The sequence below is a fragment of the Coloeus monedula genome (assembly GCF_965178545.1).
Source record: "Coloeus monedula genome assembly, chromosome: 16".
Taxonomy (NCBI): domain Eukaryota; kingdom Metazoa; phylum Chordata; class Aves; order Passeriformes; family Corvidae; genus Coloeus; species Coloeus monedula.
In genome coordinates this window covers 9,358,654-9,607,643 of record NC_138796.1, presented here as the reverse complement: position 1 = coordinate 9,607,643, position 248,990 = coordinate 9,358,654, and the positions used below count along the sequence as shown (strand labels likewise).

At 39.5% G+C, this 248,990-nt stretch overlaps 6 protein-coding genes across 9 annotated transcripts; 4 read left to right on the top strand and 2 right to left on the bottom strand.

Moving 5' to 3' along the window:
• Positions 1–23,415: 23,415 nt before the first annotated feature.
• Positions 23,416–125,032, bottom strand: SNX29 (sorting nexin 29). The gene is made up of 21 exons (XM_082291900.1): positions 124,960–125,032; positions 119,401–119,465; positions 118,445–118,497; positions 117,910–118,034; positions 116,600–116,780; positions 114,751–114,821; positions 113,649–113,897; positions 111,281–111,650; positions 110,426–110,544; positions 107,174–107,255; positions 106,595–106,677; positions 99,392–99,455; positions 98,025–98,153; positions 90,949–91,031; positions 87,933–88,039; positions 84,215–84,331; positions 83,373–83,428; positions 82,333–82,414; positions 68,813–68,953; positions 54,143–54,282; positions 23,416–28,807 (listed from the first exon to the last, which is right to left on the bottom strand). Exons 1-21 carry the CDS (start codon positions 124,964–124,966, stop codon positions 28,678–28,680), a joined length of 2,454 nt encoding a protein of 817 aa, XP_082148026.1. The 5' UTR covers positions 124,967–125,032; the 3' UTR covers positions 23,416–28,677.
• Positions 125,033–126,412: 1,380 nt separating this feature from the next.
• TNFRSF17 (TNF receptor superfamily member 17) lies at positions 126,413–127,998 on the bottom strand (the record flags this gene model as incomplete). Its single annotated transcript, XM_082291817.1, has 3 exons — positions 127,714–127,998; positions 127,443–127,574; positions 126,413–126,669 (listed from the first exon to the last, which is right to left on the bottom strand). Exons 1-3 carry the CDS (start codon positions 127,826–127,828, stop codon positions 126,413–126,415), a joined length of 504 nt encoding a protein of 167 aa, XP_082147943.1. The 5' UTR covers positions 127,829–127,998.
• A 12,032-nt stretch (positions 127,999–140,030) lies between these two features.
• Positions 140,031–161,341, top strand: GSPT1 (G1 to S phase transition 1; the record flags this gene model as incomplete). Of its 2 annotated transcripts, XM_082291858.1 has the most annotated exons (15): positions 140,031–140,448; positions 150,375–150,422; positions 150,798–150,839; positions 151,584–151,811; positions 152,830–152,863; positions 153,336–153,413; positions 155,326–155,506; positions 155,867–156,021; positions 157,000–157,140; positions 157,881–157,974; positions 158,315–158,395; positions 158,975–159,148; positions 159,578–159,667; positions 159,982–160,150; positions 160,854–161,341. In XM_082291858.1, exons 1-15 carry the CDS (start codon positions 140,148–140,150, stop codon positions 160,904–160,906), a joined length of 1,869 nt encoding a protein of 622 aa, XP_082147984.1. In that variant the 5' UTR covers positions 140,031–140,147. The 2 variants fall into 2 exon arrangements, with proteins under 2 accessions (XP_082147984.1, XP_082147983.1); XM_082291857.1 differs by lacking the exon at positions 160,854–161,341 and having other exon boundaries at positions 159,982–160,221.
• Positions 161,342–168,125: 6,784 nt separating this feature from the next.
• Positions 168,126–173,270, top strand: RSL1D1 (ribosomal L1 domain containing 1). Its single transcript, XM_082292408.1, has 9 exons — positions 168,126–168,344; positions 168,477–168,616; positions 169,389–169,527; positions 170,140–170,288; positions 170,426–170,527; positions 171,133–171,226; positions 171,311–171,439; positions 172,185–172,391; positions 172,633–173,270. Exons 1-9 carry the CDS (start codon positions 168,150–168,152, stop codon positions 172,975–172,977), a joined length of 1,500 nt encoding a protein of 499 aa, XP_082148534.1. The 5' UTR covers positions 168,126–168,149; the 3' UTR covers positions 172,978–173,270.
• Positions 173,271–174,727: 1,457 nt separating this feature from the next.
• LOC309579188 (transmembrane protein 238-like) lies at positions 174,728–175,117 on the top strand (the record flags this gene model as incomplete). Its single annotated transcript, XM_082292309.1, has 1 exon — positions 174,728–175,117. The coding sequence occupies one exon, from the start codon at positions 174,728–174,730 to the stop codon at positions 175,115–175,117; it is 390 nt and encodes a 129-aa protein (XP_082148435.1).
• A 6,305-nt stretch (positions 175,118–181,422) lies between these two features.
• Positions 181,423–193,151, top strand: RRN3 (RRN3 homolog, RNA polymerase I transcription factor). Of its 3 annotated transcripts, XM_082292332.1 has the most exons (18): positions 181,423–181,525; positions 181,647–181,750; positions 182,235–182,291; positions 183,108–183,197; positions 183,285–183,414; positions 183,856–183,915; positions 184,375–184,438; positions 184,919–184,988; positions 187,101–187,199; positions 187,807–187,902; positions 188,353–188,488; positions 189,264–189,394; positions 190,025–190,155; positions 190,953–191,137; positions 191,424–191,532; positions 191,949–192,101; positions 192,307–192,394; positions 192,778–193,151. In XM_082292332.1, exons 2-18 carry the CDS (start codon positions 181,658–181,660, stop codon positions 192,934–192,936), a joined length of 1,851 nt encoding a protein of 616 aa, XP_082148458.1. In that variant the 5' UTR covers positions 181,423–181,525; positions 181,647–181,657; the 3' UTR covers positions 192,937–193,151. The 3 variants fall into 3 exon arrangements, with proteins under 3 accessions (XP_082148458.1, XP_082148459.1, XP_082148460.1); XM_082292333.1 differs by lacking the exon at positions 187,101–187,199; XM_082292334.1 differs by lacking the exons at positions 181,423–181,525; positions 181,647–181,750 and adding an exon at positions 181,835–181,914.
• Positions 193,152–248,990: the final 55,839 nt, after the last annotated feature.

The window sequence follows — 248,990 nt, the reverse complement described above, 5'->3', positions numbered from 1 at the left end:
CCTTAAGCCAACCTTAAGAAATTCTGACTTGCTTTCTTCTCCAATAAATTTTGCAGAAACAAAAAACACACATGCAAAAAGATAAATGAAAGAGCTCTGAGGGTCTTTTTTCTTAATTATTTGTTTGCTTCATGTAATCTACGAAGTCCCATGTAGGGTATTGCTAAAACTCCCTAACACAAACCAGAATTTTCATTTTTACACTACCTGGACAACACAACAGTCTGAAAACAGGGAGATGTCACATTAGTGCTGACCTTTGAAAATGAGTTCACTACAAATGGGTGACCGTAGAATCCATATCCTTTCATAGGCATCTCCCAGAAACAGCAATATCAGTACTGGCAGTTTTTGAAATCTGTAGCAAATCTCTCAGTTCTTGCTCCATTTGTCACATATAAATTTCAGCTAACATCAGAAATATCTCAGTTATGATATATTAATTACTCTTTCCTCATTGCTCTGTCCTGGATTTCACTAGATTTCTTTTTAAGTTAGTGCCCTTGCCACAGGCAGTGCACATCCAGCACCATTATAAAATTATTACAAGCCAAGGACTTCTGTCTAAAGGCTCTTATCACCTTAAGACCACAAGCTGCAGGGAGCAACTGTCAAAATTACGTTTAATAATTTACAGTACACCAGATTCTGATGACCATATGTTACTGATGCTAAATCTGATTTCACCTGCACTAGTGTGCTTATCAACGTGCTATATCTGTCTCCATGCTTTCTGGAGATAGAAAGTACTTTTTTAAAGATTATATTGGGTTAATGCTGGATTTCTTTTTCACTCCTCAATAATTCTCTTTCAACAATAGAAATAATAAATAATATCTGGAATACATAGGCATTACAAGTTTGCAAGGCTACCTTAAGAAATAGATTGGAAGAAGGATTGTCTATACAAGTTTTATGGACCTTCATTGAATGTTTCCATATTTCATCCATGTATGACTTCATATACTTTCCCAAATACAAAGAACACTGTGTAGAAATGGATGCAAAAACATTATTTGTGTTATGGCAGGAGCTATCAAATCTCGAGGGAATTCTTTAAGGAGGCTGCCCTGGAAGGAGCTATTTGAAAATGCAGCATTTGGGAAGGCATCAAATCAACAATTGTCAAAGCAATAAGATTCCACATAGGGCACCAGCCAAAAAATATCCCTTGCCAGTTATAACATTACTTTATTCACAGTCCTGCTCTTCATTGGCATAATATAATAAATATGCAAATTTAGTAGTTGTTAATGACATCAGTTATTTCCCACTTTTGCTTTAAAACCCAGTGGAAAAGAGTTACTGCTATATATGTATCTGTTGTTTAGCAGGCACATAAGACCCACCAGAAGATTACAAATATTCTGATTTTCCTGATTTCCTCAACTGGTTATGAATTTTTTTCCTTATAAATGAGTACCAGACCAGTGTCATGGGGCTCTTAACAGAAGCACAGGAACAGCAGCAAAAATCAGGATCTACTTCTCTTCTGCAAGACTCCCTGAGGAACTATATCTGATGACTCAGACACTTTACTACTTGTTTATAGTGTTTGTATGCGCAGAGCTGTGGGAAATGATAAAAGCTGGTACCTGCGGGTAAAGGAATAAGAAAATAGAAAGATGGCTGATCAAAGCAAATGTTTCTGCCTGCCTGATTATAAAAGGAAAATAAATGAAAAAAACCAAAATTCTAGGTCACTTACAGCAATACTTATCAAGAGTGACTGGCTGGATGTTCATCGAATGGCAAAGCAGTCTGCACAAAGATTGGGCACGAGACTGTATCACCTTTCACACATATGCTCCTAGGGCAGATCCTGTTCCCCCATCTACAGCAGCCAAGATGTGTCATCAACCTAACAGATGCAGCTGGTCCCTTTCCACCCCAGAGGAGAAAAAGGTCAACAGGAAGCTTGCAGGTAACACAAAGATACCAATGGAAAGCTTCTCTCCCTACCCTTGCACCGAGGCAGAGCTTGTGTAGCTGCTATAGGAAAACCCTGCTACATATCAAAGACATTTTCCAGAAAAATTCAACAGTTGGAGTTCAGTAAACAGTGGAGCCATTTCCCCCATAAGAATTCACTTAGCGGAGGGGGACTGCATGCAGATGCTTTAGAAAAACACAGGGACAGTACAGCATAAGAGTCTCACATTCAAAACCCAACACAATGCCATGAGAAAATAGATTTCAACGCCAAAAACAGAAAACAAAGACTACAGGGATGTTACTGTGCAGTCACCCAACAAGATTGTCTGCGCATTTTTACTGTTATTGGTGTTATGATCAACACCAGAACTCCCAAGGAATGGACAGAGGACTGACAAACAGTGCACTGTTATTGCCTCTCTTCCACACAGTAGGGTTTCATTATCCTCCCCAGGTGGTGGATCTAAGCAACCAAATTAATTTAGCATGCTCACCACTGAGCACATACTGAAGTTGCATAAAAGAAATGTATCTTGCAGGAATATTCTTCCAGTACAGTTTCACCACAAAAATACTACAAGATGCAAAGTCTGAAAGGTGCATTGCAGGCAGTAAGCAGCTCGGAAAGTCTAAGACATGAAACACAATCCTCATAGGATAACCAGATCTACTCAGATTTCTGTAAGCCAGCAAGCACAGGGGAAAAGCCTATCAAAAGATAATTCTTGTAAGACTTTTGTCTTTAACTGAAATGAAATTCGTTGAAGGAGGCACCTAATTTTTATCACTTCATCTTAAAATAAATTTGCAAGAAAACATTAAGTTTCTTGAGGATGAGATTATTTTTAAAACCCAAGTAAGTCTTGCAATGCATTTAAAGAATATGGAAATAATGTTAAGAACACTTCAAGAGTCTCCCAGACCCTACACCATCCTGAGAACAGGAACTGTAAGACAGTCTGTCTTGTAGTATTGAATATATCAACACTTTGTTATTACTAATGGCTCTGTGAAATGGATGGAAACACTTCACAGTGTAACTGCCACACAGATGAATAAGCAAATCCAATTTGATATCTTAGCAGACTACAGTACAGAGCAAGACAATTCACTGTTGTCATAAGGAAAGCTTATGACAAAAGGGAGGTGTATTTCCTTTCATCTCTAATGTGCAATTTCCAAAAACACCACTCAGCTGACAACAACTTTCAATGAAGATCTATAATGATAAATAGCTTTTTCATATAGCAAAACCGTAAATCCCTTTTCCATTTTTCTTAAATGTCTTAATGCTAATTATGACATAGATGTAATATTTGCATTCCTTTTGGGGCTGTATATTTACTGTTTTTATGCAAATCTGAAATAAAAGATTAGAGAAGTCACAAAACTTAGTCTAAATTTTAATCCAGCATATGTCATAAAAAGCAAGGCAGCTGGAAAGACAAAGGAACAATAGTAATAGATTTACATCCTACAATACATTCATATGGACAAGAAGGGGAAATAAAAATCGGGAAAATCTGGATATTTTATTTCTTTCCCTTTTTCCTTCTACTGCCCCAGAAGCCAGAGTTGGCATCACATATTCTCCCTTTATAATTTTTGTTTGCCATTTCCAGTTTAATAGTTAGTTTACTATTTACTGTTGCAAAACAAGAAAACAGAGCTAATGGCAAGCCTGCTACCCTGTACAGCTGAAAACCTAATATTTGGAAGTGTGTACATGTTTTGCAAAAACCCTATAAAGACCAGAGCTTCTTTTAAAAGAAATCATATGTGAACATCTCTGTTCTGCAGCTTTATTATTAAATCATATATCTAAACTAAGTGTCCATTACCAACAGTGTCAGAATTAAATCACTAGCATTAGCTATTCCAGAACTGCTTAGAAATATTGCCAGTGTAAGGAGACATCAAAGTGACCAAGTAACCACAGCAAGAATGAAAAGTCTAAGAAATGTGGTGTCCAAAGGTAACACCAGACATATTTGTGAAACCACTCACACTGACTCCAAACACATGGAAGATAAACCCTACAAAAGTATGATTATGTAGAGACTTATCCAATAAGAATCACCTCAATAAATATAAAAGCTAAAGAAACTGGAAAACCCACCAAATTTCATTACAATTCCTGTTCTCCATGGTCTACTTATAGAGGTTTTTCTGATACAAAAAGACGAAGGACGGCAAGTCTGCTTCTGTTCATGCCCTATCTTTTTAAAATTCATACCAAGTGACTTTAGAACTAATCTCACAAGTCACTCTGAAAGTATGAAATCATTCATACCTGGGGTTCAGGCAATGGTCTCAAATTGTGTTGTTGACATGGGAAACATCCATCAAGAGGCTATGATGCCATGTCTGAGTGTTTTATTGCACTTCCTCCTTCCTACTGTAGCCAGATCAGGTTGGGCACTCTCACATGGAAAAGAAAATGATGCTTCATTTTCAAATGCTAAAGAAATCTCCCCAAGCTCCCAGAGAAACAGAAAAGTAGATTTTCTATGTATAGAAAGAATGGCAATAAGAGGTGGAGCTGTGTCTTCTAGAGGAGTCATCCCAGTATCTCTACTTTAATGGTACAGAAGGAAAGCCAGAGGGGAAAATTACCCTTTTCATGATCTTCATAGGAAAGGCATAATCTTTCTTTTCAAACAGGAGAATAAGGATGAGAACTGGCATCCAGTCCTGGGTTATTGTGAAGGAGGGGAGAAGACATAGCACTTCAAAGGTAGCAATGATGTACCCAATAACTGCCTATGATAAACATGCTCAGAACCCAATGATTAATGCTTGAATCCCTGAACTCCCCTACAGTTAACCTTCAAGAAAGATGCCCTGACCTACCTTCCTTCTTCTATTTAACCTTTACATCCTCTGCTTTCAGCAAGTTCATTCATTACCCGAGCGCTTGGCAAAGATTCCTGGTTCTGCTAAAGAAAGCCCCACACACGCACATTCAACACCAGCTCAGAGACAGTTTTTTCCAAGCCCTCGCAGCTCTGTGCGAGTCAGGAATGCAAACACCTACACTTCACAAGAGGCATAGCTATAATGATCCAAAACACTCCCAACCAATGTGTACAAATACAGCCCATCAATACTCAATGAGAAAATATGGCCTGTGACTGCCTCTGCTCCTTGAATCCTAATGGATGAATTATCCTCCCACCTCTAAAAGCAGTGAATGCCAATACTGGACTCACTTTATATATTTTTAATGCAGTATTTAGGGTTTTGCGAGGTTCTCTCTCTAATTTTTCTATATGCTTACCACATTTTTCTTAACTAAACCAGCCATAGTTATCTTGGTGGTTTGCAGTATGCCCTACACTAATTAGCACAATAATTGAGTATTCTTGTTTGTTTGTTTGTTTGTTGGGGTTTTTTAATCACCAATTATAACAGACACCATGAACCTGAACCACACAGGATTTTCTTGCTCTACAGCTATTATGCTGCAGATCAAGCCATGAAAGACTTTCTAGACCACTTTGCAGCACACGCTGGAGAGTTCTGCTCCATGTTTTGAGAATCCATTTCTGTTCCATGTTTTGAGAACTAATGAATTAACTCCTCATAGTCTAGACATTATTTTTCATTCATTTCACACCTGTTCTTTTTTCAAATGCAGAGGTTGTCCAAAACCCTTCACAATGAAAGATGGTCAGGGTCATATTTCTCCTATAGAAAAGTATAGCCTAAACATGCACCTGTATCTGATGCACATTTCACTGGCCCCGTAAAGAGAACAATAGGGGGCAAAACTGCTTCCAGGGATGCATAAAAAATGCTGTGCTTACACAGTTATATAATTTCCCCTTATCAGATAGCACATTCCTTGCATATGAATGGCAAGATGGAAACTTGGTTTATTTGTAGCCTCTTCCAGTTAGAATTTCCAAGAAGTGACAGTATCATCAGTCCACTGAGTCACAAGCACTGTAAATAAAGCAGCCTTTGCATGATAGATTGTCATTCCTTTAAGAAATTCTGCTTTGTTGACACCTTCCATAATACATTACAATATGTGAGGTAAACCTTGAATAAAAATGCACGATCACAGTTTAGGAATTACAATATTCTCTATTTTTGAGTTCTTAATGACAACAGGGTTTAGTGTTTAGACTGAAGGATTAGGAAATGGTATTCATAAATTCTTTTCCTTGCTCTGCCAATGACTTCCTCTTTCTCCACAGAGTTAATGGGCTTATTTTGTAATGCTCATCCATAACATATCAGTGCAACTGAAATATAATGGGCAGTCTCTTGCTGCAGTCCCATCTGTCATTCCAGGAAAGTTATTCATATCTGTTTGTCTTTCTATAGTCTATCAAAAGTTGAGGACAATTGTATTCACCAGTTTGATGGGGGGCTGTACAATTAGCTGAAACCACATACAGTACATAATCTGTGAGCAGTTAGATGTAATAGGCTAAAGAATTATGAAGGACTGCTACTCAAACTTGCATGAAAAATTACAACTGAATTAAATCCTCTCCCATTACACAAATCAAGTCCTTCTGAGGCCTGGAAACTTCAGATACATGGTTGTAAACTTCATTTTAGATTAATTTGCCTGGTGAGTGCTGCTGAAGTAAAGTACCAAGGGAGAAACGAATATACTCAAAGACAAAAGATCATCAAGTCTATAACATGAACTGAACAGAGAAAGTACAAAGGTTTCTAGCTTAATTTTGAAGAGCTAAAAGGTTTCTGGTCTCCAGGCTTTTTGAGGGTTTTCATCTATAGCACAAATACCTGCTTAGAAATGAGCTGTGATTTGAAGTTTCAAAAATCAATTATGAAGTTAATTCAAGTATTTTTGTTATATATTTTGTAAAAAGAAGTGAACCATTTGCCAAATGAGCTAATGCCATTAATGGTGAGAGCAAAGGACTCACACCCTTTGGGACAAAGGTTAACTATTGACCTTCCTGAGGTGGGGGAAAAGGCAGGTTTCCTCCAGAACCTTCTGCCTCACCGATTCTCACATTAAAAGTCTCCGGATTTCTCTTTTGTGAGTAACTATATTACTTTCCTCAGTGACAAGTGTTGCAATCTGAGTAAATACTAGCAAGAAAAAAATCATTTAAATTTTGACACCTCCTCCTCTATTAATTCACGAGTTCTTTCCTCGTTTTGCTTGCCAAGGAAGAACAAAAGAAGCGAGGCAGCCATAAGGGAAATACCGTAAAGGGCTGAGCAATGAAGAGCCTCGTGGCATTTCGCATTTCGCAGACAGACATTAAACATCTGCTGCCTTTCTGCTCAGCCGTCAGCCACCCCGGCCAGCCGCGGCACGCTGCCGACAAGGCAGCTCACTGCTGCCCACAGCGTGTTCTCCCCCGAGAGCCCTGTAACCTTGGTGGGGTCACCCGCGGGCAGCACAAAAGTTAGGGCTAAAAGCTGTGGTTTAAAATATTATTCCTACTACGATCCTCCGTGCCAGGGAAGGTCAGGGGAGGCGGGCAGGGCACGTCAGGGCAGGGCCTCAGGGCAGGGCCCTCAGGGCAGGGCCCTCAGGCGGTTCTAGAAACTGATGCCCCCGGGGGTCCACACGCACCCGGCCGCCACCGAGGCTGGGAACACCTTCCTGAGAGAAACCCGGGCACCCCGAGACAACGCCGGGCCGCTCGTGAGACAAACAAACCCGGGCACCCCGAGACAACGCCGGGCCGCTCGTGAGACAAACAAACCCGGGCACCCCGGGACAACGCCGGGCCGCTCGTGAGACAAACCCGGGCCCGGCACCCGGCCGGTTGTGACGGAAACGCGAGCACACCCCTACACTCCCACGACGTCTGTGAGGCACTGCGAGGAGGGAGCCTCGGAATCTGCTGCAACCTGTGTTTTCTGGAGGTGCTGGCACCGCAGACGCCGCAGCTCCCATCCCCTGCGGAGGCCGCCGGCACCTGCGGCTCGGGCTGAGGCGGGGAAGTCGCGGCTGAGGCGGGGGTGCCGGGGGCAGCCGCTGCCCCTCACTGTTCACTGCGGCAGGGTGAGCACGGGAAAATCATCCTGGTTTTAATTTACAGAAGGTTGCTGGAGGAGGGCACCCCACGGGAAGAGAGTATGGGAAAACTATATTGATGAATAGGGAAAAGTTTCCGCAGCAGAGCTGATCGGCAGCCAGCAGTAGCGGCTGGGAGCTGGAGGTGACCTTTCAGAGGAGAAAACCCCTCCGCTGCCAAAAAGGAGGCAGATGCTTTGTGCAGGGAGGAAAGCTTGTGGCAAAGCCTAAAACTTTGATTTCAGCTGGCAAAGAGAGCGGCTGAAGGGCACATGAGGCTGCTCCAGGCACCTGAGGGTGCTCGGGTCCCTGCGGAGCGGCGCTGGAAGGTGCTCACCTGTCCGTGCTTTCTGTCGCTTCCCTGCAGCCAAATGCCACCTGTGGCACCGCCTCCGAGCTCATCCGAGTGCCTGATAACAGGGACTTCTAAACACCGCTCCTGTGGGCTCTCTCCGGGCACAGGATTGGTCTGTGTTCCTGTTGCTCTATTCAGGTTTCAGCCCTGTCTCCATGAGGTGAGGTGGGGTGGTTGACAGGTATCCGAGAGGAAGTGAAATTCAGGATGATGACACAAAATGTGTCAGGGAAACTGGCATTACTCCTTATCATATCAGCCTTTCCTCCTGTGCCACGGAGATAACACACGCATGTGCTGCTCTGAGAGGAGGCCGCTCAGGGGCTGTAATATTACCCAGGTAACTGTTTTTTGACTACAGTTAAAAGACTCTTTTCAGGTACCAATATCCTTGCTCCAAAATACCTGTCGAAGAAGATGGCAGAAAAAAAATGTTGCAATCAATAACACTTTAAATTTCTCAACTTGCTGTAATACTGCCCTGCTGCAAATTGGAGGGGAAGAAAAAAAACCCAGACACTTTCCTTTTTTTTCTTGTTAGACTGGGCAATTTACAAAGTTCATCCTTTAATGCTGACCCCTGGACACTGCAGATATCCAGGACAGTAACATAATTTGAAGATTCAGTTTTTGTTCATGAACTCTCAATTTGCTTTTCACAAGTGAAACCAATAATTGATTGGACCAAAACCCAAGGGCATCTGATATAAAAGGATATGATGTGTGGCAGTTGTCTGACATTCCAGATTGATCTGCAGAAAGTTAAGATGTGCGTGAAATCAAAAACCAAGCAAATATATACATATTGATAATGTTTTGCCAGTTCCTCATCCCACCAGCCTGTTACAACTGGGAAAGTACAATACTTGTGCTGGCTCTCAACATTGTCTTACAAGCACTGTGCACAGATTTAACACCTACAGTAAATATGTCCCTGTCAGACTCTTATCGGTGCTTATTTACATGTGGATGTGAAGATTGTTTCAGGAAAATCAACCACTCATATGCAGGATTTGTGTGCAAGGTGTGGCAACTGGCTCAGGCTATCTAGAATGCTGCAGGGTTTTTTTGCTTATTGCATCACACCTGTTTGTCTAAATTATGTGACATTTCTGAAATTTTATGTTGTCTGGGAATTCTCAGAAGTGGTTCTAATTTTCAGAATTTGCCTCTTGAAAAGTTGTATTGTCTTAATGAACCTTGATTGCTTGTTAACAGCAGAATTCATATACTGGGGTTTTTGTAGCTGTTTCCTTGACAACCACTCCAGGTTCCCCCAGAGCTCTTGCTTTTGTGTTCCCTGATTAAGATGTACATGCTGCCTTTGGCTGATCTTATTTGTGTGAACAGTATTAATTTTCGTAGGTGTGATATTGATTAACTTTTTATTTTCTCAAACAATATTAATTCCAGTGTTTTATAAAGGATGATAGGATTACATGAATTTTAACTTTGCTAAATTATAGCTTAAGCTCCCTAATGTGGAAGTTACTCCAGGTTTTCTTGCTCAAGGCGATTTCTGGTTTACACAACAGACTGATTGACTTCTACAGTGTAGTTTTTCTCAGTTTTTATGCAGACCAGCCATAATTATAACATGCTCCTCTTGTTCTGTGCATTCCTAGTGCTCACTTTTCAGTCACCCAACCATGGCATTTTCTGAGTTTGTCACTCAAGTTGTAACTCAAGTATAAATGGCAGGGATGTGGCTCCTCTACTTTGGCTACTCCTGCTGCTTCCAGACCCTTGCAGGATTTTTTTTGACAGTACAAAAGCCATCAAATCTGGCATCTTGTCTTGGCTTAGTCTCTGGTAGGTGATTAATTTTCAGCTGTGGCCAACTTTCACTCCACACAATGTGAAATCAGTTTGGGGTGAGGGAAGGAGGGGCAGCACTGCACTAACATGGGTCTGGGTAAACCTGTCTCATGAGCTACTCACTTCCTGCCTGAAAACAGATCCATTACTTCACCAGCCAGATAAGCCCATACTGAAATGACTCAATTAAAGAAGAAGAAACCACAAACGTGTTACCTCAAAGTTCAGGCTGAGTTTATGTGCCTTGCTCTTTAGGAAAAGTGAAAACCAAGAATGTGCTTAATGGGCTACAAAATCAGAACTCCAAGGGGACCTAAGATCTGGCCAGCAAGTGTAATGTCTCCATATCTTTGCCTACCAAAAGTTCATTCCTTTGTCTCTCCAAGCATTTACTATAGTAAAACATTAATACACAGATTATGTTGCTTTACTAAAAATTAATTATTTATTATTATTTAGGCTTTATTGGCATGAAGCTAGAGTTCTTAATATAGTTACAAAATCTTACATCTTGGACAATGTATATCTGATTTGTGTTTCACAATACATTAAAAACTAAACACTTTAAGCTATGCTATTTCTATTACATATCTATTTTGTATTTTACAATATGGACTTTTATTTCTGTGAGAAGTTTGAGTCTTACAGAATTTACACAATGGTGAATGCATTTATTTTACTTGCTGAAAACTTGTCTCAAAATTAAATAGGCCATTTTGTTTAATATGAAGATGAAAATGCAAGAATCTCAAGCAGAAACATTATCTGTGCTTTTCATCAATACCTTAAGAAATAAATAATGAGGCTTACTTTTATAAATCTCCACCAAGAACTAGTCCTGTTTTATTTATGTTAATAAGGTGATCTGGGGAATACAAAAAATAGATGAAAGGTAGGTGGCACTTCCTGATTTTATCTTTACGTAGTTCTTGAGGGAAAGCATCCATTTCTCATGCTGAATGAAAGTGTTTGCTTCACACAGTGAGCAACTGCTTACAAATGCTTTCGAGTATAACTCACTGTCTGAATAATCACTGCTTGAATAACTTTATTTTGAAGGGGTTTAATGTATCTTAAATTAGAAAGATTACTTCTTTAAGAATAGTGGGAAACAATGAAGTCCCAAAGTTTTACTGCTTGAATGTAATTCTGGAGCATAAGTTCTTTTGTAAATACTGGACTAAACACACAACAGGTTTTCTGTTAGAATGCTGCTTTAATATATTTTACAATACCCTTTACTGATGCCTTGTTTTCTCACATGGCTCTTTTTGGGGGAACATTATAGACAATCAGTCAGCTTTATATGTTTCAGAATTGCTCCTGATGCCTTTCTTTCACACAAAAAAGCCTCTGTAGTATATTATACCACTTTACAAATGGGAATTTCAGACTATGTTCTTTATGTACATACATAAATTGCTTTCATTTGTTTATGCCAGTGGCTTCCACGCTGGAATTGTATGACTGCTGAATAAACACCTTTTCTCCCTGAATTACATTTTTTCATGCCATTCATGTCTGCTGCCATGCAGTACAGGGTGTATGTAACCACTCAAAGTGAGGTGTGCTTTGCCTCAGAACATGAGCTGATTCTTAAAAACTCCTTGGAAATACCTTGGAATTCCTTTCTACCAGTGGCCTACTGAAGGAGAAATATGTTTGCACAGGTTTCACCCGTGGAAGTCAATTCCTTTTTTCTCAGGCACAACTTTGTTACAAAAAAGAATAGTGAAAGTTGTTTGTTCTCATTTCCATCCTTTTACTAATTGACTGCAATGAGATCTCTGATCTGCAAACAAGGGAACATCACCTGAGCAACAAATGTGGCTCTTCCCCACTTAACCATCTCCATTTAAATGTTTCTGGATTGTTCAAGCTTACTCTCATGTATATTTCAGCTTACATTAGGTCACAACTAGACTCCTCTCCATCCATAAAAATGTGCTGTTTCCTTGAGAGTAAGAAGGAAAATTGGTTTATAAGATAATTAACATACTCTTGAAGGGACGGGTTTGGAATTACCTTATTTTATGAACTTTGAGCTCTATGTCATCTGTTCCATGCCTTACCCACCTAATATCCTTTTCCTCTTCCTTCCTAAACAGTGTCTGCCCAACTGCCTATGTGCAGCTGTAGTCCATGGCAGTGTCTCTCTTACTCACTGTACAGGAGTGAGCCCCATTTTGAGTTCTTGCACTACCACAAAGAGACAGCACCATGCAAACATCTGTCTGATACCAGCCTTCCTTTCAAAGGATACACTAACAACTTTTTCTGTTTCCTTGCAGAACAGGTATCCTTGAGATGACTTGCCAACTTGCCAGCTATCAAGCATGCACCACATGCACTGCTCAGCCAGCCAGCAGCCCAGACAAATTGCTTTCCAAGCTGTGTAACGCCAGGCTGAAACAGAAGAAAATGTGAGTACAGTAAGTACAAACCTGACACCAGAGCGAGAAAAGCATTAGACAATATCCAGTTCCAAAATGATCAGTTGGCACCTGTGTTTGCCAGACATAGAAAAACAAGTCTAAAACACACACATGGAAACAGGAAAATAAACTTTGACTCTGGGAAACATTTTGAACATCAGAATAAAGGTAACCAATTGCATGGCTTTTTTTACTTTCTTCCTTTAATTGGATGTCCTTGTAAAGCTCTAACCTACAGGTTAGACAAAGCAACTCTGGCTGGTTTCCTTTACCTGTGGGGAAGAGCTGTAAGCTCAGCCCGTGGATAGAGTTTCCTGGGCGTTTGTCATCGGAATGTGGCATATGTGGAGAAACCAAGTTCTGGGAATCCTTCTCAATGTCTCTCAATAGAAGGTACAGTTAATCTATGGTGGCATTGATTCTAAAATAGTGTACTCCATTACAGCCTCAACTAACCACCTCTAATGGGAAAATTATCACAGTTTATCCCTTGTTTATAGCTAATAGAACATAATAACTTGAACTGTTCATAGGATTATCCTTTGTTATAATGTCAAACTTGTAACCATTTTCTACACTAAAATCTAACAAAAGATGTGCAGCCACAAAGAAGCAATTCTCTGTTCTCCAGTGTGCTGGCAAAACTTTGTAATTTGGATTTACTAAAACTGCATACCCACACAGAAACACAAATTGTTTCAGTTTAGCAGTTTCAGATATTCAGTTCTTTGATATGGATATAGAAAATATGTCTATATGTGAGGGAATCTTCTTGTTAGTTGAATATTACACTGACAGTGGGTCAACACTGGATTTGGATGCATTTGCATTTGATATGTGCGTGCTACCTGGTCTGTACTTTCCCTTCTTTCCTGGTGTATACTTTGCTAAAAATAAACATCACCAATGTTCACTGAGGAATGTTTTCATGTATCTGCACTAAGGAGGCATCTAAATCTCAGAAGTAAAAGTAAAGCCTCAAAGACTTCACAGCATCCCTGACCTTTCCCTCACATCTGCTCTCCTCTTCCTACGTATCCATGTATGCAGAGGCAAAAGATTTACAAAGCAGGAAAACAAATGGAGTCATACGATTCGTTCATCCTGGGTCACATCTCTGCTTTGACAAGGTACCATTTAACCTCAGACTGAACCTGATTTCCATGGGCCATGGGGAACAGTTATATAACAATGAATAGTTGAAACACAAATAGACAAAGATTTTACAAATCAGAGCAAAGGTAAATTGTTAACTGTTATTTTAAAAATATTACTTTTCACTGTAGCTTATCTTGAACTAAATGCTATAAAACAACTTCAGCATTGCCATTTATCCATTAGTTCTGATATTGAGTAGATAAATTCTTTAGTATCCTTTTACTCTAAATAATTAAAAAAGAATGAGTCTTGAGGAAAAGCTTCAGCCTTAAGAATATATCACTCTAGTATGGCTTTATACTTTTAGAACTGTATCAGTATGTGGTCGCCCCTTGCACAGCCAGAGAATTATCAAGTTTGACACTTCTCTGCAGGACATTGTTGCTATTTCATTTTCTTAATGCTGCAATTAAGGATTTTTCAAACTATTCCTGATGGCAGCTATAGTCAAATGTACTGCACAGTTTTTACCTCTGAGTGAAAAACATCTGTATGATAATTGTAGGATGCTATACATTGAAGGCAACCTAAAAATCTAAACATGTCAGATGTGCTCCCTCCTCTTTTCCTTATACAAATGCTTGAAATTCTCTCACATTCCAGCTCAGTTACATCTAAATGGAACATTACATTCTCTTTAGCAATATGTAAAATAAGATGATAACTCATAATGCAAAATCCAATCCCAACTTAATGTGGTGGTAATAGAAAACTGCTTTTATCCCCTTCATTACATAGACATGCTATGTGCCTTTACAGTGTTACATGGGATGCAATTTTGCAGTTACGGATGAATCCAAATTCAATAGAAAATGTTAATCAGAAAGAAAACTGTTATGGTCTATGCAGTAATAAAGGCTGACCTTGGTTCTTCATGAGGTTTTTATAAAACTCCTGCCTGCAGAAGATATCCAGTGGCAGGAGGGTTCTGATATTGAATTCAGAGTGAATAAAGAGCACAGAAAAGTTGAATAATCCTCCTCTGTAACTGTGTTGGACCTTACGCAGCTTGCAGACTTTTTTCCCTATGATTTGACTCTCTTACTCATCTTATTCTATTTCAGTAAATCAAGGCATGACTCATAGAAAATCAGAATCCAGGCACAACAAAGATACCATATAACGAGTCATTTAGTTTATATTGAGAATGTTGGCAAACGTATATGTATGCATGCTGACTGCTCTCCTGAGCACTCACTGAAGCTTTTACTGCTGGATTCATTTTACCTTAATCAATTGCACTATGACATTGGATTTTAAAATGGGCAGGTATGATTATGGTAATAATGCTGTACAGCTGACTCAAGAATAATTATTAAGGCTAAAATTGTAATTAAAGATACATGCCAATTGCCCAACTTACTTGTGCTTCTTAAGAACTATTTATTACTCATTTAAAGAATGTTTTCAGACAGATTAAATTAAAAACACCATTTCTGTCTATGCCAGGCATGTTCAGGAAAAAAATAACAACTGCATTTCAGTTCAGAATCCAGTATTTGACTAAGCCGGGAGAAGCACTAAATAAAAAAATAAAAGTTGACAGAGCTCAGCTGTCACCTGGCTGACATCTCCTAACATCCACATCATGACCACGAAGCTGAAATTGGTTTGGATTTCTTATGCTGTGTTTTGTCTGGTCCTGCTCATATGTAACATTGGCATTTGTGAGCAGTAACCAAAAAACTGTATTACATGAGAATCTGGAGACATGGTGCAATATATGGCAGAAGGTAAGACTACTTTTGCTTGTGCTCCTCAGCATGATACATATTAGTAAGATATATTAGAATTTATATGAGCTTTATAGAACACAGTAAGTGGCAATTTCTCCACATAGCATTGCCCTCCAACCTGGCTGATGAGTTTACATAAATGTTAAAGCCTCTCTCATATCTCAGGGCCTGCAATAGAGATCTTTGTGAAAGATAGCAGATGGGGTAACCTTCTGTTTTAAGCTGAATGTTTCATGTTCTTTCTCTCAGTTCTCTCATATTTTATGTCAAATTTTCAAAGTATAGTCCTAAACCTCTTGCAGCCCAAGAACTCCAGATTAAAGACTAAAAGCCTGTAGTCCTTGGATGTTGCAACAAACATTTGAAACCAATCTCTCTGGACCTTGCAATGCATGAGTCCCTTCTGGTTTCTCCTTTACTTTTCTGTTCTATTCTGCTTCGGAAGTTCTTATATTGGTCCTACAAATGTACTATCTGAGTACATTTCTGAATCATGTTCTCTTCTTGTCCTGTTCCCTTGAAGGAACTATCTGTGCTGTAGCATTTTGTTTGGGGATTTGTTTATTTCAGAAAGAGTTGTTTGTACTTTGAGGCTCTATACTTACTTTAGAAACCACAGAGATTTTTGATACTATGGTTTTGGTCTGGACTCCAAGAATTATGAGTCTCTGCTCTCCTCAGGATTACAGGAGGGGGTGTTTAGGATCATACCCTTTGCTTTTGAGCTTGTGCCCCAAGCATTGATACGATGCCCAACTTTTAGAATTGCCCTCTTACATTGCATGTACATTATTCTCATTGCCCTCATCTTACTTTTCTAAGAGCAGGAATAAATCTCTTACATCTGTCACCAAAACACCCTGTGGTGGCTTTTGTCCACCTTATGGACACAAATCTAGCCAGCTTCACACATTATCAAATACTTCTATATGGGCTGAGACGCCTTCCTTTTGAAAATGTTATAAAACTAACTTGATCCTGAATGCGGGCGGAAAGTTTCACAGTGTCCTTCCTCTTGAGCAGCAGACAGAGAGCTGCTTCCACCTTACTGACCATATTATTTCATGTATTAACACCTTCAGCATCACTGCCCTCTCTCCTGGTGTGGCCTGCCCCTTATACACAGTCTGAAAGTGGGTCAAGAACACATTGAAGAATTACAATTGTAATCAATGTTTGAGTCAAAAATCCAGAGTACTACTGCATATAGATGTCATTTGACACAGTAAATTACAGTCAATATATAAACAAATAAATAAAATACCCAAGTGTGTAGCAGAATTTCATGCTTTAGCACAGATAGGCCATGAGCTGAGGGTGAATTTCTAATTAAGAGAGAATTGCTATGGTAACCAGAGGTGGTCACAGATAATTGGGTGTGAAACCCCATGAGGCTTCATGACAGAGGTGTCTGCATATATTATACAGCACACTTTCTGTTTCTTAAATAGAATTACATTGTCAGGTCAGGCATATTTTTCATATTTTAAATGCCTTCTTTTTGAGCAACCAAAGTACAACTTGTAAGGGGTCTCTGATCTTTAAATGGTATCAGAACAGTCAATGTGCAAAGACAAACTGGAGTAAGGATTCTCAGCCTTAACTTATTCTCAGTGGTGGATTAAGAATGAAGACAGGAGTTTGACTCCGTGTTTCCTAACGCACCTGAATGGGACAGAGAAGGGAGATAACTCCCTGTGTTGGCAAAGCAGAGCAGTCAGGGACAAAGGAACACTGCTCCTCAGAATGGGACTGTGCACGCTGTCCAGCTTCATGATTGTCTTGATACTATGTTGTCTTAGTTAAAACAGTTATTTTTTTATCACAATTCATGGGAGAGCAAAGGGATAATCACAGAAACTGAATTATTCTGTGCAATCCAGACCAGTCTGATCAGAGCAGAGGAGATGCTTAAAACTCACATCAACATAGTGACAGCTGCATCAGCAACCAATTATGATTAAACAAATTTACTTAAATCTACAAAAATTATTTATCAACTTAAGCACCTCCTATTAGATATTTCTGAGTATTATCTTAGCTAATTAGATATTCATTATCTATGTAATGAATCCTATATTGTGTAATGAACCCTGATGAAGATTAAAGGAAAATCTCATTATTTCAAATTGTTGTTCTGACATAAGATTTCTAAGATTTGTATTTAAATCCATTCTTGAACATGTGGATATGAATGAAAGGTCAGCTCTTTGCTTTGCAAATCCCCATTTCTCTGTACCAGCTGTACTTAAAGGGCACAGAGCTACTTCAATGCATCCAATATTCCTCTGGTCTGGAGGAACCTTGTGAATTCTCACAACAGGATGGATTCAGAAATGGGTAGGATAAATAGATCAACTCCTGCAGACTTCCACTACTACTGCAACTCAGAGAAGTTTTGAAACTCACTTCCTTGAGACCTTCAGGATCTTTAAATCTTAATTGTTTTAATTTCCCATATATTGGTGGTGGTTCTCAAGGTGCCTTGGTGCATTGCATTTGACAGTTTCTCTGTAACCAAGGAGTCAATTAATGAGGTCTGCCTTAACACATTTTCGTGTCCCTGTTATCAGCAAAAGAAGAACATCCCTGTTCTGCATCTTTAAACGAGGTAGTGGGTTATCATCAGTCTCTCTGCATATCTGAAAAGGCTGCTCAGCCACTCTGAAGGTGCAATCTGTAAACACAGTAGGGCATTACAGCCGTCAGGAATTATCTGACAGAAAAATTATCAAAGGTAGTCAAAGCTCTCCATCCACACTGATAGTGCCAATCTAGCTGTGTTCTGCTGTTTCTGCACATCCAGATTTCCCATTAATTACATCTCAGCAGGAGTTCTGCATACAGCAGTGTGGTCAAAGACATTTTCAATCCCTAAGGAAAAGCAGACTATCATACTGTACCCTCTGTCATGCAGCGAGGAGAACCCTGCCTGTGCTGATTAAGTACAGCAGTTGACAGCAGATGTTATTTGTTAATTACTGACATATCCAAAGGGTCCTATGGCTTGACAGACTCGGTAACAGATCCATTACCCACTTTGTTTTATCTCATTATGGAACATATGGTGGCAGTTTGATGTAGTACAATTTTAAACATTTTTTTTAATGTATTCCTACACTGAATTCCTCAATCACTTTTTCTGTTGCTTCTTGATGGGTCAGAACATGTGCTTTCTTTTATTTTCCTTTTTCCTGGTATCCAATTACCCTGTATTTTCCAATACAGTACAACTGCTCAGAGTTACTGATATATCTTATCTGCCAATTCTTTTTTTTTTTTTTCACCTTTAAAAAATATCAACCAGATGGTTTCCAAAAATGACAATTATATCTAATGCATTGTTTGAAATTAAAGTACCACTGCAAAAATGCCTCTCATCTTTTTAACTGCTTGAAGTCATACGTATCACTTTGGGTGCACAAAGAACTGTGTGTTCCATCACTGTATTAAATAAAAGCCCACTGAGAATTTGAGCTGCTTCAAGATAAAGCTGAGCAAGTAGCCAAATTGTATGCTACAAAGTTCTAGTGTGTATCTAAAGCTCAGATCTGAAAAGCAGATCCTTCAAACTGCTCAGCAGCTTAAATATAAAAGACATTATTTTTTTATTTAGTCTTACAGTTAAGAAATACACTTCCTTGTGTACGTCAGTGGAGATAAGATATATTTCTAATGACAGATGTCTGAGGTGTTACCTGCTTTGATTTGTAGCTAGAATGATACTTAACTATATTAAATTGTATTTGATTTTCTACTTCTTTATAAATCTATCTTCCCTCTTTGGAAGGCACCTGGGGATTGCTACTGCTGATAATTTTCTTAGGAACAGCATGGCCAGCAGAACAAGGGCAGTGACTATCCCCCTATCCTGGGCACTGCTGAGGCCACACCTCAAGTCCTGTGTTCAGTTCTGGGCCCCTCTCCATGACAAGAACTGGACATGGAGGTGCTGGATCATGTCCAGAGAAAGGAACAGAGCTGGGGAAGGGGCTGGAGCACCAGGAGCAGCTGAAGGAGCTGGGAAAGGGACTCACCCTGGAGAAAAGGAGGCTCAGGAGGGACCTTGTGGCTCTGCACAACTCCCTGACAGGAGGGGGCAGCCGGGGGGGGGTGTCAGTCTCCCAAGTGACAGAACGAGAGGAAATGGCCTCAAGTTGTCCCAAGGAAGATTTAGATTGGATATTAGGAATAATTGCTTAACCAAAAACGTTGTCAAGTCCCGGCACAGGCTGCCCAGGGAAGGGGCAGAATCACTATCCCTGGAGGGGTTTAAAAGTTGTGTGCATATGGCACTTGGGGACATGGTGTAATGAGGGACTTGGCAGTGCTGGGGGAACAGTTGGATCTGATGATCTTAGAGGTGTTTTCCAACCTAAATGATCCAATGATTCTATATAAAATTGGGAATGTTAATAAACATAATTTAATTTCCAACTAGAAACTGAAATGTAGAAACTGTCAGTGTAATTGGCACATGTTAAAGCATCTTCCTTCATGGATGAAGTGGCAATTGAAAAAATAAGGAATAAAATAAAGAAAAAGCAAAATACTGACAAAAATTAGGCATTTAAAATTAGTATTAACCTGATAAAATCTTTTCTTGCTATATTCACTTAACCTGTAAATATTTTTCACAGATTGAAGCTATGTAATAGCAATATGAAATCTATTTTATAATAGCAATAATTCCCAAAGAAAGGCCTTGTTTTTTGACAGCTCTGGAAGATGTTAGTTGGAATAATTAAGGCTTTTGTCATGCAGAATCTACAGAATCACAGAATATTCTGAGCTGGAAGGAACCCACAAGGATCATGGAGTCCAACTCTTAAGTGAACGGCCCATACAGGGATCAAGCCCACAAAAAGTTGATAGTTTAGAACTCACACTGACTAAAACAAACCTTCGATGTACCTCAGCTGTTTCTGAACAATATGCAGCACCAGGAATAAAATTAATCATGAAAATAGTCTTGACACAGATCCGTGCTGTAAATCAAATCTCTCCTGATGGGTGAGAGTTTTTAAAGTCCTTGCCAGGAGTTACTTCGAGAGACAAATGGAGACTTTCAGCTTTCACTGCTGCTAGATAGTTGTTTATTAAGTCTTATCAGAGAAACAGAGTCACTAGCATGACCTGGACACAGCACAGAGCAGAGAATGCAGGAGAAAGCCTAATTATCAAGATTTACACAGCCTTTTAAAGATAATTTAACCAATGGTTACTAAAAATGTATATTATTTTTCACTTTCCTACCAATTATTCAGTAACACAGCCAGGAACTGCGGAATTTTTTGTCCAGTCATCCCAAATTACTCTTACTGCAGAATATGGAGTAGTAGAAGAAGGTTTGGAGGACAACAACAATCCTCCATTTTGATATTTTTTGCTCTTATCTATTCACTACAAAGAGAAGCCCAAAACCTCTGAATTTTTTACCCTGTGACAATCTTACATAGTAGTCTCTCACCTAATTCACACCATTGTATTTTCTAGTTCTTGTCTGACAGTTGGCAATCTTTTTCCATGGACGAAAGTCAAAACACTGTTGTTCAGGGGGGTAAAACCCCTTCAAAACAGAGAAATATTCTCGGCACTCTGGGTTCCTACATAGTCTTAACAGGAAAATGGAGTAGTTAAAGTCAGAGCTGAAGCAGTATGCAAAGGTGAATTTGTCAGCCACGAACTCTAGAAAACTGGGGAAGGGCAGATCTTTGTGATTCAGAAGAGACCCCAAAAATAGCAAAAGCTCAACACAAGCAGGTGAGTGTGAAATAGAGTGAATCTCCAAGCATACAAAGAGCATGGAAAGCTTCCCACAGAATGACCAAGCCCAAGGCCCCACAAGCTTGGTATTTGGAACAAAGTACAAGTGCAGAGGTTCACCCGGAGCCCAACAGTTGGCTCAGCACAAAGCTCTGAAGGCAGGACATCTGTTAATGAGGGGCTCACGTGACTGAAACAATTACGAGCTGCATATGAGTAAGGCTAGAAGGTGACATTAAAAATAAAGACATTTAGCAATGACAAATGCAGTGTATGGAATAAGGTATATGCACTTGCTGAGCATCTTTAAAATACTGGGAAATTTAAAAATGTAGGAAATAGCATGGATATTGTTGAATTGGAAATAAAAAGCAAGTTATCATCATGATTCTTAGAAATTGCACATCATAAAAGCCTGCTGTCCCAGTGCAGGTCAAAAAATGGCAAGAATAATTCAGAAAATAGGCATGACACACACACACAATCTGCATGATGATTTTCTAGAACAAAATCAAGCACGACTTGCAATATATCAAAATGTCAGCTATCTATTTTAATTTTGGGAATACAGTAAGTTCACTCACAATACTTAAAAGGTCATTCAGAAAAACTGCAGTAGCAAAAATCTTACTCTAAACATGCTCTTTCTTCTGACAGATCATTTGTACAAAGCTTTTTCCTTATTTCCTTAAAGTTTCTAGGGAAATTAAAAAAAAAAAAAATCAGTAAATCCTCTGCAGGTCCTTTCCTGAAAAGAAAAACTTAAAACTCTGTAGGCCCATGTAGAAATGCCAAGCTGTTACAATTTCCCAAGTGCAACCTGAAGTTTTGCCTGGATGCACAGAAAAATCAGTAGTCCCTTTAAATTATCTTGTTCTTCCCAGGATTTTAAAAGTAGCAATTAAGCAGCAGCATCCCAGCATCTGGACAAGGCAGTGGGGTACAGGACATAAAGGGTTACAGCATCAACCCTGTTCTTTCCAGCCTTCTCCAGCCCAGGGTTGGGAATCTGGTTGTCTTTCCCCGAATGATCAGATTTTACCCTTCCCATGCAGTTCAAAGGCTCAGACCTTTTCCTGCTAGGCAGGAAATAAAGCTCAAGTGGCCAAGAAACACCCACTCAGAACAGACACTTGTTCTGCAAGGCTGAAACTCTGCCCCTGGTGCAGGGAGATCTCGAGTCCATACAGTCCCAATCAACAGCCTGGGGCTATTTGTGGTCTAGTACCTCAAGCAGACAGAAAAGGAAAAAAAACCACATTGCTTGAAACTATTAAAGTTTATAAACATAATTTTGCTTTATGATCTTAAATAACTGAGATATGAAAAGCAAAAACAAAATCCTAAGGACTGCCAAGACTAATTAAAAGTAAAGTTCTCTCATCTAACTCCTGTAATGAACCCTAACCTGCCACGGGTTTTAAAAGATGCAGATAAACATCACTGTAAATTTTACAATAAGTGTCTGTTTTTAACATGAATGGTTCAACTAATTAGATCGCTCTGTAAAGGTAGTGGCTTGAAGAATTTCAACTGAATTAACCAGCAGATTATTCTGTGAGTATGAGGAATCTACTAACTAAATTATTTTTGTTAAACTACAGCTTTGTCTGGTGGAAATTGATTAAATGCATGTAATGCTTCCTTTTTAAAACTTCCTTTTCCACATGATATGGAAGCATTCAGTTATGAACTGGATATGAATTGCCAACTGTATCATATCTCAATAAAAGGAAATAAAACAATCATATGTGGACTCTGAATGTAAAAATGCCAAACACCACAAATGTAGTGGCGTTGCCTGGCATTGTTTGCCTTCCTGCTTATCTAATGTGATTATAATCTGAAATGTTCAGGATGGCTTTCAATAAATACTACTTCTCATATGAAGAAGTAAGATTTTAACAAATTAAAGTCTGTTATGTACATACATCACTCTAGAAACACATTGAAAAAATGCACATAAATCAAAGAAGCAATTACAAAACACCTGAATAGGACAAACAGGATGTATAAACACTCTACTTCAAAGAAAAGATGTCATTTTTTATTTTCTTCTTGGTAAAGTAGCATATTTTAACCAGGTTACAATAAAATTACCACAGGATATTAAAAAAAAACCAACCAACCAACCAACCAAAAAAAACCAAAACAAGAAGAAAGTATTTAGAAAATTTTATATACATACATTTGCTTAAAAATTCTATAATGTAAACATTAGCATAGCAAGTTAAAATAATATTACAGTTTATTAATACTTATTTGAATACTGTACATATATATGCTTAATTAATAATGTCTTTTCTACAGTTTAATAGTAACAACAACAAAAATCCCTCCCCTAAGTCAAAGGGAAATTCAGCTTCTTCAGTTGTCAACAGGTGTGGTCCCACATCCAAGATACTTAGTTCTTTATCTCAGTGTTAACTAAGAAGGAAAGCACAGCCTTTCAGAACTGCATTTTTAACCACACTTACATTTTTATAATTTTTAGTGTCTTAAATGATTAATACTCAAAAAGCCACTTATCACAGTTTAACTACAGTCATGGCATGGAGATATTTTCTGAAATCTTGTTAAAGGAACTGATTCCCCTAGAGGGAAGTGCAATAAATTCTGTTTTGATGCAATAAAATCAATATTCTTTTTTAAGTCTGGTCATCTGCAGCAATTTGTAAATCTGGAAAAGCCATTCCTTTCTAAACATTTCAATGCTGTTGTCTAGAATAAAGTCATGCCATTATGAACGAAAAATTAAGCCATTAATATTGATTAGAAGTATGCTCTCATTATTTTAGTAGAAGGAATTTATAAATAATCTAAGTTCTCTATAACTGGATCATAAAAGCACAGTTAGTGCAGAGTGAGAAATAAATGCAATGTACAGTGTCACACCACTGTAGAACAAGTGGTTTATCTTCCATTCAATATGTGAAACACGAAGCAGGTTAATTGATATTTTTAAACATATTTTATATTTCATATAGATATTTTCCTATAGTGAAGTGTTTCTTTGAATACAGAATGCTATGAAACTACCAAACGTACAAAATAATAATCAAGTTAATAGTCCATGTGATGCAGGGTGCTGACTGAAATACTCCAACCTACAGAAAGTGAAGGAGAGAAATCCTTTACTTTCCTGAATTAATCACTTTTTTTGACTCAAGATCCAATACAGAAGCATTACGGCTATTTCCAAGGAATAAAATGTGGTTTTGTGTGGAACAGGTTTCTTTTCATATATCCTAGAGTTCCAGCTGGAAGAGCCCAGGGCTGGTTCCAAGGTCTGCAAGGGTGTATAGCAGCAGGATTAGGTCAAAAAGTGGTGTTTTTTTCTTTTAAACAGCTGTTCCACAGGTGTCTCATAGCAATTTCAAATAGGTAACTGTATTTTTATCCACAGGTATATATTATCTGTTCTCAGAATTCCAAGCCATTAGATGAGAAACATTTTGGGGTGGGGGAGTTGAACCTTTGAAATGGCATGAAACTTCTAGCAGAACTGAGATCCTTGCATTCTTTGAAGGAAAAAGAATGACATCAATACCAAAAAGCACCAATTACTAATGCTGGTAACAAAATACCAGGTTCTTAAACATTAATATGTCCTGGCAGAAGCATCATTAGTTCACTGGGGGTTCCCCAAGTCTCATTTATTATTAGCTTGCTGCTCTGAGTCAGTCAACTGCATTTGTTAGTAGGTTCTTATTAATTAATTTGACAGCTACCATTTAGATATTACTTTGTACAATAAAACATGACTGTCAAAAAAAAAAAAAAAACCACCTTAGCAATAGGTCACAATTTTGAGCCAGTAATCTTTAGTACCATTCTGTTCTTTCTCTAAATACTCATATTAATTCAATCACGGTGGTTTATGACTTGCAGTAGATTCTTTAAGGTAGTATAATTTGATTACAACTCAACATCAACAATACATCAACAATATATTCCATTAAAAAGACTGGCTTTGAAATGATCTTCCTAAGAATATGTGACTTAATGGACATATCAATTTAAGCCTTTATAAGTTTGTCAGTATCTTGCCTCATATAAATCTTGGAGATTTATTATTATTATTATTATTGAGAACTTTAATTTGCAAAAGCCAAGTCAACACACTGCACTCTCTATAATGAATGAGAGAATCTCTAAATAAATGAGATTCTGAAAAACCACAGTCGATCTATGAACACTGATGGTCACATCTGCAAAAGCTGGAAGAGTTCTGCCTGCTCTGTGTGTCTTAGGGGAGTGTTCATGGTGGATGTGACTGGACAACAGCATTACAGTAAAAGTTGTGCCACTTCTTTACAGTTTATTTTGAACAGTCACTAAAGGATCCAGAGGAGAAGCCCTGGATCTAAAGACAAAGCAGGAATGAAATGCAAACAAGACCACAAACTGCTCTAGGCTGGCTCTACCAGCCCACAACCCAGGGCTCCCAGGAACAGCTCCAGCACCCAGCCTGTCACGAGTCCTCTGTCCTGCAAATACAGCGCTGGTCACTGGTGCCAGCAGGAACGGTCAGTAATGAATTAATTAATAATTCATTAGTAATGAACCCAGTACCTCATTGTGAGCCACCCACTGAGCATGGACAGGGGTTTAAAAGATGTGAGTCAGCCAAAGAAAGTTTAGAGCTGTACAAAAATTGCAACTGCATGGAATTGGGTGAACAGGATAAACTGATAAAATCATTCCACTGACAGAATCATTGTTACACTTAGAGGTATTTCAGAAGAATAATATAACTACTTAGGATTCTTAATACCAACGGGCCAACCTTCTTCAAGAGGCTTTGCTGGTTCTGGTGAATGAACAGAAGAAGTGGGATTTGTAACAGATACATAGGATTCCAAGGGCCTTTCAGAATGTCTTGAGGTGGTAGAAATTTGGGCATTCCTGTCAGTAGGCACCTACTTGCACTCATGCAAGTACCTCAGTAGTCTTCAAAAAAACCAGGGGTATAAAGTGGGAATGCCACCTTGTGAAGAAAGGCTTTCATTTGATTATTTCCTGGGATTTTAGAGAAATGACAGCTGAGCTTTTAAATGGATTAGTAATGCACCCATTATGGTATCTTGTATCACCAAGTGAACATTGTTTGCAGACTGTAATCTTAGGAGCTGATACACAATTCAGCTAAAGTTAACAAAGAGCAATTTGTATACGGTAAACAAGTTTAGTATTTTTATGTGATTTACATACATACATAAAAAATTACAAGAAGCAAGATAATCAGGAATGAAATAATTTTAAGAGCTAAATGCAAATACAAAAAATTCCTTTTAAACAACTAAAAAGAAATTCAGTCTGTAGTAAATGAAATTTCTTACATTTGCAACTTGCTGAATAAGAAGTACTTGAATCTTTGAATTATTTCTTGAAAATGAATACAGCTTCATGTAACAGATACATCACAAAGGTTTCCACACAGTGTCTTCTTTCAAATTTACTTGCAATTCAGTGTTAGTACATGTGCCATATTTTTATTAACCAAGTCTCCACTTTCTGAAAAATAAGTTAAAATTGTTTCAAAGTGGGACCATTACCATTAGCTACTTTTCTTTCCAACAAAGACATACTGAACCATCAGCAGTGCATCAGACTGAAGAGTTTGGAGAAGCTACTTAACTGTCAACCTACTCACTTTCCTTTCTTCTTAGTAAGTGTCCCACTGTAACTAACACAAAACACCAACAGTAATTCATCTGTTCATGAACACACAGCAGCGAGCTCCCAGGCTGGCCTTTGGGCTTTTCAGTTTATCTGTGTGGTAACTGAGATCTCTTACTGACTGAGAAATATGGTTTCATTTCTGTGACATGATTTCACCTACTGAAATTTCTGACCTGGAGAGTGAATCCCACTCCTCTCTGCCACATTTTGCTGTTGAGTGCAATCTAAAAGCTGCATATTTCAGTGGTGGGAATCCAGCACGTGGGGCTCACACTCAGGCACTCTGGCCCACTGATGCCACTCACTGTGGGTAACAAAGCCCTTCTCACTTGAGAGGTGCCACTGGAAATGACTGGACCACTGACCTCCCTGAACAACACACACTGCTCACAGGTTTGCAGAACACAAGTTCCAGTTTGCTGAAACTTTAGTAAAGCACTGAGGTATGAGGTCTGTTATTAATCATCAGCTTGGGTTTTTTTCCTGGAGAATAATATAAGATGTGAAAATTTAATATAATGAATAGATAATAAAACGACAAGATACATCAATTTAAGTAACATCCCAAAAAACTTCTGAGAGGAAAGATGTTCTTACATAAAGGAAAACCAGAATGCAATTGATAGAAAATTTGAACATATACTGCTTAAACTTAATGAAGAGAAGAAGATAGCTAAAACATAATTAACTGCCTACGGCAGTGCAGCTAATGGATACTGAACTGGATTCCAGTTAATCCATGTCAGGACTTCCATCACTTGTAACAATTCTTGTCACTTCTTTAGTTACTCTTACAGTAGTAGCATTACCAATTACTTTTCAATAAGAGGTGATGGGTAACAGGCACTTCCATTACAGGCAATTTTTAAGTATCACCATGTGAAGGGTTTTACAAAATCAGATTAAGAATTCCACCCTGCCCTGTTAATGATGGACTGTTCTGTAACATAAACAACAAATTAATAACAAAATATAATCCAAGACTTAAAAGCACTGTTTTGTACCATGCTAATTTTGTGTATCCTTCTGGTGGTTTGTAGAAATGAGTAATATTGCACCTGCCTTATAGCAAGACTGAAATTTCACTAAAAAATTATTACATTCTCTGATTTTAAAGAATTACTTCCCACAAATGAATGCTATTGAGAATATATAACTAGAAATGTACAAAAGCTATTTTTTCACCTGCAATGTTTTTCTCATCATCTACATTGTCAAGTTTTTTAAAAACCTTTGTGTGTCAGAGGTTTACAATTAAAAAAAACCAAAACAACCCAGTCTTTCTATTTACAAAAGGTAATAAATTAGTGAGGTTCTTTTAAGCACATCCTTCTGACATACTAAGTAGTGATAATCATAAAGGTTCTACTAAGGAAAAAAAAATTGTCTTGACATGAAGCCCATGTCTCTCTGGAACAGAAAACTGTACATGGAAAAAGGGACAACATAATACAAACAAGGAATTCATTGTGACAGAAGGACTTCAGAGAACAAAGGAGAATTTGTGCAGTGCCGCTTTACAAAACAAAGGAAATGCCGATCAGTTTGCTGAGCTCTCGTGAAGAGCCCTCGTATTCTTTTGAGAAAGTGATTACTGCCTTCCAAAGTAGTTAATCAGGATATGACCCTTGGTAATGAATGTCTCTTTTCAGGATTTAAGTTGATGCAGCTGTAGTCTCTTCAGGAGCTTAAATTATAAATATAGGCTAGGAAGGAATCACAGAACAATTTAAAGTACGTGCTGCCCACAGTGACAATTAAGGAGAAGGGTCAGAGATCACCACTCTGAGGCTCCAGGCTCCGGGGCTCCCTTGGGTGGCTGCGGGACAGTTTGGGGAAGCGGGTGGTCACTCTCGAGCGATTGCTTTTGCTTACTGGCTCTCCAGAGGGCGGGATATCACTAGGGAGACAAAAAATAAACACAGAACAGCTAATTTATGTTATATGTAAATTGTTGTGTAGTATTTCCAACATGAAAAAAGCAGATGTTATGAGAGTCTGGCACATGACTGCAAAATACAGCACACATCTTCAACATCACGGAATTGCATTCTTTCTACTGGTATCTCAAGTGTGAATTACAAAATGGGCTCTTTCAGAAATGAAAACTAGTAGAACTTTCAATACTTTATGGAAGATTGTAAGTTACAGGATAAAAGCAGATCTCTATGAGTTGCAGTTCAGAAATGGTGGGAAAAGCATTTTGAAGTGATAAAAGTACAAGCAAAATAGACATGAGCTTGGATGATGCTCAATTAACAATCCTCTAATCATGGATGGATGTATCATTACATGATGAAGTACACTGGTAATACATCCCTGAATTCTTCAGTCTCTCCTGACCCACAACAGACTACAGTCTTACATGAACGAGCCTTTTGGAAAAGACTCTGAGAAGAAGTACATTAAGTTCAAAAACAAGCAGTAACAGAAAATTCCAGCTTACCTAGGTGATATTCAGGCTATAGACTCCTCGGAAAACTACAGTATAAAGGGATAGCATTGTACTTTTGCCATTCTTTTACAGGACTCCACATGGTTTTTAATTAAACTGCTTACACACACATCAATAAAAATAAAACTAATTTTTGCATTTAGCTACTCAACTAAGCAATAAAATTACACAGCATACAAAGCCAAGCTTATTTTCGTAAGTGAAAAACCCAAACCTTATAATACCGATCTTCAGAGTGTGATAACAAGTCCAAGAGGGAAAAATTGCTCATCTGCACTTCTAGCCATATTAAACAAACACAGATATATTTTAAAACAATCCCCAAAGTTCTCTCTGCAGTTCCTTTTCCTGCAGTGACCTTCCTCACACAGAGGTGAGACACTCCTGCCAGAGCCACAGGCACACTCAGGCCCCACTGAGGTGTTTTGAGCACCCACATGGGAGAGATGTTAGCACAGCAAAAGCCTTTAACTAGTCCTGGGACTGAGTGGAAAATTCACCTGCAGGCAGCAGAGCACTTCTGCAAGGAAGGGCAGCTGTCCTGCCCTGGCCATTGGCTTTGGAAGTACCGTGCACACACAGCCACTCCCACAACGGTAAGAGAAAAAAACTACAGAAAAGTTATGTTCAATTCAGATGCTAAGCAACAGAAAATAAAGTTTTGTGGGATTTCTTTTAATGGCAGAGTATTTAACTGGTCTAAGTTTCTAAGCAGAAAACTCTGAAATAGCTTTATTGAAAATAATAAAGGATTTTCCTAAATCAAGATTTACCACATTCCTATTACAGTATTTAGTCTTCCAAGGTAACTATGAAGTCCTTTATGTGAAAAAATGCATAAAATACTTGTGGCATACATCCTGCTCTTTTTCAATAACTAGATTAACAAGTTAGATCTTCAGTTCCTTGTTTGTCTTGTCACTAAAATAAAAAGTCTAAAAATTAGTTTAGCCTACGTTATTAATTCGTGGTAGCCAAGGATAATTGGACTTCCAACCATGGCCCTATGATTTCTGATTCTGAAACTCAGCAATGCTATCTAAGTTGCTGTAGAGAATTCTGATCATGTGAATCCAATTTCAGCTGTGCTCATTACCATGGATTTCTTTTAGTAACATGAATATTATTACTCATAATTTTTATACTATTTATAAAATTGAGCAATGCAGTGTTGATACTGTAATGCTTGTAAAAGAGAGCATGTGGCATTGGCTTCAGAGGGTTGTGATTTTGTTTTAAGATATGTATTTTTCAGAAAATGTAAACGTAAAATAATCTAAATATCAAATATAAAATGGAATAAATTTAAATGTTCACCTCACTGGGCTTTGCTCAATCTAAAATAGGTTAATTCACCAGCACGATGGCCAGTGCTGACAGAGCTTTGGCTTTCTGAGGCACACGGAGCTTCCTGGCAGGTACAAGGTGCTTTACCTTGCAGAAGAGAGCATGAGTTAAGCGCAATTACTGTAATTTGGTGATTGCTTTACAGAAAGCACATTTTAATGCACAAGCTCCTCCTGCTGGCATGTCCCCAAAACGACATCAGTGCCAGCCCATAGAGCAAAGCTATTCAGAGGGAAAAGGGCAAAAGGGGCAGAAGGAGTTCCCCTAAAATGAAGAGAAATGAATTAATACCAGTCTGCCTTACCAGGCACGGCTGAGGTAATCAGGTCATTTAGGGTAATTACATGAACACCAACGTCTGTGAGCAAAGGACAGAAATTGCAAATAATTCTGCTAATGTAAATGATGCTACTCCACAACATGATATGTCTAATAACTAAATTAGAGGTTAATTTATCTTAAATGTCTTAGCTAATTTTTATAATGATAATCTAAGACACATCATTATCTAATGCAGGTTTACAGAAATCAATGTATATCTGAGGAATTACATCTTCACGCATTCAGCATGAAATGAGAACTGGAGCTGAAATTTAATTGATCAACTTCCATGGAAACAGATGTTCTATGGGGGAAGAAGTTTCAAGTATTAAAAAGGAGTCATAAATTTAAGTCTTTCAGCCCCTTTTCATCCTCCTTTTTTCCAAACCTGATGGGAGAACCAGCCATCTCACTTGCCTGCTTCAGCTCTGGCTTTTTTACCAAAATGACCAACCCCCCAAAACATACAGTAATCAAGTAGGAGGAAAAGATTCCTCTCCCATCTCTTCTGTCTCCTGTTATTAGATTTGATAATTCAGCCGTGGCCTTGAGGTTGAATGATACCTATAAAGTCTCTGGCACAAAACAAGACACTTCTAGAATGTACGGACAGTTCAACTGGTCAAATATTCCATGAACTCTTGGGCAGTGGCATGAAGACCTTAAAATGATCCTGTCTGTATTTCTGGCAAATGCACATGAAGGTGGAATTGAGACAAATCTATTTTTGCCACCCTGTGTTTGGGATGGAGAAGAAAGAATACACCATTACCTACAAGGTTTGCAATTCCTCTCATCTGTCACATTCAGTAAAAATAGTCTCTAGGTTAGTGGGGGGGGCTGAGTTAGGGTTCACGTATAGTTGATGGTTTTACTCAGATTAAGATACAAATTTTAAACCAGGGAGTAGCTGTGCTGCAGTAACTCTCCCAGCCCGGCTGCCCCAAGTCCCTGAGGTAAGTAAGCACTTACTCTAAGCCTACACCTTTCCCTGTTTGGCTTTAATACAATTCTGCTTTTCATTCTATTGCCTTCTGAGCCACAGAAGCCTGAGCAGCGTCCAATTTTCTAGGCCGAGCCTGGCAGGCAGAGAGGCTTGCCAAGCACTGCCCTGTTCAGCAGTGGAATGTCCACGTATTAAAGGCTTAAGTTCTTTTCTACATTCTCACCTTGGCCCATTCTGAAGAAAAAAGCAACCTGATGAGGCAATCAATTCCTCCTTCCCACCGGGTCATTGTTTAGCTTTTAAGCATTCCTGATCGATCTGCCCAGCGTTTGTTTGGCAAATGATTCAGTTTCATTGATTTTGTCTTGGTGTCAAGTTCTGCCTGAGGTGCCTCTATAGAAAATAGCTTAAAATAACCGGTCCTTTTCATCAGCTGCTGGTTTATTCATACCTTTGATTTATTGCTCTTCCTGTATCTAAATGTAAACTGTATTTTGTGGGGTTTTCTTTACATACTCAGCATATGGAACTGCAGTATTCTCTTGGCTGATGTTGTGAGCGTTTACATGAAGAAATTTATTTCCCAGCTCACTGCCTATTCTTCAGGATAAAATTAGAGAAGTTTCTGATAAAAATAGTATAACATGTCTGCAATTGGAAATAATTTTGTATCAGACAGAGATCAGAGAACAGAAGTAATAAGCACATCTTGGGAGTGTAGCAAAGCTCAGGATCAGGCATTTCATGTATCTATCTATAGATCTATCTCACATGTAAATGCCTCTCTGGAGACATTCTAGTTTTACTTGAGTTATATTAAACACACCTTATGAAAAAAGGCATTTGCTTCCAGATAAATTTGGTGACTTTTGCCAGCTCCTTGTGTTATTAATACTTTGTTAGTCATTATAATAATCTAATTCTGGTTATAACCTCTATGTTTAATGTGGTGCTCAGGCAGGCAGCTCCTCAAAACGGTACTGTTAAGCAATGCCCAGACTATATCAGGAGATCCTTATTAGACAATTGAGAACTAATTCTGACTTGACAGTGCAACATACCTCAGCACCTTCTGCCAATTAAAATCAGGTAAGACACCTCTTTAGCAGCATTATTAACTAAGATTCTGAATTCACCAATTTCACATACTGTAGTAACTCCTGCTTTGCAGTCAGCTGGGTAAAATCCTTGTTTCCAGCTGTAGTGTAAAAATAATTAGAGACACATTTCCTGTCACTGATCCCAATTTTGTAGAAATTAAAATGTAATTATTAATGAGAAACTGTGATCTCCATTTGTTAATATAAATGTCTGATTTGGATGTTTAAAGAGTCAGTTATTAACAGAAGAAATAGAAAGAGAACCCCTCTATAGTACACTCTGACACTGAAAATCCTGTAGAGCAAAGTTGTCAGGTTACAAACTGAATAATCATTTCCCATCAAGATTAGATCTGAAATGAAATTTCAAGAAATGAAAAGCATTAATTCTGATATTCTGTCCAACCATTTGCTTAATGTACAGCTCCTTCTACTTCCACATACACACTTCTAGACCCATGATGTATTTGATCTCTTCTTGCAGTGAAATAATGACACATAATCGTGTTTCCATTTGTTATAATTCAAAGTACCCTGACTTGAACATTCACATGCTGTAATTCAGTTTCCGTAACAGCATGAAGACTTTCTTCATCAACATCTGCATTGTTATTTGAATTTTTCTGTAAACCATGACACTGTACATAACTCTGATGACACAATGTTTTTTCCCCACTAACTTCACTTTGAAGTTGGCATAACAAGATGGTTACTGTATCTAATAGTTATATAACTGAGTAATATCTATGTTATACATTCACTCAGGAAATTCTCAGAAGCCTGCAAAGGTGACCTTTCATCAGTTTCCATCTAAGCAATGCTTATACTTAATATTGTCATTCCTTGGCTTTCTCCTGCACAATGACCTCTGTGTTTGGGAATGGTTACTGTCCATGTGATGCCCCAGACAGAATAACAGAATGCACGAACACTGTGCTCTGGCAAACAATCCCTGCACAGCTAGCTAGGAAGACAGAAATCACCAAACACAGAATTACATGTATTTATAATTTATATATTTTGGTTTTGTATTCCTGTGCTCAGTTGAAAGGCAGGAAGTTTGGCTGTTCCCTATCATTTTCCTGATCCTGAGCTCACTAAAGCACTGAGATTAACGGCAATAAAAAACTTGGATCATATTCCTGCTTTACTTTACCATGTCAGACTTTCAGCCTTCAACTCCACCTAATTTCACCACCTGGGAAAGGCAGCACAGTTACCAGTCTCCTGTTTTTCCATGGGCTCGGGAGCAAACAGCTCCTGGTGCTTCAGCTCTGAGCTGGGCAATGGCCCTGGTGCAGTGAGCTGGCTGCTGTGTCCCTGCTGAGGGGCTCTGTCCCCTCCATGCTCCCTGACTCTTCTTTGATCCAATATTTGGAATATTTGCCCCAAAGCACTGCCATGTGCAGCTTTCAGTGAGTTTAAAAATCTCCAAGGGAATAATGAAACTTAGCTCTCTTTGCTTTGAGTTTTGCCAGTAAACTGCCATCATAAAAACCAACCTGCACAAGCAATTACCATCGTTATTTTATTTTTAAGAACAAGCCCCTTCTTTTAAAATTACCATAGAAGCCAATGGAATGAGAGAGAAAAGTTGTAACCAAAACATGTTGTTTTGATCTTCCAAGGAAGTGCTTGAGTTTTAATTGCTCCATCAAGTTAAGAGGTATCAGCTGCTTCTCTCAAGTATCTTCATTTCTCATGAAGATTACACATGATATTAACATGTGCAAAAGGCAAGAGAGAGCTGATGGGACCATTCTCAGGGTCAGATCCAGATCTGAATCAATGTCACATTCAAAATAACAGCTATGAATATAAAAAAAATGAACAAACTTAAAAACTGCTCCTAGAATTATAATCTCAACTTTTCTAAAAAATATGGTGGCAGTGATAATGTGAAGAACACTGCTCTACAGCAATCACACTTTCTGGGTTTTAGTTTTTAAATACTACGGGCATTGTATTGCACTTCAACTGTAAGCTTGATACAAATAGTGATCCATGACCTAAAAACCTCAAAAATATAGGCCATAATCTCAACCCCTGGGAGCTTTTAAACTGTTCTTCATTTTAGTCCATTATTTAGTTTTCCTAAGATAAAAAAGAAATTTCCACTGAGTTGGATAAGCTCGTAGAAAATAGTAGATCTGCACCTGGCAACATAATCACAGGGAGAGGGTTGAGACTTGGCATAGTGGAATTAGAGCTGTACTCTCTAAATAAACAAAAGTAATCAAGATGGGGAAATATGTAAATAAATGAGTACCATCAACAGAATAACAAGGGAAATGCTGACTTTGTTCTTGGTAATGGAGACAGGGACTAATGTTTACATTTAATCCAAGACAGAAAAGGAAGCTCATGGAAGAATGACATTGCCTGCTAAATGACTGAGGGAGCCAACTTGGGATGCAACAATCTTGATGGATTAGACAGAAACTAAACAAGCATCAGGCTGGCCAGCAAAAAGATGACCACAGTAATCAGCAACCAAAATAACATTTTCTGTTTAATCATATTTTAATTATTTTCTCTGTAAAAAAAGAAAATGTCCATGATAAATGCAGATCATCCTTTTTTTTCTCTATGACTCCAAATTAGGTTAACAGGCAGCAAAATCTGCTACTGACTCCAGCGGGAGTTCAATGCTCGGTGCACTGCTGGCCAGGAGCTCCTGAAATTTGGGGTCAGCTCTCCAGGTATCATCAGAGTCTTTAAAAAGTATATCATCTTGGTCCATCTATAACTCAGAACTTTGCCAATGAGTTCAAAATAAAAATAAAACAGATTTGCAATAAGCTTGCTCCTGTGCCAGAATATTAGAGAAGAATCAATTCAGGACACCAGTGAGCAGCCGTGACTCTCCCACTGCTGGCAGCCACTGCAGCGTAGCTCCAGGGCTGGAGTGACAATCCTGGCAGCTAGGAGCTGCTGAGCCTTCTCAGTTCTCAGCTCCTGGAGAAGCCTGTAAATGGCTACTGCTGCCCAAAGAATCTGCTTCTGGAGGCCAGCTGAGTTTTGTCCCACAAGGAAGCTATCACAAGATCACAGGATCACAAGACAGGCACTTTCTTCATTTACCTATGAAATCCCCTTCTTGTTTCTTTGAGTTTTGTGGCTTTTGGCCACATGAAGATTTTGCTGTTAGGAAGAACAGTCAACTTTGATAGAGGACATTTTATGGCTCCAAGTAAACTTTGAACTAAACAGTAAATCCCTCTCCCTGGTTTAGAAGCTCACTGAAGCACCCGTGTGCAGAGGTCAGTATCACACATGCACATGTACGGTACCAGAAGGCTGTGAGATCATGCAGAATTTTATCTTTGTTGGGGTAGTTCTGCTTTGCCAGCAGGAGAACAGCCTTAGCAGACAGGAGGTGAAGCGTGTGCCTGCAGTTCCCCCTGCAGTGGTGCTGTGCTGGCCTGAGAAGCAGGGAGGAGAGGCTGTTTGTGCCCTGCTCAGGTTACACACAGAACCTGACTGCAGTGACAGCTCCACAGGCAGACAGGAAGCCTTTTCATCTTATCCCTGCCCTGTACTTAGAAATGCTGGGCACTGGATTTTCTTGGAGCCTTGAGGATTTAGATGCATTTTGACTCTGCTGTAGCACTAGCAGTAAAAATATGATAAAATATTCAGTCTGCCTGACAATGCAAACCAACCCCATTTTCTTTCCCTTTGGTCATACCTGGCTATTCTCAATAGCTGATGCTTTAGGATTTATCTCTTTTAATATGTAGGAGTCTTCTACTGAAAGATTTCTAACAGACTCAGACATTTAGAGCTGTTCAGTGTATATATATGATTTACCAGATTTACTGTACTAAGACTAATAAATTAAACCTCTTACAAAGAATTAATTTATGAGTTCTTAAGAATAAAATTTGAGAAACAAGATTCCAGAGGCCAGATACACATGGAATAGCAAGAAATGGGCTCTGCTGTTTGCAAGGCCCATATTTCTAACTTTCAGACCTAAAGATTAACAGGTCTCTTTCTACCACGTATCATAACTTTTACTAAACTCTTAAGTGTAATTGTATTACACTTCTAAAATATTAATCTAAAAATAAACCTTCATACTGCTGTTGGTATAATCAAACTGTGGAGCACTGTGTAATTAATACATAAAGATCTGAAGAAAAATTACTCTGGTCTGCTCTTGGAGGTGGTGACCCCAGCCACCCCAGTACCAATCCTTCCTGGAATTTTTGTTTAAAATTGGGTTATTTGAGCAAGAGTAAACTGAAGAAGCTTGTTTAGCTATAAAGCAGATCTGTATTATGTGCAGTTATTCTGACTCCATCCTCACAGACCAGCAGGGCCTGATGTCAGACCAATGCTGTAAATATGCAACGTTCTTGCTGGGTGTTGTCCCTGGGTGAGGGCCATGCAGGAACAGGGAGTGGAAGCATGGAGAGGATGAGTATCTGTGCCATCCCTGCTGCTGCACACCAACCAGCACTGGGTGAGGAAGCTGCCTCTGTTATTTCTGCACAGACCTCAAGAGTTCAGGTCATTTGGCATTTCTGAACTGACATTTGGCCTAATTTGTACCTACAGAGGATGTATTTGGAGAAGTCTGAAGCAGTCTAAAGTAAAAAAAAAATCAGCCAAAATCACTTCCTTTACTCATTGGTTAATGATGTGAAGGGCTATGGCAGGGAAGAAAGCCTGCAGAGTATGAATTTTTGTTATTAATAGACAAGTACCTATAATTACACCAAGTTATTCTACGATAATTCAGCTAACTGTTCATGGATTCTGCTACCACCACAGCAGTGCCGAACATATTAAAAATACACCACAAAAATAGAACCCAAAATGCAACAGAATTGAATGGATTATGTTTACAGCTGGCAGATAAGCAAAACCAAGGAACAAAGCTTCTGTAGGATGTTTTGAATTTCAGTGATGGCCTGTAGCTAATTCCTGCTGTTTTCACATGAGAAACTGATGGCTGCTGCAATATTTTTCAGTACAAGTTCAAATGAGGAAAAGAAATAACCCACCTCCTTTTGAAAAACCGTGCAGTTGGGCATAAACAAACTTGTTATGGTCTGGATTAAAGCCAAATACATGCACAAGTACAAAGATACCTCCCTTATGAAGATTATTTGCTTTATGTATTTGAATGGATGCATCCATTTTTCCATTACTGTCAGTGTTGCACAGAAAGGAGTATGAATAAGCACTGGAAGACTGCAATATAAGATGTATAAACAGATTGTTCTAAACCAGTTTCATGAGTATTCCTTACTGCTTCATATGCTAAGATGAAGGAATAAAGTTTATTTTCCATCTCTCAGCATAGCTTTTTTCATTCCTCAAAGTCTCTTTTACTGTGGAAAAGTAATTAAACTTAATCTTTGGTTTTACTCCCAGTGAAATAAGCATTATAGTATTTTGTTGCAATACTCTAAATCTAACAGTTACATTAATAGATAAAAAAATAATGTTGTTTCATTAGCAAATTATTTTTTTAAAAACCATTCTACTAATTCTGCCATTCGAGCAATTATGTAAAATTTACATATGGGAATACATTTGCACACACTCATTCTGATTTAAAGAACAATGTATTTTCCATAATTATTCCCCTTTTTTCCCCTCCATAACAGATTTCTCAAGGGTAATTGCACTGAGATATTGAGATTTCAGGGGATCTGGAGCAAACATCATAAACTCATGTCTGAGAGCTCAACTTGCAATATCTCTGACAATGCATTACAGAAATACACCACACCAAAACTGTTTGCAAATGCCATCCTGTGACAAAAGTGTTTGCAGATGTCACAGAGAACCACCCAATATGAAAAGGGCCCTTGGCTGAATGTAGAGCAGCTCCTTGTGCACCAAGGCCTCATGTGCAGGGTGCAAACACCAGCAGTGTCCCACTGGGACAGGCATCAGGCAGGAATGAAAGCAGGCAGGGACTTACAGGGGCCATTCATTGTTTTTCTGCATCAGATACCTTGAAAAATGCCAGTTTCCATTTCACAGAGTATCAGAAAGGCAGTTTGGTGATAAGACAATGGGTGTTTGGGAACTGAAGAGAGAACAGTGCTCTATGCCTGACTTGAAGGAGACAGAGCCAGCCTGGTAGGTCATATAAATTAGACCTGGCTTCCCAAACAACAAATCCCCTAAATCCGGTTCTTACTGGAGATGCTGCCTTTGTACATCCAAAGCACATGCGCTGGTCTGGAAGTTCTTCAGTTCTTCCACATTTTAGAAACTCGTAGAAGAAAAGTGATTTTTAGATGGCCTGCATTATTGGCAAGTATCTCTATTAAGCTTCCCCTATTAATAGAATTCAAGCTGAAAATGGCAAATTGAAGTCCTTCTCTTGAACATACACTCTGAATTTCAGCAACTTGTTTGCACCAGGAGTTATCTCATAAACTCTGTCTGTCAGTTTCATGATTCTATGTAAGATTTTACTAAGTAAAGAATTAAACACTCCAGACGGGGTTTTGTGCAGGTCACATCACCCAGGCCACACTTGTGTAATTTATGTAATATGTTTTGCATGCAGACTGGTTAAGTGAGTGAGAAGCTCTTAAGTTCCTTTCAATACATCAAAGAAAATCAGGAGTACAAATAATCTCACTCTTTGTGACAATAGCATGGCTTCAAAAACATCTTTAAGTGCCACAGTTGCATGCTATGCAACTCCTAAATGTATTACAACTACAATATATATGATAAATAAGATATTATTTCGTTTGGTTTCTTTCAGTCCCATTAATCAGTTTCTATTCATTCTGTGAACATATATTTAAAGAATTAATTCCCTCTTCAGTTGTACATTTCAAATTCTAATCTATAAAAACATCACTAGAAGAGTTGTGGGTTATGAGAACTTGTCCATAGGGGAAGCATCTGCCCATCCCATCTGCCCCAAGCCCTCACACCATCCCACCTACCTGCACCCTGCTTTCAGCTGGATGGAGAATGGAACTTGGGGAATTTCTCCTCCTTCCAGCATTGTGCCATTCCCACAAGGAGCTCAGATGTGGGATCCAGGCTCGCTGGCTGCAGTGGATCAGCACATCCTCACAGGGAGAGTCCCCAGGGCCTTGTCCCGAGGACCAGGAGAGGAACTTGGGGTTCTGGATCCCCGAGCTCCCGGATCCATCTGCACTCGCACTCTGACTGACCAGATGGCTTCTTACAAAACAACATGTTCACATCAACAGTGCTCAAAACACTTTCTGCTGGAAACTTGTTTTCTGTCAAGGACCTGCAGATGGTTCCCTTCCCCTACCTGTGAGCTCTCCAAAATACATCTCCTGAACTGGCTGTTATGCAATCTTCATATGCTGAGATTTGACTGTGAATATCTAAAGCTGGCAATTTTCTTAAAATAAGCTCCAGAAAGAGAAACTTAACAAGCAATTATAGATCAGCTAGTTTAAATGCAGCTGTAGAATAAATATTACAAACTGTTTTGTAGGATTTAGTAGGCCAAAAAGTAAGCTTTAAAAATCACAATTTCATTACAGGGAACTCATGTAGGTTTGGGCAAGGCCAAGAAATAGGCTCAAGAAGGACAAATTTTGTGAAAAGAACATTACACAGCTCCATCAGAGGTATCTGTGGGGTGTGCACAGGACACAGTGAGGTACCTGAGCGAGTCCTGAACAACCATGCAGTAAATGGCTCTTATCATCCACATGTCCCATTATGCATTCATTCCAGTCACTATAGAGGCAATTTAGTGCACTCTCACCTGCTCAGCTTAAAAAATTACACTGAGAAGAAAATTATCTTCACATCAAATATTCACTTTGATTTTTTTTTTTTTTTTTTCCAGTCTGGCGCTCTTTGATGACTTGGATGCTACATAAAAATATGCATTAGGATGCAACGTAATTCTATATATTTGTGGGCTTTTTATATTGAAAATTTTGTGCCCAGTTGTATTAATATTTGGGGCTTTGATTGAAAAGGGACAAAAAGACACAGCTTTGGTAGTTCCAAGTATCAGAGCTCCCACACAGTGGAAGGTAGACATGGTCATACAGCAAGTACATGTAGGTATCTGCACTTGCTTACACTCCCAGCATTTTAGCACATCTCAACTATTGATTCACTGAGTTGCAAACTCCTCTGTGCTCTCCTCCTCTGAAAAAGTCAATTCCAGCAGAATAATGGAGCAAATTGTTACAGACAGAGAGGATAACTAGGAAATAAGGTGTCCAGACAGATGTAGTCCCCTTGACTAGGAAAAGTAGGATAACACAGAGAAAATAAAACTCTTTTTCATTACATTAGGTGTGTTATTGAAGCAACGTTTTAAAAATAATTCTACTCAGACAATTATGCCAGAAACTGATTTACATAGTAAAAAGAAATAACTAAACAATTGCAAAGATAGTAAAAAGAAATAATTAGACTTAGTTTCCTTTACAAATTATGTAATTCTGTTAATGAACAAAAAAAATTTGAATCTTTGATAAGTACTATTATTTGAAGGCAAGAAGGGAAATGTCCTGTTATATTTCTTAGCTATCCAAGTAGAAATATGTTCTATGTGCTTACTAGGAAAGTTTTTATCAGTCTTGTAGAGATGTCACACTCTTTCAAATGTGAAAATTTCGATGTCAATGTTTTACAGTTGTCAGTAATCAGGTGCAGGCTATGAGTTTAATGGAGAGCAGGTTTATAGACATTGGTTTGTATTTTACTGTTTTCATGGTTACACTTTGCAACTCTTGATTCATCATTTTGCATGAGAACTAAAACATACATTTGTTTTATCCAAGATTTAAGTACAACACCATGGCATTGCTTCTGGAGACAAACACAGCACAAAGAGCCCATTAACCCAGCACAGAGCTGCTGAACAGAGAATCCAGAATGCACCTATCCCAGCTCTCAGTGAGACTGAATTTCACAGAGACAGACTGGGAAGTGGGGCTGCCAAGCAGGCTGAGCTCTGGGCAGGCCTGGCTGAGCTGGGCTCTGTCCCACAGCTAAAGGCAAAGCCACAGTGAGCCCGAGGTGCCACTGTGCTCGGAGCCAACCACAGCCCTGCCCAAACAGGGTCCCCTGTCCCCTTGGGGTTGGGTCTCCAAGGCACATGGATCTTGTTCCTATATTCCATAGAGTTCATACCTTAGGCCTGAAGAATGAGCACAGTAAACTGACACAGATGATATCACAAATATCTGCATTTTAAATATTATTAAAAGTGCCACCTAGATTTAATTTTGTGAGTATTTGCATATGCCCCACACATGCACATTTCATACTTTCATATATCCACTTACAGTATCCTGGTACCAATGAACAGTGACAGCAGAGCTTTAGAACTGCACAAAGAAATTGTTTCCTACTAAGGAAATACAAATTCTAGAGTTTCAGGATGAGTAGAGTACATACACTGCTGAATGGAGAGGACCAACATATAAATTACTTTAGAATCTACTAAATGTTTACATGAGCAAAAATTGATTTTAAAGTATGTAGACAATGAAGTTGAAGATAGATGATGATTGCTTGTGCATTTTCCAAGTTTCCAGCACTTAAAAAAAAATCATCCTGAATTATGCTGAAGGTACTTCACAAAAATATATTCAGGGAATGAAAAGGAGACAATGGGAGCTTACAGAGCGGAGGATTAAAGGATGAGGCAGTTTCATTGAAGCACACAGAGAACAGGTCCACTGAATGCCCACCAAACTGGTCAGACAACTAAAGCAGAGGGATCTCCTCTTGCCAGGCATTTACTTTGCTCTGTACATGGAGTAACACCTGAATGCAGAATGTTCATTGCACCAGACCTTCTCATCCCAAGATCCTACATGGAGTTGAATCTTTACACACAGTAAGAATGTTCTAAAATACCAGAATCAGCCATGCATATTTTTTCAAGCCTTGTTTTCAGAAGATAAAATACCTTCTACACAGTGTTTAAATAAAAATTCTGTGCCTATGGTGAGCACCTTTCATTGCTAGTTCAGCTACCGTTGCCTCAAAAAATGAAAGAAAATCCCAATACACTTCCAATGAAATGGCTTCTTCTGTGTGTGCATGAAATGCAGTAAAGAAAAATAAATCCTGTGTAAGTGTTCTTCTTCACATTCCTTTCTACCATTTTCCCTTTTTCACCTCATTTTAATGTACATTCTCTTCAATCAGTCCAAACTGTCTCATTCACTCTCTTGCTGCTATTACATTTTACAGCACTCATCTACTCTTACTCCATTTATTCTTGTATTCCCTACCTTCTCCAGTTTTCTTTCTATAATAATGCACATTGACAGCCACAACACTGTTACTCACTAAACCCCAGCTATTGTTTGCTCCTGTTTATGCCCAATTCTCTCAACAAACTCCTGTGCTAAGTTGATTCTACATAGGTGAGTCAAACCTCTGTTGTCCAGAAATCATCATTCCCACATCTCCCCATGTAAACCAATTCCCTCCACCATTAACATCAAGTTATCTCTTTCAAATCAATTCACCCGTTTCATATTTCAGTTTGCCCTCATTTCACATTTCCTTTATTACAATATAGGCCTCAAGTCCCTGTTGACTCACTCTGGTTTTCAGCCACCCAGACCGCAATCGCAGGGTGACACTGGACTGCCCAAGCTCAGTGAGCAAATCTTACTCAGTATTTGACAAATTTTTATTCTATTGCTCTACCTTCCCAAATATAGTTCGTGAAAAATTCCAGTATTTTCAGTACACTCCTCCTGGCGGAAAACCTCACTTGAAAGTTCTTACTGAACAAGTCACTCATTAAAAGAATGACTCCAGTGAACAACTACAGACTGCTGCAATCTGGACTTTTCTGGTTTTATGTACTACTGTTAAATTAATTTAAACTAACACTTTGACACTGTGCTGTGCACTCTAACATGTAATGATAATGACATCTTCTCGGGCATAATTCTATTCCTGCATGTCACTTACTCAATATATTAACCAGTGCTGATAATCAGAAGGGAAAAAAGTGAGAATATTGGTAGAAAACTACAATGCTTACAAGAAAGGTGCAGTAATTCTATATTTGAATGTCAGGTACAGCTGTCATACAGCTCGTCTGACAAGAACATCTTTATTCTTTTATTCACTTAGGAAAACCACACCACACTACAAAGAAAAGGTCTCAAGATGGCTGTCAACATTGCTGAAAACAAAAAAAAATGTAAACTGATTGTTCCATACCTTATCCCACAGTAAAGTGGGATATGCTATCAAGAATGAGGACAAGACTTTGAAGTTCTGCACACTTAACTATATTAGCATTTCTAGCATTCCACTCTTCATAGCCCCGATGCAAAAATTTGTTCCAGATCCAAAAATGGCATAAGGAGCTTTAAAAAAACACTGGATCCATTGTTTATGAGTTAGGTATGGACAATAGAAGCAGGAATTCTGAGTGTGTTTAAAATGAGAAATAGTTTCTGATTTAGCTAACCAAATCCACCTTGGCAAATCCCTGCCAGACATGAGTGTGCAGTAAATATGCTGACAGGAATGGTGTGCCCAACCTCAGAATTAAAAGTTTCTTTCCTGGCTCTAGAGCCCATTTCTTCTACCAATTTCAGAAACACCTGCTCAGTACAGAAATGCCTGAATATATAAAGAATTCACTTTTTAACAAGGGAGTGCATGTGACTTGTAACCAAGGAAACAGGATCACTGCTGTAATGACACAAAACTTTAACTGGCTCTGTGTTCTTTTATGAGAAAAATCTTAACCTCTTCTTGCACTGCTACAAGTTCAATGTGTTAGAGACACAAATGCCAGAGTTTAGAAACCCTGTCTATCGCTAAGGACTTGCTGAGTTTGTTGGCAAGCAGCAAAGGAGCAAGGAAGAAGGATGCTGAGAATCACAACTCGTCCCTCTGAATGATCTTTCATCACAAAGCCTGTTGTTAACTCAGATGAAAAAGGATGGAAGGTGATGATAGAATTCATGCAGCCCAGTGAAAAACAAAAGCATCCTGATCCAGCCAGTTCCTTGCACAAGACAGATGGGAATCGAACATCACAAAATGCACAGCGCAGTTAAAAGCTCCTTTTGTACAGCACTGAAGTTTGCTGTAACATTGACCATGGCTGTTTTCAACATAATCTCTACTTGTTTCGGAGCTTGATAAATTCTGTGGTTATAAAGGAAACCAATATATACCAGTTAGCTACCAGCAGCAACACATAAGGTGCTTTGTAACTGCTGCTGTCCATCTACTTGCTTTCTATTTTTGCCCCATTTTTTCAACCAATGCAATGGAGAGCATTTCCTGTACATTTCTACACATGCAAAAGAAATATCATACCATAGCCTCTCTCTCATTTGCTTCAGTAATTTTAAACATAATTCTTATTTTCTCAGGCAGCATGAAACAAGAGTTTATTCCAAGGCAACTGTAAAGATCACAAGGCCTCAAATGTTTCCAATGGTGGCTGGAGAGTATTCAATCCTTGTACAGTATGCACTAAATTATTCTTCTCTTAAGCACTGTAAAGGTCACTCTGAATATAAAGAAGCATGATAAAAATCTAATTGATGGAAATATGCTCATAAACACCTATTTGTGATGCCTGATGAACAATCCATAGCAATTAACTCAGCAAAGCAAGTCTCACTGTCTTTATTGAGATGATAATTGGTGTAAGTCACACTACTTGAAAGTGAAGTCGATTCTTTTTTTTTAATGGTAAGACTCAACAGTGAGGCATAAATATAATACAGAAACCCCTTCAGCATTATGGAGTTGCTGTATGACACACCAGCTTTACTGAGCATCACACCAAGACAGAAATGAAAAACTCCTTTTCTCTGAGGTGTTTCTGTCCTGGAACACTGCAAAGCTGAGGTGTTTCATTAGGGTGAGCTTAGAGGGACATGTTTCTGTAATACTTTCACTATTACCCATACCTGCAGGACAAAGTTCTTTCAATTGTACTTCTGAATACTCAAACACTTTTGACTCAGTAGTGCCTTAGAACTGAAAGACTGAGAAAATGCAGGTGAGAGCAAGAAATTGGGAGCAAAAGGAAGAAAACTGGAGTCAAGAGACATAAAAAGCTCCTTTTGCCTGAATAAAACTTATTTACATTGGGCACTGCTGGCAAATTTAATAAGACCAACTGCTGGAAGAGAAACAACCTATAGAAATGCAGCTGAGAGAAATAAAGAACTAAAAACACCAAACAGATTTTCTAATCCTTTTTAACAATTGAGAAGATGGCTAGCAATTATAAAAATAGTTTTAAATATATCAAAACATATATTCTGATTCCAAATTTTCACTTTATTTAATTTTTATCTGACATGTAAAGGATTACAATGTTTTTGTACAAAAGGTGTTTCTTGTTGGTAATTATATATATATGTGTAAATCATTAGGGACTCTGCAGAATATTCTTCCTGATTTTAAAATGTCATTTAAACTCCAGTGAGCAGTTAGCTGACTGCTAAGCTCCATAAAACTACTAACAGCAGAACCAAGTTGAAATCAGCAAATATCTTAAGTGCTGATGGGTATTTGGACTATAGTTCCATCTACAGCAACTGTCTGAAGCCTGTGAATGCTGCTAATGGTATTGCCATGATAACTACCCTTCCCTAGCTCTGGTCATAGATTTTAGCACCTATTCTGACCATTTAAAAAGACAAACCACTGGTAAGAAATCAAGAAACAACAGAAATTAAGAAATAATTTTGCAAACCTTTGGTCTGAATGAAATCAGAGGATGCAGGACAGCTCTTTACCCTGTGCAAAGGAGCAACAGAGTTGCAATAAGTGCTCCCTGACAGATTTGAATAATCAATGGGAATGTGTGTCAGACTTTGATGTCCTATACAAAGCTTTAATTATTTCACAAATCACCTGTCAAAGCCCAGATGTAAAATGAAAACCTACAATCATAACATCTTCATATGTTTGGGTAAAACCAGCCATATAAAGCCAAGTGCATCTAGTAAGCCTGAAGTACCAGTATTATCCATAGTTCCTTACTGTATTCAACCCATCTTGCCTTTAACATGAAGCATCCCATGTCCCTTTCTTCCTGCATTTTCTTGCCCACTTTACCACTGTTTCTATTCCTCCTGATGTATTGTTTCCTTTCTTCTTTTCCCTCTAACATTCATAAACCCTTTCAATTACCCAGAGCAGGGAAAGGAAAAATTTAAGACATTTGAAGAATGCCATGTAATACGCATCTTCAATGTCAGTATGTGCAAAAACATAAAACACAATATAACAGGCAATTCTTGCAGAAGGGAAAGAGATGAAAGTTTGAATTTTCATATACTTTGACCAAACGATTTTTGTCCTACTTCTTCACATTTCACTTAGATCAAAACAAGCATGATGCTTTTTTTAAGTCTGATGTCAAGCATCATAGGTTATGAAAGACTAAAACCAAAACTGTCAGTAACAAAGTGAGGAATGCAGAACCCAAGAATAACAGTGAGACAACTCCATGTTTGTTAAAAACAATCCACTCAAATTCAAGTATTTTAATTCTATCATCAACAAAAATTCCACAAAAGATTTTCACATTTTTGCACTGAAACTTCCTGCATTAACTGAACATGATAATGAAATTGTAGATATCTAAGATATTTTTACTTCAGCAATCATCAGTGCTTGGCAACACAGTTCATCTGAAAGATAAATATTGTGTAATGTCTCCACATTAGACCAATCAATTGACATAGCAATAAATTAGTTTCATTAGCATGTTTCGGGCATTAGAAGGTGCTTTACTAATTAAAAGTCCCATATTTAAGCAAATGCTATTTCCAGTTTGTTCATTTAAATTTTATTCCGGAGTGCTGACTATATTCTATCAGAGTGCTTATTCCTGGTACACAACATACCTGGGATCTGGTAAGGAGATCCTGAAGCCATGCAGTGCCAAGTTGATGACACAGGCTGCCACCTCAGGGGTGCAATCCAGCACAAACCTGGCCACAACACTTTAGGTGCTTTAGCTGAGTGCTGCCATTTATTCTAGTAGAAGGCACAGATATGCTCCCTGACAGCTTTAAGAAGTGCCATGTCATCACCAACGCAGTTTTTGAGAAATCAACTGATTCAAAATTGTATTTAAAACTTCCTTACTTTGCTTCAATATTGTTTTACAGCATTTCAGGGATTGCTTGTTTGTTTTTCATTTTATTGTTTATCTGAAGATGTAATAACAGCAGAACGGTGGCACCTCTATCTTCATATGCAAATATATTCATGTCTGCATTCAAGAATCTTATTTTAAATAATATTCATGTTTCTGTGAGAAGGTTTTGGTTCTGTGCCATATCTGCTGTATATGGACCTATCCCTTATGGGGATGCAGTTACTGAATGAAATATCATTGTTGCATCAATCTGTAGTTAACGTTGAGTCTGAGAAAATGTTTTTATCCTTCTAAAGTATCTCAGAACTAACTTTGAAAGGGTTAATTGTCAATTTCTTTAAAATGAATGCAGAAATACATTTACAGGTACATCACAGTAACTTTCCTAGAAGATTTATTTCATTTCTACATGACAGCAACATTTTAATATTAGCAATGCTATTGTAGAGAAGTTAATATTCTTTTTGCCTCTCATACCTCTAATATACACGTTTAGAAGTTCTCAATGCCACACTGCAACTGAATCGGAGATGAGAAAACTGCCAAATACAAACTAAACCAAAATTCTTCAATTCTTTGAGAACAAACATCTATTCTTCCACAGTATTTTAACTTTGTTGTCTGCAAGACCAGAAGCAGATACTTGGCTTTAAACGCTGTTCAATGCTAAATAAATCTGAGAGTATTCCCAGGATGACATTCCTTTTTTGAGTGGCTGATTGGTTGGCACTGAAATTTGCCTATCTGTCTCTCTCTATCACATTTCTCATAACTTTACCTTCCAGGAGGGTGGAAGTATTTTACAAAATGAGAAAGATGTAGAAATAGTGATTTTTTTTACTACAATTTAACTTGGTGACTCAAAGACAACTGACACAAAACACCTAAGAACACAACTTCTGCTATCAAATATACTGCCAGTAATGTCACCCACGGGAAATGAAGACAACATATTTTTTGAAAATTACAATCCTCTAATCATCACGAAGAACTGATGACTCCTTTGGTGTTCAAACACATCCCGCAGACAACAGAACCTGCTGATGATTTACTGAGCAGATTCCCTGCTTTTGTTAAAGCATATATTTGAGCAGCTCCCACAAGAGAATAAATGTCCAGCTTTGCAGCTCAGCAGAACATAAAATTGTTATCTAGGAACTATCGTAGCACGTACCTGTGGCCTAAAACATAAGATAGAAAAGTACTTAGAAGAGCAGTCTGCGAAAATATTCACAAAATTGTGTTTATATCATTCCTGCATGTATTTTAATCCAAACATTTGCACTGCCAATGCAAAGGAACCAACGAAGTGGCACTATTCTTACTGAATAGCTCTGCATAGCTACAAACTGGAGTCTGTGTTGTAGGAGTTTCCCATGCTCAGACTTTGTTTTGCACACAGGTAACATTGTGTGACCAGCTGTAACTTAGCCAACACTTCTTTGTGTGGGGTGCATATAAAACACAACTCAAGATTATATTCCAGATTTACAGACTATTTGAGGTTGGAAGGCGCCTCCAGAGATAAGTGAATCAATCCCCACAAGGCTGCCCATGGCTGTGTCCTGTCAAATCCAAGCATGGAGTGTCAGCAACCTCTGGGCAAACTGTTAGAGGGTTCCATCACCCTCCCAGTGGAAAAAAAAGGGGGGTTATTATTTTTCTTGCATTTCAGTTTGTCCTTTGCATTTCACTTTGTGCTCATTATGAGGATGATGGAAAGAAAATCTCTTTTAAAAAATGAGGACAATTGAAACAGAAACCAGAGACAGAAAGTTGGACCATCACAGCATTTTAGAGTTTCTTTTCACAACTATTTACTGCTCTTTTAGCTTCTTACATACTTGAAATCATATAACCTATATGTTGATTTATATTGAAAGTCTCAATTATATGGTCCAAAAAATTGTGATTCTTGTTGCCAAAGATCCCTCCTGGTTTCATATATATATATTTACAAAGAGCTAAGTGTGTGTGATCATTTTTCATATTGATAAAATTGTGATTAAACCACAAGTGTACTTGTTATAACAAGCTTTGTTTATCCATAATGAACCAGTCATAAGTGCAAATAAATGTTCATTTAAGTAAGCATTAGCCGACAGGCCTTCACCAGTTAGCAGATGTAGCAATCTAATTCAGCAGTGCCAATTCTTGATTTAGGTTCTGCTCCACATGGACTGGAAAATTGATATTGTGATGTCAATTTTATTACTGCAAAGAATTTTTTATTCAGCATGTAAACAGACAAATTAGCAGAGCCAGAATCTATTTTTTACATTAAGACATGAAAGTGGACTATAAAGGCAACTCTTTGACCAATCCTGTGACTGAGCTAATGCCGTATCAAAACTGAAAAAGATACAAACTGAGATTACAAGTGGTGGAGACCGATGAAAGAAAAAATACATTCATGACAGTTCACAGCACAAGGATTCAGAACAAGATTCACGTCCACAAGCAACCACTAGCATTTGATACCATAATGGGAAGAAATGTAGCAAACTCATTCACACTATTGTACTGTAAACTGTTAGATGAGTTTCAAAATAAAAGCAATTTCTTCCTCTGTAAGAGTAGCAGGCTGTTTCATACAGATCAATTTAAATGTTTTGCCTCGTGAGATCTGTGCCTGATTGTATGGAACCACAGCACTTGGAAGGGAGGAATTCCCAAAGGAACAAACTCATGATAAAAATTTTAGGCAATATTCATTCTGACATTAAATTAACAGTGGATTCGGTCTTAGAGATATTAATCATATGTTCTGTTCACCATAATCATATTCTAGGACCACAACCAGGTCTTTAAAGTGTTTAATTAAGACTGACCCTGTAATTTCTATCTACGGGATGCATAATCGGACATAAGCTTTATGGGATTTTTCATTTTCACACTGAAGCCTGGTCACTTAATTTTGCAGTGAGAAGAAACGCTTTTAAGATTTTTTTTTATCTATTTCATTGCTTCCTAAACAGACAGAACTAATGCTCTGGAGATTTTTTATGCATATCAAGACTGTAATTTTTTCCCCTACACTGAAATATCACTACTCTCTATTGCACAGTCCTAGGACTAATACCTCAATGTTTTGCAAATACTCTTTCATTGATAAAGATGCAACCAACTGTACATACATTTGTGCTACAGAGGAAAAATTAAATATATCAGAATTTTTGCGTGTATTTACAGTGTTTTATAGTAAAATATTATTAAGCTTAACAGAACAGAAGAACTGAAGGTACAGTACAAAGGTTACAACTGATGAATGCAATACACAATTCACAGACTCCAAGATATTTAAGGTCTCCTGTTGATGAAGCTCAAAATCCATTATGGAAGGATAATACTGGAGAAGTTGGCAATCTGAAGTGGAACTGAAATGCATTTTCTTTCAGATGCTTTTTAAATCACCAACAGTGCCAGGTCATGACTCTCAAATAATAAAGGCCTTAGAGAGTTCAAATGATAGCCTAGAAATGATGGCACTTTCAGACGCTGATAGGAGCACATTCAAGAAAAGTTCTTTTTATTAATTTAATGCTGCTGCTCTAGCTGCAGAAGAGTCTGATATGTCAGTAGTAAAATGCATTAAAAAGCTATTTTGTCTGCTGCTGTCTGTGAGGAATATAGTTATTTTGCTCAACAGCTGAATTTTTCCAGAATCTCACTAGTATTCCCAGAGAGAACTATCTACTCTAGCCAAGAGAGAAAGCTGATATATCTGTTATATAACAAAATGTTCTCAGGAAATAATTCACAGGTACATATATGAACAGAATCTCTTTGCCATAATGTCCAGATATCACAGAACATTCCAGTCCATTCTCATATGCAATGTGTTAAGAGTTATGAAATTGCCAAATGAAAAAAACCCCTCTAAAAATAAGCAGATTTTTTGCCACCTGTGGCACACCCAAAGCAGGGTTAGCACCAGTGCAGTGCATCACAGTGCTGTTTAGGAACAGATCATAAATGGTGTTGGCCAATTTCCTTCAGCAAATCTCTCTCCTTAGAGATAACTGCATTATTTTGTATCACAATGCTTTACTAACTAAATTGTACCCATTGAATATTGGAACTTAAACATGCTGTCTTCTCAATAAAACTTTGCTCTTTCTGAAATTAACTGAATCTCTCCCTAGATTACATTTATTAGAAGAAATAGAGTTGGAGGGTTTTATGAGAGGGAAATGGTGTTCACTCAGACTTGTGCAGCAGTGGTAGAATGCATTACATGGATTGTGATTTTAATCTTGTACCGTGCAGGTCCCCATACTTGGCACTTCTTTTAAGAAACAAAAAATATGAGATTTAAATTCTACTTACATCCTTAGAAAAGAAATGTTATTAAGTATCAGAAGGCAATTGTTTAGGGCTGAGGTATAAGATGAAGCTTTTCTCCCCTCCTGTTTTTGACATAAGTGGCCAGGAGATTATAAATACACTATTCTTGAAATATCATTTCTCAAAGTAGAACCAAAAAATATTGTAATAAATTACTTCTGTAACAACAGTGTATTAAGATTAAAAAAAAAAACCACCACAGGAAAAGGAGTATAATTGCATTTACAACTAAATTTTACAATTGCAAATGTATTTTGTATTTGCCTCCCTCTTCTTTAAAAAACAAAACCAAAGTAACATAAAGGATAACGTCTTTAAAATGACTCAACAAAAAGCTACACATGGGCCCCTCAACTGGAACTTTAAACCATTTCCATCTTTACAGCCCTAAGTCAAATTCTACAACAGTAAGTTCTTAGGGAGCAAAAGGCAAGTCTCTTAAGAAGTTTGTCCCCACAAACATCACTTCACCATTTATAACACCATCATCAAAACGTCTCATCAAATTGATTTCAAATCCACAGAAAAATTGGAAATTCATGAATGCCACAAAATGCATCTTGGCATTCTTCCACTCATCTATTACATTTTCTAATAAATAGAGCTTTCTTGAAATGCAATTTCAACTTGAAAATCTGACACACTCTGCAAAAGACCAGGAAATAATACAACTAAATATGTGTGCTGCTATGAAATATATTCATTTGAAATTGGTCTTGAAGCTGCAAATGAATCTATCTGTGGATTCACAGACGTGGATGCACAATCCCTGTGCAGAGACTTGTGGACAGCAAATTTAACATGAGGACTGACTGTAAATGAGCTCTCAATCTATCCATAATTTGTCCAGGTGTGGTACTGAAAAACCATTCCACTGAAAAATTACTAGTGAAAGAAACAACAGAACTTTCAAAAACCAATTTTCATTAATACTATTTCTTAAATAATTTAAAATATCATTTACAAATACATAAAGAATGAAGTTTAAAGGAGAAAGGGACAGTTTTACCAGATTATATCCCTTGTAGGATGGTATGTCAAAGGGTTTGAGATGCTTAACAGGCAACCGTTCAATTATTTCTGAACATATTCAACTTTAACATAATGAAATCAAAACATGCATCAGCAGACTGCAAAACTCACCTAGACAGAGTTCAACAGCTTGGCTTTTTTATTTGGTTAGTGAGGACCCTAACAGTGCTCTACTGTCACCCCCCAAAATAAATATTAAAAAACAATACAAAGCCCACACAAGCAAAAACAAAACAAAACTAAAAAAGACCAAATAAAAGAAATTGGAAACACCTAATGTTTGAAGAGCATGTATAGATGCAGATTTTGAAGTCACTTAGGTATTTCTGAAAGCTTTACACTGTGATTTTCATTCAAAGTCACCATTTAAATAAACAAAAAAATACTCTATATGTCATAAATTCCTAAATGTAACAAAAGCATCTGCAATCTGAACAGGAGCCTTCTATTAAAAAAACCCGAAAAACCAAAACAAAGTATTTTAAAGATTTTGGAGATGCTGGCATTATATTTTAAATTAATCTGTGATGAAAAAACCTTAATATTTTCTTGAGTACTTGATGGATACTTACACAAAAAAGGGCATCAGCTGAATAAGTGTCTCTTTTTTGGGATTGGCTGTGAATTCTGGCACAGTTTGAATAATTTTGTTCATTACATTCCTTAGGTAATTTTGTAGCTGCTTGCGTCTCTCTTCTACAAACTTTGCATCCTAAAAATAGAGAGGCAAAAATATAAATTGCACAAAGAACATGTCTCTCAACTTTATAATGTAACTAAACAGTCCTAGTAAGCATAAAAATTGGTATTTTGATGATCTCTGTTGTTATGGCTATATAAATACGTTGGCAATATGCAAAACCCCCTTGACTCTGTCCTTAGAGATAAAGGAAAATCATGAATCCTAATAAAACCTGTTTTACAAAAACATACACTGACAGGATGCCAGATCCTCTCCCTGGCAGAATCTGTCTTTTCTGGACCATAAACCACTGCAATCTGAGAGAGGCAGAGCAAAACAGCAGCACAGAGGCTGTGGCAAAACAATTTATGCAATTTTTTTGAAATCCAGAATTACCAGTCTTTGCAGGAGGAAATGCTGACTTACTCCCCCAATGTCGCCCCAGTTCATACTTTTCAGCTCTTGGGTACACAAACTCCACAATGGATGAGTCCAGCATTTTTCTGTTATTAAATTATTATTTTGATTATGTCTTCATATAGATTTTTTTAAAAGTATTATATCAAAACTCTCATTAAAATGTTTTACTGAAGTTTCTGTAGCATTTCAGATCCAGGATTTTATACTATGTTGGCTCAAATAAGAAGAATAGTTCTATAAACTCCACATTCCACTGATGGACTTAGAAGTTAAAAGTCTATCACATCCAGCAAGATGCCATGAATCCTGTAACTTACATCTAGTTTAAACCCTTTCCCTGTGAGGGATCACAATTGCAGGGAACTGTAATCTAAAGGTGACACACTTCCCAGTACCAGGGAGCTCTAACAGGTTTGCAGTGACATCAGGCGCTGGATGCTTTATGCTACAGCCAGAGTGTTCCATCTCAGGAGTGCTGGCACTGCTCTCCTGGTTTAAATGTCACAGTATGTTCTTTAGGCACAAAGCCAAACCCATTATTAGACAATTACAGCTCTCAAAAATGACTGTTATCTAAAAGATGTGTCTATTCAACCTGTATTATTTATGTCTGTACGAAAAGGCATTGAAATTAATTTTTGTTTCTTGGGGGGAGGAAAAAAAACCAACCCACCAACAAAACACCATAAATACATTTGACAACACTGAATAAATTCATTGTATGGAAAAGGTTCAGCCCATGCTGCCATGCAAATCTGAAGGTTATTGCTTCCCTAAACAGAACAGAACATCATCATCAAAGCAGGGATGCTCCTTCGAGTTCAGGAGGAATTTGCTGTAGCATTCCTAGAACCTTCTCTGACATGCTGTTCTGTTCTTCCCTCTCATTAGAGGTTACCAAGAACAGGAATATTTTTAGGAATAACGAATTATACATAATTGTAGGGACATAACAGAGTAAGACATAAGAAATTGCTGAAGACATCCATACTTACAGACTTCAAAAACTTAAGCAGGGCTTGTTTAATTAAATTCACAAAATTCCAAAATATATACAGATTCATTTTATTTTTGTTTTCTACATATGAACTTACACAGATGTCCAGTCCTGTTTCAACATTCCAGTTCTAGATTAATACATTTCATTCAATGTAGTAATGTAATGCAAAATTGATTAATGTATTCATTAATCAAATAAATTAATTCAATTAAGATCCGAGTACCCTACTACATATTATATAGTTTGCTATTTCATTTTTATCAGTCACATGGTTTTTCAGCAACATACACACACTCCACACACCAGTTGTGTTGCAAGTGATTTGAAACTCATCCTGTACTAAACCAACAAAGCTGCTGCGTTGGAACTTCACCCAACCCCCTCTGCAGAGTCACTTGCCCAGCTCCCACAGCTGAGAGCAGCTACTGCTGGAACAGAGCAGAGCTTTCTCCCTGCCCTGCTGCAGGAGGACAAATGTATGGAACAGAAGCCTATACAAGCTGTTGGGAACATTAAAGCAAACATTCTAATTTGTGATGACACATAATATTACCATAAAATGGAACTATAATAATAAATTAACATGCTGTTCAACGCTAATTAAACAACTGAGTAACACCTATGTTACTATTTTTTTCCTTTTCACTAAGATTTTTGTTCCCACTGGATTCTTTGGTGAAGGTCAAGGAACAGCCTTGTGTTCCCCTCTTTCGTCTCCAAGGATTTAAAGTATCACATCATCCCATTGGAGGGACACTGATTTGCTGCCACCATCTGCATGAGGCAGAAGACAAGAAAGGGATGCATGGGAGATGTCTGGGAAGAAGAAAAAGTTTGTGGAAGAGCTTTGGTTCTGGAAGCTTTACCCACATGAGCAGTGGTGACATTTGGCACCTGAGCCCATTTCCATTGGAGCCATCCTCTCCCCAGCTCCTGCTGGGCTGTGCCATCGGGGGAGAATAATCCTGCTTTGCTCCATGACCCAGTTCCAGTGCAGGCCCAGCCTCAGCTCAGAGCCCTTCCAAGAACTGCCTCACCCTCACTGCACTTCCTTCATTCTACTTTCATCACTTTTGTCAGTTATGTTTTCAAGATCACAAGAAAACCTCCATTTTTAAATACCACATTCATCAACTTTTTCGGTTCTGAAGTTTGTTTGGTCACAAATCTTCAACAGCAATATTTTCTGTGAAATAATTTCAATTATGTTTAAATTTTCTCTTAAGCAGAAGCTGCATTCTTTTAGTATGACTTCTGTACTGCATATGTATTCAATGTATTTAACTAAAAACATCTCCTTTCATAGAAAGGACTTCTGTTATAGACACAGGAGCCAAATGCTGAATGTAGGTACTTTCTATCCCTTATGTTACTGTAAAGAGTCTCCTTGACTACAGAAAACAATGGCACAAAGAACTTTTCTAATTAAGACTGCCAGAACATGCTTAGGGAATGCACTTTTTGCTGTTTACAGCTGATCATATTAGTGCTTATAATATGGATTTTTTTCTGCCATTTGTCCAAGAAAAAGGCAGAACATCCCAGAAATTAAAACTCAGCCTGAAAACAGTTAAAAATGTTCTTTTAGTCTGACATGAATTTGATCTGTAAAACAAACAACAAGCAATCTACCATGAAATTCTGCACCATGTATTAAGGCTCGTTGTCCTCACCAGAAGCAATGTAAACCAAGGTCAAAATGATTCAGCTCCAGGTCGGTACTTTATCATGAAACGTGTGCTTTGGCTACTCAGAGCGATGATTTTAGCACAAAGTGGTTACTGCCAAGCTGTTGCAGCAATAAAGAGTTTTTGTCACAATATAGTAAACAAAACAATTGGTAACAGAAAAACACAACTGACTCAAAGCCTGGCCAATTTTTTCAGTCTTAAATTATAAAAAGATACCTATAACCTTCTTTTGATTGGGCCCAATTATCCACAGCAGAAATCTAGGTAGTACTTTGCATTCCAACCCGTAAACAAACACCTACTTCTATTTACAAGCAAAAAGCGAAGAGAAATTTTTTTGATTTGGATTTGTATCAGTGACACCCACCCCTTACTTTTAGTACATGTCTCTGGTGACTGTATGAGTCAATACAAGCCTACATTTGCATATGTACTCACACAGATAACAGCAAAGATCTTCCCCTAAGGTTCAAGATACACATTTATGTACACTTGATGTGAATGTACTTTGAGGAAAAAGCAATTCTGCTAAAATTACAAATACATACACTTTGCAAAAAAACCTTGCATTTTCACATTATTAAAGGTTAGATTACATAGTTTCATTTTTAGGAAAACAAATACACAGCAAGATAAAGTAACAGTACTTAAATAAAGACCCACTTTTAAGATTTCACTGAAGTTTCTTAGGCATATTTTCTGAAAAAATAAAACTACTGCTGTTTCTGCACTAACTACAGTGAAAGTAATTTCCTAGCCCACAGGTCAAGAGCACACAGTTTTGATTAAGAGACCACAAAAGTTCAGTTAACAAGCAAACCTCCTTCAGATTACAGAAGCATCAAAACACATCTGGGAAAATATTTTTAATCTGAAATTCATGTCTCCCAAAATGTTGTATAAGATTCTTTTTGACTGATAATTTGCCACGTTTCTTCTGCCTACAGCAAAATACTAATATCAAATTACAAATCTCTGAAAATTGTAATTGATAATGGAAAACTTAGAGACTCTCAACATATATTAGAAGATGATGTTAAGGTGTAAAACTAAGAAGCAGAGGCTTGATTATATGGTAAAATTTTATGTCATGCTGTTTTGCAGTTTTTCATTACAAGCCAAGTTCATTCCCACTTGCAGTTTAAATTGTTTCACACAACTGCCGGTCTTTTATACACACTGCTAGTATGGAACAGATGGTAAAACACTGATATTCTTCATTATTAATGGGACAGCTCACTTAAGATGTTTCAAATATTTTCCAGGAGCTTTTGGAAATGCTATGATTGCCATGGTTACCTGCCATGATTTAGGGACAGATAAAACACTTTTAGATTCTGGGCTTGGTGCTGTTGCCATCAACATCAAACTCACTGAGGTTCTAACCATTACTTATCATTTAACCAACCTCCTGTTGGTAGCACCAGGGAAAAAATAACTCAAACAAAACGAAACAACCAAACAGCTGAAGGCTCAATGTAACTCAATTAAGATAAAAGGAAATATGAAATAAAAGGAAATATGGCTTTAGGACTTTAATCAGCCTCTGATACTACACAACGCATCCCATCCCAAATAAAGCTGACAATAGTGCTATTCAAAGTTCAACTTGCAAATGCAGAAATAAACTCAGGTTATTCTAATGTAGCCCATTATTTTCCACCGTCTTGGCAACCAGTCTCAGCAAAATTATCAAACCAGTCTTTATCTATTTATGAGGCACCAAATGCTAACCTCAAAATGAAGCTGGAAATCAGAAGCTGAGATGGGAGCTAATGAAATATTCAATTGCTGCATCATTCTCACTAGTTTGTAATTAAAAGTTTTATAGCAAATATTCATTTTACAGGTTAATTGATGCCTTTGCACAGGTAACAGTAAAATAAAACTTCTGTCCTTCAGTAACTATTGCATCATAAAACTTTTAGGAAGGTACAGTTTCCAATCCTAAACATACCAGATACCACCATATTACACAAAAATCATCTCAAAATTATTGAAAGTACATAAGCTTAAAATTTCCATCTTACTTGTATTGCCAGTTTCTGTATGGCAGAGCCAGGCCAGCATTATACAACATAACAGGGGTATACAATACATGAAATTGCCATTTTCCCCTTCCCAGCATGAGATTTTTTTGTACAACTACTGTTCAGTGGAACAAACAGGAATTTAAGAGGATGAGATACAAAGAAGAAATCAAGGAAATGTCAGTTTTGAAAAGAAATCTATTTTCCTTTAAACAGAGATTAACTACATAATTGTAATTATTATTCTGTGTTTCTACTCAAATAGCTGATGCATTTCCATCTCCAGCTCTGGGTTCATTTCAATGGTACCAGAAAAGCAATGCTTTCAGATAAAGTAGCTGGAAAAAGGCATTGCTGCAAACCCATGCAGTAGCAGACACGTTGAGGGTGAGCTACAGTCCTGCAATGCCCTCAGTCAAGCACCAGTTTAATCAAAGCAACATTTAAATCAGTAAATATGCCAACAGAAAAAAGAAAGCTTGAGAATAAATCTAAAATAGATCTCTTTTTAGTGTTGTGCTTAATGCCACTGCTAGAAAAATAACTCAGTAATGTTATGCTAATAAAATCCAGTGTCATCTAAATATTTTGCTATATAAAGGCACATGCCAACCATGTGTTAATTTGTCAACTGGTCAGGAATCAACTGTTAATTAAAAAGCATCAATAAAAAACTGCAGCAAGACCCCTAGGGCTAGTCTTTTGCTCAGCTATTGAATAGGGAAACACTGTTTCTGTCTTCTCCTCAGATAAAGCATTATCCGTCTACCCTGTAATTTTATTCAGGAGATTCTGCAAACTACAACACAACAGTTCATGAAATTGAGATCCATTTTTTCACTAGACTATATTACAGTAATAACCATCAACAATATTAGTTAAAATGTGTCTCAGTTCAGTGCTTCTCTCCAGCACTGCAGTTTTCTTTCTTAATTTCTTTCTTTAATCTGGTTGAAAATGCCCTGAAGACCAATAAAGACAGACTCTAAATTTAAAATAACAACAAAAAAACCCCACCTCAAAACCCTTTAGAAACATGGTACATACAGTGCTTACAATACAAGCTTATATGTACAATAACCTTACAGTGATGTTTTCCCTTAAAAAATCATTAATAAGGAAATAACAACTTAACAACTTTACTCCCAGGTAAAAGACTAGATTCTCCTTTAACAAAAAATTTATTTGGATACAATCAGATGGTATGACTGTTTTCTAAAAGAAAAACTTAATTAATGAGGAATATTGATATTAACTGCCCATTACTTATTGTGCCTTCATGCAAAGATATTTTACACAGTACAATGAAGGAAATCAGATTTTCCATGCAGGAAGTGGCTCCAGCATTTCACACGATCTGAAGTATTCAATATTTAGTTTTCTTTTTTAAAAAATTAACACTGAATATCTTTAGTAAATGCAATTGCCCAAAAAGCTGTAGAGCAAGTAAGATTAAAATTTGACAATATTTCTAAGACAATATATTTTGGGAGGAGAAGAGAGGTGAAATCAAGCACACTGATATGTAAGGAAAGGGAAAAATGTGGGTAAAATTTCAAATTTAAAAAAAGAAGGGTTTACTTTTATTTTTGTAATTAGGTGTCCCTGTTAAGATCTCTCTGAAAGGAAGTTTATTAATCCAAGTAACTTGGTAATTTAGCATCACCATCACAATAAGAAACAAATTTAGAAAATTTATTTTTATGTTTTCATTTTATACCAGGAGGCTACTAGAATATCTAAATGACGCATGAGTTGTTATAAAACTGCCATATTTTTATCGAGCAGTTGTCCAAGCAGCATGTAAATTACTTTCCTTTTTTTCCCCATAATGTCATGATGCAAAGCAACACCATCTGAACTGTTTCTATGGGCTCTATATTCAATAATTTGTTAGAATAAATCACTTCTCTTAATTATAGCATTACAAGACAGCAAGAATAAAAACATCACTTGACAGGCAAAGTTTTGTTTTGTAGACCCTAAATAGTCTGTATTCCTTCTTCCTAAACTTCAACAGCAATTAGCAAGGAATTTTTGTAACTCGAAAAGAAAACGACTCAATTCACTATTTCATTGAAATGGTGCCCTTGAGCACCAAATGAACAGATTAATTCAGTGAGACATTCTGATGGAGATGGAGAAGCACGAGCTGGAGAACTGTTTACCTTTTAAATTAAAGCCCTGAAAATGAAATATGCTGCTCTGCACTCTGCTCGATTTAACCTTCATGCCGAGTTTCAGGTAACCCAGACATTTCATACCACACAATGGGAAGCATTTACTATAAAGTATTTGTCATATAAAAGCCAACCATTTCCTGCTGACTTATTTCTCTTCTCTCAGATACTGATATGACAAAAAAATGGAAATGAAGAAGAACTGAATGCTCTTTTCTAAGTGCTGTATACATAAAATATCAACTGCAGTCTTATGCAGTAGAAAACCCAGAGGATCTGGATTCAAAATCTGAAATACTCTGTATTCCCCCTTAGTGTGCAGGTGACAGTGCCAGGAAACAGGTGGGCTGTGACTAGAAATCTTAATGACTATGCCAGGAGTCACATTATTTTTATTTCTATTTGTATGGCACTACAATTAAGTTACATATGTGAAAACCAGATCATATTCATTTAATCCCAAAGGCTATTTAAAGGTTCTTTGAGAATTGAACTTTTCAGCTACAAAGTAATACAGTGAACTTACAGGACAAAGTTTCTTTTGTGGCTTTAAAATGGCATAAAAAACAGTGTTATGTTACAGAATTATTACATTCAGCTAAATATGAGATTGAGTTCCTTTCCTGGTTTGAACACAATGGATCCATTTCTTTTCCTTTTACCCACACTACAGCACAAGCATATCTATCAAATTTATATTAGCTACAGTTTTTCCTGTAACCCACAAGGCAAAAGACTGTATGAAAATAACTCAATACACTAGTTAAGACCACTAAGAGGGTTGAAAATTAAAAGCTACTTACTTTGAAAATCAAGAATAATACGGAATTTAAGCTTCTATATTACATCATCCAAAAATCAACCTAGGTAGCATTAATGAAAGCAATCTTTAATGAAAGCAATCTTCAAATTTATAATATATAACTTGAGGATTTATATTTTCAAAGCTTTTCTCCTTTAATAAATGTATTCCAACTCCAAAACATCAGAGAGTCATAATTTTCTACCAATTCCACATGAAGACACTGGATATGAAAGCTTAGTACCAAGAAACATTATTTAACCCCCTGTCCCAAGTGCATTAACCAGAAGTTTTGCTTTCTTCTTAGCTCCCCCTGGCAGTCTGACTTTGACAAATTAATCTGATGAAAGATAGTTTTTATGAGCTCCTACATCCCACAGAGGACAAAAGCACATATATCTGTACTTCTGATTCCAACGCAAGCCAAACACATACTTAAATTTTAGGATGTCCTGAATTGCTTTGCTGAATTTGGAAAGAAAAACATCAAAATCTAAAATGAAATTACTTCCTCCCCTAAGATTCTTCCTGCACCATCCTCTTTCAAACATTCCATATGTCTTCTGTTATTGTCTATGTACTAGTTAAACAGGAATTGTTGTACTTCCTATTTTCAAATACATATTTTGCATGGGAGGGGTGTGTGCGTTCCTTAAGAAGTCTTGTTCCTATCTTGCTGCTTCTCCTTTCATCCCTTTCCAAAGGGACTTTCTTTCCTCCATCACCTGGTCTAAAAAGCAGCTTTAAGGGGGTACTGCCTCTGAATAGACAGGTCCTGCTTGCCAAAAATGGCAATTAACTTTTACGGGAAGGAAATGCATAACAGGGGTTACACATCAATGAAGCCATGTGAAACCCGTAAGAGCAAAATTATTAACACTCAAACTCTAATTTGAATGGCTTCAAATTACTTCATATATATATATATATGTGTATATATATATATACACACACACATAGAGCCAGACAACTCCTTACTTGACAAATTTTAAAAACCAATAAACATTATAAGCACAAGAGCAAGCTCTCTTGTTTTCTTTTACTTGCAATAAAATCTTTATGTTCTCTGCTTTTTAATCCTAAAATAGTTATCCTGCATCCTATCTTAAACTCTTCACTATCTTCAGCAACAGGCAAACAGACCAAACACTGATAAAAGGCAACTTTGCTGCTGGGAACAAAAGAAAAGAAATTCATCTGCACTCTGTGAGCAAAGGCAGGATTTCCACTGACATAAATAGAGAAGGATAGAGCCCCTGGGGAACAGAACTTGCAGAATCACAAGATACATTCCAGAAGCCAACTTCCTATATATCCTAAATGCTTCATATATATCCTAAATGATGCTGCCATGTACCTACTCGTATATATGTGTATATACAAATAGATATCTTTTAAAATACATGTACATAATATTCCTGAACTTTTTAAAATAGGGACATACACAAATTAATCTACAATTCAGGTTAGTCACTGACAGGTGAAAAGTACATATTCATTTTGTTGAACTAACATTTGGGCATGAAACAAGCTATGGCTGGAGATACAGCTCACAGACTTCAGTTGCATGGGCTAAAGATGATGAATTATGTTGCTCTCAATGTTTTCTCTGAGACAGAAACTTATTTTAGAGTTCTGTATTGTTCCCTCAATGCAGCTGAGAAGTCACAGCAAAGTCACTCTTCTGATCTCAGGAAAGTGCTGTGTATTCTTTCCATATGGGGTATCCAATGTTTTAAAGGAAAGCAGAGGATATCATGCAGTCAAGTCAGCACTCAGTGCAAAGCTACCTGATTCAATTTCTCCTCACTTAGACAATCACTGAATTCAGGTCTTCAGTGGAATTAAAGAACCATTTCTATTTTGCTATGCCCTCTATTGGGACAACACTATTGCAAGAGGATTCTTAATTAAATCTTTACTTGATTACTATAATCTGCCCAATGTAGAAGCTGCAACTGATATTTTAAGGATGCTGCAATATTCAAAATATTAGACTAATAAGTCCAGTAAATATTCATGTATTAATACTTAATCATTATTTTGAGAGATACCAACACAGCACCAGCAAAGGTTCCTTAGCTAAATGTTATCTTAAATGAAAAAAAATCGTATTTCTATGCAAAAACATACAGGGAACCCTTTACAATCAAGTGCTGTGACTGTATAAAGCTCCTCCTCATGAGCTTCCCATAACTGGGCACACTGCAGACCTGGAGTGCTGCCCCATGGAACCCAGCCTGTCCTGGGGCATTCCTGACAGGAAGGCAGCAGTCACAAAGACAAACAGTGAGAATGGAAGGATGAGTTCAAAGCATCCAAAGTACTTGAAGGCTTGCTAAAAGGCAAAAATCTGTTTCTTGCAAGAAAAATCAGTTCGAAATTACAAATATTGGTATATACAACTACATATAAAATACTGAGCAAATCACAAACCAGGCTGATACACAGTGAGCATGTTTTAAAATTACAAAAACTGAACCCTTCAAGTATTAACAATACAGTTAAAATTTGTAAGTTTTAAAGAAATTGATCTGCAGTTTAAAAATAATTAAAATATATGATGAGTATATGACATTTCTCTTATACACACACCACAAGGGAACAAATATATTTCTTGTTTTACTCAAACAAAGCATTGATGAATTGAAGAAAGAACACTTATTCTTGCCAGGATTACTCATAAAGATTTTGACAACTATATTTGCCACCAGAACTGAAAGATCTTTAGTAGAACATATACAGCATGGGGCCTAGTATATATGAAAATTAATACATGGACTCTTGCAAGCATTATTATTTTCCTTCAGTAAATATCTAACTTGATTCAAAGCAACATATACAAAACAAATTATTCTCTTTCCCGCTTTATTTTAGTTCTAACTTACTAAATTCAAATGTTAAACTAATATGCTGAAAATGAGGTTACCAAACTGAAAGGCAAATACACACTCTTCTTTGTAATTGTAAAAAGGTTACTTGTCCAAAGCAGTATTCTTTCTTCTTTTCAGTTATTTTTCAACTAATTGGTTTTCTGTATATTAAATTTATGTTTCCTCAAGCATTAAAGCTAGTTTTTATTCCTACGTACATAATTTGTTGAAAGAGCATGAATATGAACTTTTAAGATAAATGTCCCAACTGAAGGCAAACAATGGAAAGGCAAAAGTGCCTTAAAAACATAATTATCAAAATTAAGGTATATAATAATGGTTTATAATTGTTAAATATTTTCAAATTCCACTGCTACTTGATGAATGTAATACTAAAATGCAAAAATATTTGATATTCTGACTTTTTAAAATCCTCCTTCAGCTGAAATTCTGCTTTCTTTTTGCATTTTCCCAATGTCAAACTCTGCAACTTTGCATTTGAACCTCACCTCCTTGACTTCTATTGCAGTAAACAGGAAAAATATGCATGAAAATTAATACTTCTCTGTATTTTATTCTACATTACTCTCTTCTAGTTCAGTTCCCTCCTCTGAGCTCCAATATTTTGCATAGCAAGGCACTGGACAGTATTTTGTCAGTCTGCAGGAGTGATTCCAGGTCATTCTGAGGAATATGGTGTCCTCTTCTGATCCTGGAGGTTCCCTAAATCTGGGACACATAACTGAACATGGAATTTAGTGCTGGTATCAATTACAGCAAGACCTTTGGATGCCTCTGACATTTACAATAAGCACATCACCTTCATTAGCCCCACAGTACAGAGTGCATTGAGTGATGCAGTGAATAAACTCATCCAGGTAGTGACCTGAAGGATATAAAAGCATCAGTGCCCTTTTCCAAAAGCTGTAAAATAATAAATTTTAGCCATTTACACATGGAGGGTTGTTTTTTACCAATATGTTATTTGGGAATCTAGTAACACTGAGGAGTTGCAAAGGATATGAAAACCATAGATTAATGTAAGAGATACTTTTGTTAGCAGAATTCAGCTACTGAAACTGTTCTTTAGGCACTGATTTAAAATTGTATTGATTAATCTAGGAATGGGAAGACAGCTCCAATTCTATCAAAAGCAGCAAAACTAATATCAGAGAGAAAAAATATCTTTTGAAACCTAAGTTCATATCTAAAGGTGAATGTGCTTTGGTAGCAACTAAATTTAAAAAGCACTATTGAAAAAAGTAGTATTGGCAATATCTCTTCTAATGTTAATTACCAAGCATTTCCATGTGTAATATCCTGCACAAATTCTCATCCTAAACTGAAAATTCCAAGACAGAAATTTCCACATGAATTACTTAATCTTATACTGAATTTTTAAACCTTCATTTTAAACCTTCAACTGGCCGTGGAAAGCAGGGCCATCTCAGGGCCTTTAACCATCTCAGTCACACAGCACAATTATTTCCCAAGGACTACTGCATAAAATGATACAAATTCCTAAGGGCAATACATTCTCTGACACACAGAGAAAATAGCGCCACTAAAAGGACAAAAATCTGCCTGCACAATGTGCTGTGCAAATAAGCTCTTGTGTGCCAAACTGAGCCTTGCACAGCTGAGGTGAAAGCATCACTCTCTGACTTGCAAGTTCACAGCCACACCACTGCCCCACGTCTCATCATAGGAGTCTCTCAGGAGTGAAAGGGATGGCACCCACTCCTTACTGCAAAGAAAAGACCCTTTTTCTGAGGTCTGATAAGTGGTTGTGAGTTTACGCAAGATTAAGGTAGAATTTTGGCTCAAAGCTAAAGCACTGAAAGAAAAAGCAATGCAAAATTTTTAATGAGTTGCTCAACTGATAATTTTGTATGCATCAATTGTGCAACTGAAGTTGTAATTCAATTAGTATTTAAAGTAATTAAGGGTGAAAGAGTATCAAAAAAGCTTAAAAGGCAGCTTTTGTAATGTAGTGAAGTGGCTGATACTCCATCACTTCAAAAAAGGAGAATTAGTTATGTAACAAAGAAGAAAATGCCTGGTTTCCATTATAAAACCGTCCACTAAAATTTAAATGAAAAATGCAGGATCTTCTAATAGATAAAAAAAAAGCATTAAAGCTCTCATAAGTACTTCCATTTCCTCAGTCAGCAGGCAGCGAACTACATTAACTGGACCTTAAGCCAAGCAAACAGACCTATGGATTTTATTGATAAATTTCATATATATTTGTATCACCACTACCCATTCCAGATTATGTGCAACACTGCCATGTCACATGTGCCAAATTTACCTATTTGGTTTTACAGAACAGCTGGGAAATCATTGGAAGTCAATCAAAGGTACTCCCTTTAAACATTCAGAATCCACGTTCACTGACATCTGAATGTCAGTAAGGAATTTCTAATTTTTTTCTATTTCTTTCTGAAAATTTATATTACTTCATACAAATTAGCAGAGATGATTTTTCTAACACAAAGTTATGACAGATATAATTAGGATGACTGTGGAATTTTAATGATATATGTATTACTGTGGTCTTAGACCAAAAACAATGTCAGGAAGATCTGAGTTTTGCAGTCATTACGTCAGCTGTGCTATGATGACTACACAATCACTACGGTTGGAGCTTCTTAAATATTGAATACAAGAACTCAGTGATACAAAGGCAAAAAAATAGTAAAACCAGAAAATCCCATGTAAAAGCTAAGAAATTTGTTAACCTTAAGAACTCTAATTTAAGAACCCAGCAGTTTAGTAAGGATGGTTTTAGTCATAGGCACGATTTAAATCTCCAGTATTTTACTTGTGATAGCTAAATAAAATTTTCAGATAATTCCTATGCTGCAAAGAAAATTACTTCAATTACTCCTCAGTCCTTACTGGACTTGTGGTGTACATTGCAATGTGTATTTAAGCTCTTGATCAGTTTAAAGTTTTGATGACTAAGGTTTTAATTACATGGTACTACATATTTACTATATAAATACTACAATATTTACTGTTTCATTTCAAAATCCCTATATGATAGGAAAACACAAATTCCCATTTTAAAATGGCAGGGCTAAGAAACAAAGACACAGATTATAGGAATTAAGCACCTAAATGTCTTTAAAAAGCTGGTTAAAAGAACTTAAAACTGTTGATGAAGAGTGAAGGAAATTTAAGGAATTTCGATTGATACTTTTTGAAATTTACAGATAATAGTTAATGAATTACTCACCAATGTTAATTGCTGGCATTTTTTGGAGAGAAATGGAGTAGAGACTTCATTTTACATATAGGGCTGTCCAGTACAGCTTTTGAGGGTTTGTACATTTGTGTATGTCATCAATATTTCATTCAATAAAACTTTTCAGTAAGTGGAAAAACCAGTGCATTACCTCTGTCAGTGAATCTCCAGTTGGTAGGGGGAAAGTCTATAAAAATACCAGGTACTGTCTAGCAGGTGTGAAAACATTTATTAGTCACCTCATTTTTTGTGTATGGATAAGAGAGGTTTTTCCCCCAACTTTTACTGATACTGTCAGTTCTTTCAAGTACCTTGTTTCCAATGGCCTTTTTTGGTGGGAAGTTAAAAGTCCTCACTTGCTGGTATTTATTCTGTAATTTATGATGCAAGCTCCTGAACTCCGCGTACCTTCGATAGACATTCCACTCATCATCCTTTATCCTGATATAAACCTGCAAAACACAGACAGGGAAGGGAATAATGTAAAGACAAACGGAGCTGATGTATGTCCTCCACTCTTTAAAGCCTCCTGGCTCAGCAGTTTCATGTGAGGCACCACAAGTTCCAGGATCCTGTAGCCACAGATCCATGTCTGACACTGCATTTGCTGTTGTACAGGTCATTAACCTCATTCTCTCTCTTCTTCCTTTTCCTCCTCTTTCTCTCTCTTTCTCTTACTCTAATCAAGACAAACACAGCTTGCTCATTTTAACATGACTCTGGGGCAACCATGGCAGCACTTCTCGTTACCATGGTTTCCAGCATATTCTACCATCCAGTGACCAAAGGAAAAAATAATTTAATACCACTATAAAATTGATTTCTATGTCCTCAATACAGTTTTTCAACTTTGTAAATTAGCTTTGTAGCATCAGAATTGCAAAACCTAATTTTATCCAAAGTATGAAACTTAATTTACTTCCTAACAAAATTACATTGAAAACTAAACTAGAAATTTTATTGTTTGGAAAATAAAAACAGTTCATTCTTTCTGCTTGTATAGGACATTAAGTATAATTTAACACAGCTGTAGTTTTTGTGATTCTGTTTTTGTTTGCTGCTCATTATTTCATGAGCCTATTACCAATTACATGCTAAATATTCGCTTTCTCTAGGAAAATGTCATGCAGAAGTGAAATACACTTACAGAAAACTGAGATTTCACTCTTTTCTAGGGAATGACACAGTTTAAAAGAATGCTGAAACAGCACAAGTCAAAAACTATAAACCAAGCATCAGAACTCAAGATCCAGAGTGACCTTTCCCTTTGCTTCTTCAATGGAATCTGTAACTTATTCATTCTTTTTTTTTTTTTCTGTGTGTGTGTGTGTGTCAATAATCTCAGTATTTTACATCAGAAATTAAGCTGGAACAGGACTGATGACATTGCCTTGCCGCTCCAAACCCCACAGTAATTTAGTAGTAAATTCTAAGGCAAATATCAGGAGAACACTTACGTAAAAAAGCAGCACCAACCACTGTCACACAGAGTGGGCAGTAACAGCTGTATTTTTGTAGAAACTAGATAAAAATAAAATTTGGATTTTGATGTGGCCAATTTCAACACTGAATTGCAGCTTTTCCTGGTGACTGAAGCATCGTCCTTCGCCTCAAGATATTGCAAGTCCTTAGGAGAAAAGATTCAATTTTTCTAAGGACTGGTGGTATTTCAGAGATGAAGTGAACATCTCCCACAAAAGCAGCCCATGCCTAGATCTTTTGGAAGTTCTCTCTCCAGATGCCTAGAGTTTCTCAAATTTATAGGAGGCCTCTTTGCAACAAAATACAATATATTATGCAGATACCATGCAAACTCTGTCAAGTTAGAATATTTCAGTGTAGAAAATACTAATACATTTTCTACAGGATACTATAACTCCAAAAAAGGAATACTATAATTCCAAAATTAGCACAATTGAGAATTTAAAAGATTCAGAGTATTGTGACTTACATATGCATATGTAAACAAAAATTCAACTAGTTTTGGTAACAAGAATTCAGCTAGTGTCATGATGGAACCACAACAGTAAGTCTGCAAGAAGTATTCAGATTTCTTTTTCACTTTGAAAATAAAGCCAGGATAATTAAGCACCTACAGGACCATCTGTTTTAACAATTGAGTACATCTTTGAAGGCAAATGAAGGAAAAATGAAATGCAACTACACTGCATAATTCTAATCAAATTTATTTAATGTAGTAAACACTATATTAAAATCTTTATTCACCCAGCTCTAAGCTCTCTCCCTGCCTATTCTCACTTCAACCAGTGTATTGTTTAGAATTTTGTATACATTCCCAAGATCCATGTGGGGGATAAGGATGACCAAAAAAAAAAAAAACCTTAAATTATTTTTAACTAAGTTATTTAATATGGAAATCCTAACTTAACTAAGCACTTATCTTTGCACATGTGATTTGGTGAATCAGGCAGTTCCACATTACCTGTTAAGCTGTAACCCATAGTTAGCTAATTAAGAAATCCTGTACACTGTAATTGAAATTTTTCAGGACTGCAAAAACATAGATTAATTTCTTAGATAAAACCATTGGAAAATTTCTTACTATTCTTCTATGTACATAGATACTGATTTCATTTAGACAGCAAGACATGCAAATGCAACATTTGGAGCCCTGTGCCATATTGAATTTATTGAAAATCAGCTAATAGACTATGAAATATATTAAAGCTCATGATGCAGCACACATTTAAACTTTTATTATCTCAGAGGGGAATACTGCTCCCAAGACAAGGGATTGCTACACACTTAATGCAAATTCAGTTAGGAAATCAAACTAAGTACTAAATATAAAATTACTTGGATAAACTTATCCTAGTCTAGTCACTGAAGGCATATAGTCATCTTAGGGTCATGTTATAGAAAGTTGAAAGGACTACTATCGGGCTTATTTTCAGATCAATTTAAAAGATCAATTTTAGATCACTACATTTCCTTTCTGATGCCCCTGTTTTCCTGATATCATCCACTTCCTAACCTACTTAAATAATTTTCAGAGTAATGAAAATGTACAGACTAAATCAAAATCACCACTGGAATATCTATTTGTAGACAAAAGATTTCACTTTAATACTGTCTTGAATATAAAAAAATAAATTAAGTAGCTTCTGTTTGTAATTTAGGAGCACTTTCCACTTGGGTCTCCCATGTAAAGATCAATTGGTAACCTTTCTGTAGCTCTGATTTACAGAAGCTCAAAGAAAAAAATTCAGTTAATAAGTATGTTTAAGGAATTAGTCTGTGATTTTCTCATCACAAACATGTCTGAAATCAGAGATTTGGAGAGCAATAGCAGTAATAGTAGTAATTTAATATTGTGTTTGTCAGTCTACTACCTGCTAACTTAATATTACTGAAATGCCAAAAATCTTCTGAGAATCAATGTGAAAGCATAAGTTTAATGATTGCATACTGAAATGAAAAATCCTACTCCCATGGTACCGGATTTTGAGCCAGAAGTTTCTTAATAGGTTAAGAATCTTTAAGCAGTTCTGAGTCCAAAATGCTGTTAGCAAGTTCTGGTAACAGACTGGTACCGATTGACACAGGTCATTACCACTTACATATAAAAGCCTGAGGAAAATAAAGGACAAATGCCAAAATTCCAGCTCGCTCCAGTTCCAGTGTACACAGACCAAATGCCTGTAATCAACACTCATCCTTCTGATCTGCAGGAGTCCCACGTGGGTGCTATTCTTTTTTGATGTAAAATATAGATTGGTATATTGAGGATTCACTTTTGTGTCTTTCCCTCCAGTACAGTCAGCAGCAAGAGATACTGACTGAGATACTACAGAACCTTCTTCTGCTGCGATGACATTCGTGGCTGTAGAATTCCAGATTAAGCACCAGGAAGGATATTCCCTAAATGAAGTTACTCCTGAATCTTCCCTGCAAATGTGGCTCACATTTCCTGGAAGGATGGACTGAATATGTAATGAAAAAGGAATTCTAGGATAGAGAACTCTATTGATGGGAGCTCCACAAATACAAAAATGCTGATGTCAAAGTCCTTGTGAGTCCATGGCCCATCCCAGGGGGAAGGGAATAACGTTAAGGGAAGGTGAGCAGTGAAAACTCTACTAAACCACATATAAAAATGGCACAAGATGCAAGAGAACTCAGGACATTTCAGCAGCAGAACACTTCAAAGGACATAGAGAATACTGAGAATATTTGTAAAGAACCAGCCCTAGGCTGGACGAGGTCATAGTTTTGAGCAAGGAGAAAAGTGATGGACAGCATAAGGAATGCAAAAGAGACCGAACCACACTAAGAAAGCTACTGTGACATTTACCAGCTAAGTAAGCATTACAAGGGGATAAAAAAAGGGTGAGAGAAAAAGTATTACTTCTGTATTACTGTAATTCTACCGTATTACTGTAATTCTAACTTCCTTTCCCTCACTAATAAAAAAGGGGTTTTTGGAGATCCTCCTGTCTGCAACATCCTTTCAAAGTAATGCCCAAGCATGTGATAACAAAAGGGAAAATTAGCAACTGGTTTGGTAGGGACAGCCCAATCAGCATGAACACAAAACCAGAACATGATAATTGGCACCACTATTTTTTAATGTTAACTCAGCTAAACTTGACTGGTGAGTTTTCCCCTTACACTTGCTTTTAAATAACACTGTAAATCTTAGAGAACCATTGGTCCATAGTTTTACACTTCAGATGATATAGTTTTTTTAATTCTTAAAACTCTGGTTCAACTTTAAAGTACTTCTCAAATATTCAGGAATATGAAGTTAGAGAGATTTTCATCAAAGTTTACCATTTAAGAAATAATTGTTTTCAGGGGATTAGAACTATCTTATTTCCTGTTAGAAAAGCACACTATGAGATGGGAGTGATGTATTTCAATCCACTTACATTTTATCAAAATTATGTACTTCTGCACTCAAAACTTATAGAAGTAAAAAGTATTAATCAAAAAAAAATAAGAACAAGTTTCATTTGATTTCACTTCAGGACAATGGTATTCTGTTAGGAATATAAATTCAAGCTCAATTCTCCAAAGTTACCTCTGAATTGTGAGAAATGAATACAAATGCAAGTTATATTTTGAGACAGCTGCAGGCCTGCATTTATGGTTAAGTTCCCCCTTTCAAAACGATCCAATTTAAGAATTTTCTGCATAATGAAAAACAAATGGAACAATGAAAGTTTTCAGCTGTGATAGGAGCAGCTTTTTGTGTGCCATAGAGACATAACAGGAATTAGAGTGAATAAGCTTTTATTTCAATATGACCATTTTATCCACTTGCACAAAGACTACAAATACTAGAATATATTTTACATTAAATCTTCAAGTTTCTGTTACCTAGTTCATAAAAATGAACAATACAGTATCAAATATATGACACAATGGATACCAAAGCATGAACCTTAAGAACAGCCAGTATTGTTCCACTAAATAGAAAAATGTCACACATTTTAGGCTTATCCACTCAACTACAGACATGTAGAGTAACGATCACTGTGCTTCTGCAGTCACAGTTCTGCTTCTATTTACCAAAACAGCACTAAAGTGACTGGCCACTAAAGAACAAAGGCAGCACTGCCTCCACTTTTGCTGCATGGAATCAGTATTTTTTGCCTTTTTATATACAAATCAAATCAGCACCCCCAAAAAAAAAAAATCATTCAATAGCATAATAAGTTCCTTTTGGCAGCAAAATACGACTTATAATAACCCAAGATAATTAACGTCATTTCACAAACATGCACTTTGAACCCATACAGTCATTGCAATGTATGACAACCCCTGCAGTGAAAGAAGTTTCTGCAGAAAAGAAAAATAGGTAAAATTACAATAGTGCTGCCTTTTTCTCCAAATGAAATATTTTGGGTGCTCAGGCAAGGGGAAGGAGGCTCTCTCATCAATCAGTTTCTACAACACATAACATAACTCATATTTGTTTTAGATATTTATTGATTATAAATTATAAATTATTTGCTTCTTTCTGCAGTAGTTGTAATCTGAAAGCAGAAATTCTAATTCTAATTTCCCAGTATTTTTGCATCCAGCACTTCAACAAACAAATCAATGTAGTAAGCTGTACTGTGGTTTCCTTTAGAAAAATAAATAATTATAGAAGTCTCTGAAGACTGATCTCATCTTTGTATACTCCCTCCACCCCAGTTACTTAAATTTTTTTTCTGTTTTATGCTTTCTCTTATGCTTCTTTGATACATCCTTGGGTCCCACTCCAGAAAAAGTGGGATATTCAACCTTTTTGGCTCATGCACTCTCAAATCACTCTCAGAATGCCACGAGCCACATCTTCCTTTCAAATTCTCCCAATCATTCCAGTTCATTTTCTTCTCTACTTGCCCTGAGTTGCACTGAAATGGAATATGATTAGAAGACTATTTATTTCTCCTTTTTGCCTGCTTAGTGCTGCAGCTGCTGAAGTCATCCAATTCATCATGTATCAGGAAAATAAAATGCAAATTTGGGTTTAATTTTTGCAGTTTATTGCTTACCTTTCGACTCTTAACTGCCAGTCCATTGTCTTCCATTTTCAACCTTCAAGGAAATACCAAGGCCATGCTTGCCTGTGATTAAATTCAAGGTCAACAGGCCCAGCTGGCAGATCCTGGACTGTGCTTTCCCTGTTTCATGTCTCACCCAAAGAATTTGCTGGGCGCTCTCCCCCTCAAAAATTTTTGGGTGTCAGATACTGTTCTGCTCCATCTCTTTTATACTATGTTTCTGTGAAAATTCTTCCCTCTCCACTGCAAAAAGGACACTGAGGGGCTGGAGCATGTCCAGAGAAGGGAACGGAGCCGGGGAAGGGTCTGGAGCACAAGTCCTGTGGGGAGCAGCTGAGGGAGCTGGGGGGGGGCTCAGCCTGGAGAAAAGAGGGCTCAGGGGAGACCTTCTTGCTCTCTACAACTCCCTGACAGGAGCTTGGAGCTCGGTGGGGTTCAGGTTCTGCCCCCAGGGAACAGAGACAGGACGAGGGCAAAAGACCTCAGGCTGTGACAGGGGAGGTTTACACTGAATATTAGGGAAAACTTCATGGAAAGGGCTGTGCAGCACTGGAACAGGCTGCCCACACCAGAAGTGGAGTCACCATTCCTGGAGGAATTTAAAAGCCATGAGGATGTGGGTTCTGGGGACATGGGCTAGTGGTGGCCTTGGCAGTTCTGGGGAACAGTTGGACTCAATGATCTTAGAGGTGTTTTCCAACCTAAATAATCCTGACAAAAGCCCTTTCATAGGAAAGCTTATTGCTCTTCCTTTACAGAGAAGTGCAGAGGAAAACATCAGGTTTTAAAACATCATTTAAAGTAATATAAAAAGAAATACTATGAGCAAATATGTCAGTCAATACTAAACAGCAAGACTAAAGATAGTCAAAGGAACAAAAAAATTGTAAGACATGTTTATTGATTATAGCCTTAGGGCATCCTATTCATATGCAAATGGTAACAGCCCTGTCTGATTAGCATATTAATCTTTAAACTTATTTGGTTTATAATGTGTTCACTGCTCTGCAAACAAGGCGGATTTGCAAGAAGCCATTTAAATATTGATATCACTTTAGGAATCATAAAATCTCAGTTTCATTATCTTAAGTGTCAGGCATTGGTAATTATAGCTACAAAAGGCATGACTAATGGCATTTGCTGTACACTTCACAGGAAAGTGGAATCCGTATGTATACGGAAAATAAGACACTCTACAGTTGAGAAATATGACTAAATAATATTATTGCAATAATCAACTTGCTTCACAGACACTAAAGAAACTGCATCTAACTATCACCATCTAGAGGTAAAATGAAAATGCAATTTTTTAAAAATTCTGATCTGGATTTTGTCTGTATGCCCATGAATATTTTGGACAAGAAATTATTTTGTAATGGTAGGCTGACTGAGCAATGCCTGCCACACAAAAAAGATGAGCCACAAACTGGAGAGATCACAAATAGCAGTCACCAGAAAGCAACCAGTTAACTAGAGAAGGCAGGTTGTTTGGAAGAGAAGACTTTTGCCAGCATGACCCTGGCTTTCCAAAGTGGCTTAACATTTAAATTTAATAGACTAGGCTTCCTTAAGTGTGACTTTGTACAAAATATATTAGTTTCTCCATATGTGGCTGTGTCCTGTAGTGCTTATAACTAATCAGTCTGCCACTCAGTAATACCATCAGAAACTTTGTAAGAGAATAAGCCTCCGAATCTCTTTTGGTTAACTGCAGTTGTTCTAATGTTTTTGCTAGAAGACATGGTTATGAGTGTCTAGGCTGAGCTCCTGTCACAGCCTGGATAATTTCATTCAGTGTAGTCTAAACAATCCTTACGATTTGTTGATTGGCAATAAAGGCATCAATTGGTCATCTAATTAATTTTTCTACTCAGGTGCAAAAGTAATTGTACTAGCAATCTGTCAGTGTTAATGAATGGCAAGACAGGAGTCAAGATCTAAACCTGAAGCAAAACAAACTTGAGCAAGTACAAAAAGAGAGGATGTGCTCTGAAGACATTTAGAATGAGCTTGCCATGCACGGAAGATAAACATTAGTTGGAAGGAAAGATATTTCATCATCATACCTAATATTTCTATTTTAGGTCTAAATTAGTCATTATTAGCATAACATTGCAAGGGCAAGTCATTTTTAGTTATACCATGACCTCCAAGTTTCTTGCACCATGCTCTTACAGTAAGGGACATAGATTTCAACAGTTCAGAAAATTCCTTGGAGAATTATGAAGTATATTTTATCCAGAACATTTAAATATGAACAAAAGGTATATTGGTATTTTTTATTCCAAAATATCATTATCCAGGGATTTCCTTAGAAAGAAGTCACATCTTTGTGTTTGGATTGATTTTTCTTCAATTTAATTAGCTCAATTATTTTCTAGACCCACAAACTTTCAGTATTCACCTCAAATATACATTGTGGAGAAAACCACTGTCATGCAGTTGTTTTGAAATTGCAATGCAACAGTTTCAATCAATGCTCTAATTTGCATTTTGAAACAGCTAAAAATCTCTCCATTTCCTAAATGATTTGAAAGACTATTATTGTACTCCACTCTCACTTGCCTTTCATGCAAGCTGAGAATTTCTAATATGCTCCTCCAGTGAAAAATAATTTTTTTTCTCATCCATATTATTTGTAGTTGATATATTTCTTTAGAGAGGAGTAGAACTGCACACAGATAAACCAGAGTTTATACACAGCCTAACAGCATTTTCTATTTGTTTATCCCTTTCCTAATTATTTGTAACAACTTGGTTTTTAGACCTCCTTAAATTCTTTTAAAAATTATGTCAGATTAGCTACTTTAAAATCTCTGGTATGCAAGCCAGAAGCTATTTACCAGTCACTTTTCAGCTCTTTCACCTTTGAATTCCTGGTGCACTGCATGTGGAGATTTATTCTTTATTTATTCAATAAGATCTGCTACTGGCATTTCATTTAAAAGAGACAATCTGCTATTCTCCACAAGGAATAATCCAGAATGAGAACAACCCATAACAACTCCATGGTGAACAGAGATTATAAAATATGCATTTTTCTGTTACTATTTTATGTTCTGAGAAAACAAGTGAAAAAATATTTTTAATTGAACTCAGTAACTGCACTGAAGTGCAAATCCAATTCTAAATATATTTTCCACTAAAATTTATACACCCTCTAATTGTTGAAACATCCACAGTTGAATGATACAGATCTACAGCTCTGTTAATTTTTAAGACAGTAACAGTGCTAAACTAGGGCACTGAATTATCTGCTGCTCACAACTGTCCCCTTGAACTCAACCATTCAAATTGAGCATAAAATTTGGCTACATTTCCAGAGCTTGTTTTTAAATCCTTAAGATTCATAACCAGTTAATTCTGCCAGTTTAACATTACTGCAAGAGTGCAGTGTAACTCTGCAAATACGGAGGTCTGATTGAAATTTCCACATCTAATAGGATTCATTATAAAATGCTGCTTGCTTTTGGAGTCCACAGCCTTATTTCTGAGCTTGTCCAGAATCCTTAATCCTTAACAAAAATTAAAGAAACTATTTGATGGTTCTAACTATGTAACAATTATGCTGGTGCTGGAAACTTTTCCTGCTATATTTACTGAAGAGCAACATCTGGGTTTTTTTAAGACTGAAAAATGCACTGATTTTGAACATCCGAAACAGATGTTAACATGACACAAAAATAAATGCTTTGAAATGTCCTTCAAAACAGCATTACAAATCTGCATTAAATTTAAAAACACAAAATTATATTTTTAAAAGCAAGCACAATAACAAAACTCCTGCAGGAGTCTATGCTTATCCTGTCCAGGTCAGACCCTCCTGATACACAAATTGTCATTAATTTCTTTTCCTGGTTCAAGAAGCACAAGTGCAAAATTTGCATTGATTTCGAAGAGGCACAGCAACCCATATTAATTTCTCCTAATTCTTACATTCTTCAGAAGCATTTATAAGTCCATGAAAACAGATGACAGATACTGTAGAACTGAGTTTTTCAAACTACTTAAGATGCTCTGCAATTCTTTCCACCCTCTTTTGGCTATTTCCAAGTAAAGTGATATGTACGCAGTTTATTTTCTGCTATAAAATACCTATTTATAAGCAAAAAGGGACAGAAGAGGCACAACAATTCTAAAGTGTATCAGCAATAATTGTGACATAGCAAGTCTCCCCTGGCACAGTCCTGCTCTCTCCTCCACGTGAAGTGCTCCAGAAACACAATTCCAAATCAGCAAAGGTTAACAAGGTGGCTCACTAGTGGAGGGGAGAGAAGGACAATCTCTTTAGCTTTCTAATAACAGAAAATGCAGAAGAAATAAAGCCCTATCAGAAATACACTCACATGAACTGCATTTGGAATACCAACTGTCAAGGCTCATGCCCTTTTGTAGCACCTTCATTTAGTAGCAACATCTTATCCTGATAGTATCACACATATGATCTGATTTTCAGTCAGGTTAAGCACTTTAGGGCTGATTTCCAATTAGCTTTAAGTACAGTCATAAGTATTTAGCATATCAAAAAATCATGCTTAACCAAATCAAAATTTCAAACTTTGCCTGTTCCAGCTGGCACACTTTACCTTTCTCCAAAGTTCATTTGATGTATTTTTTCTCAGAATTAATCAGCACAACCAAGAGTCAGTTTTTACATCTGTTTACTCAAGTACTCCCAAGAGAAATGTGAACTCCTAAAGGTGTTGGTAATGATCTCACCCACACCAATATTCTGTAATATTGCTACTTTCCTTTAGATTGATATACCACAAGTCATTTCTCATATAGCTGATACAAAGAGTTATACATACATTTTAATTTTCTGCCACTGGAGAAATAAATGATAAGGCAGTAAAAATTATGTTTATTATGAATAAAAGGACTCTCAGAAATGAGCTTACTCATTTATCCTAATTGCACTCCCAGTCTGGGTCTGTTCAGGACATACTGGTAGCCTGGTAAATATCCTCTTCCACAATTTCAACATTGAATCAAATTCTCTGTAATCAGGAGCATGTGTTTTGGCAGAGATTTAATAAGATAAATGCACAGTGCTGTTACTGAAGCTATTCTGAAGTTTTCTAAATTAATGCTTTCCTGGTCGCTATAAAACGTAAAATATATATTCAGCAAGCACATGACTATATAATTGATCAGAGATGTGGCACTCACTTCAAATGTTTCATCACAGTATCGTATATGTCTGTTTGGGAAAATGCTTCTCTTTCAGATGCACAGTGGAAGAAAACCAGTGACAGTCCTGTTATTGAGACCAAAAACTGGCAGGAATGATATTCCCAAATTCTTTAATAAGGAAAGATCTCAACAGGTGCCATGATCAAAGTTTAACAAGAATTATAGAAGTTTTAGGCCACTTCTACAGGTAATTCTTGGTTGCTTTTTCTCTTAAGTATTAAAAGACAAAGTTGGAAAAATTCTATGATATCCTGTGCTGTTCTGTAACTGAAGACAAACTAGTCTGACTACACTCTGTTATACATACTTATATTTAACTTTTCACATTAAAAAAAAATTGTAAATTGCAAGTGTGAAAAGATAATGAATGAAGCATATTCAGAAGAACTTGTACATTTTTCAAATACACAAATAAACAAAATTTTGCACACTATGAATGCCCAATATTATGACTTTATACTGTAGACATAAAAAACCTAATAAAATTCTCAAGATTGTCTTTTTGTAGATTCAGAATTTCTAATCTTTCAAAAATATTTTGCTTCCTTTTTTCCTGTTCTCAAGAGGCTTAGCCTTCAATACAAGTTCTTTGTTTTCCATTAAAGACAAGCAACATCTACTCACATCAGCAGATTTTGGGTAAAGTTCTGAATCTCTTACAAATTGGGAAGCTTGGCTTATCTCAACATTTTTCCTTTTGAATGTTCAGAACACCTATAGCATATGTGAATTCTGCATGCTTTGCAGGCTTTCACAACGACACTTGTACAGTGATGTTCAGTGAAACTGCATGACAAATATCGGACTCTTTAGTAATCTAATTTGATACCGAGTTACAAGTAAAATTAAAAATACATTAAATTCTCCAAAGAATTGACAGAATGGGCAAGGAAGGGACCACAGTGGGCCATCTGGTCTACTCTCCCTGCTCAAGCAGGATGAAAAACAACACAGAGCAACTTAGGAAAGAAGCAGTAGAAAGCAGAGCTCTTCTAGTGGTCATGGATCTGCAACATCATTAGAGTAACAGGTGGGGTGAGATATGGATGCTTTTAAGAATTTCTGTGATGGCAGACTTGTGTCTGGGTTTGAGAATGTGTAGCCAGTGACAGCAGAGTGGAGAAATATGTGAAAGCCAGGAAGACAGAAATAATTACACTTGTCAACAAGTTAGATTTCCACACACCTGTGCATCTCAATTTGATTGATTATTCAGTGCTTTTGAACAAATTACTAACTGTTCCCATCCTGGTGGCTTTTCTTTCCATTACCTCAAGTCTTATTTTTCATTGTCTTTTACTGGCCGAAAGGTGGGTGTTTTCCTGTATTTTTCAACTATCTGCCAACACTTCATAAATGATTCAAAATTCTACAAAAAAAACATCACTCAGAGTGAGAGGAATGTTAACAAGCTTCAGCAATCTTGTTGAGAAGTACATGTGGCTGAAACAAAAGTGGAGAAATTTTGCAGCTGCTAACAATCCACAAATAAAGAAATACAAACAACCTGGGACAGCACATTAGAGAGTGTCTGAAATTCCTCCTGCCATTCTATCCACAGAGGGTGTCACTGCTCTGAAACCAAGAATCCAGGAATCAAGGAACTGTATAAAATTTCAGTGCTTCGACTACAAGCTGGGCTGGAGCACAAACCCCTAAATTCAGACCTGCCCAAGGCAGAACACAATGTGAACATGTTCAATAACACACAGTGAAGAACTGTTTCATTATTCAAGATGTTTTCAAGTGAGCTACTACAGTAAACCACATCTGTCTGTCAAGCAACATTTCTGGTCATTGTTATCCCCAAAACTGAAGTAAAACATGTACATTCACATTGAAGAAGGCATTACTCATTAATATTGAATTGTTGCACTCCCTGACCAATGGAGTCATCTTATTAGCATGCTTTTAAAGTATTAAACTACTAACAGTCAACCCTCAAAATATGCTCTTTGAATAATCAACACAATCCTATGGATGAATATATATGAAGTTACTGCTGCTGCTCATTAGCTGATCTCTAATGAAATTATATGAAGAGCTTTAAATTATTAAAATGTGCTACTTCAGTCAGAAACTTTCACACAAAATCCCTGTTAAGCTGTCTCACTTACCTGATAAACATGGAATGCATTGGCAGCTTTTCCACGCAGAAAGACTGAGGGAATCCAAACATTAATAAGAGCACGATTTGATCTGAGGAGGAGAGGGAAAAACTTAAAATAGGGAATCATATTTATGTATAAGAATTGCAAAGCAACTACATGCAATGATTTAGATAATGATCAAAGTGATCAACAAAGCAACATTTCAAATGAAAATCTGAAAGCAGAAAAATTGGAGTTCTGCCTGAACTTTTTATACGTGCAAGAACTAAAAATGCTCCCTAAAATTAATCCAGCTGAAACAATTCCTTCTGCAGGTTTTCTGGGTTTGGGGTTTATTTTCACAGCATGCATTTGACAACATTTGATTATACACATGAAGCAAAAATTATTCACTTCAACAAATTCAACATTTTCGGCCACAAGCCTCAGCTAAAGTTCATTAAATAACAGAAGAGCACTGCACAATTATGCAGAAGGCATTTCCATCCACTCTTTGTCACCCAGTTCCAAATTTCTATGATTCAAACGCATCAGCTACATTTTCACCACCCCCCCCCCCCCCATCCACAAAAGCAAGATTCATTAGTTTGACTGCTAAAGGCAAAATTCCAAATCACAACAGTCTAGAATGATCTGGGGTGGGTTGTTTGTGGGGGTTTTGGGGTTTGGGGTTTTTTGTAAGCATTGATTAGGAACTATTCTGTAAAAATGAGAAAGTCCATCACATGATGAATAGCAACCAGCACCCATCAAACCCAAAGCACTAAAACCAGTAACTTGTTGGTGCAGCAGAATACCAAGATCTAGGACACTTAAAAAGCACTCCAAGGGAATCTTCCTAAATCTAAACTCCTTGAGTTCAGCATTCTTAACTACACTGGGGCATGGTCTGTGCAGCTCTCCATACTTTTTAACAATGGAACACCACAGCTAAGAATGGAGTTATTGGAAATAATATAGGAAAAGCAAATTATTGAATCTGTTTGCTTATTCTCCTTTCTCATAAAGACAGTATGAAGAGAAAAATTGTGAATTATGAAACTTACATTTCAAAATCTGACAAACTCTGATCTTCAGATGTTTGACTCAGATCTCCAGGGACCTATATTTACAAAACAGAAATAATTTCCACACACTGGTTATTATGCTTTCAATTAAGAAAGCATATTATAAGGAAATTACAATTCAACATTCAATGTTATAAATGCCAATAACAACTATTACTGACGAACAATAAGAGAGAAACAAAATCCTGCAAATGGATTGTGAACGTATCACCTTTGTGAGTCCTTTATGTTAGAATTTGCTACAGTTTTGTAAAGAAACAAGTTGGGGTTTGTAAAAGGGTTTGAAAGATATAGAAAACCCAGGAAAGAACATCATTATTAGGCCTTTACGAGCAAAAGATGCTAAAACAAAGTACTTTGTGTGTATAAGCAACTTACAGGAAAATACAAAGCACACAGAACCTCTTTTACAACCAATATTCCATTAAGGGAAGGACACATGAGCATTTTATTTTAGCTGTGCTCTTACAAAACATTATATAAGTACAAAAGTTCATAAAAATGCCATGATGGACTAATACCTGTAGAATCAAAGGAAGTAGCAGTTGCTAGAAAACTGGATTGCAAGAGCATTTATAACTGAAGCAGCAATAGCTTTTTACCTTATTTTATAGCTAGAACAAACATCAAAGGATATCTTCTTTGCTTTAAAAGGAAAATGTAAAATGCAAAGCATAATCTACGATAGTTAGATGAGGAATTGTGCAAAGCCAATTCTTCACAGGTCTGTTATTTCTTACAAGCTAATAGATATTTCATCATGAGTAAGGTTTGAGCCTATTCCAGAGGGATATTCTACAGTGCAATAGACAAATACTCACCGGCCCTCTAAGATCAATTAGTTCTTGTCTCATCTGGGACACCAGAGCTTCCTTGGCCATCAAAGCACGATGCAGCCTCTCATTGAATTCAATCAGCTCCCCATGCATTTCAGCCACCTGAAAAGCAAAGCCAAGGGATAATTATGTTCTGAATTGGAAAAAAAAAAAAAAAAAATCACACTATGTAATTTCTTAAATGTATATCAATTTCTTTTACCATACTCTCCAAGTACTGCTAATACATTAGTATGAACTGATCATTAAGAACAGACCTTGCTATAATTTTGACTCATGCCTTGAAATGCAGTTCTGATATCGAATTCAACAGGACAAAATACAACTTCATGTCAAATTTTATTCCCGTCAGTTGAGATCATATGACAACTGATTCTAATAAAACACTCATTAACTCCTGTTCTCAGTTTAATTCTTTGATGAATGCAGCACTCAACATGTACAAACTAATCACAATATTTTGAACTGGGAATAATGCAAAATGCACAAACTGCATTAAACTTTGTCAATAATTCATAAGTGGTGTATTCTTCACTCTTAATTGGGATTTTAATAGGATTGGAGCTAGAAGTCAATCACTCCAGGCAAATCTGTGAGAGGTCAGAGGAGTCTAAATGCCAGAGTTAGGCTGTGGCACAGGTTGTTCTCAAAGGTAAACAGAGTGGCCTCTTTGGGCACCAAGTGTGGCTGTGGTTGTGCTCTGCATTTTAAGTCAAGAGAGCATCAGGTGATACAGGATGTTCTGAGAGTGCCAAGGCTGGGGAATGACGCGAATGCAAAGTTCCAGCAGTCAGATGAACACCGTGGGCACTGCTGGGCCCCTTCCAGTGGGCTGACCCAGCAGCATCATTAAACCTGTTCCTCAGCTCCAGCAACTCTTGGAATGCCTCCCTCCTCCTCATACCCCCCCATCCAAAGGTAGAGAACAGCAGAGGCAATGGAGTAACAGCACGAAAGCACAGCTGAACAACATGAATTTCAATCCAGGCACCTCAACAGCACAGGGACTTGAACTACTGCCAAATCTCTTAAGAGTTCATAATTTCCCTTCTGGAAGCAGTTCATTACTATCTGTGAATTTCATTATTTCCTTTTCTTGAATTACTCTGCCTTCTCCCTCTTCCTCAGGGAAGTTCCCCAAAATAAAGCAGTTGAATTCAGTTTAATTTAGTGCCTGCTTTTAATTTTGTGCTTTGTTCTACACAAACCTGCGTCCTTCACAGAATCAAAGCAAACAGAAAAAAACAGCTTCAATTTGACAAGCCAGGATCTGACATCATTGATTATAAATAAAAAATAAAAATAATTTTCTCGAGGTGAACTTCAAGTGTTCAAAATTTCTTTTTATATTAGAGGGAGTCCTTCAAATCCAGTAATTCATCACTGTAACACATATGCAAAAAAGAGCTAAACACCACCAACGATATACTAGAGAAAACAGTAATATAATACTATTAACTTTAGAGAAATTATTTTCCATACTAGCTTAACCACTAATTCCAATTTAAACTAAATGATGTAACATTTAAGAATATCAGGTTAATATTAACAGGTCACTGTTAATTACACAGAGCCTGGGCTGCAAGGCAGAATTGCCTTGCATTTCAGGTACAGAGATACAGCACATAACTAGTTGCAAATTCACAGGGAAAAGCTGCAATACTGCTGTTGATTGGTTACCAAAAGCAATATAAAAATTTATGAATGGAGACAAAGCTCAGTAGTTTACATATTTGAAATCATGTTTGATTTTTCAGTGCCTGTCTCTTAGAAGAACCAAATCCAGACTGATGTGACTATTTTCTCTCCCTCTAATTTGGATGTCCTTGAAATAACTTTCTACTTGGAGACTCGATTAAAACGTAAATTCAACAACCCTCTCAAAACACTACAAGTAATGCAAAAATTTATAAGTGTCCCTAGCAAAGTTAAATAGTAAAAAGGAAATTTAACAGCAAATAAAACAGCAAATCACTTGTTACGTATTATCAAAAGGACAACTGGCAGATATCACTTATTAGCAACTAAGTTACTTCAATATTTTTTCTTGCCAAAGAAAAATGCATTACCATCACAGCAAATCAAAAGGAGCAATGAATAACAATATTAAGTTCCTTTAATTTTTCCTGCATCAAAGTCTGCTAAACAATGAAGAGGTCTCCTCATAATTATACCCTTTCAGTTACATTTTGTGTCATTTGTTCCTTTACTCAATCCACAACGAAGCTTAAGCAATAAATTTCCCTACTGGGACTTCAATCATCTTCACAGTTGTTTTTCTCCATAACAATATGCTTGAAGCAAAAAAAATAAAGTATAAATAAGCTAAGTTTCCCTTGGACAGAGGATCATTTAAATTTGTTCCTTCCTATACAAGAAAACAGTTTAAAGAACACAAACCCAAATAAAAGTCAAGTGAGGCTAACACTTGAGGCTCCACGCTAAGAGCACTCTAAACACCTGCTGTCAAAAGAAAACCTAAGGGCCTGAGACCACTGCAGTTCACTGCCCAGCATGACCACATTTGAGAGCAGTCTCCAGAGAAATGACAAAGAAAATATCACTTCATGTTTCACAGCAAAGGACCAAGCCAAAAAGGCTTCTCCTGTGGCGACATCCAGAGCTGTGTCACCCTGGACTCTGCCACAAACTCAGAAGCATCAGCAACAAACTCCTGAGCATGCAGAACAAACTTGGTACAACTAAGGAGATTTTTAAAGCTGAGGGAGATTTTAGGTGTGTTCTTAATTAAGATAATCTTTTGATAGGTACAGAACAGAGGAAAGGAGTCAGAAGAACTCAACTAAAGGTAAGCGTCAGGGAGAGCATTAGTTTTACATGGCCCTATGAGAAAAGGATAACCAAGTATGAATGTTTTAGAAGAACTGTATTAAGCACTTTGATCCATGACCTGCATTTTTGGTCATCTTCATGTTAATCAGTTAATGTGGATATCAAATTTCAGGGTATTTTGGGCAAGGGAAAGATATAGAATTGTTTTGCTTTCTATAAAAATGTTCTTTTAATATTTAATAGGAGATATGGGTATTAGATATTAAATTTCATTACTTTTGTCTTGAAAATAATTTGTATTTAAATTTAGGATGAAACCCTAATCTATCTTTTTTTCTCCTTTAATGAATTTTACATTAATCTTAAAAGTAAATCTCGCCTTAGGAACTTTTTCTAACGTGGCCATATCAACAGAAGTAGTAGCTTCTATCACACATTTCCTTACTGCAGTATTCAATAAGCGATACAAAAATGAAACACGGTTTGCAATCAGAAACCAGCACAAAAGCATAGAAAAAGCTACACAATTCACTATGCCCTTCTTTTAAATAAAGCTCAACTGCCAACACAGCCATACCTGTAATTATGCACTGTAATTTACACGAAGCCTCAAACCTAGTGTCTCTGATCCTTTCAACTTCACCACCATCAGTTATAACCTTAAGAAACTTGCTTATTTATTAAAACCTTCATTTTAACATCAGCATATAAAAGTATACCCCCGTTAGGAAAAGTACTTTTAAATATGTGAGGCTTTTCATTTTTGAAGAAAAAAAATTTGGATTTATCTTTTACATTCCGGGAGGGGGATGGGGGGGGAGGGGAAACCAACTAAGCAAAGAAACTATTTAAGCTTCAAACCTTATTTTACAATTATGATTCCATAAAATCTGTGCAGTACAAACTTTACCTCAATCAATTTCCTTTCGTAAGAGCTGGCCAGTTCCTCATTGTTTTCTACTTGCTTTTGCTCTGGAATTGTAAATTCACCATCAGTGCTCCAAATGTTTGGCAGAACTATAACAAAGAGATACCTCAAATTAAAATATTAAATTCCATAAACATCCAAGACATCCTGTTTAGAAACAATAGCTCTATAAGAAACAGTTATTAAAGTATCGAAACAGACCATAATATTAAACAATATTACAAGTACTAAAATACAGATTCTGCAGGGACCTTTTTTTGTAAGAAATATTTAGACTGGAATCTTAGCAGAAAAAAACGTAAACTAAAAGCATTTGGCTGTTCTGTGACTACAACTGTCTAATATATGTATGTAGTACCTGCAATTCCTGCCCAAAGTCTTTTAAAATTAAGCTTATGCTTCTCTTTTAAGCCTTTTTTTTACTGGGCTTCCAAAATGTCATTTCGTATTACTTACATAGACTGCTTACATACCATAGAAATTACAGAAAATAGGGCTGAGAATGAACATTCCATACTTCATCCAGTATTTCATGATTTTGCATCAAGCAGAATCAGCTGGAGTTATTCCATTCCTGAGAGTTAATTGTCTAATTTATTCCTAGAAACTTCCAAGAAGGGAGATATCATGCTTCCCTGCACAACCTATTTAAAGTTAAATATTCTTCTCACAAAGGTTTTCCTGATAGTTAATCAAACTCCCTTCACCTGCCATGTCAGCCCATTACTTCTTTTATCTGTAGTGAATGAAAACTACAGTTTACTCTATTCCTGTTCCCAGCTATCATTTATGTATTTGAAGATCACTTTAAGGCCTATTCTAAGTAAATCTCCTCCAAGTTACACAAAATCTAATTCAACTTTTCCTCATAGCTCATGAATTTCTAAGAAAACAAGCTAACACATAAAAGTAAAGCACTAATAAAAGAGAAGTTGAACAAATGCTTTCACCATTCTTCAAAATCTGAACTATATACACAGCAACTCTAAGGTAGATAGGAGAGACTATAATTTATCTGACTAAATATTCTTGAGCCTGGGAACTGATTCTTGCTTTGAGGAAAAATTTAGAAGTTTATTATTAAGTGAATTTGAAAGCTATTTTAAGATCTTTTTCTTATAAATGTTGCTTCAAGTTCTTCAGCCAGACTTCTAAGATCAGCATTTTTATATAAATATTCTATCTAAGCAGGTTTGAAAAATGGTACAGAGCCAACTCCTGCTGATGGCTGAAAAACCAAGATGCTCATTTATTAAATATTTAAATACCAATATCCAACTGCTCAGGCTACAGCAGTGATCACTCATTTTGAAAGCTGATAGTTCTGACTTTTGGGTAATTTATTTATAATCACATTTGCTGAGTGGGGTTTTTTGGCCTTTTTAAGTCACCACAAAGCAAAGTATCAAGCTGAGTTTCATTTATTATTTTAGGAAACTATTTAAAAGCCATACTCAATAGCATTTGATCTGATTATTGTAGCAAACATATAGAGCCTTCATTATTTATAGTGATAAAAATAACAGCAGAAGCCCAATTTATTCTCTTTCAAAATAGTCACAGAAAATCTGTGTTCTAAAATCTACAATGCATTTAAGACTTTTGTTTTCATGCCATTCAGAAGATTAATTATCATTAAAAACTCATTATGTATACAAACCATGGGTGCAATAGTTTATATAAATCTGGTAAAAGAAGCAACTCTTTTTGTTTCACTCCTTCTTTGCAGCTACTTCTCAGGGATTATTTACATGCTTATGTACTTTGAGTTAGAGGCCCCAGTACTACTAAAATTTCACCTAAATTTTCAAATGGCAGCTGAGGAAAAAAATTTAGTTTTATAAAAATACAACATGTGAAGTTAGAATGTAAGAAAAAATTATTACAAATATTGCATGCAGCTGAAATTTATTCTGGTCACTATTGATAAATATTATAGAAAATTACTGTGCATTGATTAAATATCCTTCCAGCATAAAGCATACATGTGCTCATTTTTAGAAATGTTGGTACTGTTCCATCCCCCTTTTTCATCTATAAAATCTGACCATCCTACTCAGTTTCTATTCTTATCACTCACTAATCTGCATAATTTTAACATGGTGGAATATAGCTAGCCTAGGAATATTTTTTTTTCTTTTCCTATAATTATACTCATCATGGAAACTGTCACTACCTAATGAAGGATAATTTCTGCTATTATAGGAAGCTTAAGCCATGGTTTTCGTGAATAATTCTTAATATGAATCACTACACTCCAGCAAAGTCGGAAGTAAAAACATGTGTTCTCACTAACAAATACCCTTGTAGGGATGAATGAAGCTTTGAAATTCCAGATAAGGACAGTGACTAGACCCTAAGAGCAGTAGTATTCATTCATACAGCCATTTTTATAACCAAAATATTCACAATTAAAAAAATTAGACAGATGGTGCCAATTTCTGAAAACCCCTCTCAGCTCTCTAAACACTTTCTGTAACCAGTGGAAATGCAGGTCCCACCAGGAAAGGATTCAGAATCAAGACATCAATTCACCCCCTCATGGATACTTCTAGCACAGACACAGAAGACAAACAGGTAAAAGTGCTGGTAACTTCACTCATTTTCTTTCAGATATAAAATCTGCTCATTACTACTCAGTACAGAGTCTATTTCAAACAGTCTGCAAATACTGATCTCCAAAACAACAGTATAATCTAGAGATACTAAATTTATTTTTATATTCCAATATCACATGAATTCACAGATTTTTATTTAAGCTAAATTTTCATCTGGCAGCTTTTTCTGGAAAACTTCTTATTGAATAAAGTAAGACCACCTCATCTACCAGAAAATGCTCTGTAAAAATAGTACAAAAATCTACATCAGTATTTTTCTCAAAAGGAAAATATATCAAATATGTTATTTTCACTATTGAGAGATATTACTCCCTCAAAGGCAGCATAAAGAAAAATAAACCCTGTGAATGGATTCTTCCCCTGCTTCACTTTATCCTTACCTTCCACTGTTTGACCTTCTCTTCTGAGCATCTGGACAGCTCCTACGTACTTCTTAAGTTGCACTTTTAGCACCTCATTTTCTCTATTGATAAAAAAACCAGAATAAATAAATATTATTGTTTTCTCAAAATAGATTAAAAGTTCTTTTCAATGGAAACAAGCAGACTGTTATAGTGAGCTTTACCTAAGTTGTGTCACCATGATGCAAGGAAAAAAAAAAACTTACACATTAAATATTAAATCAACAGCAGAGTACCAGGAAAATTAGTTTTCCAGGACCACATAAACAGATCAGTGAAACAGATTATCTCATAATCAAAAACTTTCCGTTAATTGTTTAATTTAAATTTTCTATAATATGCTATATTGATGGCAAACAAACATCTAAATCAACAATCAACTAAAACATAAGGATAGGATACTACATAAGGAAATTCAGAAAGGCCAATGTAAAATGAGATCATTATTTTAGTAGTTTGCAACTATCTAATTTCAAGCAAGTAATAATTCAGCTCTAGAAACAGGCTTTATCATTGTAAGAAAATGCCAGCACTTCAGCAACAACATTCAAGGCAAAAGTTTTCCACAAACCATTCCTAAATGAAAACCATAAGACAAGAAATGTAGGTAATCCCTTCGGCTGTCATATTTCAGTGCCTGTGCCCATCTCATTTCTCTTTGGAGTGTGCAAGTATTCAAACCAGGTACTACCATGGCTCCACTTAACAACATTAAGCACCTTAGCCTGTATTTGGGGGGCGGGAAATAGAAAAGGCTCAAACTGAATTTTAAACAAAGCTGACAAATCACATATCTGAAAATTCAATTATCTGTCTAAGCCCATTCAGTTAAGCGAGTACGACAGAAATGTTTATACCGAAGAAACATAACTAAAACGTGTTTCCAGACTGTGAATTCAAACAACTTTTATTCTTCTTTAAGAAAATATCAAGGTAGAAATATGCAGGTGCCACAAATGCAGCACAACATGCATGGAACCCCACAAGTGTTTAGAGAGAGGAGGGAATTTGGGCCAGACAAGGCCGTGCTCCAGGCATGATGGAACCTGGACGTATAACACAGCACAGAGAGCTGTAAACAGGTGATACACAAAAAAAAAAGGCATTTTATTTATGGGAATTTATTTAAGAATTAGAAGTATTCAAAATAACATGCAAGTATGTTTGATGGTCCTTATCATACTATATATACACACACACATAAAATCTACATATGTTAAATATACACACACAAACTGCTGCTGTGAGCAGTGCTATACTGCTCCTATAAGAAGCCTTGACTGGCACTATATTCCCATTCCTATGGATTTCAAGTCAGCTGGCTGAACTTTGTAACCTCAGTTTTACTCCGCATTTTAGTAGGAGGTTGCTAAATAATTGAGAAACTATTGATAGCTCAACAATCGAATTTTAAGTCCTTGATGATTTTATGCATTTGATGATATTTTTCATTTCTGAGACTACAAAGAACAAATCAGTTTTTCCACCAGAGATAGATGTTGATACTCAGGTTAAGGGAAAAAAAAACATTAAAAACACATTTTAATCCTATATACTACATTAAAACAAACCTAAATAATTCATTCATGAAAAAAAATTCTGTGACAGCTAAACAAAAAGGTTTCTTACCAGAACTGTAAAAATGTCTGCATGAAAATAACTGTGTACAATTACAATATGTTGAGTATTAAGGATTCTCATGAAATAACCATCTATCACCCCATTTCTACATATGAGAATAGATTCAGTACCTTCTGTCTGTACTGTGACAGCCATTGAAAAAATCCATTTTTTACTACTGTGCCTTAAAATTGATACAGTACAGATGAAGTTGAGAAAGACTTTAATTCACTTAAGGTTTTTGATAAAAGACTGAAATTCAAAGCAGGATACTATGGCCCAGTCACAATTTTCTAATATTCCTCTTATCAGGTTATTATTTCTCATTCTTTGACATCTCTTTCTCATTACTACTATTTAGCTGGATTCCAAAGAGGGCCCATCCTGATGTATATGAATTTATATAGTTCTTTTAATCTGAATTAGTAAGCACTCATTAAAAAGGCTTTAATGACTTCAAGAGGCATTTTACCAGATATATTCCTAACAAGCATTTCACAGGAGGAGAAATTCCTGTACAGGAGTTAAAGGTCAGATCTGCACATTGAAGGATGTTAAATGTTTCTATGTGAAGGCCCCAGCTGTACTTCTGCAATGTATCCAAACTACACCACCTAACCTGAAGCAGAACTGTTCACCTGGTATGAGCCCAGACATCAACACGTTTTCAGCATCTTTAAAGTGCTCCAAAGAGTTCCACATTTTGTGCTGTAGAATAAGCAACAAGACTAAGTACAAGTTGAAGGGGATAGAGAGGGAGAAAAAAAAAAATCAGGTTGAAATAGCCAGGAAAACAAAGGAAGAACAGCACCACTAAAAGCACACCCTTCTCCAAATTTGTTGTAACAAACTTCCCTGCCTGATCACTTCTTCCATTTAATAAGCTGAAAGATAGATGGTAATATGAGCTGATATAGGGGAAAATGACAATGACAGAGGATGGCAATCAAGTATTCCTACAAGTTACTCCTTTTGTTCAACTAGCGCAGGTCTAGTGAATGCTGTTGATTAAGCTTTATAGCTTGTATGTAGGAATGATCAATTATATAATAAATGTAAGTTGTCAAATACCTTCAATTCCCTGCCTAATTTTGAATCAAAAATAATGACACTTTAATAATTTCATTAATAATAATAATAATAATAATAATTTCATTATTTAAAAATTAGCATTTAAGGAAACCTTGTCTAAAAGAAAATCAAAACTTCTGTCAAAATGGTAATTTCTTTTAGCAGCATAAAACAAGCTTGCATTTAGGAAACATATACTTGCCTTTTTTTGTGTCCAGTGAATGAACATAGAGCATACAGTTTTTGTTCCAGATTAAGAGGCATTATAGGATTTATTTTCTTATATCTTAATAGAAAAAAAGAAAGAAACAAACCCAAACAAAACTCCACCACATATCTGCTTCTTGAAAAAATTCTCTAGGGCTTCTGCAAAATGAGCATGGTAAGAAAAGAATTTGAAAGAGTAATTTCTCATGCATCTCAAGTATAGTGGCCTGAAGAATAATGTAATTAAGTTTCTGGCACATATATCAGATTCTAGCAAGTGCTTTCTGTGAAGCTTATGTCAGAAAAGTGTCTTATTCCTAAATTCAACACTGGGAAAAATGAAATAAAACAAAATAAAACAAAACAAATCAACAAGCTACAAGAATCCAACAGATGTCTATGTTTTGATAAAAAAGTTTAGGTTTTTAGGAAATACTATAAAGGTAACAAATATCCAAACAATAAAAAAACCTGTAGGCATTAAGAATGAATTAAAATAAACAATGTCCTGCAACAATATGTAGAATATAAAGCAGAGGTTGAGCTAGAGGATTTCCAGAGATGCCTTCCAACCTGAATGATTCTACTATTAGGAGATGCAAGATCACAGTTAATCGTCATCAAATACACCCTAAATTAAATAAAGAAAATGAGAACTGTTATTACTCATTGAAGTAGAAGTTGAACTGCATACAACATAATGAGATTATACAACAAAACCAATCTCCAGAAAAAGCTGCAATGAGGAATAATGTGATAAACTTAACTGCTTGTCATGGGCTGGGGCTTGCAGCTGAAGCAGGGCCATCACTGAAACCTTTTCCCTGTCTGGGGGCTCACTCAGAGATGGAGGCTGGGAGGTTATCACCTTGTTTAGGAGTTCTTTCTCTTCCTCCTCTCCATGCTACTGCTACTTCTCCCTGCCCTCGCTGATGCCCTGCTACCAAATAATCTTCCTCCTGCTCTCTCTAGGAAGCTCCTTTGTCCCTCCCTAAATGTGCTGACTTCCACTTCCAGTATTTTTTTCATGTATAGCAACTACTGATGACTTGTGACATGTCACCAACTAACTAAGCAGGAAGAAAAAGTCATTTAATATAGGAATATTCAAATTAGTTTTCACAAGCAGGAACAAGACGTATTTTTTCTTCTCTCTAAGAAGCTGCTTAAGGGAAGTGATGGAATCATTTCAAGAGGCACCACACATCATTTCACCCATCACTGAAGGGCTATGGCTGTGAAAGAAGTGTTGTAAAACAGAATAACAGAAGATGCCAAATCAAAACACAATGTGATGTAAGTAATACAGACAGTAAACAGAGGAGGCAGATTAGGTTACAGAATCTACAGCAAACAGGACGTATGTAGAAGTGTAAGATGAAGTAGAGCCAAATTCTCATCCCCAATTTCCCCACAGAGTGCATTTTCATATTCTATCTGCTTTTCTTGCTGCAAAGCCTGCCCTTTGTAATATGCTTTCCTCCAACATTGCTGAACATAGTCTGAGAATATGCAATCTGAGATTATTCAATTTCACAGTCAACTTCAATAAATTTCTTTGCCCTCCAAAGGGATGTAATAGTATTCCACACAGAAAAAAAGAATCTCAATTAAAAAACTTTAGTATTGCGAAGAAGCCACTGGCACAATACGTCCATGCAATTTCAGAAAGGTTCATTGATGAGAACAAAAAAAACCAAAATCAAAACAAAACAAAACGACCAGCTGACAACATTATATTAGAGAGACTGTTGAGTGTATTCTATCAGAAGACTGGCAAATAGGCTGAGCCTGAGCCTGCTCCTTTTCGGAACAATATAACAACTGTTATGAAAGAACTATTCAAATATTTCCCATGGAACAATGAGATTACCACAACTTGAAATTAAACTGACCTAAGACTTTTTCCATTTTTCAAAGAGAAATTGGGAAACTTGGGAAAATGTCTCTCAGTAAACTACCATTTTGTCTGGGAGGCCACAGACTCTTGGGAGAGTCCAGGAGACCAGCTGAGTAACTGAAGATTTCCAGAAGCCATCATTTCAGCACTGACTGATGTGTCACTGAAATTTGTGTTCTCAAAGCCTTCAGGAAGCTATTTATGTCAAATTCTTCAAAAGAGCTTTGGGGACACACATAAATTATCAGCTCTCATAATCTGAAAAACATTCATTCATCAAATCACAACAGTCAGATTGTTACTGAATGGTTTCCCTTGCCTTAAAATATTCAGAACATTACAACTGAGGAAAATTTTCTATTCTGGTCATGTGATCAACTGTTTTCAAGGGAAGCAGTAAGATTTCACTACTTCAAAATATCTGAAACTTAGTTTCCTCATACTCACCTAGTGCATTATGCAGCACTCACAAAGAAATTCCAAACTTTTTGTTGCTTCAAATTCTTTAGATCATTCAGCTTGCTCAACTTCTTGAGCATAATATTTAAAATATTATTTATTTTAAAAATTTACTATTCTCATTATTGCAGCAGCATCACCTACAGCATACAAAGTAAACCAATAAAAAATTTAGAAGAAAAACCTATATTCCAAAAAAACTACATACAAAGTTTCTTATGTTAGGATGTCAGAAAATGAGTTCCAATGAATCATTAAAGAAATGCCTCCCAAGTCCAAAGCAACCCGTGACACATGAATTTATCATGCCCAAGCAGCTCCCAACACTGTTTTTATCACATGACAATGCAAACTGACTTTCAGAAGAGCAATCAACACAACACACCCATATAGCAATAAGAGAAATTACACAGACTTGTTCAAAAATACCTCGTTAGTCTAAGTGAGCATCTCTTCAGGTCTTGTTATACAAGCTTCTTATCTATTCTTTAAAGAGCTACGTGCATGACAAATATCTGATTCACCCATATGTCACTGCAAATTCTAAAATTGTGGGGGAAGTGAGTCAAAGAAATATGAATATACAACTCCTATAACCTGAAACATGAATATTAAATGCTGAAGTATTTGCATTGTCTCTATTGCCTTACAGCACATGAATGTCAAACCCACTTATTCATATCTCTCCCTCCCTCAAAGCAAGTAGTTTGGTTTGATGTGTCATCAAAAGCAGAATTAGTAGCATCCTAAATACCTTTTTTTTAAGAAAGCTTTATATTTACAATTTCAAATAGGTAATAAAAAGCTTATAGGAATCTCAGCTGTGGTACTTTGTGACTGACACCAAACACTCTGCCTGTGCATGCAGAAAACAAACACCTCTCTCTGGGTAAAGCAGATTATTTAGCTCTTGGATTGTTTGTTGTTTACTATACATGTATAGTAAAGATCTTACACATCATGGTTACTCCAGAGCTTGTTTTGAATTTTGAGAAGAAAGTCACACTGTTACAGCAGCATTTACCTTCAAAAGTCTTTCTTAAGCTGAATCACGTTTAGACAAGGGGAGCGTTAAAATTCTTTCAATTTCACTGTAGCACAAAGTCAAGCTGGAGGCAACTCAATATTGGGGCCAATGCTGTTTAACACCGTCATTACTGACCTGGATGCTGCGCCAGAGCACACCCTCAGCAAGGTCATAGACAACACAAACTGAGGAGCAGAGAGACACTGCGTGGTTGTGCTGCCATCCAGGGGGACTGAGACAGGCTGGAGAACTGGACTCAGAAAATGTCTGTGAAGTTCAACAAGCATAAATGCAGAGTCCTGCATTTGGGGAGAAGTAGCCTGGACACCCAGACAATGCTGGAGGGCTGTAAAACAGCTCCGTGGAGGAGGATCTGGGAGCCCTGGGGGACAAGCAGCTGAGCACGAGCATGCAACACCCCCTCCATGGCAAAGAAAGCCATGAGCAGCCTGGACCCCACTAGGAACAGCATTGCCAACAAGTCACTGCCAACAACACTCCCCAAAACCTGACTGGAAATGGTCCTGAGAAACCTGTTCCAGCTGATCTTCCTAGAGCTATGGGAAAAACAGCTGCACCACTTCAGAACTTGGTACTTGCTTGCTGATAATGTTTAGCAACAGCTATTGCTTACGATAGGATTTTTAGTCCTAAATCACTTACGTTCTTCTGCAAACTTAGCTTTTTGAAAATGATTTCTCTTGTATACAGACTCTGTTATTCTCTTGTTCCCTTGCAGTTACTTTTTGAGACTTTTTCAGCACTTCTTACCGTGCCAAAGCTTGGACTTTTGTGGCATGTCGCTCCTCCTGTTCTGCCACCTTCCTTCTGCAGTTCTCCATCTCCTGCCTCAGTGCTGCAGAATGCTCCATCTCTGCATCCAGCAGATTTCGCAGGGACCTGCAAGAAGGCAAGAATCTCTCCTAGAACACTGCATACACTACGTGGCAATTAGAGTATACTCTAGGAATCACAGAGGATGTTGCCTGAATGATACCATTAATGTCATCCTAAAATTTCATTATTCAATGTAATAAATTCACCTGATTTGATTATACAAAGATAGGAAAAGCTACAAGGAAAAAGCAGTTGCAAATGCTTACTATTAATTTGTATTACTATCTTGTCAACAAGCCCATAGCACAGCCTATTATGGGATCTACTGTACTATCACGCAGAAAGAATTTGCTTTTTAAAAAAGCTCATAAGCTGTTTTCAGTACTTCAGTGCAAGTCCATACATCTTGGGAATAATCCATAAGCAATGTATTTATAGCAAGACAGGCAGGGCTCTTGTCTCTGCCAAGAGCACTGCCACAGACCTCTGTGTAAAAACTCTTGATGAGATAGAAAAGGTCAGCATGATGCATAATGGTAAAACCCATAGCATCCTGGTCCTTCTGCCAAAAAACCCCACAAAGCTGAATGAGGCAGTAACTTACAATTATGGGAGTGGGAAGAATAGGAGGCAGGAAAATAGGATCAGTTGGTAGGCTCAGCATAAAAAAACCCAAAATATCTACAGGAAAATACAAATTACCAAAATAGTCCTACTAAAGCATTGAATACATTTGTATTTTCATTCATCTAACTATGTGTTTCAATAAACTAAATAAATACAAAGTAGGTTTGATGGCATTTTATATAAGCAGCTGATCATTTCTACATGTACATCATCATTTTTCCCCAAGTGAACATTAAGATAGTCAGAAATGAAAGCCACTTTCAGCATTACATTGTCAGCCGTCCTACATCACTGCTTCACCAGAAGGGGAAAACCAGAAACTTTCTGAATATTTGCATTAGGAGAAACTTTTGCTCATTTGGAAAGCTATCTTAAGAGAGCTTCAGAATTTTGGCTATAAGGTTTGGTTTTGAAAAAAATACAACTGCAAAAGCTCACAAGATACAAAGCGTTATCTGATTCAAACTAAAAGCAAAAAGTTGCCCTAAAAACACTATTCTTCAGTATCAACATTTAAATAGTGAATTATTACATTAACCTTTCACAGAAAAATAATATATACATCAAAAAGGTTACATAAATATTATTTATAGCTTTACAGAAAGGACAGCTTGTATTAGAGAACAGATATTTTTTTAAATTACTGTCCCTCTTGACTAAAAAAAGCAAACTACCTATTCTGCTCTTCCAGTTCATCCTTTCTATTCATCATGGCCACGATAGCTTGACGAAGTTCATCTAAGAAGAAAGAACAAAAAGGATTCATTTCTGTGTGCATTTTCACTCATTTCAGATCTAGAAGTCATGTACACAGGCAGCACACTTAAGATGATGCCAACACCATTTGCTATTCAGCAGAGCACATAAAAATGCTGTTAATCTCATCACTAATTTGAGCAGTCTTTCAAAAGCGGTGTTATTTTACACCGCATCATAAGTATTGATCAAATCAAATTAGTCTGCATCTGGCTTTAATACAAATGTTTATAAGTGTGCCTGTGGTTGCAGCTGTTTTGTTTTCACCACAGATGCAGGGCAGAATGCACCTTTTCACTACATGCATATTAATGAGACACACTGTCACTTGTTCAGCTTCTCCAAATTGCTTCTTCCCCTGGCTATAAATCCTGACACAGGAAATGTAACTGCTACAGGGAGATGGGAGTAGAGATAATGTCATTGCTTCTTCATGGCATTGTTTCCCAAGCTCAACTCTAAAGATGATGGGATTTCTGAACCTTGTCATTTCCTAGAAAATCCTATTTTTTACAAATACCTTAAAAATACTTTCTGCCATTAAATCAAGAATAAAAATTTAAAAAACCCAACTGACAGAATTTTAGAATTTTTAAAGATTTCCTTCAGGTTAGGTTTAACATGATACCAGAACAGTCAAATACCATACAGAAAAGTGTCAGCTCAATTTCATTAACAATTTCACGTATTGTAACCAATAACTTTATGAGTGCTACAGGGACACAATTATATTAAACCACCCTTCCCAACAGTTAAGTGAAATGTTTATATATAAATAAATCAGCCAACTCTGTTCTGCAAGTATTCAATGCAGATGTCAGTAAATTTCGTGTGCTTTTACTGAAAAAATACTGACTGGTATGTTTTCAGTTTTTAGAGCTGGTATTACTTGATTTCTTCAAACAAGCAAAGCCATTGGACAACTTTTTTCCCCCTTTACATTCAGTTCCCAGATTTACCCATACCTTTCTTAATATTTTCTTCAGTTACAGAATTTTTCGCTCATTTAACAGAAACTTAACATTGTCCTATGGGCCAGATGGAGTCTGACAAACTCCAGTAGTGGATAAAATGTAAAAGATTTTATTATGTCAACCAAATGTATCAGTCAGTGCTGCAGACATCACAATTCCAGCCTGGCTTTGGTAATCTGCAGATTAATCCCACCCTTGCAGGACTGCAGGGTTCAGCAGAGTTTTTGTATCATTTGAAATCAGCCAACCCAAATTTCTTCATGGCAGATTTTTTCCAAAACATTCCTGCATCTTTGGCCATGAAGAAAGTAAATGATCATTTTTCTGCCCATTCCATAATACCCATATTACAGCTTAAGAGCTAACTGATATTAGCAAGAAACACTTTAGTAGGTCATTAGAGGGAGTTTGCCCTTCATTAATTCAGCATAGAAAGAATAATTACTTTTCTACAGTAACTTAGCCTCTTTTATGGGTTCTCCATGTAACCCTTAAAAAAAAAGAAAAGGAAAAAAACCATAAAACAAATCCAAATCTTGTAGAAAAACTGAAAGTGAAATAGTGACATTTCTGAGTATTAAATCCTAGCACAAGGGACGATAATCCATCAGCCTACCTGTGAAATAAACAATTGCTCTATGGATGAGGAAAACAGAATAATCCAGTAAATGTTAGAGCATCATACAAATAAACAACACAAGCAAAAGGATCAACAGTAAGCTTTCCATAACAAAATAAAGATCTTGAACTATAATGTTGAATTCAGAATCCTCCTCAAGGACGCATCAAGCCAATGGCATTTGAAATATTTTAAGTGTGCCATTAAAATATGATAGTGCATGATCGACAAGTAGTTGCTATTATGTCTCTAACTCTGAATAAATTAAAGCTGTTGCTGCTCAGACACGTTACTGTAGCCCTGGCTCTGCACTTGCACTGGGGTGCCCACTCTGCAGTAATTGCCTGTGTGTGTACCCAGTGTCTTAATGTGTACTGATTTATTAACATTTATACAGCTAAGCTATTATAAAATGTCTTCATTATTTCAATTTTACTAGCCTATTCAAATTGTAACCTTAACTTGCATAATAACTTAATCTCCTTTTCCTTATTCCATCCAGAATCTTCTGCACAAGTAGAGACCTGAAATCCCATCTTTTCTCACTCCCCTCTCCCACACACATACACAAGCAGAAGCACAAAAGCAAGATTCTGCTAAAGACCATGGTTAGCACAAAAGAAGAAGCAAAAAAGCCTCTTGAAATAGAAGACTTTAAATTGCTTATTTATTTCCATTTGCCTCATTTTTTCTGAGAGCCATGGAAGTGACAATACTATAGACACACAACAAAACAGAAACTGCAAATTTCATTATCACATATAGGGCAAAAATCAATGCTTAATTTAAGACCACAAATGCAAACACATTTCATACTCGATATTTCTTGCTAATTTAGCACAATTACAGATACCACTGCGGGTGTGGATGAAAGCATCAACACAAACCACCAGTCTGGGGTAAGAGACCAGAATTCCAAGAAGGCTGGTCCAGGCCATGCCTACCTGAGCAGCAAGACTGCTCCATGGCTATAGCTATGCTGGCTCTTCTTGAAGTCATGAGTGTTAAGGAGTCATATTTTCTATAAATTACTCAAAACAAACACGAGAACTACACAGTTTATCAACAATGCTTCTTCAACCTCTCTATCCATGGTAAACACAAAGAGTAAAACAGTATAATTGAGTAAAAATTTACCAAGAATAAAAACATCAGAAACCTTAATTTCACGATCTTTTGAAGCAAGGAACTGAGTAGAACCAAAAGGAAACCATCCTATTTAATTCAGGTATAATATTTAAAACTTTCAAAAATTGTAATTTCTTACTTTCACTTATGTTTCCTGAAAAATTTCAGCAGCATGTCAGAGCAGTCAGCTGAATGCAAAGGAAATCCAGTATCATACACTGCAGCAGGTTCCCTTCAAACCTGCCAGAATATCCCCAGTTCATGAGCTTTTGTCTGTCTGTTACACTTGCCTCCAAGATGAGTGTATGATCATAACCTAATTTTTCCAGCAGACTTATGTCTCATACATTGTGAGGGTTAGAAAAGGGAATAAATTAGAAAAAAAAAGTCAGGGTTGTAGCAGCAACCATAAATTTGGCATTTTCTGACTTCTGGACTATACAACCTCAATCTTTCTTCTTCCCTTCTATTTTTTTTTTTTTTAATAAAACAGTGGGAGCGTGGCCAAGTATTCCTACTTCAGAGAAGTGTTTGATGTTAGACTTTATGTCCTACTTCTGAGCTGTTTTGTGCTTGATGACATTTATGTTCTGTAAAGTATTATTAATGAAAGGCAGTAAACTACTGTTATTAAGGATCAGCATTCAACACCAACATATCTAAAAGTGAAGTGATAATCAGAGTTCCATAAAGACACAGATAAGATGATAACCTGTGAAGTTTTTCCTAATAGATAGTTTTGCAACAACTTCTTGAAAAAAGAATTCCCATGTACAAACCAATAATTCCAAACCCTTCGTCATCAGCAAAAAAAAAAAAAAGATAATATGAAAATCAAGGAACGTACTAATTAATTTTTTTCATATTAAACCTCACTTTTTCAAACATTAAAAATCTTTTTTTACTGCTGAAAATAACCTGTGGCACCTAATTAGTCATGAACTGAATATTTGCTCTGAAACATTTTTTAATTAAATTCCATACTTCATGCAAAATCTAGCTTCTAGAAAGCTTTCATAAGGTCAAACTCAGAGCATGAAATATATAATGCTTTAAGAAACACCTGCCAGTTTCCAGCAACCTCCAGAAAAGTCGTAAGTTTCACAACTCTTCTGCTGTTTAGCCAAAGATTGGAGAAGTATGATTTGCAATCACCTGTTGTGAAGAATGAGCTGTAAGTGAAATCATCCCTCAGAGTACACAAGGTCATGCAGCCTCCTCTGCAATCCTGCAGATAGAATATCAGGGTGGGCTGGGAGCAGTTTGCAGGAATCTTTTTTTTATTTTATTTTCATGAGTGAAAATTTACACAGATATTTTCAGAGACAAATAAAACTTCCAGCAGACTAGTTACATCTTAAATCAGAAGTCTGACCTTTAAAGACATGAAGCGCTTGATGCTCCCTAAGCTGCCTACATGAACACAGCCTTTTAAGGCTTAATTTAGTGCTCAAAAATCTTGTAAATATTATCCTGTCATGTCACTATTCGCAAGGCAAATTTTAGTAGGAAACAAATTGTGTTGGCCTTCTACTGTACGGAAGAGTCCCGGTGAAAACCAAGCTTGTAAAGTGAACTGCAGCTTTCCTCTCCCTGATGAAATACAAACACCCTCCCTCCACAGCTGTGCTTTCAAAGAAGACACAAGAGTTTAGTACCTGCCAGTGACCTCTGGCAACTGGGTTACAGAACAGGCCAGAAGCTATTGAGAAAACACAAAGTACAAAAACATACACCTTATTCACTTACACAACCAGGATAAAAATATAACATGGAGGTTTGATTATTCAGTAAAGTTCTTCAGTAATTGTGAAAAGCTTGGGGATTTCTCAAGAATATATGAAAAAATATGGAATTATGTACAATGTTCCAACCTTTCCTAACCTTTGTGGTTAAGCCCAATTTTAAAAACTGAAGAAAATGATAGTGAAAAAACTAAATCACCAATTATTTCCTAAAAATAGTACTATAATAAAAGAACCTTGTAAAGAAGAACACAAGTAGCGTCCTTTTAAAGTGAAAGCTTTGGAACTTCTTTTTTTCCTACTGCAAAAACAAAATGGGGAGACTTGTGCTGGTGGGACAGCTTGTTCTGGTGAAAAATAATGCTGAAAATACAGTCTTCCAATGGCAACTCTTGACACAGTGTTGTTTGTGATTCAAGTTCAATAAGATAAATAAAACTTTTTTAAAAACTGAAAATTACATAGTAGAGTAGATGCATAAATAGAAAACTTCTGACCAATCTAACTCTTTATAAACTTCGTTATGACAAAACAATCTGCAAAGCAGGGCAAGTTCTTAAATTATGCCTAACAGAAACAGCAAAGCTCTGTGGATTAGGATTTCTCTTGAGTGGTATTAGTATTTTTTGAGAGGTATCTGCTGCTAAGTTAACCTATACCTTACAAATGCATAGGACACAATTCAGGAAAATTATTTTAAATGGCAGAAATTTTAAATTACAGCTTCTCATACCTTTCTAGCCTGCATATCAAAAGAAGTAATAAAAGTTTAGTACTATACTAATAGGTTGGCAAGAAAGCAGGAAAAGAATATAATTTTAAAAAATTCATTTCAGGCTTTGTCTTCAGAAGTAGGAAAGACAAAAATCCAGTCACTGGAGACCTCCCAGCTTTTCTCACTGCACTACTGCATTCCATTCTTCCTGCCTGATGTGTTAGAATCAGTTGCTATGCAACCAAGCTATAAGCCTCAGCATTTAATAATTCTTCTGCTAATTGCAATAGAGCGAAAGAGCTTCAGTGTCTGACTTTGTCATAGCACTGAATTCCTCCTGTAGAGGATCTACAACCAATAATAACAAACTTGAAAAAAACATTTTTATTCAACATACCCAGGATCAGCTATTACAAAAGTATTGACTAATTCTATAAATTTATAGTCAGCTGAATTTTAATTACAATTATGATTAGATTATTTACTAGGTGTTCTACTGGCTTTATAGATGGGTTTGACATGCTTCCCACCCTTCCTTTCACCAAAGCCTTCTCTGACCTGGGAAACTAATGATAGTGTGCATGCTTCTGTTGATGCTGTGTTTTCACTTAATTTACAAATTGCTAAGTATTGAGAATTTAAAATCTCCAGATTTTCTTTCTATTTTATAGCTTTCCTACCTATACTGGGAAATAACTGAGCAACGGAAGGAGACCAACTGCGGCCCCTGCTGGTACCTGACACCCCTACAAACAGCAGAATCAACAGAGTGCAGAGGCACCAGAAAATTGCCCTGTTCAATTCTCTGAGAAATAAATAAGAACAAAAGGATATTGTAGGAATAATATTAGCAGAGAATATCTAGTGACCAAAGTATCACTGAAGGTAATAACAGTAAGTCCATTCTACACTTCAATTATGGCACTTAGAAGTCTCAAACTAGTTTGCCACTTCATGAAATACTTTGCAAGAAACAATTTTTCAGCTTTGCAAAGCTCAGTCAGCAGACCAGTGCCAGACCCTGAAACACTGCCCAGTGAAAATGCTTGTTTTATCTCCTTTAACACAGGTTGACACAGCACTTGAATATGACTTTAGAAAATGAGATTAGAGTATCTTAAGATTTCATTCATTTTGATTATTCCATGAATCAATTGCAGAAAAGAATCTTGGCTGCATCACTTGTAACTTCCCAAATGTCATAATTTAAAACTTGTACATATTGAAATTTATAAGAAGAAACAAACACACACCCAAGAGCTTTAGGAACAAAGCCAGTTCAGTTACAGAACATTCTGTACAGTGAGGAATATAAACACATACTGGCTTACATGTTTAGACACAGTTTAAGAACTAAGTCTTTGTTCTACAAGTTTATGCAAAGAAAAAAGATAAATATGTGATAAACAAACTGCCTGTGCTTCTATTAATCTGTCTCTGCAGAAAATACTATTTTATCTTGTCTAGTTCTACTCTTAATACCACTGAAACATGACTGTCCTCCCCCTTAATATTAACTAAAGGTATTAAAGCCCGTGTTTATGTTTGGAGCAGATTTTCATATCAAAACCACAGAAAGAGGGGGGTTTGTTTGCTTGTTTCTGACTAGGCATTAATGAAAACAGGCAAAAGAAGTAAGACTACATCAGAACCAACCCTCAGTGCTTTCAGAGCTTGTAGAAATTTAAAGATGTTAATCAAATCATTAGTTTTCATTTAACTACTGAAGCAACATTTAATATAACGATATTCGGCTGCAATGAAGCATAACCTGCCAATACAAACATCATTTTGGAGCAGTTATTACTAACATGACCAGCACATCAGAAATTAAGTGCTCTATGACTCTCTAAGCAGCTCTTATTGAAACAAAAATAGAAAGAGTTACAGGACCTTCAAAGTTCTTTCCGTCAATCTAGATACATCAAGGAAGTACTTACTAATTGTCATGGATTCTGGCACAGTGGCTGAAGGCAACATACTGCTTAAAGTATTCACTTGAGCTGGAGGACTGACTTCCACTCTAGTCACAAAAGTACAGGATAATCAATGTAAGAAAACAAAATCCTGAATTCAAAACTTAAGAAAAAAGCATTCCAGAAACTACAATTGTTATCCTATTCACTCATATTTAATCAAAATATGTTGAACAATCCTTTAACGTATCTTCTGGGAGTCTGATTTAAGAAGACACACAAAAATTCCAAATTAAAAGGCCATGGAGAATATAGTAAAAAAGTAACATAAAAACCAACTTAAAACCTATTTTCAAAACCAGGAGGCCAACTCTATCTCTTATTTGACATCTCTGTGTGACTTCTTCCACATAATTAGGAAAAGTTCAGTACTTGAAACTGCAAAAAAGGAATTGTAGGTTTTTTGCATTTGTCTTTCCAAACATATGCAGAAGTACCCTGATGAGTAGTTGGTTTTCCAGTACTAAGTGCATTAGGTAACAATAAGTTGGCAGCTATAGGGTGAAGCTTTTTTCTTTCAAGAAAAATGTATTTGACACATACCTGTAAGGAAGATCAGATCTTCTTGGAACCAGTTCTACCGGATGAACAGCATGTTCATGCCCCTCTCCATTCTCCAAGTTATCTAAAGCAGAATGCACAAGCATTAACTTTCTTTGGGTTACAGTCCTCAAAAAAATAAAATAAAAACATAAATCCAGAGGTAAGGTAGTTACATTTTTAAACAGAAACACTCAACTTGCTATAGCTTTTAAACACTTCTAATTGTCTCCAAAATTGGCTTCTGCAAATTCACCCTAAATGCCAGCAGGATTGTCAAGCCTCTTAGGAACATAGCCATCATAAAAAAAGAAAAGAGTATTGCACAATTCCTAAATTATATTTTATATGTACAGAGTTGCAAAGCTATGAGAAGACTTCTTCCTGAAGTCACTTTCACAAGCCCCTGGAGCTGAAACACCACATGGCACCTGATGCTCACTACGAATCTGGTTGTGACTTGCAGGAGAAGAATCTGTGGTTAGTCCCCAGCACATGAAACCTTGCAAAAACACCAGTGCTTTCTGTATTCCTAAGAGAGCACCATGGCTTCTCCTTACATCTCTGTACCAACCATCAGGAATCAGACAGATGAGATATTGTTTAAAAAGCATGAATAATGCGCATCTGTCCACAGATCTACAACTGTCGGCAGCAAAACATCCACATCACTGAGCCTGTCATTAAGGAAGCTCAGGCAGAAACAAACAAAAATCATATTTTATTGATGTATTCTGCATCTCACTATAAGGGCTACAAAGTTACTATAAGACAATCCTAAATAGCACAAATTTTAAAAGCAGAAATTCTAGAAAATAAGTTAATGGGGAATAGAGTTATGTCAGAAAGTCTATGGAGGAGAAAATTTATTTTTGAAGCTGTAGAGTTTACTGAAGCTCAGCTCCTAAAATACATACTCCATTTTTGTTCCAAGCAACTGCATTTTGATGGAGGCTTTCTCATTTCTAGTTACATGGAGATATGATATGCCCTGACACATCCCTGGAGCACTGCAACAGATTAATACTGAAAACACATATTAACATACAACACTATAGATTATGCTATTTCAAAAAAAAAAAAAAAAGTTATTTATCAGTATTAAGACCTATAAACCAAAATATTGGGTTAAACTATGTATTTTAGAGGAACTTTTTAAGCATGTTTGAACAAAAATATCATGATACTAATGAGCTTGCCAGTTACTGGGCTGGACTGCCCTCAGAATAAGCTAATGCACATTCCTTCCAACCTCATTCATCCAGCACAAGTGCAACTTCCAAAGTCAAGCAAACAAGTGTCAAAGGCAGCTTTCCATCTCAGCAAATTGTCAGCGTGGCTGAGGAGAGGGTGCCTGGATCCATGTGTATCCCTCTCCCTGACTGCCTTGGGTTGAACAACGGGCACTTAGTGCAGGCCTCCCCTACACCCCATCAGCTCCTCCCTGTTCAGAGAGGTGAGAGCAGGAGAGCAGGCAGCAGGGTCTGTGGGGTTTTCTCCTAGCACTGATGGACTGACTCCTTTCACCAGCCCAGTGTTGTATCACTCTGACTTGCATGACACCACAAAGAGGGACAGAAGGAGGACAGAAAATATCTGTCCTGTGCCCAGCAGGGATCTGACTGGGCCTGTTGACCAGCTCAGTAGGCTGAGCATTGCATTCAAAACAGTTCTGAGCTGAAGCAACATGAAACAAGGGGCTTTGGTACCTTCTTAGTAAGAGTAAGTCCCTGTGACAGTTATGCATACAGATGTACACAGATATATACAGACATCCTCTTTGGTCATCTGCCTCCAGAACCAAGCCTTGGCTTGCACTCCTGATTTTTGATTTCAGATTAAAAACCCCAAGCTCATGTTCCTAATGCTTCATGACATCTACTGACAGCAACTGTGAGTTCCCATTCCACACACCACACCCCATAAACAGGAATATTTCCTTGTATTCCAGATTTCAACCTGTGGATGTTCCGCAACAGTTTCTGTATTACATTTAAGAGACCACAATTCCACAAACTACTCAATGTTTTCTAAATCCATTCCTTCGTAAACTGAAAAATGTGGCAGCACAAGAAAAAATTTAAAATGTACTTTTTTTTTTTTTTTTGAACCACTAGCATTTCTTATGAGGTACATATTTTAAAATACAGCAGAGGGCAGTGCAGCATTATTTTATGATTCACATTTTTATCACTGAACTTACAGAACTGAATTACAGTTTTTCACAGGCCTTCAATCAACAACCCATTTAAACTCTTGGACATATAATGAGTATGAAAAAAATATTAAATATTCTACAATGAAAATATTATTTGAATACCACTGAGAAGTTTTTAAATGGTCACTGAAATGAGTATACACAAAGTTCTGTGGAAGCAATGTTTTATGAACAGCCAGAAAAATATCAACAGTGTGAAGGGGAGGGCTGGTGGAATTTTTTTGTTTGTTTTTGGTGCTAATACAGATACTGTAAAAGCACCAGGTCTTCTTTTCCATTCCCTTGACCACTTTTATTGCTTGCTTCAAATGGTTCACATCATCCTTGAAGCGCAGTACCCCTCACTGCATATAATACTGCAGCTGAGGCCACAACAGAGCCAATGGAGCCTGCATTTACAAATGACACTTTCATTTATGTACGGCTCTGTTAATTCGCTATCAGCTTGTAACCTGCAGAAAACTGAGTATACTAGCACATGAAAAATTAGACATGAGCTGGCAACAGGTGCTCAGAGCTCAGAAAGCCAGTCCTAGAATAAATGATGTCTGAAGATCCCTTCCAACCCAAACCATTCCATGATTCCCATATCCTTTTCTGAGCAAGTATTTCCTAGTCAATCATTCCTTATCCTGTATTTCAAGATAACAGCTTCTATTGAACTGCTTCCAGCTGCTCTCCAATCCGTCAAGATTAATTTGAATTCAAGTTCTCAAACACACTTGGAGCTTCTTGCAGCTTAGTGGAATCTACAAAACAGACATGGATACTTTCTATACAATTTTCCTAAACTTTAATAAAATACAAGACCACAGCTTAATCCCAATGAAACTCTGTTTTATTTTGACAGTGATAAATCCTCCTTAACTAAATGACTACTCAAATGGAGAACTCTGACTCAGAACTAGAATAAATTTTAATTGAACTTTTTATCCCAGTTGTGCAGTATCTCCTATGTCTTTACAATCCCGTTATCTCTTACCATTGGCCCGAGTTAGAATAAAGGTTGCAGGAATTCTGTGAATTCAAATGCCCACCTGTCTGGGAGTAAGAGCCAACAGCACTGACAGGAAATAGAACATCTGAGTCATCATTCAGGACCTGCAGAGGAGTCCAACTGCATATCTGAGAATTGCATGTGACTATTTCATGAGGTCTATTTAGAACAAACAAACAAACAAAACAATCTATTTATACAGTCAGTATTAACGTTCATAATGCTTATATTTCTTTCAGAGACACCACTGCAAGAAAAATCTTTATTTCAATCTGCCTGCCAATTTCTTGGTCAGCCATACATTAATTCATTAAAGATCAGACATTCCAAAGTAGATGAGACAAGCAGTGCTTGCCTTGTTCTCTAAACAAATTTCTGTGTCAGAAAGAAAGATGGCATATTAGTATCTAAAATTATTCTTTCTCTCTCAGTTTTGTCCTGCCTTGTTTAACTATCTACTCTGATGTAACAAGTTTACTCTGTTTAAAATACACATTTTTACTGTGAAGCCAAAATAGAACTGTTACCATACTAAGAATAAAGAAATACCAAGCTGGCCAGAATTATAGCCTGGCTGTATCATGCAACAATTTTAACAACTGAGAACTTCAAGGAGAACAACAAGTCTGAAACCTCAAAATTTGGGATTTCAGTGAAACTTAGAAGAAAAATACCACCACTGCAGTGGCCCATATTGTTTAAGCAGGAAAAAGGGGGGAAAAAACTGATTAAAGAAAAAAGGGGGGAAAAAAGGTGAGGGAGGAGGGATAGGAACAAAAAGAGAAGATCTATAGTTCAGTTGAACACATCAATTTGCCAGTAGCCATGAAGGAAAGGGAGAGGTGGAGAGGAAGCACGGAAAGTTTACACCACTATCTCCTGCACCAATACTTACTTTCCAGAAGCTTCAGTTTCACCTTCTGTGCCTTTATTTCCTAATGTTTTTCCATACAGTTCATCCTCATCTGCATCTTCATCATCAATGCTCTTCACATCCAGTTTCTGGTATTCATACTCTCCATTCATGAATACTGAATTGCTCTTCCACGAATGGTTACTTTCACTCCCATTCAGATTTTTACCAAGAGTGCTCTCAGAAGAGGATAATGCAAGAACTGAAGATCTGTCTACACTCTCTTCTGAACTTTCTCCTGTAATCAGAGTCTTTGTGCCATCTCCCAAGTTTTGCTCATCTTCCTCTTCATCAAATGAGATAATATTAGTCACTCTCTTCTTCTTTTTTCGATCTTTTTTGTATTTCACATCTAGTAGGAATACAAAGTTTTACACAGTTTATAAAAGAGAAATAATATAAGAAACTTGTTTTTTCCTTAAAAGAGCTCATGTACTAAATTACTCTAGTCAAGAAAAAACCACTTAGATCTACATGGCATTCATTATCTTTCCATACACATGAGCTTTTAAATCTCTAATTACCAGCTTTCTTTTATATGCCTTACATAATTCAGTTTTTAGAAGATATTTTGGAGATGCATTCATAACATGATTCAATTGAAACTGGAAAAAAAGTTCTATAAACTCATGAAATTAAATTTAAAATAATAAGTTAGCCTTCCTGTCACTTTCTCCCATGGACTACACCTAGTGTATAATGCAGAGCAGGTCTGCACAACAGAGAAAACATGAAGCACTTTAAGAGGAAAAACTAGAAAGACAAACTCACAACACGAACAAAATCCACAACCCAATCAAATAGTTTTGCCTGTACTCTAAAAATTGAACAGTCAGTTTTCAGCTAATTAGCTCTTGGTCTAGAAATACAATGAAATCTCTCTGATTGCACCAGATGTATTCAGTGACAGCACTTATTTTTAAACTATTACCTATTCTCACTGAATCTGATGTGCACATGAAGCTAAATGCGAAGTTGAAGCACTCTAAGAAACATCAGAAATTTACTCACCGAGACACCTCACACTGGGACTAAATTGCTTTGTTTAATTCAAGTCCAGCTGTTATATATCCACAAAACACACTAACATACTTTGAAGAAGATGTTAAAACCCATTCTGGTTGCAAATAGAATTCCAACAAAGAACACAGACTTTAATGAAAACATCTGACTTGCTCTAACATTCCACATATAATTGCATTTGAACAAACTCAATTTTTTTTAAAGTGACATTTTATTGGAAGTTGTACCATTCATGTTGGGTATACACATGTACTGTACACATCAGTACACCACGTTGTGGAGTCATATGCACCATATGGTCAATTACTATCTTATTTCATCTTGCAAGCCTATTCTGTACTAACAAAGTTATCCCAAGTCAAGTATCACCTACGATTTTAATCTCATTTAAGTGCAATACAACAAAAGCTTTACTATGAGTTTGTTTTAAAAACTGTCTTTTAAGACGAAGTCTGTTTTAAATGCCAATAAAAAACAGATTTATCTCAACTTCTATTCCGACCAGATTCACATGTGGAGTTTGTGCCTTTTTCCCAAGACCAAAACAATTTAATGCCTAAACTCAAAGCTTGTTTCTTAATTAAAAAGCACATAAATCTTCCTGCAGTTTTGTACTTTTACAAAGCAAAACAAACTTCTAACTCAACTTCCGGAAACAAAGATAATAAAATAGTCCTTTGTTATTTTTGGAACAGAAATATATAATGAAAATCACATTTTGATGGACTGATTTCAAATTAAGAGAGAGTAAGATTTTGGGTCTTTGTTAGTAACTAACATCATACAAGCTGGTTGTAACACTAAGACCTCTAAAGGTAAAGAGTGTATGAGTAAATTTTCATTTTAGCAATTATCTGCTTTGCAGAGGAATTCAGACTGTAAACACAGTCACTATTTTAAGATTACAAGCTAAGATTTGTATCTGATATATAACAACAGAGGTACATCAGTGTACGTGTGACTGGCAAGATGCCAAAAGAAAACATTAAAATGAAAAATCATTACATCACAAACTCCCAAGCATAATTTTATGAATAAGAAATTGAAATTCAGGTCACAAGCAAAGTACTACCAATAAAACAGTTTAGCCTCCCTCTCACAGTGATACAAGAATGCTGAAATACACAGTTACCATCCAGCATTCACACCCAGTATTTCCAATTTCATGCTTTTTACTTACACACTCAACTGCTTTGTATGTGTAGTGCACTTATTTTTAAGACTTCTGTTCTATAATAGTGCATTAAAAGTAAACTAAAAAGTTATTTAAATACACTTGAATATTTTCTAAGTTTCTGAACAGCACTAACATTGCATAAAAGCTTACCAGCATTTACATTCCTTGACAGAACAGGCAGCGGGTCAGAGTCCTGGTCAGGTTTTATGAGAATCGAGACCGCAGACGAGGCAGTGATCTCCCGGAGGAGGCTGCTGACACCCTGAGTGGACTCTTTCAATAAGGATGTTACATTTTGTGTGGATTCCTTTAACAAATCTGACACAGTGGGTGTGCATTTGCTCTGTCCATTTAAATCCTTATTATCAATGTTGATAGCAAAAAGAATGGAGTTCAGACCTTCAGATAAAAAAAGGGGGAAAAAGAGACCAAAAATGCACCATATACTTCACACGGAAGTTATGAACATAGAACCTAAGGATTAACGAAGCTATGACATGTAAAATATTTTTCCCAAAAATTTCCCACAGTTCCCAAGTCATGAAGTCTTATTTTCTCATGTGCCATTCATTCCTTTCTAGATTATGTTCAAGCTGATGCAATCAGTTCTGAATTCATCTTGATGGCTCTTCAGCTGCACATTAAATAATCAAAAAGTACTGTGAACTCATTTATTTATAATCTTTTATTTAAACCCATTTACTGCAACTTTAGTATTTGTTGGTTCCTATATTCTATTAGCAAAAATGCCCATGAACTTTGTCTTGCAGAATGAAGCATGTGACCATGTATCTGAGAAAAGGGGTATAAAATAATACATCACTTCAGTGGCTGAACTCTAGGAAAGTAAATTATTTGTTACCATTCCTTATTCTTACTCTCCTTACCTGTATTTACCTGTAATTTGGATCTTACTATAAAATTCCATTATTACTCTTTTCTAGTCAGGAATAACCCACTTTGTTTTCTCTAAATTGCACTGGTTTTAAGTTAGCCTTGACTGCTGAAGAGTTAAAATATTTATGTGAAAGATTTTTTAATTGTAGGAAGGCCAGATCCAGGATTTTAACAATCCATCAATTCATAGCAATAAATTGGCATAATACCTTGACTATTCACCCTGGCTGTGCCTCTGACACACATGGCCCACATAAACAGTGTATTAGAGAAGTTCCTCACAACCAGAAACAGATGTAACATCCCAAAATGCAGTAGTTTTCCAGGAGCAGTAATGCTGAAGAGAAAGTCTTACCAGCTGCCATTGTAGGGATCATACTAGAACGTTCTTCATCCATCATAAAAGACCAGTCTTCATAGAAGACACTGTAATTTAAGGGGAAAAAAAAAAAATGCAGTCCTATACTAACATATATTTCACTTCTGAAAGACAAGAAAACTCTGAAGAATAAGTAGTAGTATCACAAAGGATTAAATCTTATTTCACAGTAACTCCCTGCAGTTCTGAAATTGATAACTGTTCAGCCAGTTCTATAGAAGACATGCTAAAGAGTATTTTTTTCTTTAGTTTTAGCTCTGCACTTTTTTAGGGGGAAAAAAACCACTCAGGTCCTGGAGGTTCACACTGCATTAGCAGTCACAGCATCTCTCTGTATGGTATAGATGTTTTATATAAGCTTAGAACACATGAACACAAACAAAAAGGTTCCCTTTATCTTGAGCAACATGCTCTGGTGAAAGGGGTCCCTGCCCATGGCAGGAGGGTTGGACTACACAATCTTTAAGGGTCCCTTCTAACCCAAATCCTCATATTCTATTATTCTGTGACCTGTTTCAATACCCAAACCCACACCAATTACCCTAAATAGTTAGGGTATAGTAAACTGTGAACACAGATGTAAAAAAAACCCCACTTTTATCACTGTCAACACATAAATTTAGTTGTTCTAAGGTTGGTTCTTTCTAGTAGCAGAATGCTGTATTTTTACTATCAGCATTCAGGTAATTAAACAACAAAATATATAGCAAGAAAACCCTCAATCTATATATTAAATAATTTTGACAGATTCATTTACGAGTTTCCAAAACATATAACTGGGGATGTAAACTGATTCTGTAAGTCCCATTTGAATTTGGGTAACATTTAAATCTCCAATATTCTGGAATAAAGCTTTTTAGAAATAGCATTACAATACAGTGTGCTGATAATCCTGATACTGTGCAAAGATTGCTACAAGCATGAGAGTAACTAGCGACATAACAATCCAAGCCACTAATTTCCTCACAATGGTTTTCAGACCTTCTTCTTTATTGTTCCATTTGTCTTTATTTGACTTCATCAAAATCTGTTTTGCAAGAAAGCTACAGATGACTGGAACAAACTAGAAATGAAAAGGAGGTACTAATGAACTCAGTTCTGGCAATAATCTTATCCAGTAGATCCATTAATCAATGCAAATGGAAAAAATGCCTTTCTGCTGCATCCACTGGACTTGATCAAGTGGTTTGAGCGAGCTCAACAGTTACTGATAAAAAAAAGGAAAACACCTCAAATTTTCATAAAGAAAAGGAGTTGAAGACGTATGAGAAAAAGGCAGGACTCAGTTTATGAACTTAAGTGCATTCTGCACTTCCAAAGTACATTAGGATTTCACAATGCCTAGTAAGTTATTCTCAGTAACTGTAACAAAAGGTTCACAAACCGCTGCCAAACCACTTCCCAGGGATCTGCAGCAGCAGTTCCCCACTGCTGCACTGCTGAAGCTTTGCAATTGCAGGATGAGCATCTCCAAAAGGCAACAGGCAATTACCAGTGATGGATTGATCAGACAAGGCTACAATTGTGTACTATTTTAGTGGAATGAGAGAGGCACCTTAAAGCATGGTGTCGAGGCTGCAGTGAGGAAAACTGTTGAAAGAATAGGTAAGGGATTTAGGGAAGAGGTCACATGTTGATATAGGCACAAGCCACAATCTTAATGGCCGACAAAAATTTTAAAAAATGATGTTAAGTGACTTGACGAGCATAGCAATTAATATGGGGGACAACTACAGCTGTGGCTTTTGGTTGACTGCCTGGGGTTTCAGACAGTGCTTCATTTGTCAATACATTTCCTGCATTACAAAGGTATCAGACACAGTACCTGAGGCGATTCTTATCTGCAAGCAGCATATGAACATATCTTTCCAGGGAATGTTCATTCAATGCACAGCGCAGCCAAGCCCGGCCTCTGCCAATGTCTGTAGTGATGGCCCTCAGAGAGTAGAAGCGCTGCAGCTCGTGTTTGTTCAGGACTTCTTTCACATAATACCAGAACACTGGCTCTGAAATATAATAATAATAACAATAACAACAACAATAATTATAATAATAATAATAATAATTATGACAACTACCCCACTAAGAAAACCACTAAGTTCCTACCTGAATGCATTTACATGCAAACTTATAAAACAAACAGGTAACAATATAACTTTGAACAAAGGTGAATCATTTACCCTCTTCGTGCAACCCACCAGTTAAATAGGTTATTTATTCCTACAGAACTCGGGCTATTTAAGCACTTAGAATTTTTCACCTCATTGAAAAAGCCAAACAAATTAAAGGATTCAATCTGACACTTTTACATAGAATTCACATTTAAAAGCACATTTTAAGCTAGTATTTTATCCACAGGTTCTTATGTTCCACTGGAAACATTATGGAAAGGAAAAGATTTCTTTAGGACTCCATGTTACTGCAGATGTGAAATGTTAGAAGGTAGGTCCAAAGGAACAGGTAGCTCCATAATTTGCAGACATGCAAATGACAAATTCATGTTACTTTAGAAAACAGAAGTGTTGCATTTAAAAGGCAACAATATCTCTTTCCAGTGAAACACTTTCCTTGTGGTGTTCCCAAATATTGATAAAAACTGATCAGTATCTTCATATAGGTCTGATTTAAAAAAAGAGAAATATGGTGAAGAGAAAAATAAAGGAATCTTCTCTAAATGTGGAGAAAGTAATAAAAAACCAACCCAACCAATAAAAGCAATATAACTTTCTAAAATTACATCAATAATTAGAAGTTATGTCTGACCTATATAAAATATGGCATTTAAAGAACTGAGTAAGACAAGGCCAAGAATGAAAACACTGTTCTAAAAACTTAACAGCAGAGTTACACAACATTTATCCCTGCCAGAATTCAAAATAAATTTGCCACTATACATGATGCAACAGCAGGAAGTGCAGATTTCCTAACAGCAGCATTTCCAGAGAAACTTGGAATGCAAGTTAAACTAGACTAAGAGGCAACAGTCATTTTCACTGCTACTTCTACAACACACCAAGTGTAAAGTATCCTACCAACATCTGCAGTTTGGTGCAATGCTTAAAACTACTAGAAATTATATCACTTGACTGAACATATGAACTACTTAAAATAGGATAGTTACAATTAGCAACTTACCTGTTTCAGTTTTGCTGGAGAAACCTGCTGCCTGTTTGATTGCTGCTGCTGTCAGTGCTAATCCTCGGCTCCTCCTCAGGCCATGCTGGAAGACAGCTTCAAACTGAGCACACAAACAGGTCACCCTGAAAGAGAATTTTTAATGAACACATGTGAAAAGAACAGTCAACTATGTTTCTATAGAGCAACTTTATTCCAGATCTCTGAATAGGGAATGGAAAGTGAACCATTATCTTACAAGCAGCGAAAGATCCCTTCTATGCAGTAATTTCATTATTTGCAAGCAGTATAATCTGATTATACCCACAGTCTCATCATGATTGAAAGTTGAGGCACAGATTACATTCAGAAGAATTGGCAATCAATTTGAAAAATCACCCTCACCTGCTAGAGGGGCTGTTAGTCAAGTTATTTCACTTTCAGATCACCTAGCTTTTGTGCAATGGAATTTTTTGAGCTTGTCAAATATTTTGTGCCATATATTTTATGTCATTAGGATACAAAATCTAAGCATGTTAATCCTAGACTATTTTACCTGCTGTCAGAGTCTGAAGCAATTTCTTTTCTTCCTCCAAACCGTATTTGACACTGCAATAAACAGATTTTAGGAAATTTTAAGAACTTTTTGTTAGACTAAATAAATTCAGTTTTCTGAGGTATTTCTGTATAAGAAACAAAGTCATATCAAAAAAGGAAGCAGCACAAAATAAAGCATTGGCAAATACAACCTGCAACCAAAAAGTGCTCTAGCACATTATGTTACACTAATGGGCTACTCTTGCAGTTCAAATATATCCTTTCTAGCCAGAGCAACACACCTGCAGGTCCTTCAATAAATTGAAAACTGAGTGGAAATTACCACTTTTGAGTTTTAAATGTGCACCCACAAAACCAAACACTGCTCGTACCCAGCTCTGTGCTACAATTACGGAAGAACCGCTCTGTATAAAACATTTCACTGGCTTACTTCTGAGGCATTCTTTTGCCTCCCAAGCTCTCCCCAGTTGAATCCAGTCTATGAAATTCTACTTGCTGAACTTCCTGTTGACACAAATACAGACATACATATATACATCACATCTTTACATGTATTTTAACTATTCACTAAAAATCTCGTGCAAAGAAAAGAACCTGCTACTCTAAAACATGAACTAAGTTGCACTTTGCAGTACACTGCAATTTAGTTCAGTCATATCAGGATTACAAGAACATATATTCCTAATATATATTCTACAGTATTATGTATATTTAAAATAGATCTATTACAAATATCACCTGTCCAGAACAAGAATTTTAAATAAATACTGTATAGTAGTTGTTTGCTAGCAGAAAAATACTCAGTATTACTATGTGAAAGCCACAGTTTCTTCTTTGTTTCCTTTTCTTCTTTTTCCTTCTTTGTTAAAGAAAAGGAAAAAGACCAAAGACAGTCCCTTCTAGTAGTGAAAACTCTGAGCAAGCCACTGCAGAAATGTATGTTGGATTTCTCACCTGTTTAACTGCATCCAGTAGCCGTTCTAGAAGAAATTGTCTTTTGGTGTCATTGCTCTGTGAACCTGAAATCCAACAAAATCATATCATTTTAAAATAAATTGGTTTATAAATACACTTGGGCCAACACAAACTTCTTTCTTTTGGGCCCTGAAAACATTCTTCCCATGCCAATTATTCCACTAAATTAACTAATGTATTTTCTCTAAGTAAAATGACACAGTGTAAACTACGCTTTGAGGTTTCAAGCAGCCTTTTTCTAACAGGCAGCAATACTGTTTCAAATATCATCTAAATTCTTATTTTAGTAATATTTTGAATATATATTTCAGCAGTATCAAATACAGCATAATTATTCAAGCTGATGCATAGCTGATGCCCTGAGCTTCTTAGCACAACTACCAGTGTAGTACAGCATCACAGTACTAGAAAAGAATGGAAAACAAGGAAGAGACAGCAGGAGTATCTTCTTACTGTCAAACAACCTCACTGCAGAAAGTTTTAAGTCAGGTGAACAGAGAGCAACTGTTAACAATAAATCCCTTAAAATTTAACTACCAGCATAGTTCTTCTGATTAACACCTATAAAATCTATTTTGTTACTATATAAGGAACTATGCAAGACAACCTCTAACTTCTCAAGCTATTTCAACAACAGCATAATACTCTGCTTGTTGGAATATCCTTTATAAACTCCCATGAATATGGTAAAATTTATCTTTTAGATAACCGGCATTTCCTCTGTAATTTCTTTATTCTGAGCTTAAGTTCAACACATCCATCAGAAACCTCAGTGACATCTCTGGAGTTAAGGTCATTCTATTCTCCTTTCTCTCTCAAAGAACATACAACCAATGTACATATGGACTGAAAGCCAATTATCCAAACTCTGCACAAGCAAATTCCTCCTGACACTGAAAATCAAACATCACACACTAAGCCCTCTAGTAAAGACAGATGACATCAAAGATATGTGCTTCCTCTTGCTATCTGGCAGTATGAGGTCCAAATCCCAGAACTTCCTATCTTCATAATCCCATTCAAAACAGTTTGCTCTTAAACCAGCAGGACCAGACAGAATTTGTCTGGTTGAAATGATTCTGCCTTTGTTAAATATATATACTCATATAATCTACAAATACACATTATACCGATACGGTGTATTATATACATTCATCTCTAAATATATTAATATAATTCACATTCCATATAGTTTCATGTAGTCATTTAATAGAAGAAAACTGCCACAGTATGCCAGAATGAAAACAAGAGGAAAAACATGCATAGTTGCTAACTAAGCTTCACAATGCTGATTTTGCTGATTACAGTGCGTTTTCAAGAAGTTGTGCTTCCCATTTTGAACTCTGACTCAAACTGTGCAGACATGTGATGTGTGAGGTCTGGGACTGTTAGTCAAGCACTCCAGTGCACACAAACAATGTACAGTGCCAGTCCAGGACTCTAGGAACAAACCCCACACCAAATGAGTTTTAACTTCCTAACAACTATGCCAGTTATGCCAGTGTGAAGATAAGGCTAAATTCATATAATCCCTACCATTCCACTTTGTGCTGCTTCAGAGATTGCAATTTATTAAAGTATTTTCAATGTTCTTACTACACATACATTGCCAAAATGGAGATGTATACATGACTATGTATCCATATGCTTTATAATAAATCACATAACTGTAAAATAAGGAAAACAATCCCAACTTTTAGTGCAAGCCCTCGGATGTTCAGTGACACTGAATATACACAACTCTGCAGATTTTCTCTGTTGTTTCAAAACTCATTACCCTTACAGTCTTATACTACCCACATACCTACAAGAAGAGGTATAACACAGTATTGCTCTTCATATTGATAGCTTGAGATAACATCAGAACAAATGCATGCAATTAATAATTTCATGTCCAGACAAACATCTATCAAATGAAAATATTAGTAGGTGGGAAGGCCAAGTTTGTCTTCCAAATGCAATACATGTTAGTTTTTAAATTCACATCTCTTTTTATCTGTTTGGTAACAGAAATGGTTTGCAACTAGATTCCAAACTGTGATCAATACTAGAAAATGCTTAAATACAGAATACCTACAGATGTTCACTATACTAATTGATGTTCTAAGCCACTAAAGCACATGATACCAAACAACCTTAACTGTACCCAGACTGAGTGCAATGCGTATTTTCTCTTCATTTTACTTGTAAATTAGCACTACTAACAATCACAACTGCAGGAGATTACAACCAATAATTTCTGAAGCAGTTCAGATCACACTCACCATTAACAGGGCTATAAGGCCATCTCTAATGAGGGCTGGGCTGAGGTTTCTTTTCAATGAACATCTAAAATTGCTCAACTGCTGCTGCTTAACAGAAATTTTACAGGAGAAGAAAAAGAACATTCACAAAGTCTAACTTATTTTTTTAACTGAAAGATTAAGTTGTGTCTCTTTTCATGCTGAGGGTGTATTTTTCTTTGTAACAAGCCTAGAAAATATGGTATATTTAGTGATGGTTTTGTTTCAAGGAGGTGGAAGGTAAAAATAAATCTCTACTAACTCCAAATTTAACTAACTACTAAATTTAGTTCTTTCACATCTTCATTTTCTAAACCAAGTCTTTATGGAAAAAAAAGTGCATTTTTTCAGATAAGAGCACAAATTAAGGGTGATCAACTCCAGCTGATGTAAAGATCAACAGTGTATTACAAACTGACTAAGATAACCTTTTCGTTATTCAGAACAGCAGTAAAAACTGCAGCAACACACATACAAAACATAGAATGCATAAAAACAGTGTTACTCAGAAAAAGGCTGTATTTAGACTATTGCAATAAAAAAGGAAGTTCATACATGACTCTAAAAATAATTGTGAAAACATAAGTATAAGGTTGCAAAAACTAAGAAACTTAAAGGGACTCCTCCCACCATCTACTCAGCCAAAAAGGGTTTAAAATAGGCTCAGGTACTGCACCTGCCTCTGTGACCCTCCTCATTTTCTGTTGTTCAAGGTCATGCTTTCCTATTTTTAAAACAAACTTCTCTCCATACCCTGACACAAACATCCACACCTACAGCAGCAGCAAACTGACGTGTAAGTAAAGGAAAGCAGGATTTTCATCCAGTTATTCCTAGGTAAAGCTCTCTTCAGCACTACACGCAGCATATAAGTAAAATAAATAAATCTCATATTGCTCTTATATAACTTGCATTTATGTCCTGAATGCAAAATTTCAGACTGCAATCCCTTTTGCTTGCTCTAGTACACGTTCTGAGGGTGCAAGTTTAAGATAAAACAAACACAGACCTAATTTAAATGCTACCTTATACTACTTTATTATGATTCTATGCCTCAGCCCCACCATGAGTTGCATTTTTTAGTTTTTGAAACTGTCATTAAACAAATGACAACACCCCCAATTACTGACAAGCACATAAATCTTGTTTCCTTGTATTACTTGCCTTTAAAATTAGCCTATTCAGCACTGTACAATAAAATATGAGCATGTAATTAGTAAGTAGCATTAGTAATATTAAGGTAATGCTTACATCAACAGGAAGTTACCTGCACATCCACTAGAAATACACGGTAGCTAAAGAAAATAAACATTAAACATACTAAGAGCCATTAAGAAAATAAGTTCTTCCATCTATATTTTAAGAACAGCTCTGTACTTAAAAGGGCTAAAACTGGGCATAGAAATAAGTGCAGACAGTGCTGTTATAGGCACTTAAAGAAGGATATGGTTAAAACTGATGAGATGTTAACATGAGCCATCTCCCTTATCTGAAACAAGCATGATAATGACAGATATTTCTCTGTTCTGATCAGTTTGACTTATATTATTCTAGAAAAATACTGTACAGCATTGTATAACAGTCATGTTTGGCAAAGTACAACATTAGTGGGGTTTTTTGTTATCTTGCAAAATTGTTGGAAAAACCTTGTAATTCTTGGTAGGGGCTATACATGAGTGGTTACCATGCAATTGAACACTACTGTTAATGTCACCCTAGGTATTACCCTGTTTTAAGTAATTAAATGTTTCTCTTCTCATAAACATGTATCTCTTCATCATCTTAAAAAAAAAAAAGATTAAAGGTAATAAAAATAAGTACACGAGGAAGCTTTAGGCCACAAGCGGTGTTACCTTGCATTTTGAGTCACAGAATCCAAATAGAGCTCTCAAAGATTAGTCTCCTAGGAAGATTTAGGCTCTAATTTGCATTAATTTGCACATGGCTAGTCCCAGTCTGAATTCATCATTGAAGGGCTGAGGTTTTCCATATGAAAATGATGACTCTTACAAATTTTGTAATTAGGATTTAGTTTATATTGTGTCAAAATCTGAAACATTTGAGGAACTTTCTTTTCCCATGCTTTGAAAGATTTCACTGTTACTTGCATTTTTCACAATAGGTTTCCCCACAATAATCTTCTTTTTTGCCTCATCTCTTCCAAAAAAATCTTCTATTTTCTTCCCTCCATAAAGGTGAGAACAAAACAAAGAAAAATACAAGTGAAGTGCTTTTATTTTTCAATTCACTTTCAGAAATGACTGCTCTCCATAAACATGTAGCATTTAGTTACTCCAGTTAAGTCCTCAGGTTTTTTTTCTCACTCCCTTTGGCAACAAAGATCAACATGTATTAAATCAGGGTGGGAGATCAATGCATGATCCAATTCTCAGGTGCAGAGCGTTGTCTGCAACTTCCACTGCTGAAGCTGTACAGAAAGACCCATCAAAGTTTTTACTAAAGCACCCCCATTCTCAAAAAGCCCCAAACAAACCCCTGCCAATGTTAACATACACATTAAGTATGACTTATTCTTTACCTCTACAAGAAAAGTCTAAAGATTTTCTTTCTCTATCCTAACAAATAACTCTCCATGCCAGCCCGTTCAAGTGGATCTGCTTCCTCCAGTCCTGTAGTTTATAGGTCACAATTCTCATGCAAAGCTTTAAGCATTTCCTTGACAAACACTTCAGAAAGCTCAGGATTAAACACACATTTACCCTCAGGATTTAGCACACCCCCGCACCACTTCCCTCTAACACAGAAATTACCGCATCCAAACAGACACATCCTCACGGGGACTCAGTTAGGGACACAGCAACAGGGACCCTTTTTCCTCAAGTCGTGGTTCTCACCTCTCCCACCGACTGCATGCTCCTGAGTTCATGTTTTTAAATTTTTTCAATTCTTATTTTCTCTTGGTCATTTATTTCCTCCGGACTATTTCCTATGATTTTGCACAGCTGAGACAACACAGATGCCCGAGCCCAGCATCACTTGTGCTGTGAGCCAGTGCCACGCTCAAGAGCAGAATAGAGGATTTAAAACGGGGTAAAACACCACTTCAGGGGGACTTGGGGAGCCGGAATAAGGAACGGGGTGTGGTTGTAAGAGACCCAAATGTTCCGCGCCTCAGCGAGAAGCGGGGGGAGACAAGGGCAGGGCCACTCCCGCTCGGGCCCCCGGGCACGCTCTGCCCGCGCCAGTCCCCACAGCGCCCGGAGGGCCGGGCCCGGCCTGGCCCGGCCGCACTCACCGCTCATGGTGCCCGCGGGGCTCCGTCCGCCGGAGCCGCCGCTCTCCCGCACAGCCACGGCCGGGCCGGCAGCCACCGCCCGCCCCGGAACCCGCCCGGCGCCCCGGAAGGTAAACACGGCCCCGGGAGCGCGGCGGAGCGCTTCCCGGCCCGGGGCTCCTCAGCGCGCCCTGCGCGGAGCCCCCCCGGCACAGGCATCCTGCGGGACAGGGACGGCACACCGGGAAAGGAAGGGTGAGCAAAGTGGAGATAAAGTGTCCTCTGCTGTCGCATGTGCTGTGCAAGGTGAAAGCTCGGAAAGGGTCATTAAATAAAAACAAAAACCAAAGTGATGATAATTTAATAGGTCTCTAGGCCTATTTGAGAGGTGTTGGCTCTCTGTGGCCAAAACCATGGAGACCGCCTAACTCCCAACTGGCCCCAAACTTTGTGTCAGCCTCTTAAAGATGCTGTAACTGTAATCATTCGTAGATTTTGTGCAGTAAAATGTTTTAATTCATCATTCATGCAGGAATCTGAAGTAGAAAGTTAGCTGCAAATAAAGAAGATTGTTGTTTTAGTTGCTTGTGTGATTGTTTCTTCTGTTGTTGCAGTTTTCCAGGAATAAAATTGTAGCCTAATATTAGGAAAGCAACATTAATGCTTGGAAGTCAAGGTGACAGAAGTATATTTCTAATTTCAGGCCACAGAGTAGTCTAGCATGACTAATCACCCATGCTTGTAAATATAATAAGGGTAAGTAAAGAAATGAGTAAAGAGAAATAAATCTCAGTCTGAAAACACTTAGCACTGAAAGGAAAGCTTGTACCACTAGGAAATACACAGGATTGCAGGGATTGCAGTGAAGGCCAGGAGCTGGACTTCAGTGATCCTTGAGGGTTTCTTCCAACTCAGGATATTCTGTGATTCTATGATCTGTGCTCCCCAGCACCAAAACCTCTCTAAGGGTGACCCAGTGATACCTGCTGAACCCTGGGGCTTCCATACTGTACAAGGTATCCATCTTTAGAACATTCCTATTTCAAGTGTTGAAATTATTCTTTTCAAGACTGGGCATGTATTGTGGGTCTTCATATCTGCCTCTTGTAACAGTCCTTGTGTACCATCAAGTAATTTTTGGCACAAGATCTGAGTCTAACATAAACATATTGTTTATTTTGTATATATCTGGTGTGAGTAGATACATCCTCTAAAGGCAGATAAAGCTGTCCTGTGTAAGGACTTTCAGAAATTAAAAATTCCAGTAACTAGTTGAGTGCTTGAGAATAATGTAGAAATGCTTGACTAATGAAATACTATAATTAGAAATAATATAACAATATTAATGAAAGCACGATGGGAGATCTGTAAGGATGACATGCTGCCTTCTCCACTGACTGCAAGTATTAAGGTTAACAGCTATACTGGAATAACTCATTTATTATTACTCAGTACAAATACACTTCTCTCCCAGTCATCCAACACCCAGAACGTAGTTGTAATAATCAAAAGATTTGGTGGTAACTAGAACAGTAGCTCGTTCTTCAGTAGCTGGTAATGGAAATGAAGTTTCACAGCCAGTCTGAGGTTTTACCAAGCCACAGTCACTGCAAGTGCATTCTTCCACTGAATACATTAATGTTTCACTTGGAATTGTGTGTCTAATTTCTTCTGTATTCACACTGCTTTCAGTATTATCCTTGAGACTATTATTCGGCTCCGCAGAGGAGTCTGTAAATATACAAAGTTAATTTAGTACATACATCATGCTATACCAAACAAAGATCTATTAAAGATCCAAATTTCATTATGGTGCAACTATGTTCTAACCTTAGTGAAAGTTTTAAGATATAGTGAAAGTTTTAAGGTGTAGTTACAGATGATAATCTTTTGTTCTATGACAATACAACTGCTATAATTCAGAATAAGCATTGAAGTAATCCAACACATTTTCTCACCAATTGTTATTTATTGTCTGAACACTCACAAATATAGTATTTGTAAAATGGAAAAAAACTGTACTTTTTTTCACCTTCACTAAATATACCACATATGCTTCTCACAGACTACAATATTAAATAAAATTATTTAAAGTCTTATTAAATGAAAAGCTAATATTAAATGTGTGTCCTCTGCCTGGGTAGAATTCCTCTTGCATTCAATGAGAAAAGGGTGAAACCCTTACAAAGATTTTGCTTTTGAGGATTAATAAATGATTTCTCAAACAGCAGCAAGTAAGCCAGGTAGGAACAACAGGTATGAACAAGCCTGACTGGATCCAGAACCAACAAAGAGAGATTGGTGCTTTTGCAAGTCACCATCAGGATAGTTATTCCCTAATAACTATGATAACTTCATGGAGACTATTTGAGGAATACCAAACAATCCAACAAAGACAGTCATCAGAATCTGGAATATAAATTATATGCAAGTTTTTACATGGTAAGAGCAGCTAAAATGTACAAGGATCTAAGATTATTTGTTGAATAATCTTATTTATTCACCTGTGTTTTCCAGTTTTTCTTTTAGTTGCTTTAGGTGCTTCCATTTAAACAAGATCATTAAGGTGAACAGAGTGAGTATTAAAATCACACCTAAGACCAAACAAATCCAAAGAATTCCACTGGAATCGGTACCTTTTGAAATAAAAGAGATGCATTACATTAATCATAAGCAATAACTAATGTACAGAAAACGCCCAACACATAAAACTTGAATATAAAATACAACATGAAGATGCCCAGCACAGCCAGAGTATTGCAGAAATCTACTTACTCTTCTCACAGTAGTTTTCACATGAGGGTGGTGGTGCACTGGAACACCAGAGGTGACAAGGAGTACAAGAGAGAAGCAAATTATCAAAGTATTCATTTTTGGGGCACTGTGACATCAGGGGCGGTAATTATGGAACTACAAAGCCACAGAAATTGTAAAAGAGCAAGGATCATCTACAAAGGACTTCTCAGTTCTCAGTTTGAGCAGCTCTAAGAACAGTTAGCAGTAATAATGGACTTCCATCACAGCTCCACTACATGGGATCATGTTACAGAAAAAGGATATAACTCTGAGGTCCCCAAGGAATTGCTGTTCCTTTTTTGGCAATTCACAATTGTAGAAAAACTGAGCAGCTGCACCAAGATAATTTTCAATGTAAATTTTGTCTGAAACAGAAAATGGTTATTTTTAGAAGACATTTCTGGAGCAGGTGCTAAATACTACAAACTGTAGAAAAGAAAGATCTTCAAACAGGAGTTCATAATAATTGTTCTTGTCTCTAAAACTTCATGGGTTTTTTCTCATGGTGATTGCTTCTCAATTCCAAATTAGCCTCATTTATCATCTATTAGGGTTTGGTTGGCCTTTTTGCTTAGTTCATTTTGGGGGTTTTAACTATTTTTTTGCTTATAACCATATTTCTATGAGAAATTTAATAAGATTACATTCTAATAATGAAAGAAGAGCTATATTAGTATTTTACCATTTTGATTCAAAACATTATCTGCATTTTTCACTTACTTTTCCATAATACAGAACTGCCACTGGGCTAAAACTGCAGTATTCATCTTGGAAAAATAGGTTTATAGGACATCTCCTTCCCAGCCAGGTAGATGTATACATAGTGAATGTAACATTTCTGAAAATGTATTTGGTTTCCTCACAGGAAAAATAAAAATATTTGACTATAGATTGTCACAATGAAAATAGTTTACACATCTAACTTATATCTTAATGTTTTATTCTAATAGAATTTATTTTAAATACAAAGTTAACCAGTAATTTTTAGCAAGTAGCAATAACTGCCTCTATCCAGTATCACTGCCACAGACAGATCAGAATTACAGACTCTCTATCATATTTAAGTTAATTGCCTTTTTGACTACAGAAATGTAAAAGAAAAACATTGTGTAAGGAGCTGTAATTTCATACCACATTACTATCTGTGAGACTTATTTTCCCGCAAAATGCATCATGTGGGAATACACAAACTGTTTTTAGTGGAGCAGTCTAACAGATCTGTATTCTAGTCTCTATCAGATGGGAATGCTTACTGTGGCTTCTGAACTTGTTTCTATGGGCCAGGTGCACAGCTGAAGGCTTTCTATCACAGGCTTTTCTCCCTCTTCAAGATTAGTGGATAAATAGGAATTGATGAAATCTGATTGAGGTGTGACAGAAGAAAATAAGGGTAGAGACTGTGGGTTATGCCAAAAGTATCACTAGGAAGTCAGTGCTGGTGCTGAAGTCATAAAACTGTTTGTGACTTGCTCCATACGTTCACAGTCTGGGGGAAGAAGCCTCAGTTATGGCTGCAATATCATCCATGTTTCTGATGAAGCACCATTTGGTACTTTATGTACAGAGTAATTTCAGGTTTTGCTTTTAAGGTTCTCTTTAGCCTTTTCAATCATGGAGAGGACAATCACATTCTCAACAGTGATCTCAAGAAAGCAGAGACTCATGAAAGTATATTCATGGTATCCACAGGTACAGTCAGTGAATTTCAGGACAGACAAGCTGGATCCAATTCTTTAAGCTTTTATCCATTGACTTCAGTGAAAGATCCCAGCCTTTCCTGCACTTCTGGATTACTGTTTCATGGGTGCAACACCCTACATTTGTCTTTGTTGGACTTTGTTATGCACTCCTGCTCTACTTGTTACTGTGATGTATCCTGCAACTGATACCTACTTGATATGATATTGGTACTACCCATAAAAACTGTAAAGGGACTTAATAAGAGACATGTTGATTTAAAAGCAAGGAAATATGCCTATGTATGGAGGTCACCAAAGATGTGGTTAGATTATATACAGAAAAGCTGATTAAATGTCTTGGTGTTAGTGAAAGAGATAGTCCTGCTCTTCACTCTGTGTACTCTGAAGCACGAGAAAGGGCTGGAGGGCTTACCTGACCACATGGCAAGCAGCTTTAATTCATTAATCCAGTCAGTTAATGGAGTTTTACTTCCTAGGGCCTGGAAAAAAGGCCAGAAACAAAACAGAAAAGAAAAAAAGATAAACAGCTGATTACCTATTGGGGATGTGAAACTTAAGTCCACCACAGGAATCCCCATTTGATGAACCAATGTCTTCATTTGAAAAATCCTGTCAAACTCTAAGTACAGTAGAAATTAATTTATGCCTAATTATTTGAGATTGTATATATGGGATCATAAGATACTGTGGCAGAAATGCTTTCCCTCCCCAGTTGGCCAGAAACAGTTTTCCTGTGTGGCTGGTTAGAGTTCAAACATATTTCTCGTGAGACACAAAGTAAATACAAAGTAGTCTCATATTTTCAATCAAACCCTAGGAAACTTCCCCCCAGGTAAAAGGCACAATGCAGTTCATTTCATCGGAGCGCTGGAGAATGATGCTATCTCTTGCAACAGTAATTCTCCTTCTACAGTTGGACTACTGTTTCCTAAAGCTTACAGCCTTTAAGGATAAACTAATTTTTTTGATAGATGTGCCTCAAAACACAGATCCTTGGTTATTAAGCAATACATTTTTCACACATTGGAAACTGGGGAGCAATGACAGTAAAGGGTCTCTAATGTCTCATTCCTTTAAGCAACCACCATACAAGTCCCAGGCCTTTTCCCTTAGCTATATACAGTGCCAGTGATCTATGTAATGACAAAACACAGGCAGCAAATGGTTTAAAAAACTATGAGGAATTACAGTTGTCATGGCCTGTTGCCACTGTTTTTTGCACATCCTAATGTTCAAAAGTTCCTCTCCTCAAGGGTATGAAAGAAAGACTGTAATCAATAGATCTTGATAAGCAGTAGTTCCCACTGACAGATCTCACTACACATCTAAAGCACACATTATTTCAAAATCTATGTCCAGGAGTAAGGAAGACATTTTCTAGCTTAACAAGGTTCTTGTGCAACCTTCATTTTTGAGTAATTTTGACAGAAGGAAGTAAATATTAAAAAAAAAAAAAAAAAAACAACCAACCAAACAACCCTTTAAGAACTTTTTTGGGAGAAGTGTATGATATCAAGTGGCTTTAATATGAGATGTTTTATACCTGAATTGAGAAGCTGTTTATAAAGTAAAATATTGTATTCAGCCAACGAATGAAACAAAACCCAGAAGCATTAAGAATAAATACATTAAGTATTTTATAAGTACATTATAAAAAGGATACTGTTACTTAGAAACTGTAGTTATATCATGTTAATAATTGATCCATTGCCTTGTATAATACACATTAAATCCTCTAAGCAGAACACTGTTTTATGTAGACTGTGCAAACACACCAAAAAAAATGAGATGACTGGAATGATGGTTCTCCTACAGTGATATTTACCTTTAGGGAATAATAAATATATGGCTTTACCAGTAAAGTTACATTTCAGCTATTTTTCAGTTATGGGATTTACAGAGTTTTCACTGGCTTTCCAAATAGTTATGTGTTGATGCTATTAAATGCTCTCTTCTTGTCATTTCATTTTGCTTCAAAAGGCAGAAATTAGCAGAGTTGTACAAAATAAGAAATTATTTATCAACTACAATAATCATTTAACTGTAAATCATTAAGTATTGCCAGGGAGGTATTTCTGCAGTTATATTACTGTAACTGAAGTTCAAAAACTTCCCAAGATATCCTCTAAGAATAATTCAGACAAGTTAAGTTGGGCTGCTGGAGTTGGCATCATTACAGAGAACAATGGGAAAGAAATGCAAGAAGAGAAGTATCAACAGCAGAAACAACAGGAAGGAAAAAAAGAAAAGGAAAACCAATTCTCAGATTTGTTTCTAAAATGTTTCTGTCTGACTCAGGAGTGACACCTGGAGACAATTTATAAAGAACAGTATGAACTGTGTTTCTTTGCTCTCCTAATGTGATTGTCAACCACTGACAACTCTCTGAACTTCAAATCTACATTGGGAAGCAGTAAAACATCTGTTTGTTGTTTAGAAGAATGGTTTAAACATACTGTCAGTTCTAGTAGGGTATCAAATTGCTGAACAGGATTTCAAGAAATCAAATCATTTTTACTGGTGAAGGGAGTACAGGTGAAGGGAGTACAGCCCAGCACAGACCAGGAGGTGGTTCTTTGGAGTTGTACACATACACACACGTTTCAGACTTACAGCCTTCTCCCATGCGAGCAGAACACCTCCAGTTCCATGCTGCTCTGGCAGAATATGGGCACACTAAGCACTGAACATCCAGCCAGAGCATTTCCTGCCATGAACCCAAATTTGACTGTTGGTTTCCTTAAACATCTGGAGAAACCAAAGACTTCCAGAAATCCTTGTCAGTTCTTATTTCTAACATGTTGAATTGATATTATGTGACAGAAATCAGTCACCTGGAAAAGGTAAGAAAAATTTTATCTTTCACTATTTAATTTGAAAAAAGCTGTTGTGAGTGTCTAAGCCAAAATAATAAAATGAAAACTCTGAATGGAAAATCAAAGTAAGTACTATCATCATGTCAATTATTAAACATAAAGATTGAAATTCATCTGTCACAGAACAATAACTTGAGGTCTATTTACCACACATAACTTCAGCAACAAAGTTTTGTTCTGGCACTGCTTCAGGGTTTCTCTGTTCGTGCTCATGCCAGCTTTTTTGCCTGACTGTACTTCAGAAATTCTGCTGGCATAATTACATAGCACTTAGCAGGAGAAAGGGGGTTTTCTGCTAGGACTGTAACGTTCCCTTCACAAACAACATTAGCTAGGCTGACAAAGGAATTCTTCTGGTTGTATAGTTGCTTCTACATTGATGGTTTTGTGCTAGCACAGCTCTTTTTTTCCCACTCACTAAGGCAACTGACCTACGCTGTCAAATCTTATAGTACAGGCTTGATCTGAGTTCTGTCCAATTCTCTAAAGCTATTTACAGAATAAATTCCCCCCAAAAAGTCTCTTATAAATCACCTCACCTCAACAATCCTACAAATCGGTGAGATCGATGTACATACCAAAAAACCCTGCTCTTTCTTCTCAGAAGTTATTGCACTTTAAGGAACAGCAGTTTTACAGAGAGTCATCTCCTAAAAAAGTGTTAAAACTTTCTGAAACAGTTATTTTCAGAAATCCACGTTTTGTGAAGCGCATGCTTTAACTGTATGGCTGGAAGGAGATAAGCTGTTCTAGGAATGGGGTACACACTGCTAGTAAATAACAAAATGGAGCTATTAAAGAGTTCATCATGTTCATTAACTTTTACAAGCTGCACAGAACAATGCTGCTCTTAGACAAAATATTGTTTAATGTCATTTGCAGAGAGAGCAAAAACAAGAACAATGTGGATTTTGCCTGTTTGGTTCAGCACGTTTTAATTAGACCGCAGCTTTGAAAAGAGTGATGTTGCTGGTGCTACATCACGTATTTCCAAAATGGATTAAGGAGCAAAACAACAGAAGAGAAAAATGTTCCTTTAAAATAGTGATTAAAATAACAATGGTATAAACACAGTCAATTAAATGACAGACAGCTTCTGTATCCCCTACTGTATTCAAAGCTAACTTAGCTAGGAACCAGCTTATGGAACAGAGGAAGTGCATAGCCCAGGAAAGCAGTGCTAGTAGACTACAAACCCTTGGGGGAAAGAAGATACCTTTCATTTTTCTGACATTCCACATGTGCCAGAATAGTTATGTAACTACTAAGGGCAATGCATAAAACAGTAATCGAGCAAGCGAGTTTGGATTAAGCCAATGTTGTTAGAATGCCAGTGACATTTTTATGTTGGTACAATAGTTTTTACAGAATGCAAACATAATTTATTTCTAAATTTCTTAATGTAAGTACTTACATTTTATGTTGGAAAAATAATCTCCTACATGCTATTATTTTAGTAGCTTTGCAGGTGGACAAAAACTAAAAATCATCAGTGGTGTAATTCCAACAGGAGTAATGAAGTTACAAGAAAAATAAATGTGCATGAACAACTATGAATGATGTGAAGTGTTTGGCATACACTAAAGTCTAACAAGAATTTTTCTTCTGGTAATTTTAGCCAAATTCTCTAGCTATTCAGAGGTTTGAGTAGCACACATTCACTTTTTTCAAATTCTCATGTACAGCATCACAGTGCCAATGTGTGCTCTCTCTCAAGACAGGAGGGAAATTGTAATTGATTTAGTCACCACTACTCCAGAATAATTCCCCATGCAAATTGCTGTCTCTGGAATAAGAATACTGGCACAGAATACTTCTAGAGTAACTAAGCCTATTTAGAAACAAGCTCACTATTTCATTCTCACAATTCCATAATGAAGTAATTATTTTCTGCAACAATGTTAACATGTTAGCTAGCCATAGAAGAACAGCTTTAAAAATCCCATGACACTGTTATTCTTTCTTCATAACAATAATGCCATTCTGCTTTAGTCATTACTGAAACTAAAATCTTAAGGGATCTCTAATGGACAACATGCTCCCTCAACTGGAATTCCAGAGAATTAAGAAGGTGAAAAGAAAGAACATGAAAATCCCACATGGAACCAGTTTTCTATTCCCCCCTCCCTTGAGACAGACAGCATGTAAAACTTTCCATACAAAACTTAAGTGTTATAAAACTCTTACCGTGTTTATAAGGCAGGAGATCTGGCCTAGAGTTATTATGGTATCCAGCAGTGGGCATGTCAGCTCAGAGCTTCTCCATGTCAGGGAGTCACTGCAATAAGAAAGGGTGTGAATCAACTGTGTGTTAATACTCAGCCACTCCTCATCAGACTTGTGCCCCTTCCCCAGCTCCACTGCCTTTCTCAGGACATGGTCCAGCACCTCATGTCCTTCGGTCATGAGGGGCCCAGAACTGGACACAGCACTCAAGGTGTGGCCTCAGCAGTGACAGTCACTGCCCTGATCCTGCTGGCCATGCTGCTTCTAAGGAAGCAAAAGGTTAATTTTCTAATCAAAATATTGCTAATCTAGAAGAAAGCATAAGAACAGATAAACAGAGGTCTGGACTGTACTTAACAAGAGTTATTTTCAGCTGCTTCAGTATTTTGATTGACATGATGCCTCCTCCCACCAATCCACCTGGCTTTCAGATCTCTGAAACCACACAGTGTCTGCCTTTCTTCAAACTAGATTCCCTCCTGTCTCTAACCTTCCTAGTCCTAACTCAGTCACTGTTTGCATCATTACAGTGATCTCATTCTTCCCTTCCTTGGATGCCCATTCTTTGCTCCACATATTCCTTCCACATTAAGCAATCCCTCTGTTATTTACAACATTTTTAACTGTCGTAAGGTTTATAAACTATGCATAGGTTCTTCACAATGTGCAGATCTAAATCCCCATCTTTGTTTAATTTGAGCTTTGATAGCAAGAAACCCACACACATAACAGTTTTGACAGGGAAACTACTTACCTAAACTACTCTCCTCCTCCTATTTTTCTGTCTGGAGTCTCATGGTATCAAAACCACAGAATAAATTCTGTCTAAGGAGGAACTGCTCTGCCCGTGCATTCAAAGAGAGGCACCGTGAACAAAGATCCAACGAGAACCCAACCTACAGATCTCTGATATCTGAAAAATCCAGGGTAACTACGCAATAGATCACTCAGCTGAGAACTCTGAGCCTCCAGTTAGAGTCACCTGAAAAAAAGGGATGGCACTTGCAAAAAAAAAACCTTTCAGTCTTTATTTTTAGAAATACACAATCAAGGGGAATAAAGGTTGTGTATACACATAGAAGTGAGAGACACATATGACTATTTTCAAAAATAATGAGCTGAGCATGTGAAGTGTTTGAGAGCTGAGGAGATGGACACAGAGAATTATAAACTGGCATTTTAGTATAGCAATCCATGTATTTCTTTTGCTATCTAAAGCAAAACCAATTAATTTTATGCCCTTTTTGAAGCCTGCAGTATGTGTTTAATTGCTCCAAAAGGAGTGATTAAAAAAGGCTTTAACTCTAGATTGGAGCCCTCAAAAAGAAGAATCCAGCTCCAGAGTACTCATTGCCAACCCACAATGAAATGTGTGTTAGGCAAGTTCTAAATTCCTTTGCAGACTTGGAGTCATTCTACAACTGGACTGTGAAATAGAGCTTATGCTCTGGTGCTACATTTGGAAAACCAAAGAAGACTTTTATTTGAAACTCTTCCAGTGAAATAGCTTCGAATACATTTCTGTGAGAGAATTCATGGACTGCAGTTCTGCCAGTGTCCAGCACAGGGAGAGAATGGGCCAGAAAGAGTATTTGTTAAATAGCAGTGTTGGAACAACAAATCAGTAAAAAGATGTTTCCAGGGCAAGATATCTTAGCTTGGATTAGACATGGTCTTGTGTAAATATAAAAGCCTCTTTATTCACTTACACTTCCAGGAGCACCAGTAAAGCTTAGACAGACTTGGTTCTTAATGAAGCCATCATGCTGAAACATAGTTGTGTTTTCTAGTCTCTAGTTTTCAGCTACATCTCCACAGACTACCTAGAATTTGCCAGAGTTTAAGAAAATTGGTTTATAAACTCCTGGCACCTAGTCAAACTTCTAATAATTTACCTCGTCTTTTTTTTCTCCTAAGCAAATAACTTGTTCCTTTGGCTTTGTTTGTAAAGGCTCTTTCTGACTTCAAAGCAATTCTAAATATCAGGCTACTCATTTAGGTGAGTAACTACTGTACATATTTGAATACCTTTAAATTTCAGGGCATGGCTCACAGTGTGTCACTCAAATCCCAGCTTGCTGCCACACCAGAAAGGGAAGTTGTATTCCTTTCCTGCTCCTCCCAGTCTCAGCCAAAATGTTTCTTTCCCATGTTGCAGTAGCTCAGGAAGATACCTGATGTCAAGGTAAACTGAGTCAATTCAATCATAACCCAGCACCCTAAAACAACTCTTCTTCCATTTTAAGGCTGTTGGTAGTTTATGGAATTTAATAAACTTACCTGTTGGTGCTGAGCAACTAACTGCTTGAAGCTGTTAAACTGTTTGGAGCCTTCAATGAAATACATCTTTCTCTTCTGCTTCAGTTCACGTGGCTAAAGCATTGGTGTTTCATAGGTGTACCTGCCAGGCTGTAAAGTGCTTGTGGGAGCTTGGGGGGAAATTACTACCAAAGTACAGGCCACTATTCCTCATATCATAGGAATGGGGCCCTCCATTTCACTGCTACAGGACTGACTCACCAGAGGCTGCAAATTAGTGGTGAAGCTGCCTTGGGATAGTTTATGGTATGCATAACTTGCTCTCACCAAAAAATAAGTCCTGTTCCCCATTCTTACTTTACACCAGCCCTGGCATTTGTCAAGTGCCTCTTATTTGATTCATCTGAGCAGCCCAGGAGGAAAAAGAAAGTGGATTGTCCTGTCACTAAATTTAATGAGTTGGACAGACTCGGCACAGGGTCTAACACAACTCAGAGGCAGCACAAGGATGGTAGAACTGCAGCTGTGTGGGGAACAATCTCTCTGCACCCCAGTCCTCACATGTTAACCCTAAACTGGGCCAGACTCCTATTTTCTAAGCAGTTTTGATCACTTAAGTCAGTCACAATGCGAGGATGGATTTATATAGGTGGTTCTCAATAAGAAAAGCATTTTATTATTTATTAAATTAAGAGCTAGTATATTTATTCTAAACATTTTGATGCAGAAGAGACTTAAACAAGAAAAGCTTTTATAATGCTTTATAACCTCAAGCAAACAGGACCATTTACACTCCAGTAGATATTTTGCCAGTAAAATTATCATAGTTCCACTCAGGTTTTGTTTCAAGTACCAGCTGTTCCTCAGTGGAAAAACAAACTGCTAACCCTGTTAAAAATTTAGTGTTTGAGTTTACACAATTCCTATGTGTGACGGCCTGCAAAACAGGTTTGTACACTCTGAAGGACATCTGGCATCTTCTGAAATTCTGTGGACTAATTGTTTATATCCTAGCAAGTACCTAGGGAATAAGTACCTGTCAAGGAAGGAAGAAAGGTTGTGAAATACAACTGATTCTTTTCCCCTGAAATCAGTAGTAATATGCACTTCTGCGCCTCTGATCAAATGCATATTTGGCCTTACTCCCCACACACACACACACACAAAAAAAAAAAATTGTCACAACTCAGTGCTTCAGGAGCCATCAGAAAGAACCTTCAAAAAGTTTTTTTAAGGAATGCCAAAATGTGTGCAAGAACTGCTGTCTCTGTGTTTTGTGTGCCGGTCATCTTAAGGTAAGTCTTAATTGCTCTGAAAATGCAGCACCTGCCTCCAGTTAAGGCTTTCCTGACCTGGGTCAGGGCTCAAGCAAAACACAAGCTTGCAGTACAGCGTTGCAGTCATTATAAACCTGAGCTGTTAAACGCTCATAGTGACAGTAAAAAGTGTTCAGTAACAAGTCACTCTGTCAGCAGAACGCATGCAGCTTGCTTTCCACCAGAGTTTTATATATTATTCAACACTAGTAACCCATGAGCTTCATTGTTTGAAATGGCGTTACCTTGTTTCCATACTGTATGAAGCGTATCAGACACCTCCTGGTTAATAAATGTCACCTAACAAGCAAGGTTAGAACTAAAAGAAAACAAACCCAAACAATGCACTGCATACTACTTTTCTTTTTGTTAAACAGAAACATGATTGCCACACACAGCTGGGACTTACTTGTAGTTTGACAGAATTCCAAACATTAAAATAGTAGCACAGGTGAAACTCTTCCTTAATTACATTCAGTTTGAAAAATAGAGACTGACATTGTCTGAAAACTGGAAAGTAACTCTGTGGCAGAAAGAGAGTAGCTTTCACAAGTTCTTTAAAACTCATTCTTAGGCTGTGGTGAAGGTAAGCTCTTGGTGGTACTTGAAGGAAAGGTTTCCACTTAGCAGAGGCTTTTAGTCTCTCATTATAAGTGATACTTTTTCTTCCAAAGTTAGTGGGGATTTTTTTATTATTATTATTTTTGGTTTTTTTCAAAGAGCTACCCTGCACACTAGTGTATTCCCTGGATATGATCAGTTGGAAGTCCCTATATCTATTAACATATGTAAAAGTTTTCACTTGTAAAGGCCCACATGTTGCTGCTGGTGTGCAGCCAGAAACCCTCTGGTTCTTGTGTCAGGGTTACATTACACAAATGCCCCTTCAGGAGAGGTTTTGTTCTCCAACCAAAACTGCACTGGGTTCTGTACCAAACAGAAATCTTTCATCTCTAGTTTGAAAGCCCAGCTGTTTTCAAAACAACTCTGTAAGCTGTCCTACAGTGTTCTAATATGAATAATGCTGTAGATGACTCGGTCCTCACGCCAGCACTCCAAGAACTCCTTTCTCCCAAGTATTTGCTTTGTGTACTTATAAACACACTTTAACTTACAAAATGCTGCCACAGCCTCGTGCAAGCCCAATAACCAAAATCTACTTGTTTCCCCTCTGTTCCTTGCTGTTTCCTCCAAAGATATGTAATTTCAAGCAATGTTTTTTTGGGCTCGTTTGTTGAGGTTTTGTTTTAAAAACTTCTAAGTCATATAAGTAGAGGAGCCTCAGTATTTAGAAAGTCCTACTGCCTCTGGCTTAACTGGATGGGTTTTTAAAATTATAACAACCAAGTCAAAGTGTCCTGTAGAATTACCAAAATTGGAATTTTCCATGCATCCTGTCCACTTTTGGCTGAACAGGTACGGCAGCGTTCCCTCTTGCATCCCGTGGGAGGGCGTGTGCTGCCTCAGCTTCACTGGGAGCTCTGCTGAGCCAGCGCGGATGCCGCCACTGCCCTGTGCCTCTGCACCGCCGCTCTCCAGGTCGGGCTCGCTGCAGTTTCGCACCGATGGGAGCTGACCCGGGCACTTCCCGTCCCGCCTCAGGCGCTCGCGCCAACTCCGTGTCCCGCATCCCCCTGGAAAAGGGGGCGGGGCCGGCAGGGACACACGGCGCGCGCGGAGGCCGCCGGGAGTTGCAGTTCCTGAGCGCGCAAGGAACTCAGGCAACTCCATTTCCCGTCTGTCCTCGGGAGGACGGCCGCGGGTGCGCGCGCGGGGTGTGACGGGTATTGTAGTTCTTGCGCCGCGCCCCGGACGTGCAACAGAACGCGGGCCGGGGGAGATAAAAACTACTGCAATGGCGGTAGGAGAGGCTGCCGGGAGGGGGTACGGCGGCCCGGGAGGCCAACTGCGCTCGCGTCGGAGCGGCGGAGCACACGCGGAATCGGCGGAGCGAGTGCTGAGTCGGTGCCGCCGCCGGCTCCCCCCTCACCCGGGAGACGCTTCGGGGCCGCGGAGCCTTGTGGGGCCGCCACAAAATGGAGGCGAACGGGAGCGGCAGCGGGAGCAGCAGCGACTCGGCTCCCGACTGCTGGGACCAGGCGGACATCGAGCCGGGCAGCGGCGCCGGCCCGGGCTGCGCCCCGCCGGCCGCGGAGGCCGAGGCGCAGCAGGAGCTGCTCGGGGCGGCCTTCAGCCGGCAGCTGAACGTCAACGCCAAGCCCTTCGTGCCCAACGTCCACGCCGCCGAGTTCGTGCCGTCCTTCCTGCGGGGCGGCCCGGCGCCCGGCCTGCCGCCGCCCTCGCCCCCGCCTGGCCTCCCGCCCCCGCCGCCGCTCGGTAACCGCGGGGCTGGCACCGCGGAGGGCGAGGGAGGCAGGGAGGGATGGGGGCCATGTTGGGAAGGCGCGGGGCGAGCGGGGCGAGGGTGCCTGGCCCGCCGGGGCCGGGGTAAGGGCCACGCGGGGCGGGCGAGGAACCGGGCTGGGGGGCGGCCCGAGGGGTCAGGGGCGCGGGTCACGGCACGGGGCAGGAGCGGGGTCCGACCGCGGGAGGGTCTCGCCGGCGGGCGGGGGGAGGGGGGGAGCACGGCCGGGGAAGCTCTGCGCAGAGAGGGGTTGGGGAAGGGGCGTTGGGGGCCGTGGAACACCGCAGGGGAGCGGGTGTCGGTGCCCGAGGCAGCCCCCGAGTTCTTGGGGGCCCCGGCTGGGGTGAGGCCCGGGGGTGCGGGCGCTCTGCGGGCTGGGCTGCGGGGCCGCGCAGGGTGCGGGTGCTGTGCCCAGGGAGCAGCAGTAACTGGGGTGCTCTGGCTCAGTGTGGATCTCGTGTGCGTTTCTCTGGGACGTCTGCTCGCAAAGGGTCACCCACGATGAGAAAAAACCACATAGCTCTGCTCTTCCTATAATATATAAAATAAATATAATATATATAATATATAACATATAACACTATAGGAGTTGTTGAATATTTTGGAGATAATAAATTTAGTGTTGCTGGGGAGAAAAGCACTGCTTCAGCCACCAGTGGCTCAGATGTATCTTAAGTGTCTTTTTGAAGATTATATCAAGTAATTTATTTTTTTTTTCTAACATAATGCCGATAAAGGATTAGTAGGGAAGGGAGTTTTGTCCAGCTGGCCTCAGCTGATGGAATAACTTGAAATTTACCCTGCTTTTAATTTCAAAGGTTCTTTGTGTACGCAATCAGTGTTTATACTAGATTTACTTTGCATATGGGAAATTAAAGGGGAGCTACGTTTTCATTTCCAGCTCCAAACTGAAGGTTCTTCCAAACATCAGACGTGCTGGTTAACTTGGTGGTAGTGTTTTAATGTCACTTCTGCAGCTAGGGAATTTGAGATCTTCCTAATTTTACCGAGAATTTTCTGTATCCGTATTGATGTAGCATGAAACAAATTAGTGTTTCAGGTATTTATCTAGTAATTTAATTTCACTAAAGGCACTACTTGTTACATTGTATTTGGCATGATTTCCTGTTGGTTTTGGCTTATTTATTGTGCTTTGCCTTAATATATTACTTGCTCTCCCTAGTATCTAAAGTTAATAGTTGTTAATAACTAAAATCTCTAACTTTTATATATGAAGCTTTAATATTTTTTTAACAAAATATTAACCTGTTCCTTATGTTAGATTATATGTTCTCTACAGCTGTTCAGCACTCCTGATTTTTAGCAGAAATTGTAGCTCATGTACTGTGCAGGCAAGCAGTGTCTAAGTGCATTAAAATAAATTTCAGAGAAGCCATGGGCAGACTCTTGAATTCCATTTAGAATAAATGTATATGTTAAAGTTCACAGGTGTAGAGGTAGACTGGGTAGCTTGGGCCTATGATGAACAAGTGGTGCACCTGTGACTAATCTTCAAAATCCACTCCTGTATTTTTCAGATACTGCAATCTGAATCGAAGGTTTGGGGTTTTTAACTGTGTAATCAATACTATGACTGAAAGCTTTCTTGGTGTTTTGAATATTATTAGAATAATTTTGATTTTTTTTTCCCCTGGTGCTATTGTAAGGTTTCATGTAAGGCTTCCTGTAGTTAATTTTTTTGGTAGGAATTTAAAATACATCTCCTCACCTACTCATTATATTTATTTCTTCACTCTCCTTTTCTCCACTCTTTTGCTACTTCTGAGGCCTGTGATGAGCTTTTTCTTTCCAGAAATTAGGGATGACTTTACTGAAAGATGTCTGGTCATCTGGAGTGATCAGGATAGCTTTGCTTTGCATCTTAGTTGCTGAGTACATTTCCTACATAGTGCTATAATCTACCTGGTTTGAATTCACCTTGATTGCTATATCTTCTTTAAGGTTTAGGATTTAGAGTTTCTCTAAGTAGCTTCAATATCCCTGAGATTAGGCAGACAAAAATCTGCAGTTAATAAAAATTAAATTTCTTTCCTAACTGGAATACTGTACCTGTTAGATACTCTTCCAGGTCTGATGTACTTGCTTACAGAAGGTAATTGACAGTCTTCTCTTTGCAGATATTTGTGTAAGGTGACAGCTACTTTCCTGGCTGGAGGAACTAGGTGGAGCTTGCTCTGAAAATAAGTCAGAACAACATGTGATTAGACAATGGTGCTGAATAGGTTACTTTTCAGCAACCCAGTTTGCTTTTGTTCCCATAGGGAATTAGGTGCTCTGTGGCACTCATTCTTCATTATGTGGTTTGTAGTGGGAAGAAGCTAAATCTAAACCTTGAAAAATCTAAAAATCTAAACCTTGAGAAATCTAAAAAGTTGGGTATCACTAAAGGAGTTTCACTGGCCTAAAGTTAAGTTCTAGTATTGCTTTTCTTCTTGGAACTTTCTCTTAGTGAGGTTTTGTTGAAGTCATAATTCCTTAGTAATTCAGAGGACATTATAGATCAGCATAAATGTGTAGTAGCAGCATGGCATATAAAAAATTCCACAGGATTGATTCAGTTGTGTGGCTGTAGTGTGTAATAGGGTTTCCTTTTATGCACACTAACTTAATGTTCCTAGTAATTTGAATAAAATTCCTGTCACTTATGTTTGGAGCACAGAAGGAACACTCTCAGAAGCCATTTATGGAATAAGATGTTAACTTTCTAAAACTGGGAAACTCCTGAGACCTGCATTCCTAATAGCTTACTTTAAAACTTCTGGTTTACACATGCTTTCTTTTGATTGGAAATTGTATAGTAGGAAAAAAGCTGCCTCATGTTTGCCACCAATACAATTTTTGATTGCAGATAGTTTTAGAATTAATTTCAAATTAAATTATCATTTGATTATATGGGGAAAGTATATTGTTTATATTTTTGAACCTAAGGAATATATGAAAACTGGTATGTTCCAAATGTTGTAGCTGTGGGGTCTAGCTTTTATCAAATTGTGTCCAAGTCGCACTTGTTTGTGTAAAATCTCATTGTTGGATTCTATTGGAAATGTGAAATGAAGACTTTTTAGTTTTCTGTCTGACAGGTTGTACTCTAGGGAGAGTTTCTGGGAGTTGCCAAACTAGCAAACTCAACTAAATTGAGGCCAGGTGTGATACTTAATGAAATGATAGTAGGTTGTGTTAGGGCCTCTAAACATTTATAGTCACAACTGTGCCTTGTCACTTCACTCTTCTTTAGTATCTATGACTTCTTTTTGTATTGTGTTTTATTAATTTTGTAGTTGTATGTAAAAGATAATTACATTTGGGTGGCTTTTTCTTTGTTTCTGTATCAAGGCATGCTTCAGAGGGAATAGTTAACACCAACCCCTGATTAACAAGATTTCTATTATTTTTTTTTAATTGGGTGTGAAAGAATTGACACATTTCTGAAAATGCAGTGTCAATCAATTTTTATGGTTCAATTTTTGTCATAGTTCTTGATTACTCACAGGATTCTTGGTAAAATTGATCACAGCTTCCTTGTATGGTCTTTTACTATATTTTATGTTAGTTTTACTTTCAGAAATAATTTTTAAGTATTCATTGTCGACTGCTTGGAGCAGGAGACTAAACTAGCTAACTCCTGGGATCCCTTCCAACCTGAATTGTTCACTGATTTGAAGTATGCAGTGGTAGTAGCAAGAGAAAAAGCATCATTAGTACAAAAGTAACAAGAATAAAATGTGTGACACATAGCAGCTGGTGTAAGGAAAGAGTTTTTATCCTTTTGGTGGTATTAGGGCTACTGTTTCATTTAGTAGTTCTCTTAGTGACTTCAAGTAAATTTCTGAATGTCTTTGTTAATGACTGCAATTTAAACAACTTGCACCTACAGTCCTGAGCCAAGCAAACATCTGGTTTAAGATTCAGTGCCCCTGTTTGCTTCACTCCCTAAATATCTTCACTTGCCTGCAGTAGTCACTTCTGAAACAGTTGCATTCAAGCAGCTGGACATCTTCAGCCCTCAAGCGCTGTAAATAAATGGATAGAGCATTCTTCTTCCTGCTTTTCCCTGCCCTCATTTTTTCTGACCTTGTAGCGCTGGGATGTCCATGTGTCAGTCAGACATGGGAGGCAGAGTTTCAGTATCTTCTATTTCAGTTCTGAATCCTGTAGTTTCCAGAGCAAGATGATGAGTTATCTGTACCACTGGGTTCCCCAAAGCCTGTTATCTCATTTTACACTGTAACACTCTTCAACATCTCAGTCCTCAAGAGACTTTGCATATGAACTTGCTGAGAAAGCCTTGTCTAAAACTAGTAGCCCACCATTCACGAAGCTGTTGTGTTAAAGGGTTACATGGTTCATCCATGTCAGCCTTGGAACAGCCATGTGGTGATGATTTCCTCACAAGTGTTGGTAGTGCTACTGTTAATCCTTCAGAACTGCAAACTTGAACTGCTCACATGGCAGCAAATCAGGGTTGTATTGTGAGTGCCAGTGTATGGGATAAATTCTTCTTATCTGAAAATCTTGATTTGAGTTGTCACTTGACTATCTAGACCAGTCTTCTGTATCAGCTTCTCTAGACAGATGAGCTGCACAACCGCTTTTAGAACAGTCAGTGCAGAGCTGGATGTCTTGGCACTGACAGGTAATCAGATATAGAATACTTGTGTGATCCACTCAAGGTGCCAGTGTGTTACACAGATGTCCTTTGTGTACATCTAAAATGTCCCCAGGAAGGTGGCCAGGATTGTGTTGCTGCTGTTAGAATAATTCATCACCCTTGTGGCCTCGCATGACTCCAGTAAAAGACACACAGACCACTGGGAGTTGGCTGTGGACTGCATGAACTGTCGTGGAGGCTACAGGCAGTCTGCTGACCATGTGTTTGGCACTCTGCTTTGGGCTACTGCTTGAATGTGTCTGAAAACATGACATTATCCTAAAACTTGATTGCTCTATCAAAATGAACACAAAAATAAATTGGGATAATTCTTGGATTCTATTTATAATCTGGTTTTACAGTTCCACTTAAGGAATTTTGGAATTTTTCTCCTGTTTTGTAATGAGAGACATGCAAGCAAAAGAAGCAGCTGATTGTATGAAGCTAAGATAGAAAGATGGTTTTATTTTGTTTTTTATTATGAATGAATAAAGGAGTCATAATTTAATCTATTAAATTAATGATGATGTTTTGAAGAGGTCTGTAGGAAAATGACTGATTGAATTTTGGTACAAAAGTTGTTTTAGGACAGGTGATGCAATACTAAAAATAGGGGTTATTCTAAAATAACTGGGTTATGAGAGATCTGTCAGAATGGAATCCTGAACTGTTGAAATACTGAGCTTGATTTCTTGATTATCTGTCTTAAAAATCCAGTTATCAACTGAGCACAAATACTTGGCCTTAAGTAAAAGGGGGTTTCAATATAGTCCCTGAAAATCCCTATAAGCTTTCTTAAACCTAGTTGTTAAGAAGCATGTCAAGTTTAGATAAGATAAACTTAAGGTGTGTCCTCAGGGGGGAAAGAAGAAGGTGGGTCTTTTACTAGGCTAACATGTAATAAAACCCTATGAATATGGAACAAGTGCTAATTTTTTTGGTGAATTTTACAGTCATGTTAAACTATTAAAGCTGCTCTTGTATTGGTGCATTTTAAAAACTGGTGTGTCCACTGGTGAAGCTGGGGCATAGAATATGAAGCAGGGTAGAGAGGAGAACAACATAATTTTGGGTTTAACTTTCAAAACAACTACCTTACAGTGAACTCCTGAAAACCTTTTCTTTCTGTATGTTTTTAACTATTGAATATAAAACACTTCGTTTAGCTGTAGAACTTATTTGTATTTGAAGTAATTTTTGTGTGTTTTTGTTAACTAAGAATCTCTTGGAGATTTTTTTTTTTATTCTGCTTCTCATGCTGTGTGTGTTTGATGCAAACTTTTATTTCTTTGCTCTGATGTAATTCCCTTTATGCTTTCATTTAAAAAAAAAGGGGGGGGGGGGGGCAAACATCTGTTATGTAATGCATGAAAACCACTGAGACTGCATGATTGTTGTGTAAATATGTGCTGAACTCAGGTATTGGAATCACACCTACAAAAAGGTGATGGGAATCCTAAGGTGGGTGTCATGTGTTTCTTCACTCTTCAGCCTTTCAGGAATTCCTGTGAAGGAACTTGATGCCTATATTAGAGAAGGAATAACAAATTCACTATACAGACCATCTAAGTTTTGCAGATAAGATGTTTATTTCAGGCTGAATTTGCTTTTTTTTTTCTTTTTTGCCTTTTTTTTTTTTTAAATTTCTCTGCTCTGTGGTGCAGAGTTTCATTAACCCTGTAGTCTACCCCAGTTGTCAGGTTCCAGTCCTGGCTGGGTTCTTATCACTCCAGCAGCAGAGCGGGCTGGGAGCTGTGAGTGCTGCTGTGTATTGCACCAAATTTATGGCTCACATCAGCTCTATGCATTTGCATTGTGGCTCAGGTAACTGCTGCTGAGGAATTATCAGTTAACCACTGAGCAGTTCTTGTTGTGTGGAGACCTTTATCAGCTTTTTCTGTGCATCTGGTAAACACTGAAGTTTGTGTAAAGATGGAGATTGTCACTACGGCTTAGAGGTTGAGTTTGACTTTAATACTGTATTTTAACCACAGTTCTAATACTGATTCCTACTTTGCCAGCTGTACCTGTTCTATATATGAAAAACTTGCTACATTCTAATACAAATTTATTTAAAAAGCAATTTTCTATAATTTATTTACAAGCATTCTAATATGGTAATGCTGCAAAGTTCCTGGCTTATACTCTTTTAAAACAATATTTTCAGAGGTTGGATGATAACTTCAAATTTGTTCTACCTGTGCAGCTTTAGTTATTGTACAACAAAAATGGATATGAGTACAAAACTTGGTGCGATATGCAACAAACTCATCAGCTGCAGTAGAATGCTGTGTGCATGAACTAGGCAGAGTGGATTATTTAGGAATTTCTTTAGGACGTGAACTGTATTTTAAAGGGATTGATCACCATGTTTTAAAAGTTGTGCAGTTTTGGACTCTGTGTTGGTAGTGTCCATATTCTTCCTGTGACTTTTACATTTAAAAAAAAACCACAATTACCTTATCCAGACAAGACTCTGAGTTACATAATGTCGTTGTCTAATGGCACTAGTAGATAAGTGCAGCTTGTGTATCCATTTTTGCCTTTGGCATTGACAACAAAGATATTCCAAAAAATGTCCTAAGGCTTTGATGCTGAGCAGGACTAAAGATAAACCACTCACTCCATGTAATAGCATGGATGAGGTTGCAACAGCAGTTCTTGACTTAGAGCTTGAAAGAGAGATGGAGTATGGAGGATGCTGTGTAAAATCTAACAGTTGCTTATCACGTGTAAATCCAGTAATCTGAGGCATTACATAAAAAATTGGCGTCACTTAAAGCGTGTCCTGACTTTAAAACCAGATTTCCTACAAAGTACATTTTGAAACCCTCTCGTATGGAAGATTCCTATCTGAATGATCTTCACAAATGAGAAGGAATGACAGACCAAAATGTGCCAGCCCTGTGGTCTAAGGAAGCAGTAGGATTGTATCCTTCTTTTCAGGTGATGGTCTCAAGGCACATTTCAGGCAGTCTGTTCACTCTCACACAGAGTAAATGGTAAATCTGAGCCTTTGTCTGAAATAACCTGACATAACCTGAAATTGTTTATCAGAAGTAAACAGTTACTGAGGAGAGTGTTTATTTTTGTCACTTAGAGCATGTTAGTTTTGAAATTAAGGTTCTGTATTTATTTACTTGATTTCTTAACAATAATTTTTTTAGAGAGTGGTTTATGTTTCTTTCTGCTTTGAAGAAACAGTATATGTTTGATATAATTCAGAGTCCTCTTCCAAAGCACGTCTGCAACTTGTGTACCAAAGTGACCAGAGTTTAATAAATGACTCTGGTTATAGCTGAATATCTGTTACCCCCCTGCTTTTGTGACACTAGTACTCTTGAGCATCCATGCACAAACCGTCTTACTGACTCTCGTGTGCTAGACTTGTGCTAAATTTACAGAGGGATCTTTTTTCAACCTCCTCTGTTTGTTGTAAAGAAACATTTTTTTCTGACTGCATACCTGCTGTATTGCAGGCCAGAAAGTAAAAACTGAGTTTATATGAATGCTGTTGATTGACAATATATTTCTAAGAAATTAACTAATTCTCCGACCACTTGTAGAACTTTTGTTTCAAGGCAAGTGCATTAATACTGCCATTTGATACATTTTTCATTATACACAAACTTCTGGAGTGAAATCAAAAGCTTGTTGAAATGATCTTATAATTAAAATATTTATGCATCCCAACCACAGTACGTGTGAAATAACCAACAATCTTCTGATGTGCTACAAAATGGAGGCTTTAGGTTCATGCCTAGATTTTGTGCCACCTGCTTACCACACTCACGAATGGGCTGATTTGAGTGTTTTCCAGCTGCCAAATAGGAGTAATATATCATTTCTTAAAAAAGATCTAAGGGTATTCTATTCTCATGCTTTTACTGACTATATTAAATCATTCTCTTAAAGTCTTGTTGGCTTGTTTTTTGGGAGTGTAGCTCATGTTTGATCCAACACAGGAGTGCAGGGAATGGTTTCCTGGCAGGCATTGCTGTGCCCCCTCCACAGTTTGCTGCTGGCCACTGGATGTTGTGCTGTGACCCACATTCACCCTGCCTGCAAAGCCCTGTCCTCTGGCCCTCTGCCAGCTCTGCCGGCGCTGCTCCACTTTAGAGAAGTCTACAGCAAATACGCAAACAGTGCGAAAGCAAAGAGGCTTAGAATCAGGTCCTTCTCTGTGTGGTTTTGTTCTTTTGAGGGGATTTGTTTCATCTTTAGGTCCCATCATGCGTATAGAGCAAGTGATGCTCTAAGATCTGTGTTTAGAATTCAGTTGAAAGAGAGCTGGAGTACAGCTAAACAGAGGGTATGAATTTTGTAGGTGGTTGAAAAAAGAGATAATGAAAGCATTATGAAGTTGAACTTATACCAAGATAAAACTAAATAGGTTAAGGTTTTAGGGATAGTTAAAGAAGGCCCCTTGATCGTGTGAAATAATGTCCCAAAACATTGAGTGGTGTAAGTGTTAATTGGAATGTATCACTCCTAGCAGATTTAATAATTACTTGTACTTCAGTATAAAACGTAGTGGCATAGTTTAGTGCATGAGAGGGTTGAGTGATTTATCCAAAACCCCATACTTGTGGCTTTGATACATGCTCATGACTGTTGAGATTGCCCTCCAAGTAATGGGACTGTGCTGTGGTGTTTAAGAGGACTGGCAAACTGACCGGACATCTGAATGAGTTTATCATCTCTTGACCCTGATAACTACAGAAGATGTTAAGAATTTGTTCTTAATAGCTTGTTTCTATTTCCTACTCAACATTTAGTGGAAGTGAGGAACAAGAGCAGTATAGACATGCCTGTAAGCAGGAGCTGTGTGCCTGACACCACACAGGCATTGTGTCTTTGGATACAATGAAACTGCTTTGATGTTTTTAAACACCAGTTAGACAATGACACTTAAAAATAACCCTCATGCTCAAAAAGGATGGGCAGGTAAAATACTATGTATAGAAAAATTGCTTGCTCTAAGTGTATCTTTCCATGCAGGGGGGAAAACGGGCTGTTTTTAGAAGAGGTATATTTCACCACATTAGGCAGTGTTCTTTAGCAGTATTTGTGCTTAGAAGCTGTGTTTAGTACTGCTTGGTGGGGAGGGAAGTGGTTTTTCTTTCCGTATACTTCTTGTGATAAAGTTGGGAGATGGTCTTTTATAACAAAGTTTGGAAATTGGTTACATCACTGTATTTTAAAAGATAAACTTTTTTTTCTCTGCAGGTGCACCTGTAGAGCCTTCTCCAGAGGAGCAGACAGCTTCTTGTGAAGGTAGTTGCTTTTGTGATCTTCATTACACATGATTTAAAAAAAAATATTGCAAATAATCTCCTCTTTAACATCTCTGTGAACCTTTCCACTCTTCATTATCCTGATACTATTCTTGTAAGGCAGTGTGATTATCTGTGTTTATTTACAGTTTTATGGTCAGTTGAGAAAGGCTCATAAAGTGGCTTATGGAAGATCATAAAACTAGCGTGAAGCAGACTTTTCAAAATTAACTTCTATATTGAAAAGCTTTGGCAAGTGCCAAAACACTGAACTATCCTTTTATTAATTTAGTCACGCATTTTTCTTTGTTCTTGATTACTATCATGATAACAATGTGTCTTTAATGATTCATTTTTTCCCCTTTTTTTCTCCTAGGTTCACATGCTGCTGTTAACATGGAAATTTCAGAATCTGTTGGTAAGATGAGACCTATTCCTTTTCACTGTGATAGTACTATAATGTACTACTGCAGTGCTTTTGCTGAATCACTGCAAACAAAGTAGTAGAGCCTCATACTTATAAATAGTCCTTACTGGTTTTTGTTGTCTCATTATATTTGGATGAAGAAAGAGGTAATTGAAAACTAGTATACATCAAGAGGTGCAATTGGATTACTTGGACACTGTAAAATGATCACTACTTTATTAAAAAATAATTTTGTATTACAAAATAGCCCCATTAATGTGTGGAATGGTGATTAACAAAAAACTTTGAAGTGGTCAGTAATGTGAACAATCAGAACATGGAAATTGTATCTTTCTCATTGTTTTTGTATGGCTTATGAGTGAACTTAAACTGTAATCCCTGTCCTTTGCTTTTTAAACATCTGGTAGTGTGTGTCTGTGGATTCAGACAACCGTGCTGGTCTGAGTGGATCTTCAGATTTGCTTTTTCTTTGTAAAATTGTTACCTTGTTAAAAGAGAAGTTTCTTACTCCCTCTGAATTCTAGACTTCTTATGTCAGCACACAGCTAGCTTGAAAGCTCCTGGTATTAAAAATTTCAGAAACAAGCAGCAGTTGTCCCTTTTTCTATAGGAAAATGTTAACAGACCTAGTAATTAAAGCCTTGTGATTGCATCTGGGGGGCAGGGGCTTTTCCCCAGAGTAATTCTTTTTAATTTCTTTATCAATTTGAATATATCTAACTGGTTCATTTTTAGTGGAAAATGGAGAGACAGAAATGTCCCCGGAAGAGTCATGGGACCACAAAGAAGAACCAAGTGAAGCAGAGCTAGGAAGTGGTCCCACAGGGGATGCAGGGCCTTCTGAAGAGAGCGCTCAGGAAATGATGGAAGAGGAGGAGGAAATACCAAAACCGAAATCTGTTGTAGCACCTCCAGGTGCTCCTAAAAAAGAGCACGTAAATGTAGTATTCATTGGACACGTAGGTAAGTTGTAAGTGAAGGTGAAGTAATTGGATCTATCTGTTGTGTATTATCTAGAACTCAGAGGATTAGAAACAAATGCTGTTCTTCGTATTCACCATGTCTTCAGGCTCACAGAAGCACTCATTCTAATGAAGCTGCTCTGGAAAATGAAAAATTTAAAGGTCTTTTGGGGTAGAGTGCCAAGGGTAGAGTGTGTTGAGTGTGTTCTCTTGGACACAACAGTGTGTGTGTTCATGATTTCTCAAGTACCTGCTCTGTTGAGTGCTGAAGTGACACATCTGTGTTCATGATCTAAAGAACAAAATCAGAAAGCAGTGCTTCTTTTCTGCTTATTTTAAATAAAAAGGGTTCTTGCTATTAGATTAGATTATTATTCTAAATACTAAAATTTGTAGGATTACAAACAATAGGTTAACATAATTCATCGTTAAAAGAAGTATTTATAGCAAAATATCCTCATTTAATAGTTTCGACAAGCTTCAGAAAAACTTGGGTGGTGTCAAAAGTATAGAAGAATTATTGAATCACAAGTTACACAGTAAATTCTGTCCTTTCATTTCTATAATTACTTATCAACTTAGAACTACTGTAATTTAGTGCTTAGGTAAATTCAGAATGGAGTCACACAAAGTAAAGGGGCCGTGGGCAGAGGTACATCTCAGTATTGAAGAGCAGCGCACACTAGTTAGGGACAAGGGATAAAGGAAGCAGGGAAGGGGATTTTGCAAGAGCTTCCCACACTCTTGACCCTTGCTTTAGCTGGATCACTACTTGGTGAGAGGTTTTTGTTATGGATAATGCTGAATTTATAAATATGAAAACAGCATGTTCAAAATTTAGTGTAATTTAATTGGCAACAAATTATTATAGGAACAAGGGAAGGTGCAAGGTGCTTCCAAAAACTTAGATTATGGTTAAAAAAATAAATCTCTTGGAAATAAATTAGATTGCTTAGTTTGTAATGGTTTGCTTTTTCTAGAATTGTAAATTGTTGATGACTTGGATTTATTTTTTTTAGATGCTGGCAAGTCAACTATTGGAGGACAAATAATGTAAGGAAACTCTTAAATTTTTAGATTTCCTGTTCTTGTGAATTAAAAAACATCAATTAAAATGAGTAATGTTTTCTTTGTGGCTTTAATCAGCATATGTTAATACTTTTATAACAGAATGTTACTATCCCAGTCAGTTGAGAAATTCTTTGGAATTTCTTAATTCCAGCAGATTAATTTTATTGCTATAGGATTTTCACTTAATGGAAGCAACTATGCGAAAGCAAACATTACCAAATTTTAAAAATTAATCACTTTCTTAGAAGGTGGCTGTTTTTCTTTGTATTTTAAAATGCAGTTTGAAACTGCTTTATACTATTGGTTAAACTTCATCCTTTTTGTGAAGATTAAAAAAAATTAATATCTTTATTCCCCAATTATAATAATCTGTAGGGATTGTGTAAGTATTTAACTATTTGGAAATATCTTTCTGCTTTATGTAAAATTGCACTTTTATTTTGCCTCCTCTTAGGTATTTGACGGGAATGGTTGACAAAAGAACACTTGAAAAATATGAAAGAGAAGCTAAAGAAAAAAACAGAGAAACATGGTATGAACTTACTGAAGATAGTAGCACACTCTGCTCTTTCACTGCAATGAAACTGGTTGTAGTCTCTGTCCCAGTAGCCCTGGCTTCCTCCAGGCAATACAATGCTCTTGTCCTGGGTGGACTTTTTGCGGGTCTCTTGTTTGGTTTGGGTTTTGTTGTTGTCTTTTGGTCGGTTGGGTTTTGGGGGAGCAGCGTGTGTATATACAGCACATGCAGCAGCCTGATTTCTCCTTCAAACTACTCCTGCAAAATTGGTTTCCCTTTTGAAAGCTGTCTCTTTTTGGCTGGAGGATAATAGGAGTTCAAAGGGCTCTGGAAAAAGAGCAGCTAAAGACTTCCATAGGGGTGGAGCAATGGTGGAACTCTCAGGGATGGGCATTGCCCTGAACTCACTGTACCATGTGTAAGAGAGGGGAATAGAAAGGGTGACATAGTTCTTTTCACCAAGCAACCATTGTCCCACTATGGGGAGCTCACTGTAGTAATAAATATATCAGGACTTTGCTCAGAAACTATGGACACTTGAGAAACAGTTTTCCTTTTCCCCTCTTCTCTTTTAGAGACTGAGTTGCAGGAAGTACCTCCATGAATGCTATTTTTATTCTTTAAAATGTGTCATGATGAGCAACAAAGTATGATGTACCTCTGTCATTATCAAAGATATTGCTAGGTCACTTCATATATTCAGAGTCTTGAAATTTGAGTGGTTTCACTTTGTGATTCAGGAAGATCTATGCTGTAGTGCAGAATTGATATTTCAGTCAGAAATGTGTCTTTCCCTAAAAATTGTATGTGCCAAACAGACTTCCCATCCAGCTGCCACATATAAATTCCCACTTGATTCTTGTTAGCCAAGTAAAGCCTAACCTTTGGCTTGGCTGAAATCTTTCAGAAACCCAGGCCGTGGAAAAGATCACAACACTTTAGAGCACACATCCTGGCACACACCAAAAGCCATCTAGCAGGTTACCCAGACCTCAGTCAGTGACAAAGAGCTGCTGCCAGGGGAACACTGTGATTATATATCCATAATTCCCAATGTTTAGTGCTTTCTCTGACTTGGGAACCTCTTTAGCTGGAAAGGACATCCTTATGTTTAATAATCCCTGATGCTCCCTCCGCGATCCCTGCTCAGCAGCATCTTTTCAGACATCACCCAGTCAGTACAAAACAAAAGCTAAGGATGTCTACAAGCTGCTGTTAATGGTGAAAAATATTGCTATGTTAAACCAGTTCACTGGAGTTATTACCACTTTTTTTATCCTTAGTATTTTTTTTCTCTCCTTTATGTTCACCAATTTTCAAAAAACCTGAAGGAGCTAAGTAACATTTTTTTTTGAAATATCTGTTTATCTAACTGAAAGCTAACTTGTCAGTGGCCAGTAGGAAAAATAATTAGGAGGGGACAAGAGTCAGTATAATAAAAATATCAAAGATAGTGTGAATAAAGATGGTGTTTATTTCATAGCCAACTTCTGTTTAATAAGTGTAAATAAATGAGAACTAATAATTATAGATCTCAATAATGATATATGCAAATAAGAACTAATTTTTTAGTTAATTATTCTGAGAAGGAGGAATTGTTTTGTTTTTGAGACTGAGGCAAAGCTTGAATTATTTGAGGTTAGATCATACCTGAGGAACTTAGAAACTGAAAATTGTTTTTAGAATTTTTAGAATTGAATCCATCTAGGTGTGTGAAGGTGAGCTGGCAGTGGGCTCTGCAGCTCACTGTATACACAAAACAGTCAGTTAAAGTGACTGTTGGTCTTGAAAATACTTCAGTTTAGCAATGCTGAGGTGGTTAAAATAATTAAGCAAAAAAAAAAAGGTGTCTTGTGACTAACAAATTGTATATAAATTTAATAAAAATTAATACAAAAATAGAGTATTTGGGTTGGGATTTTTTTAGGTACCTTTCATGGGCCTTAGACACAAACCAAGAAGAACGAGACAAAGGTAAAACAGTAGAAGTGGGTCGTGCCTATTTTGAAACGGAGAAGAAACACTTCACTATTTTAGATGCTCCTGGACACAAGAGCTTTGTTCCAAATATGATTGGTGGGGCTTCTCAAGCTGATCTTGCTGTGCTGGTAAGGACAAATCAGATACTTTTATTTTGCATGTACTGTGGAATTAAGCTTCTGGTTTTTTTTTGTTTGTTTATTCTTTTGGTTACTTACAGCAGGCAGAATTTTCAAATGTTAAGTTTACTGAGATGAGTGGGTTTTGGAGTAACTTAACAGCTTCTTAAAGATATCATGTGATTTTTTTTTTTTTTTTTACATGTCAGTGCAGAACTAATGGGTAATATTGAGGATATACCAGTGCATTTTGAAAGCTTTTACTAGGTCTGACTACCCAAAGTTTTTTGAATAAGGCAGTATTATCGATTGTTTATGGTTCTGTTGAAAGATCTGTAGAACTTTCATTAAAATACTATCTTTAATTAGGTTATTTCTGCAAGAAAAGGAGAGTTTGAAACTGGATTTGAGAAAGGTGGACAAACAAGAGAACATGCCATGCTAGCAAAAACAGCAGGTGTAAAGCATTTAATAGTTCTTATTAATAAAATGGATGATCCAACTGTAAACTGGAGTAATGAAAGGTGAGTTTAATATTAAAAAAACTAATCTTCATTGACAGATACTGAAATAAAGTAATTCCTCAGTAAAGTAATTTTGTATCCCATTACTGCTGAAAGAATGGTTGACTGGTGGACTAAAGACAGAGGTTATAAAACTGGCAGGAAAACCAGCATAGTGCCTAGGACAGTGCCTCTGTACTAAGCTGCAAGTTCTGCTCTCCAGCATTCACTTTCAACTGCTTGGATCCATGCAGACTTATCTAACAAATCCATGCATTCTGGCATAGTTTAATTGTTGATTTGGAAACTTTATACTGAATCTAAAAAAGGAAGTGGTTGTGTTTTCAGTAGTCAAGTTTGCTAGAGTTGTCAGAGAACCTGCTGTGTGTTGTGCCCAGAATTGTGGAAGTTTTTGTGGGAAGCCATGAGGGCCTGTGCAACCTTGGAATGTCAGCTTACTTTACTAAGAGACTAAGGCAAGCCCAATTGCTCTGTCTTGGTCCTGCTGCCACCTTCTGACATTATTGAATTCGCCCCTGACTGAGAGGAGGCAGTGTGACAGAAATAAATAGCATGAAACACTGAGAAACTGAATAGGAGATTGCAGGAGACCAAGCCAGCACTAAAGTGCCAGCCTGCAGCATGACCTCAGTAGGTGTCTGCGTGCTCTGTCCTCCTGTGCTGGCCTGGATCTCTTGCTTTAAGCAGTTCCAGCATGGGCTGCTGCTCACTCAGCCCTGTCATTGAAGTGTGTGGAGACCACTGACAATGCTTTGTGGAGCAGAGGAATGAGGGGGAATAGGAGAATAGGCAATACCGAGCTGTGCTGGAAGATTGGGGAAAAGATGCAAATAGGCCTCCAGGCTTTTTTAGGTTTGCTTGCTGCTCACACAGTAACTTAACTGATGAAACTGAAATGTCTGTGGGTTTTTTAAAGTACGGTATTATGTTGTGCTGGAATAAGTGGAACTTACCTTGATCTGCTTGTCATTTTAATAGATATGAGGAATGTAAAGAGAAACTGGTGCCATTTTTGAAGAAAGTTGGCTTCAATCCCAAAAAGGACATTCATTTCATGCCCTGCTCAGGACTGACTGGAGCAAACCTTAAAGAACAGTCAGAATTCTGTCCTTGGTATATGTATGTATCTTAAATTGAGCAACCTGAATATTTGCTATATTTCAATAAAAGTAAATGCTTCAGTGAAGCTGGGAAGTAGCAGAGTGTGATATGTTGTAGTTGTGTGCCAAAGTGCTTGAGGAAATACAGCCAGAGCAACAAGAACACAGCCATGCAATGTGCCAATGAAAAGCATTTGCTAATTGCAGAAGATTATTAGTAAAATATTAGCAGAGTTCTGGCTGTGTGAGTTCAGTGCCTTACGAGCACTTGAATTTGCCAGTGATGCTGCAGTTGACATTGCTAGAATGAGCAGTTGTTTGATGTGAACAGTTTGCTTGAAGCTGTATTGTAATTAGGGACGAGCCATGTCTCTCAGTGGATGTGATGTTTGAAGGGGTTGTTCAGTGTACTTTAAAAAGTATTAATGGAAATCACATTTGGACCTAGCTTATGGTTTTGTATTTCCAAAATACATTACACATCTGTCACGATTCTCAAAGGAATAATTAATTTGTGTAAAATATGTCTGTAATGTAACTTAAAAACATGCATTTCCTGGGCATTAAATGTTGGCTGGGGTGAAATGGACACTACAGATGGGGTGTTATAATAGATTTAGCTGTCTTAGAGGTCATCGTTCTAAATAATGACAAGATGAATATTATTCCTTTTGTTGGACTGCATTTATCCGTTCTGAGTAATTTTTTTAAATGGAAGGGTGCTCACAAAATTGAAACAAATGCCTTCTGCTCTTTTAGTGGATTACCATTTATTCCATACCTGGATAATTTGCCAAACTTCAACCGTTCAGTTGATGGACCAATCAGGCTGCCAATTGTGGATAAATATAAGGTACAAATTAAAATAATAACATAGAAAGTATAAAGAGGCTGCTTTCAGAAAGTAGTAAATGGACTGTTTACTGTACTTTTAGAGGGTATCTTTTTTCCTTTGCTAATGTTACATTTCCAACTGTAGAACAGAGGCAGGAGGGGGAATTAAATAATTTTGGCATTATATTAAACTCCTAAAATCTGGAATCTTTCATGAGAACAATTTCCAAAATACTAAGTCTAGCAGTGCTAGATAACTTCATAGAGTTAGGTAATCAAACTTAGAGGTAAATCATAAATAGAGCGGACTCTTTAGGAAAACGTTTTCAATTGCTATGTAATGATTTCTTTCTGTGAAGGACATGGGCACTGTGGTCCTTGGGAAGCTGGAGTCGGGCTCTATTTGCAAAGGACAACAGCTTGTGATGATGCCAAACAAGGTATGGGAAGGTTTAGATACTAAGAAAATTTACTACCATAAAAAAGGAGCTTGGTTCTTAAAGATACTCATTACTTAAAATCAGAAAATGTTCTGTTGCTCTGTTGAACACAACTAAGCTCTCATGTTTTGCATGGGTGATGTTTCTGGGGACAGGGGGTGTGTGTAGCTCCTTAGCATTCAGAACTTGGGTTGTCCTGCCTTAGTAAACTCAGTTGCTGGACTACAGATCATCACACTTGAGCTGGGTTATATTTTCTGTTTGTACAGTTGGCCCACTAAGCCTTTCACATGCTGTGGGTTAATATTACTCAAAGGTTTACTTCTTCCCCCTTTTTCTTTTTTTTTTTTTTTCCTTCCCCCCAAAAGGAAGCAGGAAAAATAACTTGAAAAAGAACTAAAAAATTCAAGTATTAGTAACTCATCATTCAAATATTTTAAATGTTCTGAAGCTTAACAGAACCAAATATAATGAATTTAAACTGTAATGGAGTTATTTATTGAAATACTGTTATATTACAGTTATTTTGTACCAGACTAAATTATTCACAATGCAAAACTACATTTTGTTTTCTTTAAGCACAACGTGGAAGTTCTTGGAATCCTTTCTGATGATGTAGAAACTGACTCAGTAGCCCCAGGTGAAAATCTAAAGATCAGACTGAAGGGAATTGAAGAGGAAGAGATCCTTCCAGGATTTATTCTCTGTGATCTCAACAACCTTTGTCATTCTGGACGCACGTTTGATGCCCAGGTAGAATAACTACATTTAATTTCTGTATAGAGGGGTAAAAACCATGGAAATATTTTGTTCCACCAACTCTAAAACTTCAGTAGTTTGAAGTTTCAGTTCAGATTTCTTATTCACTACTCTATCTCTAAATTGGCAATAACTTAATATACTTAACACATCGTTAAATTGAGTTTTTAAAATACAATTTGTTTTGAATGTAAATTCTCAGTGAAGTTTCAGATACTTATAATGGTGAAAATAAGACCTCATCAGGTCAGTTCTTCAGTTTCTTCCTTTTGTATTATAAACAAGTTAGTGACTCCTAAATTTTGACAAAAATTTGTGTGTATATTGTTCAATTGACTTTTTAATATAGTTCTGCATTGATTATTCTCTGTTCTTTTATAATTGAAATTAGGAAAAATGCACTTATTTTGAATTGTTTTACAGATAGTGATAATTGAGCACAAATCCATTATCTGCCCAGGTTATAATGCAGTGCTGCACATCCACACCTGTATTGAAGAAGTTGAGATAACAGTAAGTGTCATTTTAAGTTGTGATGTGAATATAAACAATCCAGTTGTTGGGATGAAGCGTTGTGTCATACCATACATTTGTAGAGCAATTAATGCAACAAAGCTCCAGCCTTGAATGTCAGTGCCCTAACACAAAAATGGCTGTAACTTTTAGCATAGGTCTTCTGAAAAGTGGTGTAAGTGATGACTGAATAAATCGTGGAAGTTTTTTCATATATTTGTTAGTATATTCTTTCTTAGACCAATTCCGTTTGTTTGTTAAGAAAAATAGTCCTTATTTTAGCACTCACAGCTATTAATTTTTTTCTTATACAGGCCTTAATCTGCTTGGTAGACAAAAAAACAGGAGAAAAAAGTAAGACACGGCCCCGTTTTGTGAAACAAGATCAAGTCTGCATCGCCCGTTTAAGGACAGCAGGAACGATCTGCCTTGAGACATTCAAAGATTTCCCTCAGATGGGTCGCTTCACCTTAAGGGATGAGGGTAAGGCTGCTTCAGCAGTTACTGACTGCTGCAACAACTGCCTTGAAATTGGAGCTCATGCATGGCAGTGAGGTATTAAAATGCTGGTATCTGGTGGAAGCCACTCTCTGGGTAACAATGGAAAAGTAAATCTAAGCAAATTGTTGTCATTGTGCAGAGTCCTTGCTAGTAACAGAGAGCCAGTTTTATTTGAATAATGTACAGAAATGTGCACTGTGAAACAAAAGACTGGATTTGAAAAATTACCAGCAGTGCTTTTTTAATGTGTCCTGGAATGCCCATCTACAATATGAATACCATAGTTTCACTATTTAAAATTAGAAAGTATCAGGGGGGTTGTATGTTGGGCTTTAACTCATGCACACCCTGGTAAAACTCCCAGATTTGTGGGATGCATTTAAAATAAATTATCTTGAAAAGCAGTGAACAGATCTGGTAGTGACTCTGCCTTGCCTTCTCCTTAGATGAGTGTACAAGCAGGCTTTCCACAATCCACATTGTGTTCTTTGCTGTCAGAATAGCAGGCTTACTATTTTAAAGATTTTATCATGCTTTTAAAATACACTGATGCTACAACGTAATTTATTCTCTGTGATTTCTAATACTTGAGAGCCTGTATTTTGGGGAAAGTTTTCATGTTCTTGGAGACTTCTACATGCCTTTCACAGTTAATACAACTCTGCTGTTTGTCTCCTTGGTTTAGGTAAGACCATTGCAATTGGAAAAGTTCTGAAACTGGTTCCAGAGAAGGACTAAGCATTTTTCTCAATGACCCCGCACAATACTGTGAGGAAAATCGACTCAGCAAAAGCCTACTTCACACCGCCGTCTTATTTTCTGCCCATTGATAAACTCCTCCCCATATTTTGCAAAGACAAATTTCACAGCAAAGGTCCACATTATGTCAGCTTTCTCATATTGAGAGCTCTGCTATGCCACTGTTGAATTTTCCCAAAAAGAATTTTTTTTTCTCCCAAATTCTGCTTCCTTGGAAAGATTGGGCAATAGCTTTGTAAGTGATGTGGACATAATTGCCTATAATTATGAAAATCTAAAGGATTTTTAATGTTTAATTTCCCCCAGCAAATATAATAAGACCTCTTTTTTCCAGGCAGATCATTCAGAGTGTGCGAGTGTGTGTGCACATGTTACAAAGATGACTACCATGTTAATAAACTATTCAATTTGAAATCTTTTTCGGTATTGGAATTGCTTTTGAATAATGTTTTTTATCCAGATGTAACGCAGTTGCATTAGCTTTTTAACTTCCCAGTAACCCAGATATTTGGTTACTTGGACTTTTCTAAACTCCTCAGCCTCCCCACACACACAGTTTTAAATGAGGCAATTGGGCACTCAACCAAGTTTGTATTCAAATAATTAGGTTTGCCCCTTCCCTTTCTTGAATGCATTCTGAAAATTAAAAAACATTCATGCAAATGTGGCACCTTCATGAGCTTTACATTTGTTAATATCTTCAGCAAATTTAGGTTGACTTAACATCATTACTAGACACAGTAAGTCCATTCTGAAGGCTAGAACTACATATTGTGTCTTTATAAAAATTCAGCATTATTAAATTCTTAACTGCAGAAAATGCTAACAACCAGTAAAGCAGTGAAATTTGCAAAAATAAGAGAATCTGTGGCAATAGTGCCTATTAGTATTTATAAGAGCTACATTTTGTGGGAGAACTGGGCCAATTAAAAAGTGCCAGTTACATAAATTACTCAGTTCACCCTGTCTTTAATTTAGAGGGCTGGATAATCCTTGCTGTTTTAAAGATCAGTCTGAACTGAGAGGGAGAAAGACTATTTAAATCCCTAAGAGTTTGCACATACTGAAATATGGGAGGGTCAGAATCAAGCACAGTCTGTAAATTTTTGCATATCAAAAAGCAGTGTAAGCTTATGAGGACCAGTGAAGTTTTTCTTGAGAAATTAAAGCAAAACTGGTTCAAAGTAAGGCTTACTCAGTACAACTTGAAGGAGCTGCATAATAAAACCCTATTTAGCTGCACTTTGAAAATGGACTGTCTGCAATTGCTGTCCTGATTCTAACAATTAGGATGAAGGCTAAGGGATTTTTTTCATTTCCCAGAGTATTAGTAGTAATTATTAAAAGGTATCTTCCGAGCTTCTTCAGAATATCTTAAACTGAACATTCTCAGCTGTAAAATCGGTGAGCCCATCTTCTCCCCCAAAAGTTCACAGTCTAGTGACTGTATCTGAATTGACAGATAACTCAAAACTGAAACAGATTTACCTTTTTTGGGATTATTTTTTGTTTGTTTTGTTTGTTTCTTTGTAACTGTGGAACTCCCATTCATTTCACTTACAGCTACATTGTATGGACAGAAGAAGTTATTGTCCTTCAGTTTCATATGACTACACTTGTAGCTACCGTAATGCATGGAATTTAAATAAATTTTATTATGTCTGCAAATCTCTGGGCTTTTATTTTTTTGGTAAATCAGGGTTTAAAAAGTAACTTTTTTTTTTTTTCCCTACCAATGAACAAAACCCACAGTTCCTTGGATCTTAAACTAATGAAGAAATTAAAAGCCAAGGACACTTACTGTCTTGTTCATATTCTGGACCGACAAGATTTCCAGATATCTGACTGCTTTCTTGAAGTAAGCTCATGGATTTGAAATTGGCAAAGACCATTATTGGAGAATACTTAGTTAGATTCCTAAATTGTTAGGTCCTTTAAAACTTTTTTTCTAAGGCATTGAAATGCATCTGAAGACCACATGATGCTCCAACATCAGTTTTCTACTGTTGAGCAAACTTAATGTGGGATTTTAAAACTTCATTATTGAGGCTGGACTGAGTATTTATTATTAAACTGAATAATCATCTGGTGGGTTGGAATAGCAGTAGATAGAAAGTCTGAGTATTTCCATTATTCATCCCATCTAGTGCATTTGATTACCATTTCCATAATTCCAGTTAATGTCACCTTGTCTGTAAAGGGAGAGGCTGTATTATTACAAATTCATTAACAGAATCCACATTATGCAATTAAAGATATTCCTATCCTGTAGGAGGTTTTTATTTGGGTATAAAATATTTGCATTCTATAGCAAATACATGAAAACGTAAAGCAAAAATCTACACAAATTGGCTGCATTTTGGGTAGAAGAGCTGGAAGTACATTGTATTTGAATAGTCCTCAGATTACATCTCAACTTTTTCATTTCATCTCCATTCTACATTTTATAGTCCCATTTTTGCTACTATTAAATACAGCTAAATCTAGATGAAAGAAGACAAAAAGGTAATGTGGCTTTGTTGGAAATAAATACTATTTGCTGATTCACTGATGTAATAAACTTTTTTAAATGACCATTTTGAATACTTCCTTTTGTGAAAATGTGGCATGCTGCTTTGAAGATGAAACAAAAATAAAGGAGCTATGTAACCACAACAGTTGAAAGGAGGGGAGGAAAAAAAAAAGAGGAAATAAAAGTTGGATTGAAGATACAGTACCCCTAGGAGTACTGCCAGGGTAACTGTGCTTGCATGGGCTACTGGCAGGGTATTCCTGGGTCCTGGTGTAGCTTTAACTCATACCAGCAAAACTCTGTTTCTGCAGAAAGGAGGGACTGAGTTGAGTTTTTTCCCTCAGTGTAATGGCATTTGCAGTGTGGTACTGGTGAGGATCACACCTTTCTCTCTGATTGTCAGCCAAAGTTAGTAGTGTAGATACGGCTTAAGTGTTTAGCCATGATGTAACTTATAAAAGCATAAGTTATTATTCTATAAATTAAGACCTTTTATGTCCTTGAACTGAAAACCCTGGTATGTGTAACAAAAATTAAATGAAAAAAAAATCTGAATGTGCAGCAGTACTAATTATTTGGCAACAGGAAAATAATTCCTTGTTTCTGCAAGCTACAAGAAGTAAAGCACAGTAGTGGGAGGTACAGCGATCAGTTGAATAACATTGCCATCAACTGTCTACTGAAACCATTCCAGCTACCTTGGTCATCTTAGCAGACAATCAGGAACTGATCCACAAATGTGATGACACCAGTTTCCTGAGACACTTACTCTGGTAGTAAATTGTATTCCTGAACAGCAAGCTATTGATGATGGTGTAATAGTGTTGTAAGAAAAACAGCTGCTTGAAAGAGGTTTATCCACAGGGATTATTTGCTGGTCGTGACTTTTATGCCCCTCTACAGCTTGTTTTCAGTGGCATAAAAAGCCCAGTGAAAATTGCTCAATGAAGAACCTCTATTTTAGACTACTTATGGCACCATATATTAAAAATTATGTTAATTATGAGAAATGTGTTTTTATAAGTGTTTATTACTGAATATTACCTATGAAAAAAAGATTGTTTCAATGTCCCAGGTATTTGATTCTGTATTCCTCTGGCTTTTCGGTTCGTACCGCAGACTGTTGAAATGACGCTGTTAAAGCAGATGACATGTACTCCACACAAGACTGTTTTCCTCCTGAACTGGTACTTAAAGGCTCTTACTTACTCTGCTGTTTTTGTATACCCTATAGAGGATTTGGTACAGAAAAATATACCAACAAAACTGGAGTTACTACTGAAGATTTTATATTGTGAACCTGTTTCTTTCCTTGTGTTTATTTTATCGCACTATAAACCTGACAAGATACTACTTTTCCTCTGAAGAAATACTAGAAAGGATTCTAGTCTTACTATAAAACGGAAATTTATGCTAACAAACCCAAAATCTGTTGTCTGTGTATATATAACTATTTTGATAATACATATCCTTTCATTGGCCTTCCTTCTTGAAAAGTGTCAACTTCCAATGTAAATTTTTCTATATCTTCTGTCAGTTCCATACACCCAAAAAAGTCCACATTACTTCTGAATAAGAGTAATAAGAGACATGATAGATGTTGGGTGACTAAAAGGTACTTGAGGCAGTGTTCCTGTTGTCTGTTAAGCCTCTAGAAGGGATGCGAGGCAAAGCATTATAATACAAAAGCTTTGCACTTTGTTCAGTGCCAGGGGCCTCTGTCCTCTGGAACAGTCCTCTTGCTATATGTGAATTAGTTGCACCAAAGCCTTGTGTCAGGTTAGAGCTGGAGGCTGACCCTAGGATTGTAAAGGAACGCAGTCTAAAGAAAACAGTGCTTGAACTCTGGGTCTAGAGGGGAGATTCTCTTCTGAGCTCTCTTAGTAAGGCACTTCTTAGTTCTGTTTTAATCTCTGCATATTCTTTGTGCTGTTTTTGTTGCAAGTACACTTACAGAGACCTGGGATTTTGGCATTGCCATCAAACAGTCTGGAGGACCACAAGACTGAAACTGAAACCTGAATAATCTTAAACCTCAAAGATGTCTTTACAGCAGAAACAACTGCTACTTGTACATCCCTTTTGCTGTGTGAAAGTATAAAATTAGGCTTATAAAGAAACATCTTAAGTAAGTAATGAGCTAGAACGTCTTGCAATTATTTTCAATCTTAGCATTTAAATAAGTGACACAAATGACTTAAAGAAAAACACATATTTTCATGATCCAAAAAGTTAAATTGAGAGCTACAGCAGGACAGTGTACAGCAATAACACTGATCAAAGTAACAAACCTGATTTCCTTGTAGGAGTAACTGTAAATTTATGACATTGCTAAATTAAAAATGCACTCTTTTGTAGTTTATATTCATTGCATGCTATATTAAACTGAAATATTTCTTATTCAGAGATTAACTTAATTTTTGCAAGACAGCTCTGTTAGCTTTGCCAAGTACCTTTCAAGAGAAAATTATTAGACTAAGTCAGTTAAACCACATCTACTAAAATTTAGTCATGTCAGACCTAAAATTGTTCAGAAAAAAGTACTTGGATGAGACTGGTATGTGAAAAATTCGAATTTGAGTCACTAATAATAGTCCCTTTATTTTTATCCTATTAATGCTATACTGACCCAGTAAAGTCAGTCTTCAAACTTGCTGTTCAATCATATCTTACAAGACTAGCGTGGCTCATTTTCAGAGAGATGTTCCAGTCATCTGACTTCTTCTATTTTGTTTTAACATCACACTAATATGTTGATGTTTTATTAAAATATAACTGCCCTAAAATGTGCAAAGATAGAAGCAAGGCTAATACAATTATCAGAACCTACAGCACCAGAGCTAGTATCACATCCAGAAATTCCACCAGTACTGAAAAGGATTTAATGAGTCTGCCCTTTTTGGCTACCCTGCGTGTTCCTCACCTTCAGTAATTTTTCTAATCAGTACTTCAAACAACATGGCAACAAAGGACAGCTTTTCTTTTTCTTTTTTTTGGTTTAGTTTTGGTTTTGTTAAAATAACACAATAGAAAAGGAAAACTTCCATCTTACAGGATTTTTTTTTCACTCTTTAAAATCAGTGTATGTCCATATAGTTCTTTACTAAGTATGGACAAGTCTTGATGCCATCAACTATTCCACTATTCCAGTATTGCTCCAAGGACACTAACAGCAGAAAGAAAATATAAATCACTACATAAAGCAGCTTGTCAAGAAACTAGGGTATTTTAGTTTCTCTTTGCACTGGCCGCATTGATGAAGCAACAGATTTTGTTGGATGGCATCTGATGAGAAGGAATAAAACCATAAATAGAAAGGCAAAGAGCAGGAAAAAAGTCTAGAGAAGAGTGAATGACTAAGACTCCTAATTTCATGCATATTTAAGCCCTGGTTATGCATAGCTGTGTTACCCAGACAGCAGCTTACCTGTGTGATGAATGCAGACAACCCAAAGCTGCCAGGGCACGCACAGCACTATGAGAATGAGACCAAATAATTCCAGGCTAGATTTTATCTCAGAACAATGTATTTATCCAGCATGGAACTCAATGGAATAAGCATTCCAAAATTAAGCTACTTCCATGTAGTCATTCAATGCATTTCTAAACTGAACAGGAGAACAGCAGTTCTGCCTTTATTAGTCACACATAAGGAAGAAATGGTTTGACATGTGATAATCAGCAGTTGCCCCAATGGTAGTACCTGGAAACAGCCATGTTCAAGACAGTGTATGAGGAAAATGAGCAGCAGAATACAGTCCTTGGACTCCATGAGACAGACACTGGTTTATTCAGAGAACCAGTGGACAGGATCCCATGGGGCACAGCTCTGAAGGGCAAAGGAGCTCAGGAAAGCTGGCAGCAGGTCTTTAAGGACAACCTCCTCCAATCACACAAAAGTTCCTCCTGATACTTAGGACAAGTAGATCTATCAGAAGACTGGCCTGGCTAAGCAGGGAACTTATGACAGCACTCCAGTGCAAAAGGACAGTAATACATGAAGTACGATCAGGGATAGTCTTCAGAGAAGGAATCTGAAGACAACGCACAGTTCTTCCTAAACTTAATGGTGTGGTGGGTGGCCAACTGGATGGGTAATGACTGTTTGGATAACAGGGCTCGCTCGGAGGGCAGAAATAATGGCTCGTACTCCACCCGAAGGCCAGTAACAAACGGAGATTTATCCTGGCACATGTTCTATTTAATATCTGTATCGGTGACCTGAAGCATGGTCACATAAAGTTTGCACGGGACCAATCACTATCCTCATGAACAAAGGGACCTGTACAGGCTGGAAAGATCTGGCAACACAAACCTGTCAATACTCAACAAACGCAAATGCAAACCTGCATTTGGGAAGGAGCAGCCCCTTGCGGCAACACTGGAAAGCGCCCGGGGGACAGCCAGATAAACATGAGCCACCCCTGGAGGCAAAGAAGGCCAGCAGCATCCGGGGTTGCACCAGGACAGCACCATCAATAAAACAAGGTGAGTACGACAAAACTTTTTTCACCGTGAGGACACGGTGGATACAGCCCTGAGCAACTCGGCCTGACCTCTGGCTGGCCTTGGTGCCGAAGCGGGATGGACTGACGGCCTCCGGTGCTCTGCTCCAAGCCCCGTTAGTCCGTGACCCTGCTGGGGCAAAGCTGCCTGCAAGGACAGGACGGGCCCGCCACATCCCGCACACGCGGGGCACCACCGCGCCCGATGCACGCCTGCTGCCGAACGCAAGAGCGGAAAGCACCAATAGCACCGCCAACTCCAGCACCCGCCCCTCCGACCTCCCCCGCCCCGGACGAGCTCCGCCGTGCCCCGGAAAGCGACGCGCACGCAGGCGCGGAGGCCGCACGTGGCGGCGGCGGCACCATGGCGAGCGGGAAGGAGCGCCTGGACCGTGCCCAGGTACTGCGGGGAGCCGGGCGGGAGCTCCTGCGGCCGGGGGCTGCGGGGAGCCGGGCGGGCGGGAGCGCGGCCGGGCCGGGCTTGACTTGCTTGACCTGATGTGCGGCTGCTGCCGCTGTGGTGCCGTTGCAGGTGAAGAAGGCGGTGGAGGCTCTCGTGGCTTTCGCCAGACGCAAGGCCAAGGGAGACGCGCTGCTCCTCAACGAGAGCGAGAGCGTCCATCTCTTGGTGACGGTCTGGAAGGTCCCGCAGGTGGCGAAAGTCATCCGAATGTAAGGCATTGATACCCGGCCGCGTGGTTACAGGGGTTGCTCGTGTCCTTTGGCTTGGAAAAGAGCACTTTGCAGATTCTGAGCGTAAGGAATTTGACTGCCGCAGCCCTGTCTTGGCAGTTCCCATGCCGTGACTAAGAACTGCGGGGTCAGAACGCTGCTTTACCCGTACTTTTGGCATAACGGGAAGCTGGGCTGTGCCAGCTTTTTGCGCGGAGAATACTGATTCTGTGGGTTGCCAGTTACAGGGTATGTGCCTCTCAGTCCTTAAGCTTGAGAAAATAGATCAACTTCTGTGTCTTGACCCACCACCACCAAATCATTAGTAAGACTTCTTTCTTGTGGTAAGCAAACCTGAATATGAATTAGAAGTCTCCTTTTAAACTGTAGCTGTGCTACATTGAGAAAGTTTACATCCATTTCTCAGGGCCCGAGTGTTACAAAGTTTTGTCTAATGACTGGATGTAGCCATGGCATAAGGTGAGAAGCATGGAGGGTCCTCCTCCTGGGACCCGTGTGGTAAGGGCTGCTGGCAGGACAAGGTATTCCACCTTGTGTCTGGAGCTGTGGATTTCCACGGTTTCACTTTTCCAGTTTTGTATGTTTATCAAGTATAGGTTCCACTGAGAATATTTAGTAGTTAACAGAGTCTAAATACAGGCACTTCTCTGTGTTATTAAAAGGTACTGATCTCTCAGTTGTAGTCCTAGTTCTGGAGAAAACTTCTTTCTCTTATTAGACATTCTTTATGCATCTCATATTCTCATTGTAGACCACTGCCCCATGGCATTCGTCCAGAAACAGCTGACATTTGCCTGTTCACAAAGGATGAACCAAATTTATCAGCAGAACAGACTGAAAATCTGTACAAGAAACTTTTAATCCAGAATGGGATCAGAAGTATAAGCCAGGTAAGAGAGGCCCTTCATGGTATAATACAGTACTGTCATTTCTTTCCTTTTATACCACCAAAAAGAATAGAAACAGTTGTTACCTTCTGCTGTTTAATATTCTAATTCTCATTCACATTCTCTAGTAAGATTTTTATGACTACTCAAACTGTGGTGTTTCTAAAATGCAAAGTTTACTCAGAACAATTTCTTCAGTTTGAAACAGGATTTTTAATAATCAGATAAAATTTTAGATAAATGTTCAATATTTAGTTTGAGTAACCAACTAGAAAAACTCACAGTGTTTGAATATTTATACCCTTTGCAGCTGGATTGGATTGTTTATGCCACCAGCAACAAAATTGTAAAACAACTTATTGTTATATTTAGCCTTCCTTTAGATGTTATTCATGTACTGAAGTTCTGTTTGGTGATGTTCAGCTTCTATGCAAGAGATCCATATTGTTTGATTCTAAAAACAGTAGGAAATGGATACTTTTTGATTGTCTTCAGCATTCTAAAATAATGCACTGTGATAGACTATCAGTTATGCAGCCTTAATCTGTGCAGTTCTGAGAAGCATTTCTGGTTGCATTTTCAGCAGTGGGGACTAAACTGGTGCTTGCATTGCAGATCATCTCCTACAAAACCCTCAAAAAGGAGTATAAAATGTTCGAAGCGAAGCGGCGCCTCCTGAACAGATTTGATCTCTTTCTGTCTGATGACCGAATTAGAAGGCTTTTGCCCTCACATCTAGGAAAACACTTCTATGAAAAGAAAAAGTAGGTCTTTAAACTTTGTAAATCTATTTTTGCATTATCTTTTTTAAGGTCAAATTCTTCTTAGTAACAGGGAAATTGGTATTGTTTCGGGTATTCTAATTGTTTCCTTTTTTTACTCCTCTCCCTTTCTGTTTTAGGGCACCTTTATCTGTAAACCTGAAAGCCAAAAATCTTGCCAAGGAACTAGAAAAACATATCCAAGGGACTACACTTCCAGTTAACAACAAAGGGTGCTGTTAGTAAGTACAAATCGATTAATACATCACTTGAAGGGTGGTTCTACCTTAACTGTAGGAATTTCAAGTGAGTTATTTTTATTCCTTTAATATGTGAATAAAAGATGTTAAGGGTCACCATTCCAAATAGGGCATGTTTTGAATCTTAACCTGTATAATTAATTTAGTAGTTCTATTAAAGTTTTACTGTTAAGCTGGGGCTTTTTGTCTCTTTTTCCTTTTACCTAAGGAATTTCTAGGCACCTGTCACTGTCAAAGAGCATGTACAATCTTAGTTTTAATCTAATTTAGTAATACTTTTCTATTTCCAAAATACTCCATTCTAATAAGATTTTTGTTCATGTATTGTATATCTAAAAGGATCTAAATTGTTAGTAATGCTTTGTAATGTAAGGCAGAAGTTGCATATCCAAATATGGGAAGATGAATACATGTGAATCTATTCTGTTATTACAGAAGATTTCTGCAATAGCCATCCTTCCTTTATGAACATTAAGATAATTGCAGATGACTGGGCTTTTTGCATTTCTGGGTATGCCTAAACTAAACAAGCAACTTGAAATAAGTTTATTTGCCCACATATACAGATTATCCTTCTCTTCTTTCAGTACAGCACGTATAGGTCACACTGGGATGAAAGTGGATGAGATACTTGAGAATATCCTTGCAGCAGCAAAAGTGATTGATAACAAGTTACCAAAGGTACTTCTGATTGACTGACTTACAGACGAATAGGTTCATACTTCTGCCTTATTTTTACATAATATACTGATTTTGTTTTTGCAGAAATGGAAAAATGTAAAAATTCTTCACCTCAAAACACTTAAGTCAGTTGCACTCCCAATATATACTGCAAATATCTCCAACCTGGATGAGCTTGACAAACAGCCATCTCTCAAGAAAAGCGAAGTAAAGGTAAATGAAATTTCTTCAAACTTTGCATAAATTAAATTGGTGCAGCTAATTCTTTGTCTTCCTTCTTTGCATTGTAATGTGGCATTTAACTGTAATAGCAATTGATCCCAGGCTTCTGTGGCTAAAACTGGTTAGACATTCCTGTCTCAGTGCTTCAAATACTCAGTAATAATAATGAAATTATGAAAACTCCCTTATAGGTTTTAAAGCAAACTGGAAATAAATAAAGTGTTTCTAGACCTAAACTGAAGGGAGCTGAGATTCATTCTTAGAACTTTGCCGGTATTGTTTATCCCTATTTGCCTTCCAAAAGTACACTCATTAACGTATATGTGGATTCAGATCATGCATCTGTTATTTATTGGTTAATCAGTGGCATCTGAATAATTCTCAAGCTCGTATGTTTGTATATGTAGGGGGAGCTCATACTTGTTAAAAATATAATAGTTGGCTACTCCTTTCTAATGAGTTCTGCTTGTGTTCATTTGTCTGAAATGAATTTGGACCATGGATATTTAACTTAGGGACTGTAATCTGACATTAATATAGTTGTGAGTTATTTATAATAACCTTCTACTTGCAATGCATTTTTCATATTTTACATATGGTTGATTAGTCCAGGTCTATTGAACAAGACTCTTTAATGTTGCTATGCCATCTAATTTTTAACCACATTAAAACAATTATTATACATTTAGAGATGGTATGGGGATTTGTCTGAGATGTACTTCTGATTTACTTCTAGAAGGCAAAACCCAAAAAAGCAAAGAAGACAGCTAAAAAACTGAATTCAAGTCAAGTCACTGTGACAACAGAAAGTAAAGCTGCTGCTGGTACCCAGGAGCCTGTGATAAAAGAAAAAGTAGAAATAGTCCAAGAACCAGGTGATCATGATGATGAAGAAATTCCACAACTAGTGCCTATACAAACAACAAGTTCAGCTGACCTGAAGGTAATTATTGAGTAATATTGAGAAACTCACATTTCAGTTAAAACTAAAGATTTTGAAGAGTTTAAATTGTTCATTGCTCCTTAGGGAACAGTATCTGTTAGCACTCTTCAAGTAGATTAGGGTGGAATTCAACTGAAAGTGTTTGTCATTTTGTAATGGTTTTCACTGATCCTTCTTCCTGAAAAACAGGAAATATGTTTTTTGGGTGGAATGGTAATTTTTTTGTTTTTGTTAAATACAGAAAATGGAACCAAGCCCAGAAAAAGGTGACAATTTGGGCAAGAAAACCAAAACACCCCTTGGTAAGAGAAGGAGACAGTCTCTAGTGGTGGAGACTCCAAAATCAAAACCTGAGGTTACAGAAGAGTGTGCAGACTTGCAAAAGTCATCAAAAGACAAAAAAGCCAAGCAGGCCAACAAGCCAAAGGAAACAATAAAAGAAAAAGATATGAAAAAGACTCCAAAAAAACCTGAAGCAAAGTGTTTTGCAACACCCAAAGCTGGCAAGTCAATGCAGTCAGCCAGGAAGTCTTCAAAATCACCGAGGCAGGCACCCAAAAAGGTGTGCGTGCCACAGTCAGCATGAACATTGTCTGTTGTAACACATTTTATATCATCATTCAGTGGTGTATTTTCAGTAAACAAATTTATTGATGAAGTAAAATGCCTTTTTAAGAAATCTCATCCCAAGAGCTTTTTTTTCCACCAAGATCTGTAATGATTCAGTGGTTTCTTTCTAATGTACAAGCTTGTACAAATATACTCACTGTCTTAAAGGCCCCATCATCTTTTATCTTTTCCTGGCCCAAACCAAAAACACTCAAATTTTTCAAGTGTCAAAGGGCAGAGATAGGGCTATCTTAGGGGAAAAAGGCTGAAAAATAATAAGTGCCATCTTTCTGAAGCAAGAAGCATGGATGCCAAGAGCAGCAATCTATGTGTGCTTTTAAAAGTGAAATAGCTGCTATCGTTTAAAAAATTGTTCAGTATAATAAAGACAGGTTGGCAGCTATTGGTCTTAGATATTCAAGTTAGCAGCCTGGTACCAAGCCAAACATTCTAATTTTTAGCTGTTTTTACCTAGGGTATTGGTGAGTTAAAAAGGCACAAGACAATTTTCCTTTAACCATATATACTTTGCAACATCAGGGAAAATCTTACCTTCAGTTTTGGGCTTTATTTTTGCTACCAGAACAGTTGAGAGTATTCCTGCATGATGGTCACAGAACCATTGTTCTTCCATCTGAGAAAAGCCAAAGGCTATGTGAATTCCAGTTGTGCCAGGCAAGTGAACTCACCCAGTAAAGGCATGAAAAATACATACTTAGGACTGAAAGGTGATATATTTGCAATTTTACAGAACTGCCCAATTGTTCTCTGTATGATCACTTGTCTGCCCTCCACAGAGTGAGAATACAAGGCAGATTTGTGTTGAAAAATCCTAGTGCTAAAAACTCCAAATAGGAAAAAGGTGGTAAGAGACAGTATTAATCAACAGGAGGTAAACAGCCTCATTTGTCATTCAAAAAACCCTACCACATCTCCTTTTTAGGACATCCTCATATCAAGGTACTGGCTACCTAGAAAGTGGGTGCTAAATAAAATGTGATAAACACTAATGAATATGAAAATATTTTGCTTCATCTGTGGTGGCAACTTTTTTTGACCCTTTTGCAACCCTAACTTTTTGAAACTTTTCAACTATTTTGTGAACCAAATGCTATTATAGGAATTGAATCTGTAATCCCAGTAAACCAACAGCACTCACTGTCACTGGAGGAGGAGTCTTCCTCAGCAGCATCATTCTTGGCACTCTGTCCCTCCACAAAAATGTGGAAAGTGCCTATGCTATTAGGCCTGGTCATAGTTCCTGTTGGCTTGATATTTCTAGTTACTGGAACAGTGGCTAAGCCATCGTTAAATAGGGTGTTAGATATAAGGCTCTTGTGAGAGCGGGCACAGGAGATCCCACATCTAAACACAGTTCTTGTGCCTGAGGACTTGGGAATGTAAAAAGAGGTCAGTGTGCACCACTCCCAAGGAGCCCTCAGCTCCCAAATACCATCGGGCGCTACAGATCAGCCTTCGAGTCCCACGGCGGCGGTCTGGGGGCTCGGCGGGGCCGGTGGGGGCGGCGTGTGCCCGCCTTCCCCTGCACGCAGGTGCGGGAGGGGACAAGGCGCGGCCGGGGCTTGCCCTCAGGTGTGCGGGGGGCGCGGCCTGGGCGGCCCCTCAGGTGCGGGGGGCGTGCCCTTCACCTGCCCTCGGGTGGGAGGGCGCGGCCCGGCCCTGCCCTCAGGTGCGCGCGGCCCGAGGCGGCGGTGGCGCCGCTCCCGATGGCGGCCCCGGGCGGGCTGGGCCGCTGCGTGGCCGCCTTCTGGCTGGCGCTGGCCTTCGACGCGCTGGGGCTGGCGGTGCTGCTGGCCGGCGTGTTCGCCGACGTGTTCTTCTCCGACCTGCTCATCTACGCGGGCGGCATCGGCATCTTCCTCAGCCTCGTCTGGTGGGTGTTCTGGTACGCGGGCAACCTGGAGGTGCCGCCCGAGGAGCTGCGGGACGACGTGGGGCTGTCGGCGCCCAAGGGCCGGGAGGACACGCTGCTTCGGCGGCTGGTGCACGGCCTCAGCCTCCGCCTCACCGCCGCGCTCGCCCCCGCCCGCCCCGCGGACCTGGAGCTGCAGCGCGCCGGGAGCCCCCGCGGCCGCCACGCCGACCCCGGCAGGTGAGAGCCGCGACGGGCCCCGGGACGGACAGCGAGGCGAATCCGGCTGTGAGTTTTAACTTTGGCTAGAGCTTGGGAGAGCTCTCCTGCCCGAGATTCAGTTTAACACTTGCTGTGTTACACCACCGGCTCGCAGCTGACGCTTCTTAAGAGGAAAGTGTGGAATCTTTCTCAGCTCAGGCGGGAAAAAAAAGGAATGGTAAAGATTGCACAGATGTGATTAGGCAGGGAAGACGCTTCCTGTAGCCGTCTAAGAAGGGAAAAGGAGAGCAGGAATAAAGCCCGGGGAGTGTGGTGGAGCTGGCATGCAGAGAGCTGCTGTCAGAGAGCAGCACAGGAGCCATGGCATTCTGAACTGGTCCTCACAGTAATCAAATGCTGCCAGAAATGGCCATTAACTACTACCCCACATAAACTCTTGGGAAGGGAAGCCTCCTCTTTAGCACCATGAAATGTTGCTTCCTTAGCGAACAAGAAAGGTGAAATGCTAACTTGTATTTAACTTGGGGGCAGAGTTGTAGGTAAGAGGTTGAAACCCATAAATTCATAAATCAGTTAAACTGCTTGTCTTGAACCTCAGTCATCTAGAAAAGATGTGATAATATCTGATGTGTAAAGGAACTATCTAGGTCCTATTTCAAAGCATGGTTGAAGAACATCAAGCTTTTCAAAATATCCCCAGTGGGTTCATTTATATGGCATGTTCATTTAGGAAGAAAAGCATGCTTAATGCCTTGAAAATGTGTGTGGGGAAAAAAGTCAAGCTTTTACTTCACTGTGTAAAATTCTCTACTGAAGCAACTTTAAACACTGTTTTGTACCAAGTGTTTGAACTGTTCAAGGATTCTAAACATCTCAGTGTTCTGATTCACTATGTGCAAGATCAGCTTTTTCTGCTGCTCCTTGAAATTAAAATCTGAAGACACTGTTGATTTACAGAAAAGTTCATGTGGAAATCGCCTTCTTGCATGAAAGCCATGAAATTTTTCATGAAAGGAAGTTTTAACAGCAGGGAGAGTGAGTATAGGTAATTATTGCCTAATAAAAAACTTGCAGAAGGCAGGAAAGAAAAGCAGCAATACAACTTCCAAAGATTAGTTACTGCTCTTTAGTTTATTATTAACCATGCCTGCAATTAGAAAACAGGCTGTTGAAAATTAGGGGTTTTTTTCTGAAATGGCTCTAAAATTGACAGGTCTGTATTTGCAGGGAAAGATTCATATTTATAAATGACTATGCGTAACCTTTTCATCTAAAGATCATGGTAATTGCAGGTATTGAGCTCAGTAGATAATCTGCTCTCTCTGTAGATGCAATATATGCACATGGATCTGTATTCTGTTGTAATGAACTTCTAGTAGTGAAAGTTACTCATTATTTTGAAATATTTCAAGTCTTATTCCTAAGATTTATTCTAAGTAATTCGATTTATATGTCCTATAGGGATATATATATATATATATATATATATATATATATATATATATATATACACACATATACATATATACATAAAATGATAAAATGATTCAGGACAAGATATCCCAAGTAAAAAGCAGCTTCAGTTGCTACAGTAAATAAACTTCAGTAATGGTAATTCAGAAGGAACCAGAACAGAGGGAGTGAATAGCAGTTATGTTACATATTGTAACATAAACTCTCTATGATTTTACTTGCAAGGTGAAACAAAGCATAACAAATGTTTTCACCTTCAAAGACAATTCAGAGTTCCCTTTTGAAGTATGTTCATCTAAAGTACTTCAGAGTTTCTCGTAAACAACTGTCTGAATCAGATCATTCCTTGCTGATAGACCAAATCCTCTCCCCATCTGGAGATATTTATGAACTTAACCAAACAGGTTAAACATGTTTGGGCAGATATTGTCTGGACAAGGAGGAAAAATACCACCACCACCACACACACACATACATTCAAAAACAAACAAATGAAAAAATCAAACCAAAAAAACCCCAACCCCCTTCACTGTACTGGCCATTTGGAAACCTTGAGCATTAACTTCCTCAAGTTATTAAAGGAACGCTGCATTTTGTTCTGATTTCCTATCATAAAAATTATATAGTTGAGAAAGGTGAGAATTCTCAGGATATGGAATGCTTCTATTAAAGGAATAACAAGTAGATTAGGATCCTCAAGCCTGAAAAGAGACGCAGAGTATAAAGTGTTCTAGAAGTCTATACGGTCAGTATGGGAAAGGTATGAAGTGCATGCCTCCCCAAGGCAAAGCAGGAAAAAACAAACTGTCACAGGCTATGCAATTGAAGTGTGGGATTATTTGACAGGGGACAGTGGGACAGATAAAAATTTACTGATTCAAAAATCCAAAGGAAAAAGCAGAAGAGATGTAAAGATAATATGTTTGGCTCAGGAAGTCCTGGGGCAGTAAGTGGCAGTTGAGATGATATCCTGAGGAGTTATTACTTGTGTGCCATATTCTTATGTCTTTATCGAGACATCACACTTGGCCACTGTTGGAGATGGGCTGGTGACTTGATGGATCTTTCCTTTGGGTCCCAACTGGCTGTTAAACATGAGGAAAAGTACTTTTAAGATTGATCTTAAGTAACACTTCAGAGTTATATGGCTGTTCTAAGACTATTTTGGAGTAACATTTTCTTAATGTTTTATCTTCAGGATCTGTTGAAGACACAACTATTGACGTTACTGCCCCAAAAAGTGGGGGGAAGTGCTGCAAATGATGAAAAGAGATTCCCTACTCAAAGCAATAGGATTCTCTTATTGTGGAATAATCTCTGCAAGCATTGTGGACTCTCCATAAATGGACGTGTGGAGCTGTATCTCTGCCAAACACACCTACTTCAGTGTTGGACTGGATATACTTTGAAATGGCAAAGAAAGATCCCACAAAATCTCTTTAAGAAGTGAGAACTAAAAAAGAATTTAACCTGCTTTGCTGAAAAATCACTGCAGCTTGTCATATAGTTGGTTTTGTTTTGTTTTAATTATTATTATTTTTAATAACCTGGAAGGTTTGGATAAAAAGCTCTTGCACAATGAAAAGCTCTTGCACTGTTTTTTAGCAAGGTCTGGAAGTTAAACTTACTGTGAATTTTTATAATGCCAGTGCAATACTTTTGTTTGTAAGGGTGCTTTTAAGATGTCTGTATTAAAGTATTGACGCAAAGCTGCAAATGTAGTAGAAGTTATTTATAGTGTAAATACACAATGTACAGTGTCTCTTGTAAAGTTTCATTGTTATTTTGAAATAACCTGGAATCTGAGATTTTATAAGTAGACAACACCAGTGATGTTGGCATACCAGTACATTCTTCATAGGTACAAATGATGTAATATGGTGACTCTTGCAAGAGGCATTTTTAGTCCAGTGATGTTGGAAATTATTTTCCTAATGCTGAAGCATTTGAGGGAGGGAACATGACCAAAAGAAACCCTGTTGATTAACAAGTACTTCAAGGCTTTATAAAATACTAACAAACTACCTGGCAAAAGATTCATATTATTGCTAATGAAACCTAAAATTGTGTGGAGAAATTCCTCATGAGTTCCTCTGTTTTTGAACTGTTTGATCCCACCATCAGCAAATACTGGTAGGTCTTAAAATTTCAGTGCACAATTGTTCTATGCCACACCTTATTGAATACTAGAGGTGGAATTAAGGAAAATATTTACTAAGAACACTGTGACTGTACTTCCTTGTGAACTCTTGAAATGTCTTTCAGTGTTTTCTTGTAAATTGCTGGAGCAACTTCTTTTCTATGCATATTCTCATTTTTAAATGCTTTCCAAATGCTCTCTTTTAACCAAATCAGAAGAACACTAAACTTGAAGGTCTGTATGTGATTTCTCCTTTACTAACTGCAGTTTTTAGGAGGGGTATGCAATTTGTTTTCTCCTTTTAATGGAGCTGCAATGTGACACCACTGTGGTGTTACAGTGGTCTGATTAAAAAACCCAAACAAACCAAACAAGCTCCTCCCTTAAAACCTGTAGATCAATTTTCATTCGCAAGAATTTTTTTCCATTTCATTGTTCGTAACAGAGAGAGCTGCTTTTTCTGATTTCCCATAGTTTTGCTTACAAACTGAATTATGAGAGATGGTGTTTAATAAGTGGAATGTTTAGTAGCAGCTATAAATGGAGCCAAAACTTATATCTGTAGTTCACATACTTAGCCTGTGAAAAAACAAAATTTTCTATTTAAGTGTTGCAATAATTGCTGGAGTGAACTGAGCAGGGCTTTGCATTCATTGTATATTACAATGTAATTAATCTTAATTCCAATATCAGTACTTAATGATTGTTGCATAAGATGGTAGCTAGAATGCAACTTCACTAAAAGTTAGGTGGAGTTCCAACTAGTTTACTCGTATGAATAGTATATGTGTTTTAAAAATTAGATATAGGAGCTGATCCATCAGTGAAGGAGGATGTTAAGCACAGAGAAGCAGTAAAGCACTAGAAGGTTACTGGGATGTTGTGTCCAAACAAGGAGAGAAACAGTGCTTGCTGTGGAGCAATGATACCTGTTGTAAGTATTGTAACTATTTTCTTTTTGAAAATCCAGTTGCTGTTGCATGAAATAAATTTGCCTTCTAAATCAGGAAGGCTAATACTAAATAGAAACTGGGATTCATCTGCAGTTAAACATTAACAAATATTTAACACTATTTTAGTTTCATGATATCCTTATCAGCTGTGTTCAATGCAGCACAAAGTCCAGTCAAAGAACTTTTGCATTGTTGACTGGAAGGAAGCTCTTGGACATGTTTAGGACTGCTTGCTGTTATGTGAACAGAGTTGTACAGCTAAAACTGGAATTCCTTTAGACATTCATGACAGTCCCATGCATGCTGTTTAAAAACTTAGCCAAAACCACAAAGAACCAGACTAGTTCCAGAAGTGTGGGTACAGGAGTCTTTTGCATCTAGTTAAGCCTTAAAACTAGCTCAAAATGTCATCCTACATTCCGCTAAAGGAAAAATGCCAACCGCCTGAATTCTAACTATGTAGATGGATTAAATGCTTGTTAGATTTTAAATGTGGACTGCATCTAATGGAAGTTTTCATGTGCCATATAGTGTCTATTTAAATGGGAACATCTTTATCAGGGAAAGATTAAATTATTAGTAACACCTACAAAAATCTGTTTGATGTGACTTGTGAGAGTTGCTGGGAGGGACATAATTATTACATTATTACATAATTATTACAGTAGCAGTTCGTGTAGAGAAGAAGCATAAGTGTATAGCAAGTTGAGAAAGTTGAGAGAGGGCTAAGGTCAAACAATGGCACGTGTTGCTGCAGCTAGTTTGTGTAAATTGAAGTAAATGTTACATATTCAGCCAAAGTAAGCTTCAAGCAGATTGAACGTTTATGAAGAACTACACAGGAAGCGCAAGTCTCTGTTCATATGCACCTAGGTTGCTTCAGTAGTAGAATTTGTGTGTGTATACAATGTTTCTGGAGGAAAAGCAGTTACGAGCTCCAAGACAGAAAGTCCGTAACACATTTTGTTTAATAACAGGTGCTTCAATACAGACCTAGCCTACACAAAGAGGACAAAAACATCCAGAAATCTCGCTTGAAGTTCCTATCCCGCTGTTCTAGCAAATCCATTATTGCTTCCCAAGGTTAAACTCCGCTTTGTTTAGATTTGTTTAGATTTTTGGCCCTCTTTAATCTCAACTAAGTTGTTCTGACCATTTAGTTTATCCCTTCGGATTGCAGTTTTTAGTTGATAACCCTTGCTGTCCAGGCTGGCCGTGCCCTCGGTGTCACCTGTGCTGTGAGGGGCTGCCCGCGGCTCTCACCGCTCGGGAGGAGCTGCCCAAGGGGTCGGGGAGCGCTCGCTTGTGAACGAATCCGGGATGGGATCGCTCCACCGTGGCGCTGGGGATAAATCTGGAATTCCGCTTCCCTGCGGTCGGCTCACGCACCGCGGGAGTGGGAGCGCTACCGGGAGTCAGTGTTAAAACCGGAACAGTGACGAGAGTAGAGCTGCCCGGTCCTCTTGCCCGGCTTCATCCCCGCGTACGGGGCGGGAAACGCCCTCTGCGTGCCCCTGCCCGGCTCCCTTGGTCCGCCCGCAGCACGGCGGGCGGGGGCAGCGGCGCGGCTGCTCCCTCTCGGCGCTCCGTGCCGCCGCCCGGCGGTGCCGCTCCGCGCCCGTTCGGCGGGGCCGCCCGGCGGTGCCGCTCCGTCCCGGCTCGCTGGTGCCGCCCGGCGGTGCCGCTCCGCGCCCGTTCGGCGGTGCCGCTGGGCGGTGCGAGGGGCGGGCCGCCTGGCGCTGTTTCCGCCCGGCCGCGCTGTTTCCGCCGGAGCGGCATGTGGCGGTGCGGGCAGCCGGGACGCGCCGGGCGCGGGGTGCGGCGCCGCGGGCCCCGATAGCGGGGGCGCCGCCGCCACCGCAAGGCAAGAAGGGACGGTGGGGGGACCCTCGGGACGGGGAGCGGCTCCTGCGGCTCTCCTTGCTGAGGAGAGGGCCCGAGGGGTGCCCCGGGCCTCCGAGCGGTGCTCACGCGGCTTCCCGCAGGTGTCGTGACCATGCTGGGAGCGGACGAGTTCATCAGCTCCCCGCCCAGGAAGACTGTGCGGTTCGGGGGGACCCTGACGGAGATTCTGCTCAAGTACGAAAAGGTGACTGCGGCTTCTCGGGGGCCTGCGCTGCGTCCGGGCTGCTGGTTCCTGGGGTCATTCCGTGAGAAGACTCGTTTCGCCTTACGCAAGACCGCGTCTGAAGGCTTAGGGAAAAAACTGAAGGCAGCTGAGCGTTGTAGGCTTGTGCCAGGCGGTGTTCCTGTGTGAGTGAAAAGATTTCCCCCGTGAGTCAACCTCAGTGGCTGGGTGGATGTAAAGCCTGGCTTATGCCAAAGTGTGCACAGGGATCCAGCTGTGTCTGCAGGGAGAGCAGCTGAAAATGAGCCAGCAGCCTCGGTTGTCTTCTGGGACAGCACCCTGTTACTGCTGCTGCAGCCTTCCTGAGCTGCCTTGCCTCTCTTGTGTTCTTGATGTACCTGTTCAGCAATAGTTGGTTGTTCAGATACATGGATGAAATTGGTATTTTTTACTGAAGAAAAAACAAAAGAGAAAGTAATCTCTTTATTTTTGTTTCCCCTGCTAGGGTGATACCACGGATTTTGAGTTGTTAAAGCATCAGCTGTCAGATCCAGACATAAAGGTAAGATTTTGATAGTCAGGGGTCTGATGATTTAAAGTTTGTCTGAGTGTAATCACCAGACAAGTCATTCTGGTGCTTGCACAAATTCTTTGCTTTAAACATTTAAATTGTATTTAACAGCTTTTTTCTTTATGGAAACCATCAGAATTTTAAAAATTGTCTATTTATACACATACATATATGCAGGATCGTCATAAATGGTGTCTCATGCTTACTGACTCTGCTGTACCCTTTGAGTCTGTTCCAGATACCATCTTTTCAGGTTGCTGATGCTTGATTATAGAGACACTTCTGTAGATCAAACTGTGGTTTCTGACTTTCATAGCCTTTAAGTTGCATCGAATTTTATCTTCTGTTCTCACTAAATCTTGTTTCATTATGCAGTAACATAGATATGCATTTAGTAGTTATACCCAGAAGTATTGTTTCACAGCTCTTCTGTATAGCTACAAGTACCCACATTTGCTGTTTCAAGACTTGAATGTTCCTTCTGCTTTAAGTAGAGCAGAAGAGAAAAGAAAATTGAGATGGAATGCCATTTTAAAAAAATTATTTTATGTTCTTTATGAGTGAGATTGCATGCCTTGCTCAGTCTGACTGAAGCATTCCAGGCAGGCTGTTGGTTTAGGAGTTGACATGAATGTATTCTGCATTCAAGAGCTTTCATTGGTGAGGACACAAACTTAAAGAAATTCCTTTCCTATTAGTGTGAAAACAATTTGTATTAATCTTTGACTTGTAAGGATTTTGTTATTTTCTGCTAATACGTAATACTGTTTATTTGAATAGCTACCTGTTTTTTCTGCTTATTTTAAGGATGCCCAGATCATTAATTGGCTGCATGAATTTCGAGCTTCTGTTGCATATTTGACCAAAGAGCTTGAACAACTGGTCAGCATTTTGCTGGTAAATATCTGTTTGCTACGTGGGAAGATTAAGAGTTCAGTACTAGAAACGTCCATCTTTGACATCTTGATCTTTGCTTACTTTTAGAAGCTGCCATGGTTGAGAAGGAGCCGAGAGGTAGTGGAAGAATATCTGGGCTTTCTTGGCAATCTGGTGTCAGCACAAACTGTCCATCTCAGGCCATGCCTCCGGATGATCGTGTCACAGTTTGTCCCCCGTAAGTGACTTCTCTCTTAATCTTCTTTGTTTGCTTATCAAAACCCCTAGATAGATAAGGTCTGTATAAATACAATCCATGACACAATTAATTATTGGGGTATTGAATTTTTTTCATGTTCATTGTGATACAGATGGTTTTCTGTACCTAGATTTTAGATGACATATTCTTGTTGCTAATACAGGTCCTGTTCTGAAGATGCCTTGGAAATGGATGAACTGCATAGTATTTTTACTACTAAAAAACCAAAAGCTGAAGTGAGGATCATTTTAGATGTTCTCAAGAACCTCCTGGTTCTGTAAATAAAAGTCTTTAAGAAAGTCTTGTCGCTAATTTTGATGCTTTAGTCCTGGTGGAGACTGTTGTCCAGTGTGTTTGCTATTGAATTTGTTACCTATAAGATTTATACAATTTTGATATAATAATCTCACTCTTTGTTAGCTCGAATAACCATCAGAGAAGATGATGTGGATATTTCAGATTCTGATGATGATGATGAAAGTGAGTATAAAGGATATATATATGCTGCTGTAGTGCCCTTACTAAAAAAGTATACAGTGCATGTTGCTCCTTTTTTGCAAAATTAATTGGGCTGAGGTAAAGTAAAACATCAAGAAACATCCTTAAATTCCCAAGTCAAAGACTCTCTTGTACTCAAGTGAACCGTGTGCTGACCCACTCCTCATTACTTTCAAAATATTCCTGTTAGTGCAGTATCTGTAGGAATAGAATGCATAGGAAAACATTCCTAGTCCTAGATTGTTCAAAGCCAAAGAAAAGTTAGGAGTTGCTTGGTTTCCATTTTATTTACCTCAATGTACACCCCCTCAAAATAACATTTTGGCCAATGCAGTTTCCTTGGGAATCTTTCAATTGTGTAGTTAATGCAAACTGGTTTTACTGGTTCCTGATTTAGTTTTCTGTAACCAAGTGCATAAGAATACTTTTTTCTTTCTCTAGACGTTTCTGAAAACTTCGATACATGCCACAGAGCATTGCAAACTGTTGCAAGATATGTTCCTTCGTAAGTATAGAATCCCTTGGGTTTGTGTGTTCTTTCCTTGCAGATTTAAAGCTTGTGAACTGATGGGGTTTTTCCCCTCTTAATTGGAAGTGTAATACTTTGTTTCGTTGCATGATTTTTCCCAGTATTCACTAACTGGTAGAATGCTATATATAAACATTGTGAAATTTCTGTCAGGCATCAGCAGCTGGAAATCCTGTTAACAGAAATGAGAAGTAGGAAAAGTGGTGTTGATAGTGGCTTCTATATTCTTCTCTAGTCCATAGTGATATTTGAAGTGGCTTCTAACAAGTGCATTGTGAAAGTTTGCCACTTAATATCTGTCCAGTGATCCTTGCCAAACCACATTTTATACAATTGCTTACCTTAAAATAAAGTTACTGTGAAATAAGGTTATTCCAGTACGTCTTTAGAGTGCTGGAGTTCAATATTTGCAAACCTATAACTTTTAGGTCTGATTTTTTTTTAAATTAATTATAGGACTCCACAGTTTCTCATGCCAATACTTGTGGAATTCTTCCCTTTCATTAATAAATCGGAAAGAACTCTGGTAAGAGCTGTGACTATTTTTGTTGATTTGTTCACCTGTTTTTCTAAATGTATAAATGTCATGTATAGTACTACAACTGATTTGATGGCAGTCAATGCAGATTTTTGAAGAGTACTGTTATATAGATATAATAATTATATATGTAATAACCATGTATAGTATCGTGTCTGTTTAGTGTAAGGCTGTCCAAGCATTCTGAATTCCTTGTGCATAAGCATTGTGCTCATCTTTAATGACATCACTGCATATCTTTTCCACAGGATTGCTTTCTTAATCAATGCACACCATGGACCTCTTTGACGAGGAGTCTCAGGGTTGTGCAGTAGGGAGACCTGTCTCGTTTGTTATCTGTGGATGCTAAAAGGCAAGAGCAGAGAAATTTTCCAGCTCTGTAGCATTTGTGAAGTTTTTCCTTTCTCCTGCTTTAGCTGAGAAATAGAGAAATCCAGCTTCTCACAGCTTCTCTGTGAAAGCTTTCATTCTCATCCGAACTGGATGGATAACAGTTTGTAAGAATGTAAGCTATTTCTACACCTGCAAGTTGTTGTGGAAACTGTAGAATTGTTTTCAGTCTTGTGAGAATAATATTTGGAAATGGGTGTCTTACTGCTCAGCCTATCACCTTGAGAGGTGGTGAGTGAATAAGCCAATCATGTGATTTCTTTATTGCGAACTATACTATAAAAGATGAGCTATTCATTAAATGAGGTCTTAGCTCTGCTTTGGCCATATCCTTAAACCTGCACCTATGTTGTGATTTCGCCATTCTCTGGGAATAACAGCGACAGTTATCAACCCTGAAAAGTCTTTGTCAGAGGAACAGAGGCTTTGATAAGCAAACCAGAGACATTACAGGTGAAATCCAAATCACCAGTAGTGTAAAGCCCCGAGTTGTTTTATTGCAACTTTGGTGTAGTGCTTGTGGGCTGAAAAACAAGCTGGAAACTTTTGACAGGTTATGGCTCTTGTTTGATCTTTATATTTACTTGTTCCAACTTGATATGTTGGCACTTTATGTTACAGAATGGCAAAGCCTTGCTCCTCCAGCCAAGTTCAGTTGAAGCTGTGTTTCGAACTCATCAAGTACTGAAAATTCCCCAAAGTTCTTTATATACCTTGCAATTTTTTTTTAATTTACGTTTTTGTTGTTGTTGTCTTCATGCAAATAACTTTAAGCACCAGCTCCCTATCTGTAAAATGGGGGGATAATAGCTCTTAAATGATATTAGGAGATTTATTTACTTACTTAGCAGCTTGGTGAGGAACAAGATGTGAAGAAATGCGTAGCTGTTTTCAGGGCAAAGCTCAAATGAAGTGTAATAAAATATCATCCATGCATTGTTGAATATTTCCAGTTTATACCTTCTAATTAAACTATCTCCATCCATTTTATGTACTGGCCAAGCCTGTGGAAAAATGAGCAAGATGGTCTGTGGAAAAATCATACGTGCTCATGTAATTAAAGGTTGTGTTATAATGCATATTCACAGGCTACGGTGTACTTAAATGTTGGCACTTTACCTGATTTTATGCACTGACTTGACAGTTTTGCTTTGTGAAAGTTGCAACGTTGTCTTTTGTACATATTTGTGTACACATGGGTGGGCCCATGCATGCTCACAAAACTTGTCTGTTAAGCTGCTTGGTTTATAATCAGAATGACTGAAGAGGCATAGCTGTGCAATTTAGAATTGTTGCTGGTATATTATAATAATCTGAAATAAAGATGCATTGGGTCTCATTTCAAGCAGTTCTACTATAGCTGGTTCTAGATACAGTGAGGCATATGCTTCAGTTTCCTAAAGAAAGTTTAGACATAAACTCCTGTGAAAATGAATACCTTCTCTTATAGAATCTTTACACTCTATCTAGAGGTAGTGGGGAAAATTTGCATGGAAATAGAAGATTAAGCAGTTAATGGTGACACAGCTTAACTACTGAAAGTTAATGTTTATGTTATACATGAACTTACTCTTGATTTAACACAGTCTGTTTAAACCTATTTCTGGGTCTTTAGATAAGAAATTAAGAGACTTGTTTTCTAGAAGTCCTTTGCAGAAATTTGACTTTCTGTTAACATTATTATGGATATCAATTAATTTTGTGGTTTAGGAATGTTATGTCCATAACCTACTGCGAGTTACAGTGTACCTTCCAACTCTGAGGCTTCAAATTCTGGAGCTTATTGTTGAAAAGCTGCTGAAGTTGGATGTAAGTTTATTTTGTGTTATCTTTTATGGAAGGTCGGTGTTAAAATACACAGAGTAGGAAATGAAATACGCTTCAGTTCAGGCTTGACAAAAAATATGCTTGTGATCATGAGTATAAACCCAGTTAAATTTACACTCCATTCCCAGAATAAAGATGTTCCCACACCTGAGGGTAACTGTATGGTGTGTACTGTTATACCCTGCCTGGAATCTCTGCCAGAATCCAAATAACTTGTTCTGTGGTGATCAGTGCTAATGTGCAGAGAATGTGCTTCCCTTTGTGTGGTTGATTGGTCGTGTCATCTCTTTGAAGTAAAAGGATTTACAGTCCTAAAAAAAGACAGGAGGTGTAGCACTGTAAATCATCACAGCTTTTTGCCTCACTGTAACAGTCTGGGGAGAGCTTATGTTGGGGAGGTAAAGTTTCAGAAAGTTTGGAGTGTGCATTCGTGTATGGCACATCATGTAGTCCCTTTTAAAATGTTTATTTAGTCCAGGACAAAATCTTGTTGAGAACTTACTCATGTCTTTTTTATGAATAATAAAAAAACCAATTTCATATTATTGTAATGGTTTTATAGAAATTAATTTCTTGTTTGCAATTGTAGGTTAGCACTCCACAGCAAGATATCGAAGATGCTGAAGAAACTGCTAATAACTGTGCTAGTGAGGAAAAATCTACAGAGGAGGGACTTTTTGATATGGTTGGCTATCTTGTTCTATTAAAATTTTTTTCAGTAAAATTTTCACTTCTGAGGTGGCTGTGAGCTAAATGTAGGAAGTCATTACTGCTTTGTTGTTACTGCACTACACACAGCTCTTGAAACCTGAACAGCTGATAGATGATAAATGTATTCTCAGGTATTGACTTTATTCATGTAAACACCCAGTGTACATCCAGCAAATGAACTTCATTATGTAAAAACACAAGCATTTGTGCCATACAGCTAGTTAAAGAATTCATGGTACTTGGCTTAGTGTGCAAAAATTTGCTTATACTGGATAATGGGATACTGCTTTGCTAAACAAAAAAAAAGAAAAAAAGATGAAACTTTAGCATGTTTCTGAAAGATAAATTTAGTTTCACTTTTTCTGTAATTACTGTCTCCATGATTTGTGTATATAAGAGCTGCATGTGCCATTTTATCTACCAGGAGGAAGATGAGGACAGAAAAGGAAACAAAGTTGTCTCTCCCAGTATTGAGAGAATGGCCCATCCACTGGCAGAGCGCCTGGACATCCTGATGACCATCCTGTTTTCCTATATTAAAGATGTTTGCCACGTGGATGGTGAGTACACTTGCTCTATAACCAAATTTGTTGTTTTGCTAAGTAAGAAACACATAAGAGGAGTTCTTGCTTTCTGTGCTGCAAGATAGAGCAGAACTCTGCCATTATCAGCCTGTAGTCCACATTCCTGCCTCTTCCCAGGTACTGGGAGAGGTAAAGTTAGGACTTGAAAGGTTAAGTCTTCACTTGGAGACATTCTGATTCCATTAAGATGATACTGTATCCTAACTGTAGTAGGGTATAAATGTTTTTATTATTTGCTCTACCTGAGTGTTAGAGTTATGGATCCTTTCAACATCACAAGGACTGGACGTAGATCAAAACAACCAGACACATTAATCAATTGGCTTTGTTACAGGGAAAAAAATATCTTCCACTGTTATGTATTAAGGGTTTGAATTCCTTAGATTTATGTATTTAAAACAATATTTAGAAACCATTATGTTGTATCTTCCCCACGTAAGTCAGGTGATTTATTTCTTAGTGGTTTTTTCTTGCTCTTCTGAGTGAACACGTTATTGCAAAGTTTGCATGTCTGATGGCTTTGTATGTGTGCACAGTCACACAGAGAGATTCTTCATTTACACCACCTTAAAAAGCAGTAGAACTGAACACCTGGATTTTTAGATGTCAGATCAACTGGGAAGTCAGGTTGGCAGTTTTTCTTTACATATATTTTACTGCTGTAGAAAGATATAAAATACCACTTCTGCAGCACAAGGGTGGGGAAAAAACCCTGAAATGGCTCATTTTGTTCTGTTTCTTTGTTGTGTAGGCAAGCTCGACATCAGCAACACCAAGGATTTGTATCGGGATTTAGTTTCTGTTTTTGACAAGCTCATTTTACCAACCCATGCTTCGTGTCACGTACAGTATTTCATGTTTTACATCTGCAGCTTTAAATTGGTGAGTAAAAACTGGATTTAAAATGTGGCGTCCTCTGTCATTTCTGCACCCTTGTTTTGGTTTTTTTTTACAAAACAGTTGTTCTCTGCTGTAATTCTACTCTGAAGATAGCAAGTACATCAGGAGTCATTAGTATCTTTGCTTTCTTTTCCTTCTCTGTTATTCTTTTCTTTTTTTTTATGGTTGCTCTTCCCATGTTGTTCATAAACCACTTACAGATGGAATCTTAGCAAGTGTGAAGGAACAAACTTGGTTAAAACTGATCTGTTTTACAAGAATCAGTTGGACTCTTGCACCCAAGACATGGTGTGCATGTTTCTTCAGCATCCCAAAACTATCTCAAAGATGCTGTCTGTTAGCTCTTTGATTTGAAAATCCTGTCTGCTGTTTGTTGTTCCCCCACCCCTCCATTTTCCCATCTCTCTCAACAAACTGTTCTTTCTTTTACAACTAAGTATAGAAAAAGAGAAATGAGTGCTCTTCCATCATGTGTAGGAATAGTTATTTACTGCAGTTATAGGTAGATGTTTTTAATGGTTTGGTTATGGAAATTATGGGAGTTGAGTGCTAGGAATCTATCACTTAAACAGTGTCACCAGTATAACAAGTTTCTATGTATTTTTTTTCCAGGGATTGGCTGAAGCATTTTTAGACCATCTTTGGAAGAAACTGCAGGATCCAAACAATCCTTCAGTAATCAGGCAGACCGCTGGGAGTTATATTGGCAGCTTCTTGGCAAGAGCTAAATTTATTCCCATTGTGTAAGTTGTTGTCATTCATGAGCAGAACCAAACAATTCCTGCTACTGTGGAGCTTAAGTACAGAATTGGTCTTCTATTCCCACTGCTTTGCCACTAAGCCTGAATCAAGAGTCTTGATTGTCCTTTCAACAATACTGGTTCAGTATTGTCTTGAAGTTTCCAGGAAAGTTTTGCATGTACAGGATGCAGACTGATGATTGCAGAGGTTCATGACTTGTTGTTTAAGGCTTCACTTACCAAGAAGTGCTGAGCATGAGTAGGTTGTGCTGACTTCAGGCAGAGTCATGGATTCCCAGTGTATCTGATGATCAGAAGCAGATATTTTTAGTACCCAATACTAGGCATTTTATGCAGGCTCTGAAATGGGGAAGTAATTTGTTCTAGTATTTTGATACAGAAGAGTTAAAATGTCTTCTTTTTTATGTACACATTCTATATTTTTATGCTGTTTGGGGTTGTGACTTTAACACTGGAGATAGTTGGATATTGGAATTACCTGGTGGACATGAGTTGCATTGCTCTGTACTACCTGTAGCCAAGGATTTTAATTGTTTACTGTGTGTTTGTGGATTCATCTCATCTGGCACCCTGTGCTTTCACTGAGAGGGGTTTTCAGTACGGATTGATTCATTTTATGCTGAGATAAAGGAGAAGGCTCATAACAGAATCATTTTTTATGAAGAGATTTTCTTACTGATGTTTTTATAACCACTGAGATTCTTGAATATTTGTTTAACATCGTTTCTGCACCATTCCAGGTATTATTTTTACACTTCTTTTTTCTCCTTGCACTACAGTACTGTAAAAGCGTGTCTGGATCTTCTGGTGAACTGGTTGCATAAATACATTGATAATCAGGATACAGGAGCTAATGCCTACTGTGATGTAGCTCTCCATGGGCCATTCTATTCTACGTGTCAGGCAGTGTTCTATACGCTTATTTTCCGTCATAAACAACTTCTGGATGGAAATTTAAGGAAAGGTGAGTATATTAGGTTTGAAAGGATTCATTAGAAGTTTTACTGTTGCTGTGTTTTGTAGTGGTCAATTCAGTCAAGTATCTGATTGCAAGTTTATGTTGTTGTGCTCTAAATAAAAGGAGGTGGCTTGTACACATGTTGAGGCCAGACCTCCACTGTGAGAGTGCCCTAGGATGTGCTTCTGTGGTGGTGTGCAGAGTGCAGGCTTGTCACACTGGAAATTCTTAGAAATTAAGTTCAGTTTATATGATACCTAACCTATATTTGCCCACTGTTCTTATTTTGAAGGTCTGTCATATCTGCAGAGTTTAAATTTTGAGCGCATTGTCATGTGTCAGCTAAACCCCCTGAAGATTTGTATCCCTTCTGTTGTCAACTTGTTTGCTGCCATTACCAGGTACCTACTCATTTACTTCAATTTCAGCTTGGTGCAGATTTTGTGTGTATCTAAAACCAGCACAGGGTTTTGTTAGGCACAGTATTGAATATTATCAGAGGCATAACACTGCCCATATTCCAGGTGTGATAAGTTTATTCCTAGTTCAGTTTCAATGAGATCCTGCAGTACTATGAAATGGATTGCTTTGTGTTGGAGCCAGTGTGGCTGTACTTGGCATAAAGTTTATAGGAGCTTAGAGGAAGAGAACAGACTCCTTACCTTGTGACTATCTTGCAAACTCCTAATATCAGCTGGAAAATGGAAGAGAGAAGATGTTTGTTAAAAAATAACTTTGTGTTTTCATACAATCCATCTGAAATTCATGCTTTGGGTGTGCCAGAAGTGCTTATCTTCTCTTTGTTCCCTTTTTAAAGGAAATACCAGTTGGTGTTCTGCTACACGATTATTGAGAGGAACAACAGGCAGTTCATCCCTGTTGTGCGGAGCGGCACAGGGGGGGACCTTGTGCAGACCTGCACCAACCCCCTCGACAGCTTCTTCCCCTTTGACCCCTACATACTCAAAAGGTAGAATTAAAAAGTAAACAATGCCTTTGTGCCTGCTAGAAAATAATGAATACAACCTGTAGCAGTGTTTCTGCTGCTCACTTTTCTCCCTGATCCTTAGTACCTTTCATGTTGTGCATTTTAACCAGACTGTCAAAGGTTTAAATTAAAATGTACCCCTACTGCATATACAAGAACTCATTCTTTGCTCTGTTTCCTCTCTCAGATCAAAGAAGACTATTGATCCAATGTATCAGTTCTGGGAAGAGTTGAGTGCTGAAGATCTTGAGAATCTGAAGAAACCCATTAAAAAGGTAGTCTTCCCTGATCCACACACAGTTCAGCTATCAGCTGCTTTTATTGCAGAATATTTTTTTAAGTAGATAAGGGTACACTATACATTTAGGGGGAACTGTGACTGAAATTTGAAAGCTTTAGGAATCTATTCATTCTTGTCTTGAGAGCACTTTTCCCTGTTCTGCAGCACAGGAGCCGTGTTGTGCTCAGAAAATGGACATGATGATGTCACTGGGAAATCCACCCTGTAGAAGTGATTTAGTTCCCGTATTTCATAATCAGAGTACATCTAATTCTTTTACCATTCCAGCTGGTCATGACAATCACAGTGTAAATCCAGGTCTCTATTAAGATTTGGCAGTATCTTCCTGCTCTCACTGATCCTTTTAAATTTTTGCAGGGTACTTCTGAAGATGAAGACGATGACTTTTTGAAAGGAGAAACCCCTCAAAATGATGGTGTGGTTGAAATTGCTCCAAATTCTTACGAGTCCAACACACGGAGCCCTGTGAGCAGCATTGGCTCCCCTGCAGACTGTTACGTGCCATACCCACTGTGACATGGACAACCAGAAGGGAAAAGGTTGAAAATTGTGTGCAATGTTTTGCTCTGGAAAGAGACTTGAGCTCAACTTTCCAAACTGGCAAATGTTTTAAGTAATTACATTTAAGAAAAATTACTGTTTCTTCGTCATCAGATTTCTACAGATATGTTATAGTAAAGTCATATGTTGCTAGAAAAGCTGAGAGAATAAATAGGGTGATATTTTACAAATTTCACATTGAAATGGTTTTTATGACTTAGAAGGATTTTTTTTTTTTTTAATAATTTTTCTGACTCTTCAAAACTTTGTTTACTAATGTTTCTCTACAAGGTTTTATATATCAGGGGTGAAATTCTGGTGTTTCTTCTGCAGATTTGCGTGGGGGCCAGAATTCCACTGTCAGTGCTCTGACTTGGATGACTCTTCTTGAGTTGGTTTCAAAGTAATGGTGTCATCTCTCAATAGGCAGGGCATGAATCCAGCCTGACAGTGGTTCTTGAACACACATCTCCTCAGCTTTTCCTGTCTGTAGAACCATACTTGGTGAAGCCACTTGCTAGTGGGAAGCGTACTCAGACAGAAAGCATTATCCTTCCTTAAATCTGTAGCTGGCACACACCTTTCCCAGCTATGAAAGTTCAGACACGTAAAAGTGATGGTTGTTGGAAGTGTTGAAAATGAGGAAGTAGCTGAAAGTATTACTTGTAGATAGTTTTCTTTGGGGTGCTTGTGAAGCACTCTGAGACAGGTATTTATTTGCAGGATTTGAAGTCTATATGTGAATGCTGAAAATAGAAAAAAACAAAAACATCTTCCCTTGTGGAAAGGAAGTGATGGTGTCAGTGGTGTCCTTGTGTTGTCCATGTGTCTGTCAGTCAGTGTAGAGTTTCTCTACAGAGGTTTCTTGTCTTCTTTTCATGGTTGCTGTTTTAGATTTGAGTAAGAATATAAACAATGGGAGAAAATAAATGTTATTTGTGTAACATTTAGTTGAAAATTTTATGCATTTGGGACTAAACTCTAATTGCCCTTCTTTAGAATCTGAACTTGGAGGCTTTCAAGACAATATTTTTATTTGGAGCCAATAAAGTTTGATGTAAACAGTGCAATTCTTAACATCCTTGAGAAAACCACATCTCTGTATGTAACTGAGGTGCCCTCTGTGTAGCCTGACTTCTCAGAGTTGGGGTGTTCAATCTGACAGACTGCAGAAATGAGTTTTGGGGATATTGCAAAGTGCATCAGTGGATCTGTTCATCACTGTATAAACTGAGAGGTTTTGGTTTTAACTGTAGTCCTCTTTATTGTCAGTCCTGAGTAATAAACAATAGATTTCCCTCTGAAGTAATTGCATTTTCTCATGGCATGGAAGAACCCTCAGATCAACAGCAAGGAAAACATCTTTTGAAAGATGCCTTTCAGACACTACTTCCAAAATGAGGCTGTGAAAACTTTCCCAGTTGTAATAACAGGTATGTGATTCAGGAGCTTCCACATATCATTAAAAGCAAAAAGAAACAACCCTTAAGTGTAATGTGCAGACATTGAACTTAAACAGTTTTAACTTGTTATGGAACCTGTGCTGTGACAGCTCTGGTTTGCTCTGTAATTGCAGCCAGGTGTGCTGGCAGGTGCTGGTGTTTTGCTAGAGGGACTTTGTAAATACCAACAGCTGTGAGAGGAATGCTCATCCCGAGGTGCAGTTTTGTCTCACCTGAGAAATGCAATGTATCTTTTGAAGAAAGCATTTATTCTGGTATAGAACCATGAAGTCATAGAATAGCCTGGGTTGATGTCTTAGGTTACAATGTAAGGTGTAACCAAAAGTACGTGTTCTATCACCATCTTCATAAGCTGTTCCAACCAGGAGGGGCCGTGTTCTTTATCTTTTCCATGACACACCCCTGGTAACTCCCTCCGAGGGCTGTCTTCTGCTAAAGGGCCGTCCAGTCTCACTGCATAACTCATGAAATGACATCATCCCATTGTGAGATGCTCCACCCAGGGGGAGGAACCAAGCATTCCTACCTGGCTGTAATCTGAGGTTTGGAACACCACAGTCAGCCTTTACCTACTGGATTCCCAGAGGACAAGAGCTACATAACCACCACTGGACCTTCAAAGGAACACCAGACCTTTCTACAGGATCACTGCTTCAACAGAAGCACATCCACCACTTCAACAGGACTGCAGCCACCATTTAACTGGGCTGCTACCACTACCCTGCCCAACAGGGTGCCAGGTTGTACTCTGACTCTGTCAGTGTTTCTGTACTATTACATTTATTTTGATTTTCTTATTAAATTGTAGTTTTGACTACAATTCTTTCAATGCTTTCAAACTAGCACAGAAGCTTAGAGAATAAATAGGGTGATATTTTACAAATTTCACATTGAAATGGTTTTTATGACTTAGAAGGATTTTTTTTTTTAATAATTTTTTCTGACTCTTCAAAACTTTGTTTACTAATGTTTCTCTATAAGGTTTTATATATCAGGGGTGAAATTCTGGTGTTTCTTCTGCAGATTTGCGTGGGGGCCAGAATTCCACTGTCAGTGCTCTGACTCGGATGACTCTTCTTGAGTTGGTATCAAAGTAATGGTGTAATCTCTCAATAGGCAGGGCATGAATCCAGCCTGACAGTGGTTCTTCTACACACATCTCAGCTTTTCCTGTCCCAAGATTTAAAAATCTCATTTGAAACTTGTGTTTGATTCATCCCCTGGACTAGTGCTATAAATGCTGCATGAATTTGTTTTCTGCTCTAAGCATTTTTAGAAGTGTACACATTTTTCTGTGTTCCTACATCATAGTCTTATTCATGAGCACTCTGTAATTGTTGGGTTTACTGCCTTTTGTTTCTGTGGATATTTTTGAAAGATATTTTAAAGTCTTTGTTGGAGTTTGCATGTGCTTCAAAAATTAAATTTAGTCTGCGATTTTATTACCTTTTTTATTTAATTTATCTTAACTGTTGCTTTCAAGCTGTGAACCAGCTGTTGACTTTGAAAAAACATTGTTCAATTTGAAAGGAGCATTTTAAAGCTTAATGTAATGGCTGTAAGTAATTACTACAGCAATTATATTCTCTGGTGTTGTGCGTCACTCTAACAATATTGGAGGCTGTGAAAAAATGCAGGAAAGAAACTCAGCAGGTTCAGGTGTCTCAGTTTTGCCTGCAATGCCCAGCATCTCTCTGTTCTGTGTAGCTTGGTGTCCCTGCTTGAATTACGGCAGAAAATCAGGAGCTGCACTCTGTTGTGGCTCCATGTTTGCCCAGCAGGAATCGGGGGCTCTTGGCTTCTGCTCTCCTTGGACTGGAGATGGGTTTTGCTTTTTCCCATGTGGATGGATGGTAGATATGCTGCTCTGCTGCTTCCTCCTGACTCCTTCCACGATACTATGTGGAATTTTGGGGTTGATTTTTCTTGAGCAGCTGTGTACCCACCTTGCCTGATGCCCATGACAGCAAAGCTCCTCACGAAGCGTACGGAGAGTCTGACCAGGAGGGGAGATCTTGGTGTCCTGTAAGGTCAGGCCATGCTCCCATTGCACTCTGGAAAGAACAGTGGCTTGCCATGGTAAGGAGAATTAATAGAAATGGGTGTATTTTCATGCACATTCTGAGTTTCAGTGTAGTTTCCCCTTTCTCCACCTGTGTGTAGTGCAGAGCAGAGCAAAAGCTACAGTTCCAAGCGTGCTCCAGAGATCAGGCATGTCCCTTCTGGACACATGTAGCAGAAGCTGGGCTGATGACCACAAAGGTCATGAAGGGACAGAGACAGAATCCTCACTGTGACAGGCAATATGATGTGTAAGTTACTATTTTGTACGTGTGTGTGTATGTATAAATTAGACACTTAAAGGAAGTAACTGCTGGGATGGAGACAGACACGGAACAGTGTGTTCAGGAAAGTTAAAAGCTTAGCCAGCATAGCAAGGTATTTCTTAATGTAGCAGAATGAAATTCCTTTGGGTGCAGCAAATGAGGCACATAAAGTGTAATGCTCTGTAAAATCACAAAGAGCCACTTTCAACAGATGGAAAAAGCAACTTTAATACAAAACCAAAAATTGATAGACTCTGCCTTTGATAATCCAAGTACCAGCTTACACTTTAACAGTATCCATTACTGGCTGTGAAGTGTATTTTGGTTGTTAAATGCACTTGCTAGTTTGTCACTATACAGAATTTAAAATTATGAATCCTATGTTCTGCTGTTTCCTTCACTATGAGGAACTAAACAAACTCTGTGACAAATGGCTCCCAAGTCACACATGCAGTTTCACTCTCCTGTCTGCTGCACCAGTGTGGCCGTTCTCAGTGTGGAACTGAACCCCTGGGCTTGAAGCTGGTTTTAGGAGTCCCTGTGGTAGGGATGTCAGGAGACATAAGGGGACATGCATGAAGAGCCCATTGCCAATGGCAGAGCTGTAGGCTGGCACCCTGGAACCAGGGAGCTTTCCTGTGCCCTCAGAGGAGCAACATCATCATGTAAGTGGGATGTGAGTACTCACCTTTCCTTACCACCTCTGACCATCTTGCTATGTCCACAGAGGAGTGGGGCACCTCTCCCAGCTGTCCTGGGCCATGAGTGACTGACCTGATGTAATCCAGTGTAGAGAGCTAGGAAGTGATGAGCAGAAGGAAGAATAATCCTAATTTTGTGTACAGTCAAAAGTACACTGGTGATTGTTAAGTAATGAATGAGACCTGGGATAGTAATAAATACTTACATGGAAAAGCTGGCATAGCACTGAGTCATAAGAGTAAATAACATGTTAGAAGTTCTTAGAGAAGCAACAAAACACATAACAGGATTCTGTCCTTACCTGAACTCCCAGTGCTGTGCACCTTGAATACTCTATGCAGTGCTGTTCCCCCATTTCAGAAAGCAAAGAATTGAATTAGAAAATGTCAGCCAAGACAGACAAAGATAATAAAAGTCTGGAATGGCTTCTTTATGAGGAGAGCTTTGCCTTGGAAGAGAGACAATTAAATGGAATATATGTGTATAAAATCATGTGGAATAGGAAGGATGAGGAAGGAATGATTGTTTACTGCTTCTATGGATGAAGGGGTTGGAGGTGGAGGGAAGGACATGAAAATACATGTGTCAAACTCAAAGCAAAATATCAAAAGGGAGGTGCTTCTTCACACTATGCCTACTGGAGCTGTGGAACTCCTTGTGTCAGGATGTTGTAGGTGGTAAAAGTTTAAAAAACTTAAAGCAAAAGTTGTGGAATTGAAATCCATCTGTGAATGTTAAATGCCAAAGCCCCACCACATTCTGTCTTAGGAAATTTTCAAACTGGATGTGCATCACTGGAGATTGGGAAATGCTGCTATGTGCTTTCCTCTTTCTTACCTTCTTCTCTAGACATTCTTTTGCCTGTTGCCAGAAGCAGGATATTGAGCTGAATGGACTTTAGATTTGAAGCCATGTGGCTACTCTTACACATCTATGTTATCCTCAACTTGAGACATTGCAGGGAAGAACCTACGTATGATGCAGATTTACATTTAGGGCCAGTATTTTTTACTGTTGCTTTATTTACCTCTAAAATTTTCCTCTGGCTCATCAGAGATAACTGCAGCCCTAGGCTGTGGTGTGTTTAACTCTTGCAGTGAAAGTTGTATTGTCAGTAGTGGAAGTCAGGTCTAAAGTCGGGAGACAAGTGCTGCGTTGCATGGATGTCACAGATGTGCAGGCAAGGCCCTGATCCAGCAATGTTTTGGTGATTGATTGGGGTGAAGGAAAAAAGGAGAAGAAGAGGTTCAGTCAGCATCTAGGATCCATTCAGAGTTCTCTGTGAGGTGGTCAGTTGAGGCCCTGGGAGTATTTATGCAGACTCCTGTGCAGTGGATGGTGATTGAAGACCATACACTTAAATGCCTGTGGAAGGGGCTGGCAGCCTGCTAGTATGGAGAAACCCAGATGGTCAGGAGGTGGATAGATGGAAATTTGTCCTGGGTTAAGCAGACGCTCACTCCAGTCTCCACCATTCCCACTGCTTTGCCTGCTTTGTTGTTCACTGTGTAGCACTGAAGTCCTGTGGGCAAGTTCACCTCTCACCACGTGGCCGTGTTACTGCCACGATGGAGCCAGCTCCCCAGCTTTTCCTCTGCAGAAAATCTTTCCATTTACATGCCACAATAATAACTCCTGTGAATTTAATTAATCACAGTTTACATGGCAATAACCATTTTTAATGGGTAAATAGTGTGTATCCCCTGCTGGAGTGGGGGTTCTGCTGGCTCCAACATTTGAATATTACATAATCTACTTCCCATCAAATGATCAGAGTGAGACCAGAGGAAACTAACAGTAGTGGGAATAATTAGCAGCTGCCTTGTGTCTGGGACATGGACTTACCTTCTTAATGCTCATTCAGAAGCCCATACAGTTAAAGAGAATGCAGGTTTTCTTGGTGCTGCCAACCAAGTGCCACAGGATTTCTGTTTGGGGCTGTGGTGCTGTGCAGAGGGGCCTGGCTAGGTCTTACTCACAAGGAGCTTTATTCCAGAGAAGTTCTTTGCAAACAAGGCTGCTCAGCCCCTGGTACCTGCCTGAGTCTAGCCCCTTTCCTGGCTGCATGTCTGCTGCGATATGCATGGGAGGGTGCCTGGGTATGCTGAGTGACAAGACTTTGTTCAGTCTCTTCTCCTATCAGGCAGGCTCAGTGCAGGTCCAGGCAGTCACAAATGTATCACTTTCTTGTGAGTGTGTGAGGAGTGTCATTGTCACCCAGTGCTTCTGACAGAAGAGGAGGTGAAGAGGCTTGCCCAGGGCTGGGCAGTGTGTCTGCAGCAGAGTGGGGACCGCAAGTCTGCTGCCGGGAGGGACCAGCTCCACACTCTGCTGTGTCCAGGCAGGCCCTTCTGCTGAGCGGTGGTTCAGGAGCCATCCTGCCAGCACAGGTCTGGCTGATGGGTTCTGGAGAGGTGATATGCTAGCCTGACTAGCAGCCACATATATGATCACAACACATGTAAGGAGAGCTACTCTGAAGTGAATGGTGTCTGTCTGGGAAATGCTTGCTCAGGAGCACACTCCAGTTCCTGCATTCAGATTATGCTAAGCACCACTGTATTTTTCCTGGTTTATGTTTCCTTTTCCTGCCTTGACTTTGCTACTTTTGCTGTATTTAATTTTGGGTTCTCTGCTACAATCACTACTTTAATCTGTAATGTTGCCACCTGCCTGCCCGCTCCAACTTCTGGCCACCTTTCGAGCCAGTGCTGGGAACAAGTCAAGGTGCCTCTCAATTGCAAGGCTCCTGCAGAAATAACTCCCTAAATAAGTAACAGGCAAATTGGATATTGGAAAAGAACTTTAAATAACCTCTGAATTCCTAGGGAACTACATCTTACATCTCTGTTAGGGACAAATGGGTTCAACATAAGTAATGATCCTCCAAAATGAAAAATAAAGAAACATTGTTCATCAGCCTCTGTGGACTGGATGAGAATAGACTGTGGTGATAAAAGCAAAATGCAAAGATGTCCCTGGGTGGCAGATGAGAGCAAAAGAATTAAACATCACTGGACTACAAACACATAATCTCTGACATGTGCCACAGCTTGCCTCCAGATAGCTGCTTTGGATATGACTGCTCTAGCTTTTTCCTCTCATGCCATGGGAAGAAGCTAAAGGCCCTTTACTGTGACACCATTCCTGGCAGCCCTTTGTGGCATGTGCCAGACCATGACCTTCCCAGATGGAGTCGCACCTTTCCAACATAGCCTTGTGCAGAATTCTAGCTCTTTAATGAACCATAACAGGCTGGAATTCTCTCAATGACTTTCTGTTTTTCCCCATACTGATATAATGTAAAAATCTTCCTTGTTCGCACTTCAGGTGATTCATTGATGTTTTTATTTTGATTTCTATCTCCCTGTTGTTTGATACTCGCCCCCTTTCCCCTTCAGGAGTTTATAACTGGACAAGCCCCTTTTGGTTCTGGAAAACATATTCCCGTCAGTGGGTGGACCAATTGCTTTGTCTCTGGGTGTTTTGCTTTCTGAGCTATAAAGTTCTCTGTCGCAATAGGACGGTGCCAGTGTTTTGAGTCTGTGACTGTGATGGAACAGTGGAGCTCACTGTGGTACAGTGACACTGTTGGGGCTGCCCAAGGCAGCACAGCATCCAGCTGCAGACGTCCTTGGCTTCTGCTGCTGCAGGCAGGGGTCGGCTGCAGCCTGCAGGGAAAGCTGCCAGCTGCAGCAGGCAGGAAAAGCTGGCTCCTTCGCAAGGAGCGAGCCCCAAACAAAGGTGGTGCAAAAGCGTCGGCAGAGGCAAAGGACAAGAAGAGGGGTCTTCGTGTAGGTTCCAACTGGTTTATTGCTGGTGGAGGGTCCAGGCACAAAGACCAGGAAAAAGGGGAGAGCACACTATTTTATACGGGGGTGGAACAAAGGGAAACAACCCATGGGGATCGACTGAGGAGGAGGAGATAACAGGGGAATAACCAGTGGGGATAACTTAGGGGAGGGAATTACATGAGTAGACCAATGGAGCATCGAAGAAGGGAGAACTTTCCAGAGCTAATACATAAGCAATTACGGAAAATGCATAAACATGAACTTATACATAAAACTGAGTGGAGAACTCCTAAACCAGTAAACTTAAAACATATAAACTAAGAGCCACTAGGAGCATGGGAACTCGCCATAACCCCGGTGAGAATCAGAGCTCTGTGTTCTGGAAGGGTGGGCTGGATGCTCTGCTGTAGTGGTCATTGCCACATGTCGTGCAACAGTACGGGTGTGATGGTCTGTGTTATTGAGGAATCCTCATTTGTGTGTTGTACACTGCATCAGGATGTGAGGCAGGGAGTATGGTTTTTGCTACCTTTCATTTCCAACCATCTGTTTGCTCCACCAGGTGCATGCAGTAGGTGTTGCTGCTGCCACTAATGCAGCACCTCCTCTATTGTCTCCCTTTGCATTTCCTGAGTGCATGTTTGTTCTGAAGAAACGCTTATTCTCGTTCCTTGAGCTTCAGCTAAAGACGAGCATGTTTAGTGCTGTAGAAAAGGCCTTTCCTTTTGAGAAGCTCTTTAGCTTTGCTAAAAGGAAAATCTTGATGTGCCTGTTTATGCAAAGCAGCCCATCGTTCCCTGTGCAGGCTGTTCTCGGCTCCTGAGGAGGGCAGCATGGGTTAGCTGATGCTCCTCGCCCGGAGTTCTGCTTTACATTCCAGCCATGTTTAAGGCAGAGCCAGTGAAACGTAAAACAGCATTGACAGAATTGGTAGTAAAACTCTTGGCTCTGTGATGAGATGCCTGGGCTGAGCAGAGTGATCCCCACTCCTGCTCCTGCAGGAGAATTTGCCTCTCGCTAGCGGTTGTGCTGCCTGCTGCAGACTGGCACCAGTGTCTGGTACTGGGGGACCTGCCCACAGGCTGGTCCCACCCCACTGCCCCGGGGAGAGCGCCGACACTGAAGAGGAGGTTCACGAAACCCCAGCACCTCCCTCCCTTTAAAAGACTGACCCTGCATATTGGATGGACTTTGTGGCTCCAGCATTGTGGGGAGATTGTTAAGACCTGTTGAGCACTGATGCTGAACTCAGCCTCAGCTCTGTGGAATTTTCACAAAATAACAAAACGAAAACACAGATCCCCTACACCAAGGAACTTGCATGGTGGTATGGTATGAAGTATGTTTTTCACTAAGAGGAAGACACTGGGAGACCTAAGGAAGGGATTCCTTAGGTTCAAATCCAGGCAATTCTGTGCCTGACTGTCTTACAGGTGATGGATGAACAGCTTTTTCCTTGAAGCACAAACCAGGATGGTCTTAGGCACACAAGAAGCCTGGAAAATCGTGTGGAAATACTTGTGACATACACATTAATACTAGATGGTCTAATAAGGATTAATGTTAGCAGGAATAATGCCACTGGATATCGCAATGATTAGACTATTATAATAATGAGTTTTCCAGAGAGGATGATGACAGGTGATTTATATACTGTACAGCTATTTCTTCTGTGTATACAGATGATAAGCAACTCTGGCACTTTGCTGCAAGAATTTGGGACCGCTCCTTGTTGCTGAAGTTGTCGACTCTTCTAAATAGTTAGCCAAAAATATCCCGGACAGGAAAGGAGGGAGGGCTGAGTAGACAAAAAGAGTGCTGGTGTCTCCTTCTTTATGTGCTTGGGGAGAGATGTTGTGAACCTAGTCCTGAGATGTTTTCGGGCCTCTCTGGGAAAAAGGAGGAGAAGTCTCTCTGGAGGCATGATGCACGGACAGTGTTACAAGCACCACTTAGATGCAGTAATGTGATGAAGGTCTGACTGCTGTTCTGTCACACACTCTGCCTTTCTGCTCTGTAGGAATCCGCTGCTGTTTTATGCTCTGGTATTCAGAAGAAATATATCCAGTGGGATATAAACTTCTGTTGCTATAGACAGTTTCACACAGTGTGTATGTGTACGGTCTTTGGCTACAGCAAGCTGTGGTCTAACAGAGCTCGTAGTCACTGCATGTGTAATAGAGATTGTGCAGCAAAATGAGAAACCTCAGATAGTAAGAAAAGGTAGTTGCAATTTTCCATACATGGCATTCCATCTTTCTTCATTTTGCCTGTGACTGTGCTGTGCACTGGCTGTAGTTGTTGCTGTCTAGGATGCACAGTCACTTCTCCATAGATTTTCTACCATCTCTGTAGGTTGGCAGGAGATAAGGAGTTCTGGTGAACTGGTGCAGAGCCTATTCTGCCAATGTATTGTCAAATTGTTCAGTCTGTTTCTCTGGAACAGAAATCAAAGGCAGGGAAGCTACCTAGTAACTTGTTGAGGATGACAAAATTATGCATCACTTGAAGCTCTCATGGTAGATATTGAGCTCATTCATCGATTTGTTGACAGAGTGACAAGAGCAGCAACAGCTCAAATTCTTTTCCTCTTCTTTCTTTTTGAGTTGAGGGATACCTGGATCCTTTTCAGAGACCCATTTCAGACTTCAGAAGTTATGTGGGTACCTACATCCCATCTGTAGCCTTGTGAGTTAAAGACACAACTTTCTACCTTTGATGCCCACCTTGGGGAAGGTAACACAATATCACCATTATTGTCAGGTTTATATTCACTTTTAAAATGAGGTCAAATGTTTAGTAATAACAATAATTATTTCCAATGTAAGCCTGAAAAAGTGAAAATAAATTCAGAACATTTTCAACACTGAATTTTCATTATGGGTTCCTGTAAATTTTCCCTCTTAGTGAGGCTTGTTCTTCTTTCTCTGTTCTTTGCACAGTGAGACTTGGGCAGCTACTAAATGGTGGAGTGCCACAGATGCTGAGCAAGCCTTGTTCATCCTGCTTCCTGCAGAGGTTAAGTTTGAATGGGGAGTCAAAAAGCCAAGGCTGGCACTGGAAAGGTCAGGCACATACAGCCAGGGTTAGTGTGTTACCAGTGTTATGCCAGAGAATGGGATTGCACACCACTGTATTGGGTTTGCCTGGCCAGGTTTTGGTAGCAGGGGATGGTAACAGGGACTTCTGAGAGAAGCTGCCAGAAGCTTCTCCCAGGTCCGACAGAGTCAATGCCAGCTGGCTACAGGCCACTGGCCAAGTCTGAGCCCAGCAGTGATGGCACTGAGGCCTCTGGAATAACATTTAGGAAAGAAAAAAGTTATTACTCAGTGGTAATTTCAGGCAGAGAAGAGAGGAGTGAGAATATATGAGAGGAGCATCTCTGCAAAGGCCAATGTCATTGCAGGAGTGCGGGGGGACGAGCTCCAGATGGCAGAGCAGACATTTCCTTCAGCCTGTGGTGAAAACCATGGTGAGGCAGCTGTGCCCTGCAGCCCGTGGAGGTCAGTGGGGGAGCAGAAATCCACCCAGCCCCTGGAGGAGACCATGCCAGAGCAGGTTGATGCCCAAAGAAGGTTGTGACACCATGGGAAGCCTGTGCAGGGTTCTGGCAGGGACCTGTGGAGAGAGAGGAGCCAATGCTGGAACAGGTTTGCTGGTAGGACTCATGACCCTGTGGGGGACCCAGGCTGGAACAGGCTGTGCCTGAAGGGCTGACCCTGTGGAAAGAGACCCAGGCTGGAGCAGTTCATGTAGAGCTGCAGCCCAAGGACTCACACTGGAGAAGTCTGCCGAGGACTGTCTCCCTGTGAAGGACTCCCCACCGGATCGGAGGAAGGAAGCAGTGGCAGAAACCATGTGGATGAACTGCTTGTAACCCCCATTGCCCATATCCCTGCACTGCTAAGGGGAGCAGGTGGAGAATTGGGAATAAAATTAAGCCCATGAAGGAGGAAGTGGTGGTGCAAAGGTGTTTTTAGGATTGGTTTTTGCTTCCTATTATTCTCCTCTGATTTTGATTGGTAATAAATTCAGTTAGTTTCTTCAAGCCAAGTCTTTTTTGCTTGTGACATTAACAGGTGTGTGACCTCTCCTTGCCCATGTATCAATTCATGAACCTTTTGTTATAGCTTCTGTCCCCTGTCTGCTTGTGGAGGGGAGTGATCAGCTGGGTTTGATGGGCACCTGGCCTCCAGCTGGGGTCAAACAATTTTGATACATTAACATATCTTTATGGAAAATGCACCCCCATTGGTGCTTCTGTTTTATTTTAAACAGCCTGAATCATGAAGGGTAGCTGGCAATCTACATTAAAGTAAGACTGTTCTGTGCTATGTTGTCACCTGAATTCTTAAATATCCCAGAGGTTCTTTTGCAGATTTGCTCAGGTGACTATGTCATCCTTACACACAGCTCTGAGGGTCTCTTGGCTAGGTCCAGAATGAAGGGAATGCAGGGCAGGTTTGATTACTGATCCCCTGCATTCTGAACTTGCTCTATTGCTTAAGTCATACAATTTTAAAACTGTGATTAGACTTTGCAGTTGTTTCACTGATAGGCAAATGTCAGTCTGGGAAGTGCCCTGGCAGCCAAGGAGGGCTTCTGCAAGGTGGTTGTTCCCAGCAGAAGGACTGTGAAAAGGGTGTTCTGGAGAGGCACTGCTTGGGCTTGACAGGCTTGGGGCTTGATACTGCCCTTTCAGAGAGATTCTGCATTTGCTTAAGCTCCTTCCTAGTGCTTTCTGATCTGTACTGCTGTATTGCAGAATGAAATGCTTGATTCAGTTCTAAGTTAACTTGGTCTCTCCTTCACAATGCAGCCTTACAAAGGATTTCTGTTGAGGAAATCAAATGAAGTGCCCTGACGGGTGATAATGACTTCTGGGAACTCTGTGTCATCTTGCTGAAGCATGTTAGGTGTCTTGTCACCAGCTAAAGATCAAGATGCTGCATTCAGCTCATTTGTTTCAGAAGTGAAATAGAAATACATGAGCTCTGCCAAGGCCTTTTTGTGGCACCAAGATAGCTCCACAGTGAGCCACCCCACAGACAAGAGTGGGGCTAGTATGTTTTACACCAGCTGTGAATCTAGTTCCATGCATTCACTTTTTTGTGCTCTGCACACTGGTAAGAGGAGCAATTTGAGCTTTTGCTAGGGAGTCAGTCAAACTTGCTAATTTTTCTCAATGTTGGATGAAGGAAGCAGCAGTACTACCTACACGATGGAACTGGAAAGTTCAATAATTTTGCCACCAGAACCCTATTAACTGGAAAGGGGATAAAGTGATCTGTAAAGCAAGCTCTTGTCATGTCTGTCTTCTCTGCTGTCAGTTTGGCATGCATGGGCATTAGGCAGTGTTCATCCAGGAATCAGTCACATTTGTATCTCCCTGGTTTGTGCCCTGAGATGACAGTAGGGCACAGCTGGACCAGCTGTGACAGTGACAATCTTTCTAGTTTGTTAGATTACCGAAAAGAAAAGGAGGGGCATGTAAAGTGATCATCTTAGAAGCAGTTGAGGAGGAGATGATGGATACTGGGAGGACTAGGGTGCCCACTCAAGTCTCCAGGACCTGTGCAGAGCTCTGTCTTTGGAGGCAAACAAAGGAATTTCTGCCTGCCAGAAGGAGGTTTTTCCTGGTCAGTACCTGGATAGAGTTCTGGTTTCATGTTTCTTCCAGATAGTTGACTACATCCAATGTCTTTGGGAGCAATTTTGGCAGCTTGTTTGCATAGCCTGGCTCAGTTCCTGAATTGCCAGCAGTTGTCCAGGTGCCTAGGGACCCAGGCAGGAGGGGTTCTGCAGCCAACAGAGCAGGTCAGGACCATGTGAACAGGGCAACTGCATTCAGTTCTGAAGAGCCAGAGGCAATAAAGGCCACAGCTCTGGTCGTAATGGTGGAGTAAGGCTGGGAGGCACAATGAAACATCCAGTGTCTGTGCAACTGCCTTGTACCTCCAAAGAGCTTCTTCTCTTCCCTAATTGCTGATGCTTTCACAGGCCCTCAGCCCCCAATCCTTGCATCTGCCCTTGCTGGCCTTTTGTTCTTGTTCTCTTTTTCAGCTCATCACTCTTTGTGTTCTGTCTCTTGATCTTGCCATGTAAAACACTGTCTGTAGGTAATAAAGTCAGTGAAATTTGTACTCAGACGTAACATGTCAGACTAACCAGTGGAGCCTGAGCAAGGCAGAGGTGGCTATAATTATCACCTCTTATGGAAGTGTGGAAGGGTGGTTTCACTGTACAGCAGCACAAGGGCAGACCCTGGCTGGACATGATGGTTCCTGTGCTTGGCTTGGCTTGCAGGAACCACAGTGTTGTTGGTGGCACACCTCCCTCTGTAAGGATTGGCAGGATGACAGCATTAGCTTGGTGTCAGCTGCTGTATAAGCCAGGCTGTGCTGCAGGATGCTCCCAGGTATCCCTGGGCACAGGCTGAGCTTAGCAGCTTCAGCCTCCCACCTTTCAGAATCAAACTAATCTTGTCGTATATGCTCCTCCAGGCAGACTATTTCCAGTGCATTCAGACTCATGTGACTTTTTAGGCTGAAGACCTTAGTCTATTTTCTGTCATTATTTTCTAGTAAGTTTTTCCACAGTTACAGCATTATGCTAAGGTGATTAAAGGAAATACTGATTTCATTCTGATACAGAAGCTTTGAAAATTTATTAACCATTAACATTCACGTACAATCAAAACATAGTGTTCTTCCTATTAGTCAGATGTTCAGAGCTGTTAATTTGACTTTCCAGAAACAGTTGCCAGTAGCGTAAATGGACCATTAACTAAATACGTTAATGCAGTTTGTTTCAGTGTAATTAGAGACCTGTAAGGTACATTTTAGCAAGTTGAAATGTTAAGGCACACATATTCACAGGCACACATATTTGCAGCCCTCATTGAAAACATTCATGACGATGTCCCAATTAACAATCTATTCAGACCCAGCTTTCATAAAAAGGCAGGAGAGAGCTCTGAGGCACTCCAGGTGTTCTGTTTAGTCAGGTCTGGAAACTGTGGTTTGAATGAATACTGGTCTCCAGAATGCTAGTGACACAGGGCATAGATAAAATTACTCAGAGGCCTAGGTGCAGGAGTTGCCCTAAACATGCCGTATGGCTGAGTTCAGGGTGGAACTTTGAAAACAGATTGTCAGAATATGGCATCTGGAGATCCCAGTGCTCAACCTCCCACAGCTGTTCTCAGTGCAGAGGCCAGCACACGCATTGCATTGCCCTTCTGTTCTTGAGCCCTTGCATTCACAGTCAGTGCCTCACTGGAGGCTGTGGAGTGTCATCTTACACTCTTCCAGATGTTTACCAAGAGGGAATTTCCAGTCTTGGTGTGGACTGGTTGCCTTTCTTTTCTGTTAGCTGTAGACTTACAATGAGATGTTCATATTTTAAATATGGTGCAATGACATCAAAAGTAATAATTATTGGATGCATCAAAGCTTTGGACATTAGCCACAGATCATGCACCTAAATGGCAAATGGTTATAATAGCTCTGTACATGAAACATCAAAGTCTGAGGAAATGTTGCTCTGTTATAAAAAATACATCAGAATGATCATTCCACTCCAAGCAAAGTGCAGAACTGTAAACGTGCATGGAACAAATGCAACACATTTCATACTCATTTGAGTGTTTCAAGTATGGGAAAAATTGATTCCACAGCTCCAATTACCAATCCACATCAAGTGAAGACTGTATTGAAAGTATGAGATTTTGCACAATATTAGTCTTAAGTTGACTCCTCCTTTTGAAAATGTATTTGTAATTAGGGCCTAGAAGAGCAAGAAGCAATATTTAGAGTTTTAATTTTTTATATTCTCCCTAGCCGAGAGAGAAGTGGCTGAGATTGCATAAAATTCTTAAACCCATGGTGTTTCAAATATCCTTTTGCTGAATCGAAATGGCTCTCTTGTAGATTAAAGGAACTGCACTGTATTTTTCTTTGTTAGGAGAAAAGTATTCCAAGCAGAGTGAAGCATGGGCTCTCTGTACTGAGCCTAGGGACAGCTGCTGAAATAAAAAAAAGCAGAACAGTCACTAGAACAGCAGAACCTCTGAACTCTGCAACTGAAATTCCCAATTACAGACGTGCTGCTGTTTCTCCTGCCTCATCACAGCTGTTTTCCTTGATCACTCCCCCAGCCCCTGTGGGAGGAGCAGTGTGAGGATGCAGTGCCACATGAGCTCCCACAGCCAAATCAAAGGCCCAGCCAAGCCTGTGCCTCAGCCATGAGTCTGGAGGAAATCAGAGACCCTCATTAAAGTTTCAGAAAAACCTAACTGGTATGAGGACAGCATTCAAAAATGTATTTGGGGGAAAACAAATATTGTTTTAACTCTGTTAATAATTTATGTGTTGCCAGCAGAGATCCTCCTAGCATTAAGGGAATTGAAAATTATAGGCACAAAGACACTACTTTAAGAAAACATGTTGCTAAATAATTAATGTGGCATAGATCTACTGGAATCTGAAGAGTGTAGGTTTTAGCTTGTGTTGTCAAACCCATGCTTTCTAATACCAGAGATTCTCCCAGAATGAGAGCATGGCCATTTTTGGTTTATTTTGACAAAAGCTTGAGTTGTTTTTAGGCTCAGCTGGAATAATTCACTGGCTTCTGTCAGTATCTTGTACCAAGCCCTTGGGATCCTAAGCAGAATATACCCAAAGATCATGGCTTTCTTAAATCAAGATGGACAAAAGATTGCTGATTATTTAGAAAACAGAACAGACTGTTCTTCTTTTTCAGAGAAGCTACTGTTTGTCCGGGTCAAACTGGATCACAATAAGAAACACTGGTGGAAGAACAAACTCTGGCAATACCTGTTTAGTAATTAAATTTATAAATAGCTGGGAGAGGTGCTTTGGGATATGTAATCCCCAGGAACAGCTACTCTTTAGTTTGTGTATCTCTAGAGAGATGCACTTTCAATGGTGAGGCAAGTCTTGGGGACCACTCAGAAAAATCCATGGCTGGCACTTCCCCATAGCATTCTATCTGATGGGGATCTTAAGGACAAGAAATAGTGCAGCTCAGCTTTCCACAGAATACAAGCTCATCACTATGACCAAAGAGAGGATGGACACAAAATGTGCTAAGGGAAGTAAATATGGCATTTCTGCATTTGTTTCCAAAGCAGCTCTAGCAATGCTGTGAGCAGAGCCTGCCAAGCAGCATTCTGTGACATCGCTGAAGGGTTCAGCTGTGCACAGTTCTTGACAGGGAGAGACAGTGTCATTTCAAAGCAGTATACCAAGCACCACGTTAACTAACAGAGCTGCTGCCATCTCTGAAGGTCTGTGTTTTGCTGAAAGGCCTCTGGGCTCTTTAAACTCCCAATTTGTTTCACTCCACTCCTATCTTTTAGGATTGGTATAATAAAGCAGCTAGTAAGTCAGGCATAATTTCTGGCAGGCTTTCAAATTTAAGGAGCTGCACAAAAGTATCCATAGAACTATAGTTATCCTTTAATTCCTTTAAATAAAGCAAAAGTGAATGCTGCTTCTTCATTAGAAGATCTTTAGTTCAGTACTTTAATGCAAAATATTTGTTGATATTGATGGAATTCCTAAACACCCTTTATTTACAACAGCAAAGTTAATAATTCAGGAGAAGAGAGAATATCCATTAATGCTATTGTAAAAATAATTCCTGCCTCAGTTCCAAGGAAAACGCCCATGTAAATTGGTGATTGAGAACATAAGGGTTACTGACCAGAAGTATAAAGGGGAATTTTTCCATTCTGAATAAAGTAAATGCAGTGGTGAGGCACTGGCGAGTGCAGACTATGCAGACTGCAGCTGTGTGTGTTCTGTTTTGGGTGGGTGCCCCTTTTGCTGTCCCTGGTGCACCCATGGCACCCATGGCACCTGCCCCACAGCCAGCAGGATCTCGCCTTCCTGCTCGCTGCTGTGGCTGCCGGCAGCACCTTGTTGAAACTGGAGTGTAAAGCTCGTGGAGTGGCAGTCCTGAGAAGGCTGGGCCTGACATACCAGAGGAAGAGCTGTGGAAAAATGCCTCTTGCCCACAGTGCTTCCCCCAAAGGAGAATCTGTCGGTGCCAGTATGGTTACTTCCTCTGACTGTGGCTGGTGGCAGTGGGCAGGGGAGGTGTGGGTGCTGTGCAGGAGCTGCTCCTGGGCAGCTCCAAGAGCCCCTCATTGTAAGTGTCATGAAGGCCAGAGCTGGGATCCTGCAGGGAATGACCCCCTGCAAGGCTGAATCTTCCCTCAGTTGCTCTTCCTGTCCCACTGCTGCCGCTGCAGCCGCTCCTCCTTCTTCAGTGTGTCCTTGCTTGTGGCTCTCTGTCCCTCTGCTGCCACAGATGACCTGCTCTGCTCTGCCTTCCTCCCACAGTCCCTGCCCTGCCCACTGCCTGCCCCAACTACCACTATTGCCTCTGCTGTGTCTTGCTCTCCTGATGCAGGGACACCATCTCCCAGTCCTGCTGCTGACTGGTGGGATAAGCATGCCTGCCAGACAGCCCTGTTTTTAGTCAAAGATGCTGACTCTGGGAGCTCCATCCCCATTAGGCAAAGCTGAGAATCTGCCTGATTTAACAAGGCAAGGAAACAAGCCAGTCAGAGTTATCTTGATCTGAAGCGTATTCTAGAAGTGATTAGCTGCCTAAACTTACTCTGTAATTATCTGTGCTGAGTGGTTTCTGCACATCATTGCCCATTTTTCTGAGTGTTTTTATCTAAGTTGATAATGGAAAATGAATAAAGCCTTAGTTCCACTCTGATTTTGACACTTGTGCCAGAAAATATCTGAAGATGAATATTTTTGTGTTCACAATAGTTAGATTAATATTTAATTTGTTGGCATCCAGCAAGCTGATTAGTTTTTCTCTATTACAACTCCACTTTGTAATTATAGGAATCAGCTCTCCTGGGGAGGGGGGTGCCTGGGGTAAGAGGCTCAGAGACCATCCCGACATCACTGCAACCACGATTTCACCAGGACAATGCACTGCAAGGTTATTGTCATCTGAAATCTCTACTCCTGGAAAGAGGTACAGGTACAAGGGACGTGCTCTGTATCTTCTGAGGACAGAGAAGATCTGCCCTTGATGGCATTTAAACTGAAGTGGAAACAAGGTGCAGCTATGTCAGGTCTTGGGTAATGAGGGACACTTGCCTGCTGCTGCAGGCCAAGCCTTTTTTGGTGACACAGCCTACCTGATGCTGCAGGTGTAGGGAACATGCCGCAGCACAGAGCTAACTGAGACACAGGCACTCCCCTTGCTGGGGATCCTCTGTTGAGCTTGGGCAGTGCTGCTGTTGGGTACTGGCAGTGACAAGCCATGGAAGGACCCTCAGCACCACCATGGAAGCAATCTGAGAGAAAGCTCCTGGAGGCATGGGCTGACTTAGGGCCTCTCTTTGGCCACAGCCATTAGCAAGCAGATGCTTGTGGAAAGCCTGTAGCAGATAAGGTGAGGTTGAGATCATGATCAGAGTCTTTCTGGAGCAGTGTCTGTGTTCAGCCACTGTTCTGAACTCGCAGGTGGGGTTGTGCTCCAGGAGTGTCTCTGAAGCCTGTTGAAATCCTGAGTACATCTGGGCTCCACAGCATTCCAGTTAAAGGGTTACCTGTGATCCAGGGCTCACACTGGCCTTCCTCTGTCAGCCTGTTTGCAAATAATTTCCCTGGCACCTTATGATTCCTATGCTATGAAAATGGGCTAGTGAATATTTGGTGTGCGTTGGTGATCCCTCCAGCTGGGGACAGTCTTGCCTTCCTGATTGCAGTTGTAGGCAAGTTGTCCACTTCCATTTGGCTGGATCCTCCAGGGGTGGGCAGGGGAACCAGCCTGCTCTTGGGGACACAGAGGCAACTGGCAAATTTGCATCCTTTGTTTCTAGGATCACCCAATGCTTTCTTCACAAATGGGACTACCACCTGTGATTCAGTCCTTCAAGTGATTGACTCTTCCCTATTTCCTCAGAGAGCAACTATGGCTCAGAATCAAATGCAGCCTTTAGAATTAATGCATCTGTAATGGCCAGTAAGTCTGGATTCTCCCAGCTGGCCATGCATAGTAACATCTCAGTGCCATATTAATCTTGCACTGTCATTTTACCCAGCTCCTGAGCACTCAGGAACAGCAGCACTGTCAGGGTGTTGTTATTCATTCGTTTTCACCCGCTTGAAGTATATGTTGTCATAATCTGGCACTTTGCACTGGGAACAAACTCCCCATGTACACAGGGATTAGGGCCATTTTTCAAATGCTGCTGACTGTTAATTTGTACACTGTATGAAGGAAAAAGGTCTTGTTAGAACTCCATTGTGAGCATTACTTCACCAGAGCATGGGCATTTGTCTCTGACAGCCAGGGGACAAATGGGTGTTGGTGACAGGGAGGCAGAGTGTAACCTCTATGGTAGTATGTACTCAGGGCTGCGTGCACAGCTCTCATTAGTGCACCCAAAGCTGATCTGGTGAACATCATCCAAATCCACTTGTTCAGCATCTGACTGTCTAATATAGCTTCTGGCTGCTGAGCCTCCATCCCACATTACAGTCCTCCAGAACTGTGCCAAAACCTGATCAGTGGGAAGTTCAGGTGGTTTTTTTTAATCTGCAGTACACTCCTGGATGGGTAAGAAAAGAGATGGCAGATACCGAAGAGTTCACAGTTCATCCACCAGCTCCCACAAGCTGACTGTCCTGTTTGCTTCCAGACTATAGCAGCAAGTGGAATGGCTGCTACTGCTGGGCCATCCTGAGCTGTGATGGATCTTTGGTCTTCCTTCACAAAAGGCAGGAAAATAAAAAAGGAAAATTAGTCTCTCAGGGGCAAACAAGTCAAACCAGCAACCTCTGCTACATCTCATGGCCTGCTGGAACACAGGTCTGGACTAGAACATTTGCTGCAACCATTTAGTGACCCATGCTTGTCCCAGATTCATCTCATGAACTGGAAAAAGCAATTTGTCTGCCCACGTGTCCTGAAGTACTGATATTGTTAAATCCACTGCATTGAAAGCTCTAGATTTTAACTACTGGATATGCAGAAAGAGAAGCAAATAAAACTGGGCTGTGATATGTGTATTTCATCTGGGTAATATCCTGGTAAGGCTGGATTTATTACCTTTATGTCTTAAGGCCAGGCAAACCTCGTGGGGTCAGACATAAAGTAGAATGAGGCAGGAGAAGAGTTTGAGAAAGAAGATCCAGAAATCCTCTTTGCCTGTGGAAGTCTCTTAGTTTTTCCCTTCCAGAGTTTCTACTTCAGGCCGTGCTGGCAGGTCCATCACCTGTCTGGCACTTCAGCTGACCCTCTGTTTCGGTGCCAGGCTGCTGCCCACTGCCCTCAGCTTGCAGGGAGCCCTGCTGCCTTGACTCTGGGGTGCCAGTGTGGTGCCCGTGGCTGCCGAGGGTGACCATAGCACTTGCCCTTGAGCTCTGTTCTCCTTTTCAGAATATGGCCTTCCTTATCTGAAAACTGATTACAGTAAGAAAACACAGGCTGATACCAAGTTATCAATGACAGGAGCTATGCAAGTGTCACCAGTGAACTGGGGTTGATAATAAAAGAAGACGAACACAAGGTACACAGAGGGTATTTAAAACTACAATACCTAGGGCTATTTCTAAATTAAAAAAAAAAAAATTCCCACTGAAATTGCAAAATTATGCATTTCATTGTGTTAATCCTGCCCAGCTGGCAGTGCCTAAAGAGCTATGACATTATCTGCTAGCTTCAGGAAGTCTGGTGGGGTGAGCAGAGCAGTAGAGCTTCAGTATCCCTGCTCAGTGTGGCAGGGTCTTTGGGAAGGTGGGAGGGGAGGGGGCCCTGCACCTCTGTCTGCCTGCCCACTGGCCTTGGTGGCCCGTGCTGGCCTCGGTGGCCCGTGCTGGCCTCAGTGCTGCTGCACAGGGCAGACACAGGAGAGCCCAGTGTGCAGGTCAGCAGCTGCTGCCACTGTGGCTGCCATCCTGCCACGTTAGTCCTTCATGTTTGAAGTAGGGGAAGAAACTGGAGCACATGAGGATCAAAATCTTTGTGGCATCCAGTGCCTTTCGTGGGGAGCTTGGAGTGAAATCACAGAAATCTTCCAGAAGCTTGATTCGTTTTTAATGATCTAGGACTATAATTCGTCTGTTTAATTCAACCTGAGTGACATAATAGCTTTCATTTGGACTTATTACCAGCAGAGCAGTCAGTCAGTTGGAAGCAGACCTAGGGCAGGGCATTTTGTCATTATTTTAAATTTTCTCTATCTGACAAATTTGAAGGTCTTGAAGAGACTGAAGCCATTGTAAAGGATAGAACATAAGAGAATAGGTCACACAGTATGTTAAAGGATGAAAATTGATTCATTCTTTCCTCTGTTGAATAAGCAGCTGTACTTTGGTCCCTGTGATCCATGAAATAAGCTGTCAGAGAAATAGGAAATGTGCCACATTTGAACTTCACTCATTGATTCTGTTCTGATCCAAGGTGCAATATTAAAATGCAGTATGGTTGGTGAGGAATCTGCAGCAATGACAGCAGCTAGGCCCAGCTTGCTTACCAGTTGTCTGGGCTATTTGTAATTAAATTAATCAGTGCTTTACAATGCTGGGGCTCATTTACTGAAGTCATGTGGTCAGACCCAGCTAATGGGAGGAATCTCACAAAAAACAACATTTGTTAGTTTTAAATAAAACCAAAGGCTGCAGAAGAGGCTCACGGTTCTACAGTTTTGTTCCCTTAAATCTGGACAAATAATTTGCAGGCAATTCGGAAAATCTTACAGTAATCAGAGTAAGAATGGGTAGCAGAGAATTCTAGAATTTGGGATTATTAGCTGGAGCATGTCAGGCCAATTAATTCCTGCAACTTAGATAGACCTAGCTGTGAAATTAAATGGAGGACATTATTCCCTAAAAACTACACCTGGTTTCATTTCTTGTAACAGAACACACCTTCCTTTACACACCTTCCTTTACACACCTATTCCCAAGTAAAAAAATTAACCTTGTTATGCTGTCCTCCAGTGGAATCCAGAGGACTGCCTGCAACTATGATTTGCTATGTTAAGTTTGTTTTATCCATGCTGAAGTGTCTTTTGCTTCTTTGGTGAGTTCTTAAAAGTTTTATTAACTAAAACATCATTTTTGCTGCCTTTGCTTTATTTGCCTTAAAATTGTGATTCATAAAGATGGATTTTTATAATTAAGGTAGAAATGAGAAATAACCCCCCATATATAATTTAAAAATGTTGAAATTACAGACACTATCTAACTTCTGTTCTAAATCACAGGAAGAAACTGTTCCCCATTAGCAGCCCTAATTAAATCCATTTTTCTGTGAGTCTTTGGCAAATTCCATTTTAGTAAAGCTGTATTAAACTCTCTTTTATTTCCTTTTGCTTTTCAGAATTCTCTGTTTGAGATGAATAATGGGTTGAATATGGTATGTGATGGCTCTGTAGACTCCAAAGATGTAACATGAACAAATACATTGTTCTGGAGAGCTGGTATAAGAACACTACTGAGGATTTAGAAGCATTCCAACTACCAGACAGGCAGGAGCATGACCATCCTGGCCTGGGAGGTTTATATGTGATGTAAGAATGGGCAAACATTTGTGTAGCAAAGAGGTTGAAAAGGTGAAAGAGTCTTGGAGAAGGGGAGGAGAGGGAGCATGCTAAAGCAAGCAGCAAGCTGCTCACCCCTGGCACAGCACACTGGGGTGCTGCACTCCTGAGGTCTGGGATCCCATCAGCTGTGTCCTGCTGGTGTTGTCCTAGGCTTTGGGTGAGGAATAAGCAGTTGCAGAGGAGCGGAGAGAACTTCCAGAGGTTATCCAGCTCTGCTTTTCCTCAGTACGTGCCATCACATGGAGACGTGTTTTCTGCAAGGCTTTGTGTGCAGCCTGTAGCATCTGTCTGGGTTGTTGTGTTGAACCTCTCTAGACCTGTTTCTGCACACAGATCAGGATCTGGCTTGGGTCACTGGTCCTATGCACAGACAGTTTTTTTAGGGTGATGCTCCCAGGTGACTTGCCTGAGCAAGCAGTGCACACACCAGAGAATCCACCTGAAACAGGCACTCATTTTGCAGTCTCTGTTCTTGAAGATTAACGTACTCCCCAAAACCTGCCTCAGTCCCAGAGCAACGGGCTCTGTCCTGTCCTCCAGCATCCCCATCACTCATTTACTGCAACGATTGGCTTCAGCCTTCGATTTCCTCTGTGGAGCATATTGGAAAGAGAGAGGCTGAGTTGTGAACATTAATAACAATGAATAATAACAGCACGAGTTCCACAAGCTTTAACAGTCAAATGAATCAAAAATCAGGAGGGTTTCATTAATAAATACTTGCTGGAGTTAGATGACAAGGGAGCTAGTGCCAAAGGTGTGTGTATCAGTTAAAGGTACTTATCCAGTGTGATCACTTCTTAGCCCCTTTGCTTACTGATGGGTTCCATGTTCTTCTCCATGACCTGCTGCAGAGGGGGCAGGGGCCAGGAGGAGCAGAGGAATAGGTGGAGTGGACTGTATTGTCCTGTAGGTATCTGTGTTGGGGTTACTTGGCAAGGTTTTAGCAGCGGAGGGACTGTGAGGGTGGCTTCTGTGAGAAGATGCCAGAAACTGCCCCCACGTTGGACAGAGACAATTCTGCCATTACATTACAGATAGCAGTAGATTCTTCATGACTCAGGGTGAAAATATTCCCTGTCCAAAGCCACCAAAGTAAAAGCTGGGAAAGACCTCTTAGGTTACAGTATATTTCCTTCAGGACCAAGTGAGAGTTGTGGGGTAGGACCCTCTGGCTCGTGTCGTGCAGCTTTCTCTTTAGATGAGCTGGACCTGGGATGGTTTATAACCTTTTATGCAGAGCAAATTCCTGTGCCAAGAGGAGCATCCCTGGTCATTATGCTTTTACTACAGCAGCAGCAAAAGGAAACTCAGGCTTTAATCAGTCTGGTTTGAAGTCCAGTCTAGAGCAATTGTAGGGAACTAGGGAGGCTTTGAGGGCCAACTACCAATGTGTTATTTCATTTCAGGAAAAGAGAAGGACAGCTTCTGTAATTATGATTAAAGGAACTATTAATGTCTCATTCAGGTGTTCCTGTTACCATAAAAGCAGTACTTTCCTCTCTTTGGAATTTGCAGCACATATGTCATCGCCTTTGTTGTCTGGGCTGCTTAAAGTCAATTTTGTGAACCTCTATGTTTTTAATAATGATAAAAATTTTTTTGCTAGAAGCCTTGCCCCAAGGCACATGATGGTTATGGAAAGGACAATTGGTTTCAAGAGAAATCACAGAGTTCAAGGGTAAAACAGAACTCACTACAGTCACAAGGAGTAAAACTGCAAGCTGTTGTGCTGAGAATCTATGCAAGAATTAGGCTGCCTGTCAGGAAAATATGCTTCTCTTATAAAGGCATGAGGTTTTACCTCAAAGACAGGGACTGTGAAGCTCATTCCAGCCTGTTGTCTCATTATTTCCTGCTGCTTTTATGTATTCAAGTTCTTCTGCTCTGCTCCCTTAACCTGCACCACGCTGCCGTGCCTGGCATGTAGGAGTTTTCATCAGGCTCCACAGCACAGGCTAATTGCACAGCACACTGCAGATGCTTGTGCTGAGCAGGCTTTAGCATGGCTGGTTTGGCCAGGGCAAGCATGTTACACGGTTGGGCTATCCCTGGGTGAGTGTGGAGAATATATCCTTTGCATATCTGTGTCCATGACAAATTGTGAGCACGTCTGGCACCTGCACAGCCTGGCACCTGCTGGTTCAGATGAACTTTCACAGTACAGGAGGAGTGCAGATTGGCACTTGCTTTCTGACAAGATATTTTCTCTAACTGCTTGTTGCCTTTTGTCTTGAATCTGTGTTTTGGTATGCCTGTTGCCAAATTCCACTGAATACTCCATTTGGCATCAGAAACGTCTTTATAAAGAGGACAGGGTTCTTGGCAGCCTCAGAGCTCTCCATCTTATTTCTCTGTAGCTGTTGGGCCTCTTTGCCCTTCCAGGTTTCAGAGACTATAGAGAAGTGCTGTAGGAAAACTTGTCCCATGTGATGGTTTGTCTTTGTAGAAGTGCTGTTCCTGAGGAGCAAAGAACACCCAGTGGTCTCATGTTTGTCCTTGATCATGCATGGGTGTCCTTATTTCTTGAGGACTGCTGAGACTCCTTCAAATTGCTCCTTTAAGTCAAGTCCACCTGACAGCTGATATCCAAAAAACCTTGTACAAGATGAAAGTGCTTCTCCTTCTGTGGTAAAGTTCTGGCCACTGCCATTTGAGTGTCATGGTGGCATGTGGACTCCGCATGTGCAAGGGCGCTGTGCCTACAGCACTGTCAGCTTGGGTTTTGTTGTTTTAACTCTGCATCTGCTCTGACCTCACAGGCTGGACCCAGGTGGATCCGTGATCAGAAAATCCATGAACGCTCCTGGTGTGTGCCCTACAGCAGCAGAAGCTCCAAGCTCTGGATGGAGCCAATTAGCAGAGTGCTGACCAGTCAGTCACTGCCATTAGGCCTTCTTGGTCCACTTCCCTGATGGGTCAGGCTATGAGGTGCATGTCCAGGCTGGGTGTGACAACAGTGCTTTACACCGTGTCTGAGGCTCTGCTGCAGGTTGGGTGGAGAGGATATCCCTGCTCTGTCCCTCCCTGATCTACCAGCTGCTTCTTCCTGTTTCAGGTGTGGGTAACTTAATCCCACACCAACAATAATGCTGTAAAGGCTGATGGATTACCAGAATTGTTATGTAAATGAAATAAAATAATACTAGTGATATTTTATTAATTCAGCTAGAAATACAGCCTGTTCTGTCTGTTTTGGAACCTGCATTTGCTCTTCTGCTGTGATGAGTTGGTACCAGGATTACCATTACCATTGGTCCTGTGGTGTGCCGTGATAGACAATTCTAAGGGCTCTAAGGGCAGGTCACAGCCTCACTGCTCTGGCACTGCACAGGCTGTGTTCCCAACATATCTGGGCACTTACTGCTGTATTGTGTTGGTGGGTCTGTTATGTCTTGTTCTAACAGCAGTCTGTTGGGTTTCACTCTTCACCTATTTTGTAATCTTCTCAAGATCAGTGGAAGGAGATCTTCACTCTTTTTCCTGGGCATATTTGGAGTCTTGACAGGTGTAGCCCCAGTGTGTTGGTGATGCAACAGGAGACAACTGGGGAAAGCCAAAGCTGTTCCTGGCTCACAAGAATACAGTCATGGAACAGCTCTGGAATGTATCATTTCAGTTAAAAGTGACCAATGCAGATATGAATTATTAAATCTGCTAGCATGGGGCTGCCATAATGAAGTGTCACATTCTTCACAAAATTAATTCCTATTAAAAAACCCTAAGATTAAAAGCGGAGGAGATTCTAAAATGATAGGAACTGAGAGGAATGAGAGAACAGAGTATTGATCACCCACACCAATCATGTCTGTTTCTATTTAGAAATACGAAAAACAGATTAATGAATTAATGATTCGGTGTCAAAAAGGGGCCTAGAGGGAGCAAGTCCATGTAAGTCATGTAACTCAGCACCATCAGGAGCTGGCAAGATGGCAGTGGGAGAGGGGCAGAGTGGCAGTGGTTACAAAACCTCAGCACAGATAAAACAGGGAGAGGATGGATCAGGTTTTAGCTCGTTCATTATTCGTCCAGGCACATGCAGATGTAATTCTGGCAGTAGGTTTCCCTAGGAGTGTTGCCAAGGGGTATGTACTACCGGGCAGGGAGCTTAGGTTTGATTCCTGGTGCTGATTGAATGCATGGCCTTGGGAAAGTTATTTGACCTCTGTGTGGATCATTTTATCAAAAACCAAAATGAGCATGAGGAAAATGATCCATTTACATACCCACTAGAAATCCAAATTCAAGTAGAAAGGCAGTCAAAAGATTCTGAGAGGAAATGTAGAAAATATTTGAGAATTCAGTGTGTAAGCCATGGAGGGCATTTTGAAAAATCTTACTGAAAATCTCCCATATGGCATAGAACCACAGCGCTTGTTTGCTACCAGCATTGACGTATCAGGTGTATAAAAGGACATTCTGAGTTAGCTGTGCATATTGTTGTCACCTGGGAACTGGTCCATCTTCTGTGTTGACCATATCATGGGGTGATAGAACCATCTCGAAGGTTGTACTTGATGTAGGGTGATAGTGCTTTGTTTTGTGTATGCACACACACAGTGCTCTAATTGCTGTTCGCTATTCTACATAAAGCTCCTTGAAATGTTTTCAGTGAGATGAAGTAACTTGTAAAAGCATGATTCGCTCAGTCAGGATTCTTGCCTATGTGTAGCCAGTCACTTGTTTCACATCCTCTTCCAATCTCATGCTGGACTGGTGTAATCTATGTAAACTGTTCTGCACCCATGGCATCTTGCTTGTGCCTGAGCTCATGGCACTGCTGTTCACACCGTCCTGTGTCTGTACTACAATACTTTCACACACGTACAATTAAAAGGCAAAATTTAAATTTACAGAAATTGTGTTAGCAAAATGGTTTTAAAACACTCTAGAGAATGTTTTGTCAGCTTGACAAATGAAGGTAATGCTACAAAATGAATTTAGTTGACAAAATAATTTCAGGGTGTTGATAAAATGGGTTTTGTCTTCAGAGCGAAAAATACTGGACTGACACATACTGTTGTCCTTAAAAGTGCTTCTTCAGCTGTCGGTCAAATATTTTCTTTTTGGGTCAGCCAATGATCATTCTTCATATCTGAAAAAAGTTTTGTAAAAGCATAAAGCTCTGAAGGACAAAATAATTGAACTGCGATTTCTTGCTTTCAAACTGAAACCAGATTTGTCCCTAGGATGAGCAAGGATTGGTCCCTGCGAAGTGTGAACAGGTGGGAAACTATGGTGGAGGTTTGACACATTGTGGTGGAAAGAGGGTGAGGTGGGAACTGGGCTTCTGGAAACAGCTGTTTGTTTGAACACGTCGTTAAGACTACTTGGATGCTTTGCAAGCTTTTCAGTGGGTTTCCTGCCGATTTCAGGAGCCATTTGCATGCACTCAGAAGTCTCATTTTTTGCCTCCATTATGTTGCACTTCTCGAGCAAGAGGGAAGGGACGTGTAGTGTTCTCTCTGGGATGGTCGGGGTGGCTGATGGTGGGCCCTCGAGATGGACTGGGGCTGGCATTGTCCACCTGCCCAGTGCAGGGCTCAGGGCCTGGGGCTCTGCCACCCCTGTGCCTCCGTGCTGCTGTGGGGCAGGGCCTGGGGGCTTGCAGAGCCCAGGAGCTCACCCCGCCCAGGGCTGGTGGCAGCAGGTGTCCACCAAGAGCTGGGGGCGGAGGCCAGCAGCAGCAGGTCTCTGGTGGGCCTGGGCATGGGGGCCCACTCCTGGGTGGCCCCACTCCGTCATGGTTGCTCCGTTCTGCTCCACCAGGGGTTTCCCGTGGGTCCTTACCCCCAGTGAGGTACTGCTGGCCCCTTGACCTGCCATGGCACATGGCTGACTCTTCCCACTGCGGCCAGAAAGCATCTCTCCCATTTTTAGGACAAAGCGACCCAGTGGCCATGAGCCCTGTGTAGAGCAGAGCAGGATGGGCAGAAGCCCCTCACTCTCTGTTGTCTGAGGTGTCACAGCAAGGCAGAGGCTGAGGGGCAAAGAGAGTCTCAGGGGAGGTGGCTGTCACTGTGCGCAGGAGCTGCAGATGCACCATCTGTGGATGTCGAGACTTTACATCTGTATTTCCTAGGATGACCTAGTGACATCAACAACAATGTGCCCCTGGAGCACAGGCAGCTGGCATGGCTTGCAGACTCATCAGCAGGGTCCTGGTTCAGTCTTAGAAATATGTACATTAAAGGATGTCTTTTCAACAGCTCCCAGAAACACTGGGCCCCTTATCATGACACCTGTATCAGGTCAAGTCCAGAAAACCAGTGTCAAATCTGATAAGATTTTATGTTTTAGTTACTGGACCAAAATCCAGCCTGGTGCAGCTCCAGGAAAAGTTATCAAGGTTATAGGTCAGGATAGTTAGAGTCAATATAATTTCAGTCACTAAGTGCATGGAGCTGTTTCTCCTAGATGCTGTTTTGGGTCAGGATCTCTTGGAATCTCTAGCCATTCCTCTGCTTCCTAGAAGGACGGAGTGCCAACTTTTTTTCTGAAACCCTGTGGTTTCTTATTTGGATCTTGGGTTCAATAGATACATCCCCTTTTTTCCTGTATCACAGCAAAGGAAGGAAAAAAATCTTGTGTTATGTATGAACTAGACTCCTCTGGGATTTTGAGGAAGCCTGAACTCCAGGAGAGAATCTTGTGATGAGGTAATGATGCTTCATTGCCAGGTTGTATTATTTTTTCTTCTTTATCAATACTGGCATAACTAATTACATTAAAGCAGAAGTGACCTTGCTGGAACAGCTAATCTTCGTCATTTGAGTGTGCCACTCCCACAAGTCACTGGAATGACACTTAACATAACAGCTCCTTAATATGTGGAACATCTGTTCTTCGTTTTTGCAATCATCAATGATCTTCCCTTACTAGTGCCTACATGAGCCATCCGTACCTGGCAGAACATTCAAACTTTTTTCACTTCTGACTAGATGGAGTTCTGAAACTGCTGACAAGATAAAAACCAATCAAATCTATAAATCATCTGACATCCCAGTTAGAATTGATGTGTGAGAATTAACTAATGGTAGTTAGTGGCAATGGCTAATGAATTAACAAAAACACAGTTTCTCCTTTGGAATTAGAATAGCAGGGATGCTAATATCATCAATTATACCTTCAGTTTTGCTTTTAATAGGGACTGTCCTTTGCTTTACAAACAGTCAGATCAAAACCCCTCCAAGCTGCCCACAGTGGAGCCTTTGAAAACATTCTGATAAATAGGAGGGCCCTCAGTGATCATCTTGTGAAGCTGTGCCATAAACAGAGCTTGCTGTCTGTGTGAGTAAGTGCTCATAGCAGCAGCACACGGTGTCCTTGGACACTGTTTTAGGAGATCTGGGGACAGGGATGAGCTACCAGGGGCCCCAGAGGGCCATGAGCTCTGGCTGTGTCATACTGAAGGGCAGCCCCAGCACTGTCAGCCTGGACACTTCTCCAGCTTGTGTCAGGGACATTGTCATGGGCAGAATGTGCCTCGAGGGACAGAAGACCCATGTTTGGTTTAGGATGGCAGAGAAATATGATATGGCTGTTCCCCATGAGAACTGGGATGTCTGCATGTAATTTGTTGATTGAACTTCAGTAGAGCTGTGCTTTTCTCTTCCATGCTGTCTGCTTTCACAGGCAGACACCAGTCTGGCTTCTCCCTGCTGGGCACGGAGGACAGGGAGGATCAGGGCACATTTACTGATCTGCCTTCAGTTCACATCTGCCTTTTAGGCTGCTTGATCCTGTGGTACAATCACAACAATGCTAGAATAATGCTTTAAACCCAATTATTTTTATGGGAACACACATAGTATAAAAGGTCTGACTGTCTGTGCACACCTACACTGTCTGTGGCTATTACCCAATAAAGTTGTCAGAGAGAGAAGCATCACAACAAGTCCTTGAACAATATCTCCTCAAGTTTAAACAGAGAAAAATCACCTCACAATTAATTTCTCATAAAAATAACAAAAAGAGGATCAATACAAACTGACTGAATGAATCAGGCTTGCCTCCCTACAGACAAGGAGAGGAGCAGGGTTTGTGGCCACAGATGCTGGCTCTGGGAGGTCAGCCACTGGCTGTGTACATCACTGGTGAGAACGCTCAGCTGCTACTGACTGTCATGCTGACTGCATGCATTGCCTTTTCCCAGAATTTGACTTTATTCTGAAGAAGAGCCAGAGCCCAGGTTTTTTTTAAGGGCAGGTGGATCAGGGATTGCCAGATATCCCTGTACTCTGCTTCCTGCACAGTGAGAAGTGTTGGCACAATGACAAACCTGGAACACCGAGCAGGGTTTGCTGTGCTACACTGGTGTTCTCCTGTCTGTAATGGCTGTCAGCACCCTTCTCCACCCAGAAATTCTAGACTTCCTAATTTTCACAGCAGTTCTTGGCCCCAAAAGGAGCTGTAGAAAGTGCTTTAGTTTCTCTGTAGTGATTAGAAACACAGTGCTTCCTTCATGACATACTTCATTCATGTGCTTCTGAGGCTCCTGCACACCTAGCCTTTTGTATCTCTCTTCTCACAGTGTGAGTTCCACAATGCTCTGTTTAATGGATGTTATTTGGGTTGAAAGGTAAGCAGCTTAAATGCTTTGCTTTCTATCATCCCTGTCCTGTTAGAACCATCTCTCACTCACTCTCAATTGCACATTTTGTTACATGAACGTGTTTAGATCAGGAGTTTTTCTCTGCTTCAAATATTTATAGTGATGACTTGTGATGTAATCAATAGGGTTTGCAGAATCTCACCCTGCTCCACCACATATTTATTCTTCAGAATGATGTTTGCTGCGGTATTATAGCTAGGACTGACAAGATAAAGCTGAATTAAAACAAATTGCACATTATCTGCTTCCATCCTGTTGCTGGGATTACAAAAGAGAACAAATGAAATTCTATCAAAGAGGAGCTCTTCTCCCTCCTCCCAAGCAGAGGAGTGGTGGCTGCTGAGGCAGACTGAGAGCAGTTCTGACAGAAGCTGTGCTGATACAGGGCTCATTTTCCCTCATCCCTAGCAGATGACCACAGTGCTCTGTGCCAGGTTTCCAGATACACATCCATCTTGTCTCTGTGCTAGATCCCGAGCACATCTTTACCAACTCCTCTTCAGTCTTGGCTCAGCCAGCTCCTGAGTTCAGCTGTCATCACAGGTCATGAAGCAGCATAACCTGAGCTATCCTGTTCCTGCTGCACAGCCCAAGAGGGGCACCCACAGCTGCCTGATTTCTTTGTATCCTTCTGCAAGGAGGAACACTTTCAGGGAGCTATGTTGGTAAGAGAGTTTTTTCTTTTCTGTCCCAGCCAGCTGTGAGCCAGATTTCATGGGCCCAAAGAATGCTGGTGTCCCATGAATTCCCTGCAGGAGATGCTAACAGAATCCCTTTTTGTCAGTCTGAATGCTGGCTGTGTGCTCCATCTGGCCTGCATCATAAAGTCCAAGTGTTTGGTGCTGCAGGCCTGCTGGGACCCTGTCTCTTGCCAGCACACACTGGAAGGATTTTTTAAAAAACTTTGGGAAAGCAGGTAGCATGTGAACAAAGTGCTGTTCAATATGGGTATGTGTACATTGAACTAAGAGAAAACAGGAACTCTTCATGTAGTGAGGAATAAAATGCAGTCTTTTCAGGGAGCCACATGCTCATGTGGTTGATGAGGAGTGAGAGCATCCTGCCACAGAGCTGCCCAACTAGGGGTTTCAGCACAAAATCTTTGGGCAGTGTATAACATCCATAGGGCTCCTTTGTGCCATGGAAGTATCTGACACAGTGGGATGTTCTTTTGGGCATAGAAACTGTATTAAAGAATAACATGCTATCACTGCTCTGGATGGATCTGCCACAAATTGCTGTTTCTTGCTCTTTGCAGGAAGGTGACTTCACTTTTTTTGCTGTATGAGGTCAGTATATTTAAGTTCACGTGACAGGAAGCCTCTTGACTTCAGCAAGAGGGCATTGCAGGGAATTCTGGCTTAGGTGCCAAAGACCTTCCCACTCTTCTTACTGCTCCTATTAAAGAGGTAAAAAAGGATTTCTCAAAAATAAATCAGATTTGGTCTGTAAGTGGAGAGGATAGCTTGGTAGATGGCAAGGGAGGAAATAAAGGATCACCACTGGGAATGATATAGGCAAAATACCACCTGATTTCTGCCTACTTTAACGGCAGCTCTTTGCTGGGACTCTGTCTCTGCACAGTTCTCTGCCTCAGTCTGTGAATTCTGAACTGGGGACTCCTCCAAGTCTGTGTGAGCTGTGACTCCTCTACCCCAAGGGATGCTGACTGCTCTGAGCTACTTGACATGCCCCTGGAAAGATGTTTAGATTTAACGACATTTAACTAGCCATTAGCAAAGAGGAATTTTCAAACACTCCAGGAAATAAAATTCTACAGATTTTGAAGATACTAAAAATCATGGATCATAATTTTTACTTGGTATTAGGAATTATGTTTCCCAGTTCTGCATAGAATAGTCAGGCACATACTGGTAGGTGGAAGGAACATCAGTCCTGTATATAGGCCTTAGTACCTTGGTTCATAATATCCTGGGCATAGTGGAATCAGGAAAGACTCTTCCTCCTTCTTTCTAGGGATGATCTCCAAGCCCATAATTTCTGAAATGCTTTTTAACTGCAGATGGGACAGTCTTCGGGGCAAGTCTCTGAGCAGTGTCTTCCTGGGCACAGGACTGTGGTGAGGTCTGCCTGCACCCAGCCCAGGACAGAGGTCCACAGCAGTGAAGCCAGGCACATGCCCCTCTCCTGGCATCCTTCAGAAGCACAGAGAACCTCGGGAAGAGCAGGGGCAGCCAGCCCCCTCATTGATGCATCTGCAATACTGTTTCATTCTAGTAAGGGTGCTGAGAATAAACGTAGGGCTTGAAAGTATCAGCTGGAACCGAAATAGTAATGAATGCTGCATCATAAATGCAGCAGCAAAGCTGATGTGGCTCCTGTTAGACAACACAGCTGTATATTCCCTTTCACAGAGCTCTGAGGAGGCACTGCAGATTCCCTCCCCCATCCAGTCTAAAGAGCTTGATCTGCTTTGAAAGCCTGCATTTTTTTCCAGAATATCAAGGGTCTGGTTCCTTTGGGCCCAACTGTAAATCCAGGAGCCTTTGTGTGTATTCCACAGGGCTCTGTCCCTGCAAACAGACTCCTTTGGTTTCCAAGTGAGTCAAGCCCAGGACTTGTTCTGTGTTCTCTCCCTTTATATTTGTATCACTGTTCTATTACAGCAGGGTGCTGCAGAGAGGAGATGAAAAGAAGCTTGGAAGTCTGCTTCTATGAATGTGTGAATTTATTTTTAAACCTCTTGAATTATTTACTTTGTCTGCCTTTTTTTAATGACAGGTGAATATACTTGTGACTTGTTCTCTTTCCCAAGGTAGTACTTGGATGAAGCGAATTAATTACTTGTAGAGTAAGTGCAGCTGATGTTAATTTTCAAGTCAAGTTTCAGCTTTACTGAAATTTCAGAAAGAAAGTAGTGGTTTATAAATTAAATGCTGCTTTGTGTGCCTTCTTTTTAAAGAAGGCTTGTCATTTGGAAAGGCAGCAGGAAGAGCAAACAAACATGCTAACTGTCTTTAAGGATATATTCCATCAGCTATCAGTACATAGCCATGAGAGATCCATGTGGCAGCCCATCAGCTGTATGTTGAGTGTAACAGGCTCCAGCAGCACCTCAACACCTTTGGCTTCAGTGGCGAATTGCTGGTCTCTGGCAGGAGCTGCTGCTTTGAACTGACAGGGTGATTACACTGGTTGCTCCTCTCTGACAGCACATGCCCCGTGCTCTACCAGGAAAACCTCATTCTTCTTCAGAGTGGTGTAGATCTGATCCCATGGGAGCTGAGCTGACAGGATCCTGGGCTGCCAGGCACTGCCAGCGGGACAGGTGAGCCCCAGTTCCCCTTTGCTGTTCCATCTGAGGCTTTAGTGAGTTTTCAGGTCCTCCCTCCAGAAGGTTGTGCTGATCTTAGAATAACTCCTGTGGTGTGTGTTGTCTCGGGAGCACAGCACCTAGCTGGATTGGTGCAGTGGGCTGAGACAGTGGCTCTGGGTCCAGCTGGACTGAGGGCAGGAGATGCCCTGCAGGTTCCCAGCAGACAGGCCAGGTGTGAGAATGGTGACTGTGGTAGCTGCTTGCCAGCCCTCAGGCAGCTAACGTGGAGAGGTTCATCATTAAATTAACTCTGCATCCATCAAGCCCCGTTTCCATCCCTGGAATGACAACTCATACGCGATGCTTTGCAGGAGAGCAGTTCCAGTTAGCCTCCACTGCTGTTGACAGGCAGTGGTGCTCTGTGCATCTCAGCTGAGAGCTTATCTATTTTAAATGTGCTCTTCTGATTTTTTTGGACTGCAGTATTTACTGTCCAAGTTCTTAGGTCCCAGGTTCCCAGCTGATGCGTTTAAATTTGATGGAGATGAGTGTGGGAGCAGAGGGAGAAGCTCTGCTGGGGTGAAACTGTTTTGGCTGGGCACTGTCACTGAAACACTCTGAGCTGAGCTAGGTGCATTGCAGTGGAATCCATGTATCATCTGTATCATTGAGTCCTTGTTGAACAAGCAGACTGTAGTGTGCCTTGAGTGAATTGATTTCTCTGGGCCTTGTTTTGAGAAGCAATGACCACTGGGTGCCCCATTATATTTTAGCTCATGCATGTATGAAACTAACAGTGATTTCATGTTTCCTGTCGCTTAAGGCCCATATCTGACAGTGGAATGTAAAATTAGTTAATGATTTGGAAGTAGAAATGGTCAACTCAAATAATAATAAAACGTTAAAATGCAGAATAGAAATGTTACTCTAATTTTTAAGGATTCTACATAGTTTTGGCTCCTTCCCTGAAGGACTCAGTATAACTCAATGAGAAAATTGCATTCAAATCCTGTGGGCTGCTCTGCCATGACTGAACTGAAATTAGGGGAAATGCACAAAGTAGTTTTATAGAAGCTGTTCTGATGGATGGCTGCAGGAGGAGGCATTTGGTGTCTGGGCTCTGCTGTCTCTCGAGCAGGCTAGAGTTGGGACAGCAGCAGGGAGGACACAACTGCATGCTCTTGTGGCCACAGTGCTGCACTGATGGTCCTGGGGAACCTGAGTGCCCAGTAGCCTCTGCCTGCTGTCCATGCCCCAGGATGCTTGCTGAGAGTGACTGGGAGGGAGCAGCTCCTCAGGCAGCTTCTTGCTCCGAGGGTGGGCCTCATTTCAGATGTGTTGTTGGTTTGTTGATGGCAGCTTTACCTGCCCAGGTCTGCTCAGCATCCTGTGCTGTGGTCTGAGGCCTCCTAGTCAGAGACTTTGGCATCTAACCCAGAACCATGGGCATTGCTTTTGTCCCCCTCCTTAGTCTTGCTTGAGATGTTTGCTGAGCTCCAGAACTTTGTGGAACTCCCATGAGCACATTTACAACCAAGTTGTGGCCTGCATGACCTACACATTGTTCAGAGCACCACAGGAGGCTCCTCCTGTACAGAGGCACAGTGCTCTTCCTCCCTCTCCTGCAGCACACAGCTGGAAAAGTCTTCCTGAAACCTGAGGCAGTCCCAGGTCTTGTTTCTTTGGGAACAGAGGGATTAAAGTGAATAGGTAACTGTGTGTCTCTGCCTATGCAGGGCCTTTGGGGGGAGACTTCTGAGTGAGAAGGACAGCTGACACTCAGCTCTCAGCACGAGCAGCCCTTGCAGGGTGAGCAACAGAGCACAGGGCTCTGCACAGCTGATCTGGTGCTGCAGCACAAGCTCTTAGGGCTGTGAGCACCAAAGGACCAGGGTTGTTAGTGCTGACACTCCAGACATGACTAAGCCATTTTGATGAAAGAAATGGAATCTGACACTTTTGCTATTTAATTGTTTCTCATAAATTTCAAATAAAAAATAAATTGGCTTCTTTTAAAAGAGCAAACTGTGGAAAAGCATTGCTGAGCAGAAGCGAGTGGCCTCTGAAGCATGACAGGCAGCTTCGTGTTCACAGCCAGCTAACAAGTCTTCAAGGCGCAATGCAGAGGGGGCTGGACTGAAAAGCAAATGCCTCTGCAGCTCCAGCTTTGCCTTGAGGCTCTTGGGGATAGAAATGTGCGGGAGGAAGGGGAGGAGGTTTTGAGGTCTGAGCATACCCCAGCCCTGAGCTGGGCTGCCCTGGCAGGAGTGTTGGCTGGGGCAGGATTGCGACACCTGCGGCCACTGAGCTCCTGGATCCTGGGGCTTTTCTCAGCACTTTTGTTCAGGCAGAGGCTGCAGAGTCTGGTGGGTCTTCTCAGGCTCTTTGCACCTTTAGCTTTGCTCCTAAGGGCTGATATGTTCTGGGCTATCTGGGGTATCAGCTGCACTTTGCCAGTGAAAGCATGTTCTGGATTCTTTGGAGGACTTTATTTGCAAAGACCGTGGGATCCATCAGCAAATGGCTGTAAGGAAAATGCCTTTCATCATTCAGGTTAAAGAACATCACAAAGCCTTGGAGACATCACTTCACTCGGGAATTAAATTGCAGGAGTCATCTGGTGTCAAATAAGCTTCATTTAATAGGTTACTCGTATAAAGTTTCTGTAGAAATCAATATCACTTTCTCCTGCAATTGACAGCTCAAGACACTCAAAATGGCATTTTTCACATAAGGCTTATTTAATTTTGGGAGGAGGAATCCCTCCTATGCTTTCTACTTGGCCTACACAACTCTACAAGGTTAACAGCCTGCCAAGTTGGAAACCTGCCCTGCACTTACCCAGGGGGACAGTGTGAGGTCACTGACACAGACTTGCCAGTCTCAGGTGCAGCAAGGATGCCATTGTCAAAGAGCTGTATCAGAGGTGTGCTCACAGCTCACTGAAGGAAACAGGGACAAGTCATTTTATTTCTTCTTACAGGTGAGCTTGGCAGGACAAAATGCCTCATTATATATATCTTAGTAGAACTGGACTTTCTGTAGAGGTAGGAGTCTGTCGGCTGTGAAGACTGGAGATTTCAACAGGAGTGCTTCCAGGTCCGGGGTAGGTGAATCCTGAAATTTCTGGGTCCAGGATGGGTGAATCCTGAAATTTCTGCCTCCCCTTAAGAACATGGGCCACCTTTGCTCTGTGTTTTTTATTTCAGTCTGATGGTATCCTATTGGGGCCCTCCCCCCTGCCATGTAGCCCTGGGAGAGGGGCCCTGGGGGGAGGCACGGGCTTTCCCTGGCCCTGCTCACCCTCATTCCCCGTTGGTTGTTTTGTGTTCCCCTGCATGGGCAGAAGGACCCTCGGGTCCCGTGATTGAGCAGTTCCTCAGCAGAGCTCCGGCCATGCGGCTGGAGAAATAAACATCTCTGAAACATCTAGCAAGAATCGGTCAATAGATATTTCTTTCCCACGGGTCTCATTGTTTGATACGCGTGTTACAGTATCCACCCTGTAACAGTATCCCATGAGGAAGGGAGGAGACTCTGGCACTTTTCTGCACCATCTTCCTGAAGAAGGAGCTCCTTTTCTCAGACTTTCTTTGGTCACACTGGCACTTGCCCTGCTGCTGTACTGTCCTCTGAAGTGCTGGTTCTGCTCTCCTCATCTGTTTATAGTGCTGGCAGAGCCCCTGTGATTGTACATCCAACAAGGGCAGATTACTGCTAGGCTGCTCAAGAGCCATGAAGAGACAATTAGCTCTAGGAAAGGACAAGTTCACCTTCTAGCTAACATCCCTAATGCTTGTAATTCCTACAAGCAGTAATATTGATTCCTGGATCTATGCTGACTATAGCACAAATGGACGGCAGCCGGTAGGAGGAATTTCCCAGCCCTGTGGTACTGAGTTCCCTGAAGATGCACTGAGTGATTTGTATGTTCCCAGCAGCTGCAACCCAGTAACGACAGAGGCTTGTGACCTGCATGCAATCAGGTACATTCTGGCTGCAGGTTCTGTGGTAGAAGCTGGATGGGGAAGTGGCTTTATACCATCGGTGCTCTCCAGTGCTCTCCAGTCTTCTGTTGCAGCCCAGTGCCAGAGACCCTTGTGCTGTAAGAAGACTTCATGTTTCGCATCTTTTCATAGCCACAGAGCTTTCAGTAATATAAAGTTGATTTTTATTTGAACGTATTTGTGATATTAACCTAAACCATGGGCCTGGGCTGCAGTTCGCCCATCTGATAAACAAAGATAAACATAACCAGTACTAGCTGAGAAAGGAGATCTGGCAGTAAACAGAGTGTTATGGAAGAATGTTATTTTCAGAGATGCAGTTACTTATCTCTGATAAATTAGAAAGGGAAACATCTATAAGGTACAATGGGAAGAAAATACTTCAGGAGAGGTTTTATCAGAAGTCAGAGGTAATAGTCCTGTGGAGACAGTCTTCTGGTGCTCTGCAAAGTATTGTAGTGCTAGATGATTGCATACAGAGAGCCAAAGTAGGCATTTGTATTCATTGTGCAAAGGACGGTGTGTTATTTAATCATGCTTTCCTCTAAAAGTCTGTGTTGTCTAATTCTCTGTCAGTAAATATGAGGTGGTGCTTTCAAATGAGGAGGGAGTTCAGCCTTCAGTGCTTCTGGTAGCAGAGACGATACAGTGACCATCTCCCTGTGCCTTCCCCAGGCTGACACCAGCCCCTCTCACTCCATGATTTTGTCTGGACATTTTAATAATGAAGCAAAGACAAGCACAAGAAAGCTCCTACCAAATATCCCAGTGCTCTTGCTCTCTGTGGCACACCTAGGAAACACCTCCTAGGGTAGCTGCCCTGAGCAGGCTGAGCTGATGGTGGGAGCAGGTGACTGCAAATGAAGTACTCTGTCTCTTGCTGTCAGGCGTGTAGTGGACACATCTGTTATTGAAAGGAGTATTCATGCTTTGTAATGCAGATGTATCTCTCCTGGAGATGATCTGTAATGCATCAGAGAGGAACACACTGGGGGGAGGTGTGGCAGAGGTACAGTACTCCTGCTGTTCCACACTTTTCCTTAACAAGGTGAGCTTCAGAGATTTACAGTCAAACAAAAGGTGAAGATGAACCTTTTGTAAATGGTAACACTTAAAATTTCTGCTGCTTTGAAGCTGCAGGCTGAGCAGATGCTGCATGCACAGCCATTGCCCTCATGAGATGTGGGGTTTAATTCACCTCCGTTTATGTCATCTGTTCCCTGTGTGCTTGTGTGACACTGTAAAACACGCTCAGTTCCCAAGGTGCCTGTGGACCAAATGAGCTTCTGTTGCAGCTCGTGCTGCTCATGTCTTGCTCATCCTGTCACAGGGTGTTGGGCAGCACCAGCTGTGGCCAGGCTGAGCCAGACATTCCAAATTAGTCCCACAAACCTGTCATCAGACGAGACTCTTGGTTATCTACCCATGTTTTAACACCTCCTGCAGTGCATGGTATGGGAGTCATCAGGGAAGTTAACAACAAATTTTCAGAGAAAAGGAGCCTTTCTGGGGGTTCAGCCTACCTTCCTGTGTGAGAGGAGCACTGACTGCAGTGATGCCTCTTTGTGGAAACTCCCTTGCATGGGGGAGCAGGTGGCATGCTCTGAGGACTTCGGTGTGTTTGTGCTGGAGCTGGCATTGGGGGTGACACAAGGAGGTCCGTAAGTCAAGTCAGTCTTGGCTCTGATATTTTGCTGACTGCCAGCCAACTCCTTGGATGGAGGAGGAAAAACCTGGGGAGCAGACAGGATGGCAAGCTCCCTGGTGGCCCTTGCAGAGGTCTTGTCATTTGATGCCCAGAGCAGTGTGCTGCAGAAATAAGTTGTCCATCTCTAGGGTAAATGTTAAGCCTGGAGACAGATGTGATTGCGAGTACTCAAGGAGCTTCTCCTCTGGAACTTCTGTGGGACTCCAGAGAGCCTGCAGAAGGGAGCTGGAGTGTCTCATGGGCTCACTATAGCTAACTTTTGGCATGATTTGTAATTACTGTAGGGCTCTTGAATCTACTTATTGCCCCAGGGGTGTGTCTTGCGCCTCTTGGGTTGAAACTGTTGCTCATGAGCACAAGGCTGCATCTATAGCACCAGGCTTCTTGGTTCTGAATAAGAGAAGAAAACCATATGCTTTCACTTTTGTACTTGTGGTGAACAGAGAAATGATATTTTGTAGAATTAATTCTAATTCTCCAGTGTCCATGACTCATTCAAAGTGAGTGAGGACAGTGAAATGACAGCATGAGCTCATATTCCAGAGAAATGCTGCAGGGTGTCTCAGGCTGGCTGGGCTAGAGCTCTGACCCTCATCTAGGACCACAGTCCTCTACATTAATTATGTTCCCCTGGACAAATCCAGTGAGATGTAGATGAACCTGAGATAAGTGCAGTTTCTATAGTCCTTGGCACTTCCTTAGCAGAAGACAGTTAACCAATGTAGTTTATTGAATGTCTTACAGTTCTTCTTCAGTCATGTTTGTCCATAGGTGACCGTCTGTTTCCAATATGATTATACTGGAGGGAAGTGGCAGAGTTTGATGCAGCAAGTTCTTTCAGCTGCTCAAAGCCAGGTCTAGGGCTTGATGCTTAACATGCTGCTGTGGTACAGACACATCCTTTAAGCATCAAGAAAGAGACATGGATTGGCTTTTTTTTCCCCTTCAAAAAATGACATTTTGAAGTAGGTTAAATCTACTACTTTTCCACATTTTCTCAGAGAGAGATTTTGTCTGGCTGGTGTACGTGCTTTCCATGAGAAATTATTTATGAGCTCCTCCATCCCTGGTCTAGTCTTCTTGATATAACAATAGTAGATCTGGAGGAATGACCAAGGTTAGTTTTATGGTCTCACTTCAGATGTAGTGCCAAGTTATTTAGCACTTCGTTTTGTTAGTGCCTGAACCAAAAAGCAATTTATCTCAGCAGCGTCCTTCAGATTATACCTATATACCATTTTACCAATAAGGCATGCACCTGGCTGCTCCAGTCCTAGAAGAAATCAATGTTTCATTTCAGAGATGCCAGTTCTTTGTTCTCCCTCCTTCTGCCATTCTTATGAAGACAAGCTTTTTTAGGGGACATGGGAAGAAATACAGAAAGATTGTGGAAAAACCTCCTCTACTTCAGCTATGCATCCTGTTCAATTATGAATCATAAAGAAGCTCACTGAGGGCATGGTTGTCAGGGCTTAAATGGTCAATATATGTGAATGAGATGGGGCATGCCCTTTGTGAGGGTCTCCTCCAGGTGATGGGCCCAGACTGCTGCAGTCCTGTAGGGATGTGTGTGGTGTGACCATGGCATTGCTGTCTTTACTGGGCAAATGCAAAGATGTAGCTCAGTTCCTTGCTCACAGCCAGTTATCTATCCTGGCACCGGTGTAATTATAATACGTACTTTATTGCTTGTCAATATTTTAACCTTTCTGACACATTATCCCCTAGGGCAACTGAGCAGCCTTAATAATATAGCTGATAATTATCCTCCTGGTGAATAAAGTTATCACTAGGGTCCTGTATAAATCACATGGAAAACATGATGGATTTCAATGGCTGGCCATCACAAAAATGGGAAGAGGCACAGATTGTGACAGCTTAATGGAGAAGGTAATAAAACCGACAATAAAATCATTTATAATATAGGCAATGATTTTCAGGCTTTTCTATTTGTTTTCATGCTAATAGAAGATAAATGTCATATTAGAAACAAGACCTGAAATTTCTATTAAAAATATTTGGGAAATGTCATTAAATATCAGCAATTCCCAGTGCAAGAAGTGGCAGCATGGGTCTTAATTACCTGTCTTAATTACCTGTATGAGGTCCTTAGAACCAAAGTGTCTTTGTGGTCAGCAACTACGCCTCACTTTTGTAAGGAGTGAGATGTGTGGTGCCTCAGTGGGAGGAAGCCTCTTGGCCACTGGTGGAAAGCAGGACAGCAATCCTGCCAGGGGTCCTGAGCTCAGTACATCATGGCTGTTTCAGCAGTCTGCAGGTTTCCCAAGAAATCCAAGCTGTCATTATAAGCAAAGAACAAGACCTCAGCACAGGTGTGAGAAAGCCCTGCAGCAGTAGTGGAGTGGTGAGAAAGGGAGGGTGCAGTACAGTGTGGACAAAGGCCTGAGATACACTCACTAGAAACACATAAAGGAGGTGTTGGCACCTGTCAGTTACCTGTCAGTATTACTGGCTGGTCCTCTGGATCGCATGCTATGAAAGGGAATTTGCGCAGCTTTCAACATTTATACTCCACACTAACAAAAGGTTTGGGAGAGTGAGTGAGCCATGGTGGGACTCTGGAGTGAGCAGGAGTGTTCTGGGGAATGGCTGCAGCTCCCTGGGTGAGACCAGGGTAACAACCACCTGAGAGCAGTGCTCTGTGCTGAGCAGGTGCTGGGGGCTGAACAGATGGAGGCTGCTGTGCTGCTTCCTAGCAAAGTGTGGGTGCTTGTCCTGTGCACTGGCTGCTTGCAGAGACAGCACTGCTGTGGCTGGGAGAGCAGGAACAGCTCTTCCCAGTGAGCATCCTGGCCTGGCTCTGGAGGGTGTCCTCAGCAGTGATTAGTGTAAGGATGTCTCTGGGATGCAGGCTGGGGAAGGGTTGGGGAAGGGAGAGGGATGGGAATTGTATTTGTGTCTGTGCTTAACATTCTCAGTTCATTCTCTTGCATTTCTTCTAAACAAGCACTTCGAGGTCTGAGCCCTGGTGCCTCTAATCTAGTGAGCGCCTTATTGATCAAGTCTTGCCATTTGGTCCCCTGAGCTGCCTTGTGTTGCACAAAAGGGATAAATTACTCCTTATACTTTAAAGAGTAAGGATGTTTTTAGTGCATGTAGACCCATATGATAAATACAGAGGCACAGCTGGGATGAGAATAGCAAAAAGCAGAGGGATAATTAACAGCTGGAACAGCACAAACCAGTTCCCAAGCCCAAGCCCTGGAGGAACACGATACATTCATCAAGCTGCTCTCTGGGCTGATGCTACAGCTCTGGGGTGTGAGGTATTGAATTACAGTCTCTAGAAAATATTGTTTGGGGAATGTTGAGGAGAGCTGGTAAACAATGTGCTGGAAGGTGACAGATATGTTTGCAGCTTCATATAGGGCTATCACAATAAAAAGAGCCGTGAGGGGTTTTCCCATCTCTGCCTGCCTGTCAGACCTGGCAGCAGGCAGGCTGCCAGGCTTCAGTGGGGGATAGCAGACCCAGCAGCCAGTGGACTTGCTTTCTTCTGATGCCTATTTTCTTTAAAATATTATTTTGTTACTGTGTGAAACACTAACAATGGCTGATGAATCTCAAGCTTAATGAAGCAGCATTTGTGATTCAGCTGCTGTAGAAAACAACATATAGAGGGCTCTTAACACTGGATTTGGACTTAGTCTGGCCTGGACACCTCTTCTGGGCTCTTCTACCCTCATTGTGGTTGTTACGGAGGGTGGCACAGAGGCTCCCAGCTCAGAGCTGCTGCCCACACAATCAGGGCACAGCCAGAGTATCAGGAACTGCACCTCAGTCACACAGAGGTGGGGAAGGTGAAGGCAGCTATAATCTGCTTTGTAAGATGCTTTCTTTTCTGTCTCCTTTCTTCACAGGAAGTCACTCACAAGACTTTGATCTAGGATGACACTTCATTCCTATGAACCTGTGACAAGTGATGGCAGTGTCCCCTGAGTCGAGCCACAGCATGCTCAGGTGCTGCCTCCTCTGGAATGTCCTGCGTTACCTCCTCAGTGGCCCCGGGTGCAGGGTGTGCCTGTGAGCAGCAGTGAAGCACACACCAAGGTAAGGAAGGGGGAATACTGTGTTCTCTCTCAGATGCCACATTCCTCTGGCAGCACAAACTAGGTGCTTGCTTACTTCATTGATTAAGTGGGAGACTCCCACAGCTACAGTAACCAGGGGTGTATGTGCACAGGGATTAACAGGGGATTGATTAATGGTCAGGTTTTGTTTGTGTAATGATGAAAAGGGAAGTTTTAACGTGGTCTACTACGTGTTAAAAAACCCCACAAGAATCAAAAAGAAAGAAAAGGACATACACAGTCAATTACATGGGAAAGCCTGTGACAGCATTATGCTGCTTCTAGAGGAAGCATTTCCTGCACATGGAGTGAGAGCTCTCAGCAGTACTGGAGCACACGGGTGTCTGGTAAGGATGCATCAGATGCTTTCTGCAGAAGATGTTGCATTTAAGGTTATTCTATCCTTGCCTATGTGCCACTCCCAAGGGGTATGTGTGATAACAGGTATGGCAATAGAAATACTGCTCAAGAAATCCTGACTGAATGGGAGGTCCTGAGCCAGAGAGCTCTGAGTCACCTGCTCCATTAGCTGCTGTTCAGTTTATAGCTCCTGGTTTCCTCATCAGAGTGGGGGAATGTGTCCACCTGTCCAGGCTGGTTGGCTGCCAGAGGGGAGTTGTCATGGTGGAGAGCTGGGCACCCATGCACCCATGGTACCCCAGCAGTGGGCAGCCAGGATTGTTTCAGGGAGCTGCAGTGGGGCAGCTTCTTCCTCTCCAGCACAAGCTGACTAAGGCAGCAGCAGTTATGGGCTCTGCTCCTGCTTCAGAGAAGTGCTGTGATTACAGGAGAAACAAAGTCACAGAATCACCATCAAAACCTAAAGTAAAGAATTTGGCTCATAAAAAATGTGTCACCTGAATAAAGAAAAGAGTGATGGTTTTCCATTCTCCCTCTTGGAGTCAAGGGGAGATTGTGCCACTATAGAAGCCTGAGGAGCTGACAGTGGCCAAGGCAGAGGATTTCACTGCCCCTGGAGAGGCCCTTTCAGAGTTACTAGTCATATGTTTGTATTTAATGTACTGATTAGGGCCAGGACTTGTAAGCAGCCACTAACAGTGCATGTGAATTGGCTTAAGCATTATTATGTACAACCATCGTCAGCTCTGCTCCCCAGGAAGATTGATACACTGAGTGAATCTTTTCAAGCTGCTTCTGAAAAGATTCACGACACTGCAGTGAAAGTGGCTTCCAATGGGAACCTCTGTATACTGATGTCAGCATATATTTTATTCCCCCTGACTACAAGGGCTGGTTAGGTTATGAGCCTCTCACTGAAATGGACTGCAAACAATTGCCAGATAATTGGTTCTTTTCCTTGTAGGCTGATGAAGTTATGATTCACCCCTGACTCCCCCAAGAGCAGCAGGCACAGCACCATGGCTTGCTTATCTTTCATCCAGGTGCTCAGCCTTGCTTTCCTTTCCACCTGGCATGTGCAGTGGGAATGCCCCAAGAGCAGAGGGCAGGAAGCAGCTGCTGAGCATAGATTTAACCCTGGGCTTGCTGCCTGAACCAGCAGTGGGGCTGCAGGACTGTGCAGGTTTGTAGGGTGCTGGTCGGGGCAGGCTGGGGATGGTGTGGCCAATTCAGCTGTGGAGTGAGGCTGAAATCCAGGCTGCTGTGAGCTTTGGTCCTTGGCAGGTGCTGCATTCCAGCTTCTGGCCTTTGTTCCTTGGACCATGCTGTTGTTCTCTGCTGTGGCATGTCACAGCTGTTGCTCATGCTGCTGCTGGTTATTGCAGAGGACATGTGGAACCCTTCAAATCTCATGCTGATTGTATCTGGCTGCAGTTGAAGGCCCAGGAAGCCTTGGGAAAGAGTGTGCCTCTTTGCCCCTTGCTTGCCTCTCTGTCTGATTTGATCTTACCAAGGGGCCATAGTGGATTGTGAAAATCTCCCTGCTCCCAACTGAGCAGTCACAGAGAAGCACTGGGTGTCCATCTTCCTCCTTGGCCTTGTCCTCATTTGGATACTGACCCTCTCCCCAACACAGGTCCTCTCTCCTCTGCTAGATGTCCTTGGTGTGCAAAACATGGCTCCTCTGCCCTGGTGTTCTAGAGTGGGACTGAGAAGTGCTGCTGCTTGGAGCCATCCTGTTGCTTGCTCCTCATCTCCCTGCAGGTTTGCACAGCATCTTCACCCAGTGTGAGAGGACACTGTGGGGGAAGTGGCATAGGATGGTGGGAATGCTGCTGCTGGGAAGGCTGTGCATGCCAGGGAGCAGAGGCTTCAGTGGTTGCTGCTGCTCTGTACTGCTGTTTGGCCACGTCAGCATCAGTTTTGTTTTCTGTTCACATTTGCTAGTTAAAATTTTCTCTTAGGTCTTTCCTGTAGGAAGAAAATCTGTTCACTTGCCCTGTGCCCTGAGTGCTTTTTCCTGCTATGGGGAGGACAATGCTGAGATGCTCTTGCAGGGTCTATGGCACTGCTACCTGGTCCCTTGTCCCAGCTCCCCCTCGCCCCATTAGCTCCCTTCTGCAGAGTTCCCATGCCCCAGTTCCCCAGGAATGGATGTGAATGCAGCTGTTGGAGGAGTCAGGCTTCTGGGTGCCCATCTGCCCGGGGCAAATGCTGCTCTGGGAGCAGCACTGCTGTCACCTGTGGGGCAGAGCCAGGATGTGAGTGAGTACTTGCTGTTCTTCAGAATCAGGCTGGGGCATGCAAGTTCAAGCATGGCTAAATGTTTCACAAACATTTTAGGGCTTTGGCTGGATTTTTTTAACCCCAGATGCATAGTCCTTTAATGAATTCAAATTTAAAAACTAGTTACTTATTAGTGTTATAATGCCTGTTCCAACTCTCTCAGAACTCCAAGTACCAGTGCCCATAGGCAGTACTCACTGTATCAGTCAGAAGAAAAATATTTTCAGGTACACAAAACAGCTGAATGCCTGATGTTTGTCCCTGTGAGCAGCTGTATTTAAATCAGCTTTTCAGAAAGCTTTCTTCTATTACAGCAACTTGAGAGAATCCATCTTTAATAGATTATAATAAAAAATGAAACATTATGTGTCTATTAAGCAGTCTGCTTGATCTATTTGTTCATGTAACTGTAAATAATTGCCAGATCTATGGGCGAGGTACTTGCCTTTCGCAGGCATGAGCTTCTCTGTCAACTACAAAGTAGGCAAAGGAAGTGCAGTCCCAGGAGACACATGGGAATGAAACCAACTTAAATTGTAGCACTGCTGCTGTAGCTTCTCTGGTGGTACCTGGAAGGTCATGGATAGGTTTGCCACAGCGGTCTCCACCCAGGGCTCCACCCCAAGGCTTGCAAGGCCTGCTCAGTAGGAGCACAGCAGGCTTGGGCAGCATTGCAGTGTTTTGCTTCAGGGGAACATGGAAGAAACTAATGTTTTTAATGGTTTCCATTTTTCTGCCAATTAATTTGCAAGACACATAGACATGAAGCTGAATTAATCAAGACTGAACAGAAGGGCATATTAAAAAAGCAACTCTGACAAGCAAAGGGTTTCCTTTGGTCCATGACAGCTTCACTGGTGAGCCAGACATTCCGGGCTGGACATATAGCTCATCCTACGGGTGTGGGAGCATTTCACCTGCATCTGAGGTGACTTTCCATGATTTATATGATGGTTATGGTGCATGGTCCCTTCAGACTAAGGCCAGCATAGAGAGGGGCTGCTGCTCCACTGTCTGGATATGTGCCCAGGCCTGTCCTTGGCACAGCACGCTCAGGGTATGTGCCCAGGCTGGAGTCAGTGCTTCCAGCAGACCCTTGCTCCTTTCCCCTCATCACAAGTGTCAGAGCAACTCCTTCTCTCCATGGGGTCTCAAGATTACCGTGGCTGTGCTGCATGTGGCTCTTCTCCATGTCACAATGAGACACTTCCAGTGTTCCTGGAGGACTGGTGTTGGAAGAGCCAGGCTGCCAGGACAGGGTGGCACAATGTGGTGATGGAGCTGGCTGTCACCACCATCTGTAACCTCTTGGGTAGGCTTTGGGAGAAAGGGGAATGCATGTTGCCAGGCTTCAGGTGAGAACAGAACTGTTACAAATATTTTCCTATTGAATGGAGATATAACACACTGGTTATGGACTAGATTGGATGCTTGGTCTAGTAGCCTATAGAGGTCAAGCTTGTGGTACTTAGGGGCCTGCTCCGCACCCCACAATTTTTTCAAGGCCAAATTATATTTTTTAATAATTGTGCATATGTGCCTGTGTGACAGTGCCATAAAGAAGCACAGTAAAGAAACAACTAGTTCCTAAGTTACTGTAACACATCCAAGGAAAGGCTGGTTCATCTTGTTCACCTGTTCATCATCCCATTAGTACTTCCTGCATATCTCCTGCACTGTGTTTGACAAAAGGTATCAAAAATGACTGCAGCTTGCTTTGCTAGAGAGTTTATCAGTTATCCATCAGACACACCAGTAAGCCCTACATTGTCCCACAACCTCCCTTCCCTGTGTCGTACAGAGCATCGCCTGGCCTCTCCTGTCCTGTACCTCAACAGTGAATGACAGCACAGTTACCTGTCTTTTGTGAGCTGGAGATATCTGTTGTCATGAACTTGGGGTTTGGGAAGTGCTCCCTGGTGAAGATCACTGGAACACAGGGATTTATTTGGATGGCAATAATTGAGAAGCTCATTTTATTCCAGTAAGAATCTTTCAACTGCAATCAATTCACATGCCATCCCAAATGGTGGAGGTCAGCAGAGCATGGCAAGTGCCTCAGCAAGTGCTGTTGACAATGTTAAAATGTAATAAACAGAGAGCTGTGGCTCTGCATGAGGGGGTGCACATTAATCCTTGTTTGGACAGTGTTTGATTGGCAGACTCAGTTCTTTTAGGATCTTTCTGATGGAAAATGCTTCATATTTCTTTAGTTTTGATTTGTCTACTTTTATTGGCATGCTGTGGTGGCAGGACTGTCCAGGACTGCTGGCACCTTCTCGAGACATCTTCCCAAAATGTGTCAGGCACCTAAAAGCTGAGTGTGCTTGTGGCTATCCCTGCTAAGGTCTCTTCCTTGTGCTGCCAGTGTGCAGTGCTCTGGAATATAAAACATGGAAATAATTAAGTCGATTAATTAGCTAATGTTTGCACAGGACATGGAAAATATAAAGAACTATATAATTGCTAAGTACAATAGATAAATTAGTTAATGTTTACCCAGTGCTTTGTAAATGTAAAGGCATCATGTCGGTGCTTAGTGTTATAATTTATTAAGTTTTCACTCTGGGATGCCCTGCTCCAGTTCTGAGATAGGACCATGGTCTTCTGTCCACTGGCAGCTGTGTGCTGCTGTTGCTCTGGCCCTGCTCCCTCCCGGCCCTGTGTGCCCAGGCATGAGGCTATGTGTGGAGGTGTGCCAAAAGCCGTGCTTGGCATGAGTCACTGATGCTCTGGGTAGCAAATGGCAGAGGGAACAATGTTAGTTTGCTGAGCGTGTGAGGAGCATTTCATGCCCAGGCAGCGCCAAGCAAATTTGTGCTACAGGGCCATGGTCTGACCCTGCATTGCTGCATCCTTCCTGAGAGCTTGAGGAGCTGTTCCAGTGCCTGTGTCTGTAGCTTTGTGGGAGGAGGCTCAAGAATGTGCTGTCTCCCTAGGAGATCCAAGTCCAATGGGTGCTGGCAGCTGGGAGCTCAGGCAGTCAGGCAGGCTGCTGTAATGACTGCCTTTGACATGTTTTTATCTGCCACAGAGCAGCGCCTCTGCCATCTGCTGTCACTTCACACTTGGAGATGGGCTTGCCAGTGCCTCCCCCACTTCTGTTCTCTCTTTTCGTGTTTTGGTCTTTGCAGAGAGAAGAAATGCATGAAGAATGGGAGATGGAAGGGAAGGAAGGGAAGACTGAAGGAAGGGAATGGGAAGGGAGTGCAGTCCTTCCCTTAATGGCAGCCAGGACCTCACAGCTGGCACTGGGGAACTGCTGTCTGCAGTCCATACCCTGCCTTCACAGGGAGCTGTGCTGGCCTGACCATAGGCTCAAAACTGACTGACAGGGTGCACAGGAAAGAGCCAAGAGGAGCTCGCTTCATCTGCTGAGAAAGCAGGTCTTTCTTCAGCTACTTGTGCAGGTGCTGGAAGGACTGTGACTGGTTGTGAGTTTGGGCAGCCGTCCTTGCCACATGCTGGGCTGTGCTCATTCATGGACTCTGCTTACAGGACCATTAAGTTTTCTGTCATCAATTCCATGGTGAAAACAGGCTTTGTGAAATAGCCAGGAGGTGAAAGCACAGAACTCGCCTATTAGCTTTATCTTTGATTATTCCAAAACTTTCTTCCTCAGGTTCAGTGGATTGAGGTGTGGAGGAAGTCTGAAGCAAGGAGGGAAGCAGAATGCCAGGCATGGGAGGCCTGGAGCATGCAGGCAGTTCCAGTCCTGCTGCCCTGGGAATGCTCTGTAATGCCTGCATGCCAGGCAAGAGGGAGTGACTTCAAAGAACATCTTTATTAGGGTACACTGCTTAGCATCAAAGAAATGTCAGGGCTGCTCTACGCTGAGTCTCTGCCTACGGCACTAAACTAGCCTGTCATTCAGCAGTCTGAGTACAAACCACAACTACTGACAGAGTCCTGGAAAAATTTATTTTTCCACACCTAATTGCCCTTTCTGCTTTGTAAACATAAAGGTTGAAGCTTAAATTCTGACAGTTCCAGTAGCCTTTTGCTTAACTCCTTAAAAAAAATGACATTCAGCATGTTAAATTTTGCTTTTACCGCAGCCTGAAATCTCACAAAATCTGCACAACATTTTTTTAAAGATCATTGAAGCATTTCAGTACTCCCTTCGGGAAAAACCCTTCAGCTCACAGAAAGACAAAAGCTAGTGCCTGAAGAACCAAGACCTTTCCCCACAACAATTCAGGATAAAAATGCTTGACCAAAAGAGGCAGAGCAAGCAATCAGCATTCCACCTTTCCCTGGGAGCAGATTAAAGAATTCTTATCTGCTCTTGTTATTGTTCCAGAAAGAAATGAAGGACCAAAGACAGAAGAAAAAGAAAAGCAAATGTTAAATAGCAAAATTGGGTGTATCATAGCAGCCTGAAAACTTACAGTTCAGTTTCTTCAGTGAAGTGTGTTCTCTGCCCTGGAGGAGGGTCTCCCAAAGTAGGGGTATGCACTGTCCCCCAGACTGCGCTGCCTCCTCTGAGGGCATCGTGCCTGCAGGAGCCTCCTGCAGGTCGGGGCTTTGAGCTGCTCCTGCTGCAGTCCTTCACCATTAGAGATGCATGTCCTGAATCACTTCAACCTCAGAGAAGTGATTTTGTAGCCACAACTCCCGAAGAAAGACCCTCTGATTTTCTGGGAGGTGCTGCCCATTCCCTCCATCTGACATGAAAACAGGGCTGTCGCATCGCCACCGCTGTCTCTGCAGAAACCCTCCTGGCCTGGGCTCTGCTTCCATCCACCCACCGGAGATGAGGACCAGACTGCCATGTCCCCAGCCTCCAGAACCCTGTCCCTGCATGGCACAGACACCGTGTTCATCCCCGTCCCTGCAGCCAGCCTGGCCTTTGCCCAGCGACCCCCGCTATATGGAGCTGTCTGTGAACAAGTGACAGGGCTGTCAGCATTGAGTGTTGGATTCTCCCTAAGCAGCAGCTCTAATGGGCCATAGGGCTGAGCTGGGGAAAGAGGGACTTTTCCTTCCTGTCCTCCCCGGTACTCTTTCCCTTTTGCTGTGATCCATGAGGGTGTTCTGTGTTCCTGGAGTTAGCCATTCATCTTACTCAAATGCAACATGCTTTCTGTTTCCGTAAGTACTGGCTGTATTGACTGTGTCTTGGCCAAGATCAGCACACAAGATTCATGTTTGCTGGTGGAAGGCTGTAGGTGTGATCCAACACCGTGTGTTTTATGGCACCTGTGTTGCTGTGCTACCCTGAGTGCTGAAGCTGTCTGAAACAAGACTGCTTTGGAAACAATTAAAGCTTCTTACATACACAACAGAAATGAGAAAAATCCTCAAAATACCTTGTAAGCAAGTCCTTTGATTAAAACTGCAAGCTTGAAATGAGAAGTGGAAGAGACATTTCAGGACAATCTATGTCTGTTACAGATCCCAGATGTCATCAATAAGGAAGCAGCAATGATGGGAAAATTCTACATTTCCTGTGCAGAGCTGAGCACAGGCAAGGCTGTGCTTTGTGCTGCTCAAGGAGTAGCTGTCATACCATTACAGCAAATAATGTCTCTGTTAAGTTTTTCACCTTTTTTATCTTCCAGTTTGCCCAAAATTAAATTTCATGTTATTTAGGTGTGGCTTTCAAAATGGTGTTGAAAGATGACAGTTTTGCAGCAGGCCAGGTCCAGAGAACGGAATGGAGCTGGGGAAGGGGCTGGAGCACGAGTCTGATGAGGGGCAGCTGAGGGAGCTGGGAGAGCTCAGCCTGGAGAAAAGGAGGCTCAGGGGGGACCTTCTTGCTCTCTACAACGCCCTGACAGGAGGGCAGAGCCACGTAGTGGTTGGGCTCTTCTCCCAGATAACAAGTGACAGGACAAAAGAAAACGGCCTCATGTTGTGCCAGGGGAGGTTTAGATGGGAATAGGAAATTAGGAAAAATTTCTTTCTGGAGAGGGTTGTTCAGTCCTGACACAAGACTGCCCAGGGCACTGGTGAGTCAACGTCCCTGAAGGGATTAAAAAGATGTGTGGATGTGGCTCTTGGGGACAAGGGTTAGTGATGGTCTTGGCAGTACCAGGGGAATGGTTGGACCTGATGGTCTTGGAGGGCTTTTCCAGCCTCAATGATTCTGTGATTCTATGACCCCAAGTAGGATGTCACAGTAACTAGCAGCAGCGTGTTGTTCCTTGGCATTCACTATTTAGCCCAGTAAGGAAGTGACGAATTCATTATGGATTTAAGTCTTTTCACAGAGAACTGTCCTAGGGTCAGTTCCCCAGTATGTCTGGAGTATCTACATCCATAATGGCTGTGGATGATCAGATGCTCCTGGGATAACAAGGTTCTGGAAGGACATCAATGCAGCAAATGTGTTTGAACAGATGTTGTCATGGCTTAACCCCAGTCAACAAGTCAGTCCCACTCAACTGTTTGCTCACACTCCCCCCTTGGAGGGATGGGAATGAGAATCAGAAAAAACGTACATTTTTCTGTAGATTGAAATAAGAACAGTTCAATAATTAAAATAAAGTAAAATATTGCTACTTCTGCCCTGGAGTTCAGTAGAGCAGACTTCAGGGATCCTCTGTAGATCCTCTTCAGGGATCTACTGTCAGTGTCCTTTTCACAGAACATCTTCCATACTTTCCCAGAGATTAAGTTTCTCTATCCAGTGCATGTTTTAGTTCCTGCGCCCCAGGGTTCACATGTAGTGCTTGGTTCTCATCTCTGCTGTAGGCTTTAGTTTTGTTCCTGCAGACATATTTGACTACTTCCTGGCCAGTGTTTCATAGAGGATGTAAATTTAACCAGAGGTGTGCAGGTGCAAGTGGAGGAACCTTGTGTAGATGCTCCCTGGTTTTCACTGGACCACATCACCCTCCTCTTTCGTTAGCCTTGTTTTAGCTACCCACTCCTCAGTCCATCAGACACTTCATTTCTCTCTTGCAGTGCTCAGCTGATAGGCATTTTTGCTCTTCACCAGACAGCGTGTGTTCTTGTCAGCTGCCAGCCAGCTGACCATGATTAGATTGTAGTTGTGATAGTGATTTCCTGTCTTTCAGGCCTGAACAGATGGTGTGCTGCTCCCAGTCCAAGGTTTGACTTTCATAGTGCTTTGTGGCTTGGCCAAATGGCAGTTGTGGAATCTGCATGCATGAAGCCTCTCAAGGAGACCCTTGCAAGGGAGAGGAGCAACTGTGTCCTCTAAGGACCCTGCAAAGATATACCCACTTCAGAGGAGTGCTAGAATGCTTTTGTTTGTTGGATGCAGTCCTCCAAACACTTCTGTTGCCCAGCTTAGAAGTCTGTTGCTGATATACTCTCAGTATCATATTTAGGCGTGATATTTTAGAGAACAACTAGTGTTTTATCCAGTAAGAGATGCTACTTTTGAATTTTATGTTACAAGATCAATAAGGAGCAAAGGAATGGGGCCCCATATGATAGGCCTGATAATGGATTTGCTCCCAGGATTTCCAGATCTCCTTCTTCCTGGGACAGTTTTCCATTCTAGCATAACAGGTTTTCCTATCTAGCTGCTGCATAGGGTAACCCGATGTGTCTGCTTCTGCAGATGTTGTATTGGGGCTTGCACTGGGGACAGGAGCTCCCCATGCATGAGGAGCCAAAAAAGTGGGAGGGTCTGGTGGTGATGGAGCTGTCAGGAAGGGGCTCCCCTGCACAGTTCAGCAGACTTGGCAGCATTCTGACTGCCGCATGAAGATCCGTGAAATGAATGATCATCAAACATGAATGATCACGGCCACTGCCTGCCAAAAAATAACATTTCTCCTGCACCTCATCCTGTAACAAAACAGATCCTTCTCG

Coding starts and splice junctions, on each gene's coding strand:
- SNX29 (XM_082291900.1), bottom strand. Junction 116,781..117,909: donor CTCCAGCAAAACTGAAACAG/GTAAGTTGCTAA, acceptor ATTATATTTCAG/AGCCAGTGTTCTGGTATTAT. Junction 68,954..82,332: donor ATGCATTCCATGTTTATCAG/GTAAGTGAGACA, acceptor TGTGTTTTGCAG/GTTTATATCAGGATAAAGGA.
- RSL1D1 (XM_082292408.1), top strand. CDS start 168,150: ATGCACGCCTGCTGCCGAACGCAAGAGCGGAAAGCACCAATAGCACCG. Junction 168,617..169,388: donor GTGGCGAAAGTCATCCGAAT/GTAAGGCATTGA, acceptor TTCTCATTGTAG/ACCACTGCCCCATGGCATTC. Junction 172,392..172,632: donor CAAGTTCAGCTGACCTGAAG/GTAATTATTGAG, acceptor TGTTAAATACAG/AAAATGGAACCAAGCCCAGA.
- RRN3 (XM_082292332.1), top strand. CDS start 181,658: ATGCTGGGAGCGGACGAGTTCATCAGCTCCCCGCCCAGGAAGACTGTG. Junction 183,198..183,284: donor AACTGGTCAGCATTTTGCTG/GTAAATATCTGT, acceptor GCTTACTTTTAG/AAGCTGCCATGGTTGAGAAG. Junction 184,439..184,918: donor GTTGCAAGATATGTTCCTTC/GTAAGTATAGAA, acceptor AATTAATTATAG/GACTCCACAGTTTCTCATGC.